The sequence below is a fragment of the Cnephaeus nilssonii genome, assembly GCF_951640355.1.
Source record: "Cnephaeus nilssonii genome assembly, chromosome: 5".
NCBI classification, from domain to species: domain Eukaryota; kingdom Metazoa; phylum Chordata; class Mammalia; order Chiroptera; family Vespertilionidae; genus Cnephaeus; species Cnephaeus nilssonii.
Genome location: NC_137076.1, coordinates 22,609,953 through 22,892,271, shown reverse-complemented (window position 1 = coordinate 22,892,271; position 282,319 = coordinate 22,609,953). Strand labels below are relative to the sequence as shown.

At 49.6% G+C, this 282,319-nt stretch overlaps 10 protein-coding genes across 25 annotated transcripts in view; 6 read left to right on the top strand and 4 right to left on the bottom strand.

Annotated features, from left to right (window-relative positions):
• ADGRE3 (adhesion G protein-coupled receptor E3) overlaps positions 1–69,615 on the top strand; it is a 70,815-nt gene extending 1,200 nt beyond the window's left edge. The window contains exons 2-13 of the mRNA XM_079773370.1: positions 12,896–12,946; positions 18,523–18,645; positions 43,423–43,542; positions 47,785–47,969; positions 52,671–52,838; positions 60,761–60,958; positions 61,220–61,455; positions 61,937–62,003; positions 62,373–62,464; positions 65,122–65,290; positions 68,801–68,896; positions 69,543–69,615. Of these exons, the coding sequence (XP_079629496.1) occupies positions 12,928–12,946; positions 18,523–18,645; positions 43,423–43,542; positions 47,785–47,969; positions 52,671–52,838; positions 60,761–60,958; positions 61,220–61,455; positions 61,937–62,003; positions 62,373–62,464; positions 65,122–65,290; positions 68,801–68,896; positions 69,543–69,551 (1,482 nt within the window). The 5' untranslated portion in view covers positions 12,896–12,927 and the 3' untranslated portion in view covers positions 69,552–69,615. The remainder of the gene's footprint in view (positions 1–12,895; positions 12,947–18,522; positions 18,646–43,422; positions 43,543–47,784; positions 47,970–52,670; positions 52,839–60,760; positions 60,959–61,219; positions 61,456–61,936; positions 62,004–62,372; positions 62,465–65,121; positions 65,291–68,800; positions 68,897–69,542) is intronic.
• Positions 69,616–78,282: 8,667 nt separating this feature from the next.
• CLEC17A (C-type lectin domain containing 17A) lies at positions 78,283–89,477 on the bottom strand (the record flags this gene model as incomplete). The annotated part of the gene is made up of 10 exons (XM_079772992.1): positions 89,395–89,477; positions 89,172–89,252; positions 87,146–87,178; positions 87,014–87,064; positions 85,906–86,046; positions 85,761–85,823; positions 83,928–84,023; positions 83,672–83,823; positions 81,317–81,426; positions 78,283–78,415 (listed from the first exon to the last, which is right to left on the bottom strand). Exons 1-10 carry the CDS (start codon positions 89,435–89,437, stop codon positions 78,283–78,285), a joined length of 903 nt encoding a protein of 300 aa, XP_079629118.1. The 5' UTR covers positions 89,438–89,477.
• An 11,955-nt stretch (positions 89,478–101,432) lies between these two features.
• On the top strand, positions 101,433–106,478 carry NDUFB7 (NADH:ubiquinone oxidoreductase subunit B7). Its single transcript, XM_079771176.1, has 3 exons — positions 101,433–101,616; positions 105,722–105,890; positions 106,315–106,478. Exons 1-3 carry the CDS (start codon positions 101,505–101,507, stop codon positions 106,421–106,423), a joined length of 390 nt encoding a protein of 129 aa, XP_079627302.1. The 5' UTR covers positions 101,433–101,504; the 3' UTR covers positions 106,424–106,478.
• A 75-nt stretch (positions 106,479–106,553) lies between these two features.
• Positions 106,554–130,494, bottom strand: TECR (trans-2,3-enoyl-CoA reductase). Of its 2 annotated transcripts, XM_079771175.1 has the most exons (13): positions 130,347–130,494; positions 109,594–109,644; positions 108,895–108,946; positions 108,513–108,557; positions 108,315–108,418; positions 108,122–108,237; positions 107,929–108,034; positions 107,697–107,769; positions 107,564–107,607; positions 107,431–107,488; positions 107,265–107,353; positions 106,900–106,945; positions 106,554–106,818 (listed from the first exon to the last, which is right to left on the bottom strand). In XM_079771175.1, the coding sequence occupies exons 1-13, from the start codon at positions 130,359–130,361 to the stop codon at positions 106,691–106,693; spliced, it is 927 nt and encodes a 308-aa protein (XP_079627301.1). In that variant the 5' UTR covers positions 130,362–130,494; the 3' UTR covers positions 106,554–106,690. The 2 variants fall into 2 exon arrangements, with proteins under 2 accessions (XP_079627301.1, XP_079627300.1); XM_079771174.1 differs by lacking the exon at positions 130,347–130,494 and having other exon boundaries at positions 109,594–109,841.
• A 7,609-nt stretch (positions 130,495–138,103) lies between these two features.
• DNAJB1 (DnaJ heat shock protein family (Hsp40) member B1) lies at positions 138,104–143,120 on the top strand. Its single transcript, XM_079772332.1, has 3 exons — positions 138,104–138,388; positions 139,952–140,532; positions 140,845–143,120. The coding sequence occupies exons 1-3, from the start codon at positions 138,178–138,180 to the stop codon at positions 141,073–141,075; spliced, it is 1,023 nt and encodes a 340-aa protein (XP_079628458.1). The 5' UTR covers positions 138,104–138,177; the 3' UTR covers positions 141,076–143,120.
• An 11,726-nt stretch (positions 143,121–154,846) lies between these two features.
• Positions 154,847–165,844, top strand: GIPC1 (GIPC PDZ domain containing family member 1). Of its 9 annotated transcripts, none has more exons than XM_079770157.1 (11): positions 154,852–154,933; positions 155,438–155,492; positions 157,179–157,315; positions 159,028–159,137; positions 159,503–159,590; positions 161,894–162,214; positions 162,886–163,071; positions 163,156–163,336; positions 164,108–164,220; positions 164,555–164,636; positions 164,749–165,841. In XM_079770157.1, exons 6-11 carry the CDS (start codon positions 161,927–161,929, stop codon positions 164,898–164,900), a joined length of 1,002 nt encoding a protein of 333 aa, XP_079626283.1. In that variant the 5' UTR covers positions 154,852–154,933; positions 155,438–155,492; positions 157,179–157,315; positions 159,028–159,137; positions 159,503–159,590; positions 161,894–161,926; the 3' UTR covers positions 164,901–165,841. The 9 variants fall into 9 exon arrangements, with proteins under 9 accessions (XP_079626279.1, XP_079626283.1, XP_079626278.1 ...); XM_079770155.1 differs by lacking the exon at positions 159,028–159,137 and adding an exon at positions 156,250–156,350 and having other exon boundaries at positions 154,891–154,933; positions 157,179–157,230; XM_079770152.1 differs by lacking the exon at positions 159,028–159,137 and having other exon boundaries at positions 157,179–157,230.
• Positions 165,845–166,943: 1,099 nt separating this feature from the next.
• Positions 166,944–171,017, top strand: PTGER1 (prostaglandin E receptor 1). 2 transcript variants are annotated; one of them, XM_079770500.1, is made up of 2 exons: positions 166,944–169,582; positions 170,175–171,017. In XM_079770500.1, exons 1-2 carry the CDS (start codon positions 168,632–168,634, stop codon positions 170,436–170,438), a joined length of 1,215 nt encoding a protein of 404 aa, XP_079626626.1. In that variant the 5' UTR covers positions 166,944–168,631; the 3' UTR covers positions 170,439–171,017. The 2 variants fall into 2 exon arrangements, with proteins under 2 accessions (XP_079626626.1, XP_079626627.1); XM_079770501.1 differs by having other exon boundaries at positions 166,944–167,788; positions 168,612–170,220.
• Positions 171,018–171,037: 20 nt separating this feature from the next.
• PKN1 (protein kinase N1) lies at positions 171,038–196,610 on the bottom strand. Of its 2 annotated transcripts, none has more exons than XM_079770499.1 (22): positions 196,358–196,610; positions 191,653–191,956; positions 190,010–190,161; positions 188,087–188,222; positions 185,187–185,332; positions 184,687–184,900; positions 183,788–183,982; positions 181,471–181,580; positions 181,239–181,382; positions 179,399–179,474; positions 179,177–179,318; positions 178,993–179,086; positions 175,223–175,302; positions 175,071–175,146; positions 174,886–174,977; positions 172,954–173,130; positions 172,706–172,768; positions 172,510–172,586; positions 172,202–172,344; positions 171,817–171,924; positions 171,653–171,733; positions 171,038–171,317 (listed from the first exon to the last, which is right to left on the bottom strand). In XM_079770499.1, the coding sequence occupies exons 1-22, from the start codon at positions 196,376–196,378 to the stop codon at positions 171,114–171,116; spliced, it is 2,835 nt and encodes a 944-aa protein (XP_079626625.1). In that variant the 5' UTR covers positions 196,379–196,610; the 3' UTR covers positions 171,038–171,113. The 2 variants fall into 2 exon arrangements, with proteins under 2 accessions (XP_079626625.1, XP_079626624.1); XM_079770498.1 differs by lacking the exon at positions 196,358–196,610 and adding an exon at positions 192,811–192,926.
• Positions 196,611–209,200: 12,590 nt separating this feature from the next.
• On the top strand, positions 209,201–217,086 carry DDX39A (DExD-box helicase 39A). Of its 2 annotated transcripts, XM_079771132.1 has the most exons (11): positions 209,201–209,320; positions 213,205–213,416; positions 213,514–213,641; positions 214,212–214,304; positions 214,668–214,851; positions 215,534–215,652; positions 215,995–216,126; positions 216,220–216,329; positions 216,428–216,572; positions 216,699–216,846; positions 216,931–217,086. In XM_079771132.1, exons 2-11 carry the CDS (start codon positions 213,209–213,211, stop codon positions 216,945–216,947), a joined length of 1,284 nt encoding a protein of 427 aa, XP_079627258.1. In that variant the 5' UTR covers positions 209,201–209,320; positions 213,205–213,208; the 3' UTR covers positions 216,948–217,086. The 2 variants fall into 2 exon arrangements, with proteins under 2 accessions (XP_079627258.1, XP_079627259.1); XM_079771133.1 differs by lacking the exons at positions 209,201–209,320; positions 213,205–213,416; positions 213,514–213,641; positions 214,212–214,304 and adding an exon at positions 215,272–215,332 and having other exon boundaries at positions 214,689–214,851.
• A 145-nt stretch (positions 217,087–217,231) lies between these two features.
• On the bottom strand, positions 217,232–234,381 carry ADGRE5 (adhesion G protein-coupled receptor E5). Of its 4 annotated transcripts, XM_079771128.1 has the most exons (20): positions 234,287–234,381; positions 230,766–230,816; positions 230,459–230,584; positions 229,811–229,969; positions 226,219–226,347; positions 225,523–225,669; positions 224,585–224,734; positions 223,899–223,945; positions 223,730–223,807; positions 221,890–222,064; positions 221,702–221,809; positions 221,260–221,483; positions 220,050–220,226; positions 219,129–219,320; positions 218,683–218,909; positions 218,497–218,563; positions 218,278–218,369; positions 218,031–218,199; positions 217,843–217,941; positions 217,232–217,759 (listed from the first exon to the last, which is right to left on the bottom strand). In XM_079771128.1, exons 1-20 carry the CDS (start codon positions 234,324–234,326, stop codon positions 217,730–217,732), a joined length of 2,487 nt encoding a protein of 828 aa, XP_079627254.1. In that variant the 5' UTR covers positions 234,327–234,381; the 3' UTR covers positions 217,232–217,729. The 4 variants fall into 4 exon arrangements, with proteins under 4 accessions (XP_079627254.1, XP_079627256.1, XP_079627255.1 ...); XM_079771130.1 differs by lacking the exon at positions 225,523–225,669; XM_079771129.1 differs by lacking the exon at positions 226,219–226,347.
• Positions 234,382–282,319: the final 47,938 nt, after the last annotated feature.

Below are 282,319 nucleotides of genomic sequence, written 5' to 3'. Positions count from 1 at the left end.
GAATTATAAGAAGTGCAAATGGGTAATTACAAAATAGTCATGGGGATGTGAAGTATGGCAATATTGTCAATAATATTATAATAACTATGTAGTCAGATGGGTACATTTTTTGGGGTGATCACTTCATAAGTTATATAAATGTCTAATCACTATGTTGTACATCTGAAACTAATATAATGTATGTCAACTAATTGAAAAAATATATTTTTAAAAAATATGTATTTACAAAATTTTTATTCTCCAGAGCATTTGAGATCTTACTCCCTGGCATATTTTGTTAGTTTGGCTCAAATAAACTCATTAAATTTTAGAGAAAATGAATAAATAAATATGCATTTGTTATGTAGTTTAGATAATGATATAGTAGGCAGCTAGGAAAATTCCAGGAGAAGTGGAATAGGGACACTAAGACAGACAGTTAAACAGCAGTTTGCAGTCACCTAGTAAATCCTATCTTCCCTAAACTAAGGACACTTAAGAGTAAATGGTTTCCACTTCTCCCCAACCAGAGCATTGGTAGATTAAATCGCCCTATTCATGGAAACAAATAATAGAAGTCCAATTAAGTGCCATTTACCAACCATACCCAATGACAGACAAGTTAAGAAAATAAAGCTCATTTTGGTATATCAGCATAAAACTGATGAATATTCTATTGATCCACCCCTAAGAACTCCTTTAAACACCCATCCTTTGAAACCCCTGAAAATGAAAGTCCAAGTGCATTCTCCCTCCAGGGAGCAAGCCTGTGCCATTCCCTTCCCCCTGCTCCTCTCCTTCCCCCACAGGCATGTATCCCCTAACCTCTGAGGGACCTCATAAGACTTGCAACCAAGGGAGCAATGGGCGGCAGCATCTTGTCCCAGGCTAACCTCCTGGACTTGTCTCCAAGGCCCCTTTTCTTTGACTTCCCAGTGAGCCAAAGCAGCCCAGCCTCAATTCTCCTGTTGCTTCTTCTATGGCCTCTTATTTCACGGTCCTAAGAATGCTTTTGCTGCAGTCAATAAATCCTTGCTTGATTTTCTACACTTCGTCTCTTGATTGAAATATTTCCCTCAAGAACACAAGAACCGAGGTCCATTTGACCCAGCAATCCCACTTCTGGGAATATATCCTAAGAAACCCAAAACACTAATTCAACAGAATATATGCACTCTTATGTTCATTGCAGCATTATTTACAAAAGCCAAGATCTAGAAACACCCCAAGTACCCATCAGTAGATGAGTGGATAAAAAAGCAGTGGTACATTTACACAATGGAATACTACTTGGCCATAAAAAAGATGGAAATCTTACTTTTTGCCACAGCATGGATGGGCCTGGAGAACATTAAGCTAAGTGAAGTAAGTCAGCCAGAGAAAGACAAATACCATAATCTCACTTATATGTGGAATCTAATAAACAAAATAAATTAATGAACAAAATAGAAACAGAGGCATGAATACATGGAACAGACTGACAGCTGTTAGATGGCAGGGTGGGCGTACTGGATGAAAGAATGTGAAGGAATTAAGCAATAAAAACATATATACATAACACAAAGACACAAACAACAGTATGGTGATAGCCAGAAGAAAATGGGGATGGGGGTGAGAGATGGGTGGAAGTGGACAAAAGGGAGAAAATTAGTATAGAGAGCAGCTTTGCTTGGAGCAATGGGTGCAAGAGACACTGTGCAGATGATGTTTTATTGAATTATAAACTTGAAATCTATGGTTTTGTGAACCAATGTCACTCAATAAATTCAATTTAAAAAAAAGAAAACAAGTGCAGAAAGACATAGAAAATAAACAAATGAAAAGCAGAGCCATGTGCCCTGGCTGGGTGGCTCGGTTGGTTGGAGCATTGTCCCATACATCAAAAGGCTACGGGTTAGATTCCCAGACAGGGCACATACCTAGGTTGTGTGTTTGATCCCTGGTCGGGGTGTGTATGGGAAGCAACCAATCAATGTTTCTCACATCAATGTTTCTCCCTTTCTCCCTCCCCCTTGATCTCTCTCTAGAATCAATAAAAACATATCCTTGGATGGGAATCCTATCTAATAAAAAGGGAATATGCTAATTGACCACCACACCCTCACAAAGATGGTGGTGTCCACAGCCCATAAGGAGGGAATATGCTAATTGACTGTCACACCCTCAAATATGGCGGCGTCCACAGCCACAAGATAGCGGTGCCCAGTCCCCTCAGCCCCACTGTTGCAGCACGCACGTGGCACCGCCAGGCCCCTCCCCCCCCCCACGGGTCTGGCCACTCTGCATGCCTGCCTCTGGAGTCCCCCAGTCACCTCAGCCCCCAGCAGCCCAGGGCCAGCCCGAGACACAGGCAAGCCTCAGATGGCAGCTTCCCAGCCACCCAGGGCTGGCCCGGGGTGCAGGCAAGCCTTGGATGTCGGCTGCCCAGCCTCCCAGGGCCAGCCCAAGGGACGACCAAACGACTGAACAAGCAGGCTGCATGTGGCAACCAGGCCAGCAGGGGGCCATGAGGGGCAGCCAGGCTGGCGGGGGGGGCAGTTGGGGGTATCAGGGGTCATGAGGGGCAGCCAGGTCAGCAGAGGAGGGGGGCTTTGGGGGCAACCAGGCCGGCAGGAGGGTTAGTGAGAGATGACCAAATGACTGAACAGCAGGCTGCATGTGGCAACCAGGCAAGCAGGGGCCATGAGGTGCAGCCAGGCGAGGGGAAGCCAGGCCACCAGGGGGAGCTATTGGGGCAACCAGGCTGGCAGGAGGAGCAGTTGGGGACAACCAGGCTGGCAGGGGGGGCAGTAAGAAGCAACCAGGCCGGCGGGGAGGTAGTTGGGGGTGATAAGGCTGGAAGGGGGCAATGAGGGGTGACTAGGCTGGCAGGGGGGCAGTTGGGGTGATAAGGCTGGAAGGGTGGCAATGAGGGGTGACTAGGCTGGCAGGGAGGGCAGTTGGAGGCAACCCGGCTGGCGGGGGGGCAGTTAGGGGTGACCAGGCCAGCAGGGGGGGCAGGTAGGGGCAATCAGGCTGGCATGTAGAGGCAGTGAGGAGTGATCAGGCCGGCAAGGGGGTGGGCAGTTCGGGACAACCAGGCTGGCAGGCAAGTGAGCGATTAGGAACCAGGGGTCCAGGATTGTGAGAGGGATGTCTGACTGCTGGTCTAGACGGGCAGTCAGACATCCCCCGAGGGGTTCCAGGTTGGAGAGGGTGCAGGCTGGGCTGAGGGGACCCCCCCAAGCATGAATTTTGTGCACTGGGCCTCTAGTTTAAAAAATAAAAACAGAACTGTGGGTCTGATGGTGAAAAAAGAGAAGTTCACTTTTCTGAGAACAATTTCCTAAGTCAGTGCATAGAAAATAAACAAATAAAAAACAGAACCATGTTCTGATGGTGAAAAATGAGAAGTTCATTTTTCTGAGAACAATTTCCTAAGTCAGTTGACCTAAGGTACTTAAGTCAATTCTCGAGAGATCACTTTAACACAGAAAAAGTGGTTGGCTTAAAGCACAGTACAGAGCTTTCAGAGTTGGCTGCTAAGGATTACCTGCATGCAGGAATGAGAGGGCCATCACTTCTTCAAGGTATGTGTAACCTTGACCATGACTGTATCTTAACCTATCCCCTTTCAGGAGCTACTCAGTTTAACAATTAACTGTCTTTTCCTTCTTCTCTTTTCTCTGTTTTTCTTTGAACACTCTCCTTTTCTCTGAAATTATGGTTTCCTACTTCACCACCCTATTTAAACAATCCTCCCAATTATCCCTAAATTTTTTCTTATGGTCTAATCCAGTGAGTTGTTCATCTCATTCTATACAGGTTTTGGTTTTGAATTGATATCCTCTCCTTCCTGACAACTTCTTTGACCTAGCACTTCCCTAACTCGTTCTTTGCCTCTCTTGCTATTCTTTCTCCCCTAACCCTTTTCCTTTTCCTGTACCAAGAATGTTATTAATAACAACCAATATTTTTTAACACTAACCTGCACCTTATATGTATGAACCCATTTAATCCTCTCAATAGGCTCAAAAATTGAGAAGTGAGGCAGATACTATTATTATCCCCATCATACAGATGAGAAAATGGGTACAAAGAGGTTATGTTGCTTGTCAAAAGTCACACACTTTATAAATGGCAGAGCCAGGATTCTACCCAAGCCACCTGGTTCCAGATATTTGCTATAATAGTCTTTCCACAGGATTCTTCTTGGAGTCTTCATCTCTTTGGCTATTCCCTCTCCCTGAAGGAATCCCATAATCCTGTGGCTTCAACCACAACTTCTTTGTAAATAGTTCCCCAACTCTGAAATCCAGTCCATCCTTCTGGCTCCAGGTCAAAGAACTGTCAACAGCCACAAAATCAATAATAGTTTACATTTATCAAGCACCTGCTTTAGCCTGGCATCAAGATAAAATTATTTTCCACTCATTATGACACAGCATCTTCACATTACAGATGTGAAGTGGCATTATGGAAAGGTTATAGACTTAAAGCCTCACGGTTATTTATTTGCAGAGGGAGAGACACATCATAAATTCTATCAAAATAATATAGACTACTTGAAAGCAAATGCCATGTTCCCTCTCATGACATCTATAATAATAAAAGCATAACATGCTAATTAGACTGGGCGTCCTTCTGGAAGACCTTCTGTACGAAGTTGGGGCTGTGAGGGAAGCCCGGGTCCCAGGTGCCAGAGGGAAGCTGGTGCTGGCATCCAGGGAAAGGAAGGCCCAGTATATATATACACTTGCACAAATTTCGTGCATTGGGCCTCTAGTCTCACATAGAAGAGATGTCCATTATATATCTATGGAATTAAATTTAAGTGAGAGAGTATGCAATTTAAATGCAAGAAGCCCGAGCAAGATATTTCCTGCTTTGGGGCAACTTGAGGCAGAGCCCTAGACACTTCTGAGATGGATTATTTGTGACTTTTAGTTATCCATGAACTCTCTGCCCTCATCACTGGATGTAACAGGGAGTGAAATAAAATGAGCATCAGGTCAAGAATTAGAAAAGGATTCTTATGCAAATAAAATGATTTCAGAGGCAGCTAGCATTTCCCCCCCCCTTTTTTTTTTTCTTAAGGCAGCTAGCGTTTATGGAGGATTTCTGCCAGACTTTATGTATTTCCTCATTTATGTTATGTCACAATGCCAGGAATGGCAATGCCCAAATTTGCACAACTGGTGTGTGAGCAAATAGAAACTGAGAACCAAAGAGTCAGTGGATGATTTCTAAAGTTTCTTAGAGCTCTGGGATTCTGGCATGCTGATGACTTTCCAGAAACTCTAATTTAAGATGCATGCACATATTATTGAGAGTGGTGGTGCTGGTGGGACAGAAAGAAAACCCTAAAGACTAGCCTTGAGGAAATGTGACAGGGCCCAGACTGCCTGAGTTTTAGGAAACTGGGAAACACTTTGCAGCCATATGTTTTACTAGTTGGCTCTGGCCATGAGTATTGACAAATGAGACAGAAATGTTTCAATATGAACCACCAGTGTAGCTCTTTTAGTGTGCACTAGCATAAAGTTAGCTCTGGTGAGTAGTAACCTTGCTTGCACCCTTGATTACCCCTAAGAAAGTGGGTCCTGCTGATGAGTAGATAAAGAAAACTTAGCTGCTGACGGGAAGGCAGGCTACAAGATAGTGTGTGAATGAGAGAACAAAAGGAAAGTGTGTGGATGTACAGGGAGTGTCTATTTGTGAGTGAGGGAGAGCTATATTCCAAGGGGCTGTTGGGGACTGCCGGACCAGGCTCCCCTGATCAGGCAGCCTCCACTGCTGCTGAAATCTCTCCTGTAGTGACCAGCTCTGCCACAGAGACCACACCATCTTGAAGGGGAGAGTGACTGTGATCAGAAGCCTAACCTTACCTTCAATCAAGAAGAATTGGATACCTACCAGGACCCTACAACCACTACTCCCAGGAACCAGCAGCAAACCCACAAACACCACATCTCAAGCAGCATGAATATACGGACTCGGACAAGCTCTGCACCTTCTCACAGAAAGGTCAGATTTCGCCCAGAGAAAGTCAATGCAGAGAGAGAGAGCTACATAACCAAACACCAGGAGAGCAGAGATCATGGGAAGACAAAGAAACAGCCCGCATACGAAAGAAAAGGGGACATCACTAGAAAAGGAAGTAAACAAAATGGAGGCAAGCAATATGTCAGAGAAAGAATTCAGAGAAATAGTCATAAGGTCACTGAAAAGGTTGGAAGACAAATTCAACAATATGTGTAAGAATCAAGAGGAAATGAAGAAGAACCTAGAAGAAATGAAAAATGACTTCACTGCAATAAAGAACTCAATAGAAAGCATCAACAGTAGACTAGAAGACACAGAGGACTGCATCAGTGAGATAGAAGACAAGGTAGGAAAAAATACCCAAGCAGAGCAGCATCTAGAAAAACAGCTTAAGCCAAAACCGGTTTGGCTCAGTGGATAGAGCGTTGGCCTGCGGACTGAAAGGTCCTAGGTTCGATTCCGGTCAGGGGCATGTACCTTGGTTGTGGGCACATCCCCAGTAGGGGTTGTGCAAGAGGCAGCTGATCGATGTTTCTCTCTCATCGATGTTTCTAACTCTCTATCCCTCTCTCTTCCTCTCTGTAAAAAATCAATAAAATATATTTTTTTTTGAAAAACAGCTTAAAAAACAAGAGGAGCACCTAAGGGAACTTTGGGACAACACGAAACAAAACAACATCCGCATAATAAGGATGCCAGAAGGAGAGAAAAGTGAGCAAGGAATAGAAACCTGTTTGAAGAAATAATGACAGAAAACTTCCCTGATATAGGAAAGAAAAAACTCACACAAGTCCAAGAAGCTCACAGAGACTCAAACAAAATGAACCCCAAAAGACCAAAGTCAAGGCACATTATAATTAAATTGGCAAACACCAACAACAAAGTAAGAATCTTAAAAGTGACCAGAGAGAGACAGAAAGTTACCTGCAAAGGATCCCCCATCAGACTAGTGACTGATTTCTCAACAGAAACACGTCAGGCCAGAAGGGAATGGAATGAAATATACAAAGTCACGCAAAAGAAGGGTCTGAATCCAAGAATACTATACCCAGCAAGGCTATTAATCAAAATTGGGGGTGAAATCAGGAGCTTCACAGACAAAAAGGGACGGAGGGAGTTTATCACCACCAAACCAGCAATGCAAGAAATGCTAAATGGTCTGCTGTAAAAAGAAGAAATAGGAAGCAAAGAAGGAACAAACACAGGGATAAAGAATGAAAATGGCAACAAACAAGTACCTATCAAAAATAACTTTAAATGTAAATGGATGAAATGCCCCAACCAAAAGACATATGGTAACTGAGTGTATAAGAAAACATGACCCATGTATCTGCTGTTTACAGGAAACCCACCTCAGAAAAAAGGACTCACACAGACTGATGGTGAAGGAATGTAAAAAATTTTTCAGGTGAATGGAAATGGAAAAAAAGCTGGGGTAGCAATACTTATATCTGACTAATTAGATCTCAAAGTGAAGGATATAACAAGAGATAAGGAAGGCCACTTCATAATACTAAAGGGAGCTATCCAACAAGAAGATATAACTCTGGTAAACATATGTGCACCCAATACAGGAGCAACCAAATACATTTAAAAAAAACTTCTGGAGGCTATCAAGGGAGAGATTGACAACAATACAATCATAGTAGGGGACTTTAATTCACCACTATCACCATTGGACAAATCTTCTAAACAAAAAATCAGCAAAGAAATATCAATCCTAAATGACAGAGTAGATCAGATGGAATTAATTGACATCTTCAGAACATTTCACTCCAAAGTCACAGAATATACATTCTTCTCAAGTGCACATGGGTCATTTTCAAAGACAGACCATATGTTGGGACACAGGCAAAGTATCTTCATATTCAAGAAGATAGAAATTATGTCAAGCATCTTCTCATATCACAATGGCATAAAACTAAAAATCAACTACAATGAAAACAATTTAAAAAATCAAACACCTGGAGGCTAAATAGCATGCTATTAAACAATGACTGGGTTACCAAAGAGATCAAGGAAGAAATAAAAAACATCATGGCAACAAACAACAAATGAAAACACAATAATCCAAAATCTATGGGACACAGTGAAAGCAGTCTTAAGAGGGAAGTTCATAGCTCTACAGGCCTAAATCAAAAACCAAGAAACAATGATAATAAATTATGTAACCCTACAACTCAAAGAGTTAGAAAGAGAGCAACAAGAAAAGCCCAGCCTAAGCAGAAGGAAGGAAATAATAAAGACCAGAGCAGAGATAAACAACATAGAGACCCAAAAGAACAATACAAAAGATCAACACAACCAAGAGCTGGTTCTTTGAAAAAATAAACAAGATTGATGAACCTCTAGCCAGGCTCACCAAGAAGCAAAGAGAGAGGACCCAAATAAACAAAATCAGAAATGAAAGAGGTGAAGTAACAACTGATCCCACAGAAATACAAATGATTATGAAAAATACTATGAACAACTCTATTCCAACAAAATGGACAACCTATATGAAATGGACATATTCCTAGAAAAATACAAGCTCCCAAAACTCAACCAAGAAGAATTTAAAAACCTGAATAAGTCAATAACTACCTAAGAAATTGAAACAGCGATCAAAAATCTTCAGGCAAACAAAAGTACTGGTCTGGACAGCTTTACAGGGGAATTCTACCAAACATTCAAAGAAGAAATAAAACCTACCATCCTCAGACTATTCCAGAAAAATTCAAGAGGAAGGCACAATTCCACGCTCTTTCTATGAAGCCAGCATTACCCTAATCCCAAAACCAGATAAAGACACCACAAAAAAAGAGAACTACTGGCCAATAACCTTGATGAACATAGGTGCTAAAATCCTCAACAAAATTCTAGCAAATTGGATTCAGCAATACATTAGAAAGATTATACACCATGACCAAGTGGGATTTATTCTGGGGATGCAAGAAACTGGTACAATATCCGCAAATCAATAAATGTGATACATCACATAAACAAATTGAGAAATAAAAATCACATAATCATATCGATTGATGCAGAAAAAGCATTTGACAAAATCCAACACCCTCTCTTGATAAAAACTCTCAGCAAAGTGGGAAAAGAGGGATCATACCTCAACATAATAAAAGCCCTATATGACAGACCTACAGCCAACATCATACTCAATGGGCAAAAACTAAACTCATTTCCCCTAAGAACAGGAATAATACAAGGATGCCCACTTTCACCACTCCTGTTCAATTTAGTACTGGAAGTGCTAGCCATAGCGATCAGACAAGAAGAAGAAATAAAAGGCATCGAAATTGGAAAAGAAGAAGTAAAACTGTCCTTATTCACAGATTACATGATACTATACATAGAAAACCCCAAAGACTCCATCAAAAAACTACTAGACCTAATAAATAAATTTGGCAATGTAGCAGGATACAAAATTAACACCCAGAAATCTATGGCCTTTTCATACACCAATAATGAACTCATAGAAAGAGAAATGAAAAAAACAATCCCATTCACCATTGCACACAAAAAATTAAGATACCTATGAAGAAATTTAAGGATGTAAAAGACCTGTACTCGGAAAACTACAGGACATTGAAAAAAGAGATAGAGGAAGACATAAACAAATGGAAGAACATACCATGTTCATGAATTGGTAGAATCAACATCATTAAAATGTCCATAGTACCTAACAATCTATAGATTTAATACAATACCTATTAAAATACCAATGGCATATTTCAAAGATCTAAAACAAACTCTATAAAAATTCATCTGGAATTTTTAAAAAAAAGACCCCAAATAGCCACAGCTATCCTGAGAAAGAAGAACAAAGTTGGAGGGATCACAATACCAAACATCAAGCTATATTACCAAGCCATGGCTCTCAAAACTGTCTGGTACTGGCACAAGAACAGACATATATACCAATGGAACAGAATAGAGAACCCATAAATTGACCCAAGCCATTATACTCAATTAATATTTGACAAAGGAGGCAAGAGCATACAATGGAGTCAAAACAGTCTCTTTAATAAATAGTGTTGGTAAATTTGGTCAGATACATGCAAAAAAAAAAATGAAACTAGATCACCAACTTACACCATACACACAAAAAACAAACTCAAAATGGCTAAAGGACTTGAATGTAAGATGGGAAACCATAAAAATCCTACAAGACTCCATAGGCAGCAAAATTGCAGACATGTGTTGTAGCAATATCTTTACAGACACAGATCCTAGGGCAAGAGAGACTAAGGAGAAAATAAACAAATGGGACTACATCAAATAAAAAGCTTCTGCACAGCAAAAGAAACCATCAATAAAACAACAAGAAAGCCCACTGCATGGGAGAACATACACTGAGTGGCCAGATTATTATGATCTCTGAACGCATAATAATCTGGCCACTCAGTGTATAGCCTATATAATAAAAGGCTAATATGCAAATTGTCCCCTTGACCAGGAGTTCGACCAGCAGGCAGGCCAACCGCACATGTCCCCTCCCCCTGGCCAGGCTGGCCGGACCCCACCCATGCATGAATTCATGCACTGGGCCTCTAATAAATAAATAAATACACACACACACACACACACACACACACACACACACACACATCCACTGAGTGGCCAGATTATTATGCATTCAGAAATCATAATAATCTGGCCACTCAGTGTATTTGCCAATGTTATCTCCAATAAGGGTTTAATCTCATTTACAGGGAACTCATACAACTTAACAAAAGATAAACAATCCAATCAAAAAATGGACTAAGGATCTAAATAGACACTTTTCAAAAGAGGACATTCAGAAAGCCTAGAGACATATGAAAACATGCTCAAAGTAACTAATCATCCGAGAGATGCAAATCAAAACAACAAATAGGTATCACCTCATACCTGTCAGAATGGCTATCATTAACAAGTCAACAAACAAGTGCTGGAGCGGATGCGGAGAAAAAGGAACCCTCCTTCACTGTTGGTAGGAATTCGGACTGGTGCAGCCATTGTGGAAAACAGTATGGTGTTTCCTCAAAAATTTAAAAATGTAACTGACATTTGACCCAGTAATACCACTTCTAGGAATATATCCTAAGAAAACAGAAATACCAATCAGAAAGGATATATGCAATCCTATGTTCATAGCAGCACAATTTACAATAGCTAAGATTTGGAAACAGCCTAAACGCCCATCAGCAGATGAGTGGGTTAGAAAACTATGGTACATCTACACAATGGAATACTATGCTGCTATAAAAAAGAAGGAATTCTTACCATTTGCAACAGCATGGATGGACCTGGAGAGCATTATGCTAAGTGAAATAAGCCAGTCAGTGAAAGAAAAATATCACATGATCTCACTCATTTATGGATAATAAAGAACATTATAACCTAATGAATAAAATGATATATACAGAGGCAGTGAAGCATCGAACAGATGTCAAATTACAGCGGGAAGGCTGGGGAGGGAGGGAGGAGGTAAGAGATCAACTGAAAGACTTGTATGCATGCATATAAGCATAACCAATGGACGCAAGACACTGGGTGGTTGGGGTGAGGGCATGTGCTGGGGGGGTAGGGGAGGCTGGGGGGAAGGTCAATGGGAGAGGGGAAAGGAGACATATGTACTATTTGTAATACTTTAAACAAAAAGAAAAAGAAAACTTAGTATATTCATACAATTAAATAACATTCAGCCTTAAAAAAAAAAAAATAGGAAGTCCTGCCATTTGTGAAAATATGAATGAACCTCGAGGACATTACACTAAGTGAAATAAGCCAGCCACAGAAGAAAAAATACTGCATGCTTCTACTTATAGGAAGTATCTAAAGTAGTCAAAATCACAGAAGCAGAAAATAAAATGGTTGTTTCCAGATGCTAGAGGGAGGGCTTAAATGAGGAGTTGTTTTTCCATGGTTATAAAATTTTTGTTATACAAGATGAATAAGGTATAGAAATCCACTGTAAAACATCGTGCCTAGAGTTAACGATGCAGTATTGTGTTCAGAATATGTTAAAAGGGTAGATTCCATGGTGAGTGTTCTTACCAAAGAAAGAAGAAAAACACGAAAGAACACAAGGAAGTTTTTGGAGATGATGGATATGTTTTAGTACCTTGATTGTAGTGATGGTATCATGGGTATATGGTGTATGCATATGTCCACACTCATGAAGATGAAGACATTAAATGTGTGTGATTTTTGTATACTAATTATACCTTGATAAAGGTTTTAAAAAGCGGTTCCCAGTAATGGAAGGGTTTGGGGGTGATGGATGTAGATGAGGGTGGATTAGTTTGGTGGACATGAGATAAACTTTGATTCCGGTGCAGCCTGACCAAGGTTGACATGTTAGGAGGAAGCCTAAACTACCTCAGGCCCTGAGACCACATGAAGGGACAGTAATGCCCAAATAGTTTCCAGCCACTCCAGCCCCAGCCACTGTGTAACTGCAACAATATAAGAAACTCTGCCCTAACCAGTTTGGCTCAGTGGATAGAGTGTTGGCCTGTGAACTCAAGGGTCCCAGGTTCGATTCTGGTCAAGGGCATGTACCTTGGTTGCGGTCACATACCCAGTGGGGAGTGTGCAGGAGGCAGCTGATCGATGTTTCTCTCTTATCGATGTTTCTAACTCTCTATCCCTCTCCCTTCCTCTCTGTAAAAAAAGTCAATAAAATATTTTTTAAAAAAGAAAAAGAAAGAAACCCTGAGTCAGAATCACCCAGTTAGGCTCTTCCCAAATCTCTGGCCCACAGGAATCATAATAAAATGAAGGTTGTTGTTTTAAGCTGCTACATTTTGTGACGGTTTATTTTACAGTAGTAGATAACTGATACACAGTCCTTGGAGAACTTCCTGAAATCTTTTCTCAATAGTTTCATGTTTCTCCCTTTTCCCTGTTCCAGGACTCTGCATTCTGCTGAGTTTGTCAGGAGTCATGATTCAGAAGGCCAACTGTAAGTGCAAAAAGCCCACCTCTCAGTAAAGCATCAAACAGTCTGTCAAATTACAGCAGGAAGGTTAGGGAGAGGTGGGGAAGATAAGAGATCAATCAAAGGACTTGTATGCATGCATATAAGCATAACCAATGGACGCAAAACTCTGGGGGGTGAGGGCATATATGGGAGTGGGGTGGGGGGGGCAATGGTAAGATATGTACACATATAATACCTTAATAAAAAAAATTGGAAAAAAAATAAAATAAAAAAGCCCGCCTCTTCCATCATCAGAGACCAGGAAGCGGGTAGATTAAGGATGAACCTGGGGACACCCACATCCTCCAACAATCTAGAAAAAAGAGGCTTATTTGGGGAACAGAGCTTGAGCAGGCTTGCTCCTGTGCTGTTTCTTTCTTAATTGATCATTTAATCAAATTTGTATATATTTTAATTTATATTTTTATGTTACTTTTATTAGTCTATTTGTTTGCTTTTAGTACCCACAATGTATCCAATGTGGAGATAGAACAATGAATAAAACAAAGTCTCTTGAAGTAAACACTCAAGTGGGGAGAAACAGCATGATGGTCAGCATTTCATTCTGATTATAAGCACATCAACACAAAATGAACAAGATCATTTCAGGTTAGTTTTAAATCCTTGGAGAACTCACTAGATTGTGGTTCAGAAGGTATAGGGTGGGGCCTGAGATTCTGCATTTTTATCCAAAGGATGCATTCTGAGTAGCCAAGCTCTACATAGTGGGACCCCATCATGTTCCCAGCACGATGTATTAATTTACTCCTCATAATAACCCATTTTACAGATGAGGAAATTGAGGCACAGAGAGTTTAAGATACTTGTGCAAAAATACACAGGTATTAAGTAGTGAAACCAGAATTGAACCCAGGGTCCCAAGTCTTAATGAACTCATTCTCCTTTTATAAATCCTGTAATGATTTTGAGAATGACACAGTTATTATTAATTGAAATTTTTCTGTTAACATTAATTTGTTTAATGCCAACCCCAGTCCTACATCATACACAGTCTCTACAACTTGGGTTCAGTGTTTCTAATATTTTTTAGATTTTTTAAAATTTACTATTTAGGTATAGTTGACATACAATATATTAGTTCCAGGTGTACAACTTAATGATTAGACATTGTGAAATCTTGCCATTTGTGATAACCTGGCTAGATCTAGAGGGTATTATGCTAAGTGAAATAATTCAGATGGAGAAAGGCAAATGTCATATGATCTCACTTATATGTGGAATCTATAAAACAAAATAAATGAACAAACAAAACAGAAACAAATTCTTAAAGACAGAGAACAAACTGATGGTTGCCTCATAGAAGAGAGCTGGGAAGTGGAGAGGAATAGGTGAAAAAGGAAAAGATATTAAGAAGTACAAATTGCCAGTTATAAAAAGTCACAGGGAGTGCGACTCTGGAGCCAGGGTGGCTACTTGATATTCCACTGCCTCTGCTCATACTGAAAACATGGAAATGTGGAAGCCTCAAACTCAGCCATGGCTCCAAAGGCAAAGGTCAGTACCGATAGCAGTCAGGACCCAATGATGTGACTGACCCAAGGGCATTTCTCTTGGATTTGGCCACAAACTTATAGATCTTCTGCTCTGTATACAGGAACAGGCCCCAAACTCCATGAAGACAAACACTGCTCTGTTCAGGATGTTGCCCTATGTCTCTTCATCTGGCAGTCACACTGTACAACAGCTCACTTGACATGTTCAGGGTTAAGCCTCATGGTCAGCCAGCCTGAGAGAAAATCCCATCCATGAACAGAACAAAAGCAATCAAGACCCAATTACAACAGGAGAGCCCAAATAACCCACAAAAGGGACACTCCTAGAGCATCCAGCTCAGGAGTTCAAGGTGACCACACCACTGGGTCCCACAGGACATTTACAACAAAAGGTCACTTCATGAAAACTGAGAGTCATAGCAGTTCTATCTAATACATAGAAACAAACACAATGAGACAACTAAAATGGGGAGACAAAGAAATAAACCCCAATGAAAAAAGGGGATGAATCTTCAGAGCAAGAGATAAATGAAATGGAGGTAAGCAAATTATCAGACACAGAGTTCAGAGTAATGCTTATAAGGATGCTCAAGGAACTTCAAAGAACTTAATGGGAACTACAAGGAACTTAGTGGAAACTACATTAGCGTGTAAAGGGCATGGAAACCATGAATAAGAACCAGTCTGAAATGAAGAATACTATATCTGACATCAAAAATACACTGGAAAGAATTAAAAGTAGGCTGGATGAAGCAGAGGATCGAATCAGTGATTTGTAAAACAACACAGAAAAAAAACACTCAATTAGAGCAACTAAAGGCAAAAACACTTAAAAAGAATGAGGATAGTTTAAGGGGACTTTGAGACAACATGAATCAGAACAACATCTGAATTATAGGGGTATCAAAGGGAGAAGAAAGTGAACAAGGGATAGAGAACCCATTTAAAGAAATAATGACAGAAAACTTCCCTAACCTGGTGAAGAAAAAAGTCACGCAAGTTCAGGAAGTACAGAGAGTCACAATCAAGATGAACCCAAAGAGCCCTGGACAGTTTCGTTAAGTGATTAGAAAGTTGTAGGCTCGAACCTGGGCCCACGTTGGGGTACGTGCAGGAGGAAACCAATCAATGTGTCTCTTACATCAATGTTCCTCTCTCTGTCTCTCCCCCTCTCTTCCACTCTTTCTAAAAATTAGTGGAAAAATATTCTTGGGTGAGGATTAACAACAACAAAAAAAGAGACCCAGGACACATTATAATTAAAATGGCAAATGTTCCTAGAAGAAACCATAGGCAACAAAATCTCAGACATCTCTTGTAGTAATATGTTTGCAGATACATCTCCTAGGGCAAAGGAAAATAAGGAGAAAATAAACAAATGGGACAATATCAAAATAAAAAGCTTCTTCACAGCAAAAGAAACCATCAACAAAATGAAAAGGGAGCCCAGTGTGTGGGAGAACATATTTGGTAATGATACATCTAATAAAGGGTTAATATCCAAAATATATAAGGAACTCATACAACTTAACAAAAGGAAAACAAATAATCCAATATAAAAAATTGGCACAGGACCTAAATAGACAATTCTCCAAAGTAGACATACAGATAGCCAAAAGACATATGAAAAAATGCTCAAAGTCACCAATCATCAGAGAGATACAAATTAATACAACAATGAGGTATCACCTCACACCCATCAGAATGACTACCATCAACAAATTACAAGTGCTGGTGAGGATGTGGAGAAAAAGGAACCCTAGTACACTGCTGGTAGGAATGCTGACTGATGCAGCCACTATGAAAAACAGTGTGGAGTTTCCTCAAAAAATTAAAAATGAAACTGCCATTTGACCCAGTAATCCCACTTCTAAGAACACTAGAGGCCTGGTGCACAAAATTTGTGCATGGGGTGGGGGGTGTCCCTCAGCCTGGTCTGTGCCCTCTCGCAATCCAGGAACCCTCGGGTAGGGTCCCTAGGCCTGGCCAGCGATCAGGGCCTATCGGGGCTTTCCTTCCCCTGGCTGCCAGCAGCTGGCCCTGCCTCCACCATTGCCACTGCTTGCCATCTGTGTGGCGCTGCTCCTCTCTCCCCGACCACACCACCAGTTGCCTCCCTCTGCAGGCGACAGGCAACAGCCATGGGGTGCAGTCGCTTGGCTGGCCTGGGCCTCCCTCTGCAGGGCAATCGCTGGCTGGCCCTGCACACCCGCCCCAGTGTCACTGGCCGGTGGCCTGGGCCTCCCTCTGTGGGGCAATCGGTTGCAGGGCCCCCACAGAGGGAGGTATCGCCTACCCACCACAGTGCTGCCATCCAGGTGGCCTGAGCCTCCTCTGCTGGGAGATTGATTGATCGTGGAGCCCTGAGATCAATTGTCCAGCAGAGGGAGGCCCCGCCCACCCGGCCAGGGCTCTGAGATCAATCACTGCACAGAGGGAGGCCCTGCCCACCCGCACAGCACCCCTGATCAGGTAGCCTGAGCCTCCCTCTTTGGGGCAATCGACCATGGGGCTCCACAATCGATCACTGTACAGAGGGTGGCCTGGGCTTCCCTCTGTGGGGCGATCGTGGGGTGATGGTGGGGCCCTCCCTGACCAATTGCATCACACCCGCCTTGGCTGGTCTGGTGCCAGTGCGTGTCATAGCATGGTCATCCAGGCAGTCATTCTGCTGTTCAGTCGATTTGGATATTACACTTTTATTATTATAGATATCCTAAGACTCCAGAAACACCAACCATGTTCATAGCAGCATTATTTACAATAGCTAAGATCTGGAAACAGCCCAAGTGCCCATCAATAGATGGATGGATAAAAAAAAGCTGTGGTACATTTACATAACGGAATACTATGCCGCTGTAAAAAAGAAGGATCTCTTACCCTTTGCAATAGCATTGATAGACCTGGATATGATTATACTAAGTGAAATAAATTAGTCATAGAAAGAAAAATATCACATGGTCTCACTTATATGTGGAATGTAATGAAAAAAATAAACCAACAAACATGAACTGACATGAATGCATGGAACACACTCACAGATCTCGGAGGGAAGTGGGGAGGAAATGGGAAGAGATTCATCAAAGAACTTAAGAATTTATATGCATACTAGAGGCTTGGTGCATGAAATTCATGCATGGGGGGGTCCCCTCAGCCCAGCCTGCACCCTCTCCAATCTGGGACCCCTCAGGGGATGTCTGACTGCCAGTTTAGGCCCGATCCCAGGGATTGGGCCTAAACTGGCAGTCGGACATCCCTCTCACAATCAGGGACTGCTGGCTCCTAACTGCTCACCTGCCTGCCTTCCTAATCACCCCTAACTGCCCCCCCCTGCCAGCCTGATCACCCTTAACCACCTCTGCCTGCCTGCATGCCTGATTGCCCCCAACTACCCCCCCTGCCAGCCTGGTCCTCCAACTGCCCCTCCTGCTAGCCTGGTAGCCCCCAACTAACCCCCTGCTGGCCTGGTCACCACACACAGCCTGCTGTTCAGTTGTTTGGCCATCCCTCACTAACCCCCCTGCTGGCCTTGTCGCCCCATGCAGCCTGCTGTTCGATCATCCATCTGGTTGTTTCAGTTGTGACAGCCCCTGGCTTTTTATATATTAGGGTATGCATAGCCCATGGACACAGACAATAGTTCAGTGAAGGCCTGGCATGGGGTGGGGGCTGGGTGGAAGGGTGGGGGTTGGAAATGGGGGACATCTGTAATACTATCAACAATACAAAATAAATTTAAAAATAATAATTTTTTAAATAAAAAATAGTCTCGGGGATGTAAAGTACAACATAGGGAATATAGTCAACAGTATTTTAGGAACTATGTATGGTGTCAGGTGGGTACTAGACTTATCAGAGTGATCACATTGTAAGGTATATAAATAGTATCTCTAATTTTTTTTTTTTTACTGTACTGAGATTAAACAAAAGGGAAAATGTACAAATTCCCTCAGTCTTGAGAGGCCCTGTTCAGAGGCAAAGCCAAATAATAACTCAAGAGTTTTTGACCCAGGTGAATCTGACCTGCCTCTCTTCTCCCTGCAGGTACCTGTCCTCGGTGCCCCCAAAATGCTATTTGTGTCAATGACACACAGTGTACCTGCAACCCTGGATACACCTCCCAATCTGGGGAGAAATTCTTCACATTCCCCTTGGAGATATGTCAAGGTAAAGGGGTAATTTTCAAATTACCCAGAGTTGGAACTGGAAGGTAGGCAGCATAAGGGCTGTGGGGAGGTAACAGTAATGTACAATGCTGAAAACTACCACTCAACCTTCACCAAGAAACACTTTCACGAAGTCTGCAAAGGGGGAGCTCTTCCAGAACCTAGCTAGGCCTCAGTATTCTCCTCTATAACATGGGAGTGATAATGCTGACTTTATGAGGATGGGAGGGGATTGAATAAGGTAATGAATCTGACAGTACTTCGTGGATTATAAAACATCATATAAATGGTGTTTTTTAAGTTCAAAAAAGAGAATATGCATGGAAGTCATAGCCAAGAGAGAATAAAAGCTTGGGCAGAAATTTTGCTAATATAAGTTCCTATGTTCCCCTAAGATGCAAAATGCAGACTCAGCTCAATAATTAAAAGGTCCAACCCTATGGGGGAATGAACACTCCAAACTTTAATTAATAGTGGCTTGTTTCCCTCCCCTAGTTCAAGCACCCTCCTGGTTGGAAGCCTGCAGTCAGTCCTCTTTCCCACCTAACACTTCTATTCTTCTTTGCCCCATCTTGCTACAGTTGGAACCCAGAAGAAAGAGGAAAAGGAAGTAGGAAAGTCTCTACTTGGCTGATGCTATTGTTGCCATTTAGCCTCTATGTTCCCGAGTTAGAGCCTTTCTCTATGATAGCCTTTGTGGGTTGTATGAAGATAATGCCCCTCTTACCCAGTCACTGCCCCGAAATTCCCTTGATAACAGTAAGTTCCTTCCTACACCTTCCTCATCCTGGAGGAATCTTGTGCTTCCTCCAGCTTCTCCCTGCTGAAGTCCATTTGCCACTCCAGGTGACCCTCTTGAAGAGAACTAAGCAACCCCACACCAGAAATCACTCACACCTGACCCAGCTCTAGTTCTTGGGAAATATTTACCCACCTTTGCCCAAGAAACTCGGGATGTGCAGGTGAAGTAGACATCTCTTCTTTGCCCAATGGAAGTCAATGGCTCACCCTTTCGATTTTTTAGGAAGAAATCAGCTGGGTTCCCCAAAAATACAGACAATGTATGTAATTAGCTGAGTGAACTCCTTAAAAAATCTCTCTCTCTCTCTCCCTCTCTCTCTCTCTCTCTCTCTCTCTCTCTCCTTGGGTAGGAGTGGAGGGGCTCACAGCACAGCATCAGCTCTCTCCAAAATAAATCCTCCCTCTCTTACTCGTCATCTCCTGATTCTTCAAACCCTTAATAGAATCTGGCCATATGATCCTTAAAAATCATATGGCCAGATTCCAGACACCTTCTCCTTTGTACATGTTGCATCTGGGCCGTTTCCTCACTTGGAAATATGGCGTCTACTCCAGTTGGTGACAATGCTGAAATTTCTGCTTTAATGACTGTTATTATAATAAGTTAACATCAAAGTATTACCTCACTATGTGCATTGTATAGAAAGGAAGTTATATTAAAGAAAAATTAGCAAAGACAATAACAAGTACAAAGATTTTGGACTGAAATATGTCTAACTGGTTCCATAAAAAGAAAATGAAGTCAGTGTATCCATAGCCTGGAAAGCGATAGGGACATTGAGTTAGAGGCATAGTTGGGGACCAATCTTATAAAGCCACCATCATCTTTTAATTGGAATTTAATTCATATGCCATAAAATTCATACTTTTAAAATATATAATTTAGTTGGTTTTAATATATTCCAAAATCGTGTACCATTACTACTAATTCCAGAACATTTCACCACCTAAAAAAAAAAAAAAAAAACCTTATTAGCAGTGACTCTTCATTTACCCCTCCACCCAGCCCTTGGAAAACACTAATCTGCTTTTGTCTCCATGGATTTGCCTGTTCTGGGCATTTTATATAAATGGAACCACATAATATGTGGTCATTTGTGTCTGGCTTCTTTCACTCAGCATAATGTTTTCCAAATTCATCCTTGTTGCAGTATATATCAGTAATTCATTCCTTTTTATGTCTGAATAATAGCCATTATATAAGTATATCACATTTTATTTATCTGTTATCAATTGATAGACATTGTGTTGTTTCCAGTTTGGGACTCTTATAAATAGAGTGAACATCATGTACAAGTATTTGTTTGAACACCTGTTTTCCATTCTTTAGAGGTATATACTTAGGAGTGGAATCAGTGAGTCATATGATAACTGTGCTTCACTTTTTGAGAACTTGTGAACTGTTTTCCAAAGTGGTTGTGCCATTTTACATTTCCACCAGCAATGTCTGAGAGTTCCAATTTCCCCACATCCTTCCCAACACTTATGGTCTGTCTTTTTTATTATAGTCAACATCGTGGGTATGAAGTGATATCACATCGTAGTTTTGATTTGCATTTACCTAGTGACTAATGATGTACAGCATCTTTTCATATGCTTTCTATCTTCTTTGAAGAAATGTCTATCATCCCTGACCAGTGTGGCTCAGTTGGTTGAGTGTCTTCCCATATACCAAATGGTTCAATCCCCAGTGGGGGACATGCAGGAGGCAGCCAATCAGATAAATGTTTTGCTCTTACGTTGATGTTTCTCTCTCTCCCTCTCCCTTTCTCTCTCTCTCTCTCTCTCTCTCTCTCTCTCTCTCTCTCTCTCAAGATCAATTTAAAAAAAACCTTCCATCTTTAAAAAAAGAAATGTCTATCAAGTTATTTACCCATTTTGAATTGGGTTGTTTGTATTCTTTTCTTGTTGCTGAGTTGTGGTTCTTTATATATTCCAAATGCTAGTCCCTTACCAGATATCTGATTGGCAAATTTCCTCCCATCAATGGGTTTTCTTTTCACTTTCTTGATAGGGCCCTTTGAAGCACAAAAGTTTTTTTATGAAGCCCAACGTATCCATTTTCTCTTTTGTAGCTTGCGCTTTTGATGTCATATCTAAGAAACAATTGTTTCTCACAATCATTCATTTTTGTAGAATATGTTCCTCATTGTATTATAAAATGAAGGAATCACTTTTAATTTTTAAAAATTTATTAGGGATTTTAAACTAATGGCTAAGATTTTCTACTTTTTAATTTTTTATTAGAAGTTTCTTTGCTTGAGCATATGATTGAGTTTATTAAAATGTATATTTTCTGTTCAAGGAATGTGAGATTCTCCCAGTGCATAGGTCTCTGTCTCTTTCAGTTTTTCTCTATTTCTGTCTCTTTCTACCTGTGTGTGTGTGTGTGTATGTGTGTGTGTCTTTGTCTCTCTGACTGTGTGTGTGTGTTTATTAATTTTATTTATTCATCAGTTTCTCCATATCCTTATTTATTTTTTATCTACTAGTTCTGAGAGAACTAAATTGAATATACCAGTGCAATTGTATTTTGATTTGTTCTTGCTTCTTGCATTTCCACTTTGTTTTTGCTTTTTGTATTGATCTGCTATGTTGTTTGGTGGGTACATAATTATGACTGAAATAAAATTTTCTGATAAGCATCAATACACAGTGTCCCACTTTACCTTATTTAGAGCTTCAAACCTTAAATTCCACTGAATCTGGTATTAATATTACATGTTCTGTTTTAATTTTCCTAGCATCCCTTTGTATACCTCTTTATTATTAACATTCTTTTTAAAATATATTTTTATTGATTTCAGAGAGGAAGGAAAAGAGAGAGCAAGATAGAAACATCAATGATGAGAGAGAATCATTGGTTGGCTGCCTCCTGCACGCCCCCTATTGGGGATTGAGCCCACAACCTGGGCATGTGCCTTTGACTGGAATCAAACCCAGGACCCTTCAGTCCACAGGCCAACGCTCTAGCCACTGAGCCAAACCAGCTAGGATTTAACATTCTTTATCAGTCTTCTGAAAACAGCAAGGTTCATTGCTCACCCTTGCTTCCTCTTCCCTTCATCTTCCCCCAGGTTAAGGTTTCTGAACTTACTAATTTCACACTTGTTAATTTGTTATTTGCTTAGAGCACATTCTTGAATTTTTTCTTCAAATTGGGTACGTGGGTAATATCTCTCTCAAGTATTGCATAATCTCATTTTCTTTCACTCTAATAAGTAGATTCTATCTGTTCTTGGTAGAGAATTTTTTAGTCAGTCCTCTTATCCCAGTTATTCATTGGTGCATATCCCAGTAACCACAGAAACTGTCTTCAAGCTTGCAGGGTTGCAGATAGGAATTCTAATATCAACTTGAGTCTCATTTCTTTGTAGTAACTTGTAACTTGTCTCACACTTTGTAAGGTTTTTCCCAGAAGTCCCCAGAAGACCATTCTTACTTTTCATTGGATAGAAGTGTGTCACATGACCACCCTTGGTGAAAGGGATGCTGAGAAAGAGAGTACCTAAGAAATGGGAACAAGACTGCCATGTCTGGCCTGAGAAATGATATTTTGTGCTGGTCTCAGTCTATGGCTAGTAATGCTGTACGCTGAAAATGCCTGTGGAGGGTGGGGAAGGGGGTTCTCACCTGGACCCAGATGACACATTTCCCCTTTCTAAATTAATGTTACAACTGGACTGACCTTTTGGTTCTTATTATGATTGCAAGATGTCCTTTAGCAATAACCATTAGAAAGTTGTGAAAAGATACAGGTTTATACAGTCCTGTGACTGGTGGTATGCTTATTGGAAATCCACTTTGGAGTGGAAGCCTCTTTGAAATGGATGCCTCGGCAATCAAAGCTTAAGTTAGGTTTTTGCATTACAAAAAAAAAAAAAAAGGTCAGGGTTTACACCACAAATAGCAACAATATTGCCATGTCTGGGCTCCCGAGCGAAGAATTACTATTGAGTGGGCACTATGTCACACTCTGAAACCCCAAATTTCAAGTTTTCTGAACCAGACAGGGAAATCACACATTTTTCACTACGCACTTGACAATTTTAAAAAGCTGCACTAACAAAATACCACAGGCTGGGTGGCTTAAATAACAGAAATTTATTTTCTCACAGTTTTGGAGGTTGAGAAGTCCGTGATGAAGGTTCTGGCAGATTCAATTCCTGGTTAGGCTTATCTCCCTGACTTGTAAATGTCTGCCTTCTTTATTTTTTTAAAGTATATTTTACTGATTTTTTACAGAGAGGAAGGGAGAAGAATAGAGAGTTAGAAACATCGATGAGAGAGAAACATCGATCAGCTGCCTCCTGCTGGGGATGTACCCACAACCAAGGTACATGCCCGTGACCAGAATCGAACCTGGGACCTTTCAGTCTGCAGGCAGACGCTCTATCCATTGAGCCAAACCGGTTAGGGCAAATGTCTGCCTTCTTGTTATAGCTTCATAAGGAATTTCCTTGATTATTGCAAGTGGTAGAATGGGGGAAGGAGGCTTTCGTCTCTTATTATAAGGACACTAATCCTATCACATCAGGAACCCATTCTTTTTTTTTTTTCTGTCGCCTTTTATCCTTTCTATGCCCTCTTCCACCTCCACGCATCCCCTTTCACCCCTGCAATCACCACACTGCTGTCCATGTCCATGAGTTCTCTCTTTTTTTGTTGTTGATGTTCAATCCCTTCACCTTCCCACCCTGACTCCAGGTGTCTGCCTGCTCTTTACCTGAGTCTGTCTGTATTTTGCTCCGTAGTTATTTGTTCATTAAATTCCACATAGGAGGGAAATCAGGCCCCCATTCTTATGACCACATTTAATTTCAGTTACCTCCTTGGAAGCCCCATCTACAGCCACACTGGGGATTAGAGCTTCAACATATGAACAGAGGGCATACAAACACTCAGTCCATGACAGCAGACATGGTCAATGTCCCACTTAGATGCGCTGGGCATTTGCCATTCCTTTGCACACCAAGTCTGAGACTTTCTCTAGCTACTGAAGACTACTCAGCCCATGTTCGGGACAGATTGAAAGGGGGCTTAACACTCCCTGGGAGCATTCCCCCATGGATAAATGGTGAGATTTGGTGGATAAATAGCCTAGCGCCCTCACTCTTTGCCTGGGGTTACTCTGAAGTGTGTGCTCTACACTGCCTCCCAGAGGTACCTAGAGGAATTGGGACCCTGTTATCCACAGTGGAAACTTGCTTGGTATTCTTCTATTCATTTTCTGCCATCCCTGTCTCATTTCACCACTTCCCCTCCAGTGTTTTCTAGGCTCACCTCCCAAATAAAGTACTTGCACTTGGGTCTGTGTCTCAATGTCTGCTTCTTGGAGAACTCAACCAAAGTCAATGAGGAAAGGCAAGAGCAAGGACAGCCATTACCTTAACTGATTGTCTTGGGAAGTCAGGACAGACTCTGGTGGAGAGAGCATAGCCTCTGGCACATGTTAGATGCACAATAAATCTTTGTCGAATGAATGACCAAATTTCTCCTTTGTGTTCCAGATACTGATGAATGTAAGCCACCCATTAGTATATATTGTGGACTAAATGCTGAATGCCAGAATGTTCCAGGAAGTTTCTACTGTCACTGTGACCCTGGATATAAACTCCTCTCTGGGAATACACAGTTCAAGAATTCCAATGAGAACACTTGTCAGAGTAAGAAAATTTTTATCTTCTTGTCCTCCTTCCACATTTTTCACTGAGTCTAACACCAGAAAAGGTATTTTTTTTTTTTTTTGTGGTGAGGACAGGGCATGTTTCTATTTCCTGGAAGAAAATGGATAATGAAAAGAAGAGAAAAAAAGGAAAGAAGGAAGTTAAAGAAATAATGGGGTTCAGAAGGCAAGTAGACTTTGGAGATGTAGATGAAAAGGTGGTAAATGAGGCAAGATTCCTTGAATTGCAAAGAAGAGAAACTCACTCGGGTTAACTTAAACAGAAAAGATGAGTTTATGATAAGGATGCATGGATATATCTTGGAACTCAAGAACAGGAAAAGAGCTGGGCTTCTGAAATGAAATGAAACTGGAGGCTCAACACTCTCAGGGTACGCCAGTCTCTGATTCTCTTTGGGAAAGATCCTGTCCTCTCTTTCCCTGCAAATTGGATTTCTCTGCTTCCTTGTCCACAGGACAGGAACTATGACCAACAGCTGCAAATCTTACCAGTGTATTGCTCCAACCACCCAAAGAGAGATCAATTAACTCTTTCTCTTGGACCTAATTGCAAAGTCTTTGGAGATATACAAATTGGCCCAGTTTGAGTGATATTCCCACCCTCAGATCTGTGTCCAGGAGGAGGTATCATGTTGTATTGTTACATTGTAAGTCAGCGATATAAGCATGATCATCCTCATGGAAACTATATAGATGGGGAAAATCTATATCCAAGAAATATGGGACTTGGCAGACTATCTATGAGGTTTGGCAACAGTTGCAATGATCAGAGGAAGAATCTTTAAAGATAAATTCTAAGAAGCTGATTAGTAGAGAAACAATAATACTAATACCTAAATATATATTTCATTTATACTATGTACCAGGTACTACACTCAGTGCTTTCCATACATTATTTCATTTAAAATAATCATAATAGGCACTGTTATTACACATAAAGAAACTGAGGCATCCAAAAGTTAAGTAACTTGTCCAAGGTCAGGCAGCAAAGAAACAGGTTTTCAGCTTTTGCATCTGCACCACAACATGGGCCTCAGGGAAACCATAAAAGGGACAAATGCACTCTTTTTCTGGTGCAAAATAATGATGATGATGATAATAATAATAATGTTATCTCTCTTTATCAGTTAAGATACAGCCTGGAAAACAGAAACCTCACTAGGTCTTTCAAACATAAAGAATTTTACAGAGAGAATTGATACTGGTGAAGGACGAGATAAGAGAAGTCAAAGGGAGGGTGAGGAGGCAACCCAGAGATTAACAATAGCAGAAATATGCAGCCATCCTAGTCCTAGAGGGACAGAGGAGGAAGTGGTATTGCCAGGACCCAAGAGTTGAGTCCATCTAATGAGAGGTGGAAACTTGGGAGAGATGATGTAACCAATGTTGGAGCTACCACAAGAAGCAGCGAGAAAGGGGGAAAAATACCCCTGCTTCTCCCTTTCTCTCCTCTCCAATATTCTACCAGTATTTCCCGTTGGCTGAACCCATCAGGAAGCCACAGGGCAAGAAATCCTGGCAAATGGAGCTCTTTATGAAACAGAACAGAGAAGGGAATAGTAGGATCTGAGGAAAAATTGGCAGTTGACCAGCAATAACTGTTTTCCCAGAATATGAAGTCTTTTTTTTACAAATGTAAGTGAAGGTGGGAGCCTGGAGATAGTACAGTTCAACCTGTGTTATTTTAATATGGCCAGTAGTTCTTATACTATGAGATAGTGGAGGGATTACTCCCTTCTTTCCAAGCTTTCTTCAAAAAAATAAAACTTACCTATGAATCTCAGTTTGTACCTCCTTGTTCTTAAATTGGTTCTATTCCATTTTTTGCCTCCCTTATGTAGATTCTCAATTTTCCTTTTCATTGTTGAGATTTTTGATCACTGGGTCCATATCTGAGCCAAGGTTTATAGTTGATGGCTCCAGCTGGAGGGTGGAGAAAAGATCCTTGAGAGAAGTTGGCTGCAGCATGTCTCAAAGCGTTCTCATCCTTCTTACCACCACTCACCTTGTATCTGTCAGAATGCTTTGGGCTTTAACTAATATTATACCTGACTAAAAGTAACTTGTCAATAGGGATTATCAATAAATCTCAATATAACAAAAACCCAGAAATATATAGCTTTTCAGCTTGTTAATGTAGCATCTCAATAATAGCAGAGCTTTGGTTTGACAGTAGTTGGCTTTCCCTCATTGTCCCAAAATGACTGTCACATCAAATCCTCATACATCCAATCCTCATACATACATGCCTCTTTTGGAAAACAAAGAGTAGGAAAATGGTACTCCTGAGTCTCTCTCTTTTTTTACCATGAAGAAAAATTATCTTCAGAAGCCTCCCAGCAAACTTCCCCTTATGTCTGTTTGGCTAGACTGGGGTCAAATTCCCGCCTGTAAACAAGTTCCTAGAATAACAGAATGAGACCTCAGGGCTTCACCCTGGGATTAAGGGCAGTGTCAACTTCACACACTTGAATAACATGAGTGTTCTGAAAGCAAGGAAGAAAGGGGCATGGCTGCTGGATGGGAAGTCTTCAGCATATGGCATGACACCAAACTTTCAGATCCCTCTAATGGTACATCTACCCTAACATTGGGTCCTGGGATTGATGGTGGGAAAGAGAAACCTTCTCTTGTAAAGTCTCATAATCTCGAAAGGAGAAAAAAGCACATGTCTCTGGAATGGACCCTTTTTCCTTAGATTGGTAGGATAATGAAAGTAAAGCTCCCAAAAGATTGTGCCCTTGTGCTCCTCTTCATCCAGCCATAAGGCCATGAGGTTGGAGACCCCACAGCAGAGAGCTTGGAGGAAAATTGACAAGGGTCATTGCATCCCACCCACCCACCTCATCCCAGATCCTCTGAGTAGCTCAAGATCATGAGCAGCACAAGCCTGCAGCTAGAGGTTAGGAAACTTCACATCTCAATTATCAGGCCAACTCTGCACCAATACCACTGACATTAGGTCAGTTCTGCAGTTCTTTTCAACAGGGGTGTCCAAGACTCCATGATTCTCCCACAAAGCCAAGGGTCTCAGAACAAAGAGGGACAATTATGCCAAAAAGGAAACAAGACTATTCAGGGGGCCTAAGACCCAAATTTCCTAAAAAGATTAAAACAGGGCCTCTCAGACCAAACTGGAGAAAGATGGTGGAAAAAGGCTTTCTAGGTGCAAAGACCCCATGGGAAGTAAAATTCCTTGTTCAAGGGACTTCACTGGATTACAGAGCCCCAGCTATTCTGCAGTAGGGTTCTCAGGTAGCTCAGGGGCCCAGGTGGGCATCATCGAGGATGCCTGTGAATGACTGAAATGACTTGTGCCCATTCTGATTCCTGTGTATGCAGTAGTTCAGTGGTATGAGCTTTGTGCTTAGACAAATACGGATCCAATCTAAGCTCTATCACGTATCCCCGCATGACTGCAGACAATTCCTTAACCATGCCACCCTGTGCCTCTGTTTTATCTGCTTAAATGATATAACCACAGAACCTGACTCATAGGGTTGTTACAATGATTAATGAGATAATCCATGTGAGGTGGCATTCAACAAGTGATAACTGATGATTTTTGTGCATGGAGCATTCTTCTGTCGGCTGCATCCACATCTTCAAGAGACAACAGAGAAGAGTGGTTAAGAACACTTTGTAAGGTGTCTAGAGCCAATTTCCAACAGAATTCCCTTGGGTACATACTAACTTTTCTCCGCCCTATGTGTAAAATGGGGCCAATGATCTGCTATGCCTCACCAAATGAGATAGTACCAAAGAAAGCACTTAGAAGTGTTTGCTAATATTGCTAGCATTTCGTCTGATTCTTAAAAAATAAAATAAAATAAAATAAAAAAGGTTTAAACACCTGCTCTGGCTAGAAAGGTCATGGAAAAGTTCAAGTAGCTCTTTAATATCACGGGTATCTTTTCTACCAATGAGAGGCACTCCTACAAGATTCAAGCCCAGATTCCCATATTTCCCCAGGTCCCAAGCTGGAGTCCACACCAGGGTCTTGGAGCTGCATGAGCTCCAAAAGTGAGACTGGGGTCCAAGTAGGGAAGGTGAGAGGAAAGAACACGGGATGGATAGGAAAGAGATGCTGTGCCCTAAGTCCACTGCTAGCTCAGACGATCAATAAATATTTGTTGAATGAATGAATGAATGAATGAATGAGCAGGACTGCACCAAAAGTGAATGAGTCCAAGCAGACTGAGATTCTCCCTGGGTTCTGATGTTAATCTGTTAAACTTGCCTTATTTTACAAGGAAGAGAAATGCCTTTGGTTATTTTCCTAATTCAAAGAGCTCTTCACAGTCCTTTTATATTTATTTATTTATTTATTTATTTAGCCTGTTGGGGAAGAAGAGGGGGGAGGGAAAGATGAGGGCATGCTCCTGGGAGGGACAGTGCCTTCACAGTCCTTTTATATGGACCGAGTCCACCTGGGGTTAGTTATCATGAAGGTTGGTAGGTCCAAGAAGGCACCCATGAAAAAGTATGCAAGTTTCAGAAAAAAGCACTTTTTTTTACAATGAATATAGTTTCCAATAATAGACACATTCTGAACTCAGGGTTGTAAGAGTTCTTGCACTCTTTTTTAAATTTATTTTTTAATTACAGTTGACATACCATATTATATTAGTTTCAGGTGTACAACATAGTGGTTAGACGTCTATATAACTTATGAAGTGGTCTCCCCAGTAAGTTTAGTATCCATCTGACACCATACATAGTTATTACATTATTGACGATATTCCCTATGCTGTACATCCCTGTGACTATTTTGGAACTGCCAATTTGTATTTCTTAATGCCTTCACCTGTTTCACCCTACCCTCCAACCTCCCATTTGGCAAGCATCAGTTTGTTCTCCATATCTATGAATTTGTTTGTTTTGTCTGTTCATTTATTTTGTTGATTTATTTTTTTAGATTCCACATATAAGTGAAATCATATGGTATTTGTCTTTTTGTTTGACTTATTTCATCAGTATAATATCTTCTAGGTCCATCCATGTTATTGCAAATGGCAAGATTTTATTCTTTTATATGTCTGAGTGATATTCCAAGGTCTTGCACTCCTAAGTCAAAACCTTCAATGTTACAAGAAAGCTCTTTGCCCTTTTTAACAAATAGACTCAGCCGAAAACCAAGATATAGACTAGGTATAGATTTAACCTCAGTATGATGGTAACAGGTATGTAAACATTTGCTAGCCTTTCCTCGTCTTTCTAAACAGATATGGTGTCTTCCCAATGCACAATTAACCACACACAAGGTCCCATTAACAGCTGATAACCAAAAATGGACACTCCTGTTTTGTTCTAATTCCCAGCCACGCTGAATTTTAACCTTTTGCACTCGGATGTCGAGTGTGACTCGACGCGGTTAGCATTAGAATAAAGGAATCAAGAAAAAAGCAAGTGAGTGCAAAGGGTTAAAACCATCCATATAAGCAGAACCCATGGACACAGAGAGTAGGGGGGTAAGGGCATGTGCTGGGGTCGGGGTGTGAACAGCCAGGGAGAAGTCAATGGGGAGGAAAGGAGACACATGTAATACTTTATTTTTTTTTAATATATTTTATTGATTTTTCACAGAGAGGAAGGGAGAGGGACAGAGAGCCAGAAACATCGATGAGAGAGAAACATCGATCAGCTGCCTCCTGCACATCCCCCACTGGGGATGTGCCCGCAACCAAGGTACATGCCCTTGACCGGAATCGAACCTGGGACCCTTCAGTCCGCAGGCCTACGCTCTATCCACTGAGCCAAACCGGTTTCGGCTGTAATACTTTAAATAATACTAGTAAAGAATTTTTTTTAAAACCTGAGGTATTTAATTTTCTGTTTCCTCAGCCATTTCAGTTATAATGTCCAGCCAAGACTGACTTACAGAGTTTGGAGTTTACTTTTTCTGCTTCCTCTATGCCAGTGTATCTCTATTACAGCAACTTTGGCATTTAAGATCCAATACTTTTTTTGTGGTCTGGAGCTGTCCTGTGCATTGTAGGGTGTTGAGCAGCATCCCAGGCCTCCAATCATCAGATTCTAGTAGCATCCCTGTTCCGAACTGTACCCACCAAAAATGTCTCCAGCCATTGTCAGTGTCCCCTGAGGGCAAAATCACCCCAGTGGAAAAAACACTGCTCTACACTGTAACAAGGAACTTCGACTCTGATCCCCCAAACAGCAAAGAAGCTTGTCAATGAACATCATTAGTTTGACTTCAGACATTCTACATTCAAGTTACTCACCTTATCTGCCCACCTCTCCATCCTTTCACTCTCAGTTCCCACAGTAACTGCCCATGATGTCTTTTGCAGATATCACCTCCTCAAGCACAACCAAAGGCAATAAAGAGGTGAGTGGAAGCTGAGTCCTGGAACCTAGCCTGGTAACAAATATTTACAAAGCCAAAAATCAGCAAATGGCGATGGGTACTAGATATTATATGTGTACTACATATTATAGATCATATATTGATGCATCATATGCAATATATAATACTAGAAGCCTGTTGCACGAAGTTTCGTGCAATAGACTTTCCTTCACCTGGCTGCCAGCACCAGTTTTCTGCCAAAACCAGTTTTCGTCCGGCCACCCGCCGATCAGAGCGCCTCCCGCCAGCGCCAGTTTTCCTCTGGCCACCCGCCGATCGGAGCGCCTCCCGAAGGCTGAGGGCGGGACTCGGAAATCTTTCGTTTGTGATCTTTCATTTGTGGCCAGAGGAAAACTGGTGCTGGCGGAAAACTGGTGCCGGCAGCCACGCAATCGGCCACCCCGAATTCCACCACCGGCTTCTTCCGCCGGCCCCATGGGTCCTCCAGCAGCGCCGGCCATTTAGGCCAGCGGGAGGAGCGGGGGGGGGGGGGGGGGGGGGGGCGGGGACTTGCGAGTCCCCGCCCCCCAGCTCCTACTGCCAGCCAATCGGCCACCCTGAGTCCCGCCCCCCCACGCCTCCAGTCTGGCCCAATTGTGGGCGTAGCGGAGTGATGCAATTTGCATATTACCTTTTTATTATGTAGGATATTTTAATATATAATGTATGTTAATTGTAATATAATGTAAGTTCATTATAATACAGTATTGCTAGACAATTTCTATTATGTATAACTATGATATATACATATATTATAGTTGACCATTGAATATGGATACTGACCGCCCCCATGCAGTCAAAAATTCCCAAAAACTTAGCTACTAATAGCCTACTGTTGACCAGAAGTCTTACTGATAACATAAATAGTTGATTAACACATATTTTGTTTGTTACATGTATCGTACACTATATTCTTATAATAAAGTAAGCTAGAAAAAAGAAAATGTTATTAAGAAAATCGTAAGAAAGAGAAAATACATTTAAGGTATTTATTGAAAAAAAATTCACATATAAGTAGGCCCATTCAGTTCAAACCATGTTGTTTGAGGGTCAACTATATACCACCATGTTTATCACTATACGTATGTCACTATATATCTCACTATAGCGATAGATAGATTGTGTGTGTGTGTGTGTGTGTGTGTGTGTGTGTGTGTGTACTGCCCCCTAAAGATAGGACCTATCCCAGATCAAGAAAAACAGACTAAATAAGACTGTATTAGGGTATGGTGAGCTGCGGCAACAGAGGCCCGATTATTCAATGGCTTTTAAAAGATAGATTTTTATTACTTTCTGAGTTAACAATCCAGAGGTGAACAGTCTAGGCTGGTGAAGGGATTCTGCTCTGTGAGGCCATTAAGGGTGCCCACATTCTTTCCATCCCCTGGCATCTTGTCCTCAACTGCATGGTCAAAGATGGGTAGCTGCAATGTTGCATTCATAGGGAGAGGGGAGAGGGAGTCTAGGGCACATTGTCTGGAGGGCAGAGTGAAGGGAGAGAGTAGAGGGAGGGATGCATCTATGAGATCACCCTATGATATGCTAATAAGGGTATGATCGTATCTTAGAGACATGTCTTTCTCTAATGTTTCAATAACTGTTGACATACAATATTATATAAGTTTCAGGTATACAACATAGTGATTAGACATTTATGTAACTTATGAAGTAATCATCCTGATAAGTCTAGTACCTATCCGACATCATACACAGTTATCACAACATTATTGACCATATTCTCTCTGCTGTACATTACATCATTGTGACTATTTCTATAACTGTCAATTTGCACATCTTTTTTTAATTTAATAAATCTTTATTGTTCAGATTATTACAATAGTTTCTCCTTTTTCCCCCCACAGCTCCCCTCCACCTGGTTCCCACCCCACCCTCTGCCCTTACCTCCCCCGCACTGTCCTCATCCATAGGTGTACAATTTTTGTCCAGTCTCTTCCTGCACCCCCCATACCCCTTTCCCCCTGAGAATTGTCAGTCCACTCCCTTTCTATGCCCCTGATTCTATTATATTCACCAGTTTATTCTGTTCCTCAGATTTTTAATTCACTTGATTTTTGGGTTCACTTGTTGATAGATATATATTTGTTGTTCATAATTTTTATCTTTACTTTTTTCTTCTTCTTCCTCTTCTTAAAGAATACCTTTCAGCATTTCATATAATACTGGTTTGGTGGTGATGAACTCCTTTAGCTTTTTCTTATCTGTGAAGCTCTTTATCTGACCTTCAATTCTGAATGATAACTTTGCTGGGTAGAGTAATCTTGGTTGTAGGTTCTTGCTATTCATCACTTTGAATATTTCTTGCCACTCCCATCTGGCCTGCATAGTTTCTGTTGAGAAATCAGCTGACAATTGTATGGGTGCTCCCTTGCAGGTAACTAACTGTTTTTCTCTTGCCGCTTTTAATACTCTCTCTTTGTCTTTTGCTCTTGGCATTTTAATTATGATGTGTCTTGGTGTGGTCCTCTTTGGATTCCTTTTGTTTGGGGTTCTGTGAGCTTCCTGGACTTGTAAGTCTATTTCTTTCACCAGGTGGGGGAAGTTTTCAGTCATTATTTCTTTAATATATATATATTTTATTGATTTTTTTACAGAGAGGAAGGGAGAGGGAGAGAGAGTCAGAAACATCGATGAGAGAGAAACATCCATCAGCTGCCTCCTGCACGCCCCCCACTGGGGATGTGCCCGCATCCAAGGTACATGCCCTTGACCGGAATCGAACCCGGGACCCTTCAGTCCGCAGGCCGACGCTCTATCCACTGAGCCACACCGGCCATGGCAGTCATTATTTCTTTAAATAGGTTTTCAATATCTTGCTCTCTCTCTTCTTCTGGCACCCCCATAATTCTGATGTTGGTATGCTTGAAGTTGTCCCAGAGGCTTCTTACACTATCTTCAACGTTTTGGATTCTTTTTTCTTTTTGCTTTTCCGGAGGAGTGTTTTTTGACTTGATTCTTGCGTTCCTCTAGTCTGCTGTTGGGTCTCTGTATAATATTTTTTATTTCAGTCAGTGTATGTTTAATTTCTAGTAGGTCCTTTTTCATATCCTTGAGGGTCTGGCTAAATGTATTGGCCTTTTCTAGGAAATTCTTGATAAACCTTATAACCGTGGTTTTGAATTCTATATCCAGTCATTTATTTTCCTCCATTTCTTTCGTTTGTGATCTGTTACTTTGTCTCCACATTTTCGCTGCTTCCCTGAGTTGGTAGGGTAGCTTTGTGTGCTAGGTTTCCTATATGATCCAGTGGGTCAGCCTCCCCAGTTACCTGAGGTGGACACTCTTGGTGCACCCCTTTGTGGTCTGTGTGTACAGCCTTGTTGTAGTTAAGTATTGATTGTTGTTGGTATCACTGGGAGGAATTGACCTCTGGCCAATTGGCTATGTGTATCAGCTGTGTCTACGCCGGGAGACATGTGCTGAAGACAGCCTTATAGGACCCGACTTGCAAAATTGCAAAGCCTCTGTGCTCAGCTTGGATGGGGTGGAGTCTCAGGGCAGAGCAAACAGTCTTGGCTTCCCGTCAGCCCTGCCCTTGCGTGCGCACCTCCAGACCTCTGCCTTCCATGGCTCCCCTGAGTTTCCACCTGACAGTCCAGATTCCCCCAGGCTCGCCTGGAACTGGGGTTCAGTGCAGTGAGGAGCTTCTGACTCCCTTCCACTAGGAAGAGCTAGCGGCAACCTCAGCAGTCAGTCTTCCCTGCGCATGCACACACGCGCGCGCGCACATGTCACTAGACCCCTGCCCACCGCGGCTTCCCCGAGTCTCCGAGTCTCCGTGTGCCTTTCTCTCTACCTGACAGTCCAGACTCCCCCCGTATGAACCTGGGTCCATGGCGTTTCGCCCGGAACTGGGGTTCAGTGCAGTCGGAACTGGGGTTCAGTGCAGTCGGGGCTTCCTTCCCTCTCCCACAGAGAACGCCAGCCAGGCACTCAGCCGCCCTTCCTCTCTGTGTGCGTGTCTCCGTACCTCAGTCCTTTGCAGCTCCTCTGATTCTCCATGTGCTTTCCTCTTTCCTTCTAGTTGTAGAATTTCCACTCAGCCAGCTTTCCTGTGGTTCTGGGTGATGTCCGTTCTGTCTTTTAGTTGTAGTTTTGAAATTGTGCAAGGCAGCAGTTTAGGTGTTTACCTATGCCACCATCTTGGTTTCTCCCAATTTGCACATCTTAATCCCTTCCCCTTTTTCGCCCATTCCCCAATCTCCCTCCCATCTGTCAACCATCAAAATGTTCTCTATATCTATGAGTTTATTTCTGTTTTGTTTGTTTATTTATTTTTTTTTATTAAACTTTTAAATGATTTGAGAGAGAGAGAGATTTGTTGTTCCACTTATTTATGCATTCATTGGTTGATTCTTGTATGTGCCCTGACCAGGGATCCAACCTGCAACCTTAACGTACTAGGACAACGCTCTAACCAACTGAGCTACCTGGCCAGGGCTATTTTGTTCCTTACATTCCACATATAAGTGAAATAATATGGTGTTTGTCTTTCTCTGCCTAGCTTATTTCACTTATAGTAATACCTTGTAGGTTCATCCATGCTGTCACATATCGGAAGATTCCATTCTTTACATGGCTGAGTTATATTCCATTGTATATAAGTACTACATCTCCTTTACCTAATCATCTATTGATGGGCATTTGTGTTGCTTTCACATCTTGGCTATTGAAAATAATGCTGTAATGAATATAAGGGTACATATGTCTTTTAAAATTAGTGTTTGGGATTTTTATCAGATAAATACCCAAAAGTAGAATTGCTGGGTCATATGGTAGTTCTATTTTTAGTTTTTTTATAAATCTCCATACTGTAGTCCATAGTGGCTGCACCAATTTACAATCCTACCAACAGTGCATTAGGGTTCCCTTTTTTTAGAGACATGTCTTTTTTTTTTTCCTTCATTGATTTTAGGGAGAGAGAGAGAGAAACATCAATGTGCAAGAGAAACATCCATTGGCTGCCTCCCATATGCAACCCAGTCAGGAATCAAACCCACAATTTGGGCATATGCCCTGACCGGGAAACAAACCCACTACCTTTCGGTGTACGAGACGACACTCCAACTGAGTTACACCGGCCAGGGCTTAGAGACATGTCTTAAAGTGACAACCCAGAAATTGCACATATGCCCAAACCTAACTGCAAGGGAAGTTGGAACAATATGGCCTGTAGTCAGGCAGCATGACCCAGGTGAAATTTGAGGGATTCATTCAGTTAACAAAAGGAAGAAGGGGAAATGGATATTGTAAGACAGCTGAAAGAGAGAGAGAAACCAAGAAAGTACCTATTAGATAGTAATCATTTAGTGTCTGTAAATCAACTCTAAATTTTAATATTTTGGTTAAATGATTCATGTCTCTGAGAAGGTCTAGTTGAGTAGAATGGACTCATTCCTTCTTCTGCTCTCACCCTGCCCTACTGCAGAAGGAGTGTTCATGCCTTGCCCTCCCAATCTCCAGGCCTCCAGGTACATGCTATCCTCTCTACCTGAAATTCCTTTTCCCAGTTCATAACCTGGCTGGCTTCCTGTCACTCTTCTTTGCCCGAGACTCCACTCAGGTATCACATACTTCTGGAGGGCCTCCTTAAACAATCTCCATCTGAGTTAATATCCCCTTCCCCATGTGCTTATGGTGGGAGGCGTGGAGCTAGAAGTGTAGACAGGGGTTCAAATCCTAGCACCACAGTGGCAAAACACACAGCTTCTCTGTGTTAGAGTTCTCCAGGGACACAGAAGCAATAGGAGACATAGATATAGATAAAGAGATTTATTACAAGGAGTTGGCTCATGTGATTATGGGAGCTGACAGGTCCCAAGATCTGCAGTTGGCAAACTGGAGACCCAGAAGAGCTGGTGGGAGAGTTCCAGGGACCTGAGAACCAGGAGAGCAGAGGCCTGAAGGCTTGAAACATATGAAGAGCTGATGTTTCAGTTCAAGTCTGAAGATGAAAACTAATGTCCTAGCTCAAGGCCATTGTGTAGTCAGGCAGAAGGAAATCCCCCGTTACCTAAAATATTTTTTCTATGCAGGCCCCCAACTGACTGGATGAGGCCCACCCACATGAGGGAGGGTAATCCACTTTGCTCTGTCTACCCATTCAAATGTTAACTTCATCCAGAAACACCTAGAATGATGCTTGACCAAATATCTGTGTTCCCCATGACCTCATCAAATTGACACATAAAACTAATCATCACACTCACCAAGAATTGATTTACGCATCTATAAAATGAGGGTAATAATGGCACCCACCTCCTTGGATAGATGGGAAGTTTAGATGAAATTATATACGTCAAGTATTTAGCACAGTGACTCATCCAGAGTGCATGTTCCATCCATGTTATCCATGTGATCTTCAGCTGACTGCCATTTACATGATATGCTGTCACCCCATAGACCATGAGCTTCTTGAGGACAGGAATACCACCAAGCCCTCATTGAGAGTTCAACAAATGTTCATTGAAGTAATAAATAAGCATGTAATTAAAAGGAGCATTTCATTATAAATTTTATTGCCAGGTTCCTCAAAAAATTAAACCAAATTACCACATGCCCCAGTAGTTCCATTTCTATGATACACCCAATAGAATTGAAAGCAGGGACTCAAATAGGTATTTGCACATCCATGTTCACAGCAGCACTGTTTTTTGGTGTTTGTGTTTGTTTTTTGTGTTTGTTTGTTTTGTTGTTTTTTTTGCTACTCCCCCTGTCATATATTCATGATCTATAGCAATAATTGATCAAAGCATTCTTTTCTGCTGAATCTGAATATGGCCTCAGAATCTTTCTCAACAGTGTTCCAGGTGGCCACTACTAATTGATTGGTGTTGGCATTAAAGATGACACCTATTTGCAACCCCTATTTAAAGCTCTCTTGCTGATGACTCACAGCAGCACTATTCACAATGACCAAAAGGTGGAAACAATCCAAATGTTCATCAACAAATGAATGGATAAGCAAAATATCATCCATCCATACAGTGGAATGTTATTTAGCCATAAAAAGGAATGAAGTTCTAATACATGTTACAATGTGGATGAGCCTTGAAAACACGCTGAGTGAAAGAAACCAAACACAAAAGGTTATACAATGTATGATTCCATTTTTTAAAAATATTTGTATTGATTCCTTTTAGAGAGGAAGGGAGAGGGAGAGAGAGGAACATTGATGTGAGAGTGTAACTTTGATTGGTTGCCTCCTGCACGCCTTCTACAAGAAGAGGGAGATCCAGCCCCAACCAGAAATTGAACTGCAACCCTTTGGTGCATAGGACAACGCCCAACCAACTGAGCCACACCAGCCAGGGCTGATTCTGTTTATATAAAATGTCCAGAATAGGAAAATTCATAGAATTAGAATGTTTCCATTTTTAAACCTTCACCTTAGCCCCATTCTTCTCCATCCATTGGTCCATCTCTTTGCTATCCTTCATAGACAAATGTCTTGATTTTAAAAGGCAAATTAGGGGGATGAAGGAGGTAGTCAAGGGTAGAGGGGGTCGAGTATATCATGACGGAAGGAGACTTGACTTTGGGTGGTGGGAACACAATGCAATATACAGATGATGTATCATAGAATTGTACACTTGAAACACATAATTATTAATCAATGTCACCCCCAATAAACTTAATTTTAAAAAATAAAAATTAAAAGACCAATTAGAGTGCCTTCTGAGCTATGTCTGAGAAACTCGGAGTTTCTCTTTGTATAACATTATAATGTTATAATATTCGACTGGGTCATTCTTTGTTGTGGGGGTTGTCCTATGCATTAAAGGATGTGGAGCAGTATCTCTGACCTCCACCCGCTGGATATCAGGAGCATGCCTCAGTGATGACATTCATAAATATCTCCAGATTTTACCAAATGTCCCCAGGGCAAGCATGTCAAACTCAAAGGCTAACATGAGCCAAATGAACAAGGTTTAAGTTTATGTGGGCTGCAAAAAAACAAAAGCTTCAATTTTCATAGAAATGTAGGTTTCTTTCGATAGAGACATGCTGAATACAAAGGACTGAAATAAATGAGTCATTGCTAACATAAAATAATAGAACATTTTAATAAAAATTAATATTTCTTCTTGAACATTAACTTATCAGACACTGAATAACTGCACAAATTAATAAGCGTAACGCAAGTAAACCTACTTTTCTTGTTCTCCAAAAGCGAAACATTTCCTGTTGTGCACATCAAACAAGTCAGTATAAGACTAATGACGTGGCAATCAGATGCTAAAATATTCGCTGCTGGTATTAGTGGAAAGAAAGGGTGCGCCTGTGTGTAGGCGCCTAAGGGAAATGAATGCAACAGGATTATAGTAATTGGTCATTAGCGTTGTAGTTCGTTATTAATAATTATGTATAATAGGATATTGTAAAAATTAAGTTATGAAATTTTTATTAAACCATTTCTTACAAACCGTTATATTGGCTGGGCCACAAAAATATTCGTTGTGGGTCACAAGTTTGACGTGCTTGCCCCAGGGGGTTAAAATTGCCCAGGTTGAGAACCTGGTCTATTTTGAGCAAACACACCACTTCCCTATTGGTAAAAGAGGCTGGTAATAATTAACCCTTGTCCTGTATTTACCAGGCACAGACATGTAGCATCTTCTAACTCATTTAATTTTTCCAAAAACTCCAAAGGGTCCTATTACTGTCTCCATCCTAAAGTGGGGAAACTGAGGCACAGAGCAATCCAGTGTCTTTCCCAAGGTCACAAAGCCAGTGAATGGTGGAGTCAGGATTTGAACTGGGTCCTCTGGCTCCAAAACTTGCTTTCTCATGTGCCTTGGGGTTGTGGGGAACTATCAGAGTGGATTATTATTGTTGTTGTTATTTATATATTTAAAGCTACAACGGGTTGTTGAGAATTTTGAGTCACTTCTCACCAACAAGAGTCTGTGGGGAACAGGAGAGCAGAGAAAAGTTGCATCCAAGGCCACATCTATTCTCCAGACTATGGAATCCAATGTTCTAGAAACTGCCTTGAACGCCCCAGACCAAGAAATCCAGAAACTTCAAAACAGTACTGTGGGTAAGGAGACAATAAGACCTGATGCTCATGGAGTGTGGTGGGGGGTTTCTGGTTACCAGCTGGGGTCTGTATTAAGCAGTTAGAAAATAAATAAATACATTGCATGAGCCAATTTATATAAAATGCTGGAAATTTGCAAACTAATCTATAGTGATGTTACAGAAAACCGGAGAAGAACCAAGCAATACTTAGAGAGATGGAGTTACATTTATTACGCACGGGTCCAGAGGAAAATGTCTCTCAAATTCTGGGCCCCAACATGGAGGAACTTTCCCTATTTATATGTTTTTACCTTCTTTGTCTCCCAAATATGGGTGTTTCCAGCCCCCTTTGCAAGTTCCTAAAGAACCCCTATGTGCTGGGGCTTTGAGACCTCAACCAAAGGCCTGGCCTAGTGCCAGCACTGATAATTTCATCGGGGGAAGGTTTAATGGCCTCTCTGAAGTGGGAGTAGTCTTATTTTCCTTATTATTTAAGCAAGCAAGCATTTACAGAAGCCAAATAGCAGGGTTAAAATTTCAAACAGCGGTTTTTATATAAGATGGATGCTTCAGTGACAGGGAGGGGAGAGTGGAGGGATGGAAAGGAGGCATGAGAAAATTTGGGGAAACTTGGGGGTCATGGAAATGCTCACTACCTTGATTGTGGTTGTGATTTCACAGGTGTATATACCAATAAAACTAGTCAAATTGTACACTCTAATGTACAACCAATTACACCTCCATAGAACTGCTAAAAAAAATAAAAATAAAAAAAGATTCTCAGTGGTTTCCCATCCTGGGTCTGGGATTTGGGCTTAAAAAGTAATTTTTAAATCTTGTGCCTACATAATCTAATAATACATGTAGAAGGAACATCTTGATATAATTTTTAAATGAAAATCTTTTTATTGCATTTGTCATACATATTACACAAGCACGTGACATGTCGTGTTAATTAGCTTGACTATGGTTGTCATTTCACTAGGGATATATGTGTAAAATCATCATATTGTAAACCTAAATATATACATTTTTTTCTTTTTAAAAATAAAATACCACAGCAAAACCAAGTATTAATTTTTAATTAGGAAAATACATAAACAAAACTAATTTAGACCAACCAAATCTGCCCATATCCCAGTCTTCCAATCCTATACTTAGTTAGGTACATGTGTGATGAGGAGGACACATTTGTTGTGTATGTTATCTTTTACATACAGTTCCACAAAGCCTGTTTTTTTCAGTCATTGTCTCACTAACATCTTTCCATGAAAACTGCAGACAGCATCATTACCTGTTATTGTCTTCAATGACTTATAGAGTTGCATTGTATGAGTGTGCCATAATTTATTTTCCTATTCTGGAAATAAGGGTTTTTTCTAAACAATCCTGTGATAAAGACCGCTAAAAATTTATCTGTTTGTATTTGTTTGATATTTTCTTAGGATGAATTCATGAAGGAGGAGTTGTTAGGTCAAGGGGAAAAAACATTTTTAGACTTTTGATATAAATCATTATATTGGCCTCCAGAAATATTTGTTGTGTTTTATTCAGCTCAGGGATATCAGAGGATTGGTGTATGCCTAACGAACCATTTTTGTTTTACCAACTTAGCTGATAAAATACTTGATGCTCTATAAAAATAATAATAATGAAAATAAATGTAAATGGTAAAAGAAAATCTAGTACCTAACCATCTTGGAAAACTGGAATCTGGACACTTTCATTATAAATTGAACCATTTTCCAAATTACAAATAATTCTCATCTTTCCAGGTTCTAATTGTTTAATCAGGTAACCAGTGCCCTCACCTCAGTAAGCTTCAGTCTCTTCATCTATAAAATGGGATTATAATAGCGCATATAATGCTGAGACTAGATGCTGCTTATTTGAGAGATTTCAGGAAACTCCAAATCATGAACCAAGACAGACCATTTGTATGGAAAAGCCACTGGAAACAGCTTGGGTGTGCCCACAAGCGGTGAGGCAGGGTCTCAGGGAATCACCAGGGCAGGGTGAACAGTGATAGCCAGGTTTATGAAGACTCAGATATGGTGCCTGCCTGCTGGCTCTGTGAGGAAAGGGCTCAGAAAAGGAACCATGGCCTCTGCCAACACTTCTCTCTGGGAGAAAGCTGCCCCTCCAGCTCTCACCTGGATACTAGACACTTCAGTTCCTCTCTGTATGTCCCTGGTGTCTTTCAAGCTGCTGCCCCAGTTCTGGAGCTGAGAATGAGTGAGTCTGAGTAAGTCCATGCACAGTTCCTTTAAGAGGAACTGCCTGGGACTCCAAAAGCCCTCTGTCTCAGCCACAATCCCTGCTGGTTTTTACAACCAGAAGTTATGGAAACTTCTCTTCACAGCACTGAATCCCTGAAATGAGGAGCCTATTTTGGGGTCCTCAGGGGTAACCTCTGCAACCGAGATACCCCTCCTGATTTTTATCCACCACACATGGGTGTGGGACCAGCCCATTCCACATCTCTACCCTTCCTACCAGTCTCAATGTGGCTTATTCCTTAAATCCTTAGTTGTAGGAGTTCTGTTTGGCTACATTTCAGGTGGTTCTGAATGATGATTGTTAGTAGTTTAGTAGTACTTTTGATGTGATTGTGGGAGGATTCGAGTACCTCATTTACCTACACCCCCATCATAACCTTAAGCCTTGGAGAGGACCCCTAATTTCTGAACCTCAGTTTCCTCATCTGAATAATGGTCCTTCATGGGGTTATATGATGCTGTCATAAGATGAAAATGTATACGGCTCTTAGCTCAGTGCCTGGCATCCCCTACACATTCAGTAAATGTGGCCTGTTTTTGTTGCTGTACACGTTTTTTAAAACTTATAATAACAGTAAGCTTGCTTGGCCCTTTTCTTACCAGCTGTTGAAACTCGAGTTGTTACAAACAATTGCTCCAAGGAAAGAAAGATCTTCAACTTGAACGTCCAAATGAACTCACTGGACATCCATTGCAATGACATCATCCAGGAAAACCTACAAGGTACATGTGGTGGTACAAGGTTCAGAAACCCTAAGACACACACAGCAGTATCACTGTGTGAGTCATAAGGAAACATCCCCCAATAAGTTCCTACTTGATGGGTTTGTTACCCTAAGATTGTGTCAGTTGAGTCTTATCCTTAAAAAAAAAAAAAAAATCTTCCCAAAGTGGAAGGTTTTTTTTCTTCAGCATGGAAGAGACTTCTTTGTAATTTGGGGGCTGCTCCATCCACGTCTCAGTTTGGGTTCACCCAGAAGCAGTATCTAGAAGAACTGTAAGGGGTTTCAGTGTAGTTTATTTAGGAGGTGATCCAAGGAAGCAGCAGTAAGTGTATTAGTCAGAGTTCTCCAGAGAAACCAATAGAATGTGTGTGAAGAGAGACAGAGACAGATTCCAAGGCTCTGTATGTCCCTGGTGTCTTTCAAGTTATTGAAAGACACCAGGGACATACATGTTATTGTGAAGGCTGGCAAGTCTAAAATATAGCCAGGGAAGAGCTGATGTTGTAGTCCAAGTCCAAAGACAGTCTGGAGACAGAATTCCCTCTTCCTCAGGGGAGGCCAGTCTTTTCCTTAAGACCTTCAACTGATTGGATGAGGCCCACCCACGTGATGGAGGATAATCTGCTTTACTCAAGCCTAACTATTTAAGCATTAATCTCAAGATTCATTTATGCTGTCACAAATAGCAGTATTTCAACTCTTCTTATGGCTGAGTAGTATTCCATTGTACACATGTATCACATCTTCTTTATCCATGGATTGACCTTAAGAATATTATGCTAAGCAAAACAAGTCAGTCAGAAAAAGGTAAGAGCCATATGATTTCACTCATATGTGGGATATAAAACTGAAACTCATAGACACAGACAACAGTACCGTGGTTACCAGAGGGAAAGGGAATAAGGAGACAGTAAAAGGTAAAGGGGTCCAAATATATGGTGACAGACGGTGATTTGACTTCAGGTGGTAGACACACAATGCAATATACTGTATGTCATGTATCATAGAAATGTACACTTGAAACCTATATAATCTTATTAACCATTGACACCCCAATAAATATAATTTTAAAAATAAAATAAATAACTATTACTATAAGAATTCAAACAAAAATAAAATTTTTTTAAAGGAGATAGATGATAGATAGATAGATAGATAGATATTAATCTCATCTAAAAAATACCTTCCCAGCAACATCCAGACTGGTGTTTGACCAAATATCTGTGTACCATGGACTTACCATGTTAACATAAAATTAACTACCCAAGTTGTGGAGAGAGGAAGTGAGGGGAGAAAAGGCAGCCAATACAGGGATTGTTCTGCTAGTGAACAGGTTACTGCTGGTGGTAACTGGGGCTCAATCCCACTGAGTTATCCCGCTAAAGGAGGAGCTGAGCCATTTATCCACCTGTGCTGATTCATCACTGGTTGAGAACTCACCTGGGGAGTTCATTTCCAGACCCTTCACTCTGCCTGAGTGCAGACCAAACACATTCTCTCACGGAAAGCTCCCAGGCAGAGTCTCAGCTGCTTGGGTAAAATCCATCAGCATATAAAGAAATCAAGAGTGCCAAGGGAATAAAATCAAGGTGCCTACAGCATCTGCTACAGCCTGCATACAAAGGAGTAAATTGTTACTATTAATTGTCCCAGTGTTACCACACTCTGACTTTTTTTTTGGGGGGTGGGGGCAGTTAGAAATGAATTCACATTATCTAGTCACTTTTTTTACTTTTTTTTCAATTACAGTTAACATTCAGGATTATATTAGTTTCAGGTATACAGCATAGTGTTTAGACATTTACATAACTTACAAAGTCAAGAGATCAACCAAAGGACTTGTATGCATGCATATAAACATAACCATTGGACGCAAAACTCTGGGGGGTGAGGGCATATATGGGAGTGGGGGGGGCAATGGTAAGATATGTACACATATAATACCTTAAACTTACAAAGTGATCCCCCTGATAAGTCTAATATTCCCCTGACCATACTAGTTATTATAATATTATTGACTACATTCCCTATGCTTGGACTTTACATCCCTGTGACTATTTTGTAACTGCCAAGACTCTGATTTTTTTTTCAAGAGAAACAAAAAAATTGAGTTGTTTGCATGAAAACCTTTAATTTTTCAATTTTGCAAGAATACATTTACTATAACTGCCACGTAGCTAAAACTGCTATAGCGTGATTAATGGGGTTTTAAAATCCAATCATGTAAATATGGACACAGTTGTCTGTACTGTCCATCAAAACTCCCAAAGTAAAACATAGACAACAAACCACATTCTGATTTGAGACAATCTCATGAGACAGTCAGTTCCTATCATGTTCTCTCCTCCCTCAAGAAGATAAATACTTGAATCTGCCTCCATTTGTGGATGGACCAGGCAGAGGAGGGGAGCCAACCTCCAATCACATAATTTCACACTTGCATGTGCCTCGGTTGCAGGCTCCTCCCCTGACCCCTGGTCAGTGTGAGTGCAGGAGGCAACCAATCGATGTGTTTCTCTCACATTAATATTCCTCTCTGTCTTTCCCTCTCTCTTCCACTCTCTCTAAAAATCAATGGAAAAATATTCTTGAGTGAGAATTTTTTTTAAAAAAAAGGTCAAATAAATAGGTGGCTAGATAGATGATAGATAGATAGATAGATAGATAGATAGATAGATAGATAGATAATTATAATTTCCATATATGTTATTTATTTCTAGCTCTGGTTTACATATATATAATATGTAGAAAGGAAATGACTGATACATACGTGCATAGAGATAGAGATACATGTAACCCAACTATAAATGGATTTCCTTGAGTCCACTGTCAACATTATATTTCATCCAAATCTAAAAGCCTTGAAAAATAAGTCCATCTTTGCTGAAGTCTCTTCAAGAGGCTGCAGAGGAAGTGGAATGACATCACACAGACTTAGTCAACTTCCAAAAAGTCCTCTTACATGCCCCCTACTGGGGATTGAACCTAAAACCAAGGCATGTGCCCTGACCCAGAATTAAACTGGCAATCATTCGGTACACATGCCCAACCAATGGAGTCACACTGGCCAGGGTGAGGTTATATTTTCCATAGGGCAGAAAGCAACTGCATACCTACCAGACAAAATGCACTTGTGTCTATGGAAAAAACTACTTGTGCTACTATCGATTTTTCTACCTATTATCTTCTATGCCCTTAGAGCTGTGAAATTGCTTGGCAATAGAAAATCAATATAAAGGTGCAACACTCCCATAGAACCAGATAATTCCCAATACTCAGCTCTCTACTGGCTATCTTGGACATGCACATATATTTATATATATACCTAGAAAAATTCCAGAACTCCAACAGTGATTATCTCAAAGTGATGGAATATTATATGGATATTATTTCTTTTTTCTCTCTTTTTTCATCAAAGTTTTATCATTTATTCTGACAACAAATAAATTGTAGTGTATCGAATAACATGACACTATACAGTAACTGAAATAAATAAACCAACTGTGCATGTATTGGTATGACTAAATCTTGAAAATGTTAACTGGTGTGACAAAAGAAAGTTGCAAAAGGATGTCACCATTTATGTGAGTTTTTAAACCCAGAAAACAAGATTATATATTGTTATGGAAACATACATATGTAGTAAAATGACAAAAGTATTTATGGAAAGACTACACGACCACTTCAAGTCCATAGTTATTTCTAGAGAAGGAAAAGAAATAGTGGGAGCTTTATCCATATTTAAAACATTTTATCTCCTTAAAAACACTTCTGAAGCCAATATGGCAAAATAATAATACATGTTAAATCTGGGAGTAGATGTCACATACTTTCTGAATGTTTGAAATATAAGTTTAACTTTTTGGGGGAAAGGTGTTTGGCACTGTGCTGGGAGTCCTGTGGTTTCCAAATGAAGTCTCTCAAGAAATGCAGTGCCTGTTGGAAAAAGAGCTCATTCCATATGAAATAATTAGTGGACAATTGAATTCTCATTGGCATGACAGGGTCTGCATCTGAAATACAAGTTCAAAGAAGCATCATGACACTTCCTAAACTGGAGGCTGGGATTGAGCTGGCTCTTGAGGATGGCTTGCATTTGGGGAGGAGGAGCGTGGGGGGAAGAGTGAGCTTACCAGGCACACCCAAGCACAGGTGTGACCATCGTGGGAGCATGATACGTGTGGGGCAGGAAAGGGGGCAGAAGGATTGATGGTGGCACTTTATTTTTCTGTTTCCTCAGGTCCCAGTGCAGTTATCTTTATTTCATACTCTTCTCTTGGAAATATCATAAATGCAACTTTTTTTGACGAGGTAAATGAGGAAGATCGCATTTACCTGAACTCCCAGGTAGTCAGCGCTGCTATTGGACCCAAAAGGAACACATCTCTCTCCAGGCCTGTGATTCTGAGTTTTCAGCACGTGAAGGTGGGTCAAACCTGCTATTTGCGCTTGCTTGGGTTTCACAAACATAGATGGAACAAATGCATAGCCTCCCAGTCAGTGAGTCTGGACCTGCGCTGCCCCGTATCGTAGCCAGGAGCTACCTGTAGCTATTAAGCATTTAAAATGTGGTGGGTTTCACTATATTGGGTGATCCTTGAAGACGGGAACTTTGTTGTTGGCATTTATCATCTAGACCAGTGGTTCTCAACCTTTCTAATGCCGCGACCCTGTAATACAGTTCCTCATGTTGGGTGACCCCCCAACCATAAAATTATTTTCGTTGCTACTTCATAACTGTTATTTTGCTACTGTTAATGAATCATAATGTAAATATCTGTGTTTTCCGATGGTCTTAGGCGACCCTGCTAGCAGTTCTCAACCTGTGGGCCATGACCCACAGGTTGAGAGCCGCTGCTGTAGAGCCTAAGACCATCGGAAAACACAGATATTTACATTACGATTCATTAACAGTAGTAAAATTACAATTATGAAGTAGCAACGAAAATAATTTTATGGCCCTAGCCGGTTTGGCTCAGTGGATAGAGTGTCGGCCTGCGGACTGAAGGGTCCCAGGTTCGATTCTGGTCAGGGGCATGTACCTTGGTTGCAGGCACATTCCCAGTAGGGGGTGTGCAGGAGGCAGCTGATCGATGTTTCTCTCTCATGTTTCCAATTCTCTATCCCTCTCCCCTCCTCTCTGTAAAAAATCAATAAAATATATTTTTTAAAAGAAAATAATTTTATGGTTGGGGGTCACCACATGAGGAACTGTATAAAAGGGTCACAGCATTAGGAAGGTTGAGAACCACTGATCTAGACCAACCTAAACTTTGGTTCCCCAATCTCTCACCACACCTCACTAATGAATAATTAGTTTATAGAAGAAACTGCCTCTATTTATCAGAGTCTAGATGAAGGAAAGAGTGATAAAGGAGTAGCAGGTGAAAGGGGAAGGAATGGTGAGAATTCAGTCACCTTCTTTCACTTTCCTTTCATTTGCCACTAAGACTTGTCAATAATCAGCTCGATGATACCTCTAGTCCCAAGTGGTACAGATTATCCTATGAAAGGAAGATAAAGAAATGGATCATGCCGAAACCGGTTTGGCTCAGTGGACAGAGTGTCGGCCTGCGGACTGAAAGGTCCCAGGTTTGATTCCGGTCAAGGGCATGTACCTTGGTTGCGGGCACATCCCCAGTAAGGGGGTGTGCAGGAGGCAGCTGATCAATGTTTCTCTCTCATCAATGTTTCTAACTCTCTATACCTCTCCCTTCCTCTCTGTAAGAAATGGATCATGATGGTTGAATACAAAAACAAAAAAGTAAGGAGAAAGGATGGGATAAGGAAGAAGGATAAGTGAGGAATGGTGAGTGCCGCGTGGTCATAAGGTACCATAGCTTGCTAACTCCTGATCAGTATACACAGAAGTGTCAAGAGCAAGAAAAATTGCTCTATAAAAAAAGAGAAATGGTGGATGGGCGATGGAGAAGTAGAGTTGAGAGAGCGTAGTAGAGAAGAGATTAGGATAAAGTGGAAAATTAAGAGGAGTTTTTGGGAAATAATAGAGACCTTAGAAGAGATATTTTTTCCACCAAAGGAAACCCAGCTGGCGTGGCTCAGTGGTTGAGCATCAACCTATGAACCAGGAGGTCACAGTTCGATTCCCGGTCAGGGCATATGGTTTGTGGGCTCAATCCTCAGTGGGGAGCATGCAGGAGGCAGCTGATCAGTGATTCCCTCTCATCATTGATGTTTCTACAACTCTTTCCCTCACCCTTCCTCTCTGAAATCAATAAAAATATATTTTTAAAACATAAAATAAATAAAAACCAAAGGAAAATAATAGTTTGCAATTTTCTCTGCTATGTTAACCATTTGCCCCGCAGTCCACAAAAATATTTAATTAGTTAATTAATTAAAATAAAATGTGGTGGGTCTGGATTGAGATTTCAAAGACTTAGTATTCTGAAGACTTAGTATCTCTAGATTTCAAACACTTAGAAAAAAACATGCAAACTATCTTCTTAATAATTTTGATGTTGATTACACATGTTGACTTATATTGACACTAGAGGCCAGATGCACAAAATTCATAGACTCAGTTGGGGGAGGGGGAGGGTCCATCAGCCTGGATTGCGAAAGGGTGCAGGCTAGGCCAAGGGACCCCACCAGTGCATGATCAGGGCTGGGGAGGGACTCAAGAGGTTGGCCAGCTGGGGAGGGACCATGGGAAGGCTACAGAGTATGTCCAGCCTGTCTCGCTTAGTCCTGATCAGCTGGACCCCAGCAGCAAGCTAACTTACCAGTTAGAGTGTCTGCCCCCTGATGGTCAGTACACATCATAGTGAGTGGTTGAGCAGCCTTAGCATATCATTAGCATATTATGCTTTGGTTGGTTGAACAGATGACCAGACAACCGGACACTTAGCATATTAGGCTTTTATTATATAGGATACTAAGAGAAAGGGACCTGGAACAGCATCCTACAGAATCATGTCTTAACTAGAGGCTCTGTAGGGATGCAACACATTAAATAGGCACCTCAATAAATATTTACAATGTTTTACCCTATATTTTAATTAAAATGTAAGTCTATTATGTAATAGATTAAATCTATAAAATAAAAAATGACTATTTTGAATATAGTGAGTTAAATGAAATATATCATTAAAATTAATTTGACTTGGCTTTTTTTTCACCTTTTTTAATAGGCTAGTAGAAAATTTCAGATTACATACATGCTGCTTTTCTTGGGCAGCATGATACTAGTGCATGAAATTATTTTTATTGCAGGTTCCTCCTATATCTGTGAAATTTGAACTGAGATATAATATTCATTTTTGCAAAAAGGCTGGTATTAATGGTTAAGACTACAGAATTCAGTCAGAAAAAAACTTTTTAAAACAAAAACATTTTTATTTATTTCAGAAAGGGAGAGAGAGATAGAAACATCAATGATGAGAGAAAACCCAAGCATGTGCCCTGACCAGGAATTGAATGGTAACCTCCTAGTTCATAGGTTGATGCTCTACCACTGAGTCATGCCAGCTGGGCCAAAAAAAACACTTTTAATTGATTTATTGCCTTTTCCCATTCTCTGTCCAAACTCTTAAAGATAGGAAGAGTAGTAGCCAGGCCCAGACGTAGTAAGATTTGTTTGCTCCTTTCCCTTTCAGTACTGTTAAGAAAATAAGAATTAAAGAAAACTTTATGATTTATGTTAACATGGATAGACCTTGAGGCCATTATGCCAAGTGACATAAGTCACACAGAGAAAGACAAATACCAAATTATTTTATTCATATGTGGAATCTAAAAGAGCCAAACTCATAGAGACAGAGAACAGATTGTTGGTTGCTAAGGGTTGGGGGTGAGAGAAATAGGTGAATGTGATCAAAGGTTACAAACTTCCAGTTATGAGAAAAATAAATTCTGGGAGATCTAATGTACAGCAAGATTATATGACTCTAGTTAATAATACTATCTACACTAATAAAAGAGTAACATGCTAATTGACTGTACCTTCACAACGCCCACCAGCCAATCAGGGGTGAGTATGCAAATTAAGCCAACAAAGATGGCGGGTTAATTTGCATACACAGGTGCCAGGGGGGCGGGTGGGACGCATTTGTTCTGCACCATCCCAGCCACTCTGGGCCTTTGGGCAGTGTGGGAAGGCAGAAAGGCGGATCCAGCACAAGCGAAGGCGGTAAATCTTCATGCATTGGGCCTCTAGTATTGTATATTTGAAAGTTACTAAGAGAGTCAGGTATTAAAGTTCTCACCAAAAAATAAAAGTTGTAACTGTGAGAGGTTATGGGTGTTAACTAAACTTGTTGTGGTAATCATTACATTTTACACCTTAAACTTATACAATGTTATATGTCAATTGTCTCTCCATAAAGCTGGAAAATTAATCTAATTTTAAAATAAAAATTTAAGAAAGTAAGAGTTGAAGGAGAAAGATGGGGAAATGTATGTTTTCTCTATCTGATGCATTAAATCCAGGCATAAAATTTTTGATGAACGGCATGGGGCAGAGGGAGTGGTGCAAGAAATCTGGGAATGGGCCAGTGGATTACCAAATGAGATAAAGGCCCCAAAGAGAAGAGCATCTGGCTCATCTCCTTGCCCCCATGAACTGTTGCTCTAGAAGCCCTTGAGACAAAGAGAAGAGGCTGCAGGCTAACTTTATCCTCTATCTCCTGGTGATGTTCTTTTCCTATGCTACCCCTCTCATTGCATAAGCAGGCTTTGTGTTGTCAGGAAAGGAACTGGTGTCAAGGGACCAGAGAAATGTTTTTTGTTATTGTTTTGGGGGAGTTGGAGGGGTTGGGGGAGACCAGGAAAATTTGGCTTGGAGAGTATTTGGGAGAAAACTTTGGGTGAGCCTTACACTCTCTTTTTATCTGATTCCCCTGGTAGGGGACAAAGTCATAAAACCAATGACATCTTGTAAAATTCAGGCTGCCACAGAGCGAGATGACCTTGTTTTATGTTTTGTGAAATCCCAATAGAGGTGGGACTATGGGGGCTGTTGTCCTGGTGGCCATTCTCTTCGATTAAAATAGAAATCACCTGAGTCACTCTCAGCCACGTTCTCATTCTCCACCCCAGCGCAGACCGACACTCTAAGAGTTGCTCCTCCTGAGCAAGAACACAGTGAGCCCGTTCTGTTTTCAGATGAAGCCCCTGAGCAAGAAGGTCTTCTGTGTCTTCTGGAAGAGCACCGGGGAGGACGGCCACTGGTCCAGGGCCGGCTGCTTCCTGGTACAGGTGAACAAAAGTCATACCACATGCAGATGCACTCACTTGTCCAGTTTCGCTGTCCTCATGGCCTTCACCAGCCAGGTATGATGTAAGCGTTTAATTCCTCTACCTAATCCTTGTTGAGCCCCTACTAGGTAGCAATGAGTGCTATAAAGAAAATGAAAATGAGCGAGGGACCGGAGTGACTGGAGTGGCGTGCCACTTTAGATAGAATGGTCAGAGGATTAAATATGGGAGCTGAAATCTGATTATTAAGAGTCAGTAGTACTGTGATGTGGATAAACCTTGAAAACATGATGCCAAGTGAGAGAAGCCAGACACTAAGGACCACATATTGTAGGATTCCATGTATATGAAATGTCCAGAATAGGCAAATCCATAGTGACAGAAAACAGATTTGTAGTTGCCCGGGGTTGTGGGGAGGAATGAATGAGAGTCACTGTTTATGGACATGGGGTTTTATTTGCGAGGTGATGAAAATATTTTGGAACTACATAGAGGTAGTGGTTGCACAGCACGGAACGTGCTAAATGCTACTGAACTGTACCCTGTAAAATGGTGATTTTTTTTTTTTTTTAATTTTCATGGGTTCTTTTTTTTTATTGATTTTTTTTTTTTTTTTTTTTTTTTTTTTACAGAGAGGAAGGGAGAGGGAGAGTCAGAAACATCAATGAGAGAGAAATATCAATCACCTGCCTCCTGCACACCCCCTACTGGGGATGTGCCCGCAACCAAGGTACATGCCCTTGACCGGAATTGAACCTGGGACCCTTGAGTCCGCAGGCCGACGCTCTATCCACTGAGCCAAACCGGTTTGGCTAAAATGGTGATTTTTATATTATTTGGATTTTATCTCAATTTTTTAAAAAGCCTGTAGGAAAGGGTCTCAGGAAAAGCATCTAAAGAAGAGATACAAGTATGGTCAAGACTCTGAAGAGAGAACAAATTTGGTGTGTTCCAGAGAGAAGTGTGGCTGGAGCAGAGTGAATGAGAGGAGTTGGAAAGGGGCAAAGTTGGAGAGATGGAAGCAGGAGAAATGTACCATATCTTGAATGCCAAATTTAGTTTTTTTCCAAATTGCAATGGGAAGTCAATGGAGGTTTTCCATCATGGATGTTACATATTTATGTCATTAGAAGATCCCTCTGACTTTCAGGTCAAGAATGAGCAGTGGTCAAGAGTAGACTCGAAAAGAGATGATGGTGGCTGGGGTTCAGGTGGTAGAGGTGGTGAGAGAAGGTCAAACTGGACACATATCCTAGAGGTGGGGTTGGAGAACTTACTGATAACATAGGATAGATGATAGCATACAGGAAGTCCTGCATCTCTCTCTCTTCTTCTCAGGGTTGGAGGTGATACCCCAGAACAACACATAGTGGAAATCTCTGACCTCCCCTATTACACAGGGCATTGGGGAAGCTAACATCTTATCCTATATAATAAAGAGGTAATATGCAAATTGACTGTCACTCCAATACACAAGATGGCTGCCCTCATGTGGTCAAAGATGGTTGCTCCTATGAGGACACAAGATGGCTGCCACAAGATGGCCAGCAGGGGAAGGCAGTTGAGGGGAACCAAGCTGGCAAGGGAGGGCAGTTGGGGGCAACCAGGTCTGCGGGGGAGGACAATTGAAGGGGGGGAACCCAGGCCTGCAGAGGAGGGCAGTTGGTGGGGGGACCAGGCCTGCAGGGGAGGGCAGTTGGGGGTGACCAGGCCTGCAGGGGAGGGCAGTTAGGGGTGACCGGCCCAGCAGGGGAGGGCAGTTAGGGGCAATCAGGTCGGCAGGGGAGTAGTTAGGCATCAATCAGCCTGGCAGGGGAGTGGTTATGGGGTGATCAGGCTGGCAGGCAGAAGCGGTTAGGGGCAATCAGGCAGGGAGGCAAGCAAGCGGTTGGGAGCCAGCAGAACTATATTGTGAGAGGGCAGTTGGACATCCCTTGAGGGGTCCCAGATTGGAGAGGGTGCAGGCTGCACTGTGGGACACCGCCCACCCCCCCGCCGTGCGCGAATTTCATGCACCGGGCCTCTAGTCCTATAAAATAAAAAGAATAGACTGGTCCCTATGACGTGCACTGACCACCAGGGGGCAGACACTCAATACAGGAGCTGCTCCCTCGTTGTCAATGCGCTCCCACAGAGGGAGCTCTGCTCAGCCACAAGCCAGGCTGATGGCTGGAGAGCATAGCAACCTGCCTCCATCACAGCGCTAAGGATGTCCAACATCCATTAGCTGGACATCACCCAAGGGAGGGCTCCTGGACTGTGAGGAAAGGGTGCAGGCCGGGCTGAGGGACCACACCGCCCCCTGCCCCCGAGTGCATGAATGTCATGCACAGGGCCTCTAGTATGTTTATAAACATGAAAATACTTCTTTCATTCATTGTTACATTTATGAAGTTTATCTATGAGTTGAGCATAGCCTTAGTTTATTCATTTTCATTGCATGACTATACTACAATGTACTTATTCATTCTACAGTTAATGAGTATCGAGGTTGTTTCCTGTCAGGAGCTTTTAAAAGCAGTGCTACCTTTCTAGGATGAAGCACAGACAGTTCCATGTGGGACCCTCCAGGGTGATGAGGGTGCAACACACTCCAGATGATGGAGACTCTGTTATCATGAGTTTCTGAGTGACTCTGTGGAGCAGAGTATTGTTCCATCTATATAAAGTTGAAAAACAGATACAACTAAATTATATTCTCAGGAGTTGGATACTTAGGTGGTAAAATTTACCATAAAAGGATTATGGCTACCTCTAGGGGGGAAGGTGGTTTGCAATTAGGAAGAGCTTCTGGGGTAATGTCAACAGGCTAGTTCATGATCAGTATCCTATATAATAAAAGGCTAATATGCAAATTGTCCCCTAGACCGGTAGTTCAACTGGGAGTTCGACCAGGGGCCTGACAGCCCTGCCCCTGGGCTGGCCCTGCCCCCACTCCCAATTGCCACCCCTCCCCCCTGATCGGGGTGGGCCAGCCAGACCCCACCCGTGCACAAATTAGTGCACTGGGCCTCTAGTCCTACATAATAAAAAGGTACTATGCAAATTCATCACTCCGCTACGCCCACAATTGGGCCGGCTGGAGGTGTGGGGGGCGGGACTCAGGGTGGCCGATTGGCTGGCAGGAGGAGCGGGGGGCGGGGACTCGTGAGTCCCCGCCCCCCGCTCCTCCCGCTGGCCTAAACAGCCGGTGCTGAGGAGGGACCTATGGGGCCGGCGAAGGAGCGGGTGGTAGTTGACCACCGAGGGCATCTGCAGCAGCCGGATGCAGAGCTCGGGGTCCGCATTCTCCAGGTTGGCCTCCGTGGGGTCCGCGTCGCACCCATAGTGGCTGTGTGGGGACGCTGGCATCGTAGCCCCAGCAAGGAGGCCTGCTTGCCACGCCAGGCTGCGGAGGGAGAGAGGGCCTCTGGGCTGGGAGCACTCCCCCACCCCAGCGGACAGGGCTCGGCAGCAAGCAAGCAGCAGAGAGCTACCAGCGGTGGTGGGTGTGGTGGCCTGGCTTCCAAGAGGCTGGCTTCAGCTGCTGTGGCCTGCACTGAGGTGGCTGGTGGTGGGGGCAACTGCGGGGGCGAATCCGAGGCTGGGGCACTGGGAGACGTGGGACTGCAGCCCAGAAGGCGAGGCTCCGGAGGACCTGGTCACCGACCCCTGGCATTGAAGCCGCCTCCTACAAGATGTATCCTAGCCTAGGTGTGTGGGAAGCAGGTTCAGGAACCTCTCCCTTTGCGGCGCCAGAGCCCAGGCCTGCCAGCGCCCCAGAGGAGACCCCCACCAGGATCGGGGGCGTGACCAGTCTCCAAACCGCCAGTGACCCTAACCCAGGCCAGCCAGCACCCCAGAGGAGACCCCCGCCAGGATTGGGGGCGTGACCGGCCTCCAAACCACCAGTGACCCTAACCCAGGCCGGCCAGCACCCCAGAGGAGACCCCCGCCAGGATCGGGGGTGTGACCGGCCTCCAAACCGCCCGCAGCCCTAGCCCAGGCCTGCCAGCACCCCAGAGGAGACCCCTGCCAGGATTGGGGTCATGGCCAGCCTTCAAACTGTGGCGGCCCCTAGCCCAAGGAGGCCTCCTGGCCGAGGACACCGGAGTCTGTTCTTGACCTAGAGGCGGGCTCTCCCTGCAAGGGACTCAGAAGCCGCCAGAGCCCAACTGCCAGTCTCGGGGAGGTGGGATTGCATCCACTGTTCACCAAAAAGTAGGGCCATCAAACCATTCAGTCTCAGTGCAGGCACAGGTCCGTGGCTGATGGGGTGGAGGTCAGACCAAAACAAAACAGCAGAAACACCCCGCCCACCTGGGCGGGTGCAGCTGCAGTCCACGTGGCCTGGGTAGTGTAGAAAGTGCTACCTTCTCCCAGGTCCTGTGCTGGCACCGCTGCCTCGCTCACCCTCAAGCCCCCCTGAGTCCTGACAGCAAAGTGTGTAGGGCATCCTGCAGGAGTTGTGCCGTTCTGGGTGCTTTTGCCCAAAGACACACTTTGGGATGAATCCAGAGCCACATCTCACTTCCCATGAGACTGGAAGAACCATGTAAAAGGATTTTGACAAAAGCTTTCCACATCTCTGTTTATTCTTTTGAATCCATAAAACGACCTTAAAAAAAAGCATTCGGGCCACCTAAGAGAGAATGCACTTTCTGGCCAGAGCACGCAGGATTCTTTTGCCCAAAAGGTTAAAGGAAGCAGAGCTGGCACAGTGGAAATGGTCCTGGTGCCCTATGAGGAGACCTGGGAATGGGGTTGCAAAAATTTCTTAAGCCTCTTGCCACCTTCTCCTTTGCAAACCACACCATCCAGATCCACCAGGACTGGAGGCAACTGGGAATCACAGCCGTGATTTGGGACGTGGTAAGCAAATCTTGAGGGGCCTCTGAAAACATCTGCAATTCATTATAAGACTGGTCTTCATTTAAAAATAAATAAAAGAACAGCTTTGTTGAGATATAACCCATATACTGTAAATGTCACCTAAAGTGTTCAATGAACTGGTTTTTTAAAGTAAATTCAGAGTGGTACAACCATCACCATGCTCAATTTTTAAATATCTTCACGACCCCATTCCCTCCAAAAAAAACTTCTACCCACTGGAATCACTTTCCTGATCATCTTCCCCAAAATAGATTGCACTTTAAGGGTGGGTAAAGGAAAGTTGAGGGAAGTTAAAACACTGCACAAAGGATATTGTAAGATGACAAAGCCCAAAGTGAAGATCATGTGTTTTCTTTAAAAAATATATATTTTTTAAATTTCAGAAAGGGAGAGGGAGAGAGAGATAGAAACATCAATGATAAGAATCACTGATCATCCGAAACCGGTTTGGCTCAGTGGATAGAGTGTCAGTCTGCGGACTGGAAGGTCCCAGGTTCGATTCCGGTCAAGGGCATGTACATTGGTTGTGGGCACATCCCCTGGTGGGGGGTATGCAGGAGGCAGCTGGTCAATGTCTCTCTCTCATCGATATTTCTAGCTCTCTATCCCTCTCCCTTCCTCTCTGTGAAAAATCAATAAAATTAAATAATAAAAAAAAGAATCACTGATCAGCTGCCGCCCACAGGCCCCCTACTGGGGATTGAGCCCACAACCCAGGCATGTGCCCCTGACCAGAATCAAACCTGGACTCTTCAGTCCACAGGCCGATGCTCTCTCCATTAAGCCAAACTGACCAGGGCCATGAGTTTTCTTCAAGTTCTGCGTGGTTGTAATGGTCTCCAAATCTATACTAATATGCTAATTAGAGTGGATGTCTTCCAGACATCCTTCCAGACAAAGCCACAGTGCCTACAAGGGCCGAGGCTCAGGCAGCCATTATCAGCTGCGAAGCGGCTGAGGCTCAGGCCAGCAGTGGTAGCAGCATTGGGGTTATGGGGGTGGTGCCTCCAGAGGGAGGCCATACTGGGGGCCAAGGCACAGGCAGTGTGGGGTGATCAGGCTGATAGGGGAGGGCAAGGTAGGGGCAATCAGGCTGGCAGGAGATCAAGGTAGGGGTGAGCAGGCAGGCAGGCAGTGGGGTTAGGGGTGAGCAGGCAGGCAGGCAGGTGAGTGGTTAGGAGCCAGTGGTTCCGGATTGTGAGAGGTATGTCCAACTGCTGGAAGTTGGACATCCCCTGAGGGGTCCCAGATTGAAGAGGGTGCAGATTGGGCTGAGGGGCACTCCCCCCCAGTGCACGAATTTCGTGCACCGGGCCTCTAGTTTATTTAATAATTATTCATCATATGATAGATTGGCTTTTGTGCTTTTTGCTTTTTTAAAAATGTGTCTTTATTATTGAAAGTATTATAGATGTCCCCTTTTATTCCCCATTGACTTTTTAAAAAACAAAGGATTGAAACGTTCTATAAAGTGACATTGAAAAAAGCAAAAATCCCCGTATAACTATAAGGGATGATGAGTATCATTTCCCAGAAGTGAGTCTATATGGCTGATGAGATCCCTGGCCCCTGTCTTCAATGAGATGAGTCCCCAAGAACGTAATTAGATAGCCTTCGTTTGAGGCCTCCCACTAGCAGGTCCTGAGAAAAGAATTTAAGGGAAAGTAGTTTCTCTGGGAGATGAAACATCAATAGGTGTGTAGGGAAGTGAGACAGAGAAGAGAAGGCATCCAGGAAAAGGATGCATCCAAGAAAAGTTACCCCCATGGACAAGTGGGGCTCAGTCCTATTGGTGTACTTCTGGGAGATATCATAGGAAATGCACTTCAGAACCTTCCCACAAAAGGTGAGGGCAGCTTCCAGGGGCATTAACACCCTTGCACTTGTGAGTTGCTCTGGTGTGTCCAAGCATGCCACTTGTAGCAGGGGACATGCCATCAGGCAAAGTCACTGCGGTTCATAGAAAGCAGACAAAGGGCAGGTATAGGTAAGTATGAAGAGGTTAGTAGCCTCTGCTACACAGGACTTTCTGTGTCTCTTTGGGTTCAAACTGTGTCTGGCATAGCCATTCACTAGCTTCAGTGTGAATTCTGCTGTACATCATGGAGCCTGCAGTTAACAGTAGAGGGATGTGCACTTAATCACTTCGTAAGAGGATAGATCTCTTGTGTTTTTACCACAAATTTAAAAAAGCAAGGGGGCACAAGAAATCTTTTGAAGGTGACGGATATATTTATTACCTTAACCGTGGGGATGGTAGCATGATATATGCCTATATTCAAACTCATCAAAAGGTATGTACTCAATATATGCACTATTTTGTATATTAGATATACTTCAATAAAGCTGGGGAAGGAGGAGACAGTCTTAGAGACACCTCTCACACAATCTGTCATTAGCTTTGTGCCTGTGTTTATTTTACTTTATTTTATAATTTTTTTTCTTTATTGATTAAGGTATTACATATGTGTCCTTATCCCTCCATTGCCCCCCCATTCATGCCTTCACCCCCCTGGTGTCTGTGTCCATTGGTTAGGCTTATGTGTATGCATACAAGTCCTTTGGTTGATCTCTCCCCCTGACCCCCACCCTCCCCTACCTTCCCTCTGAGGTTTGACGGTCTGATCGATGCTTCTCTGTCTCTGTTTTTGTTCATCAGTTTATGTTGTTCATTATATTCCACAAATGAGTGAGATCCTGTGATATTTATCTTTCTCTAACTGACTTATTTTGCTTAGAATAATGCTCTCCAGCTCCATCCATGCTTTTGCAAATGGTAAGAGTTTCTTCTTTTTTACAGCAGCGTAGTATTCCATTGTGTAGATCTACCACAGTTTTCTAATCCACTCATCTGCTGATGGGCACTTAGGCTGTTTCCAAATCTTGCCTATGGTAAATTGTGCTGCTATGAACATAGGGGTACATATATCCTTTCCGATTGGTGTTTCTAGCTTCTTGGGATATATTCCTAGAAGTGGTATTACTGTGTCAGATGGGCGTTCCATTTTTAGTTTTTTGAGGAAACTCATAATGTGCCTGTGTTTAGACTGCCCTGTTCCAAGCGGGGAGGCCACAATCCCAGAGCAGGAGAGTGTGGCTGATGTCTCCTCTCTGCTGGGTCCCAGGAGGAGGATCCCGCCCTTGCTGTGATCACCTATGTGGGGCTGAGCCTCTCTCTGCTGTGCCTCCTCCTGGCGGCCCTCACCTTCCTGCTGTGCAAAGCCATCCAGAACACCAGCACCTCACTCCACCTGCAGCTCTCACTCTGCCTCTTCCTAGCCCACCTGCTCTTCCTCACGGCCATCGACAGAACTGAGAACAAGGTACTGACACTGTCCCAAAGGACCCCTGACCTCCCCAGGGGATGCTGCTTGGGCACCTTAATAAAATCGCTTTGGTTTCTGGGAGAGGTTGGAGGGGTGGTGCCAAGGTGGGCAGCGCTGACATTGATTACCAAGCACCTTTACTATTGATGGCCTTGGTCTAATGTCAGGTGCTCTGAACTAACGCCAGTATAAAGGGGAGGCCCTCAGTTCACACACCACCCTAAGTATCCCACCTGCTGACTCTCACTGCTCCCCCAGGTGCTGTGCGCCATCATCGCGGGTGCCTTACACTATCTCTACCTGGCCTCCTTCACCTGGATGCTGCTGGAGGGCCTGCACCTCTTCCTCACCGCACGCAACCTGACGGTGGTCAACTACTCCAGCGTGAGCAGGTTCATGAAGTGGCTCATGTTCCCGGTCGGCTACGGAGTCCCGGCTGTAATCGTGGGCATTTCCGCAGTGTCCAGGCCTCACCTTTATGGAACACCTGAACGGTGAGCTTGACTCACACCCTGGGCCACGGACAGTTTGGGGAGCAGCATTCATGATGGTGATTGAGATGTCCATAGCAAATGGATATCTTTTCCCTTGAGTGTAAGAGCTCTGGCCTTTCTCCAGTGAAGCAGGCAAAGATGGCAGTAGGAGCTTGGAAGGTTCTGAAAGGAGGGAGTTTCGTGGTTAGGTACCAGCTTTATCCCTCCCATAATTTGGAGCTTTCAAGTCTCAGATTCCTCTTTAGCATTATCCCCATTTTCCCACCGTCATGACCTTGGTAGGAACATTCAACGGCACTGTGCTTATAAAATGTGTAAGGTAGCATTAACACACAGTAGGTAACAATCAAAGCCTTCGTTGCCATCAGCTGACATTGTGAGAAGACATTGGAAAAGTTCTCTGTTAGGAAAAGTGTCACTTCATGTTCATTTCATGTGCTTTCTCTGATCTCTCTGTGTCCCTTTTCCCCTTTATTCCCAGCTGCTGGCTCCACCTGAAACAAGGATTCATCTGGGGTTTCCTTGGCCCCGTCTGTGTCATTATCTGCGTGAGTATGTGGCTCCAGGGGTCACGACTGAGGCAGCACCAGAAGTACTGGGTGCAAGACAGTACACGGGGAATGCATTTTCTCTATTGTATGGTTTCACTTTTCCACCTGCTACCAATTCAGTCCTATGTGCAAGGAAAGGAGGAGTTGTGTGCAATTTATTAAGGACGCAGTGCATTATTTTATTTTTTTAGTAAATCTTTATTATTCAGATTATTACAATTGTTCCTCTTTTTTCCCCCCATAGCTCCCCTCCGCCCAGTTCCCACCCCACCCTCTGCCCTTACCTCCCCACCAGTCCTCATCCATAGGTGTACGATTGCAGTGCATTATTTTAACTTGCATTCCTGGTCTGCGTCATTCCTGCAGGTGAATTTAGTATTTTTTCTCTTGGTCCTTTGGATTTTGAAAAAGAAATTCTCCTCCCTCAACAGTGAAGTGTCAACCATCCAGAATACAAGGTAAGATGGAGCACATGGTACTTCTGATGCTCTCTCCTTCTCCTTACCCTCTTCTTGTCCCTCCTACACATCTACACAGACATACACCCCACAACCAGGCTCCAGGGACTAGCAAGGCTTCTGTCATCTCCCAATATCCATATTAGATAGAGTACAGGCTAAGCTACTGAGACAAAAAGACCCCCCATCAAAAAGAGTGAAATAGAAGTTTATGTTATTCTCATGTCATAGTCCAGAGGTGAGCAGTCCAGGGCTGGTGGGGACGCTCTGCTCCACAAAGTGATGCAGAGACTCAGGTCCTTCCTATTTTGTTTTTCCACCATTCCTTTGTCAGTTTCCCATCCATTGGAAGTTGCATGGCCCACATTTGCTCATATTTTATTGGCTAGACCAGTGATGGCGAACCTATGACACGCATGTCAGCACTGACACGCATAGCCATTTCTGATGACACGCGGCCGCTGAGGCGGCTGCATGCCGAGGATGAAACATTTGCTGCTCCTGAGGATGAAACATTTGCGACTAGAGTCTTGGAGTTAGTTTTTTCCTCAAAGTGATACACTACCCGAGTTATGCTCACTTTTTTGGCGAAGTTTGACACACCAAGCTCAAAAGGTTGCTCGTCACTGGGCTAGACCTTAGTCACACGGTGACAACTAGCTTCAAGGGAGGCTGGGAATATATAGTCTCTAACTTGGTAGCCATGTGTCCTTGAAAAAAACTCAAAGAGGGGAGGGTTCTAACCCTAAAAGGAAGAGGAAGAGAACGAACAAAAACAGCAGTTTCTGCCACACAACACAAGATGCACACAGAAGTACTCTTTTTATAAAAAACAACCAACTTAAGTTTGTGAATCCATCAGTTACTGAAGGCTTGGATTCTATAGAAACTCTAAGAGTTGCACTTCTGAAGGATGCCCCAGAAAAACTGGGTTCACCCCACTGATAGAGACCGATTTGGCTAATTATAACAAAATTAAATATATATCTAAAGAGTTTTGTGTAATGGGTTTGGAAAGAATTTAGATTAAAATATCCTATCTAATAAAAGAATAGTATGCAAATTAACCATCACTCCACTACATCCACAAGCCATGCCCACCTGTCGCGCCCACCAGCCAATCAGGAGTGGGTATGCAAATTAATCCCAACCAAGATGGCTGCGGCCACTGAGAGAGCAGGAGGGAGGTTTGGGTTTCCCCGGCAATGGAGGAAGCCAAGCTTTCCACACAACCTGGCCGGCCAAGGCCTCCACTCCAGGCTACAAAGTTTCAATTATAGAAGATAAATAAATCCCAACAGAAATGGCAGCAGCCACGGAGCTGAAGAGAGCAGGAGTCTAGGGTTGCCCCTGGCGATTGAGGAAGCCAAGCTTTCCACACACCCTGGCTGGCCAAGGCCTCCACTCCAAGCTACAAAGTTTCAATTATAGAAGATAAATAAATCCCAACAGAAATGGCTGCCACCACAGAGCAAACAGGAGGCTTGGCTTTGCTCTAAGCTACGAAGTTTCAATCGTAGAAGATAAATAAATCCCAGCAAACAGGCTGGCAGGGGAGCAGTTAGGCATCAATCAGGCTGGCAGGGGAGTGGTTAGGGGGTGATCAGGCTGGCAGGCAGAAGAGGTTAGGGGCAATCAGGAAGGCAGGCAGGCAAGCAGTTGGGAGCCAACAATCGTGGATTGTGAGAGGGATGTCCGACTGCCCTTTTAGGCATGATCCCAGTGATGGGGATCGGACATCCCTCAAGGGGTCCCAGATTGGAGAGGGTGCAGGCTGGGCTGAGGGACACCCCCACCCCCCGTGCATGAATTTCGTGCACCGAGCCTCTAGTTTTTTGTATAATACTATTTCAAAAAATTGGGGGCTATGAGCTTTTTTAATTTGCAGCATCCATTTTACTTGGAACACATAATTTATTTTCATTTTAATCACAAAAATATGATATTTTTTTTTCTCAAAACATATAAAGTGAAAATGGTTAACTCCCTCTTTTTCAACTACTTCCACTTCCCAAGAAAGTTGGAATTAACAAATTTTATGATAGATATGATATATGTGATATTTTCCCCAGACCTTTTTCTGTGGATTTCTATAAAACAGACAGGCACACATACAATAGCCGACACACTACACAAATTGTTCCTCAACCAGCTTTTCTCACATAAAACATTATGGTTTAAATTAGGAATAAATATGTATATATGTAGGTATATAGTGACCTTACATCTCAGTTTGCCTGGGACAGTCCTAGTTTATGCCATTGTAATTATTAATAGTACCTTTTTTAATCTCAAAAGTCTCCCTATTGGAATAACAAATTATATGGCCCTTCATCTATAAAAGAGAAAGAAATAAAAGCCCCTAGTTTTAGAATGCTTTATGTATATGTGGTACTGAATTTGTTCTACATATTATCCTAAATATATATGTTAAAGTCTCATTTAATCTTTACAGCAGCCCTGTGAAACAGGACTATTATAAAGATGGGGAACCCAAGTTGTAGAAAGGTAGAGTAATTTGCCCAATGTCACACAGTGCCGCCTTGGGTTTAAACCAAAGCAGTCTAGCTCCAGAGTCCTCACCATTAACAACTACTCTATAAGGGTGTCCATGTCCATTACCAGCTTGTGTACATGTTCGTTTTTACTCCCCTCAGGATGCTGACACTGAAAGCAGCAGCCCTGGTCCTCATCCTTGGCTGCACGTGGTGTCTGGGCATCCTGCAGGTGGGCCCAGCTGGACGGGTCATGGGCTACCTCTTCACCATCATCAATAGCCTTCAGGGTGTCTTCATCTTCCTGGTCTACTGCCTCCTCAGCCAGCAGGTAAACATCTACCCCTTTCTTTATTGTTTTAAAGTTAAGAAAAATTTGCAGGTATGTAGTTTAGTGAACATTTAGATACACATTCTCTAAATTTTCATATGAATTTGTGAGTAGTGTGTAAATACTGCCTATATTTTCTCTACTTTGCGATGCTATTGATTGTGAGATATGTCCATTTATTAATGGCTTTACAAAGTAAATAATTACTATATCAAGGAAATATCATGTTTGTTTTCAGCTTTCCCATTTGTAATTGTTATCTATTTCTGTGTTAACAAACACCCTCAAAAATCTCAGTGGCTTAAACGTGAATATGTACTATTCTCATTCTCAGTCTGCAGGTTGGTGAGAGTTCAGATGATCTTGGCTGGGCTTAGCTTGGCTTGGCTATAAAATGCAGATATATATTTTATATTCAGTATGACTACTAAATACAAGCCAATTCTTGTATGTGCAGTTGAGCAAAAGAAACAGGGGTGTATATCCAACACTCAGGAAATACTGGCTGCTTTGGGCTTGTTGAGATAAGCCTCTAAGATGTTACCTAACTAAGAGGCACTCAGAGATAAATTGGACTGCCTGTTGTCTCTAGAATTGAACCCCAGACATGATGAAACCCTACTATACACTATCGAACTATGATGAGATACTTCTACCTAGATTTAGTTAAATTATACTACATCTATAGAACAGGATACTACACAACCATGAAATATAATGTAGAAGACTGAAACCCTAATGAAGCTGGGTTCCACATAGTTCAGGTCAGGAGGTACAATGGCCAAATAAACATAGTCCAGTGATGAGAAGAAATACAGAATCACTCAAGGTCTTTATTTGTACTTCTCAAATACCTTAAAGAAGACATATAGTCCAAGTATCCCTCAGATTTTGAGATTGTTTGTTACTGTAGCAAAATATATCCTGACTGACACAATTTTCTTCTGGTTACTAGTTCTATCCTCCTCCTCCTCCTCTTCCTCCTCCTCTTTCCTCTTCTCCTCCTCCTCCTCCTCCTCCTCCTCCTCCTCCTCCTCCTCCTCCTTCTTCTTCTTCTTCTTCTTCTTCCTCCTCTTCTTCTTCCTCTTCCTCTCTCTCTCTCTCTCTCTCTCTCTCTCTCTCTCTCTCTCTCCTTCTCCCTCTTCCTCCTCTTCTCTCCATCCATCTTTCTTTCCCTCCCTCCTTCCCTACCTCTCTCCCTTCCTCCTTTCTTTCTTCAGTCTGCATTCAGGTGCCCAAAAAAACAAACTAGGAAAGGAAGAACATCTCCTCAGTGGATGAAGGAGAGGAAGAAACTGAGCTGACCAAGCCAACACTTCCTGGAGAGCAAAGGACCAGCATAGGCTTGAAACATTCCAATGTTCATTTTTGTCTGGGCACAAAAGTATTTTAGGACTGGAAGAATATTCAAAATATATTAGAGAGGGGAAAAAAGCAAATTTCAAAACATTGCTCCAGAAAGGTTGCATTTTGTTTGTATAATGTATATAAGCACTTATTGTTTATGTGGTTATGCATTTGTTTATGTGTGGGTATGGGTGTGCATGGCAAAGTACAATGGTTCTCAAACAACCCCCCAGGGGGGATATTTAGCAATATCTAGGGACATCTTTGATTGTCACACCCAGGGGGGCGGGGGGGAGAGGTGCTATTGGCATCTATTGGGTAGAGGCCAAAGATGTTGTTAAACATCCTACAGTGCATAGGATGACCCCCACCACAAAGGATGATCCAACCCAAGATGTCAACAGTGCCAAGGCTGGAAGCCTTGGTGTAGCAGATACTGTTCATGGCCCCCTCATATCCCTTTGCCATTCATCGCTATGTGCCTCAGGTTGCTTATTAAAAACATCTGTGACTCTATGCCTATGAGCTTCTTACCGCCCACAGGACAAGCCTGGCCTGTACACAGGACAAGCTGGTGGATAAATGGACCAGATCCCTTGTCCCTGAGGTGGGATGACTCTGAAGTGTTTCCTATGCTAACTCTCAGAGCTCCCCAATGGGACTGAACCCCAATTGCCCACAGTGGAAAGGATTGGGTACTTTCTTTTTTAATATATTTTTATTTATTTCAAAGAGGAAGGGGGAGATAGAAACATAAATGATGATAAGGAATCATTGATTGGTTGCCTCCTGCACATTGAACCAAGCCCAAAACCCAGACATGTGCCCTTGACCAGAATCAAACCTGAGACCCTTCGGTCCACAGGCCGACACTCTATCCACTGAGCCAAACCAAGTAGGGTAGGATTGGGTACTTTTTACTGACTGCCTTCCCAGCCCTATCTCACTTCCTCACTGATTTACTAGTGTTTTCCTGAGAATACCCCTCAAATGAACTCTTTACACTTGAACCCTGCCTTGGGATCTCCTTTAAGAGACCCCAAACCAAGACACATGGGAGAGTATCACCAAAACATCAGTTGTCTTTCTCTAGATTAAGGAATTATGTGTGTCGCCGAAACCAGTTTGGCTCAGTGGATAGAGCGTCGGCCTGCGGACTCAAGGGTCCTGGGTTCGATTCCGGTCAAGGGCATGTACCTTGGTTGCGGGCACATCCCCAGTAGGGGGTGTGCAGGAGGCAGCTGATCGATGTTTCTCTCTCATAGATGTTTCTAACTCTCTATCCCTCTCTCTTCCTCTCTGTAAAAAATGAATAAAATATTTTTTTTAAAAAAGGAATTATGTGTGACTTCTATTGATTTCCTCTGCATAGCATATTTTGTAAGTCTCTACAACAAAGATGCATCCCGCAATGAAAAATATTATTATGGTAAAACATATATAACAGAGCCCTAACTGGTTTGGCTCAGTGGATAGAGCGTCAGCCTGCGGACTCAAGGGTCCCAGGTTCGATTCCAGTAAAGGGCATATACCTTGGTTGCAGGCACATCCCCAGTAGGGAGTGTGCAGGAGAGGCAGCTGATTGATGTTTCTCTCTCATCAATGTTTCTAACTCTCTCTCCCTCTCCCTTCCTCTCTGTAAAAAATCAATAAAATATATTTTTTTAAAACATATATAACATAAAATTTATCATTTTAACCATGTTTAAGTGTACAGGTCAGTGACATTAAGTACGTTCACATTGTGTGCAATCATCACCACCCATTCCTCTCTAGAACTTTTTTATCATCGCAAAATGAAACCCCATAACCATTAACAATAACACCTCATTCTCCCCTGCCAAGCCCCTGGCAACCACCATTCTACTTTCTGTCTCAATTAATTTGACTGTTATAAGGATCTCATATATGTGGAATCATAGTGTATTGGTCCTTTTGTGATTGGCTTGTTTTACTCAGCTTAGTGTCTTCAGGGTTCATCCACGTTGTAGCATGTATCCAAATTTTATTCATTTTTAAGGCTACGTAACATTTTATTGTGTGTATAAACCACATTTTGTAGGAAAAGCTTTTTTTTTTTCATAATGTCACTTTCCTCTTCCTGACTCTGCCTTTTCTCTTCTCCAATATTAACAAAAGCCATCCTGGTATTTCTTGTTCCAGGTTCGAAAGTGGTTTGGAAACATCATGAAACCTAAATCTGAGTCTGAAATTTATACACTTTCCAGCAGGCTTGGCCCTGACTCAAAACACAATGTGGTAAGAAGACTTGTGACCTATTCTAATGTTTCACCTCTTGACACTCCAAACTTCCTCTCCTTGTTTTAATACGAGCTCCCCTTCCTGGAAGGTATGGGGAAGAGGTACATTTTCTGATGATCTGATTAGCATTCCTCATTCTCACTATATTGTTTCTAGTGACTCTGCTCACTAACAGTGCTTAAGCTGGCTTTGGTATCTATTCTTTTTTTAATATATTTGTATTGATTTCAGAGAGAAAGGGGGAGAGAGAGAGAGAGAGAGAGATAGAAACATCAATGATGAGAGAGAATCATAGATTGGCTGCCTCCTGTACGCCCCACACTAGGGATGGCGCCTGAAACCTGAGCATGTGCCTTGATCTGGAATCAAACCAGTGGCCTCCTGGTTCATAGATTGATGCTCAACCACTGAGCAACACTGGCTGGGCACATCTTAGGTTTTTTAGAAATCTTCCAACTATAAACTAAGGCTACATCTGTCCGAGGATTCTAAAATACTAGGAGATCATGCCATCCTTGCCTCCTGGATGGAGCTCTCTGGCTTTAACCCACTCTTACTCTTCCTTTCTGCTTTCTTGTTGTTTGTTTGTCTGTTTTGTTTTGTTTTATCCTTACCTCTACCTTTAATCTAAATATCTTTTCAGGACAAGTGAAGAGAAAATATTAAAACTAGAACTTTCAACTTCACATGCAAAGTCATATCCATGGATCTGGTTGCCATCATGAAGAATGAAGCTGAGGACAAAAGGAATCATTATACACAACATCCCTGGAGAAGAATTGTTTAACCTGTACTTCCCGAAGTGTTTGTTCTGCATAATTGGCTCTCAATAAATGAGTGTTGAATTGGATTTCTCTTATTCAACCAATGCTTGTCCCTGGTTACCCAAATCATGACTGTTGCAAATTCTTTTTGTAAATGAGAAGGTCCCTTTCATGGTCTTGTTTCAAGTTCTTTCTCTCACTCATCCTAAACTTGTTCTTTAAACTCATCCACTCCATCAGCTTTGCCTTCTTTCTTATCCAGGCTACATCTCATGATCAACCAGATCAAACGGTTCTCTCTCATACTTTCAGCACCTTTGCCTTCTCATTCCACACCTACCAGGGAAGACCCCAATCCAGGAGTGATCCAAAGATGGCAGGCACTGTGAATTGTCTATTCAGCGGCCATCACCACGTCATATGTTCCTTATTAACAGAAACTTGACTGTTTTAAGATTTGGGACAGCAATGTGCCTGAGCACAGGGAATCAGTTGGGATTGGTTTAAGCTGAATGATACTCAGCTAAAGGGAGATTACTTCCCTTCCTTAACGGACATTTGTCAATGTCTGAAAAATATTTTTTGTTTTCATGACTGGGGCAAAGTGGTGGAGGCCAGAAGTACTGCTAAACACCCTACAGACAGACCACACACACAGAGCAAAGAATCATTCCTCTCCAAATGTCACTAGGGCTGAGATGAAGGAGCCCTGGTCCTAACTAACCATAGTGATGGTATTCCTATTTGCTAAAGGTTGGGTTCAGGATGTGCGTTTGTACCAATTGTGGCCAATGAGATATAAAAAAAACACCCCCCTGGAGCCCTAGCTGGTTGGCTCAGTGGATAGAGCGTTGACCTGTGAACTAAAGGGTCCTTGATTCCAGTCAAGGGCACATGCCTGGGTTGCAGTCTCCATCCCCAGTAGGGGGCGTGCAGGAGGCAGCCAATCAATAATTCTCTCTCATCATTGATGTTTCTATCTCTCTCTCTCTCTCCCTTACTCTCTGAAATCAATAAAAATACATTTTTTAAAAAGCAAAGATAAAAACAAACAAAACAAAAAAAACACCTACTGGAAAATACTTTTACTCCTTGATAAAATAAGACAAATTTAAGGAGAGCCTGACCATGACCTCCTATTTTTAGTTACTTTAATAATATGATGCTTGCAGATAACAGTGGAAAGATGGGAATAATCTGGGCTCTGACATTGTTGAGTTGCTGAGCCAACCCTTTTTCCTATATAAGACAAAATCCTTTTGTTAAGCCACTTTGGGCCAGAGAATCTGTGACTTGCAGCCCAAATCAGGCTTCTTTATGAACCAACCATGTTTCTTCTCCACTCTCCAACAAAGCAGTGAGATCCCAGGACCACTCAGCTTGGAGCCATTACAAATGTGCGCTTTCTGATCTAAACAAGACCCTCCATGCTACCTGACACTTGCCTTTCCTATCCCTAGTCATCTTTCCCACACAGGGAGTTTCTGTTTTCACTTCCTTTCTCAATTCACATCACTTTTTCCCTTTCCATAAGGTATAAAGCAGGGGTCCTCAAACTTTTTAAACAGGGGGCCAGTTCACTGTCCCTCAGACCGTTGGAGGGCCGGACTATAGCTTAAAAAAAAAAAAACTATGAACAAATTCCTATGCACACTGCACATACCTTATTTTGAAGTAAAAAAACAAAACGGCAAAAACACCCGCATGTGGCCCGCGGGCCATAGTTTGAGGACGCCTGGTATAAAGCCTTGCCTTCTACTTAACAGAGATAATAAACATCAGCTGATGGAAAGTCCCTCAGTGTTCTGGCATCTCTTACAAATATACCCACATCCATACCCATCCTTGCCTCATCGATGCCCATTGTTTCCCCTTCCATTCTTCCACAACAGCAAAGAGATCCCTCATCTTATTTAAAGCTAACCCTTCCCTCTGTGCTTTAGAGCTCAGCCCCTCCCGTCTCTTGAGCAGACCTTTCTCCATTGATTCTCTCCTCTCTCTCCTGAGTCTTCCACCTCTCTCACATTCTTTTTCTTAGTTCTTCTCCAGTGGCATTTAAATATGCTAAAGCTTACACAGCAAACTTGCCTCGTAAAGAGCCAGATAATAAATATTTTAGACTTTGGGGGCCATATATAGTGATAGAGATGATGATGATAGACAGATAAATAGACAGATATAGATGGATATAAATCAATAGATACACACATAATATATAGGGTGTTCCAAAAATGTATACACACACTTTAAAATTATCAAGGCAGTGTTTATTAAAATATATTTCATTTTCAAAATTGAGCTATCAGCGGTTAAAGTGTGTATACATTTTTTGGGATATCCTGTATATGGTATATGTGTAAAGGGACATACATGTATATCCCTTTAGAAATACAAAAACTCAAAAAACAAAATACAAAAACTCACTGGCCATACAAAAAAAGACTGCAAGCAGAATTTGCCATCCCACCTCACCACCACCACCAAGCCATAGTTTTCTGTCCCTGTGCTAAAGAAAGAGAAATATAAGACTCTAGGAAAATTCCCTCCAATCTATTCCCTAATGTATCTGCTCATTTGAACCAAAAGTCTGCTGGGGCCCTGGCAGGTGGGTAGAAATCCCCAAAGAAAAATCTAGGGTTGAAAGGTCTCCCCCTGCACCAGATGCAGAGTTGCAAAAGAAGCTGAAGTGTGCTCTAAGGTAAAGATCGGACACAGCTCATCCTAGGAAGAATCTGGCCCAGGGGTCATAGGCTTCCTGGGATAAGGTCAGCATCACTCCCATGAGTGTGTGTCTGATCCCTCTGGCCCCCAAGAACTCCAAGTAGGAAGCAAGGAGAGCGGGGAACAGAAAGGCACCTGCCTGGTGCACACAAGGCCCCCCTGGGGTAGAGAATCAGTCTCCTTCCATCACTTGGGAAGCTGCCACTGCTTAAAGTTCTCAACCTCTAGATCTGAGCACCAAAGGCAAATGAGAACCACGAGGGGCCCCAGAGTTCCTGAAAAGAGGATAGTCTAACATAATGGACACCAGCAAAATAGAGCTTCTGGAATAGACAGATCACTTCAAACAAGCATAATAAAAATACGAATATAAAAAGATTAAAGTACAGCACTAAACAGATCTAAATAAAATGGGAATAAATAAAAAGAGGAGTTTTGCTGGATGAGTTAAAGAAGAGGGTGATCACTGTCAAGGGCCAAATTAGTGGCTTGGAACACCATGTGGAAGAAATATCTCAGAGCACAGAGCAAAATGCCAAAAGATGAAAATCATGAAGGAAAATAATCAGTCTGGGAAACCCAAGATATAATGTGGAATAACAGGGGGGTTTGTAAAAGTAAGGAAAGCATGCTCAGATCCCTTCTACCCCCAAAAATTCTCCCTGTTGCAATACACTATCCTTCTCTTTCTCTTCACAGCCAAAATTCTAGAAAAGTTTGCATTCTGCTGTCCCGACTCCCTCCCATCCCGTCATTGCTCAACTTGCTGCAGTCTGACTTCTGCCCAACATGCTCAAGAGTCGGTCAATGTCCCAAATGCTTCCTCAGTGCTAAGTGCACTCAGTCTCTTCTAACTTGACCAAACTTGATGTTGTCGGTCCCGTTTTCTTCTTTTTTTTTTTTAACTTTATCTAGTGTTTTTGGTGGGTTTTTTTGTTGTTGTTTTTTTAAATATATTTTATTGATTTTTTAGGGAGGAAGGGAGAGAGATAGAGAGTTAGAAACATCGGTGAGAGTAAACATTGATCAGCTGCCTCCTGCACGCCCCCCACTGGGGATGTGCCCGCAACCAAGGTACATGCCCTTGACCGGAATCAAACCTGAGACCCTTCAGTCTGCAGACCGATGCTCTATCCACTGAGCCAAACCAGTTTCAGCGAGTGTTTTTGGTTTTGTCTAGCTTTATTGAGGTACTAGAGGCCCAGTGCACAAAATTCGTGCACAGGGAGGGAGGGGTTGTCCCTCAGCCCAGACTGCACCTTCTCCAATCTGAGACCCCTCGAAGGATGTCCAACGGGCCTAAATGGGCAATTGGACATCCCTCTCACAATCCAGGACTGCTGGCTCCCAACCACTTGCCAGCCTGCCTGCCTGATTGTCCCTAACCGCTTCTGCCTGCCAGCCTGATCACCCCCTAACCACTCCCCTGCCATTCTGATTGCCCCTAACTGCCCTTCCCTGCCTGCCTGGTCACCCCTAAATGCCTTCCCCTGCAGGCCTTGTCCCTCCCAACTGCCCTCCCCTGCAGGCCTGGTCTCCCCCAACTTCCCTCCCCTGCAGGCTTGGTCTCTCCCAACTGCCCTTCCATGCAGGCCTGGGTCTCCCCCAACTGCCCTTCCCTGCAGGCCTGGGTGCCCCCCAACTGCCCTTCCCTGCAGGCCTGATCACCCCTAACTGCCCTCCCTTGCAGGCCTGGTCCCTCCCAACTGCCCTCCCCTGCTGACCTGATCGTCCACAACTGCCCTCCCCTGCTGGCCATCTTCTGGCGGCCATCTTGTGTCCACATGGGGTGGCCATCTTTGACCACATGGGGGCAGCCATATTGTGTGTTGGAGTGATGGTCAATTTGCATATTACCTCTTTATTATATAGGATCATTAACAACTAAAAATTGTGTCTATTTAAAATGTACAACATGATGATTTATCTACATCTACTTTTCTTTTTAAGGTTTCCACTTTTTTTTTTTTACTTCCCTGATACCACACTCTTTTCCTATAAGAGTGGCAGCTCATCCTAGTTTTTCCAAGACTTTCCCAGCTTTGACACTGAGAGTCCCGCACTCCAGGAACCCCTCCATCCCAGGCAAACCAGAACCATGTCACAAGCTCGTCTTCCCCTGTCCTGTGATGTCTCAGTTTGGGTTCCCCAAAGAGCAAACTCTGAGACAAGGATTTCAGTGCAAGTAGTTTATTTCAGAGGTGATCCCAGGAAACACCAGAAGGTGTGTAAAGAAGTGTCAGAAAGGAAAGGGCATCCAGTACAAGATGCGTCCAAAGATATGTTATTGAACGGGCTATTGCTGTAGGAAATGGGAGCTTAATACCAGCAGGGACCGCTGGGCAGTCCGTGAGATGCTTATCTCAGAGACATCTCACCTGAGGGGTGAGGGAGCTGGGGTATATGCCCACTAAGTCAAGGCCTTGGTAAGGTCTGTTCTGGTAAGTATTTTCCACCTGGCTCTTCTCACCTGCCATGTGCCAAACCAGGTAGACTCTGGTGGCAGCTGCTGGCCATTAGAAGTCACTGAAAGCATAAGAATCAAGGCTATAAGCGGGGTATGACAGACAGCATCTGCTCCACACAAGATTTCATTCTTTTTTTTTCTTTTTAAAAATATATTTTATGAACTTCAGAGAGGTAGAGAGGGATAGAAACATCAATGATAAGAGAGAATTATTGATCACCTGAGTCCTACACACCCCCTACTGGGGATCAAGCCTGTAATTCTGCCCTATGCCTTGACCGAGAATCAAACCCTGACTACCTGCTTCATGGGTCAATGCTCAACCACTGAGCCACACCCATTGGGCAAGATTTCTTTCTTGACCAACGAGAAGCTCTAAGAATTTCAGCAAGAGTTCATGAATCATCTAAATTTCAATGTGTTGTGTTCATAAGCTTTTTTTCCTTCTCCATCTCTAATGATAACTCCATCTTTTCTTTTGCGTAAGCTGAAAACCTGAGGGTCATCCTTTTCTCTTTCTCTCACACCCCATATTCAATCAATCAAACAAATTAGCTGTGGCCTCAAAATAGAACCAGAATCCTTCCTACCTTCAAAATTAGCTCTTTGGTCCCCATCATCTATCACCTGCATTATGATAATAGCCCCAGGAGAGCCCCGGATTATTGTCATCAGACCTAGAAGTCAACTCTTGGTCTCTTATCTTAGCCCAGGATGTCTGTTCCTCCAAACCATGCTGTTCCTTTCCCATAATTCCCTGAAACAAGAGCTACAAGGTCAGGGTCCTCAGAAATAACTCAAGTTTACAGACAGTCCCTCAGAAAGCAGCAGAGGTGCTACAGAAAGAGATCAACCAGTGGAGGCACAGACTGAGTCCAAATACCAGTTCTGCCACTTACCCACTAAACGTCAATGGACAAGCCATGACACCCCTCTGTGCTCAGTATTTCTAGCTATAAAATGGGGTTGGTCATTATTGCAACCTCACAGAATCATCATAAAGATTAATTAAAGCTCTGCATCTATCTGGCAAACAATACATGTTTGATAACCCATGTAGTAAAGGGAACTTGTTTCAGATTCATCTCTGTATCGAAATTAGACAATCATGAGAGATGGGGAAGTGAAATAGACTTGGGCCAACGCCATCTTGAACCCCCTAGTATGACTTGGAGACATGACCACAGAGCCCTGCTTCTCCATTTCTCAACCCACATATTGGGGGAAACTGAAGTTTCCTCTTCTAAGGTGCAAGTATTTCCTCTGACCCCAGAGGAACAGTTGATTGTACCAATGGTCCCCTCAGTGAAGGGCTTGGAACAGGATGTTCCACTCTGCAATCTATGGGCTATATGGAGGCTGGTTTCAGTACTGGTGAGGTGGGGACAGGTGTAAAAGTGGGGAAGGGAGACAAGTATAGAAGGAACAGAAAATGAAGTGAATGCCAACCTCCCCCACTGCCCACCCACCCTGCTCAGAGCCTCCTTTCCAAAATTACCTGATCTCAGTCAAAATAGGAAAAATTCTATTAGTCATAGGCATTCGTTAATCAATAAATTAATTGACTTGGAGAATATCTATTCACCCCTGGATACAATTCAGGGATTGTCCAAATGAATTGCCATGTTGAGTTGTGCTCAGCTGGGGATAGTACCAGCTTTCTAGGGGATGTTTTTGATTGTCACAATGACTGGGGGAGGTACCTCTGGCATTTAGTGTTAAAGGCTTAATTCTGCACCCCCCAAAAAAGTTCGTATGTTGAAGTCCTAACCCCCAGTACCTCAGAATGTCACTGTGTTTGGAGATATGGTCTTTAAAGAGGTGATTCAGGGAAAATAAAGTCATTAGGGTGGGCCCTAATCCAATATGACTGGTATCCTTATTAGAAAAGATTAGGACACAGACGTACACAAAGGGAAGACTATGTGAACACATAGAGAGAAGACAGCCATCTGTAAGCCAAGGAAACAAGTCTTACCGAAAACCAACCACTCCAACACCTTGATTTTGCACTTCCATTCTCCAGAACTATGAGACAATATATTTTTGTTGTTTAAACCTGTGGTACTTTATTGTGGCAGCCCCAGAAATTTAGCACAGGAGACAAGGACCACACAATGAACTGGCATTTTGAGAAGCTCTAACATTGCAAGAGCTAATAGCCCCAGAATGTCCACTTGGCAGTAAAGTGAAATAGTTCATCAAAGACCTTTACAAACTACAAATAGTTCAAAGGCACATGTGGATAGGTATCTCCATTGCTGTCCTGAGGATCTGACCACGTCATGGCCACAGTGAGTGGAGAGTCTTGCCTTTCAGCTAGCCCGCAGTTCCATGGGCCAAATCTGAGTCCACCACCTAGCTTGGTCAAACCTCACCTGGGACATTGAGAAAATTGCTTGTCAAGAAGAATCTTGCCCCATCTGCTTGCCAGTAGCTTATCCACATCTGGTAGGCAGTAAGGGAGTCCAGCCCCAGTGCATCATGGTTCAGAGGACCGAAAGTATTTTCAGCTCTAGTCAATCAATGTCAGTCCCAGAGCCCCAAGGGCAAGCATCACTTCCTAAGTTCCGTGATCAAGGACTTGGTGAGTTTCCTCCAGATCCCAGAACTGGGAGACCATCACTCCAACTCATCATCAGCTGTGAACTGAATGTGTGTGACCCCAAAATATCATATGTTGAAACCCAATCCCCAATTTGATGGCATTCAGAGTTGGGCCTTTGGAAGGTGATTAGGTCATGAGGGTAGAGTCCTCCTGAATGTGATTAATGCTCTTATAAAAGAAACTCCAGAGAATTCCCTTGTCCATTCTACAGCAAGAAGGTAGCATCGCCCTAACCGGTTTGGCTCAGTGGATAGAGCGTCGGCCTGCAGACTCAAGAGTCCCAGGTTTGATTCCGGTCAAGGGCATGTACCTTGGTTGCGGGCACATCCCCAGTAGGAGGTGTGCAGGAGGCAGCTGATCGATGTTTCTCTCTCATCGATGTTTCTAACTCTCTATCCCTCTCCCTTCCTCTCTGTAAAAAATCAATAAAATATATTATTTAAAAAAAGAAGGTGGCATCTATGAACCAGGAAATAGGCCTTCCTACACCAAACACTGAATCTCCCTGCACCTTGATCTTGGGCTTCCAAGCTTGCAGCATTTTGAAAAATAAATTTCTGTTGTTTATAAGCCATCCAGTCTGTGGTATTCTGTTATAGTAGTCTGAACACACTCAAACTCCATCCAATTGATCAAGCCCCTGAGTCCTCACCCTAGAAACTGTCTGACTTACACCCCAGGGAACTTGCTACATCCAAGCTGCTGGTTCGCCTTGGGTGCATCCAAATCAGTTCCTAGAGAGGCAGGAAGGGCAGGAACTTCTCATCTCCAAGAGTCAAGGGGCGCTCAGATGTGGACCCCCACCCAGTCTCATCCCTGGGGTTCAACAGGAGCATTTCCGCTCACAAATCCAATACGTAGCTTTGTTGCAGGAGAGGTCATTCCAGCTGCCATGTTTGTTCATGCTGACACAGTCCTCATCATTCATGTTGTTAGGTTCCTCTGGTTCCCAGAAGCTGGAGAGAAGAAAAAGTGGGTGTGGGAGGGGTGGATAGGTGGAGCACAGGGTACTTTTCAGGACAGTGGCAATACTAGTCTACATAACATTGAGATTATGCATTTGTCAAAACCCATACAACACTTGAAGTGAACCCAAATGTAAAGTATGGATTTTAGTTAATAATAATGTGTCCATATTGGTTCATCAGTTTCAACAAAAGTACAACACTAATGCAAGATGTTAATAATAGTAGAAGCTGTGCGTGGGAGAGCATATATATATATATATATATATATATATATATATATATATATATTAGAAGTATATATATAATAGTAGAAGCTGTGCGTGGGAGAGTATATATATATAGAAAAATTGGGCTGAACAGCCCAATTTTTTCTATAAATTCAAAAATAATTAAGTTTATTCTTAATTCCAGTTTTTCTCAATGGTTAGAGTGTCAGCCCTCAGACCAAAGGGTCCCGGGTTCAATACACAGGCAAGGGCACATACGTCTGTTGAAGCTTCCCCAGCCCCAGTAAGGGCATGTGTGGGAGACAATCAATTGATGTGTCTCTCTCACTTCAATGTTTCTCTCTCTCTCCCCCTCCTCCCTCCTTTCCACTCTCTCTCTAGAAATAAATGGGGGGGAAATATCCTCGGTGAGCATTTTTTAATATATATTTTATTGATTTTTTACCGAGAGGAAGGGAGAGGGATAGAGAGTTAGAAACATCATTGAGAGAGAAACATTGATCAGCTGCCTCCTGCCCACCTCCTACTGGGGATGTGCCCACAACCAAGGTACATGCCCTTGACAGGAATCAAACCTGGGACCCTTCAGTCCGCAGGCCAATGCTCTATCCACTAAGCCAAACTGGTCAGGGCTTTCAAAGAAAAAATAATTAAATCTATTGGTTTTTTAAAATATATTGGGGAGAAAGTCCTTCATGGTGCAAGACTCTTTATTCTATCTGAATCACTTCTTCAGCCTCTCAGAATTACCTGAAGATGCTGCATCATCCCCTTCGCCCCAACTTGCCTGTCTTAGCTCAGCCCCACCTCCCTGTTCACCAGGCCAATCTCTTCCCTCTTGAATCTGTTCCCTGCATCTGGTCAGTATCTGCCTCCTTTTCCAAAGAACACTGCCTTTCCACCCTAATTCTCCCGACCTTCCAGGTATTGTAATGTCTTAGGTCACAGCAGATCTTTATTTGGTGATTCAGGTGCACATGACTTATTAAAGGACACCCAGGAGAGAGGGAGTGAGAGAAGCAGGATGGGGTAGGTGGTAGAAGTGAGCAAGGATGTGAATTCAGCTGAATCTAGCCTCGCCTTATCCCACAGGGAGCTCTGGAGAGTGAATAGCATCACAGAGTTACCCCAAGTTGAGACAAGGTGTCCAGCCTTCTCTTAGCCAGTCATTGGCTGTGGACTGACTCCAGTCGGAATAGGTGAGCAGGCTTCCATTCAGCTGAGGACAACTATCTGGAGAAAGCATAACTGTGACCCTGTAGCTACCAATGCCCCCTGATGGCATACAGGGATCTGAGCTGGGCACCCGCATTGCCATGTCATGCCATGCCATCTCTATTTAGAGAGCTGTGCCTCCTTCCAAGAATCTTTAATAAAAAATGAGACCCCCAGCCCTAACCGGTTTGGCTCAGTAGATAGAGCGTCGGCCTGCGGACTGAAGGGTCCCAGGTTCGATTCCGGTCAAGGGCATGTACCTTGGTTGCAGGCACATCCCCAGTAGGGGGTGTGCAGGAGGTGGCTGATCGATGTTTCTCTCTCATCAATGTTTCTAACTCTCTCTCCTCCTCCCTTCTTCTCTGTAAAAAATCAATAAAGTATATAAAAAAAAAAAATGAGACCCCCAGCCCAGCCGGCGTAGCTCAGTGATTGAACTTCGACCCATGCACCAAGAGGTCAGGGTACAAGCCCACGCTTCAGGCTCAGTCCTCAGTAGGGGGCATGCAGGAGGCAGCCGATTGATGTTTCTATCTCCCTTTCCTTTCCTCTCTCTCTAAAAATCAATAAAAACTTATTTTAAAAAATGAAATCCCCAGACAAAACACTAATATATATAATATATAAAGAGCTCCTAGAAATCAATAGGAAAATGACCAAAATCCCAACATTAAAAAAACACACAAAATATATGAATAGATCATTCACAGAAATGTTAATACATATGGCTATTAAACATATGTGTTGTGTCATTATAAGAGAAATGCAAACTAATACTACATTGGGATTCCATATTTCATCTGTAATAAAACCAACAAAATTTCAAAAGTTTGATGAACATGTGGGTCAAAAAAACTATAGTCAAACTGCTGAGAGAATAAATTGGTATAATCGGTATGGGGAACAATTTGTTAATATTTATTTAAAATGCAAATACATACACTCCTTTAGAAAGTAAAGTCTAGTGGCTAAGAGTATAGGCTTTGGAGCCAGGTTGGTTGGCACTGCCACCTGCCCGCTGTCTAACCTTGGGAAGGTTGCTTAACCTTTCTGTGCCTCAGTTTCCTCATCTCTAAAATGGAGATGATAATACAACTTTCCTTACAAAGATTAAATAAATGGGTTAGTATCTGTAGAGTATAAAAAGAATGAGATCCTGCTAATCCTCTTCCTCTTGTCCTATAGCCACTCCATCTTTCTTCCCCCCGCCCCCGCCACCCCCCAACCATCAGCCTGGGGACTGGATATATTGGAGCAGTTGTGTTAAAAGGTGGAGATTATTGCAATGGAGGAAAATTAAAGAGGTACAAGGACCAGAACCCCTACCACAATAAAAGCACCCTGTGCCTCCCCTGTCTAGTCGAGCCTGGGATTCTAGAGAATCTGCTGGCTTAGACTGCACAAGGGCCCACAACGAGCAGAGAGCCCAAGAACTCTAGATACTTGCCTCAAAGTGACAGGCGACCCATCCAGCCACTTCCAGTCCCCTTCGTGTTCCCTGTCGCTCAGCCCCAGCCAGTGCACCCGTGGAGAGCGGTGAGCCTTGACCACAAAGTTCTGCGAGTACAAACTCCATTCAGCCATCAATTCTTCTACACAACCTTCAGGATAAGGGTCTTCCCTCCCTCCTTTAGGGCTTTTAAATGCCACCCCCAAAGTCCCCCCCCACACCCTGTGGCATCCAGAGCAAGATCAACACCTTCCTCCTCCTTGAGCATGCGGCGTGGGAATAAGTATGCTACTTTCTCACACGACCAGTGAACTGCTCTGAGTCTGTTTCCTCATCTGTGAAATGGAATAATAGTAGCGACTGCCTCCGAGGGTTGTGGGAATTAAATGAGTTAATAGCATAAAGTGCTCAAAACCGTGTCTGACACACAGTCAGTACTGTGACATCTTCGCATTTAGTATTATAACATACTAGAGGCTCGGTGCACAAAATTCGTGCAAGAATAGGCCTTCCTTCCCCCGGCTGCCGGCACCAGCTTCCCTCTGTCACCCGGGACCCGGACTTCCCTCGCAGCCCCGGCTTTCATCCGGAAGGTGGTCCGGAAGGACATCTGATTAGCATATTATGCTTTTATTATTATAGATAAGGGGCACTTTAATAATAACCGATGTCTTGGCTTCCCTGGTGCTTTCACCCCACCCTGCAGTCCTGATCTGCATTCGGGCAGAAAAGGAACTCATTGCTTCAGAAAAAGAACGTGAGTGGGGAGGAGAGGAGAGGAATGGGGCTTCCTGCCTTCTTGTATTTCAAAAGTCCAAGCCTTTGGGAGAAAAGAAAGGACTTGGGCCAAAGACAAAAGATTAGGAAGAAAATATCATGATCAAAAACAACTCCTCTCACCCTAGCCAGTTTGGCTCTGTGGATAGAGCGTTGGCCCACGGACTGAAGGGTCCTGGGTTCGATTCCGGTCTAGGGCATGTACCTTGGTTGCAGGCTCAATTAGGGTACATGCTTGAGGCAACCGATCATTGTTCACGTAGATGTTTCTCTCTCTCTCTCTCTCTCTCTCTCTCTCTCTCTCTCTCTCTCTCCTTCCCTTCCACTCTCTCTAAAAATCAATGGGAAAATATCCTCAGGTGATGATTTTTAAAAAAAAACAACACACCTCCTCTCATGGCAAACTGATCTATAGTGAGAGAAAACAGATCACCAGATCAGTAGTTGCCTGGTGGGAGTGGGGAGATGAGTGGGAAAGAACCATGAGAGAACTCACTGAGGCGGTGAAAATGTTCTAAGTCCTGACTGGGTGGACAGGTACCTGGGTGTATGCATATGTCAAAACAGAAAGTACATTTAGGATCTGTGTGTTTTGCTATAGGCAAACCATACTCACTCACCCAATCTTATTACAGTACTAAGGTTCCCTAAAAGTTGGAGAGGAGAGAATACAAAGGGAAAATAGTGGTAAATACATAGATATGATGGGTGCCAGAGAGAGGGGCCCTACATTCATTCCAGTGAGTCTGCAGGGATGGCCAAAACTTGGGTTTGGAGACTCTAAAAAGTGGAGGGCACCTGGACCCTTGTCCCTAGGTAAAGCCCCAGAGAGGTGTCAGGAAACCAGAAAGACAAAAGTGTTGCTTGGCCTATCAAAATAGAACAGTGCCGCCCTGGCCAGTCTGGCTCAGTTGGTCGAGCATCGTCCCAAGCACCGAGAGGTCACTTGTTTGATTGCTGGTCAGGGCACAAGCCCAGATTGTGGGCTTGATTCCCAAGAGGGGCCGTGCAGGAGGCAGCGAGCAGTGTTTCTCTCTCTCCCTCTCTCTTCCTCTTTCTCTAAAAATCAATTTTAAAATCTTTTTTAAAATAAAATAAAATGTTGACCTTCACCATGGATTTCTCTTTTGGCATCAATTTTGTTTGGGATACCGCCTGGAGAATAGGACGTGTTGTTGCCTAAGAGCTAGGAAACTGAGACTTTCGAGAATAAGTAAACACAGCCAGGATTTGAACTCAGGCACAGCATACCCTCTTAACCCTTTGCACTCGCTTGCTTTTTTCTCGATTCCTTTATTCTAATGCTAACCGTGTCGAGTCACACTCGTCATCCGAGTGCAAAAGGTTAACCTCTGCATGATATCATGTCAGTAAAAGCTTGCTATTAAAAGTTTCAAAAGGGGGACATATGCGATACTTTCAACAATAAGGATTTTTTTTAATACATAAATAAAAGTTTCGGTGGCTCAAAAGCAATTCCAATTTCTTCCCATCCAGGCCAGGGAAGGAGGTGTAAGTCTGGGAGAGGAGCAGGCTGGCCCTGCTGACTCCCGGGGGCTTGGAGGGGTCGCTCACCTGCTCATCAATGCTACTGATGATGACCAAGTGGGAGTAATTCTCTTGGCAGAACTTCCGGGCTTCATCCCATGGCTTGGTGTTTGGGGAGAAGTAGTAACACTTGCCCTCGAAAGGGAGCCAGCCCTCAGGGCAGGTGACCCTGGCACAGCCTGGAAACAGGATAGACTGCAATGAGAATCCTTCCCATGGATTGGTGCAATACACCGGCTCTGCCATGCCCCCATCTCAGGACAGTTCCCCAAGCCCCACTCACCTAATAAGCCCCGAAGTTCCATCAGAGACTGGTTGGTGTCACCTCTTACTCGGTCAATGTCCTTCTTCAGGCCAGCAAGCCCGGACATGCCAGTCACTGTCAGCAGGGAGGGACTGGAAGGTTAGAGACTCAAACCCCCATCTACCCACTCACCCACCACTGACTGCAGACACGGCGAGAGCACACAAGCTGTGCTCCCCACTGCACCCACATTCTTGTCGGTGGTAGTACAATTCAAAACCAACATGCTCAGTGCCTAGGAGGAGTCCTAGAGTGGCTCAGAGGAGGGGTTAATCTCTGGAGTTTGGGGAAGATGGGGATGGTGGGTTTCCTGGAAAAGGTGAGTTTTGAAGGAAGACACTAATTCAGTGAAGGGGTGGGCACAGCAGGCACCTTGGAAGCAAAGACAGAGAGGCAAGTATGTTGAGAAAAGCAGGTGCATTAGAACTCAAGGGAACCTCAAAGGAGCTTGAGCTCAAAGTAGGATGAGGGTCAATGTCCTGTCTGTTGAATGTCAGTCAAGGATTTCATATTGGATTCTGGGCAGTAAGAAGCCATTGATGGTTCTTGAGTGGAAGAGTGGCTTGCTCTAAGGTGTGGGGTGAGGGAGTGTGGAATGCAGCAATTTGAAGACTTCAGCAATCATGGTGAAGACCATGCCAGCCCAGAAAATTCTTCTACAACTAGTGTGTGTATTTCCTCTGCTCCCACACAAACTTGCCCTCTTCCAACACTCCCCAGGGTCATCAGTAGATGGTCCTTCAGTTAGACAGGCCAGAAATATAAGATATGTAGATATAGAAAGATAAAGAGATAGAAATAGGGATAGAGATATATGACACATGTTATCCTTGACACCCTTCCCTCTCTCTCATTATCATTCCAAATAAATCCATCCCCAGATCTGGTGAATTTTATCTCCGAAATCTTTCTACTTCACACAGTCCTCTCCATCCCCACAGCCACAACCCTCATCCAAGGTATTATCAACTCTCACCTTCCAAATACACCATCCTCCTCCCTTGTATTTAAACAGTGTTGCCTCCTACCACAGAGCCTTTGCACATGCCTAAGACTCTCAACCCCTCACGTGGTTAATTCCCTCTCTTCCTTCACGCAGCGGCAATACCATTCCCTGGGGAAACCCTGTATGATCCTCCCAAAGATAAGGTCAAGACCCCTTGTTAGACTTTTTTATAGAATCAACTTCCTCTTCCTTTAGACTATTCATCAAAGTTTGAAATGTTATACTCATGTAGGTGATAATTTGGTAAATGGCTGTTTATGCCTGTACTATACAACAGAAACAAAATGTGAGCCACATGGGTAATTTTACATTTTCTAGGAGCCACGTTTTTAAAGTCAAAAGAAACAGATAAAATTACTTTGAATGCTACTCTTATTTATCCCAACCTATCCAAAATATTATCATTTCAATGTGTAATCAATATTAAAGGTTATTATTATTAAGATACTTTACTTTTTTGTAACAAGGCTTTGAAATCGGTGTGCATTGTAGACTTACAGCACATCTCAGTTCAGAATGAGCACATTTCAAGTGCTCAGCAGCCACAGTGACTCATGACCACCATATTGGCCAGTAGAAGTATAAATACACACACACACACACACACACACACACACACACACACACACTCCACAGGGACAGGAACTATGTCTAATGAGTTCACCATCCTACCCACCCAACCCCTACCCTGGTACCTGGGGAAGTCCGTGGCAAAGATGGGGCTGGGGATTGGTCGTGGATCTGGGTTTGAGGATCATGTTGATGTTCAATATGCATGGCATGAAGGGATGATTGAAAACACTCACCATTTGCTTGCCACGCCATCTGCTGAAAGGTTAACATCTTCAGTTCTTCCACCACCGCCTGGTCTATAAGAAGTCCAGCCTGAGCCCAAGTTGCCCTGTACCCCATCCCCAATCTCTCCACATGCCCCATCCTCCCCCTACTCACACTTAATCAGGGTTACAGCCAGACCAGTGCAGCCCAGGAGCAGTGACACCACCACCAGAAGACACAGGAAAACCAGCCATCTCTCCTCCTGGTAGCACCCAGGACCCCCAGATTTCTGACTGACCCAGGGCACTGGAGTTGCTGAGGGTGAGAATGAGGACAGAGAGACCAATACTGGTGCTTGAGAGTGTGGGGAAAGGATCCTTGAACCTTTTTCAAAAAGCAAGGGGACAGAGATCTATGGTTATGACTATATCACCAGATGGGGCCAGCAAGAGAGTGTTAGGGAGAGCAAACCCTGAAGAAATGCAGAGCATTTATGGAACACTTATTGTGTGCCAAGCATCCTGTTGCAGCCTTATTACCTTACTGGATCCTCACCCATATGACAGATATATTATTCCCATTTTGCACATAGTAGACTGAGAGGTCATGCATGACTTGGACCCCACTCTGCCCTTAACCCCTATGATGTATTATCTTCTGCTCTCTAGCAGCACCTTCCCAAGCTGCTCTCCATTCAGGGAAGCCTGTGGACACTTGCATCTGGAGCAGAGAATGTTTCCTGTACCTTATATGCAAGCAGGAGCTGGACCCCAAAGAGTACCCAGCAGACACCCTGAGCCCCTGGGGATCTAGTATAGACTCAGGGAGAAGTATCTTCTGAGAGGAAATATTTCTGTGCCCTATAGTCTCACTCCAGAACTATAGGTCTGACTCAAATACTTTGGCCACTGTGAGGGGGAAAATAGGAGAACATATGGAGAACTGACTTACTGGCTTGGGATGGCTGGAGTGGAGGAAGCTCAAGAGAAATTCCTGGGAAAGGGGGGAAGAGAGTTTTATTCAGAAGTTGCTGACTCTGTCTTCCAAGATCAACAAGCCTTTACCCCCTCTGATTTGCTTTCTGGTCAGAATTGGGGGACTGGAGGCAGGACTTCCACATGTCCCCTCTCAGACTTCTTGAAGGGCATTCCCATGGCTCACCCAGTTGAGATGTGCTGGTGACAGGGGTGAGGTCCAGGCCTGGAGGGGATCAGAAAGATAATAATCATGTAGAGCAGATCGTCAGCCAGGTGAACACAAAGGTGCAGCCCTAGATTCTCACCTGTGGTTGTCAGGGGCTTGCTGGAAAGTGGGTGAATTTCTGCTTTTATTCCTGAGGAGGAAGGAGAGGTTGCTCAAGACCAGAGCAGTGTAAAGCCAGCACTGGGTCTCCTGTACCCCGAGCCCAGCTCACCTGCCTTTGGAGGCCTCGGTGGAACCACTGAACCTGAAAAAGAGAAGCTCAGAGTTAGAGTTGACCTGTGGATAAAAATGAGATCACAGACAGTGGCGAAAACAAGATTGAGATGGTAATGGATGGGATTGGGCTTGAGAATAAAATTGGGGTTAGAGATAGGAACAGGATTAAGATCAATGACCAACCATCCTGGATTACCCAGGATTTTCCAAGTTTTAAAACTGAAAGTCCGCCCTAACCGGTTTGGCTCAGTGGATAGAGCGTCAGCCTGTGGACTCAAGGGTCCCAGGTTCGATTCCAGTAAAGGACATGTACCTTGGTTGCGGGCACATCCCCAGTAGGGGGTGTGCAAGAGGCAGCTGATCGATGTTTCTCTCTCATTGATGTTTCTAACTCTCTATCCCTCTCTCTTTCTCTCTGTAAAAAATCAATAAAATATATTTTTTTAAAAATAATAATAAAAATATAAATAAATAAATAAATAAATAAATAAATAAATAAATAAATAAATAAAAAAAACTGAAAGTCCCACATCCCAGGAAATCTTTCATCCCTGGGCAAACTGGGACAGTTGGTCACCCTAAGTTAAAGACTCAGTTAAGTTTAGGGGTGGGGATGAAGTTAAGGTTAGGGTTGGCATGAGGATTTGGATTGAGATGAGGATTGGGTTGAAGATGGGTCAGGGATACTGAGGGGCATTGGAGTAGGGCTGTGATTCAGGAAATGGTTGACATGAAGAATGGGGTCTTAGTTGTGTTGGAGGATGGGGGAGAAGTTGAACTGGGATGAACTTGGGTTTGGAAAAAGGGAAGAAGATGAGGTTGGGTTGTAGTTGTGTTGGAGCATGGTGATGGCATTGTATTTAGAAATGGAGATGGGGATGGAGATATAGCTGCACTTGGAGATGGGGAGGGGGGCTAAATTGGGGGAAAGGATGACCCTGAAGACTGGGTTTGAGAATCATGTTAGAACCAGGTTGGAGTTGGAGATAAGCAGTCAAACAGCAAAGTCAAGTCTGGCTGGTGTGACTCAGTTGGTTGGGCATTGTCCTGTGCACCAAAAGTTTGCTGGTTTGATTCCTGGTCAGGGCATGTGCCCAGGTTGTGGGCTTGATCCCTGGTAGGGGCATACAGGAGGCAGCCAGTTGATGTTTCCCTCTCACATTGATGTTTCTCTCTCCCTCTCCTTTCTGCTCTCCTAAAGATCAATAAAAAATATTTTTAAAAATATTTTATCAATGGCAAATATGTTAAAAACAAAACAAAACAGCAGAGTTCAGTTTACCTCCCACCTCACCCCGAGCCCCACAGAGCCCTGAGACCTCTCAAATTAGCCCCAGTCTGGACACAGAAGTGGAGAATATGGAGCCTCATCCCACATGGAATGACCCCTGTCCAAGGACACCAAGGCAGCACAGTCAGCCCTCAGGGGCCCTGGTGGGAGCTGACTCAGGGAAACTTCCAAAACCTCCACTTTTATACCCACTTATCAGACACTTATTGATTCCCAAGCCAGGTGTGGACCACCCAAGTCTGAAGGCAAATCTGACCGTAGGTGTGAATGCTAGGCGGTTGGGGAGCCAACAGTCCACTCTCAGTTTCTCAAACACTGGCTTTCATATCTTGGGGTCTTTGCATCCACCAGTTCTCTTCTAGGCTTCTCTTCGTAACAAACTCCTACTCATCCGTAAGTCCTACTCCAACGTCCTCTCTTCTGACCCCCAATCTTCCTACCATTGCAGGCCGAGCCCTCCATTTCTCTCCTGATTTCCCCAATCTCTGGTTTATCCCTGTTCAGATCTGCTAACCTAAGATTGTTCCCAGAACTGATTTCCCCACCAGCCTGAGATATCAGCAAGGGCAGTGCAGAGGCATGAGTACTCCCACCATCAGAGTGCCCGGCATGGGCCGAATACACAGGAAGCTGACCATGTGTCTACAAAGTCCAGCTAGTGTCCCCTGGATACCTAGCTCCCCCTCCAGCCCACACATCTCTTCACCTAGCCTCTGAGAAGTCCTCTTACCTGGCTTGGGAGGAAGATCCTTGTAGGATGGCGCCATGTTCTCATAATCATCAGCATCATCATCATCATCCTCTCTGGTCCCTTCCAGAGGAAAGGTAAGTGAGCACCCAGCCAATTTCCACCTCTGTCCCTCAGGCCCAAGTTTTCAGCCCCAGTATGGAGAGGCTGTAACCTGGGTCCTGACCACCCCTGGCCTCCAACCCAAGTCTGATCAGGGCTGTACCTGGAAGGTCCCGGCACCCAGAGTTAGGATACAGGATATGCATGGCTATAGCTAACACAAGAGACTGAGAAGGTGCATCCAGAGCCTTCAAGCTCTGCCCCCTGTCCTTCCTTCTCAGGTTTCTCAGTTCCCTTTTTTAAGAGAAGTACATGCAAATCCATCTTGAGGGGAACTACCCCAAACCACACACACATACACACACCTTTCTCCCCAGTATCAATTCATGCATAGAAGTGACAGAAACAACAGCCCTCTCACTTGAGTTCCTTCAGAGTGCCAAGTCCTGGGTGGAAAAGATCGACAAGCTCCTTCCTCCATGGAACTTTCCATCAAGACAGGAGAGACAATAAACCAGTAAAGAAATATAGAAATAAATGTTATAGTTTTTATTTTATTTCCCATTGTGACTAAACATTTTTTTTAATAAAACATGGTAATGCGATAGGATGGGGGCTAATGTAGAGAGGTATCAGGGAAGGTCTCCTGGAGGTTGTAACATCTGTAACAAGATGTTAAAGTGACAGGTGCTAAGTACTCCCACATTCCCAAGTGAAGTGCTAGGACACTGGATCAATTAGCTACGACTGCATTAAAAAATTACCCCAAAACTTAGTGACTTAAAACAACAATAGCACTTTTCTCATATGTCCTGTGGTTCAGGAATGCAAGAGCAGCTTAGCTGGGTGGTTCTTGCTTGGGATCGCTCACTTATTTGCAGTCAATTTGTTGGCCAGGGCTGCAATCATCTGAAGGTTCAACTGGGGCTCAACGAGCCTCTTCCAAGATGGAGCCTTCACATGACTTCACTGTTCCTCACCATGGGAGCCTCCACAAAGGGCTGATTGGTTGTCCTCATAACATAGTGGAGGCTAAGGTGGAAACCACAGTGCCTTTTATGGTCTAAATCTACAATCCCAAATTATGATCTCCACTATCTTTACTTGTCAAACGGACCACCTGTGAGTCATTGTGGAAGGAGACTGCACAAGGGTGTGAATACCAAGATGTAAGCATCATTAGGACCATCTTTAAACCGGGCTACTATAATCATATACACAGAACTTGCAAAGGAAGTTTTCACACTTAGTTTAACCTTGGTGGGTATTTAAAAAGGAAAAGTTGAAGAGAGAAAGAGGTCTACCTACCCCATGGGAAAGCCAAAAGATGAGGTCTTGACTCACACCCAACACAGCATGAAGTGAAAAGATAGAAAAAAAAGGCTGCAGTAGGAGTGGTTGCCTCTTTTGATACAGCAAGGATATGGTAGTTTCCTGTGATCAAACTGAAATAACCAGCCTGAAGCTATTTGGAGAACTCTGCTCAAGAGGGCAGCCAACTTGTATTTCTCAAAAGGACTGCCATTGGCCTTTGGGCCCAACAGCCTTAGAATTGTCTATGGCACCTCCCTTCTCTCTCATTCCATGGCTATGGCAAAGGGAATTTTCAAAAGCATATCTCATGTCCTGCATGGTCTTATGAAATGTGACTTTGGTGCTACTTAAGGAATAGAGTCTAATTCTCTTCCCACTAAATCTGGACTGGCCTTAGTCTCTTATAACCAATAGAATGCTATGGAAGTAACATCTGCCATGCAGCTTCCACCTGGGTCTGTCAGAACACGTGCTCCCAGAGCCATGTCATGAGAAAGCCTAAGCCACATGGAGGTCACAGGGAGGGCCTCCACTCAAAAGTCTCAGCTCAACCCAGGTGCCAAAGGTTCTAGCCCCCAAGACATTAGTCACTTTCAGCCCTATGAGTCTTCCTCTCTTCTGGTCAAATGTTAGTAAGTCTAGTTGGCTCTGCCTTCACAATATATCCAGCATCTGGGCCCTTCTCACCTCCTGGTATGAGCCACCATCATCTTTCACCTGAATTACGGTCATAACCTCCACCTTGGTCGACCTGCTTCCCCCTTTGTCCTCAAGATAGTCAAACTAATAAAAGCAGAGAGGTGGTTGCCAGGGGCCAAAGGGAGAGGAAAATGGGGAGATGTTTATCAAGGGTTACAAAGCTTCAGGTATACACGATGAATAAGTGCTGGAGAGCTGTGGTGTAAGCAATGTGATTAGTTGACAATATTGTATTGTGTACTTGAAATTTGCTAAGAGGGTAGATCTTGAGTGTTCTCACTACAAAAAAAAGGAAAATGGTAACTGTGATGTGATGAATATGTTAGTTGGCTTGGTTGTGGTGAATATTTTACAATGTATATGTACATTGGGTCATCAGATTATGCACCTTAAATATATACAATTTTTGAACCTCAATAAAGCTGGAAGAAAAGCAAACAATAGCTTGTCTTGATTTAAACTTTTGCTATTTTGTTCATCATGGATTTTTTCATTTTTTATTTTTTAAATATTTTATTAGTATATCATCTATCTAGAGGGGGGAGACGTCTAAAATAAAGGTGTCAGCAGGGTCATGCTCTCTCTGAAGGCTCTGGGCAGGGAACCTTCCTGACTTTCAGCTTCTGGGGGCTCCTGGCATCCCTTGGCTTGTGGCCACATCACTCCAATCTTTGCCTCTGTCTTAACATGGCCTTCTCTCTGTGTGTCTCTGTGTCTCAATCTCCCTCCCTCCCTTTTTTTTTTTTTATCCTCACCTGAGGAAATTCTTTCCATCAATTTTTAGAGAATGAAAGGAATTGGGCGGGGAACAGAAACAGAGAGAGAGAGACAAAGACAGAGACAGAGACAGAGAGAAACATCGACATGAGAGAGACACATCAACTAGTTGTCTCCTGCACGCACCCCAACCCTCTGGATTGTGGGCCGACACTCTAACCCTTGAGCCACATCAGTCAGGGCTCCCTCTCCTTTCTCCGAAGCTAGATGCCATACTGGCGGCCTTGAAGACACAGGAAGAGGCCATGAGACCAGGAAGGCAGCTCTCCCTAGCAAGGGAGACTCTCAGGAAGGCAAGAAAATAGACTCTTCCACAAGACTCTCTGAGGAAAGGTAGCCTGCTGATAACTTGGTTCAAGCCAAATGAAATAATTTGAACTTCTAACCTCCAGAGCTATAAAAGAATTAACTTCTGTTGTCTTGAGTCACTAAATTTGTGATATTTTGATATAATAACCATAGGAAACTATTACGTACCCCGAAGGACAATACCCCAATTCCCCTTTGTAGGGGCTTTCCACTACCATTAAAAGGAAACACAACTCAGGTTGGCTTCAACAACAAGGAAATCCCATCCAGCCCACGTTCAGGTTAGAGTAGCAGGCTGAGGTGCCGTGACAGAGATTCGGAACAAGAGTGGCTTCCACAAAACAGAACTTATACCTCAACTCACAGTCTCAATATTGGCAATCAGCAGTCTTGACAAGTGGAAAACTGTCCCCAACACAGAGGGAGGTGGGTGGCCCCAGGCCTAGCTGAGCGGGTAGGGACAGCAGACCAGCCTCCCTTTCCAGAGAAAGCTAACCTGGGGCCAGGCTGTCCCCTGTTACAATGAATGATGGGGATGGTCTCATTCTGACGTTGGGGAAGTCTGAGAAGGAAGGAAGAAAGAGCTGTTCACCCAGCAAACACCCGTGGAGCACACAGGGGGAGCATATGTGTGGTTTTGGGGGAGTCATGGAAGAGAGAGGACAGTGATAGAAGTGGGATACACCAGCCAAGAGGATCAATAGCATCTCTGCCTATCAAGGGCGTCTTTTGAGGGGAGTGGCCCTGGAGCAAGGTAAGTGCAGTGGATGGACTCGCTGTGTGGGAGTGATGGCCACATGGCCCCTAGGCCATCCCTCAGGGCCTGGCTCACAGCAGGCATGTAGGCTCTGGCAGTGGAATCCATTCCCATCCACTAGGTATAACATAAGACCATGGGCCCAGGCTGACCCCGGCTCTGCCCCATTCTTCTGTGTGACCTCAGGGGAAAAACAACATCTCTGAGCAACTATCTCCTGATACATCCAAAGGGATGAGGGGTTCAGTCGTTTGTTCATCCACTCAACAGATATGTATTGACCACCTACTATGTGTTAGGCCCTGTGCTAGGTTCTAGGAATCCACCGGTGGGGAAAAAAAAATCCCTTGCAATAAAAAGGGAGATCACAAAATGGAAATCATACACAGCATGTTCTCAGACCAGAACCAAATTAAACTATAAATCATAGACTGATATCTGGAAAGTCTGCAAATATTCAGAAATCAAGTCACATCCACGCATCAAAGAGGAAGTCAAAAATTACAAGTATTTTTAACTGAATGAAAGTGAAAGTGTACCCTATCAAACCATGTGGGGTGCAGGTAAAACAGTGCTAAGAGGGAAAGTTGGGACATTAAATGCTTATGTTTAAGAAGATGATCAGGTATATTTGAAAGATGCTAGGAGAATAAATTATTTTGTTGTTGTTTTTTTAGATAATACTCTTAGAAATATATTTTTATTTATTGATTTGAGAGAGAGAGAAAGAGACATTGATTTGTTGTTCCATTTAATCATGCATTCATTGGTTGATTTTTGTAGGTGCCCTGACCAGGGATCAAACCCACAACTTTGGTGTATCAGAACGATGCTCTTAACTGAGCTACCAGACTAGAGCTAGAAATATCTTTTTCACATGTGCTGCTAGACTTTTCTACATGCATCACAGAATTGTCTATATCTCTGAACACTGTTCAGAACTACATGAACAAAGAACACTCATAAAAACATGACTTTCACATGTGTCCTTTTTTTTTTATATATATTTTTATTGATTTCAGAGAGGAAGGGAGAGGGAGAGAGAGACAGAAACATCAATGACGAGAGAGAATCATTGATTGGCTGCCTCCTGTACGCCCCACACTGGGGATCGAGCCTACAACCCAGGCATGTGCCCTGACCGGGAATGGGGCCGGGGATGGAACCTGGAATTCCTGGTTCATAAGTTGATGCTCAACCACTGAGCCACACCGGCCGGGCCAGAGAGTAAGCAGATCTTAAAAGTTCTCATCACAAGAAAAAAATTGTAACGATGTGTGGTGACAGTTGTGACCTAGACATATTGTGGTGATCATTTTGCAAGATATACAAATATTGAATCATTATGTTGTACACCTGAAACTAATATAATGTTATATGTCAATTATGCCTCAATTTTAAAGGAAGAAGAAGGTGATTAGGAAAAGGCCTGACAATTGAAATAGACCAAAGGAGGTGGGGGAAGGCCTGGATATCTGGAGGAAGAGCATTTCAGGCTGTGCCAAGGCCCTGAGGGCAACAAGCTCCCGGTGCGTCTGAGAAACAGGAAGTCTTGAATCCAATGGCCCCTTCTCTGTGAGACTTTCTAAAATGACCCTGTGTAAATTCCCAAGCCAGCCCTTCTCGTACGTTCCACCATTATGTTTCTCCCTAAAAGTTATCCCCACCTGACATTCCATATACCTCACTTCTTTCTCTTGCCACTGCCTGTCTTCCCCACCATTGGAAGCTCAGCTCCACAGCCTGGCACACAGTCGGTGTCCAACGAATGTTTGTTGAATGAATGAGTGACATCCTACCCACCAAGCACTGACTAAGGCCACTGCCCGGCCAGGCCTCTCCAGGCTCACGCGTCCTCAGCACCAGCCAGCCAGCCACCCTCCACGCAGGCAGAGCGTCTGGACCAGCTTAGAGGCAAGCGTCCTGTTTGCGCCCCGGGCAGGGAGGAGGCCCCCACACACACACTCCCCGGGGTTTTCTGGCCAGGCCTCACTAACCTTGTTTTTCCTCCTCCCCCGGAACTGAATTACCCAGAGGTTCCGATCTCCCAGCCAGCAGACCATGCCGAGACACAGACGCTGCCCCAAGTTTCCTTCTCCACCCCCGGTCCACTTGGGGCCTCTGAGGCTGTTCTGCTCACAAAATGCCAGAGCAGCCCTGCCTGGGGCAGGCCAGGAGAGCGAGGGAGGGAGGAAGGAGGTGCAGAGAAGCTGTGGGCAGCGAACCAGGGCACCTGGGGGGGCACAGGAAGGTCTCCTTGTCAGCTGGTTGGTAGAGAGAAAACAGGAAGGTTCTGGGCACAGATAACTAAGGCCCAGCCCCTCCCTCATTACCCTTGCACAGGCTGCCTAATACCACCCTCACCCTAACATCATCTCCCCCAGGTCCCCAACTCTGAGCATGGACAGGACAGACTGAAGCATCTAAGTCCAAGGGACCTCAGGGCAGAATGGGCCCCATCCCGCCCCCCACCCAGAGTCATCCCTGGCTTGGCCCCCTTCAGCCTCCAGTGACATGACTGGACCCAGGAGGGAGTGCCTTCTGGTTGGCCGCTTGGCTAGAGAGCATGTATTGGGTGCTGACTAGGTGCCAGGCAGTGAGCGCTTTTCATGCACCCAACCATCTAACTGACTCCTCCAAACCATCCCTTGCATCTATTCATTTGTGGACTTGACAAGTATTGGCTAAGCACCCATGGTGGGCCAGCTCCATTCTACATGTGGGGAATACAGAAATGAACAAGACAGACAATATTCCCTGCTCCACCAAGCTGCCGTTTGAGAAGAGAAGAGACGGTAAACAAGATAAATAGGTCAAATGGATCTCAGGCTAGATGGCACGAGGTATCACTGATGAGTAAACTGAGTATCCCTGAAAGAGGCTGTCACTTCCCGAGGTCATCCGGGGGAGAGGTGATGGTGCCTTGACAGACTTCAGCGGTGAAGGCAGAGGAATGGGCCAATGATTTGGTTGCCTGAAGTGAGAGAAGGGCAAGAATCAAGTGTGATCCCAAGGTTTTGGACCTGAGCCCCTGGAAAAATGGAGCAGCCATTGCCCAAAACTAGAGGACAGAGAGAGGAGCAGGTTTAGGAGAAAGAGAGCAGGGAAATCAGGAGTGTGGTCTGAGTGTATGTTATGGACTGAATGTGTATTGCCCTTCCCGCCCCCCCCAAAAAAAAAAAAAAAAACTCATATGTTGAAACCCGAACCCCCACTGTGATGGTATTAGGATGTGAGGCCTCTGGAAGGAGACTGGGTCATGAGGGTAGAGCCCTCATGACTGGGATTCGTGCTCTTATAAAAGGAACTCCAGGGAGCTCGCTCATCCCTTCCCCCATGTGAGGACACAGCCAGGAGTGGGCCAATCGAAAACTTCCTCTCTCATTGATGTTTCTCTCTCTTTATCCCTCTCCCTTCCTCTCTATTTAAAAATCAAATTTAAAAATATTTTTTAAAGAGTGTTGTTTGGCCGAAACCGGTTTGGCTCAGTGGATAGAGTGTTGGCCTGCGGACTCAAGGGTCCCAGGTTCGATTCCGGTCAAGGGCATGTACCTTGGTTGCGGGCACATCCCCAGTAGGGGGTGTGCGAGAGGCAGCTGATCATCGATGTTTCTAACTCTCTATCCCTCTCTCTTCCTCTCTGTAAAAAATCAATAAAATATTTTTTTTTAAAAAGAGTGTTGTTTGTATATGGTCCAAAACTGCCAAACCAGATGATGGGTCAATAAAGCCAGCCCAGCCCGGCCGGCGTGGCTCAGTGGTTGAATATCAACCTATGAACCAGGAGGTCACGGTTCGATTCCCAGTCAGAGCACATGCCCAGGTTGTGGGCTCAATCCCCAGTGTGGGGCATGCAGGAGGCAGCTGATCAATAATTCTCTCATCATTGGTGTTTCTCTCTCTCTCCCTCTCCCTCCTTCTCTGACATCAATAAAAATATATTTAATAAAATAAATAAATAAATAAAGTCAGCCCAATAGCCTTTGGCTCAAAGAGCATAGCATATTTCCCTAGCACCACTGATGAACTTTTTTAAGGGCATCACTCTTTCATTTTCTTTTCTTTTTTAAATATATTTTATTGATTTTTTACAGAGAGGAAGAGAGCGGGATATAGAGTCAGAAACATCGATGAGAGAGAAACATCGATCAGCCGCCTCCTGCACACCCCCTACTGGGGATGTGCCCGCAATCAAGGCACATGCCCTTGACCGGACTCAAACCTGGGACCTTTTAGTCCACAGGCCGACGCTCTACCCACTGAGCCAAACCGGTTCAGCTACTCTTTCATTTTCTACCTCCTCACTTCAAATAGTCATATCATTCTTCATCTTCTGTGTTACAGTCAGAATCATTAGTTCATTGATGGCCTTTTCTGGAAACTGTGATTGAAAAGCAATTCTGGAGACGTTTGGATTGCACATCTTCTTTGGCACTTTCAAAGTTTGTTTCTGCACTGTTAATGTCTTGTTCAACATGTGACCATTACCCTGAAATTCATTCACACGTGCCATCACACACTCACGTCTTCCACTTGATAAAGGTTCTATTAGAACATCAGGTCAAGGTTTATGAACCTGGCTTTTCTTCTGTGACGTGGTCCCATTGAGGTAACAAACCTTATGGACCCAGGAACCTGGAATCTCTGATCCTGAGGCCCACATGGTCCCATCATTTCATCCGGCCACACTGTTCGAGAGCATACATCGGGAGGTGCAGAGGCCACAGGAGATTCATCAGAACCTGAAGATCCTGCACTTGAAAAGGCTTTTGGGATTGACAACCCTTTGAACTAAAGAGTTGGAAATAGAAAAACAAACTGGAGATAGAAAACCAGTCTGACTCTGTTACGGAGCACGTTGGCCATTTCTCCGTGGAGCAGACAGATGCAAACTACCTTTCCTTTCGTAAAGTTATTCCAAGAGTTGTGGCCCGAAGACAAATTTGTTTTTTGTTTTTGTTTTTCATTTATTTCAGAGAGGAAGGGAGAGGGAGAGAGAGATAGAAACATCAATGATGAGAGAGACTCATTGATCGGCTGCCTCACCCCCCACTGGGGATGGAGCCAGCAACCCAGGCAGTGCCCTTGACCAGAATTGAACCTGGGACCCTTCAGTCTGCAGGCCGACGCTCTACCCACTGAGCCAAGCCAGCTAGGGCCCAAAGAATAATTTGGAGGAGTTACCACTGGTGGAAACCATTCATCCTAGTTACCACCACCGCCTCCAGCTGTCCCAGACCCTTACTCTTCCTTCAAGATTCATAGCTTAATTACACTTGCAAAGGCACTTTTTCCAAATAAGGTCACACTCACAGGTTCTGAGGATAAGGGCATGGATATATCTTGGAGAGGGACCACTATTTGACGCCCTACAGGTTATATTAAGGTCCCTCATGGGACTGTCAGTGGAGAGAGATTCCCTCCACCCCCCCCCTTCTCTTCTTGGTCACCTCTGTGTCCTCAAAGTTCTGAAACGGCCACTCATTAAAGAAGTATGGCCCTAGCTGGTTTGGCTCAGTGGATAGAGCGTCAGCCTGCAGACTGACAGGTCCCAGGTTCAATTCCGGTCAAGGTCACATACCTTGGTTGCAGGTTCCCCAGCCCTGGTCGGAGTGTGTGCGGGAGGCAACCAATTGATGTGTCTCTCACATCGAGGTTTCTCCCTGTCTCTCCCTCTCCCTTCCACTCTCTCTACAAAGCAATGGGGAAATATCCTCAGGTGAGGATTAACAAAAAAGACCCCCAAAAAAAGCATGAAGTAGTAATAATAAGTAATACTTATCTAACACTATGTGCCAAACACTTCTATAAGCACCTCATATCCTTACAACATTAAAATCAACATTTCCATTTTACAGAGAGCTCAAGGCCCTTGTCCAGGCCATACTACTAGGATTCTAACCCAGGACATCTGTTCTCTCACATGGCAGAAATCCCCAGCTGGCCCAAGTGGAGGGACCTTACCTATTACGAACACAAAATAAATTTTCTGAAGAACCCAGGTCATCGCTGTCCCAGGAGATAGAGCTGGCATAGAACAACCGTAACTAAACGTCCTGATATTGAAGCCATTCAGGCCCCAGGGGAGTGCGTCCCAGCCTCTCTGGCTGATGTCCTACTGTGTCTGAATCCTGAGGTTCTGGTTCTGCCGATGATGGAAGCAGATGCTGCTTTGGAGTATGAGGAAGACAAGCTTATGTAGGAGAAAAGACAAATATCTTGTGTATTCGTTTCCTAAGGCTGCCATAACAAAGTTCCACAAAGTAGGTGGCTTAAAACAGCAAGAATTTAGTCTCAGAGTTCTGGAGGCTGAAAGTGCAGAATATGGCGTGGGGCAGGGCCGTGCTCACTATGAAGGCTCCGGAAGAGGAGCCTTCCTGACGGGATCCATTGCATCCCTTGGCTTGTAGAAGCAGCACTCTGATGGTCGCCTTCATCTCACATGATGCTCTCCGTGTGTGCTTAGCTGGACACCAGCCATTGGATTAGGACCCATCTGAATCCAGAATGATCTCATCTTAATTTCACCTACTAAGACTATTTTCAAATAAGGACACATTCACAGGTCCCAGGGGTTAGGAGCTCAACATATTTTTTAAATATGTTTTATTGATTTTTAGAGAGGGAGGGAGGGAAAGGGAGAGAGAAACATCAATGAGAGAGAGACATCAACATTGATTGGCTGCCTCTGGCCAGCCCCTGCTGGGGATGGAGCCTGCAACACAAGCATGTGCCCTGACTGGGAATCAAACTGGTGACCTCCTGGTGCATAGGTCAATGCTCAACCACTGAGCCACACCAGCTGGGCTTCACTTCAACCTATATTTTGTGGTGAGGGGACACACTTCAACCCACAAGCCCTTGTCTAATGAAATCTATTCTTACATAACCAAGTATCATTTCCCAACACTGCCAAGCTCCCAATGAATGGCTGCTCTTTGTATTCCAATGACAGATTCCAGAGAGAGTAACAAATTAGCACATTTGTTGCAGTTGCACATTGAGGCCAAGAAATATTTAGCAGTATTAAATAATGTACTCTTAAATTTGCATATAGGTAAGCCCTAATGTAATAGGTGTGAAATGTAATACAAATTCTTTTTTATATATGCTTTTATTGATTTCAGAGAGGGAGAGGGACAGAGAGACCGAATATCAGTGATGAGAGAGAATCATTTGATCTGTTGCCTCCTGCATGCCCTCCCCCTGCCCCACTGGGTATTAAGTCCACAACCAGGGCATGTGTCCTGACTGGGAATCAAACCATGACCTCCTGGTTCATAGGTAGATGCTCACTCAACCACTGAGTCACATTGTCAGGCTGTAATACCACTTCTTTACAGTGGCCACTAGAGGGATACTAGAATTGCAACTTGTTTCATTTTCACAAAAGTATTCAATAGGATTTATTTAACATTTTGGCTCTCAATGGTTTTAGTTATAAACTAGTGGCCCAGTGCATGGGTTCGTGCACATTGAAAGGAAATTAATTAGAAGGTGGCCGGCGGGGTGGGACTGGGCAAGACAGGGCCGGACACGCCCTGGAGCCAACCTCCCTCAGTCCCTCCCTGGCCAGTCACACCTGGGACGACTCGAAGGGTGTCTGTGGTCACTGCAGCTTGGCAGTAAGCCAAATTCTTGGCCGACAGTGCCCCAGCAACAACATAACCCACGGCCAAAGGTGGAATCGTGTGGCCCCACTAGGAACCGGGCTCCCTCCTCTCTGGTTCCCGTCTGTCACCTGAGAACCGCTGCTGCCAAGTCACCGCAGCTCAGCAGCTCCTACATTGAGCGTCTGCCCCCTGGTGGTCAGTGCGCATCATAGGCACTGGCGGTTGCTTAGCCTTTTATATATTAGATAACTTTATTTGCATATTTAAATTAAATTCACTAAAAGGTTTTTTTGGAATAATTTTATTTAAACTTTTGATATTCACTAAATATATCATTGATACTATGCAAGGCTTTTTAAAACAAATTCGAATGTTTTTTGTGAAAAACCATGTTTTTAAAAAATATGATTATAATATGAAAAAATGTCTCCATTTGTGCTGTAGCCTGGGGAGACCAGGGGCGCCCAGTGAGGGTAGAGGAAGGCCCCGGACCCACGTCGTCCTTCCTCCCTTCTGTTCCCCACCCAAGTGGATTTCTATCCAGAGGCAAAACAAAAAACAAAAAAAACACACCCCTGCATTCATTGGCAGTCACAGGATGCTGAAAGGGGCGCGCCGCGCCTGTAATGTCTCCAAATAGCCACCAGGTGACGCCAGAAATACCGGAAGTCCTCCGGACTCATTCGTCTCTATGATCCCCGTGACGGCCAGCGCAACCCGGAAGCTGAGACTAGCGAAGGGGCAGTGCTTCCGGATAGGAACGAGGTGACCTGAGTGCCACAGGAATCTGTGGCGACAGCAGCCATGGGAGCGCACCTGGCCAGGCGCTACCTGGGCGATTCCTCAGGGGAGCCAGACCCCCTGCGGATGCCCACCTTTCCGCCCGACTACGGCTTCCCCGGGCGCAAGGAGCGCGGTGAGATCCAATGCGCAGGCGCGGCCAACGAGCGTGGGGTGCGGACGCCTTAACCCCGGGGTCCGCCGGGCTGGGCCCAGCCCTGACCTGGCCGCGGGGAGTAGGGAGGGCAAGCGCGACCCTGCCTGAGTGTGGAGGCTTTCAGGGCAGAGGGCACGGCTTGAGGAAAAACCCGGGGGGAGAGTGGCGATAGGGGGCTAACCGGGCGCTGGGAGCTGGGCTTGGTCCTGGAGTCAGCGGGGACCCAGGGGAGGGCTCTTTGCGAAGGGACGTGTTCATTGTCCCGATGTCACGCCTGTTCTTAAATGCAAGAAAACACAAGGGGACTCACGCCATACATACTGTCGTGCACGTTGCTCTTTTTTTTTTAAGTATGTTTTTATTGATTTTAGAGAGAGAAACATAGATGGGCTGCCTCCTGCACACACCGGGGATGAAGCCCGCATCCTGGGCATGTGCCCCGACCGGGAATCCAGCCCGGCGACCTCTAGGTGCATGGGACGACGCTCAGCCAACTGAGCGGCACCGGCCGGGGCTGCACGTTGCTTTTAAAGGTAGTAAAAATACCACAAGCACATCAAACGCCAGTCCTGGGCCAGGGTCCCACGTTGGGCACCATGGATACAGCAGGCACCGATTAAAGGAAACTCGCGGCCCTTGGGGTGAGACAGCGGCCCCAGGCAGATCTGGGGGTCTACACCTTGGAGTGGTATGGAGGCAGGCTTCCAGGAGGCAATAGCTGGAAGCCGGACCTCAGGGTAATGAATAGGAGTTGACCACGCGGAGACCCGGGAGAGGGGTGAGCCAGCGTTTGTAAGCAGAGGAGACTCGATCAGATTTGCTTTGGCAAAAGGCCGTGCGGGCTGCCGGGTGGGCGAGGACTTGGAGACAGGGATGTGCAGAGAGGTCTGGATTTGAGAGAACGTTGGGAAGTGGTCCTCCAATGGCCCGGTTCCTGGTAGTTGTTCAGCCCTGCATGAGCTTGCAGTCCATTGATCCACCTACCTTCTTACACGTTGATCCTTCCCCCTGCTTCTCTCACCCCACTTTGCTGTTTTGCAAACACCCACAGCCTCCTGCTCCTCTCTCCTGCTTGGCTAAACCACAACCCTGGTTAAGCCCAGCTCTCCTTGGCTCCTGTCCCTATTCAGCTGAACATCATGGGGGGAAAACACTCAGCCTCCACAACTGTTCTCCCCATCAACCCCCTGGTTGATCCTTCCTGCTGCTGGCTTTGCTGATACATTTCCTGGCCCCCTCTTTCCTAGATGAGTGTCCCATCCTTCTCTCTGACTCTAGTACCTCCTTTCAGCTAGTCACTTTGAGTTCTCTTATTCAGAAAATAGAAGCTGTTTCCCTATTTTGCTCAGTGGTTAGAGCATTGGCCCACGCACTGAAGGGTCTCGGGTTCGATTCCAGTCAAGTTGCAGGTTCGATCCCTGGTCCTAGTCGGGCACATGTGGGAGGCAACCAATCAATGTGTCTCTCACATCAATGTTTTTCTCTCTCTCCCCCTCCCTTCCACTCTAAAAATCAGTGGAGTCCGGCAGTGTGGCTCAGTGGTTGAATGTCCACCTGTGAACCAGGAGGTCACAGTTTGATTCCTGGTTGGGGCACCTGCCTGGCTTGCAGGCACCATCTCCAGTAGGGGGTGTGCAGGAGGCACCGATCAATGATTCTCATTGATGTTTCTATCTCCCTTCCTCTCTCTGAAAAAAAAAATCAATAAAAACATATTTTTGAAATAAAAAAAGAAAATAGAAACTGTCAAAAGAGCTCTCATGGCTCCCTGGCACTCCTCCTGTGCTGTTACTTCAGATGATCTGGCCCTGCTCCAGAAAACCCCTTGTGACCTCCATCCCGTCCTCTCACCTGTCCAAGGGCACCCCTATCATTCTCCCTTTCTCTTGTAACATTGTTTTTCCCATCGACATGCAAATACAATAGTTACTTTTACTGTTTTAAATCCCCTCCTGGACCCCCTCCCCCTCCAGCTCTCTCCACTTCACTGCAAGAGCTCTGATCCAGTTTGTCGCACACACTATTGCTATACCCCGTGTCAATTCCCAGTTCTAACCGGCCCCACTGCAGCAGTGCCAGGCATAGCTGATCGCTGCCTCTTCTTGGAAGCCCTTCCTCACCTGGCTGCCAGGATCCCCCCACTCCTGCCCACCTCAGTGTGGGCTCCTTCACTGATTCTCCCCCCTCTCCCCGTATCGTAAATATTGGGGAGCCCCAGGGTCTCCACTCACTCCCTAGGGTTCTCTGCTAGTTCCCTAGCTTCAGATGCCTTCTGTGTCCCAGTGCTCCCAAGTTTTTACTTCCAGCTGGGCCTTGACCCTGAACCCGACTCATGGACCCCGCGGCCTACTTGGCGCCTCTCCACAGTGTTAACGAGCATCTTGCACTCAGCAAGCCCACTCAGACCACATGCTCAACCCAGATCCCTGGGGCACCCCAAGGCCTGTCCCCTCACCTTCAGGCCTTTGCACCTGTTGCTCCCCTACTGGGAATGCTCTTCCCCCAGGTGTCTTCATGTCTCATCCTTCACATTCAGATATTCAGATGCCACTTTCTAAAGGACCCCTTCATCTAAAATTGTGACCCACCCCAACACTGCCTCTTCCCCCCCCCCCTTTATTTTCCGGTACTTAGCATTGTGGACGTTCTGTGACATTGGCTCCACCTGTTTGTACTGTGTGTCCCTCCAAGAGCAGGATCCCTAACACCTAGGTACTCCATAAATCCTAACTGCTGACTGATTGTGCCAGGTGCAGGTAGCAGTCACATTGCCATGGAAACCAGCAGGGGGGCTACAGGTGGATTATGGGCCTGGCGCTCAGACAAGGTGAGGGTGGGGGTACCAAGTTGGGGCTTAATGGTCTATGGCAGTGGTTCTCAACCTTCCTAATGCCGAGACCCTTTAATACAGTTCCTCATGTTGTGGTGAGCCCCAACCATAAAATTATTTTCGTTGCTACTTCATAACTGTAAATTTTGCTACTGTTATGAATCGTAATGTAAATATGTTTTCCAATGGTCTTAGGCGACCCCTGTGAAAGGGTCGTTCGACCTCCAAAGGGGTCACGACGCACAGGTTGAGAACCGCTGGTCTATGGGGTGTTGATGGAAGCCATGGATTAAAAGGAGCAAAGGCTCTCAGCAAGAACCTCAGAAAGCCAAAGCCACAGAGATGGGAGGAAACCTGGGGAGGGGAAGAGAATGTTCAAGAAAGACGCTAAGGAAGAGCAGTGTCCTGGGGTCTCAGTTGCCCTTGTGAGAGCCCTGTGTGGGCAGAGTGTGGGAGCCAGAGGGGTTCTGTGGGGACAGGAGATGAGGACCAGGCCTGAAGGAGACAGACACGGGGTTCAGAAGCAGAGGGAAGAGAAGCCAGTGGGGGAAGCCTGCAGGGGAGTTGGGAGATTGCCAGCATGGAGTGTGCACCCAGACTTCTAAGGGCCCCAGTCAGCCTCCTGAAGGGTGACTTGGTCCCAGGTCAGGTTTGCCAGGTGGGTGGGGCGCAAGCCCAGTGGCTAGTTCAGCTCTCATTGAGGTGGCCACTGAGCACTTACATTCGCTCCTTCATGCTCGCTCAGTTGATTTTGGAGTGGGGACTGTTAGTCCACTCCTTAGGGGAAGAAACTGGGTTTCCAAGAGGCCACACTCTGGTGAGAGGGCAGAGCCGGGATCCAGGTCACCCCAGCAGCCCAGCCCCCACACTGGGTTATGCCCAGCAGAGGGGAGCGCTGGGAGAAAGTGGGTTCTGCAGGATGGGACTGTTGGCAAAGTGATCCCAGAGTGAGGAGAGGGGAGATGAGGATCCAGTGTGGATGCTGAGGTGCCTGGGGTGATGGGGAGACAGGGACTCTTCCCTTGTCTGGGCCTCAGTGTCCAGGATTGCCTTTGGACAAATGAGAAAAGGACACTCCATCTGTCAGAGGATGGCAGTCACCTGCTGCCACACAGTTGACCTGTGGGGGGCGGGCCTGAGCTGTGACTCCTGGTTGCATGTGTCTCCCTGGACTCAGGGCATCATGGGGAACCTCCAGCAGTTAAGCCCCCAAAAGCCCACCCTGGCTGAGTCCCACCCACTCCCTTCCCACAGAGATGGTGGCCACACAGCAGCAGATGAATGATGCACAGCTGGTGCTCCAGCAACGAGACTACTGCGCTCACTACCTTATCCGGCTGCTGAAATGCAAGCGAGACAGCTTCCCCAACTTCCTGGCCTGCAAACACGAGCAGCACGACTGGGACTACTGCGAGCACCTCGAGTGAGCCCCAGACCCACCCCCCTTATCCCTCACTCCCCCCCCCCCCCCCCCCCCCGCCCCACCTACCCCTCAGCCCAAGGATCTTGAGGCAAAGGACAGTGAACTAACCCGAGTTTCTAGCCAGGCCCCAGCTTAGTTGAAAAAAGACTCAGGAGGTGTGTTGGGTGGAGGCAGGTGGGGCAGGCATCTTTGAGGCCACCTGGAGGATTAGCCATGCCAGGGTTCCAGGTAGGAGGGCTCACCAGTGTCCACCAGAGAGGCAGAGAGGGGGCAGACCACAGACTTAAACCAGGGGCACAGGTCTCCGAGGCCTCCCAGAGTGCTCTGCGGTGCAGTTCCAGCCCCACTGTTGGCTTCCCAGGGCTAAGGGAGGGCCAAATCAGGCCAAGGAGCTATAACGCCCTTTCTCACGCTCTGCCCACAGCTACGTGATGCGAATGAAGGAGTTTGAGCGCGAACGGCGGCTGCTCCAGCGAAAGAAGCGGCGGGAGCAGAGGGAGGCAGATCTGGCCAGAAGCCAGGTGGCTGTGTAGTGGGGCCCACCCACCACCCTTGGACAAGGGGAGAAATAAAAGCTTCGGGCCCTCAGCCCAAGCCCTGCCTATTCCTGTGGTATACTGGTCCCCAAGCCCCCCAAAGAAACACACACAGCCTGAGTCTGGATCCAGCTGGGCAGGCAGATTTTATTCCAGGTGCTGGACAGCAGTGTACCCCCGTTCCTCCCCCAGGAGGACACAGGGTGGGGTACAAGAGCCCGGCTCCCGAGAGCCTGACTGTAGGAGCTGGTGGGGGTGGGCGACTCAGAGCAGGAAGGGGATGATGGGCATGCGCAGGGGCGGGTAGTCTCGGAACTCCTTCAGGTAGCTGCGGTGCTTGCCCTTGGCCCAAATGGTCATTTGGATGAAGCCCACCAGAGAGAAGAGGGCCACTGCAGAGGAGAGCAGGGGGTCAGGGAGGGTGCATGGCCCAGAGTGGGGCAGGGCCAGGCTGAGGAGGGGAGTGGGCTCACCTGGGAGACACTGTGTCATGATGGCAAAGCCTATCCAGGACCCCACCTGTGGGCACAGGGCGGAGATGAGGGCAGGCCAGCTATTGGGGGTGGGGGGCAGGGGCCTACATGCCCCTCAGCCCTCAACAGCCACAAGCCCAGCCTTACACAACTCCCAACCCCCCGAGGCCACAGTCAGCATCACCAGATGCTCTCAAGTTCAAACTGCAAAAGCAACTGCTGAGCCAGGCAACCTGATTCTTCCCCACTCCCCACCTTGTAAATGTTGGGGATCCCCAGGGTTGAGACCTCTATCTCCAGGGACTGACCCCTCCACATGGAACCTGAAGCCCCATGGGGGAGAGGGGAGCAGGGCAGGCCCTCACCTCATAGGTGTAGTTGGGGCAGGACACCAGCAGGAAGAGCCACGTGAAGGGGTTCTTAGTGGGGTATGGGATCTTCCTGGTCTTGGATCCTGACAGGCAGGATGGGAAGGGTGAGTGAGACCCCTGGCCCAGCCTGCCCACCCCCTGCCCAGAGGACACCACTCACCAGCCGGCCGCAGGTCCCGCAGGGCCATGTGGATGGAGAAGTTGCCCAGCTGGCAGATCTGTCAGAGGAGCAGGGTCAGCCCAGAGCCCCCCAGACTCCCTCCACCCCATCACACATACCCCTGCCTGCTTACCACAAAGATGGCCAGTGCCAGTTTAACCTGCTGAGCTCCATAGGCTGAAAGGAAAGCCAGAGGGGAGGCCTATGAGGGGAGCCTGGTGGGAGATGGGGGCTCACAGGAGGAGCAGGGTCCCAAAGCCACTTACTGGGGGGCGTGTAGAGAGGGTGGTTGATGTAATAGGCCATCCACGCAGCGAAGCCCCAGTAGTAGGTGCAGTTCTGAAAGGGAGCAGGGCCGGGATGGGGCCTGGCCCAGTGGAGGGTGGAGTGGGCGGGGGGGGGGGGGGGGGTCCACCCTAAGGGGTGTGGGCAGAGAGCTGGGTCCTGCGAGGGCGGGGCTGAGGTGGGTGGGCCTGGGACACTAGGCCGGGGCCTTACCTTGAAGATGTTGCGCAAGGGCATGGTGCCATGGGAGAAGCGGTGTACGAAGAGCGTCTCCAGCAGGCGCTTGACATAGTGGAATGAGTGGCAGATGCAGGCGAGGCTGGGAGGAGAGCTGGCTCAGAGGGGCCGACCCACAGGCCTTTCCCCCACCCCCGGCACCCCCTCCGGCCTGGCCTGGCCCACTCACTGCACCACCGTGTGCCGGCTGGACGTGAAGTCATATTTGTGGCCGTAGATGAAGGGCACCCGGAAATAGAAGAGCAGGTAGATGAAAAGGGGTCCCGCGTACTCTGTCAGGAAGACCTGGGAAGACGGGCAGGTGAGTCACCCCAAAGTGGCTGATGGGAGAGGAGGCTGTAGGTAGTAGGGTCAGGACTCACCGTCACCCAGCTGATCTGCGCCCCCAGGTCCCGGAAGTACAGTGTGGCTGTGGTGCCCACCGGCAGCTTCTGCAGAACGTCCTCATCCTTCAGGGACTTGCCCTCTGCAGAGAGGCAGGCCACAGCTCAGGAGCTACCCAGGCCTTCGCCCACTGTCACCGGGGTGCCCAGGGGTGGTCAAGCAACAGCTGTACTCACTGGGGTCCAGGCGGAGGGACTGGCGGGCAGGGTACCACTGCGGATCTGCGGGGAGAGCAGGGCGTCACAGCACACAGCCTGGTGGGGCCCAAGGACCCCACGGCTCCTCCAACCGAGAACAAGCCTCTGTGGCCTGTGTGGCTCCAGGACACAGCCCGGAAGAGCACTGGCAGAGCTGGATGTTGTCCTTCCGAAAACCAAGCAAGGGCATTCCTACCAGTGGCCACATGGGGGCGCTGCAACAGGCAAGCCCAGAAAGTCCTGGGCTCCACTATGGGCATCTCTGCCGGCCCTAGGGAGAGAGGCTGCCAGGAGGGGTCCCACCCAGAGGCCCCTGCCCAGAGGGGCTGCAGGAGGCAGTGTGGCTGGGCCCTGGACTTACGGCTCTTAGTGAAAAGGTTCTTGATCTCTGCGATGGTGGCATGGGGCTCCACCTGAGGGAAGCACGGGCCGGAGGGAAGTCAGCCCTGGGGGGAGCCAGGACCCCTGGTCCAGGATCCCTCCTGCTAAGGTGGGGATGGATGGGGGCCTGGGTAGCTGCTATGGGAGTGGGGAAGGTTGGGGTCCAAGCCCCATACCCACATGGAGCAGCAAGGGCCTGTCAGAGGGGACGGCAGTGGGCCTGAGGGCCCAGGTTTACCAGGCAGCCAGGATGCCCCCCGGCCAAGCTGGGAGACAATTTGAGCAGGAGAAGCTGGACCTCTCCTCTCCACCCCTACCCACATCTCCCCCCAGAGTAAAGACCCACAGTCCAGGCCAGACGTCCCCTGGGAAGGGACAAGCCCCTTCCCCTGGCCTGGTCTCAGGAGGGGCAGGTTACAATTCTACCCCCTCGCAGCCCAAAGCCCTGAGGCCCCACTGAGGCTGCTTCACCTCCTCTTGCACAGTGAGGCCAAGTCCCGGCCACACCCAGGGGCCAGGGCTGCCCACTCTACCCCGAGCTGGCAGGGACAGGCCCAGGCCCGAAGACAGGACCCCTCATGCGCACCCCCCAAGCAGTTTGGAGGAGCACTCCCAACTATCTCCCTGGGGTCAGGAGCCCCCAGAAGGAAGTCATGGGCAGCCGGCACCGCGGTCCTACCTTGTCCAGGAAACACAGCTTCTCCCGAGTCTTTGCATCCAGAATCTCCACCTCAAAGAAGAGAACGCCCTTTTTAGGTTTCTTGGCCACTTTGGGGGGTGCAGGCCGGGGCAGGCCATTGAGGCCGAAGCCAGGGCTGGGGCCCTGGCCCTGGCTGGCCTCCCGAGCCACCAAGCTCACACTCAGGTCCATGCCACCCTGCTCTGCCCACGAGGCCAGTGGCCCAAGCTGCCGGCCGTCAGGCCCCACCACCGACCGCCCCACGCACAGCGCTCTGGGCCAGGCCACGCGATCATTCTGCCGCGGCGCTGGAAGGGAGCCCACGCCTGCCCTGGCACTGCCACCTTCTGTGCAGCTGTAACCCGAGTGGCCCTACAGCCATGCCCAGCTAAATATAAAACTTCCCAGACTGAGCCCCCGGAGAGCCATGGCACAGATCGGGACAGCCCCCAGGGGCTGGGTCACCCTGAAAGTGAGGCTTTCAAGTGGACATAGCCCCCAAAGAGCACTGGGGGGTAGGAAGGTCTCCAGGGGAAGGCATAGAGGTGTCTCCTGGCCCCCATACCCAGTGCAGGGTGGGGACCAGTCTTGGGGAGGAGGGTGAGAGGCCAGCCCACACCCCGGCACCCGGCTCAGGCCGGCAGAGTTCACTGGGCTTGGAGAAATCCCAGCTATTTTGAGAATCCGAGAGATAGATCATCCATTTCCCCTTCTGAGCTGTGAGAGACACTCGGATTATTTCCCTTGTGCATTCGTGTTCCCAGGGAGGTGACAGATTCCAGAGTTATTGGTGCAGAGCCTCTGTGTGGAAAGGGTAAAGAAACCGGCAAGTTTGCAGAAAGCACCCCAGCTTGGGCTGATGAGGCCTTGGCCCCACCTCCCTGACCTCCCTGACCTCCCTCTCCACATTTTCACTAGATCCACCCAGACCATGTTCAAGGTCACCTTCAGGGCAGTCTTCCCATCTTGTAAGCCCAGCATAGCTGCCTTGCCCAGGCCCTGAGATCCCCAAAGCCCAGAGCACACCGCCCACTTCACACACGATCTCCCTGAACCCCAGAGAGTGGCAGAGCAGAGGGGTGTTGCTGGGAGGGAAGAAGCTCCAGGAGGGAGGGGAGGTCTGACCCACCACTCCACGCAGGTCAAAGCAGACCCCGCGGACATGGGAGAGCAGCAGAGAGGCCGGTGGGCAGGCCAGCCCGGAAGGCCTGAGTGCAGAGCTCAAACGAGCAGTGGCAGGTAGGGCTGGGTCTGTCCCAAGTCGGCCACTGGGCAACAGGTGCTGAGGACCCTTCCCACCCCTGGTGGCCCTCAGTCAGCGGCAGCGTGGGGAAGAGGCGCAGGGCTCGAAACCCCATGCAGGGCCCACGCGAGGCTTTCTGAGGGCATGCTGCTCACCCAAGGCCCTTGAAAGAAGGGGTTCCCCTCACACACACCCAACGACAGTGAGAGGCAGGGGATGTGGTGGACAGTACATGGGACTGAATCGGGCCCTCCTGGGCCTCAGCCTGGGGAGCAGTTAGCAGGGCTGGGAGGGTCCCATGAGACAACGCGCGAGAAGTGCAGCGTGGTGGCTGACAGACGCGCAGTGTCCCAAAGCCTGTGGAGCTGCCACGAAGGGAAGGACATGCCTGGGGTGAGATCGCAGCCCCCTGCTGGCCAGCTGGTGGCTGCAGCACCCACCCCCATGGACCTGCGGGTAGGAGAGGGCCCGGCACCCAAGAAGTCTTGGCCAACCTGCCTATTGTTAACACCCTAGAGAGCTCTGCCAGGCTGTGTGGCCTTGGGCACAGGTTACTGAACCCCTCTGAGCCACAGGGGCAACAAGGCCAGACAGAGGGGCCAGAAACAGAAAACTGGTCTTATTACCTGGAGTACCAGTCCCACCAAGGGGACTCATGGGAGACGGGCGGGGCACACAGGAATGTCCGGAAAGGGCTAGAACGGCAGGGCCCTGGGCAGGCACAGGGCCTGCCCCGTGGCTGCAGGTATATTAATAGTTGCTGGGTCCCAGGCGGGCAGTGCCCACATGCCTTCCGAGCCGGTGTGGTCCACAGGAAGGCAACACCGTGCCTCCGGGGAAAGCGGCCTCCGAGTTCCTGCTGAACCACTCAACAGCTTAAAATACAACCAGCCCTCTCCCGGCCTGCCAGCTGCTGGGGAAGGGCTAGTTCTACCCTCCCCCCAGCCGGGCATGAGACCAGGCCCAGGAGGAGAGGACAGCCATCGGGGGCCCAGCTGGCTGCTGGGAGAGGAAGCTGGGCAGCAGAAGAGGGCGGCCAGGAGAGGGGCTATGCTCCCAGCAGCCGCCACACCGCGCCCAGGCCAGCCCAGAACCGAAGGACAGGAGACGGCGCCCTCACAGAGGTAAGCTCAGCCCAGGGGCAGCACCAGGGCCTGACCCACCGGGGGGGCGGGGGGGCTGCCCCAGCTCAGGCCACCCCGATAGGATCAGTCCTCATTTCCCATTTCCTGGACCCAAATCCTGGGACCCAGAGGCCATCTTTACCCCAAGAGAGGTCTGAAAGGCCCTGGGGGTGAGGGTTTGGGGGAGGGGGGACCAAGGACCTCTCTGTACTATTTTTGCATCTCCTTGTGTCTCTGTAATTTTTAAAAATAAAGTTATGCTAGATGGGGAAAAAGTTTTGCCAAGTGAAAAAAGCCAGACGCTAAGGGGTCACTTATGTATATGAAATGTCCAGAACAGTTAAATCCCACAGACAAAACGCAGAATGGTAGTTGCCAGGGGCTGGGGGAGTGAGAAAGGGGAGTATCAGCTAATGGGGACCTGGTCTCCTTTCGAGGTGATGGAAAGTTGTGCGACTAGATCGAGGTCGGTGGTTGTACAACACTGTGAATGTACTAAATGCCGCTAAACTTTTCACTTTTAAATGGGTATTGTGTTATGGGTATTGAATTTCATCTCAATAAAGTTTTCAGGTGGGAAGGCTGACAACCAAGTCCCATTTACCCATCAAAACAAAGGTCTCTGGGCAGGGAGCAGCAGAGGTTCCTCCCCCACCCCCACCCACCCCACCCACACTGAGGGCCTAAATGTGGGGGCCCTGTCATGTGCTTCCCAGTCCTCAGTCCCTGGGCTCACCCCCCCAACTGCAACCCTCCCCACCCCAGCGCCATCCCTACCCCCTGCTCTGTGCCCAAGCAGACCTCCCATGCCCTTTGCTTGAGAGACAAACACATGTACCACATGCCTGCCCAGCCCTGAGGCCAGAGTGGGATAGGGGCCCAGGGTAGGACCCAGGACTGAGGTCAGAGGGCACAGGCAACTCCTGAGCACAGGAAAGACAGCAGGCCCAGGCCCCGGCCCTGGGGAGAAGGCGACTGAGTGGCGGGAAGGAGTGGTGGGCCCCACTGAGGAACACAGGGGCAGCCCTTCCTGCCCCCCCAGAGGGAAGGGGCTGGGACAGGGCAACATGTTCTACTCTACGGATGAATGAAGTGAGGCCTGCGAAGAGGTCACTGGCTCAAGATCCATCAATGGCTGCAGGCAGCGTGTGTGGCCCCATGGCCTGCAACGGACAGAGGACAAGGGCAGGGCAGGCACCCTGGCCTGGGGTGCATGCGATGACATTCCACTAGCCTGGGAGGAATTCTCACCCAGAGGCCTGAGATTCTGGGGCCCAGCCAACAGCAACTTGTGGCAGCACGAGGTGGCAGAGGAGTGTGGGGGGTGGCGAGGACAAGGGGCAAGGCCACAGCCCACCTCGCAGGAGGGGACGAGCAGAAGCCACCCTGTGGTCTTCCCCAACCCGGAGAGGAGCACCCAGAGCCACTGTCGAGCAGCAGGGCCCCTGGCCTTCACTGTCTTCATGTTCCTGACCAAGGCAGCAGTAGTAGAAAGAGGGGAACCGCTTCTGAGCACCTGCTCCAAGCGAGCGCCAGTGCCCAGAGCTGCCAGGGAGGCAAGGCTCCAGGCATGGGCCCTGTCTGGCGATGACAAAACAAGAGCATAGTTATGCAACGGTAGGAGAGACTCAGGACTTTGCACATGCTGTTCCAGCTGCTTAGAACACTCTCCCTCAGACCCCACAGGGCTCCTCCCTTATCTCCTCAGGCCTTCAGATGACTTTGCAGTGAGCCCTTCCTGGCCATCAACTTAAAATATCAACCCCCAGACATTTACCATCTACCTCCCACGGGGCTGTCAGTTGTTTCCCAGCATGGAGCTGTGCTCTGGAAACACCTGTGAACGGCTCCTAGGCCAAGACTCACCTACCTCCTGGCTGTGAGGCCCTGAAATTACCCGTTTCCTCATCTACAAAGTAGGCTGCCCCCACCTGCCATCTCACAGGGTTACTGTAAGATTTACAGAGATAGGTCATTTCCGGCGGCACAGTCACAGAGTGGCCAACAGAGTGTCAATGGCCTGCAGAACAACATGCCAAAGTTTTATTGTGACTACTGCGATACATACCTCACCCATGACTCTCTGCAGCGTTTCAGCAAGGAAAAATACCTCCTACTCCATTCTTAGCTCCACCTCCTGCAGGGGTGATGATCCCACCTCCCCCCGTCTTCTGGGTCCACCTCGCCCCGGTATGATGCCAGCACCCCCTATGGAGGGGCCCTCCCATGATGCCAATGATGGGTCCTCCTCCTTCTGGGATGATGCCAGTGGGACCTGCTCCTGGAATGAGGCCGCCTATGGGAGGGCACATGCCAAGATGCCTGGGCCCCCAGGGATGAGACCTCCGGCCCGGCCCATGATGGTGCCCACCCGGCCCGGAATGACTCGACCAGACAGATGAGGAGGAAGGGGAGCCCCTTTCTATCAGGCTTCTGTTACTTTTCTACTTCACAGGAGATCGAGGTGCTGTGACCCTGGGTTTTCTAACAGCAGACAAGGAACTCACTCCCTCTTCCTGTCTAAGAGAGAATAGTGTTTGAGGGGAGTAGTGGGACCAAAAAAAAGCAATTTTCATTTGTACAGTGAAATGTGAAAATAAAATTGTCAGCTCTTTTCGTTAAAAAAAAAAAAATTTGGAGATAATAACAACCAAAAAAAGTACATAAACGTATCCAGCCTAGAACGAGTCTTATAAAGAATAAACATAATGCAGACCAGTACTAGTGAAATAGCACTGCCAGATGCCCAGGGAGCAGGCCTCTTGTCCCCAGATCCTGACCATGGGCATCAAGGGGCACATCCACAGGACATCAAGGTCGGGGGGTTGGTGCAATGATGCTTCATCCAGCTGCTGACAGTGAGCAGAACCCTAACAATAGTAAGACACGTGTGGGCACGAGAGGTGGGGCCTCTGTGCAGTCCCTACTATAGTCTTACTACAGCTCACAGCGCTGGAGGCTGCCACATCTCTGCTGCCCCCTTGTGGCAGCAGCTCCATCCCACAGTCCCACATCCTGGAAGGGTGCTCGCAGCAGCTTTGCTCCAGTCCCCCGGTCCCAACTCCACGTCCCAATTCCAGTACAGGATGGGACCAGGTTGGGACCAAGAGAGTGAGCCCTAACCCCAGCTCTGCCACTTACCAGCAAAGAGGTTCATTCATTCATTCCTGCACCCCTTCTTCCCATGACTGGGAACTGCAGTGAATAAACCAAGCCCCTGCCTCTAGGGACCTGCATTACAGTCTGTGTGCTGGGGGGTGGCAAGCAGGGGATGGGACAGACAATAGTGGCATGATTTGTGTCACCAAGGGTTGCGAAGTAAAACAGAGAATGGGAAGGGTGGGGCATCAGGAGTGGGGAGGGTGGCCATTTTAGGCAGAATGATCAGGGAAGGCCTCCCTCAGGGTGGGCATCTGAGCAAAGGCCAGGAGGAAGTGAGGGAACAAACCATGCACACATCTGGGGGGAAAGTATTCCAAGCAGAGGGAACGGCAAGTGCAATGACCCTGAGGCTGAACGGTGCCTAGCGTGTTTGTGGAGCAGGAAGAAGGCTACGTGGCCTGAACAGAGTGAGTGAGGGGGAGAGTGGGGGGACATGAAGACGGGGAGTAAAAAGGGCAGCTCATGCAGAGCCTTGTGAGCCACAGAGAGGATGCTGGCTTTTACTCTGAGTGAGGCAGGCGCCATGGAGGGTTCATGAGTAGAAGAGGAGCATAACCTGACTCAGGTGTTCACAGGTACCACCTGGGGACTGGGAGAGCAGGATGGAGGTGAGGATGAGGGTGAGAGTGGGAATTCTGGACAGACTACGAAGGTGGAGGCAACAGGATCTGCTGATCGTTTGTTGGCATGTGGAGATGGAGGAGAGAGAAATCTGAGGTTCCTATCTGAGCTTCATAAGGCAGAAAGAGCAAGGAGGAGGCTGGGGGGAGGTAGCACTTGAGCCCAAGTTGGAAGAGCTGAGTTTGTAACCGCGGCTCCACTCTGCATGAGCCACCAGGCAAACACAACACACAGGGCCCAGGCGCCAGGGCCCAGGTCACCGGAGCCAGGAGCCTGTGTTTCGCCATCTTTACAAACACAGCCGGCCTGGTGCTTCCCCGGCTCCTCCCACCCGTAAACCAGACTCAGTGGCCTCAAGGGCCTTGGACGAGGGACTGGAAGAGGCCAGAAAGTCAGCATGGATGTAACACCTCCCACTTTTATACCAGGAACTGCTGTGTCCTAAGAAGGGACCTGCCCGGTGGCTATGGATGAGTTTCCTAGCCCCCTCTCCTCATCCTCCCTCGCCCCTATGGTGGCCAAGGGAGCAGGAGCCATGAGGAAGCCAAGTTCCAAAGGGTGCAGAGTGCACCCAAGTCATGCAAATGCCTGAGCCCAGACCAGCCACCGCACAGTCTTGTGGGGCTGCACCTCCAGCCAGGACATGCTCGTTCCTAGGACTCACAGAGGTGGCACAGGGCAGCAAGCCCTGCCTCCAGCAGGCTCTCTGGGATGCCACAGGGGATTGCCTGCCAGGAAAAGGCCCTTAAACTGGGCTGTGGCATGCTGGGCCGCCTAGCAGCACCCAGCCAGTGCCTGCAAAGGACTGTGCGCTCTGGTGGGCAGCATCTTCTCCCAAAGCTGGGGCACAAGAGGCCTGCTGTGGTGCAAACCCTGCTCAGAGCAACCTAGGACTCCAGGCAAAAATGAAAATGGCCCAGCAGGTCCTTCAGCCAGCCCCCACAGCCACCACACGGGGCACAGCGGGATGGAGGCCTGGCCCATCTCGGCTAGCGAACCAACTTCACAAACGCAGAGGCTTGAGCGCACTTGCCACACTCAGCAGCTCAGCACTCTAGGCTCGCTTTCCCTTACACTTTCCAAAATATCGAAGTCACACTGCTCCTGCCAGGGCAGCTGAAAAGACCTTGGGCTCAGCTGCCAGGATGCCAGCACAGGCCACACCTGCTCAGCCAGAAATACCTCCTTCCCCAGTGGCCTCGCCTCATGACCCCATTTCTCCGAGGAGCCCAGGGCAGCCGAGGTGGGGGCGGAATGTCATCATCCCAGACTGGGAAGGACAGAGAGAGGCTGATCACTCATTCCCAGGCACCCAGCCAGCCAGCTCCCAGGCCCTGTGCCCACTGGCCAGATGAGGGGTCACCGAGTCTGGATGCCAATGTCCCTAGGCTGTGGGACCCAGGGCCAGGAGAAGCTGGCAGCGTATCTGGTAGTAACTAGCCTCAGAGGATGTTGTTCAGGTGCTCAGGTGTCCCCATGTTGGTCACTGAGACCACAGAAGGCCCAAGATGAAAGGGACCCTGGACTAACAGCGGGGGACTCTGGGTCTCAGGCCTGGATCTGACCAGCTGCTCACCAGCACCCACAGCCCACGCACCTCTCTGGGTGATTACAGGCTGTACCTGCTCCATTTGGAAATGCCACTACGAGTAACATGTATCAGATGCTGACCTCGTTCCTAGGACTCTGCTAAGACCTTCATCTGCATAACTCACCTAGCCTCACCTGGGCCTGTGACCCCTGCTGACCTGTCTCTATATCTCTGGGCAGGAAGGCACTGTTGGGTCAGAAGGCTGGAAGAGGCCGGAGATGCTGACCCCTGTGGACACAGGCTGACCAGAGCGGCAGGAGGAGCTCATCCAGGCCAGCCCCTGACCTGTGCACCCAGTGCAGCAAGCAGGTTAGTCCACCCCGGGGAGCTCAGCTTGCAGAACAGCCGGTCTGGGGTCCACACTGCCAGCCTTACACAGGCAGCAGCTGGTGCTCCCTGCACACTTACAGTGTGCCAGACATGGAGACACGTCCTCCACGTGAATTACCTCCTTCACTATCAATCCCCTTTTGCAGATGAGGAGACAATCTTATTCATTTCCTGCATAAATACCTACTCCAAGCCAGGCACTGTTAAGGGCTCTAGGGATTCAGGGTGGAAGGAGACAGAAAACCTTGCCCATGCAGAGCTTACGTTTTAGTCTGGGAACAGAGACAGTTACACATAACATATTAGAGGACTAGAGGGCCCAGTGCACGAAATTCGTACACTGTAGGGACCCTTGCCTCTACCGGCTACCGACTACCAGCTGGGGCCTTCCTTCGTTCTGCGCTGCCCCCTGGTGGTCAGCGCATGTCATAGCCAGCGATCACACTACCAGTAGATCTAAATCCCAAAGGAACACTTTGTATATTAGGCTTTTATATATAGATAGAAGATGACATGTGCCATAGGAAAAGGGGACAGGAGTGGCAGTAAAGGGGGTTCAGTTTTACATATAGTTAAGAAAGGCTTTCCTGGCCGAAACTGGTTTGGCTCAGTGGATAGAGCGTCGGCCTGCGACTCAAGGGTCCCAGGTTCGATTCTGGTCAAGGGCATGTACCTTGGTTGCGGGCACATCCCCAGTAGGGGGTGTGCAAGAGGCAGCTGATCGATGTTTCTCTCTCATCGATGTTTCTAACTCTCTATCCCTCTCTCTTCCTCTCTGTAAAAAATCAATAAAATATATTTTTTTTAAAAAAGAAAGGCTTCCCTGAAGGGACATTGAGCCAAGCAGTGAAGGAAAGAGCAGTCCAGAGATCTGCATGGAGGCAGAGGAATGGCCTGTGCGGCATGCTTGGTGCATTCAAGCAACAGAGCAGAGACCCCTGTGGCTGGAGGGAGGGAGCAAGGGTGGGACTGGAAGAGGTGAGGGCAGGGTGCTGGCCAGGGCATGCAGGGTCTCACAGGCTGGGTGAGGACTTTGGCTTCTACTCCGAGTGAGGTGGGGGCCATAGAGAGTTCTGGGCAGAGCAGGAACATGACCTGACTTGGGTTCTTAAAGGAGCTCTCTGAACAGTAAAGAAACAAGGTGGCAGTAGGCTATAGAAATAATTCTATCACCAATGAAGGATGGCTTAGACCCGTGGTCGGCAAACTGCGGCTCGCAAGCCACATGCGGCTCTTTGGCCCCTTGAGTGTGGCTCTTCCACAAAATACCAAAATAGACTTGGCCTGGGCGAGTCTATTTTGAAGAAGTGGCGTTAGAAGAAGTTTAAGTTTAAAAAATTTGGCTCTCAAAAGAAATTTCAATCGTTGTACTGTCGATATTTGGCTCTGTTGACTAATGAGTTTGCCGACCACTGGCTTAGACCAAGGGGTCAGAAAACCATGGCCCACAGCCAATTCCGGTCCACCTTCTGCCTCTTTGTGTTCAAGCTAAGAATGGTTGGAAAAATCAAAGGAAACCTATTTCAAGAAATTCAGATGTCAGTATCCACAGTTGTACTGGCCATGCTCACTGGTTGACGTATCGTCTAGGGCTGCTTTTGTTACAACGACTTAACCCAATAGGCAGGCACCCCTCCCCTATTTTACTGAAAGTAAAGACTTGGGACCCAGTCCTAGGACTGGCAATAGGACCTGGTCCCCAGGGACTGGCATCACTCACTTTCTCACCCCCATGTAGGTCCCCAGGAGGCAAGTGGCATGGCAGGCGTTCCCAGGTTAGGGTGGGAGATCCGGGCCCCATCTTCTAGTCTGGCCGCAGCTCCCTTGGCTGCCATCTCCTGGGACCCACCTGCCCAGGGGAGCTCCAACCTAGGCCATGAAATCTCAGTACGTAAGAGCGAGCCACTGGGCTCTGCCCGAGGGTGGCTGGTGCTTGTGGCTGCCTCCTACGTAGCAATCCTGTTCCCTGTGCTCCTCAGGAGCAGCTGGCCCAGGCCAGGGAACCCCACCCTGCTAGAAGCCATGGCCCACGCCCACACACAGCAAGGATATGCTTGCTGCACAGAACCTGCGAAGGGCTCAACAGTGTGCAGAGGGCATCTGGAACCTCTACAAGCCTTTTCTGCTGGCAGAGAAGTTCCTGTTCTTCACCCCCTCGGCAAACACTTGCTGAGCCCATCCATGTGCCAACCCATGCTAGGTGCTGGGCTCCAGGATGAATAGAAAGACCTATTTGTGACAGCAGGGTGCTGGGCAGTGTTCCAGGTGATAGGGTAGAACAGTGAGCACAGCCAAGAGAGGCCATGCCCCCCCACGGGACCTACTTACGCTCAAGGGAACACAGGCAGAGCATCCATCATGTAACACAAGGTCAGGCTGTACCAGGCGCCAAAAATAAAACAAAGGGCAGGAGATCAGTGCGCCACAGGAGTGGTCAGAGAAGGCCTTTCTAAGGAAGTGTGATTTGAACCAAACCATGAGGCTTCCCTGGGGGAGGTGCAAAGGCCCTGTGGCAGCACAGAGCTTTGCAGGGCTCAAGGACATCAAAAGGCTGGAGCAGAGTGGACTTGGGAGCAAACAACAGAGGAGGAGGCTGGGAGGGCGGTCAAGATGAGCACTTTGGAAAGTTGCTGTGAGTGCCACAACTGGTCTGGTTTTTAGAGGGATCCCTCTCCCTGCTGGGTAGGGGGGTGGGGGGGTGAAGGGGAGGGCAGTGGCAGCGGGGGAGCAGCAAGCAGGCAGAGACAGCAGTGACAGTCTCGGAAACAACCCAAGCCAGAGACTCTGTGGCTTAGACTGGGTCACAGAGGTGGCAAGTGGTGAAAGAGACACCCTAGTTCCTGGATCCTGAGTTGTCACGGATTCAAAACAAGCCGCCGACTTTTAAGAGAAAAAATAAACTTCCTATGTCAAGATACACACACACACACACACACACACACACACACACACACACACACACATGTATGTCAGTCATAAGATAAGGAACTTCTGAAAATGCTGAGGGAAAATGTACATCTTGGGATGAAGATAGAGTAGTAACAAGTACAAGAGGGTTCAACAGACGGGTGCTGGGTTTCTGGAATGTTTACCAGGCCCAGCCACATCTACCAGGGAAAGGTAAACGGAAAATGCCAGCCCCACCTGTTGAGAGAGGTTCAGGAAGACGCCCACGCTGTCTTCCCACCCGCAAAACCCCAGGTGCCTGCTGGCTCCGCTCTGCCCCTCTGGTTGGGAGTGAAATGAAGCAAGAGGAAAGGAATCTAAGAGTCTTGACATGGACATCCTTCCCCATACTTTCTCCCTGGATGATGCATGTTCTCAGACCCAGCCGGAGACTGGAAATGGTGTCTGTCCACTGAGGCCCCAGGCGAGCTGGACTGTGGTGGGCAGTGCAGTTCCTGAGCTGGCCTAGAAGTCTGGCAGGAAATATTTCTGAGGACTGGTCATGGCTTTAGCACTTCCCACAGGATCCCCATCTTCTCCTTACAGGACAACTCAAGAGTTCAGGTAACTCTGGGTCAAAAAGGGGGAAAAAGAGAATGGTCAAGCTCCAAAATAGCTAAAGATGTGCAGAGACCAGCTTCACGACAGAAGGGGGCCGACGCTAACACAGGGAAGCCACACGCGCTCCAAGCCAGAAACTCCAGGCCTTGAAACAGACAAGCACCCTGCAAGCAGGCAAGGGTCGTTCCCCTGGAGTTGCAGTGCCTTCTGGGGGGAAGAGACATGGCTGACTGCCTGGGCCCACCCTGCACCTTGCTCTACAGGACAGTGTCTCTAGCAGACATGCAAAATCACTCGCTCCACATGTCTCCCGAGCCCCACCAGGAGCCAGGGTTAAAGAGGAGAGTGAGGGACTCACACTAACATGCTCCCAGGAGGTGCTACATCTGTGTGAAGAACTAAAACAGGAGAGGTGACAGGGTAACAGGTGGCCTGGCTGGGTCAGGGGAGCCTCTCAGAGGGGTGGCATTCGAACTGAAACCTGAATGACAGGATTTCCAGACAAGATGAGAAGAGCAGCCTCTCCCCAAAACGTCCAAGCACTGGAGTTACCCATCTGAACACCAGCCCTGTCCTCTGCGGATCCGCACCCCCAGCCCGGAGATTTTGTTCGACTTGATTCTCTGGAGCAGTGGTCAGCAAACTGCGGCTCGAGAGCCACATGCGGCTCTTTGGCCCCTTGAGTTTTTAGCAAAGGCCAGCTTAGGAGTACCCTAATTAAGTTAATAACAATGTACCTACCTATATAGTTTAAGTTTAAAAAATTTGGCTCTCAAAAGACATTTCAATCGTTGTACTGTTGATATTTTGCTCTGTTGACTAATGAGTTTGCCGACCACTGCTCTGGAGCAAATCGTATTCAGTAATATACTGTTTCAGACTATAGATCTCCCCAAGAATTCTGATATTACCCTCACCCACCCTCAAGAGCAGGGGTCCTCAAACTTTTTAAACAGGAGGCCAGTTCACTGTCCCTCAGACTGTTGGAGGGCCGAACTATAGTTTAAAAAAAGCTATGAACAAATTCCTATGAACACTGCACATATCTTATTTTGAAGTAAAAAAACAAAACGGCAAAAACACCCGCATGTGGCCCGCGGGCCGTAGTTTGAGGACGCCTGCTCAAGAGATATGCTTTCCCAACCCCAGCTCTTGAGGAGCCTTGATGCAGCAACCCCCTGCTGAGTTAGACTCCTAAGGTGCCTGGGAGACAGCGTCTCCCCGTTAGACTGGAGGCTCCATTTGTGACCCCCTCAAATTTCAACCTGCTTCCTAATGCTTCGTGAAGCCTCAGTGCCAATGTTAAACCACCCTCCCCCAAACTTGACCAACCCACACCCACCCTGAAGACAGGCACTGTTCCCATGGGCCCACCACACAACTGGCATGGCCCTAGCCAATGCTCCCTTTAAACAGGAAAAAAATAATAATAATAATTCAGAAGGGCCCAGGGTACGACACATACCCTGCAGTCTCCTGGGCTGACTGAATGGCCTGGGGACTCTGCTTACATAAGAGCCTGGTTCAAGCAGGGACAGGGACAGGGCTGTGCCAGCCTGCCAGTCACTCACTGCAAGCTAATGAAGAGACCCTTTATCCCTCCAAGGGCTGGGGAACGCTGTGGCCCATCTTAACTAACCATTTGTCAATAAGGAACTACCCTGAGCATTTCTGTAACCAACACCATAACAAGAGAGCCCCCCAAGGACTTAAACCACCCCCTGGAAGTTAACCTTTTAGATAAAACCAACAGGCAAAAGGGACTTCCATCACCTGCGGGGTAAAGTCCACATGCCTGGCCGGCCTCATTTCCTGATGTGGGACAGACACCCAAGGAAGTCCGGCCTCCAAGCCTCAGCCCAGGCCGTTCCCCTCCCCTCCTCAGGCCTCACTTAGGTGCACGACCTTGAGGGCAGAGGCTGAGATTCATTCATTCCAGTATTCCTGGCATGTGAGGCGTAAAGAAAAAGAAAATATGTTGGAGCCGTAACCGGTTTGGCTCAGTGGATAGAGCGTCGGCCTGTAGACTGAAGGGTCCCAGGTTCGATTCCGGTCAAGGGCGTGTACCTTGGTTGTGGGCACATCCCCAGTAGGGGGTGTGCAGGAGGCAGCTGATAGATGTTTCTAACTCTCTATCCCTCTCCCTTCCTCTCTGTAAAAAAATCAATAAAATATATTTTTTAAAAAATATGTTGGAACTAGCGGACTAATGAAGTGGTAGATTGGAAACAGGTAAGCGAAGCCCCACAGAACACCCAGAGCAGCAGATCCTGCCAGCCACCTGTGTGGGGAGGGGTGGGCCCATGTGCAGGGTGGCAGCTCTCACTGAAGGGGTGGGTGATGGGGAATAGTCCTGCTGAGGTTGGGTAAACCCAGAGCAAGTGGTCAGAAGCCATAAGAAACTAACTGCCTTCCCAACGTCAGGACCCCTAACGAGGCCCCTCAGCCCACCGTGTGGGAAACCAGACTCCTCCAGGTCCCTGCAAGAGGCCCCACTCTCACCCTTCTGCTCCCTGTCAGCCTGACTGCAAGAAGATGCATTCATTCATCCAATCATTCATTCAACAAAGAAGCACTGACCGAATGCTGAGGAGACTGCAGGAACAAGACAGAGTCCCTGCCCTCACAGAGCTCACAGCCTGACCAGGGTAGAAAGACCATCAAGTAACCAAATGAGAACACCACAGCCAGAAACAGCCCGTGAAAGAGACTACAGGGGGCTGGGGAGTGGGGTAGAAGGTTGCACTCCAGATAGGATGGTCCAGGAAGGCCTCTCAGCATGACACTGAAGCTGAGCTCTCAAAAGCAAGGGACCAGGCAAGGGAAGAACAGAGGGAAGCGCATTCCTGACTGAGGGATCAGCATGTGCTCCTAGAGCAGGGACATGGCTGTGGGTGTTTGAAGATCTGCCAGCGATCGGTTCTGATCCACCTAATGCTTTGTACAGTGACTGGAGGCCAGGAATGTGCTGGGCACTTCCCACTCCCCAATGGCCCTGAGACAGGTGTCCTCATCCTGACTTCATGGGTGAGAAAGCTGAAACACCTGGGTGGGGTAACTGTCCGAAGGCAGACCACCCAGTGGCCTCCACAGGCCACCCCGGCATCCCTTCCTCAGGGCCTGACCACGTGCGCCCACACACAGCACAGCCCACTTTGAGTCTCGTAGAACTGGGCTCTGCCACTCACTGTGTGACCGTGGGCACGTCACTTTGCTTTTCTGTGCCTCAGTCTCCCCATCTGTCAAACAGGGATAAGAACAGTATCTCTTTCATAGATTAATTATAAGGGTTAAACAAGTTACTAGATAAAAAGCACTTAGAGTGAGCACTACTTGATGGTGATGAAGATGATGATGCTCTGGCTGTTCCTGTATTCAAACATTCTCAGCCGCCACTGTCAATGTCTGCAAGAGGCTATTAAGACCTAGCCTGAACCTGACCCACCAGCAGAGGTCTCTGGCCTTTCTCACCAGCCAAGCCTGTCAGTGAACGTGCAGAGATTCCCAAACAACCGTGTCACAACAGGTGCAAGTCCTTTCCAAGCACATTCCCCATCAGTTGTTAACTCCTCTCCCCTCAGGAACCAATTATTCAAGGGGCTCTGCTAAGCACAGGATCACTCCCAGTCCCAGCCAGTGCGGCTCAGTTGCCCCACCTGAAGCCCACCCTCACCCACCTCCTACCTGCCTCCTCCGCCTAGACCCCCCTCTTCTCCACCTCAGCCCACCCTACCCTGCCTCCTCCAACTCAGCACCAAGGCCTCTGAAGTCAAGTAGATCAACAGAAATTGCTAAATGTTAGCTGCTGTCCTGTGCTTTGCCTGGCCCTGAGTTGAGTGCCTTCCACGCATCTGCTCATCTAATGTTCACCAGAGCAATAACCCCTTGAAGCCATAACCCCGTGAGGTTAGGGACCATTATGCCCAGCAGGGTAATGGTCAGTGTGCAACAAGGAGCTCTGAGGGGGGAGGGGCCGGCTAGGGCACACCCTTGACCCCCACTGTATGAACGAGAAAACTGGCTTGTGAGGTTGCAGAACCTGTCCGTGGGGGCAGTTAAGGACCTGAATCCAACTCTGATCCAAAGCCTTCAGGCTTTGCTGTCTTCCCAGGAAGGACACTGCCAAACCCAACGAGGGACTGGCCGTGTGGCCCTGGGAAAGGCCCTCCTCTCTGGGCCTCAGGTCCCTTACCTGTAGAGTACAGAAGACAAACCAGAGAATTCTAGAGCTCATTCAGGCTCGGGGTTCTCAGATTCGGCCCGCAGTAAGGGAGTGGCTAAGTGTAGAGCTACCAAGGGACAGAAGAGGGGACACACCAGGAGAATCTGAAACAGTGAGTCACTACCTGCTCAGAGCAAGAAACCTGCAGGGTGTCAAAAGCCTGAGACCTACTCACAGGCTCTTAGCCTGAGGCACGCCAACACAAGAAAGGCCTTTAAAGCTCACCAAGCTTTCATGGCTGCAGAACTCCACAGTCCACCCGATTTTAGGGCAGCGGTAGACCCTCTGCCAGCAGTCCGCACTGGCCCACAGCGCCTCTCCCACCCTCTAGCCACGGATGTGTCCTCAGAAACATGCACGGCCATCAGCTGCCTGGAGCAGCATCAGTAGAGGATTGACAGCAGGGACAGAAACAGGAGACAGGCACACTGCTTCCTAGGTCTATGACCTTGAGCAACTTAATTACTTCTCTGAGCCTGTAAAGTAGAAATAATACTCTTGCCCACCTGATCAGATGCTCATAGCACTCAATAAACAATGGCGGCTATCAGCAGCACCATCATCACACTATTCTATCAATGAGGAATCAGACAGACATAGGTCTGGATCCTGTCTCCATCATGATGTAACTGACTGTCCTAATCTACAAAATGGGGACAATTGGAACCCACCTCTCAGGGTTTTCGAAAGGACACCTTGCTCCTTGTCAAATGTCCCAGCTTTTATCATTATCTAGCCACAAAAAGATAGTTCGGGATGAGGGGGTCACAACTAGGGTCCATCCTGTCAGCAAATGCAAAATTAACCCCAAAAGCATTTTCTGAAGACCTGTTCAATGCAATGTAGAAGGGTGTGAGAGCCCGGCCGGTGTGGCTCAGTGTCTCAGTGTCGACCCATGAACCAAGAGGTCCCCAATTCGATTCCTGATCAGGGCACATGCCCCAGTTGCAGGTTTGATCCCCAGTAGGGGGTGTACAGGAGGCGGCTGATCGATGTCTCTCTCTCTCTCATCTATGTTTATATCTCTCTACCCTCTCGCTTCTTCTCTCTAAAATCAATTTTTTAAAAAATATATTTTTTAAAAGTGTGAGGGTAAAGAGATCAAGCAGTCCCCATCTTAGAACATACCACCTTCCTGCAAACAGGCACCAAATGTAACCTGCAAGGATCAGAGAACCACATGTTAAAACAGGGCTCGATGGCCAAAAACCCCCTACTTATTCCTCACCTTCTATTTCAAAAGGACACAAGAATTCAGAAGAAAAAATTACAGGAAACACCTAGAATCCCACCTTTGAAGTAAAATTTTCATTTTACTCTAGTTATATCAGATTCCCTTTTTCTTTTTTTAATAAAACAGACATAGCTAAAGCATCCCCATAACTTTTCTTCCCCATCTTTTTCTCCCAAAGCAATGGTTCTTCAACTACTGTGTAATTCCCACACATTTCTCACCTTGTATTACAATTTATCCTTAGATTAGGTATATACCCATAAACAACAGTACATGTAAGTCTCACTTGGTTGTTGTTTTTTTCCAATTTACAGAATCTTTTGCAACTTGCTTTATTCCACTCAACAGGATATTTGGAGATTTATCAAACTGATTTCTTTTCATATAATGGAATTGTGCAAAACATTTTTTTAAAATGACCCAGATCTGCATGTAGCACCACCCCGTTTATGTATACCCCTTGCTAATATATTTCCAGCAACTTCATAATGTTCTTTAAAACTTTAAAACTTTGCTTCACTCCAAGGAGCAGCCAGAGACAGGCTCACAGAGGTTAAGTAAGCTGCCCTGGGTCACGCCATTATTTAGAGTGGCAGAGCCAGGACTCAGCCCAGGCTTAGGCAAAGCCCACACACCTATGACACCATTAAACATGACTTGTACTTTCTCCTTAATTTTCACCTTCCTACTCAGTTCTCTGGCTCTAAACTGTCCCATGACCTGTACTCTAGTTACAGAACTTTCACATACTTACACCTGTAGAGGCAGCTGAAGCAAGAATTTGCCTGAGGCAAGGCATAATATTGTCCTAGAATTATCTGCAAAATGGGCACCAACAGAGCTACCCTTTGAGGTGAGGTGATGGAAGATCCTAAACGAGGGCAGTGAGAACCCCTAGAGGGTGAAGCTTCCACTTCCTCACCTCAGGGTACCCAGCTGCAGGAAATGAGCAGGGACTTGGGTTCAGGAAGGCTGAAGGTACCAATTCTCCTCACTTACAAGATGCAATAAGCTGTTTTTCCAGTTGCTACTGGGATCAATGTTTTGACCTCTGATCGGCAATGGCAAAAACTGCAATTTAAGAAAAAAAAAACCTATAGCTTGAGATAAGTAGTTCTCTTATTTTAACTTGCTCTGACCCCAAGACAATCCCAAGGCCAGCTCTGAACTTCCAAAAGCCAGCTTCAGCCAAGGCCAGAGGGAGACCTGCTCTCCAGGCTTGTCTCAGGCCACTGAAGGGATACTTTTTCATTTCAGATCACAGAGGGAAATAGGCAGTGACAGCAAACCACAACAAACCTTCCCCTTTAGCTGAAATTCTAACTGCCATAACATCAGATGTCAGTCCTGGTTAGCTTGCTGTTGACACTGCATGAGTCCTGCACCTTTCTGAATAATACTTCAATCACTTGTATACTGCACTTTATCGAGGGCAGTGGTCGGCAAATCATTAGTCAACAGAGCCAAATATCAACAGTACAACGATTGAAATTTCTTTTGAGAGCCGAAAACCGACTTCTGCGAATGGGCCACGAAGTTTCAATCGCACTGTACGTGCGCGCCCGCACGTGGTATTTTGTGGAATACAAATACAATGTGGACAGTAATTGAAACCTTTTCTCAATCTTTGCTAAATGTGAGTGAAAGCATCCTTGCCATTTGTATTGATCTGTAAAAACACACACCCCTGGAGTAAAACTAATCTGCTTGCTGTGCAAACCGGGCAGGGAGGTGACTGCTCCTCCCATACAGAAACTCTGTAGCCAGCACCTCAGTGAATACTTGGCAAAGGTTAGCAGAGAATGAGAACACAGCAAAATAACTATTTTTTTCATTTTGTTTATTTTTTCATTTTGAACAGAGGGTTTGACACTCCCCCTTCCTTTTGGGAGGGAAAAGGTTTGAGTAAGGTAAAACATGTTCTCCAGTCCAACCATGGGTTCCAGTCTGTGCCCACCCTGTGGGTTCTCAGAGGCCTACTTGATCTGACTAGTAAAATTAAGAGATTTTACTTTGAGTGGTAAACACACAATGCAATATACAGATGATGTATTATAGGACTGTACACTTGCAACCTATATAATTTTATTAATCAATATCACCCCCGATAAATTTAATGGGGGGAGGGGATTAAAACTCCACTTTAAAAATGCCACACAGACCTTCCATTCACATCTTTCAAATTGAATGTGGCTTTTTCTCCAGGATTACACAGAGAGTTTGAAAGGGAAAATTATATTAGAAGAACTTTATTTTATGATCACAAAGTTGAATGGGGCATGAGAGATTACTGAACCCTACCTCCTTTTTCTTAATACCATGTCAAAATTGACTGAGGACTTATGGGATAAAAGTTTCAAAAGATTCTGGGTGAATTTACCAATAATAATAACAATAATAAAGGGGGCGGGCAGAGGTAGTGGTATTCAACTTATGAATAAAAACAATTAATCCTTCCTTCCATTTATATGAGGTACCTAACCGTAGTCCAACTCACAGAGACAGAAGTAGAATGGCAGTTGCTAGGGGCAAAGCAGAGGGGGGAATAGGAAGTTAGTCTTTTATGGGTACAGAATTTCGGTTCTGCAAGATGAAAAGAATAGAGTTCTGGAAATGGATAGTGGTGATGGTTGCATAACAATGTGAACGTACTTAATGCCATTGGCCTGTACACTTAAAAAGAATAAAGATGGTAAATTTCATACATATTTTACCAAAAAGCAATTTTAATTGGGGGTTGCGGGGGAGAATACTCTCAACCTGCTAATTTTCATTTGGGGACCAGCATGGCAGAGTGGCTAATAACTAGGAGCTCTGGAGTTCTGAGTTTCTCTCTGTGTTCTGCATTTACTAGCTGGGAACCTTTGAACAAGTCACATGACATCTCAGACTGTTTTTTTGGTTATTATTTTTGGAAATAATAACAATAAAAGTCTCCTACCTCATAAGCTATGAGGATAAGAGAAGAAGGTAACTGAATTTCATTAGCACAAGAGTGAGCACTTGCTAAAATGAGTTACTAAAAAGTCAGCAATAATTAAATGATAAAATTACTAATATTTTCAGAGAGATCTCTAAGAGCTGAAAAAACTTGTAAGCCCAGCTTAGAAGTCAGAAGATAGGCTTCAAGAGTGGCTGTGGGCGTGAGACTTCTGTGACACACAAGGGGTGACAAAGATGATCTCGTAGATTACCAGGAAGCCAGATCAGCTTTGTTGCTTGGCGGGAGCCAGCCCTGGCAGCACCGTCCTCACCTCCTAAGCTTCTCGGGAGCGTCCCGGGCGAGGGAAGGGGTCCAAAGGTCGTGCCAGAGAGGGCTGATAGCAAAGCCCCTTCCTAAGCCCGAGGTGGCGACATGGTGCAAGGTTGTGCAAGACACCTACGCATTGGGAGCAAGGGTCCCGCACCCTCGTTCCTCCCCTGCCAAAGCCTGCATCTCTGCCCGCTGGGAGAGCTGCAGGGAACTGCAAACTCCTCAGGTGCAGCAGAGACCCCCAAGAAAAGGCATCCCCAAAACAGCCTGGGTTGCAGAATTATAAATACCTCCTCTGCACATGCGCACTGAAATTTGCGATCGTCCCGGGGCACAACCGCGCCCACTGCGCCTGCGCCGTTTAGCAGTCCTTTGGGCACAGGACAGGAAAAGGGGATCTCGTGGTCCCACGAAAAAAAGAGTGGGTTTGAGGTGGCCGCTCGATCCCCGTATCCTCATTTCTTACCTCGTAATGCTTCATGATTTCCTCACAGGCGGCTGCTGCTCCTGCTCCTGCTGCTACTGCTGCTGCTGCCTCCCAGCACGCAACGCAGCACAGGTCCCTCACGCGCTCACAACTGCTGCGCGAGACTAGCCACGGCTCCGCGTCCGCCCCGCCCCTCCCTGCAGCGCGTGCCCTTCCAGCCAATCAGCGTTTAGGGCGCCCACCTTCGTCCCCTCCCCACGGGGCTGGTCTGAGCGTAGACTAACCGCTCTCACCATAATGCTGGCCAATCAGCTTGCGGAATCCATCGAGGGGGCGGAACGCGGGCACAAAGTGGGCGAGAAAGAAGGGGCGTGGCCCTCCACCAATCAAAATGGGTCTCGAGGCCGCGCGCCCCTTTCCCCGCCTCTGGATGGCGTCGCTGTGGAAACGAAAGGAAGCGACGGTTACTGCAAGGCGGGGGCGGGATCAAGAAGTTGAGTGACAGGGAGGGCAGCATCCACCAGGCGGGCGGCGAAGCCAGGTGAATTCCGAGGTGGGCGGCCCCTGGGGGACTGGGGAGCAACGGAAGAGGGCTAGGGGTTGGGGCGTGGGCTGAAGCGCTTGTATGGAGTGGCCTCTCTGGCGAGGAGACCCCTGTCTGCCATGAATGGGAGGGAAGGAAAGGGGAAATGGGTGGGGGAAAGCACCCTGAGACCCTCCCAATCTGTAACCAGGGGGTGTCTTCACTGCCCTTTTTAATGCAAGGCCCCGTCCCCCTATGGCGGGGGACCCACATTTGTTTCCGCCTGCGCTGTCCGGTATGGTCACCACATGAAGCTGGTGAGCCCTTGAAATACGGCTGTTCCAATTTGAGATGTGTTGTATAAATGTCAGACACATCCATTTCAATGCCAGTATGAAAAGGAAATTTTTTTAAATCTCATCATAACCTTTTATGTTTATTACACCTTGAAATGATAATATTTCGGGTATATTGGATTAAGATATATTTCTAAAATTAAGTTCCCCTGTTTCATTTTACTTTTTTTTTAACAAAGTACTTTTTTTTGGTGATATATTTTTATTAATTTCAAGAGGAAAGTAGAGGGCGAGAGAAATAGAAACATCAACGATAGGAGAAAATCATTGATTGGCTGCTTCCAACACGTCCCCAACTGGGGATCGAGCCCAAAACCCCAGGATGTGCCCTAACCCAGAATCCAACCATGACCTCCTGGTTCATAGGTACACGCTCAGCCACTGAGCCACTCATTTTACTTTTGGCCAGGCTCATTTTACTTTCTTAACGTACCTATTGGAACATTGAAAGTCACAGACACGGCTCCCATTGATGGCTGGCAGTTGTGCCTCTCACACTAGCTGGTCTAAGGTCATGCCATCTTTTGTCATGAACCAGCTGGGGAGGTTGGATGCTAACACGTGTGCGCACATCACACACATACAGACTCATGCACACAAGATTTCTGGACAGGCTGAGTGGGCAGCACCTGGCACACTCCCTCACCTTCTCTTCTTTCTCCCAGTTCCAGGCCTGCCCTGAGCCACCACCAACTTACATCATTGGAAACCCAGAGATCTGATATCAGGGACATGGTGAGAAGTCCTCAAAGGTAGACCTCTGAGTCATAGGGTGGGGCAAGGGTGAGTCATTGCTGAGCCCTAAATCATCCAGGTTGGTTCTAAACACTCTGAAGCTACAATTTGGGGGGATTTCTAAGTAACAGCAAAGGCTGTGGTCTTCAGAAACTATCTTTTTCACTTGGCCTATCTGGACAAAACAGATGAAAACACAAAGGTATTTTATAACTACACTTTCAAAAGCATCGATCTTATATTGTTGGTAGTTGGGGGGGCTCACAGTATCTTGAAACCATTGTGTCCCAACCAGCCTCATTTGCTGCCCTCATTGAGGGGAACAATGGGAGTACTCACTCCGAGACCACAACTTAAAATCCTACCAAGTTGAATTACTTGAGATGTCTAATTGTGAGGTACTAAGGGGACAGAGTTGAAACCCTAAAATCTAGCCATGTTTTGCTACTTCGCCAGTTCCGTCAAATTCTAGCTTCTCCAGTGCCGTCTGAGTTGGTGCCTCTTCCGTATCACTGGGTTCCAGCTAGGTAAAGCTTGGGGTGTCCTGACCAAATAGATGGCATTCTTGGGGGAATTCTGTACACATTCCTAGGGGGTTGGAACATTCTGGAGTTCCCCTTTGGAGATTGCTTTCCTGAGCCCTGCACTCACTCAACAGGAACCAACTCATTTTGTGAACCTACTATGCTCTGTGCCATATTGGGCATACAAATAATTTCCACCCTGCTCACCCACAAGAAGTTCATAGAAAGGCAAGAGCAAACCTCCAGAGGAGAATTCCTCTTTATTTTTTACAAGTATTGCAGGAGTAAGGACCTCTTGTTGGCTTCATCTGGCTTCCAGAAACCAGGCTGTCAGCAAAAATCAAATCCACCCTTGGAATGAACAGTGGCCACTTTGTACAGCCATTCATGACACTGTACTGTGGCTCTGGCTGTGCCTGTCATTAGCTCCTCAGTGGCTAGTAACAGTGACAAGTAGACACATTTGGTGTTTGCTGAGCTGACTGTAACAAGCCCCTAGGAGCAATTTCCAAAGAGGAAATTCCTGTGAGGACAGGACAGATCTTGCATTTAGCAGCGCTGAAAGTGGGGCCTCTTGGGATCTTGGATCTGGGGGAACCCACAATAATTTGGACACCAAAGATCTGGTGTGTTCAGTTGTATCCAGCTCACAGGTTCTGTTTGCAACCCACACATGAGTTAGGAAGGATCTTGATTGTCCAGAACCTGGCTTGGCTGGTTTGGGAGTGCATGATAGAGCTGGTTCAGAGAATGTGAGGGAAGGTGAAGCAGAGAACAGACAAGCTAGGGCTGGTTAGCAACTTTCTGCTGTGTCAGGAGCCCCAGAGTGAGGTTTCCCAAGCCCTGCCCTGATTTGCATTTTTTATTGTGAAGCCCATGGGATTTTTTTCTTTTTCTTTTTTTTTTTATTGAGGTATAATATACATACAGTAAAGTTCACCTTTTTCAGTTTATAGTTCTGAATACAGACAGTGGTATAACCACCACCACAGTCAAGATATAGAGTATTTTCAGCATCCCCAAAATCTCTCCTGTACCTCTCTGTAGCAGATCCCAGCCTCCAACAACCACTTTCTGCCCCAATACTTTTGCCTTTTCCAGAAGGTGCTATTAAATGGCATTACACAGTAAATAGCCTTTTGAGTCTGCCTTCTTTCACTAACCATGTATTTAAAGTGCATCTATCTGCATTAGTTCCTGTATCAGCAGCTTCTTTTTTATGGCTGAATAATATTCCATCATGTTGCTAGGTCAGTTTGTTTATCCATTCACCCACTGAAGGACATTTAGGTTTTAATGGCTGTCAGTAATTATGAGTAAAACCTTGATAATTATTGGTTCATGGGTTTTATGTGAACATAGGTTTTTATGTCACACAGGTGTTCTACCAAGGGTGGGATTGCTGGCTCATATGGCAGTTGTGCTTTTGAAGGCCTTTTTGATGAAGAGAATTGAAAAGAGTGGTGATGCACTTTTTTATAATTAAGGCTTCATCATCATCTGAATCATATCTTACACAAGCTGAGTGCTTATCAGAAAGCACACAGTGTGCTAAACACGCTAGAATAATCATGAGGGTGTAAAGTATGGCATAGAAAATATAGTCAATAATTCAGCTTCTTATTCCCTGGGTGACCTCAGGCAAGTCACATGACCTCTCAGAGCCTCAACTGTAAAATGAAGGTTAACACTAGGCCAACTTCCTAGGATTATTGTGAGGATTCAATGAGTTAATACACACTGAGCACTTGAAAATGGCTTGGCACATAGTTAACTGTTATTATAATGTTCATTTCCTGGCTCCTCTTAATTCCTTCCACATAGTAACCCTGGGTGGTAAGAGCTACTCTTATCCTCATTTTATAGAGGACACACCTAACACTCTGAGAGATCAAGCAAGTTGTATATTTTCGCACAGGTAGTAAATGAGTAAATTGTGGGCCTGGGATTTTAGCTGAGGCTGTCTAACCCCAGACTCACCTTCTTAGTTCCTATATCAGTCAGGGGTCTACCAAAGAACCAGAACCAGTAGGCTATATGTGTTTGTGAGTGTGTGAGTGTATTAAGAGATCTATTTTAAGGCATTGGCTTACACGATTATGGGGACTGGTAAGGCAAGTCTGAAATTTGTAGGGTAGACCAGAAGGCTGGAAACTCTTGGCCAAAAGCTGATACTTCTTCCGCAGGGAAACTTTAGTATTTTCATTTATAGTTAATTTTTGTTTTGTTTTTTAATTCTTTTCAATTACAATTTACATTTAATATTATTTTGTATTAGTTTGAGATGTACAGCAGTGGATAGACAATCGTATACTTTACAAATGTTCCCCCTGACATTGCCAGCACTGAACTGTCACCATACTTACTTATTACAATACTAGAGGCCCAGTGCATGAAAATTCATGCACTGGAAGGGGGGGATCCCTAGCCCGGCCTGCCCCCTCTCACAGTCCGGGAGCCCTCAGGGGCAGGAGGGGACCAGGTAATCAGGGGAAGGTGACGCCCCATCACACCTCTGCTGCTGCCACTGCCGGCAGCGCAAGCCTCAGCCGGCCCTGGTTACCTGAGCCTCGGGCGGCCCTGGGCAGCTGGGCAGCCACCATCTAAGTCTTGCCTGCGCCTCTGGCCGGCCCTGGGCAGCTGAGGGGACTGGGGGACTCAGGAGGCAGGTGTGCGGAGCGGCTGGGCCTACCTGGGGGCCCAGCCTTGCCACACACCTGCCGCCCCAGCGGGGCTAAGGGGACTGGTCACCGCCATCTTGTGGCTATGGGCGATGCCATCTTTGAGGGTGTGACAGTCAATTAGCATATTCCCTCCTTATTGGCTGTGGGCACCAGCATCTTTGCAATAGTGTGAGGGTCAATTAGCATATTTCCTCTTTATTAGATAGGATTATTGACTATATTTCCTATGCCATACTTTACATTCTCATGATTATTCTGGAACTCCCAAGCTGTACTTCTCAATCCCTCCGCCTTTTTCACCTAGTCCCCAAACAACCTTCCTGTCTGAAAACCTGATGGTCTGTTCTCTGTATCTGAGTCCTTTTCTGTTTTGTTTATATTGTTCTTTAGATTCCACATATAAGTGGAGTCATATGGTATTTGCCTTTCTTTAACTGACTTATTTCACTTAGCACAATACCCTTTAGGTCCATCTACACTATCGCAAACAGTAAGATTCATTCTTTTTTCATGACTGAGTAATATTCCATTGTATATATGTAGCACAGCTTTTTTAATCCAGTCATCTATTTTTAATTTAGTTTTGTTAATCCTCACCCAAGGATATTTTTTCCATTGCTTTTTTTTAAAATATATTTTATTGATTTTTTACAGAGAGGAAGAGAGAGGAATAGAGAGTTAGAAACATCGATGAGAGAGAAACATCGATCAGCTGCCTCTTGCACACCCCCTTCTGGGGATGTGCCTGCAACCAAGGTACATGCCCTTGACCGGAATCGAACCTGGGACCCTTGAGTCCGCAGGCCAACGCTCTATCCACTGAGCCAAACCGGTTTCACCTTTTCCATTGATTTTTAGAGAAGAGTGGAAGGGAGAGAGAGAGGGAGGATTGGTTGCCTCCCGCACGTGCCCTAACCAGGGCCGGGGATTGAACCTGCAACCCAGGTACGTGCCCTTGACCAGAAATTGAACCTGAGACTTTCAGTGTGCAGGCTGACACTCTAACCACTGAGAACACTGGCCAGGACATATCCACTCATCTATTGCTGGGCACTTGGGTTACTTCCACAGCTTGGCTATTGTAAATAATGCTGCAATGGACCATAGGGGTGCATCAGTATTTGTTTTTAAAGCCTTTCAGTGTTTGCTTTTAAAGCCTTGCAACTGATTGATGAGGCCCACCCACATGATCCAGAGTCATCCCCTGCACTCCAAGTCAGCTGATTGGTGATATTAACCACATCTACAAAATACCTTCATAGGAACACTTTGATTAGTGTTTAATTGAACAACTGGGTAGGAACTTTGGAAGCTGTCACTATTTTAACTCTAAACTAAATTTATCCTATAAAATAAATACTAGCTTGTAAGTATGAGCAAGTCCCGAAATTCTGGGTTTTTCCCATAATGTGACTCTTCTGCTATTTATGTAACTTTTTAAAAATCAAACTCTCTTTCTCCCATGATTGGCTCATGCCCCCTGCCATGCTGTGCCAGTGGACACCAACCCATACACAGCCTCCCGGGCTGGCGGTGTGTGTCCTAGCCCCCGGGGTCCCCCTACTAGACCTTAGGGAAGACCATGGTCATCTTTTCAGGAGTCCCAGGTTGCATATGGATAGCAGTCATTGAACTTTTTGTTGTGGTGTTACCAGAAAGCTGGTGGTTCAGCAGCCCCTCACTCAACAAGAGGGTGTGTTACCCTTCTGAGAGCACTTCCTCTGTGCCAGGCCTGTCCCAGGCGCTTTACAAATGTTGACCCATGTCAACTTCAGAGCTCTATGAGGCAGGTACAACCACCATCCCCGCTGTACAGATTAGGAAGCTGAGGCCCAGAATAGCTCTCTGGGTAAGTAGCCCAAGGTCATGCAGCCAGGAAGTGCTGGAACCAAAATGAAACCCAGCTGTCTGGCTCTAGAGCCAATGTCACACCTTCCTGACCTCCCAAGCAGTACTTCCGGGAACCGCCCCCCTCGGTGGCCCCCACTGCCTGCCCCCTCTTCCCTATGCCCTTCCCAGGCTATATCCCTTTCCGAACTTCCTTTTCCCATCAGCCCTGTCCTGGACCGCAGGCACCCCCGACTCCCAGAGCCAAAGGAGTCATGTCACGCGCAAAAAAGGAAACAGGCCCTGAAAGGTGTCGGACACACTATGTTCCCCAAATCAAAAGGTAGTGGAGAGAGAAAAAGAGGAGGTGCATTCAAAAGAGCCAAAAATATTGATGAAGTATCCGCTGCGACTGAGTGCCAGACACTGTTCAAGGTACTGGAGTCCCAGCACTGACAGGTCCCAGGGCCTGCCCTGGTGGGGGTCGCAGGCTGAGACGCAGGTGACATTGGTCGTGAAAACCAACAAGATAATTTCAGATTTCAGTGGCACGTGTTCTGGGGAAAACGGTCAAGTGAAAGGCCCGGGCGCAGCGGGACAGGGAAGACCTCTCGGGGAGGTGAGCTTTCCCAGGTCCGCACCTCGCTCTGTAGGGCCTTGTCTAAGAGGACAGCGACGGTCCTGGAGCGCCACACTGCACTCTCCTCGCTGCCGGGAAAAGGGGAAGGATGAGGCGGAAAGAGGTTTAGCAATTTGCCCAGGGTCTCCTGTCTGGACCCGACCGGGAGTGGTGGGCCGGCACGTTTACCTTCTTCTTGGAAGGGGCGGGGCCTCCCCAGCCCCGCCCCGCCCCGCCCCACAGCCCTGGGTGGGACCCTAGCACCCAGGCAGGGGCGGGCCGCTGTCATCCAGAAAAGGGAAACAAGGTCGCGAGGCCTCCACGGCCGGGAGCGCGCGGTCCGGGGAGGCGTTGCCGAAGGCGGAGGGAAGGGGTGTGGCCACGTGCGGGCGGCCGTTGGCGGCACGGCCCCGCCCCGGATGTCGCGCGTCTCGGGCTGGGCGACGGGGATTGGCCGACGCGTCGCGGGGGGCGGGACGGAAGGTTCTGGAGGGGGCTGGCGGGATCTGGAAGCTTCCGCCGGACGGGTATATAGAGTCCGGGACGGGGCGGCGGAGCGGGGGGGACACCGACAGCTGGGCGGCAGGCCGCAGGCGGGGGCCATGGGAAAAGACTATTACCAGACGCTGGGCCTGGCCCGCGGCGCGTCGGACGAGGAGATCAAGCGGGCCTACCGCCGCCAGGCGCTGCGCTACCACCCGGACAAGAACAAGGAGCCCGGCGCCGAGGAGAAGTTCAAGGAGATTGCCGAGGCCTACGACGTGCTCAGCGACCCGCGCAAGCGCGAGATCTTCGACCGCTACGGAGAGGAAGGTGCGTGCGCGCGCGGCCGGGGGCGCGCCCCCGCCGTTTGACAGCCTGGGAAACCGAGGCACAGCAGCTGGGCTGCGGCATCGGGCGGGGGGTGGCTGCCAGGGCCGGCGGCGGGCAGCCCCCGCCCTCTGGCCGCGCGGGCCTACGCCCTCGGATTGGCAGCCGCCGGAAGGGAGGAGGAACGCTGGCTGCGTCGCTCGCCCAGAAGCTTCTAACACATCTGGGGCTGCCCCTCCCTGGGCGCCTCCGCCCGCGGCCCCGGGTGCGGGTGCGGGTGCGGACGGAGAGGGGAACGGAGGTTTCTTGGGCCGGGGACGCTGGGGGCCCACAGGCCCCGGCTGACCTGGGACTGGTGGAGGCCGTGCTGTCCAGGGGTGCGGGGCAGGGCCTCTGGCCGAGCGCACCGCCTGAGTGCGGTGTGAGCCTGCAAAGGGAGCGCCAGTTCTCCCCACCGCACTCCCGGGCCCAGGGAGGGCGGAGTGAGCTGATCTCCGGAAAGTGCTTACCCAGCCCAGGGCCAGGCTTAGAGATGGCAGCCTGCGCCACTGCGGCCGGCAAGGGGTAGAGAACGGGGCCCGCCTCTGCCCAGCCTCCCTGGGTAGCCCTCCTCCGGGAAGGAGAAAGCAGCTTTCTTGTTTGTCCAGTTGCTCATGGTTGACTCAGACTGGCTTCTGGATTTGGTGTTAAGAAATTAACTGGCTTTTTATATGGTGGCAGTTAGTGCCAGGGTGTGAGAATTTGAAAACCTACCGAGTATTGTTTTACCAACATTTTTTATTCTCCCCACACATGGCTCCCGCTCTAAAGCATTTGAGAGTAAGCACTTCCTGAAAGCTGATCCTGGGTCAGGTTTTTTTCATCTGATCTCTTTCTCTTTTTTAATTGATTTTATAGAGGAAGGAAGAGAGAGAGAGAGAGAAACGTCAATGATGAGAATCATTATCCCGGGGGTATGCCCTGACCGGAAATTTAACCATGATCTCCTGGTTCATAGGTCCATGCTCAACCACTGAGCCAAGACCCCTGAGCATTTATCTGATCTCTTAGTGAACTCTTTTAAGTCCTTATATCATTTTGGGAGGATAGGTTAGTGAAGAAGTGACAGGAACTGGGTAGCCCCTAGAGAGGACCATTTCAGAGCTTGAGCTGCCTTGCCCCATCATGCCACATTGAAGGTCCTTGATGGGAGGTAAAAGCTCAGGTTCTTGCCCTGGCCGGTGGCTCAGTGGTTAGAGTATGGGCCCAGGAACTGAAGGGTTGCAGGTTCAATCCCCCTCCCTGGTTGGTCGGGTTATGTGCCAGAGTCAACCAATCCATGTGTCTGTCACATTGATCTCTCTCTTCTCCCCTCTCCCCTCCCTTCCTTCCACTCTCTCTAAGAAAAAAAATCAATGGGAAAAATATCCTAGGGTGAGGATTAACAACAACAACAAAAAATTCAGGTTCTTCCTTGTTCTTCTCTGACAGGCTAAATAAAATTCCTCTCCTGGTGGCTCCCAAGGTTTTTTCCCTTAAGGAAAGCCCCTGGCCAGCCATCTGACTTCTTTTCATTCTGCCTTTCAGGCCTGAAGGGCGGTGGCCCCAGTGGTGGAAGCAGCGGAGGTGCTAACGGTACCTCCTTTAGCTACACATTCCATGGAGACCCTCATGCCATGTTTGCTGAGTTCTTCGGTGGCCGAAATCCCTTTGACACCTTTTTTGGACAGCGGAACGGGGAGGAAGGCATGGACATTGATGACCCGTTCTCTGGCTTCCCCATGGGCATGGGTGGCTTCACCAACATGAACTTTGTCCGCTCACGCCCTGCCCAAGAGCCCACCCGAAAGAAGCAAGATCCCCCTGTCACCCATGACCTTAGGGTCTCCCTTGAAGAGATCTACAGCGGCTGTACCAAGAAGATGAAGATCTCCCATAAAAGGCTGAACCCCGATGGGAAGAGCATTCGCAACGAAGACAAAATCTTGACCATTGAAGTGAAACGGGGGTGGAAAGAAGGGACCAAAATCACCTTCCCCAAGGAGGGAGACCAGACCTCTAACAACATTCCAGCCGACATCGTCTTTGTTTTAAAGGACAAGCCACACAATATCTTTAAGAGAGATGGCTCTGATGTCATTTACCCGGCCAGGATCTCCCTTCGGGAGGTAAGGCACTAGGCAGAGTGGTGTCTGGAGAGAGGGCTGCTTTTGACAGATACTTGTCTTGTTTGACAGATAGTTCTGAGCTCTTGGTGCCTGCTAGGTTTGGAGAAGGTGGGGGGTGGGGGAGAAGCAGGTACACAGCTTATCAAAACTTCATTTTTCTGGAGCTTCCATGATGCTGACCTGGGTAGACCTGGGGCAGAGTCTTAGCTGCAGAGGCCCGATGGCTCTTACCCTACCCCAAACAGCCTCTAGGCTGGAGTGGGACTTCCTAGTTATACCCTTTACCTAATGCTGTCACTTTGCTTTTCTAAGGCTCTCTGTGGCTGTACTGTGAATGTCCCCACTCTGGACGGCAGGACCATACCCATCGTGTTCAAAGATGTCATCAGGCCTGGCATGCGGCGAAAAGTTCCTGGAGAAGGCCTCCCTCTCCCCAAAACACCCGAGAAACGCGGGGACCTCATTATTGAGTTTGAAGTGATCTTCCCCGAAAGGATTCCCCAGACGTCAAGAACCATACTTGAGCAGGTTCTTCCAAAATAGCTACCTGTGTTCCCCAAGGACTGACCAGGGACCTTTCCAGAGCTCAAGGATTTCTGGACCGTTCCACCAGTTGTGGACCCGTGAGAGGGCGGGAGGGCCCAGGGAGGGCTTTCATACTGCTGAATGTTTTCCAGAGAATATATTACAATCTTTCAAAGTCGTGCACTAGACTTCAGTGGTTTTTTGAGCCGATAGGGCGGCAGGTGGTGGTGACAGCAGGAGAAGGCATTCCAGTTTGCCCCACTGGGTTCTGCAGCCCTCCTGGGATGGGCCCACCCCTCCTCCTCCAGGCCCTGCCCAGGGCCCAGAGGCAGCCCTGCAGCTGGACTTGAGCCCTCTGTCATCCCTTTGCTTGCGGCCATTAGGTGATGGCAACCTGCCGTCCTGGTCACCACACCTTCCCTGTATGCTCTTCAATTGGTTGTGTGACCAATTTGTGTTTCATTCTGTATTTGTCTCCCATGTCTTGCTCTTCCTCTGAAGAATCCCATCTTTTGCCATCTCAAATTGAGAACCTAGACTATTTTTGCAGAAAGGCCTGGCCTGCACCCACAAGCAATACCTCTCATTCCAGCAGGACCAAGGGAGCCCGCCTCAGAGTGACTTGCACAGCCACCTCTCCCTTGAGAGTCGGGAGCCCTTTCAACCTCAGGCTCCGAGGCCAAGTGTGCTCACTGAAGGTCTTTTCCTTTAAGGCAGTCTTTGGCACACCGGGCCTTCCCAGTGGCCCAGGACATGTTTTGTTTAATGGACTCTGGACTCTTTCAAAAGGATCTGATCCTTTTGAATTTTGCACAGCCCTAGATATAATCCCTTTTGATAAAAGGGTCTTTGCTCCTGATTATAGGAGCACTGTGGGATGTCTGTAAATATGTTTTTATAACTCCATGTAAAGTTGGTGTACTTTCAAATGAAACCAGTCCACGGCAGCTGCTGCTCTCTGTACAGGCCCATAATGGGAAGGAATGGGGACGGGGGGATGAGTGTCTGTTCCCTATAGGCCAGTCTGGTGCTCAGACCTTGAGACTCATTGTAAGTTGCCACTGCCAACACAAGACCAAAGTGTGTGACTTGTCAATGTGCAACGTTAAAGACAGCATTAAAGTCTGATGCTAAACCTCAGGAGAGCAGTCCTGCGACTCTGTTTGAGGGCTCTGCTGACTGGGGCGGGGGATGGGTATCCCTCCAGCCAGGGCAGGAGGGAGGAGTTGTGGGAGAGGCAGGAGTCCTCTGGGAGAGATAACTGTTCCCTCCTGGGCTCCATGTCGGGTGGCGAGAATCAACCCACCCAGACTTTGCATCTAGACATCCAAGACCCCACTGGATTCAGAGCTTACTTTTTTGTGAAGGTTGGGGCCAAAGTTAGGCATTTCCCCTTTCTGTCTTTTGGGACCCAGGGCGGCAGTGCATGTTCTGTCCTCTTAATCCTCTTCCACTCCTTTCTTGCTGGAACAGGCTGGGTTGTCAGGCAGGTCCTGGCCAAGCCTGACTAGGACTCCAGGCCGGTGCTGGCTGCCTGTCCTGGAGAAGACCACTTCCTGCTCGCCCTTACTTTGCACACCACTGAGGCTGCTTTTACTCTGTAACTTTTTTTTAAGGGACTGGTTTTACTATAAGGTAAGTAATTACACAGGCTGGAAACAATGTATTGCTACTTAGCTACAAAAAGTCGGTAAAAATAACACCATATTAAAGTCAACCTAGGAGTGGCTTTCCCTTCCCACTACAGCAATTTAACCACTGAGAACAGTCTGGGAGCAGCACTGTCCAAGAGAACTTTGTAATGAAGGGAATGTTCTGTGTTTAAATGGAAATTAAATTCAATAAAATTAAAAATTCAATTTCTCGCCCTAACCGGTTTGGCTCAGTGGATAGAGCCGATGCCTGCGGACTGAAGGGTCCCATGTTCGATTCTGGTTAAGGGCATGTACCTCAGTTGCGGGCACATCTCCATTGGGGGGTGTGCAAGAGGCAGCTGATCAATGTTTCTAGCTCTCTGTCCCTCTCCCTTCCTCTCTGTAAAAAAATAAAAAAATAAAAAATAATTCAATTTCTCAGTCTCTCCAGCCACATTTTAAGTCCTCAGCAGCCACACGTGTTTAGTGACAACTATTGGAAAGCACAGAACTAGAATTGAGAGCTTTTCACCCAAATCTAGGACAGGTCTCTTAGAAGAGCAGCCACATTGAGCCATCCTAGTTGGAAAGTGACCCCAGATAGCAGAGCCAGAAAGGACCTCATCACGAGATGTTTACTGAACTGCCTCAGGCACCAAGAAGACATTAATGCAGAACGGAACTTGGCTGCAGACAGGGTCACCATCCCCAGTGCTGCCACCCCCTGCCCCCAGTCTCCATTATGTAGCAGGTCCCTGTGAACTTAATATCCAAAAGTGCACAAAGCCCGAATGTGCACACAGTAACGGGAACTTCCAGAAACAACCTACCGAGGGTGTGGGTGAGGTAGTGATTCCTCAGAGCAGTGATCATGGTGAAAAAAAAAAGACTCAAGTGGAAAGAAAACCTGCTTTTCAGGTGTGCAGTTTTGCGCATGCTGGACCTGGATGTGTGTGTCCAGAGATGTTTGGCGGGTCCATTAGCAGACCACTTCTTGGGCTGCCCTTTAGGGATTCATTTTCCTGTTCCCATGCTGCCTCTCGGCACGTTTTGGAGTTCCTGGCCTGTCAGGACATGCAGAGCTTCCCCTCTGACCCACCTCATCTTAACCCATTATACCAGTAGTGTCACATTTTTGTATGATTTAAACAGTACAAAACTCAAAATGTTTATCCAGCCTGAGGTGAGAAGTCGAGTCCCTTCCCCGCTCTGGGCCTGCAGCTCCCTTTCCTTCCATGCCAGTATGGACAAGCCATGGCATCAGATTTTTCCCATTACAATTAGCATCCTCAATAAAAAAATAATTAAAAAATTTAAAAAAATTAGCATCCTCAGACTGTGCTTGTATAACCATAATTTCTAAATTTGGGGTTCAGCTGTTGGCTGTGTAATTGAAATACCAAACTTGCAAGGGCACAGAGTGAGAATTCTCCCACCCTGCTATCTGAGTCCACCCCAGCGAATATTCCCAGTGAGTGCATGCCTTTCCAGAGATGCTGTGTAAATGCATTTTTCTGTTTTACACAAATGGTGCATACTGTACACTCTGAATTTTTTCCCCTTGCATAGTGTATGGTGGAAATAAAGTTTCCTCATTCCTTTATTCTGCTATGCCTACCTACATGGCAGTGAAGATACAGGTCAGTGTTTGGTGGCCCCTTACTCTCCTCTAGCCATTGTTCCTGCTTCCAGGTTTCAGTCCCAGCTCAACCACTTTCTACTGTGTGACCTTGGGCAAGTGACAACCTCTCTGTGCCTCAGTTTCCTCAATCTGTGGTTTCGCTTTCCACGGTTTCAGTTAACACCAGTCAACTGCAGTCCAAAATATTAAATGGAAAATTCCAGAAATAATTTGTAAGTTTTAAATTGCATGTCATTCTGAGTAGTTCAAGGAAGTCTTGTGCCAACACGCTCCATCCAGCCCAGAGCTGAATCATCCCTTTGTCCGGCACATCCACACTATATATGCTCCTCCCCTCCCCAACCATTAGTCACTTAGTAGCCATCTTGATTATCAGATCATCTGTCATGGTATCTCAGTGCTTGTGTTCAAATAGCAATATTTTACTTAATAATGGCCCCAAAGTACAAGGGTAGCAATGCTGGCAATTTGGATATGCCAAAGAGAAGCCATAAAGTGCTTCCTTTAAATGAAAAGGTGAAAGTTTTCAATAACAGAGACCACATTAACATAACTCTTTTTACAGTATAGTGTTAAAGTTGTGCCTAACTTATAAGTTAAACTTTACCATAGGTAAGTATGTATAGAAAAAAAAGTACATAAGTGTTTAGTACTATCTGTGGTTTCAGGCATCCACTGGGGTCTTGGACTATATTTCCTGTGGATGAGGGGGGACTACTGTAGTACCTCTTCTAGGGCTGTAAAGTAGTTCTAGATACAGATACACCCCAGGGCCTGGCACAGAGCCAGCACTGTGCATCAGTTATTAGCATAATTACATCCTTATGTGAAGCTCTCTTAGCCCACAGCCTGGGGTGTGTCCCAGGTCTTTTAGGTCAAGTGCTCTTAGCTGAGCTTCTTTTAAAAAATGTTTTTAGCCGGTTTGTCTCAGTGGATAAAGCATTGGCCTTCGGACCAAAGGGTCCCGGGTTCGATTCCGGCAAGGGCACGTACCTCAATTGCAGGCTCCTCCCTGGCCCAGGCCCTGGTCAGGGCACGTGCAGGAGGCAACCAATTGATGTGTTTCTCTCAGATCAATGTTTCTGTCTTTCCCTCTCTTCCACCTCTAAAAATCAATAGAAAAAATATCCTCGGGTGAGGATTAAAAATAAATTAATAATAAAAATAGCTCTTTAAAATATATTTTTATTTCAGAGAGGAAGGGAAAAGGAGAGAGAGATAGAAACATCAATGATAAGAGAGAATCACTGATTGGCTGCCTCCTGCACGCCTCCTACTGGGGATCGAGCCTGCAACCCAGGCATGTGCCCTTGACTAGAATCAAACCCAGGACCCTTCAGTCCATAGGACAACACTCTATCCACTGAGCCAAACCAGCTAGGGCAAAAAATGTTTTTATTGATTTTAGAGAGAGGAAGGGAGGAGAGAGGAACATCTATTGGCTGCCTCCTGCACACCCCCTACTGGGGATCAGGCCTGAAACCCCAGCATGTGCCCAGACTGGGAATGGAACTGGCGCATAGGAGGACATTCAACCAATTGAGACACACCAGCCAGGGCTTGGCTGAGCTTTAAAAACCAAATTCCCAGGAAATTGCTGAGACTCTTAGCTCGAGCCCTGGCCCCTCACCCAGCCCAAGAACACTGTATCTAAGTAGGCTCACTCTCCTGCTATCTTGTTTTTATTTTTATTTTTTATTGGGGGAGGGGGAGTTAATCTGTTTTTTTTGTTCATCCTCATCTGAGGATATCTTTCCATTGATTTCTAGAGAGAGTGGAAGGGACGGGGAGAGACACACAGAGAGAAACATGGACGTGAGAGACACATTGATTGGTTGCCTCCCGCACCTACCCCGACCGGGGCCTGGGATCGAGCCTAAAACTGAGGTGCCATTGACTGGAATTGAACCTGGGACCCGTTAGTCTGGGGGCCAAACTAGTTAGGGCTCCCCTGCTACCTTGTGACAACCATGCTCACTCTACTCGTAGGCTGAGCCATCCTGGCTCTAAATCCTGGCTCTGCCACTCCGCTGCTTGTGTGTCCTTGGGCAAGTACCTTTACTTCTCTGCGTCTCAATGGCCTCCTCTGACAATGAGGGGCAATGAAGGTACAGCCTTAATAGGGGTGTTGTGAAACTGGGTGAGACACTACATCAGGGGGCAAAAAACATGGCTAAGAACTTGGTTTCTAGAGGTTGGCTGTGCTGAGCTCAAGTTCTGCATTCCCCAAGAAAAACGACAAAACCTCTCAGAGCCTTGGTTTCCTCCCGTGTGAAACAGGACTAATCATAGAAGTCACCCCTTCTCACTTCCCAGAGCAAGAACTCAGCTAGCCACAAGCCTGACCCAGAGCAAGTGTGTAATTAACATGGACCGTCTTTCTAAGCACTGAGCAGAAAGCCTGCCCCAGGTCTCCTTGAATAGTTACTAATTATTAAAGCACACAGCATAGTGCCTGCCTGACACATTATACATACTCATTCATTCAATATGCATTCATTGAGCACCTACTGTGTGCCCAGCCCTGTTCTTGATGCTAGGGACGCAGCAGTGAACAAAACTGGACAAAATTCCTGTGTTTGCAAAGCTAACAGTCGAGGAGGGGGGATAATTAAGAGTAAACAAAGCATTAAATATGCTAGATAGTGCTGAGAGTGATGAAGAAAATTAAACCAAGTGGGTAGAGTGTTGGGCACAATTTTAAGTAACAAAGTCAGCAAATGCCTCACTGAGAAGGTGACATTTGAGCAAAGACTTGAAGGAGGAGGTAAGGAGGAAGCCAAGAGAGAGCAGCCTGTGCAAAGGTCCTGAGGTAGGAGCATGGCTGAGTTGTTTAAGGAACAGCCAGGAGTCCAGTGAGGCCGCAGCGGAGTGAGTGAGGAGAGAGTGGGAGGAGGGGAGACGAGAAGAGGAGGGAGGACAGTGGGGGTGATGGGGCAAATGGTGTAGAGCAGGGGTTGGGGGGGGCGCTGCAGGGAGAGGTTTGGCTTTTCCTTTGTGAAGGTTTTGCGCTTTCAAAGTTTTTGGTTTTTATTTTGTCTTAATTTTCCTTTGCTGGGAGTGAGGAGGCGGAGTGTCATTTCATTTGTAAGAGAGCTTCAAGTCCCTGAAATATGTCATCATCAGTCTCTTGAAATTTCAATGTACCAACCTTTCATCTTAAAATAGCACGACACAAACAATAAGCATCTATTAAAACCTAGTCCTTAAAGTACAGGTACTCCTGTTCCCTCCCACAGACTTGACAACACTTTCATCGTCTGCTGGTTCCACGCTTGTCCAAGATGAGGTGGGGAGGGAGACTGGGACTCTGGGACTATTCGGGCAGACACCTTCCCTCTTTGTCACGAGGGGGAGAGAGACAATCTGGGGAACACTCAAGAAGGTCCCCTCCCAGAGCACCACGTTTCCTTGAGGTCACCACCGTCTGCATCCCCGGTGCCCAGAGTGACACCTGGCCCAGCAGTGACCCTCTGAGTGTTTGCTGAATGCGTCACTGAGTGACAAAGTGACTCAGACCAGAGGCCCTGCAACATTTGTTCCATGACCACTCACATCAGGGAGTGTGCAGCGGAAGGGCAGCCCCTGCTGGGGGTCTGCTGGGGCTCCCCAGGAAGGGCCCTCCTCCAGCTCCCTCAGCTCCTGCCCATCTGAGAGGAGTGGATGTTCTCTGGCTCCAGGAAAAGACCCTCTTTCCCGGGCCCTGCTCCTACTTCATGACTCATGTGTCCGTCCTTGGGCGCAGCGCCTCCCTGAGGGCCAGCTCAACACGAGGCCAGGGGAGCCAGGGAGCAACAGCCACAGCCACAAGCACAGCAGTCTTGTGAGGCTCACAGTCTTCTGGGGAATATAGGCCGTGGGAAGCTCACGGCGTTCTGGGAAACACACAGGGGTTTTAGTGTCCTGGGCTGCCACACACAGCACCACCAAGATGATCCTCTCACAGTTCTGAGCTTGTTAGGGCTCAGGGGTGGGCCATGGGAGCCGAAGTCCCATGGAGGAGGCCCCGAGGCACACGGGGGGGGGGGGGGGGGGGGGGGGAGGGCGTGTGGATCCAGTTAGCCTGGGCGTGGGAGGCCCTGAGGCCTGGTGTGGTCTGAAGTGAGAAAGCAGGAGAGAGCAGGGTGGGGTGTGCCCAGGTTTAAAACAGGCAAGGTGTCTGGGCCCTGCTGAGACAGGCCTGGGTGCCCCGGGCAGAGAAGCCGGTTGAAAGAGTTTGAGTCAGGAGGCACGCAGAGTGAGTTCCTTTTGCCAGGAAGCTGGCACTGGGACTTGGGTTGTTTGTCTCACTGGGGGCCCAACTTTCTTTGGGATGATTATGCTAGACATCAACATGGCCAGGCCTGACTCCAGATGAAATACTTCAGTGAAGAGTGTTTTGAGGGCACATGGCCTCATGGTGGGGGTGATTTGCAGAGAAGGGAGGGGGGGCGGAATCTGACTCGGGTGCTCACAGGTGCCCTCTGGCTGCTGTGGAGGAAACAGACTTGGGGGTACAGCTAGGAAAGAGCTTGGAAACCAGAGAGAAGTCAACTGCTGGAGATGATGAGGCTGGACCAGTTGGGGACAGAGTGGTAGGAGATGATTGGAGATGTATTTTGAAAAGAGATCTGCCCATTCAGAACATGGCACTGCTGCTAGGTTTTATCCTGACATCCTAAAACCCAGTAGCCAAAGGCCGGTAGCCACGCTGGGGCTGAGACCTCAGGCCACAAGACCTAGCCTAGTCAGGGCCACCTCTTCTTCCTCCCCTCCAGGCCTGTCCCGCTCAGTCCAGTCTTGCCAGGCTATAAGGGGAGTCCAACCTCCCGGCCACTAATAGCCAGGCAATCAAACTCTTGAGATCAGTCAGCCAGGGCAATGTGCCTTAGCACCATCATTCCTCGGTCTGCTCTGTCCCCACATCTCAGAGCCAGGCTCAAAGGAGGCAGATGAAACTCACACCCCCAGAGGGATGTCCCGTGTACTGGGGTTGGAGCTGAAGCGCCACACTATGAGTCGCTGTGCAACTTTGAGCCAGTGGCTCCCCCTCTCTGAGCCTCAGTCTTCTCCTCTGTAGAATGGGGATAGTGTCCAGTGGGGTTACGCCTAAAAAGCAGTCAGCATGGGGCCTGGCACACAGTAAGAGCTTAATAAAGGTTTCTACTTCTATCATGTTTCTATTATGGCATACGGTTTATTCATTTCTGTACCCTCAATGCAGTTTAATAATTGCAGTGGGCTGAGCACTTACTACCTGCCAGGAGCCACTGTAGGCATTTGACACAGAATAGTTCATTTCATCCTAATATTAACTGTAACAACGTTAGAATTATTATACCCAGGTACTGTGATGATGATCCTCATTTTACAGATGAGGAGACTGAGGCACATGGGGGAAGAGGCTCGCCCAGGGTCACATAGCTGGTGAGCAGTGCAGGTTATGGAGAAGTATGACTGTATCCTACCCCACAGCCCAAGGGGGATTAGAGATGGAATAAAAGCACAGGGAAAGTAAAACCAGAGAATGAATAGAAGAAAATGAAGTAGGATACCTTTGTGCCCAGCTGGCGTGGCTCAGTAGTTGAGCATCGACCCATGAACCAGGAGGTCACAGTTCAATTCCCAATCAGGGTACATGCCGGGGTTTTGGGCTCTATCCCCAGTGTGGGGTGTGCAGGAGGCAGCTGATCAATGATTCTTTTTCATCATTGATGTTTCTCTCTCTCTCTCTCTCCCTCTCCCTTCCTCTCTGAAATCAATAAAAATATATATTTTTAAAAAGAATATCTTGCCTTAGCCGGCTTGGCTCAGTAGATAGAGCGTCAGCCTGCAGACTGAAGGGTCCCAGGTTTGATTCTGGCCAAGGGCACATGCCTGGGTTGTACCTCGATCCCCAGTGGGGGGTCGGGGAGGTGCAGGAGGCAGCCGATCAATGATTCTTTCTCATCATTGATGTTTCTATCTCTCTCCTTCTCTCTTCCTCTCTGAAATCAATAAATAAATATATTTTTTTAAAAAAGCAAATAAATAAAAAGAATATCTTTGTGATTTAAGAGTAGAAAGGGCCTCCTGGATTAAATTTTATAGGCACAAACCACAAAATGGATAAGTTCTATTACATTGAAATTAAGAATTTCCTTCTAATGAAGAATATCAAGAATATAAGCAAATCATCACATGATGGAATGGGAGGATATATTTGAAAAGCTGAACACTGTAGCTAGCTCACAGGGCCATTCGGAGAGTTAAATGGTTCAATAAATATAAAATTCTTAGAACAGTGCCTGCCTCTATCTAAACATTATCTGTAATTGTTGAAACTGACAAGGCTCTCTAGCCCACTTCTATTCAGTAGAACTATGCAAGCACATATGTAATTATAATGTTTTTATTTTTTTAATTATTTTTTATTGATTTCAGAGAGGAAGGGAGAGGGAATCATTGATTGGCTGCTTCCTGCACGCTCCCTACTGGGGATCAAGCCCACAACCCAGGCATGTGCCCTTGACCGAAATGGAACCTGGGACCCTTCAATCTGCAGGCCGATGCTCTATCCACTGAGCCAAACCAGGTAGGGCAATTATAAATGTTTTAATATCCACATTAAAATAGTAAAAAATAAAATCAACAGTGAAATTAACTTGAGTAATACATTTAGTTTAGCCCAACACATCCATATTATTATGATATGTAGTCAGTATTAAAAAAGCAGTTAATGAGATATGATATTTTACATCCTCTTTTCTTTCCATTAAGTCATAGAAATCAGGTGTGTATTTCACACTAACAGCACATCTCGGTTTATACCAGCCACATTTCAAGTCCTCATGTTTGACAGCTCAGACTGGACAATGCAGATTTATTTTATTTTATTATTATTTTTTAATATATATTTTATTGATTTTTTACAGAGAAGAAGGGAGAGGGATAGAGAGTCAGAAACATCAATCAGCCGCCTCCTGCACACCTCCCACTGGGGATGTGCCCGCAACCAAGGCACATGCCCATGACCGGAATCGAACTCGGGACCCTTCAGTCCGCAGGCCAACACTCTATCCACTGAGCCAAACCAGGCAGGGCTGGACAATGCAGATTTAAACTGTGTGAGGAACTCATGCAAACGAACAAGAAAAGATAGCAAGGTCAAGTGCGAACAGGGCAAAAGCTATGAGCAGGTAATTTACAGAAGAGGAGAACCAGAAGGCCATCATGCAAATGAGGACATGCTCAAAATGATTAGAAATTAGAGAATATAAAATAAAGCAATGGTGATAGCATTTTACAGTGAGTCAGAGTGGCAAAATTTAGCGAGCTGGATAATGCCAACAGCTGGTGGAAATGTGGGGACATGGGACCTTCCCATACTGCCAGTGGGTATGATGGGGGCAGCTAGTCTGAGGGGCCACAGCAATTGAGTGTGCCGGGTGACCCAGCATCTCTGCATCCAGGTCTCTCTCCTAGGGAGATTTTTACCAGGTCCCTAAAGGGGTATGTGTCCATGGCTATCCCTGTGGTGTGGGGAGCTGGAGGTTGCCTGGTGACCAACCTTGGGGGACAAATGAGTAAGGTATAAAGGATGCATGCCCAGCCAGGGTGCTCAGTTGGTTGAGCATTGTCTCATGCACCAAGAGGTCATCCATTAATTCCCAGTCAGCGCACATGCCCAGTAAGGGGTGTATAGGAGGTAGCTGATCAACGATTCTCTCTCATCATTGATGTTTCTATCTTGCCCTCTGTCTTCCTCTCTGAAATCAATAAAAAATATTTTAAAAGTACTAATGTATACCAAATTATGATACTGTATATAAAATACTATATACATATTTTTTTCTGAACCATTTGACAAGTTGCAGCCATCACAAATTGACCACTAAATAAATCAGCATGTATCACCTAGAAAGAAGAACAGGCTCTTATGTAACCACAGTACAATGCTTAATGTCAGGAGATTCAACATGGATATGATATTATCTAACATCTACTCAACATTCAAATAGCCCCAGTTATCCTAAGAATATCCTTCACAGCTGTTTTATATTTTTTTGAAAATTTTTATGGAGGATTTAATCAAGGATCATATGATTTTGATAGTCATCTCTCTTTCACCTCCTCCAATCTAGAACTGTTCCCCAGACTTTTATTCATTCATTTGATTAAGGGATTGATTATGCCTTTCATGACATAGATCTGTTTGAAGAGCCCAGGTCAATTTTTTCTCCTTTCCTTTCCTTCCCTTCCCTTCCCTTCCCTTTCCCTTCCCTTTCCATTCCTCCCCCTCCCTCCCTTCCATCCATCCTTTCTTCCTTTCAGACACACCTCAGTCGGGGTGTGTCTGATTGTCTCAAGATTAGATTCAGGTTAAACACTTTAGGCAGGACGAAGTATTTTGTAGGTGATGTGGTGTCCTGCTCAGCACATCACAGCAGGGGGCATGTGAGCATGGCCTGTCCCGTCACTGGTGATGCTAACTTTGATCACTTGGTTAAGGTGGTGCCTTCCAGGTTTCCCCACCGGTACCTTTTCCCCATTACAATTAACCAGCAATCTGCAGGCTGGCCCTTTGAAACGGAATGCCCACTTCCTCATGGATGAGCCTTGTCTGAATCATTTATTCATCTATTGGCTGAAAAATGGTGATTTTCTAATTCAACCTTTCCTTCTGCATGTAATAGTTGGTCCAGATTTTTATTTTTCCCAAAGGGGATGAAGCAACCCTCAAATCTGAGCTCCTCACCAGCTGGGTTCCCCCCCCCCCCCCCCCTCGGTTTCCAAGCATGCCTCTCGAACTCTAAAGGAGGGTAAGACGTGCCAGGCACTGCTCTATACCCTCGGGCAATTCCTTTACCCATCCCTGGGGACTTCCTCATCAGTCAGCAGATGGATTCAGGTGGATTCTGGCTAGGGACACTACTGTCCCTTTGGCCCTACATCCTGCCCTAGGGAGAATCTCGGACGCCAGGTGCAACCAGGACGGTGGGCACAGTCCCCCAGAAGGCACTGGGCCAGCTAAGGCAGCCGATTGCTCAGTGGGAGCGCAGAGGTCAGCAGAACAGGAAGAGGAGGACAATAGCTGAACCTGTTGCCATGGAGATTTTGGTGTTTGCCAGCTGGGTGGGGCCGCCCCAGCAGCTAAGCCCAGGGCCCACTCTCCCCTTTCACTTTGTCCCTCTGCTGGGTCCTCGTGTGGCTGGGATGCACAGTAGCTCACACTGGGGACTGCAAAGACCCAGTCATTTAAACAGGCTTGAGCCGAGTCGTAGCAGTTAGAGGCCTCCAAGAACGGCCGTTTCCAGAACACACAGCGAGCTCCTGCTCTAGCCCCAGCCGCCCAAGTGGCCCGCTTTGAAGTAGAACAAGGAAATCTCTTACCTGTCCTGAGAACTGGGCGTCCTGGCTTTTGCGAGATGCGTTTGTGTCTTTGTTTCTCGGATCTGCTCGCGCCTGAGCAATCCCGGGTACAAGCCAAACCTGGAGGTGGTGAGATTACCTGGTCCTCTCATACACACATGCATGCTCTGTACGGGGTGGGGTGGCGGGTTGTTCCCTGAGATGGAGGAGACTGAATCATTGAAAGGTCAGCTCCCTGAGGGCAGAGGCTTGGGTTGCCTGGGTGGTGCCCTTGGTAATCTAGCCCCTAGTATGTGCTCTCTAAATGTTTGCTGGTCTAACCAACAAGCGAACAGGACATCTTGCCCTTGTCTTCCATTCCATGGCATCCATTCACACCGCTTTGCTAGCTCCTATCCTAAAGGACTTTATCTCTCTCCGTCCAGCCTCCAGGCCTTTGCACGCAGTTTCCCTCTCCCTGGAGCACATTGAGTTTACTAGTCGGTGTGTCCGTAGAGATAGGACAGAGCCTGGCACCAACCAGGGGCACATTAAAGATTTAATGAGTGAATGAATGAATGAATGAATGTCCTTGTCCTTTGTACACCCCAGGAAGCAGGGACACTCAGGACCCTCCCTATTCATTTCAGTCCCCCGCCCGCCACCCTGGAATGAATGCGTCTTTTTATCCGCTCCGAGGATGGCCGGGCTGGGGCAGAGGCAGGCCAGGCCGGGCGGAGAACTGGATTGAGGGCTGCCCTCGGCCCTTTCCCAGGCCTTCTAAAGGTACGCTTTTCGGGACGCTGAGAGTTTGCATTCTCTCCCCCAAACTCAGCCTCGGTCACCGGGCTCCCACGGCCAGTCCCCCGCTGGTTACACCCAGTACCCCCAAGACACTCAACCCACAGCACGTGGCCCAGCGCCCCAGCTTCCCATTGGTAACTCGTCTCCTTCCTTCCCCTCGATTCGCCGGGGCCCAGCCTCGGCTCTCCCCTCCGGCGCCCTGCGGTGGTATAGCCCGCCGCGGCTTAGGCGGGGCGGGAAGGTCCATTGCGCTGCGGGGCAGGGGAGTCGGGAAGAGCCGGACGAGGCGGGATCCCTCTGGAATGTTTCGGTCGGCTCCACCCGACTCGTTGAAGCGCGGCGGGGATTGGCCGAGAACTACAGGAGGCCACTCTTGATTGGTCGGGCGCGGTCGCCGGCCCCGCCCCCCGTCCGAGGCTGCGGGAGAGGCCCCGGCCGGAGTTTGTGGAGGGCAGAGCAGGGCGCGCGCAGGGAGGCGGCGGCGCAGGTGAGTGGTCCCCGCTCGCGGGTCACGGCGCTGCCGCTCCGGGGACCCTGTCGTGAACTCGCGGGGATCCGGCCGATCGCACGGGGTGGGGCCGGCCCGATGGACGCGGCGGCCGGAGACCGCTGGACTGGCAGGGGGATGCCTGAGGCCCCTTCCCAGCCGGGCGCCTCCCTTCCCGTTTGGGGCAGGGGGCCTACGCTTCCCGCCGCTGGAATGGGCCTCCAGCCGCACCCTGCCCCTGCACCCCTCTGGACAGCCCCCGTCCCGACGGGAACAGACGTGGGGTCGGTATTTCTGAGCCCTGCCCAGGCACCTCCCCGGAGCTGGCCGCGTCCCAATCCTCCAGGGCCCAGGGGGGGCTTGGGAAGGACCGAGGTTCCGATAATAACAATGAAAAAAAAAATCACCCCGACTAGCATTTAAGTGAACACTTACGTGTCAGGTATGTACCATGCCGATCACTGAATTTAAACACATCATGAGAGGTCCTGTTACTTCTTTTAGGAGTGAAGCAGCAGACCCAGAGAGGTGGAGTGACTTGCCCAAGGTCGCACAGCTAGTAAGTGGCAGATCTGGGACTCAACCCCATACCTCAGAGGCCAGAACTGGAGACTCAAACGCTAGACTACGTGTCCAGTAGCCTCATGGCTCAAATGTTCCTGAGCAGCTCCTCCACCTGCTGCTGCCTGCCTCCCCCCACCCCCTACCTCCAACACACACATACACAAACACCATGCATACTATCTGGGCCACACCTGCTGGTCTTTGCTTTTTTGCTTTTCCCACACCTACCCCCCAGAGTTCAGCAGACAGCAGCCTCTTAAGCAATAAGCTGTCCCCATGTTTCTTCTTCCCTCAGTAGGAAAGCAAGGCCAGAGTATCTGGGTCCTGAGAATAGAGTGACATCTTCAGGGGAGAAAGGCAGGGGGCCAGGATGCTGGAGTCCCATGCCGGCTGGGTCCCCTTGGGAAGCCTGGGCCCATGCCAGGGCAGTAGGCGTTCTCCCCGGAAACACCCAGGAGCAGGTTTTTCAAGACTGAATCAGAGGCCTCCCGCCCTCCTCTCCAAAGCAATACCCAGCTGGACAGGGGAACCTGGGCGTGGTACCCGCCCCCCCCCCCCCCTCCAGCTGAGCTTGTGTGAGCTCCCTTCCCTGCTTCCTGCTCCCCCCCCCCCCGCCCCATTATAATTCTGTGTGGCTGTAGGGTTGCTAAGTTTCAGGCCTTTCACAGGGAAGAGAGGATGGGGATGCTGGCATTCCAGCTAACCCACTCAGTGCTGGGGCTGAAATTCTTCTTCTCCGGCCCTGTGTTCAGGTTTGAGGGGAGCCTGAGAACCAGGGGAGAGGGTGGCAGGTACCACCTCCACGGCGTACATGTTCTGAGGATTGGGGCCTCAGATAGCACTCAGAATGAAGGTACAAAATATATTCATTCATTCTACAAATATTTATTGAGCACCTACTATGTGCCAGGCACTGTTCTTGGCACAGAGGATTCAATAGTAAACAAGACAAAAATCTTAGGTTGCTGTCATTCTAGCAGGGGAATCAGACAACCAACGAGCTAACAAGTAAAGAAGACACCTACAAAGGATGATAAGTGCTATGAATAAAATATGAGGGGGTGGCATGATAGAAACTCTGGAAAAAGGGGGCTCTCAGAGGAGGTGACTTTAGAGCTGAGGCCTGAATGACAAAAAAGGAACCAGCCCTGCAAAGACCAGGCAGAGGGCACAGCCCGGGCAAAGGCTCTGAAGCTGGACCAAGCTTGGAATAGGGTGGCTGAGGCAGGAGATGCAGCCAAGGTGGCCATTCTGTGAGTCAAGGGTCACATTAAGAAAACTGTTGTAAGATTTGAGGCAGGGGAGTAACACGATCTGGTTTACATTTTAAAATAGAGACATGGAGTTAAATAACAGCCTAAGACTGGAAGACAAGAGTTCTGCCAGGGCAACATGTAATTAAGTTCATGGGCCTGAGCCGTCTGGACCCCAGGGGCAATTCTAAGATGGTGGGGCAAGCTTGGGAGGCTGCCTGGAGGAGGTGGCCTAGAGTAGGCCCTGGCAGGCAGAGAGGACTGGAATGTTCCTGGGCAGGGCAAGGGAGGAGGCAATATAATAACGACAATAATAATAACAGCTTCCTTAAATTGAATGTCAGGGAAAGTGCTAAGCAGGTTACATGCATAATCTCTCTGAATCCCCACAAGCACTCTGAGAGACAGGAATTCCGTTCATTTTTCAGATGAAACTGAGGCCCCTTCAAGTGAAGTGACTTGCCTACGGCTACACAGCTGGTAAGTGGCAAAGGTAGGATTTGAACCCAGGCCACCTTGCTTCTTCTGTCTTGGAAAGCAAATTCAATAACCACCCACCTCACAGGTGAGGACACGCAGCCATCCCAAACCAGGGTGGTGAGTGTGGGCAAAAAGAATAAGGAGGTTGAGAATAATCACCAGCATTTATATTGTGTGCCAGGAGCTGTTCCTGGCACATGTAGGGTTTCCTTAGAACTCAGAGAGCTTGAGATACTTGCCCCAGGCCACACAGCTATTAAGTGGGGAGGCCAGATTTCAGACTCAAGTCCTTAGCATTCTGCCTCGCAGTGTATGAAGGAATCAGAGGAGGTGATGATGAGTACTTGTATTTTTATTTTTTTTAAATATATTTTATTGATTTTTTACAGAGAGGAAGGGAGAGGGATAGAGAGTTAGAAACATTGATGACAGAGAAACATCAATGAGCTGCCTCCTGCACACCCCTAACTGGGGATGTGCCCGCAACCAAGGTACATGCCCTTGACCGGAATCAAACCTGGGACCCTTCAGTCCACAGGGCGACACTCTATCCACTGAGCCAAACCAGGTAGGGCAGTACTTTTATTTTTAATCATTGAGTGTAATGAAATAACTTGAGACAGTAATGATTTATCCATTCAGAATTTATTTTTGTCAAATATTCAGTTAGTGCATACTGTGTGCTAGATCCAATGATGGGTACTATCAATGAAGTAACCAATAAAAGGCTAGTATTAAGGTTATATAGTATTAGTATCCAGAATATATAAAGAGTTCCCACAGCCGAAACCGGTTTGGCTCAGTGGATAGAGCGTCGGCCTGCGGACTGAAGGGTCCCAGGTTCAAGTCCGGTCAAGGGCATGTACCTTGGTTGCGGGCACATCCCCAGTGGGAGGTATGCAGGAGGCAGCTGATCGATGTTTCTCTCTCATCGATGTTTCTAGCTCTCTATCCTTCTCCCTTCCTCTCTGTAAAAAAATCAATAAAATATATTTTAAAAAAAAGTTCCCACAGATCAATAAGAAAAAAAGACAAGCTGTGTAATAATATTTATTTATTTATTTATTTATTTTAATGCTTCATGGAGAAAGTTTTATTTATTTGTTTACTTTTTAAAATATGTTTTTATTTATTATTTTATTTATTTATTTTATTTTTAAAATATATTGTTATTGATTTCAGAGAGGAAGGGAGAGGAAAAGAGAGATAGAAACATCAATGATGAGAGAAAATCATTGATCCGCTGCCGCCTGCATGCCCCCCACTGGGAATCGAGCTCACAACCCGTGCATGTGCCCTGATTGGGAATTGAACCAATGACTTGTTGGTGCATAGGATGATGCTCAATCCACTGAGCCACACCAGCCGGGCTGTGTAATTATTTTTAAATGGGCAAAGACTGCCCTAACCGGTTTGGCTCAATGGATAGAACGTCGGCCTACTGACTGAAGGGTCCCAGGTTCGATTCCGGTCAAGGGCATGTACCTTGGTTGCGGGCACATCCCCAGTAGGAAGTGTACAGGAGGCAAGTAACAAAAGGCAAATCCTAGTGGTTAATAAATGTATTCAAAGGTATTCAGCATCGATTATGAGGAGAGTGGAAAAAAACCACACACACACAAAAAGGTGGAGATACAATACCTGTCTCCATGGATAGAGGAAGCACCTGCCCTGTGCCCACGTGGGTGCTGACAAGCAAGGGATAGGGGACCATAGAGGTGAGGCCTGTGTTTTTGCTTGGGGGACAAGACCCTCTTGAGGGCAGAGAATACAGCCTGTGCCTCTTTGTCTCCCCAGAGCCAGGCATAGAATCTGGTGGGCTGGTGAATATTAGGATAAATCATTCAACAAATATATATTGAGCACCTGCTATGTGCCAGGCACTGTTCTCTGCACTGAGAATGTAGGTATGAATAAGACAGAATTCCCTGACCTTTTAGAACACAGATAATGAACAAGCTAAATGGATGAAATATATTTTCCACCTGAAAGATGTGAGAGTGATTTGTGTGGATACCAGGGAGCACAGCCAGTGCAAAGGCCCCGAGGCAGGACTTTGCCTAATGTGTTGAGAGGAGGCCTATATGACTGGAGGGAGGGAGCGAGGGGGAGATTAGGAGGAGGTGAGGGAAGGGGGGTAACAGGACGGGGGGGGGGGGCAGATGTTTGGGGGCTCGTGGGCTGAGGGGAGAACATTGACTTTTATTCTGAGTTAGGCGCCCTGGGAGGGTTCAGTGCAGAGGACAGATATGATATGGCTTATGTTTTACAGGATCACTCTGGCTACTGTGTTGACAAGAGACTGTGGGGGGAAAGGGTAGAAACTGGAAAACCCGGAGGAGGCAACTGCACTAGTCTAGGTGAGTGATGATGGGGCTGGACCAGGTGATACTGGAGGAGGTGTTGGAGAATGAACGAACGAGTGAATGAATGCATGAGGATGGGTGCAGCCCACTGGGCTCAACTGAATCTAGGACAGCTACCAGAATAGGCGGTCTGAAGGGAGGGAAGGAAGTCTTTTACACAGAAAAATATAATTTGGTTTCATTTGATCCTCACCACAACCTGGCCAGGGATAAAATGTCCCCATCTGCAGGCCAAGCATCTGAGGCCCAGGAAAATAGCGCCGCTTAGGGGACAGCTTTGTGGTTATTAACTTGTGCTTGGGAGTCAGACCTGAGGATGCAGCCAGCCTCCGTGACTTTGGACATGTGACTGAAAAATGAAATCTGAATTCTTTCCCAGTCTATAAGGCCCTGCACAGTCAGCTAATGTCACCTCTTTTACTTTCCCTCTTCATACCCTCCCATTGCTTACTCCGCTCCATCTCCACTGGTCTCTGGCTGGTCTGTGAGCCTGAATCTGTGAGTCTGCTCAGAACCCTCCATGGCTGCTACCCTCACCCAGAGCAAAAGCCCAAGTCCTTCCTGCAGCCCACAAGGCCCTGCTATGTATGCCTGTCACCTCCTCACCCTCACCTCCTCCTGTTCTCCCCCTTACTCACTCTGTTCCAACTACACAGAGCCGGGCATAGAATCCGGTGGGCTGGTGAATATTAGGATAAATCATTCAACAAATATATATTGAGCACCTGCTATGTGCCAGGCACTGTTCTCTGCACTGAGAATATAGGTCTGAATAAGACAGAATTCCCTGACCTTATTGTTACGCAAACATGCCAAGCACTCCAGGGGCTCTGTATGGGCTGTTCCCTCTGCCTGGAACGTGCTGGCCTCACATCCTCGTGTGGATGCTTCCTCCCATCAGTCAAGTCTCAGATTCAGCTTCACCTGCTCAGAGAGGCCCTCCCTGACCTTGTTTATAGAACTTTTCTGGTTTTATTGTCTTCGTGGGACACCTCACCACACCAGGGCCTGGTGCTTTTGCACCATGAATGACCGTGTAACTAACTGCACATGGTGGCCCGAGCCAGGGACCTTGCTTATTGAAGGAAGTATCTAAAATGGTGCATGGATTATTGTAAATACCCCAAAAATATTGTTTGACGGGAGGGAGAGGGGAGTAAGAGAGACAGGGGAGGGGAGAGAAGAAAGAAAGATATTGTATCAATCCTGACAGGTTGTGCCTCAGGAACAAACAACTTAGTGGCTGAACAAAAATCTTAGTGGTCAAACTCAACGAAGGTTTAATTTTCATTCCTGCTCCATGTGTCCATTGCAGCTTGTTGGGAAGTTCCATTCACTGTAGTCACATAGGGCATGGCCTGATGGAGCCACCACCATGTCAATTGTGGCTGGTCACCCTGCCAGGGAGAAACAGATCTCTGGAGGCTCTCGCTCTAGTAATGAAACGCTTCGGTTCAGAAATGTCATGTGTTACTTCCTCTCACAACTCATTGTCCAGAACTAGTGATATGTCTGCCCAATCATAAGGAGGTCTGTAAGTGCCATCTGCCTATGTGCTTTGAAGGGAGGGCCGGAAATTTTTTGTACAGCACTAATGACTGCGACTGATAGAAAAATAAAGAGGAATTTAACCACTCTGGGCCTCCATTTTCTCATCCGTTAAATGGGTGAAATCATCTATAATAATAAAAGTGTAATATGCTAATTAGATCAGACAGCCGAATGTCCCTCCGGACGAAGCCGCAGCGGCAGGAGCCGAGGCAGAGGCAGTTAGGGGCAATCAGGCAGGCAGGCAGGCAGGCAGGCAGTTAGGGGCTATCAGGAAGGCAGGCAGAGTGATGAGGGGCGATCAGGTAGGCAGGTGAGCAGTTAGGGGCAATCAGGGAAGGCGAGCAGTTAGGGGCATCGAGCAGGCAGGCAGCCAGCGGCCCCAGATTGTGAGAGGGATGTCCGACTGTCCAGCAGTCAGACATCCCCGAGGGGTCCCGGATTGCAAGAGGGTGCAGGCCGGGCTGAGGTCCCCCCCTGCACGAATTTTGTGCACCAGGCCTCTAGTAACATAATACGATCCCTACATCACGATGTAGTGTAACAATTAAGTAAGGTCATGGAGCAGTTAGCATGGGGTTGTATAGATATTAGCTGCTAATATTATGTATGAGTATAAAAGTGCTGGGGCCAGGGATTTGAACTGAGGCCACTCTGTTCTCTGTCATTGGGCCTGTAGGGCGCTAATGGTGGGGAAAGATGTCCTGGGGCCACTGCACAGGCCCTAAACCCACTTTCTCACCCTGCAGATCTCCTGGGCGTGCTCCCTCTTCCCGCTGCTCATGCCACTGGGACTGGGGCGGCGGAAAAAGGCGCCACCTCTGGTGGAAAATGAAGAAGCTGAGCCAGGCCGTGGTGGGCTGGGTGTGGAGGAGCCAGGGCCCCTGGGTGGAGGTGGGGTAAGGGGGCCCCAAATGGGCTTGCCTCCCCCTCCCCCGGCCCTGCGGCCCCGCCTTGTGTTCCACACCCAGCTGGCCCACGGCAGCCCCACTGGTCGCATTGAGGGCTTTACCAACGTCAAGGAGCTGTATGGCAAGATCGCGGAGGCCTTCCGGCTGCCAGCTGCGGAGGTACACATCAGGGAGTCCCGGGGTTCTGACGGTGGGCTGGAGGCCTGGACGTGCATTCTGGTCCTGAGCTGTGGCTCAGTGCCAAAGCTGCAGATGCGGAGGCCTATGCCACACTGAATTATGGGGAACTGGAGGCCAGGGCTGGAGGCTGAGTTTCCATCAGGTACTGGGATACCTACGCCCGAGTGGATTATGGGAACTGATGTCCAGGACTGGATGCTGCATTCCCATCATGCATTGAGAGGCTTGCACCCCGGTGGATTGTGGGGGTTGGAGGTCCGGTGCAAGATTCACTTCTCCAGGATGCATAGAGAGGCCTGACCCCAAGGACTTTGGGCACAAGGAAAGAGAGGACAGGAGGGATTGAGCAAGAAGTAGCCACAGGGGTCTCAGTAGGCTGGGTGGGTGTCTGTGCCCTTGGTTCATTCCACAAGCATGTACTAAGCACCCACAGTGGGCCAGGCTCTGTGCCCTGGAGCCGGCAGGGAGATGTTTGCTAGGACAGGAATTTCAGCCCTAGCTGAGCTGACATCCCAGTGGGGGCCCTGCCCTGGCTCCTGGAGTGGTCAGGCACTGGGGTGGGGACCCCCAGGCCTCTCCAGGCTCTCTTTCCTTCTTCCTCAAAGGACGAGGGAGGGAAGGTGAGAGTTAAGTGTCTCCTACCTCTGCAGGTGATGTTCTGCACCCTCAACACCCACAAAGTGGACATGGACAAGCTCCTGGGGGGCCAGATTGGGCTGGAGGACTTCATCTTTGCCCACGTCAAGGGGCAGCGTAAGGAGGTGGAGGTGTTCAAGTCGGAGGAGGCGCTAGGGCTCACTATCACGGACAACGGGGCCGGCTACGCCTTCATCAAGGTGCCTGAGGGTGGGCAGGGGGAGTGGGGGGACGGCAGAGGTCTGGGGGCAGAGCCACAGGGCTGACAGCTCCTCTCTCCTCAGCGCATCAAGGAGGGCAGCGTCATTGACCACATCCAGCTCATTAGCGTGGGCGACATGATCGAGGCCATCAACGGGCAGAGCCTGCTGGGCTGTCGGCACTACGAGGTGGCCCGGCTGCTCAAGGAGCTGCCCCGAGGACGCACCTTCACCCTGAAGCTCACGGAGCCCCGCAAAGCTTTTGGTGAGGGCCTGCTGCTTGGACCACCCAATATACTTGGGTCCGGCCTGCAGTGCCATGGGCCACCAGAAGGTGGCGCCCCAAGCCCAGCAGGCCGAATTGGAAAGAGGGACAGCTCCGCCTTGCCTTGGGGAGGGGGGTGCTGGCCTTCCGCCCAGCCTGGAGGAGGGTGGGGACGAGGAGGAAGTTGCCCCCACATCCAGGTTCCAGGAGCCATTAGCCCAGCCAAGCGCCCCCAACCCTGGCCAGCCCCCCCACCCCCCCAGCCCCGATAAGCCAGGCTTGGCTGCCCTGTGCCAGCCCCCCCACACTTTCCAGTCTGGCTTCACTAACTCTCAGGAATGGGCTCCAGGCCCCTAAGGTGGGGGTGGGGGACTCTGAAACACTTCCCCAAGCAGCTAGGGCTGGTCCATGGCCCAGCAGCTATTATTCCTTCCCTCCTACCCCCATCCCCACCCCCCTGACCCTGGGGACAGCAGCTAGAGATCAAGGCCCCATCCCCTTCCTTTCCCTTGGGCCTGGGAGAGATGTGGCCCCCTTTAATGTCCCTTTTAGCCTTTTCCATTCCCAGCCCCTGGCTGCCCCTCTCCCATCCATGCCAAGTCTGTCAGGAATCCTGCCCTCCTGGGATCACCTCAGCCCCCAACTGCCCCTGGAGCCTGCAGCAGCTTGGAGAAGGTAGAGGGGAGTGTCAAAGGCCAGGATGTCTTGGTTCCTGTCCAGAACATGCTGGAATTGGGCTTCCCACTCTCACACCTCCCCTGCCTCCCACAGACATGATCAGCATGCGTTCAGGGGGTGGCCGTCCTGGCTCCGGCCCCCAGCTGGGCACTGGCAGAGGGACTCTCCGGCTCCGATCCCGGGGCCCTGCCACTGTAGAGGATCTGGTGAGTGTTCCAGCTGGGCCCCAGTCCCCCTTCCCTGCACACTCATAGGGTGCAGTACCACCTGTTAGCTGAGGGGCTCTGGGCACTGGATTCAAACCCACCTCTGCCTCCTCCCAGCTCTAGGACCCTTCTTGTTGGCCTTATTAGTTTCTTTGTCTGTAAAATGGCGGGGGCAAGTAATACTGATAATGTCGGGGTTGCCCTGAGAATGAACTGAGGGTTAATATAGATAAAGTGGCAAAAAGAGACCTGGCACTTAGTAAATACAATTAGAGTTATGTTTACATTATGATGATGCCACTGTCCCTCCTCCCACCCCACCCCCCACCTCCAGCCCTCGGCCTTTGAGGAGAAGGCAATTGAGAAAGTAGATGACCTGCTGGAGAGTTACATGGGCATCAGGGACACAGAGTTGGGTGAGTGCTTGGCATTTGAATCTGGGAGGGGCGGGAGTCTGGGGGAGGAGGCTTCCAGACCCTGTGGACTGGGTCTGCCCTGACCACCTCCCTTCTGATCCCCCACCCCCAGCGGCCACCATGGTAGAGCTTGGGAAGGACAAGAGGAATCCAGACGAGCTGGCCGAGGCCCTGGATGAGCGGCTTGGTGACTTTGCCTTTCCTGATGAGTTCGTCTTTGACGTCTGGGGTGCCATTGGGGACGCCAAGGTCGGCCGATACTAGGCCTCCCACTGGACCTTGTGATGACCTGAGCCAGGCCTGGTGGGAGCCCCTGGGGTGGGGACACCACCGCCCAGGCTCCGGCGCCCAGGCTCCGGCGCCCAGGCTCCGGCATCCGGCTCAGCCTGGCCCTGGCCCAGTAGTCCCAGGATGTGGCGTGGAGGTGGGGCTGAGCCTCTGCCCCACTCCAACCGGTACCACTCCTCCCTAACTCCCAGCCTGGCTGGGGTCCCCAGCTACCCCCCTACTCCCACCCTGTTCCCCACCTACCTCAGCCAGATCAGGCTCTGGGAGGGACCAGCCAGATTGGGCAGCCAGACCCCGCCCGCAACACTTTCCACATCAGCGGCCAAACTGGTCCCTCTGTCTCCCTGCGGCCTCGGGTTCTGTTCGGGGGTCCTGACCTCCCTGGTTTCCTGACAGGGAATTCAAAAGGGGGAGCGTCCCCCCTCAGCAAATGCAATAATCCCCCTTCCGCCATTCCTGCAGAGGAGCTCCCTACCTCTGCATTTGAAACACGTCTGCTGTGAACTCCCCCCTCCCCACCCCACTCCCGTGTCTCCCTCAGCCCAGCCCTGGACAAACGGCATGAGGAATGATGGCAGTGGGCTTTCGTATCTGAATTTGCTGTCGAACATAAAGACTCTGCTGTTGGACCTGTCTGGTGGCCTTGGAGTGCGAGTGTGGGCTGGGCCCCGGCTGGGAAAAAATGTAGCAGCTGAAATCCATCCTCTGGCTCCAAATTGAATTAGGAGCTGGCCCTGGCTGCCCGCCCCCTCCCACCCGTTCTGCCTGATGAGGCTCCTGGCTGTGGGCCACCAGGCTTCCAGGCAAGGCCTGAGCTTTTGGCCTACTGAGGGTTCAAGTCTTGCTCCCTTCTGAACAGTGCCTCCTGCCACCCCAGCCTGATGTGAACGGTGGGCCCAGGGCTGCTGGCTTCAGCCCAGGGTCCTGGGAAGCACCAGGGCCGGGAGGTGTGGGAGCCTGGCTTGGGAAAAGACAGCTGGCGGGGAGGGGGCTCAACCAGCCTCAGGCCCGCTGGGGGCGCTGGGGGCTGGGGCAAGTGCTGTGGGGAGGAGCCATGATGCCGCCACACAGCACCCGACTGGGCAGGCAGGGTCTGCGGGTCCACGGCTGGCCGTGCTGTGCACTGGACACAAACCCAGCCGGCTTGTTTTGACAACCCGCTTCACCCTCGAGGATTTAAGGGGGATCTGGGAAGGGGGGTGGGGCGGGACCCTGGCCAGGCCAGGAGGGAAGAGCCAAAATTGAAGGGAGGGAGCCAGCTAGGCTGGAGGTCCCTGCAGGAATGTTGGGGGTGGGGGTTGAGCCGAGGGGGGAAATGTGAGCCCAGTCCCACTCCCCATTTCCACTGGGTGGGCAGTTGGCCTCCAAGGTGGGGGAAGTGCGAGTGCCGCTGAGCTGGGGGTGCATGGCTATATTCTCTGGTGGGGCAGGGGTAGCAGTTGTCGGGGTTACTCTGTGCATTCCTGGGCACCTGGAGGTGTCTCATGTGTCCGTACCAGTAGGAGCCTTCTACTGAAAGGGCGTGTCTCAGTGTTGATGATTTGTGACTGTATTGAGGTGTCTGTGGGTATAAATGGCAGTGTCTACATAGAGGGTGGGTATGTGACTGTAGAACTGTGTGTCTGGATGTTCCTATTTCTAGGGTGGGGCGTGACCAGCAAGATCTCGGGGAGTCCAGGGCGTTGCAACTCCTTGTGTTTCGGTGTGGAGTGTGACCATGAAACTTGCCTTGGACTGTTAGGGGGTATCTCTGAGTGATACGGATATGGCTGGCGGGGGGGGGGCGGGGGCTGTATCAGTGAAGGATCTCACGGGCTGTATTTCAGGGTGTTAAGAAAAGTGGCCAGTGTTAGAGTCAGTAACTATGGGGATGTCTCTGGTGCCGGGGGTGGAAATGCCTTAGTGAGTTCAGGGATGTGATGATGGCTGACTCCAAGGCTCTGAGGAATGTGACTGGCGGGGCGGGGCGGGGCGGGGGGGGGGGGGGGAACAGGCTGAGATGGTGGCTGGTCTCAGGGTGTTAGGGGATGTAATAGTGAGTCTTCCGGTGTGAGACCGTCCCTCCTTCTCAGGGCAGGAGGTGAGGCTGCAGCTGTGTGTCCACGGGTGTGTCCCAGGTGTCCCTCACCACATCCTGAAGCAGGATCTAGGAGCGCCCCCTGGTCACTGGGCCTGGTCCTCCTCCCCTCCAGGGATGTGACTCCCTGCTGCCCTGGCCTGGGCTTTAAGCCCCTGTGTAAATAGTGGGCGGATCTCCTGGCCTGGCTGGGCCTGACCCAAGCTAGTCCACCCAAGGCACTGCCCACCACCACCCACCCAACATCCAGGAAGACTCTGGCAGGGCACAGGAGTGCTGCTGCCCCCACAAGGGCTAGCCCCCCAATCTTGCAGCCCCCATGGGCGTAGCGGCACCCCCTGCAGCCGCCCCAGCCGGCCCCTGGTGACGCTCACATTTTCCAGTGTTTAGATTTTATCCGCTTTATTAATGAGGCAGGCGAGAGGCCCAAGCCTGGGGGGAAGGGGGGTGCTCCTGCCCTACCAAGGGGAAGGGGGTCACGGGGGGACCAGGACAGCTCCATGGGAGCCCCCCTTCCTCATAAGGGGAGTTGGGGCCCAGAGTGGCCCATACCCATTGCCAGGAGTGCAGAGAGGGGGGTCTCTGCCCCCCCAGGCCCCTCAACGGGCTGGTGCTGGGTGGAGCAGCCCCTGGAGGCCTGAGTGGGCAGCCAGAGGAGGCAGGGAGCCGAGTGAGGAGCCGCCCCTGTAGGAAGGGAGGGAGGGAGCGGCCTGCCGAGAGCTGGAGCGCAGCGGGCAGCTGGACTGCGAAGCAGGCGATGGGGACCTGGTGTTCCAGGCACCACCAGGTAAGAAGACTGGGGTGCAAGGATCTCAGGTGGGGTTGGAGGGCACAGAAGGATGGGGCCATGGTTCCCTCTACCTGTCCATCCTGTGTTCTCAGCCCTCTGTCCCCGTTGCTCTTAACCATCTGTCCCTTCTTTCTCTTCTGACCCAGAGGGCAGTAATGCCCTCTCAGCCCTCACCACTGGTATCAACGGAGGGGCGGTCTGGGTCAGCCTGAGGCCTCTGGGGCAGGGACATGGAGCTGGCGGGAGTGGAACCCTGGGGCATCCTGGGTGAGGTAGCTGCGGTCGGATAGGGCCTGAGAGAGAGGGAGACAGCAATGGAGCTCAGAGATGGGAATGAGGGGGACAGAGATGGGGCCATACAGAGACAGTGCAATGGGAGAGATGGGCCCACAGTGGCAGAGGTGGAGCTGTGGGCGTCAAGGATGGGACTGGAGTAGAGATGACATGATGATGGCTGTCCGCGATGGGGCAGTGGGGTCATGTGGAGCCCTAGGATCAGAAACGGGTCCGCGAGTATCAGATGGGGCAGGGGACCAGGAATTTGCTATGATGTAAATGGGAGGAGGGTCTGTGAGACCCAGAGGCTATCATAGGCCAGGGGACTGGGGCCAGGGGAGCCACAGCGAACGAGAAGTAGGCAGTGAGGCCGAGTGGGGCTGGGAGGGTAAGAGGCCAAGGAGGAGTCAGGAACTGGGCACCAGGGTCTTTGGCGTTGCCATGGGGTCACTTGGGCGCTAATGACCCAAAAAGGGACCATCGGCTGGTCCCAGGGGGCGCTGTGTCCTGGGCCAGCCTCAACTTGCCCTCCTCTTCTCCCCAGCCCCACCCCCGGCACCTGACATGAACCCCTACGGGCCCCTCAACCTGAGCCTGGTGGGCGAGGCGACCACGTGTATTGCACCTGTGGCCCCCAACGCATCCAGTGGGCCACCGCCGGGCATCGGGGGCGCGTCACCAGCGCTGCCCATCTTCTCCATGACGCTGGGCGCGGTGTCCAATGTGCTGGCGCTGGCGCTGCTTGCGCAGGCCTTGGGTCGCATGCGGCGCCGCCGCTCGGCTGCCACCTTCCTGCTGTTCGTCGCCAGCCTGCTGGCCACCGACCTGGCTGGCCATGTGATCCCGGGTGCACTGGTGCTGCGCCTGTACGCCGCGGGGCGCCCGCCAGCCGGAGGCGCCTGCCACTTCCTGGGTGGCTGCATGGTCTTCTTTGGCCTGTGCCCACTGCTGCTGGGCTGCGGCATGGCGGTGGAGCGCTGGGTGGGGGTGACGCGGCCCCTGCTGCACGCAGCGCACGTCTCGGTGGCCCGCGCTCGCCTGGTGCTGGCCGCGCTGGCCGCCGTGGCCTTGGCCGTGGCTCTGCTGCCCCTGGTGCGCGTGGGCCGCTACGAGCTGCAGTACCCCGGCACGTGGTGCTTCATCGGCCTGGGCCCGGCGGGCGGCTGGGGCCAGGCGCTGCTCGCCGGCCTCTTCGCCGGCCTCGGCCTGGCCGCGCTGCTCGCCGCGCTCGTGTGCAACACGCTCAGCGGCCTGGCCCTGCTGCGCGCTCGCTGGCGACGCCGCTCGCGACCGCCACCCCCGACCTCAGGCCCCGACAGCCGCCGGCGATGGGGTGGGCGCGGACTCCGCTCGGCCTCCGCCTCCTCCGCCTCCTCCGTCGCTTCGGCCTCCGCCGCCTCCAGCGGCATCCTGGGCCGTGGCTCAGCGCGTAGAGCCCGCGCCCACGACGTGGAGATGGTGGGCCAGCTCGTGGGCATCATGGTGGTGTCGTGCATCTGCTGGAGCCCGCTGCTGGTGAGGGGCGCACCGGCCCCTTCAGCCAAGCTTCTTCCTGCGCCCGCCTTGGCCCTACTACCCTTTTCCATCCGAGGATATTCCTGTCCTCTCTCCCCCAGCCAGAGTCCCGCCCCCTTCAAGCCCCACCGGTCAAGAAAGCCCGCCCTTTGCCCTCTCCCTCTGACATCCACCCCTCCTCCAAGGCCCCCGATCTTACTCCTTCTTGGGGTCTTTGTAGTTCACCCCAACCCCACAAGCTTTCTCCCCAGCCCCACAACCTCTAGGCCCTGACACTTCATTCTCTGGCCGCCCCCCCCCCCCGCCTCCCCCGCCGTTTTTCTTCTTCCCTTCAGCCCTCTGCCCTTTGGAACACCTGGGACTTCTTTCTAGTGCGAGCCCCACTCAATGAAGACCTTTGCTTCTCCGCGGCCTTTAAGGCCCCGCTTCTCCGCCGATCTTTCCGTAGCTCCTTTTCACGGACACCCATTTTCCTCCGTGACGCTCACAACCCCCTTACCTTCCAGTCAAGCTCCCATCCATCCCAGCCCCACCCATCGCTGGGCCCCTTCTCCGACAGCCACTCCGCCGCTCACACCGGCTTCTCCCGCAGGTGTTGGTGGTATTGGCCGTTGGGGGCTGGGGCTCCAGCTCCCTGCAGAGGCCGCTGTTTATGGCCGTGCGCCTCGCCTCGTGGAACCAGATCCTGGACCCCTGGGTGTATATCCTGCTGCGCCAAGCCGTGCTGCGCCAACTGCTTCGCCTCCTGCCCGGGAGGACCGGCGCCAAGGGCAGCCCCGCGCTGGGTCTAACCAGAAGCACCTGGGAGGCCAGCTCGCTGCGCAGCTCCCGGCACAGTGGCCTCAGCCATTTCTAGGCACACCCGGAGGCCCAGCAACTAAGCCGGACCACTCCGTGCCGGGCAAGGTCCGCAGCGCGGAGCCTTCGAGGAATAAAGCCATTTTGCGGACCAGCCCAGGGTGGTGTGTCCCGTTGGTGCTACAGCAACGCGTGTGGCCGCTGGGGGGTGGCAGAGGCCCAGGGCGCTCCTCCGGAGGTGCAGTTCCGGGACTGGCCACGCGGGGGCCCAGGCCGCCTGACTCGGAGCCGGAGCCGCAGGAGCATGCGCAGAGTGCTGCGACCCCAGCCCCAAGCTCGAGTGGGTACAGTGAGGGTGGTGGAGCGCTTCTGGCCCCTGCCAGGACGGACTCCCGCAGCCATTCGCCCACGGGGGCTCTGAGCTCCCCCAACACAGCCTCAAGGCTGTACCCCCAAGCCATGCCCCATCACAGCCTTGAACCCCTCCCTCCAAGGCCTGTCCATGCTCCCTACCATAGTGACACCCCCAAGTTCCCATCCTCCCTTGACTCCCTTCAAATTACCCCCCAGCATAACCCACGGCATCTTCCCATCCCACTCTCCCCATCTCTCATTACGCCCCTCCATTCCCATTACTGTGAACAAAAGAGCCAGGGATGCATGGAGGGGGCAAACCCCAAAGGCATTTTTAAAAACTAACAACAGCTGGGTGGGAGCAAGGGCAGGGGAGAGGCTAAGAGCCCCCAGCCACGAAGTCGAAGTCCCGGAAGGCCGCCTGCTCCGTGGCAGTGAGGGGCCTCGAGTCTCGGGCGGGGCTCAGCGTGGGGGCCTCCCCTGTGAACTCCTCATCAAAGTTGCTGACATCTGTGCGGCCTGACAGTGTGGGCACGAAGGGCGGCGGCAGGCGCCGGGCCAGCAGGGCGTCCCAGGCCAGGGTCTGTAGGGAGAGTGGGGGGAGGTCAGTGTGGAGGGCTGGGGCACAGAGGGCATGAGAGGCCAGCCCCTTGCACCCCCTCCACCTCTGGATCTGTGGAGGTCCATCTGAGCCACGAGATAGAGGGGCAGAGCAGACGGGGCTGGGAGGTCCGAAAGGATCAGGGGAGCCTGGTCTACACTAAGGCAGTGGTTCCCACCAGGCCAGCCTGGAGGAGGTATGGGTGCAGCAGGGTCAGTGAGGGTGCGCGAGGGAAGGCAGGGGTGACAATGTTGAGGGTGAAGCAACGGGGTCTTAGGGGGAGACGGCCTGGTCCTTGGAAGGATGAGGGTCCTCACCCTGAAGAAGGGCTGTTTCTTCACATCCTCTGCATCCCTCTCGCTGGATCCCAGCCTCCGCTCCGGATTCCTCCGCAGAAGCTGGGGGTGGGGGCACCGTATCAGTCTTCCCCTCTGGATCCCGGAGCCCCTCCCCAGTATACCCCAGCTTGGAGGGTCCTCACCCTGCGCATGATGCCGATGGCTTCAGCTGACAGGAATCGGGGGTAGCGAACCTCATCGTTGACGATGCTGTCAAATACTTCCTCCTCGTCGTCCCCTGGAAAAGGGGACTGGGAACAGGGAGAAAGCAGGGAGAACAGGGTGAATGAATTAGGCACCGCCTCTGGCCATGCCACACCCAGCCCCAAAGCCCTCTGCTCTGGCTGCACCTGCACACAGAGGGCATGTACCCCATTTTACAGTTTGGAAACTAAGGCCAGGGAGGAGAAGCCACCTGCCCCATCACACAACACGTGTTGGAGGCAGACTCTGATTCCACCCCTGGGCACTCGCAGGTTCCAGTGCCATCCCAGGGACAAGCAGGGTGGGGGCAGCCTGTGGCCTCACCTCACCAACCAGCATCTCATAGAGCAGCACGCCCAGCCCCCACCAGTCCACCGCCCGCGTGTACGACGTGTCTGTCAGCACCTCGGGGGCCAGGAACTCCGGGGTTCCACAGAATGTGCTGGTCCGGTCCCCATAGCCCATCCCTGGGGCAGCAGGGACATGTGAGATTATTGGGGGACAGAGGGGGTCCAGCCAGCCCTGTCCCAGGATCAAGGGTGGGGTTGTGAGATAACCTGGGTAGGGTTGGGGACTCCATTCCTTCCCCCCAATTCTGTCTAATACCCTCAGATCCCGGCCCCGCCCCTCACCCTCCTTGCAGAGGCCAAAGTCTGCGATCTTGACATAGCCCTCCGTGTCCAGGAGCAAATTGTCCAACTTCAGGTCCCTGTGAGGGGTTGGGGGGGGGGGTGTAAAGAGGGATGAGTGGGAATGGGGGCCCTGCCTCAAGCCTGAGGGCCCCCCAGTGGGCAGAGCATGCATGCACGAGCACGCACACGCACACACCTGTAGACAATCTTGTGTTCGTGGAGAAACTGCAGCCCCAGCACCACACAGGCTGAATAGAAGCTGCAGAGAGAGGCTGGTGTGAGGCAGCCAGGCCTCCCCACAGGAAGATCATACAAACTTGGTTGCCACATTCTCAAAAGCCCCCCATCCCTCATTTGACCAGACTCCAAGGGCTTGGGGGGGGGCGATCTTTAGTGGGAGGAGTGAGAAGGGGCTGAGGCATGGGGTGCAGGGCCCAGGCTCACATAGCTCGGGGTTCGGAGAAGACGTCACTGTGGATGTGCAGCATCAGGTCCCCACCAGCTGAGTATTCCATCACAAAGCACACGTGCTCCGGTGTCTGGAAGCAGCCAAACAGGTTCACCAGGAAGGGGTGTCCCGCGCTGGTCACCGCTGCCAAGATCCGCTTCTCACACATCAGGCTGGACGGGGTGGGGACAGGGGTCAGAGAGCATAGTAGCTCCCTACCCACAACTCTCACACTCCCTAGAGTCTTCAAACATTGGATATTTGTTGAAGGCCTCTATGGCTGTGCAACCTTGGGCAAATTGCTTTATATCTCTGAACTTCGGCAGCCTTGTCTGCTAAACAGGCACCTAGAATCCATCTGTCATCCTAGTAACAGTCCCCCAACTTCTCTTTGGGGAGCTGGAAGGGGTGGGCTAATTGAAGCACCCCATCTCCCTGGCCAGCAATTTATTCAGGAATGAGGAAGCCAAGCCAATGGGGCTCAATCTCAGGATTTCTGTTGGAATTTTTAAAAAATATGTTTTTATTGCCCTAGCTGGTTTGGCTCAATGGATAGAGCATCAGCCTGCGGACTGAAGGGTCTCGGGTTCGATTCCGGTCAAGGGCACATTGAGCCTGGGTTGTGGGCTCAATCCCCTGTAGGGGGCGTGCAGGAGGCAGCTGATGAATGATTCTCTCGCATCATTATGTTTCTATCTGTTTCCCTCTCCCTTCCTCTCTGAAATCAATGAAAATATATTTTTTTACAATGTTTTTATTGATTTCAGAGAGGAAGAGAAAGAGAGAAACATCAATGGGCTGCCTCCAGCACGCCCCTTACTGGGGATGGAGCCCGCAACATAGGCATGTGACTGGGATCTCCTGGAATTTTTAAGGAAGGGCTAAAGCAGGTGGATGAGCCTTAAACTGCTGGGTGGAGGGCATCTCTGCCGCCATGAGGGGATTGCAAATTCCATACCCAGGAAAGCAGAACTGAGAGACATCATCTGAGCACCTGGATACAGCCATGCCTGAAGGCAGACACCCCTGGACATTTCTGACCCAGAGCAATAAATTCTTCTATTTGCTTAAGCCTGCACGAATTGGGTTCCTGATTAACAAAAAGATGTCAAGGAGATTGGGGACAATCTCAGTGTTTCTGAGAATTTACAGGAGGCCAGGCACTACGCAGAATACTCCAGATTCAGTCTCTCATTTAATCCACCTTGATTACCGTGCAAGAAAGGCATCATTACTCACCTTTTATAGAGGGGGAGGCTGAGGCTCGGAAGAGCCTCCCCAGGATCTTTAAGTATGTCTGTGGCAGAGATGGGATTTGAACTCAGGGCCCTGACCCCAAAGCTGAGGCAATGCAATGGCACCATTAAGAGCATAGGCTTCAGCCCAGCTGGTGTTGCTCAGTGGTTCAACACTGACCTATGAACCAGGAAGTCAAGGTTTGATTCCAGGTCAGAGCACATGCCCGGGTTGTGGGCTCAATCCCCAGTAGGGGGTGTGCAGGAAGCAGCCGATCAATGATTCTCTCTCATCATTAATGTTCCTATCTTTCTCTTCCTTCCTCTCTGAAATCAATTAAAAAAAAAAAAGCACAGGCTTCAGAGCCCGAGTCCCTAGGTTTGAATCCTGGACCTGCTGCTTACTGGCTATGTGACCTCAGGCAACTTGTTCAACTTCTCTGTGCCATCAGGGGAATGGGAACAATGACAGTATTTACTCCACAGGGCTGTTGTGGGGAACAAATGAGTCACTGAATATAAAGTGCAGAGTGGATGTTTCTAAGAGTCAGTATAAATAAGTAAATAAATAAATGTTACAAAAAGAGTATTTTCTTAAGTTCTAGCTTAATAAGTGGGAGAAAGGACTACTCTGACTCCCATTTCCCAGAAGAGAAGACTGATGTTCTCAGATGGCCTGAGCAGGGTCCCCACCTCTCCACCTCATCTCGGGCCACAATGTCCCCTTTCTTCAGAGCCTTGATGGCGAACAGCTCCCCACTGGGCCGGAACTCAGAAAGCAGCACCTGCAACCACAGTGGGCGGGGGTGGCCTGAGCACCCAGGCCAGAGACCCAAGGGTGTGGACTCCCAGCTCTTCAACTTCTGCCACCGTCTCACCTTCCCAAAGTGGCCCCGGCCCAACACCGCCAGGAACTTGAAGTCCTCGAGGGTCAGGGGTGACTTCCTGAGAGGGCTGTGGAGAGAGGACACTAGTGGGGACCGGGACAGTGGGCAGCGGTGGTTGGTGGTGGACAGGGGAGGGGTGTCACCTGCAGAGGGTGGGGCCTGGGGTCTCCTGAGTCTCTGAAGGCAGCTGAGATGTGGTGGTTGTCTCCTGGACTGGCGAACTCTGTAGCAGAGAGAGGGGGTCAGAGTGAGGTACCCCATAACCACAATAGCCACCAAGGCTCCTGTCACCTCTCTGACCTCACCTCTGCTCCCACTTGCCCCTCGTTCACGTCCCTCTAACCACAAGTTCCTCTCACTGTGCCCTGAACAGACCAGGCCGTTTCCACCCTAGTATCTTTGCACGGAGTGTTCCCTCTGCCTAGAACTCTCTTTTCTGCACAGTTCCTTCCTCACCTCCTTCAAGCCTTTGTTCAAATGTCACCTTCGTAGGTGGTCAGCAGACCACTCTATGGAATACGTAACAGAACCCGCAACACCAACCCTCTCTATTCCCCCTTTTCTGCTTTATTTTTCTCTCCAGTACATTTCATGCTGTAAACATATTTTACCATTTATCTACTTATTACCTTTATTGGTATTAGTCCTTTGGAACCACTTAATTCTTTTTTTTTTTTTTAACAAGACTTTTTAAAATATATATTTTTTATTGATTTCAGAGACGAAGGGAGAGAAGAGAGAGATAGAAACATCAATGATGAGAGAGAATCATGGATCCCCTACTGGGGATCGAGCCCGCAACCTGGGCATGTGCCCTTGACCAAATCGAACCCAGGACCCTTCAGTCTGCAGGCCAACGCTCTATCCACTGAGCCAAACTGGCTAGGACACCATTTAATTCTTTATACCACATCTATATGTAACTTTGAAAAGGATCAAATATAATATTTTTATGGGGAAAAATAACACAGTTCCAAAAATTCAATCAGTACAAACAGGTTAAAACAGTCCTGCCTGCCTCAGCTGCTCTCCCTAGAGCCAGCTGCTGTTAGTGGTTTCCTTGGTATCTTTCTATATTTTATACCCACATGAACCAAAGTGCCAGGACAGGCCCCACTTTCCTTGCACAATATTCTATTGACAATATTCTAACCTTGCCTCTCCCACTGGACAATCTGTCTGGGAATCAGTCTACACCAGACTTGTTTCATTTTCACAGCTGCATACTATTCCACTGTCATTTATTTAGCACTGGTTCCTATGGATGGACCCTGAAGTTGTTTCCACTCTTTTGCCCTCACAAAGCTGCTGAAGTGAACATCCTGGTGATGCATGTGTGAAGATCCAGGGGAGGTCCAGAGTGGGATTTCTGGGTCAAGACAGTATCCATTTCTTTGTTTGTTTTTTGTTTGGTTAATCCTCACCCAAGGATATTTTTTCCATTGCTTTTCAGAAAGAATGGAAAGGAAGGAGTGGGGGGAAAGAGAGAGAGAAACATCGATGTGAGAGAGACACACTGACTGATGGCTTCCTGCACGGGCCTCCTGGGGCCGGGGATCGAACCTGCAACCCAGGTATGTGCCTTTGACCGGAAATTGAACCCGAGACCCTTTGGTGCAGGAACCGATGCTTTAATTGCTGAGTCCCTCTGGGCAGGGCAAGATAGTGTCCATTTTTAACTCAGCCAGCTAGGCCCTCCCAAGTGATATAGCAACGGGCATGCCCGTGGGCTGTCTGTTTTCCTGCATCTTTCCCCACCATCAGTGTCATTAATTTGGGGGAGGTTTGGGTTTGTTTCTTTTTTGCCAAACTCTTCTCATCTCATATAATGAGATATCTCATTTAATTCAATGCCATGAAGCATGTAGGATTTTCTTTTTCTTTTATTCTTTAATCCTCACCCCAGGATATGGGTGTGGGGTTTTTTTAATTGATTTTTTAGAAAGCAAGGAAGGGAGAAAGAGAAATATCGATGTGAGAGAGAAAGATCGATTAGCTGCCTCCTATACCCACCCCAATCCAGGATTGAACCCACAGCCTTTTGGAGTTAAACAATGTTTCAACCAGCTGAGCCACCCGGCCAAGGCTATTTTTTATTATTTTTATTTTAAATGAAATAGCCCTAGGGTTTGCTCAGTAGTTAGAGTGCTGGCCCAAGGACTGATTCCAGACAAGGGCACATACCTTGGTTGCATGCTCAATCCCCAGCCCCCGTTGGGGCATGTGCGGGAGGCAACCAGTCGTTGTGTCTCTCACATCAATGTTTCTCTCTGTGTCTCTCCCCCGCCCTTCCCTTCTCTCTAAATAAATCAATAAAAAAATATCCTCGGGTGAGGATCAACAAACAAAATAAAATAAGACATAAAATGCACTCAGGCCCTAGCTGGTTTGGCTCAGTGGACAGAGCGTTCGTTGGCCTGCAGACTGAAGGGTCCTGGGTTCAATTCTGCTCAAGGGCACATGCCTGGATTGCAGGTTCGATCCCCAGTAGGGGGCATGCAGCCAATCAATGATTCTCTCTCCTTATTTGTTTTTATTTCTTTCTCTCTCTCCCTTCCTCTCTGTAATCAACATATATTTTTAAATAATAATAATAATAAATGCACTCAGGAAGGTGGTGAAAGGATCAGCTATCATATACTAGTATATGTCCACCTGGGTCCCCAAGCCTAGACGAGGGGTGGGTAAATGCTCTTTTTCCTATGGTTTGTAAGCTAAGGATGGTCTTTATATTTTTAAAGGGATGGGAAAATATCGAAAGAATACTTCCTGATCTAGGAAAACGATGTATCATTGAAACTTAACCTTTTGCACTCGGATGTCGAGTGTGACTCGACACGGTTAGCATCGGTAGCAGCTCTTTTTATACTCTTTGAATGTATCAATAATTTGTATATAAAAAAATCCAAATAAATAAGTTTGTATGAAAAGAAACTCCAGTTTTTTATTCTATTGCTGTGCTTTGTAAAATCTGGGGTATTTAAAAAATTAAATCCCGAGTAGAATAAAGGAATCGAGAAAAAAGCAAGCGAGTGCAAAGGGTTAAGTGTCCGTCAGTAAGGTTTTCCCAGAACACCGCCACACTCATTAGTGTACGTTAGCATTACCTGTGGCTGCTTTCTACAGGGGCAGTGTTGATAGTTAGGAGCAAGGCTATCTGGCCCACAAAGATGAAAATATTGATTATATCACCCTTTACAGAAAAAGTACGCTGACCTCTGACCTAGATCAAGATGCAGAAGACTCCTATCACTTGGCAGGCTCCCCTGTGTCCCCCTCCTATCAATAACCACCCCCATCCCACCCAGAGAAAACCACTATCTTGACTTCCATCGTTGACATGAGTTTTAAACATGCTCATTTTTACAGGGCAGTGCTTGGCATGAGTCACACAGCTAGGAGGTAGCAGAGCAGGAATGGGGACCCAGGAGGCCTGGCTCTTGAGCTCATGTTTTTATCCAGGCTGAAGAACTGGACCCTGCCCTGGCAGGTGTTGCTAAGTAGTTAGAGCGTCGGTCCAAGAATCGAAGGGTCACGGGTTCAATTTCCTGTCAAGGAACTTGCACTGGGTTGCAGGTTCAATCCCTGCCCCACTTGGGGCTCATGCAAGAGGCAAGCAATTGATGTGTCTCTCTCACATCGATGTTTCTCTCTCTCTCTCTCTCTCTCTCTCTCTCTCTCTCTCTCTCTCTCAATCTTTCTCTTCCTTCCTCCTTCCCTCCATTCTAACAAAAATCAATAGAAAAAATATCCGCAGGTGAGGATTAACAACAACAAAAAGAACTGGACCCGGGTTCTGCCAGAGGAGTGCTGTGTGACCCAGGGAAGTTCCTGGTGGTCTCTGGGCCTTGAGCTGGGAAGGAGACCCCCTGATGCTGCCTAGCCAGGCTTAGGGGAGGAGCGAGATGCTTACCAGGCTTGATGGGCTGGAAGGAGAACACAGAGGGCTCTTCTGGGGGGAGCTGTCCAAATCAGCCCCGAGGTTAAGCTTCTCCACGGATATGTCGCTGTAGTACAAAAAAGGAGGGTGTATCTGGGACCCAGCACCCTGAGAGGCAACAGGGGCAGCGGGAACCCCCAGGGCCTGTCCTCCTTACCCTGTGGATCGGGTCTCAGGTGCGGGAGAAGACCCCGGGCTGAAGGTGCCCGTGGCTGTGGCACTGGGAATGAACCTTCGAAGCAGCCGCACCCAGGTGGCGACGTCGATGTTCATCTGCCTGGCACGCTGGAACGCCTTCCCTGGGGGGACGGGGCAGGGTCACCCTCCGAGACGCTCCTGGGACCCCTGGGCTCGCCCCTGCCCCGACCCACCCATTCACCTTGCTGCTTGGAGAAGATTTTCTTCTGCCGTCGAAGCCGGGGTATCCTCTCAATGACAGGGTTGCGGAAGGTGACCTGGGGAGAGGGGTCAACGGGTGAGGACCCTTGCCCACTTCCAGGCAGCGTAGTGGAGAAGCCCTTAGGAGCAGAGGTGTGCATGTTTTGGGGATTCCGATCACTGTGGCATTGCATCATATTAAGGGGTTACAAAACCAATCCACCACTTGGCAGAGCCACCTCCTCGGCCCCAGCTGGGGCGCGTGCGGGAGGCAAGGAGAGAGCAAGGAAGGGAGAGAGAGAGTGCCATTTTGGAGACACGAGAAGCAGGCACCCAAGCCTTCCTCAAGGGGTGGGGAGGGAGTCTGACCCAACAAGATGCACATTCAACTCCAGCAAAAGGTCCTACGTCACTTAGTGCCCTGATTCCCGAGAGTGGTCCCAGACCTGCAAATCAGCATTGCCGGGCAAGGTGCTAGAAACACAGATTCAGGAGCCCCCCACCTGGACTCACTGATTCAGAAACACCCGGGGTGGGGCCCAGCGGTCTGTTTCAGTAAGCCCTCCAGGTGATACTGGTGCCCACCCCGGTGGAGCCACCACTGGTCTAGATGAATTCTCCAAACTCCAACACATCTTCTAGAAAGTGCTAACGTCACAGAATGGTGTCACTTTATATGTGTCCAATACAGTTGCCACTAGCCACATGTGGCTATTTAAGTGGAGCAAAATTTAAGTAACATTAACGTTTCAGTTCCCCAGTCACACTGGCCACACTTCAAGTGGCTACTAGGCTGGCGGCTACTATACTGGATGACACGGACAGAAAACATTTCCTCCCACAGTAGAATGCAACTATTGTTGGCTCATCGACAACAGAACTATAGAAAGTTCCACCGGATGGCATTCTGGGGAAGCATAAAACAAAATCAAATGCTAGAGAGAAACCCGAAGGCCTCAGCATTTGCCCCCGGGGCCACCCCCACCATTCTCGCTTGGTTTGGGACATTCCTCGCAGAAGAAACTGGCCTGCCACTGAAGTCAGCTCCTCTCTGGTTTCCTTCAGTTCCTGGATTATGAGATCACGTAAGAATTTTCACATGGGGATATGGATAGGGGGAGAGATGTATGTATATAGAAAACAGGGCACATGGATATGTTAGAGGCAAATTAAAAACATTTTTGAGGATAATTTGGGCTAAATGAAGGGCCAGGGACTTTCCTTCTCTGGGCCTCAGTTTCCTCCACTGTCAGCTGTGCATTGGATTGTTGTGAGGATTAACAAGTGAACGTCAGCAAAGCACTTGGGACATAGGACAAGGGGTCAGCTAGGAATGTTACTCAGATCATGGCCTCTCCACCAGGGGACATTTGACAATGTCTGGAGACACTGTGGCTGTCACAACTGGGGGGTTGCAACTGGCATCCTGGGGGTGGGAACCAGGGATGCTACTCAATGTACAGAACGGCCCCTGCAACTGGGAATGATCTGCCCCCATGTCTACAGTGCTGAGGGTGGGATCCCCTGACTTGAACCCTAACCCACTGCAGAAGCAATCTCTCTACTTGACCGTGGCTCTGCTAGCACATGTTGCCATGGGCCATGACATGTTGCCAAGTTTTGTTTTTCTTTTCTGGCTTGACAAAATTCTGTGATTAAAAAAAAATTTTTTTTTAAATCTTGCCTCAAAACAAAACCAATCCAAGCTTAAGTTGTGTCACTGATGTAACTAATGAGAGATTCTTTTCTATCAAGGTTCTGAGCCCAATCGATACATATCTTCCAAATTTGGAGCTGGAGATGCAGGAAGTATTTTCTCAGGGTCAGGGGTCCGGCTGTACCTCAGCCACCAGGCAGCCCTGGGGTTCCATGTCTAGCTGGACCTCATGCCTCTCGTTGTCCAAGAAATCCTCCAACTTCAGGAATTTGAGGGCACACAGGCCCCGCTGGTCCCGCCAGAACACAGCCAATTCCAGTTCCCGTGCCTCAAGGGAAAGGAAGAGGGCCGTCATTTGGGGGTGCCCACGGCCCAGAACCCTCCTCCAGGCCCCATTGTCCCCCAACCTAGCTCACCCTCTCCAGCTCCAGGGTGAAGCTCTGGTCCCAGGCGTTGGGGCCACATGGCTTCCAGGATGTCTGTCCCACCACCGTGTTATCCAGCTTGAGCACAGTACTAACTTCACCTGCAACCGGGGAAGGGGGGTGGGGGGATGAGAGGGTCAGGAAATGCTGGGGCGGGGATATAGCTCTTATATCTGATTAAATATTTTTATCATAATATTTTCTATCATAATATTCTGCTATGCTATCTTTTTAAAAAATATTCTTTTATTGATTTCAGAGAGAAAGAGGGGAGATAGGAACATCAATGATGAGAATCACTGATTGGCTGCCTCCTGCATGCCCCCCACTAGGGATTGAGCCCGCAACCTGGGCATGTGCCCTTGACCGGAATTGAACCAGGGACCCTTCAGTCGGCAGGACTACGCTCTATCCACTGAGCCAAACTGGTTAGGTCTACCTTTCATATTAAGGCCTTTAATTCACCTCCAGATGATTTTTGTGTATGATGTGAGGTAGGGATCCAAATTTACTTTTATTCTATATGCACATTCCAGCAATGTACTCCTAAATATTCACCCTAGAAAAATGCATGCAGATATGCATCAGGAGATGCATAATATAATGCTTATATAATGGCCCCAAACTGGAGCATCTCCCTATCCATTAACAGAAGAATTAATACATAGGGTGTCCCAAAGAAATGTATACACACTTTAATAGCTGATAGCTCAGTTTTGAAAATGAAATGTATTTTAATAAAAACTGCCTTTATAATTATTCAAAGTATGTGTATAAATTTTTGAGGAACATCCTATATAAATGACAACATAGTCTTATTACTAAATCATGAAATTGCTGATATTCAACTATTTTTTACCTAAAAAAAAAAAAAACACAAAAGAGACATGCACGAGGCAGCAGATTGATGTTTCTCTTTTTCTCTCTCTCCTGTCCTCTCTCTCTAAAAAAAGAAAGAAAAAAAATCAACTCGGCAAGTGTGGCGCAGTAGTTGAGCTTTGACCCATGAACCAAGAGGTCACCAGTTTGATTCCCGGTCAGGGCACATGCCTGGGTTGTGGGCTCAATCCCCAGTGAGGGGAGTGCAGGAGGCAGCCAATTGATGTTTCACCCTCATTGATGTTTTTAACTCTCTAATCCCCTCCCTTTCTCTCTAAAATCAATAAAAAATATTTTTAAAAATCAATTTAAAAAATATATTAAGAGTTGTGTAAAAAAAAAACACAAAAAAAAACTGAAAGAGATCAATTTGATTTGGCTCAGTTTAAGACAATAGACTATTAAACAGGAGTAAAAATGAATGAATGAACTATAGTTCCACACAACAATATGGATCCATCTTCCAAACAATGTTGAATGAAAGAAGCCACTGATATGGAATACATTCTGTATGCTTCCACATATATGAAGTGCTAAAATTACAAAGGAAACCAAAAAAGGAGAAAAAAAATAAAAAGATAACCATGAAGTCAGAAGAGTAGCTACCTCTAGGACAGAGAAGGAAGGGGCTAGAATTGGGGAGGGAACCTGAGGCAGCTTCCAGAGAGTTGCATTTCTTGACCTGGGTGGTGGATATATGAATGTTTGCCCTATTGTTATTTTTCGTTACACATACTTTATGTACTAGTATATGAGTGTGTTTTTTATTGTGGTAAATTCACATAAAAGTTACCATCATAAACATTTTTAGGTGTACAGCCACGTGACATTAAGTATTTCACATTGTTATGTGACCATCACCACCATCTATCTCCAGAACTCTTTCATAAGCCCCAACTGAAACTCTGTCCTCATTAAGCATTAACTCCCCATCCTCCTCCCCCAGTCACTGGGAACCACCATTCCTCCCACCTCTATGATTGGACTACTCTAGACACCGCACATGAGTGGAATCACAGCATTTGTCCTTTGTGACTGGCTTATTTCACTCAGCACGACGTGGTTCAATGGACATTTGGGTTGCTTCTACCTTCTGGCTATTGTTGGGTCATGCTGCTATGAACACAGGTGTGCAAATGTCTCTTCAAGAACCTGCTTTCAACTCTTTGGGGCATATACTCAGAGGCAGGACTGCTGGGTCAAATGGTACTTCCATGTTTAATTTCCTGAGGATCTGTGGTGCTGTTCAGTGGCTGCACCACTTTACATCCTCACCAACTGTGCCCAAGGGTTCCCATTTCTCCACACCCTCCCTAACACCTGTTGTTTTGTTTTCCAGTACCCATCTTATGAGTGTGATGTTAGAGTGTTATACATGTGGGGTATCCAAGGAGCCCCCACCCCACCTCATCCCTCCAGACCCACTCACTGGTGTTCTCGGCTTCTGCTTTGAGGCTGCTCCGGCCACTAAGGCTTCCACTTCGGCTGTAAAGGCCCCGAGCTGGCCGGCTCAGGAAGGGGGTGCGGCTGTCCGGGGGCCCAGGCCCTCCCGTTGAGGGTGAGGGGTTCCAGGGGATGGTCTCTGGAAGGTCCCTGCAGCCCACCACACGCACCTCCAGGGTCCCTGAGGGAGGGGCAGGCTCAGGAGGGAACTACCACTGGGGCAGGTCGAAGGGAGGGGGCCCCAGGTGAAGTGGGTATACTATACAGCAACAGCCAGCACGCAAGTGGGAGTTGGAGAAGGACCATCAGAATGGGGCAGGGGATCTGATACAGGATGGCTGTGCCCAGAAATAAGAAATATGGGACCAGGGGGAGGGGAGAGGCTGCAGCAGGCCAGGCTGGGGAGGGGTTCTGGATGCTGGGGTTTAGGACAGAAAAGCGTGTAGGCTGGAAGTCCAGGCAAGGAGAAGCAGAGCAGAACTAGGCCATGATTCAGAGGGCCATCTGAGGTCTAGGGCAGGGGCTGAGGCCTACAGCAGGGTTGGTCTGGTGAGGTAGCAGCTGAGGAGTCTAAGGAGGGTGGCGTTAGGGGCAGGGTCAGAGGTTCAGGGCTGAGGGTTCTGAGAGTGAGTGGCTGGACTGAGGGACTGTGGCTGCAGGAAAAAGACAGAGCTGGATGGGGAGGTGGGGAAAGTGAGACAGGAGTCCAGGGTACATGGGGCCCAGGCTGGAGGGTTGGGGTGAATGGAAAAGTGAGAGAACAGTGGGATGGGAGTCTGGATCTTTGGGTGGGGGGTGAGGGGTGGGCGTCGTGGGGTTGGGGACAATGAGGGGTCAGGAGTCCAGAGCTGTAGGGTGGGTTCGGGAGGGGAGGTCGGGACCCACCTGTGAGCGGTGCGGGCTTGCATAAGGTGCTATAGTGCATGGCAGGGAAGGGCCCGGCCAGGCGGGCACTGAAGGCTGCGGACGAGGCTGCAACGAGCTCCTCGCGCAGCAGCTGCCCCTTGGGGTGGTCCGTGGGCAGCTCCCCAAGTCGCCGCTCCAGCGCCTCCCGAAGAAGCCCCAGCTTCTGGTTGGACTCGGTCAGCTTCTCCTGGGCCTGCAGGAGGAGGAGCAGGGCCGGCTGGGGACACAGCTGGGCTGGGGCTGCCCTTCAAGCGCAGACCCAGGCCCCTCCCTTCGACTAAGTCCTACCTACGGCCCCTTTTCCCTTGAGGCCCCAAACCCAAACCTTCTGGGTCCGACCCCTGAAAAGTAGGTCTGATCACACGGACTAAAGCCCCAACCCTCACCGCAGCCCTGCCATGCCGAGGCCCCGCCCCTTCACAGAGGCCCCGCCCCTCGTGTAGGCCCCGCCCCTCTCACATGGAGACCTCGCTGCTCACCTCACTGACTGCCTTGCGGTCCGGGGCCTTGGCGGCGCTGAGCAGGCGCAGCACATTCTTGGCGCCCTCCGCCACCGCGTGCTCAACTCGGAAGTGGTGCCGCAGCTCCTCAATGCGCAGCTCCACGGCCCCCAGGTCCGGACTCCCTGTGGGCACAGGACACAGGGCAGTGAGCCGGGCCTGGGATCCAGGTCTCACCAACCAACCCAGGTCTAACCAACCCAGACCAGACACACAGCCTTCCATAAATAAAAACTGGTACTGGCCACAGACATGTCAGCACCAACACGCATGGAGTTTCACCCAAGGGGTGGTCAGGCTGTTTTATCCAAACACTGTCACTCCCAAGGGTGGTCTCAGGGACAGAGGCTGCCACACTGGGCAGTCACACACACAGGCATGCTGTCAACACAGGCGGAGGGACAGAAACACTGTCAGGATCCCACTTCATCCCCAGGCAGTCATATGGACAACTGGACAGCCACAAGAATATAGTCACACAAACACAAGGACATTTTTTTTTAAAGTAACTTTTATTCATTGCTGATGGGAATACAAGTTGCCTTTCAAAGGGAGGCAGATTGGCCATGTCTGTCAAAATCACAAATGTATTTACTCTTTGATCCAGCAATCCCAATTCAGGGACTACGTCCCATAGAAACACCTCTGCACTGGACACAGGTGCACTGTTATCCACGGCAGCCTTCTTTCTACGAGCAAAAGACTGGGAACAACCCAATTTTGGCAAAGGGACACTGTCACAGAGGCAGATGGGCATGCTCACAAGACCCTTAAGACACACGGTCACACCATGGCAGAACTCCCAGGACTCTCACTCCAGCCCGGGGAAAATCATAAGAATGGGATCACACGGCCACATAGATAAGGCATAGGGATAGGCAAAGAGATGCCACCACACGGTCACCCCGGCAGGGCAGTGCCACCAGTACCCACAGGCATGGGGACCTGATGTCGAGAAAGCGGGCTGTCACCCCCAGTGTGAAGTCACTGACGCAGGACGCAGCCATCACCCAAAGACACAGGAACAGGCACCAGGACATACGGTCACACAGGTGTATGGAACCTGTCACCCAGAGGACAAGGCCATGGTCACCCTTATCCATGGCTGTCCTGACATAGGTACACTATTCATGGCAGCCTTCTTTCTAAGAGCAAAAGACGGGAAACAACCCGACAGTCCCGCTGTCCTGTATACCAGACTCAGACCCTGGCACTCAGTCACAGAGTCATACCATTACCCACAGGTGTATGGCACTCACCTGCACACCAATACACAGACAGTGCCACAGGAACCCTGATATTCACAGGCACGTCATCTTACAAACATAGTCACACTCTTGCTTCTGGACCTGCTGTCTCAAGGCACTCAGACAATCGCTGAGACGTTTACACTTACAGGACAAAGTCATACTGTCCCCAAGGTCATATCACCGAGAGGCACATGGCCACCATCACCCCATCACACACCATCACTGAGAAACCCACAAGGGTATTCACAATACAGAGAGACAATCACATGGACAGTCATACTGATACCCCCCACCCCAAAGACACACACATTGTCATCTGAGTTACAAGCCCTACTGCTAGTCTGAATGCATGGGTCTCCCTGAAATTTCTATGTTGAAACCCAGAAGTATTAGAAGGTGCGACCTTTGGGAGGTGATTAGATCATGAAGGTGGAGCCCTCATGAATGGGATTAGTGCCCTAATAAAAAAGACACCAGGCCTGGCTGGCATGCTCAGTGGTTGAGCATTGACCTATTAACCAGGAGGCCAAGGTTCGATTCCCGGTCAGGGCACATGCCCAGGTTGTGGGCTCAATCCCCAGTGGGGAGCGTGCAGGAGGCAGCCTGAACGATGATTCTCTCTCATCATCGATGTTTCTCTCTCTCTCTCTCTCTCTCTCTCTCTCTCTCTCTCTCTCTCTCTTCCTCTCTGAAATCAATAAAAATATTTTTAAATAAATAAATAAGAGAGACCCCAGAGAGTTCCCTCGCCCCTTTCCCCACATGAAGACAGCTTGAAGACACCATCTATGAACCAAGGAGTGGGCCTCACCAGACACTGGAACTGTGAGTACCTTCATCTTGGACTTCCAGCTTCCAGACTGTGAGCAATAAATTTCTGTTCATTAGCCACACAGTCTATGGTTCTGTGATCGCAGCCCAAACACCCTAACACCCACCAACAGCTGACACTCCTCTATCTGTCATGGTGACACACAAACTAGCATAGTTACTAGGGCATACTCTCAACCGATGGTCCCCACAGTCTGTGGCACATTAATGCTGACACACATCAGTAGCAGACACAGTCACACAATACATCAAGACCCTGTCACAAGTTCAGGTGGGCAATCAGGTTGAGACACCCCTCAGGCATTCATTGACAGAGACACACATGCTGCGGACACCCACAGATTTACACAACGGGAACCAACGTGACAAGGCAACCACTTAGTCCAGATGTCTGCAATTTTTCCTATAAAAATTGGGAGTAAATACTTTTGGCTTTGCAGACCACACAGGCTCTGTTGCCACTATGCAACTCTGCTGTCCCAGTGCAAAACTGGCCTTAGATGATAGTAAACGAATGGGCATCGCTGTGTGCCAATAAAAATTCACTTACAAAAGAAAGAAAAAAAGCAATAGCAGATTTGGCCTGTGGGCTATAGTCTGCCAATATGTGATCTAGGGTAAACTTCAAGTGGGACAAAATGGGAAACTGAGGCCCAGAGAGGGTTGGGAATAGGCTCCAGTCACAGAGTGAGTCACAGCACCCACCTCTCTGCCACAGAAAGGGCTCCCTCTCAGGGCTGAGAGCTGAGCTGCAAAAGTCTAAATGCAGGCTAGATTGTCTCAAGGCGAGGGGCTCACCTTGGGCCTCCTCTGGGGCTGCCTGGCTCTCCAGCTGGCAGGCCTGCAGCGCCCGGCGGAGCTGCATGCGGATGATGTCAATTTTGGTCTTACTGTCCTGCAGCATCTGCTGGGCTGTCAACAGCAGCTTCCGGTCCTGGGGGCAGAGGTAGGTCGTGAGAGGATTGCTGAACAGCTGGGGTCCAACCACCGGCCCTACTGTCCACACAGTGCAGGCCTGGGTGACCGTGTGACAGAGTGCTTGTGTGTTCCTGGATGTAAAGGAGTGATGCAGCCCAGGGGGCCTGAATCCTGGCTCTGCCACAGCTGTGTGGCTTCAGGCAAGCCACTTAACCTCTCTGGGCTTGTTTCCTCAATCTGCAGGAATGGGATCAGTACTAAGAGCACTGATCCGCACTGGGCTGAGGATTAAAGGAGCTGATCTGTATGAAGAGCTCAGGGCTGTGCCTGGCACCAGCAGGCACTGTATTCGCATCAGCTGTTAGCACGCATGCACGTCCCCATGGCAGGTGTAGCCCTGACTGTAGTCATGTGGGTGAGTCTGTAAGGGTGACTGGGTGGGTGTATGAGACAGTCTGCTATAATGGGGCTCCAGATGTTTGTGTGTGCAGTTCAAGGTATTGCAATGACTGGGCATAGCCCAGGACGCTCTGTGCGTACAAGTAGTAGAAACTGGTTGTCATGCTTGCTTCGGCAGCACATATACTAAAACGAACGACACAGAGATTAGCATGGCCCCTGTGCAAGGATGACACACAAATTCGTGAAGCATTCCATATTAAAAATAAAAATAAGAAATTGGTTGTGGATTTTTCCATCCACTTTGTGCTTTCAAAACCAGGCAAAGCTAACCTGTGGCGACAGAGGCCTGGGTATTGACTGAAGGGGGCAGGAGGGAACTTTCTGGGTGACTAGAAATGTTCTGGATTTTGATGGGGTGGTGTGTACACAGGTAAAATTTCATTGGGTTGTACACTTAAGCTTCCCATACGTCTGTATGTTACGGCTCAATAAAAGCTAGAAAAAGTAATCTGTGTAGTTTATTTCCTCACATGTAATATTTGTGTGTGTGTGTGTGTGTGTGTGTGTGTGCACACGAGCATGGGTGAACAAGTGTCTCTAGCAGCATGTCTGACTGCTTGTCTGTGTGAGTGTCTCTGGGTGTTGGGACAGACAGACCTGTGACAGTGTCCCCCGTGTTGGTATGACTGGGGGGGGATATCTGTATGAAAACTCTGGTCTCTGGGTGTGAATTTAATGGTGTATCTGTGGGTCTAATCAGTGATGGGCAACCTTTTGAGCTTGGTGTGTCAAACTTCGCCAAAAAACTGAGCATAACTCGGGTAGTGTGTCACTTTGAGGAAAAACTAACTCCAAGACTCTAGTCGCAAATGTTTCATCCTCGGCATGCGGCCACGTGTCATCAGAAATGGCTACGCGTGTCAGTGCTGACACGCGTGTCATAGGTTCACCATCACTGGTCTAAGTGGTGTCTCTACATGTTATGATGGTGTGTGTGTCTAGGGGTTGCTATGACTCTGTGACTCTAGATGTTATGACATGGGTATGCATCTGGATGTCTCTGGATGTTAGGATGATGACATGTGTACATCCAGGTGTTGACCTGTGTTGACATGTGTCGGAGAGATGCCACTAGCAGTGAGTGGCTGTGTGTGGGCCTGACCATGGCCACCCTCAAATCTCTAGGGGACAACTAAGTGTGGAGGACAGTCTCTGTCATGTGTCTGTCTGACATCACACAGTCACCCCCTTCCCCATATGCCCTTAGGGCCTGCTTGTACCCCAGTCCTGCCTCCCCCCCCATCAGTCCCTGTCCTCCCCTAGCCCCCAACCTCTCCCACCCGCTGCCCATGACCTATTCAAGAGCATGCATGCACATGGGGGTGCCTGCTTGTGCCCTACCTTGGTGCTGCCGTTGCTGTATGTCTGGATCATGTTTTCTGCCCCCTGCTTCACCTTCAGCTCGATGGCCAGCTGCTTCTCCAGACCAGCCACGCGGCTCAGGTTGGCGGCTGAGCAGGCCGGGCCACCCTCACCAGGGGACAGGGGGGCATCTGGAGAGAGGTGGGTGTGACAGAGTCACCAGGGCCCTCACCTCCATCTGCCCAGGAGGTTTGGGCAGTCCCCGTCTTCCCAGCTGAAAGGATCTGCCCTCTGTCCAACCTGGATTCCATCCAGGGCCAGGGCCCTGAGGATCCAACCACCCCAGACCTCGCAGGGAACCCCCTCAGGGCCAGGGCGGGACCTGCATGAATGGGCGTGGGCAAGTGTCCAGGTGTGCCTGAGTCCTCAGTGTTGGTGGGACCGTGAACAGAAGCCCCTAATTCTTTACACAGCTGTGTGGAGGCCATGGGTGTGAATGGGTTATCTGTAACCCATAGGGTATTGGCATGATGAAGCCAGTGTGCGTCTCCCTAGGCGCTTGTGTAACTATGGGAGACAGCAGGGTGGGAAGGACTGTGTGAGCACGGCTTGTGTGGCTCAGAGGTTAAGCATCTACCCATGGACCAAGAGGCTGCTGGTTTCATTCCGGGTCAGGGCACGTGCCCAGGTTGCAGGCTCTATCTCCAGTAGGGGCGTGCAGGAGGCACCTGATCAATGATGTTTCTCTCTCATCAATATTTCTCTCTATCCCTTTCCCTCCCCCTCTCTCTATAAATCAAGAAAACATTAAAAAGAGAAAAGAAAAAGGACTGTGTGAGAATCTGGGTGCTGGGGTGACCCTAGCATGTTTCTGACTGTTGGCACAACTGGATGTTCAGATCTCAGGTGATGGTATGACTGTGTCTGAGTGTCTGGGTGTGTACAGCCAGATACTCATGTCTCTGGAGCTGGCATGCCTCTGTGTGACTCTCTGGAGAGTAATGTGACTGTGGGAGTGACTCTAAGTGTAGATGTGACCATATGAGATTCTGGGTGTTGGCCTAACTCACTATCTCAGAGTACTAACATGACAGTGTGGGTCCCTAGCTAATGGTATGCCTATTGTATGGAAAGGCTGGGTGTTGGTGAAAGTGGTGTTGGGTCTTCAGGCCTTGTCCCATTATGCATACAAGTCTCTGGCTGTTGATAGGACAGTGTACGTCTGGAAGAGCTAGACAGCTGTGTTTATGTGAATCTGTGGGGGTTGGTGTGGCCGTGTGTGAGTCTCTGGGTGTATGTTGTTTGTGTGTTGGTGTGACTGTGTGTGCATCTGTTTGGGTGCTGGGTGGTAGTATGGAAGTCTCTGGGTGCTGTGGTGACTTGAAGCCTTCCTGGGATTCACATGATTGTGTCTAGGTCCTTGGCTGTTGTCTGGGTGTTGGTGTGACTATGTGTGGTTTTGGGTACTTGTGTGGCACTGTAAGTCTCTGGATGTTGGTCCTTTCTCTGGGTGTTGGTTTTGATGTTTGCTCGAACTGTATTTGAGGGTGGAGGCTACTGTAACCAAGTGTGTCTCCCTGGGGGTCGGTGGAGATGGGGCTACCCTCCCTCTGGGAACCCGCAGCTCAGTCCCTAGCAGTGGTGCCCCGGAGTCCCGCCTCCTCTGGGAAGGCCCTGCTCACCATGCGTGGCAGTCGCAGGGTCAGGCAGCACCACGTGGGCGTGCAGCTCCTGCAGCTGCTGGTGCAGCAGGTCGAGCCTGCGGGAGGAGCCGCGCAGCAGCAGCTCCACGGGCCCGAGGCTGCGACCCAGGTCGGTGGTGGCCCGGCGCAGGTTCTCGGCACCCTCCTTCAGCTTCAGCTCCTTGCGGATCTCTCGCCGCAGCCGCTCCCGCTCTAGTTCCAGCTGCTGTTGCACCCCGGGAGCTGCCAGGTCAGCACCTGCCAGGCCCAGCTGCTCCAGCAGGGACCAGCTGCGGGGCTCACTCTGCGGGGACAGAGCAGGGTCAGTGGGGCCAGGAGGATGTGGGGTAAAGACCACTCAGCCAGCCAAGCCTGGCCTCCTCCCGGCCTGGGGCTCCCATGACAGGGCCTGCTCCACATCCTCTGACCCCCAAAACTGGGAGGTGAGACAATGCCCCGCCTCAGGGGCCCCATAGGTACAGTCCTGTCTCGCTTTATCTATTTCTTACACGGTGAGATTCTGGAGGACAGGCCCCATTGCCCCACCACTGTGCTCCCCAAACTAGGGGGGCCCCTAGGACAGGCCCTATCTCCCTTACATTGTCCTCCCAGACTAGGGGGCCCCAAGGATAGGCCTTGTCTCCCTTTCGTTGCCCCCTCAAATGGCAAGGTCCTGTGGGCAGACCCCCTTCTCCTCTTTGCTGTCCCTCCAGACTAGGAGGCCCCATTTTCCCTCTGCTGCTCCCCAATCAAGGAAGAATCAAGGGCAGGCCTCTGCTGCCCCCCAAAAACTATGGGATTGGGGTCCTGAGAACAGGTTCTTTCTCCCCTTTCCTCTATCTCAAACTAGCAAGTGCTAAGGTCGGCCTCATCTTCCCTCTGTTATACCCAAAAAAACTAGGAGGTCGCAATGACAGTCCCCGTCTCCCCGCTCTCATCCCCTACAACCAGGACCTAAGAGCAGAGCCCTCTCTTTCTTCCTCTATCTCCCTGACGTGGGAGTCCCCAAGGGCCTCAGATAGTTCCATCTTCCAAACAGAAACTCCAACCTCTCTCCTCTCTTCTGTCCAAAACTGAGGGGTACCAAGAGCAGGGCCTCTGGCCTGTGCTGCTTGGGGTCCTCTTCTGCCCTCCTCCCACAGGAACCCCAGTCCCCACCTCCAGCTCCTGGTCCAAAGGGGGATCAGCCTCCGCCATCCTGGGTCCCGGCTGAGGGCCCTGCCCTCTTCCTGAACCTCAGCCCTACCCGGGCCTCTCACTGGCCACTTCCTCTTTCCTGCTAGCTCCCAGCAACCCCTGCGCTGGGCCAGCTCCGGGGCTCTGTGCATCTAGGGAACCTTTCTCCTCAGCCCCCGTCTGAATGAACTTGAAGGCAGGCTCCCCCAAGTGCATACAGGCTCCTGGGGCTGGCTCTGAGGTATGCACACTCTCAGATACCTTCAGGTATGTGCACAGAACACGAGTGTACACTGATATGCAAATGCACATGGTTGTTTACATGAGCCAGCCCCCTGCCTGCAGATGCAGGCAGTCACAACTTCCTGCTTCCTCTGGGTGCCCACTGCTGCTGACTACAGCCTGGAGGCCTAGGGGGCCTGGCCTGGCCTGGCCAGGGGCACCTCCCTGAGATCTAAGAAAACAGTACTGGAGGGGTGGGGTGAGGGTACCCCAATCCAGTGGTTCTCTGAAGCTCAAGTATGACGTGAATAGTAATAACAGTAGTTACTACAAGCTGCACCCAGGGCAATTAATGAAGTCCATGAGGCAGGTGCTATTATCACCCTGTTTTCTTTTATAAATTTATCTTTATTGTTGAAAGTATTACAGATGTTATCACCCCATTTTTAAGATGAAGAAACTGAAGCCCAGAATGGTGACATAGCTTGTCCCAAGGTCTCACAGCCAGCACGAGGCAGAACCAGGACTTAAAGGAGTGCCCAGAATCCTAGTGCTGGCTCAGCTGTCAGGCGCTGTTATGTTAACACCCCTCCTCCCCGCGCCCCCCGCCCCCAGAGATCCCATTTCACAGATGAAGAAAGACTTCCTTGGCTCCTGACCAGCCTCGAGGGCAGCTGCCCCCAGGGAGGGTTTATGGCAGGCCAAGAGCCACACCCCACAATCCCCCCAATCACTCACATGGATCCTGAGCAGCTGCCATCATTCTCCCCCTCTTTACAGGTGAGGAAACTGAGGCTCAGAGAGATGACAGAGCAGTTCTCAATGAGGGTGGGGAATTTTGCACACCCCACCTCTGAGCGCTTTTGACATCACCCAGAAACATGTTTGGTTGTCACAACGGGGGGTGAGGAGGGGGTGGGTGCTACTGGCATCTAGTGGGTTGAGACTAGAGATGCTGCTCAATAACCTAGAGTGCACTAGACAGTCCCCACCTCAAAGGATGATCCAGCCCCGAATGTCAACAGTGCTGAGGCTGCCCTAGCCGGTTTGGCTCAGTGGCTAGAGCACCGGCCTGCGGGCTAAAGGGTCCCGGGTTCGAATCCAGTCAAGGGCACATGCCTGGGTTGTGGGCTCGACCTCCCAGTAGGGGGCGTGCAGGAGGCAGCCAATCAACGATTCTCTCTCATCATTAATGTTTCTCCCTCTCTGAAATCGATAAAAAATGTATTAAAAAATAAAATAGTGCTGAAGCTGAGAAACCTGGGTTAAAGGACACAGCCTGACACCCTGCGCTGCTGACTAGGACTGCCGGTAAGGATTTCACAGCAGCCCCACCTGGCAGAGTGCTGGTCTACGTTTCCTCCCAACCATGAACACACCCTTAGTCCCATTTTTCTAACAGCAGAACGGAGGCTCAGAGAGACAAAGGCACCCGGCCCAGGACACACGGCAGGGAAGTGACATCGCTGGAATTTAAACTCAGGGTCATCTAATACTACCCACTCCCAACCAGGCCGTGCCCACTGCCCAGCCCCACCCAGCCCCCAGCAGGCAGAGCAGGGGTGCAGCCAGGAGCAGAACCATCTCAAATGGGGGTCCAGGCAGAGAGGAGCAGTTGACCTCCGGCAGGTGAGGCTTGAGAATATGCAGAGCAGGGAGGAAGGGAGGCCTGACCTCCTGGGTTCTCCCTAGAGTGACTCACTCCTACCCAGGAGGCAGGAGTCACCAGAGGGCCAGCAGGGTGAACCCATGAGTCAGGGGCCTGGCCCAGGCTTAGAGAATCCCTGCTCCACCACCTCTCACTGGAAAGCAGGAGACCTCAGGCCTACGTCCCAGAATCCTCCCCTCTTCCAAGAGCAACGGGACCTAGACCCCCACGTCCGGAGATTTCAATGCTTTGGGCGTTTCCGGAATCTGGACAGGACATCCGTTTGCCGGACACAGAACAGACAGGCACAAGTTGGGACAGACAGAGGGACAGGGTGGCAGGCCCAAGCAGCCACAAGAAAAGGATGAATAGGAGGGGGGTGAAAGCGGGCAAGAGATGGGAAGGGGAACCAGGGCACGGGTCCAGCCTCGTTCCAGGAATCACAGCCTCCATCCCGGTCATGTTTGGTACATACCAAGCACATGCATATAATGGGGATCCCTAAGCAGCCCTCTCAGGGCCCTGGGGAGAGACAGGGACCCTGGCCCTCCCCAGCCCCAAGGTCTGACCTTGTGTGATCTGCAACACCATATACGCCCAGCTCCTCGGCAAGGCTGGCAGGCCATCAGCAGGACTGGGGTGGGGGACAAGGGGACATGGGGGAGACACAGAGGGGATGGAGGGCAGGTGCAGAAGGAGACGAGAACCTGGTTACACAGCACCACAGACGACGCTGAGATGGTGAGGCACTAAGGGGGCACAGGACATGTCTCAGATTTGGGTCATTGAACCAAAGGTCAGACGTCACCCTGGCCCTGCTTGTCAAAGGTGGGGGAGGTGAGTTCAGGGCTGTCATGTCCACCAGGTGGCACGGGGAGTACAAGGCTGGGCGGCAGATTGGCATCAGTCACCTGTGCCTCTGTGTGTGTATATATATATGTGTGTGTGTGTGTGTGTATGTGTGTGTGGGGGGTGACCCAGCCCTGCTCCCCATGCCCAGGTAGGATTCCCGGTATGAGAAAATCCCCAGCCTGTAGACCCGGGTATTCCCACCTGGGATGAGGTTCCACCTGGCAGCCCAGAGGGTGGCCCTGTGGACTCCCGGTCCCCCCACCTAATGAGGTGTCTCGGGCACTTCTGCCAACAGGTGCCAATCGGAGGAGCGTCGGGACCCTCGTAAACCTCAGTCCGGAGGCGGGGCCACTGGAGCTTTGTTGTGCGGGGGAAGGGCCGGGCCGGGCCGCGTGGCCTCCTCCCCTCCCGAGGCACCATGCCAAGCACCTGCCCCAGGTAAAGCGGCACCTGCCGAGGATCAAACCCTGAGGGGGAGGGGAGGCGAGTGACGGGGGCGACAAGCACTGGGACGCACAGCCAGCCTCAGACAACCCAAGTCGCACCTCCGCGGCGCCCCCTCAAATTATCGGGGAGGGGTGGAGCTTGGGGGTGCGGCGAGGGCTCCCGGACCTCCCCGCTCCCCCTGTTGCCTACCTCCACCTGCCGAGAGGGGGGCCGTGCTGGCTCCACCCGACGGGCCCAGGGAAGGGACGCCGGGCATTCGGGAGGCTCCCGCCCTGGCCGCCCCGGTCTCGGGGATCCCGGCAGCGCGCGGGCGGGGGCGCCCGGCGGCCGCAGAGCGGCTGCGGAGGCAGGTGCGCCTACCTGCACGGCGTCGCTGGCCATGTCCTCGCGCCGCCCGCCAGGGGTCCCCGTGCGGAGGGAGGGGTAGCGGGGAAGGCGCGCGTGCGCCCCGCGCGGGGTGTGAAGGGCGGAAAGGGGGCGGGCACAGCGGGACCCAGGCCCGGGGCGCGGCCCGCTCGGCCTGCTCCACTCCGGCCCCGCTTGACCAGGCCGCCGCGTCCGCGCGCCGCGCCCTCCGGCCCCAGCGGCTGCCGGGCCCGTCACGTGACCGCCGAGGTCGGCGCCCGGGGAGGGGGCGGGGCAGAGGGGCGGGGCTCCCGGCGGCCCCTGGGGCTGCGGGGCTCAGCCTGCCCGGCGCCCCCTCTCCGCGGCACTTCGTCTGCTCCCCACGCCCTTCTGGATCCGCTCCGCTCAGAGGTCCTCCATTTGGTGCGCGGAAACCCAAAAAGAGTGAGCGCGGTCAAAGCGGGGAGTGGAGGCCTCTGGGTCTCCCGGGACCCCTCAAAAAACAAACAATTCATCTCCCTGTGTGTGCAAGCTCAGGCCTCCTGGAGCCATTCGGTTTACGGGAATTCAAGTTTAAGTGCACGGGAGCCCCCCCCCCCCCGCCCCATTGCCTGCAGGCAAGCTCTGGGCAGATCTGGGTTCAAATCCCAGTGCCCCATGCCTGGGGGTAAGTCGCGGGGGGGGGGGCGCGGGAACGGAGCCCCAAACTCCTAAGAGCTCCTCATCTGTGAAATGGGATTTACCCACCCATCCCTCGGGTGTTGGTAAAATGAGATAGTGCGGGCCAAATGCTGAGAGCACGTAAGCGCTCCGTAAATGTTACCTGCTGTCATTTTTAGTATTGCCGTTTTTATGAAAAGGGGTTTGAATCCCAGCTCCATCACTGCCTCTCTCTGGGCCGTGTGGATCCTGTGGCTGCTGAGCCAGTTTTCCGCCGCTGTAAAATGGGGACCAGCCTCTTCTTCGAGGCTGCTGTATGCAGTTGGCGCTCCATAAATGCACACTTGTGCCCAAGCGGAGGCGGAGGGTGGAGGCTTCTGCGGAACTTCTCCAAGGTCTCCCAGAGCCTCTGGAGAGCGCAGCTTGGCTCACGGCCCACCCGCATTCTCTTTACAACCTGGTGACCGGGCCAAACGGCGGTCCCTGGGGCGCGAGGCGGGGAGCGCTCCCTGGCGGCGGTGCCTGCACAGCGGCGCCCTCCCGGGACCCTGCCGAGTCGTGGGTACCTTGGTGACTCGCGGCTGTGCGTGGTTTGCGTCGTCCCAGAGACCAGGGCGCGATGTTTTCTCTTTTTCCTGTGCGAAACCCTTTGGGAAAGAAAGAGGAGGAGGAGAAATGATACCAATCTGCCCATTTCTCTCCCTTCCCCAGGTCCCCACCAGGTCTAGTCTCTTTCCATCTTCCCTCCCCGCCCAGTGCTGGCTCCTTTCAATTCTTTCCGCTCCGCCTACCACCTCATGGTCTGTTTTCCCCTTAACAGACCCAGGATGTCTCCGAACAACTGTGTCAATTCACGTCCCTCTTCTGCTTAGATCCCGTTACTGCTCCCACCTTTTCGGAGTGAAAGCCCAAGTCCTAACCGCGGCCCACAAGGCCCTGGATAACCTGCCCCCCTCACCTTCTTCTCTCCTCTCCTCCCACCTTCCACTGTTCACTCCCTCCAGCCACACTGGCTTCCTGGCTGTTTCTCGGATATTTATGGATTCCATGAAAGAACCCTTTGAGCTAGTTCTTTTGCCCCAGATTTATAGACGAGGAGACAGACTCAGAACGAAGCCCCTCACCCAATTTATGTTTATGGTCCTTGTCCTCGGGGACAGGGTATCTTCCTGCGGTCCTCCGGCCCACCCATTTTGCAGATGGGGAGGATGTGGCAGAGTGAGGCTCCGAGCCAGCCCAGGGACTGGGCCACCCTTGACTAGGGATGGGCCTTGTGTTGCCCGCCAGGTTTTAGGCTCTCTCCCCGGATGGAGCTGGGGAAACCTGCCAGATTCTCACTTCACCCTTCCGGCATTCCTTTACTCGGTGATTATTTATGGATGCCAACCTGATGGCACTAGAAACAGTCAGACTCCAGGCTTGAAACTCAGAGACCAAGGATTTATTGTACAGTTTCAACCAAATATGATAACTGCAGCTGCTCTGGCCCCTCTCCATTCTGCTCTGGGACCTTGGAAACCACCCCACCTCTGCCTCCTGGAAAACCTGTTCCAATCTCTCCCTCTCCGGAGCTCATAGGGAAAACTTCCCACCCCTCACCTGGTCTACAAGGTGGTTCTATCAGGCCTCTAACCACCTGTCCAGAGCCCTCATCCCCACCCAGCAACACTGACCTCTCTCTGTTCCTCAAATATTATTTTTTAAAATTATTTATTTATTTATTTTTATATATTTTGTTGATTTTTTACAGAGAGGAAGGGAGAGGGATAGAGAGTTAGAAACATAGATGAGAGAGAAATATCCATCAGCTGCCTCCTGCACGCCCCCTACTGGGGATGTGCCCGCAACCAAGGTACATGCCCTTGATCGGAATCGAACCTGGGACCCTTGAGTCCGCAGGCCGACGCTCTATCCACTGAGCCAAACCTGTTAGGGCTCCTCAAATATTCTACCTGACTTCCATCCTCAGGGCCTTTGCACTGGTTCCCTGGCCTGAAGTGCCCTTCTATCATGTCCTCAAGGCTGGCCTCTTCTGATTATTTAGGTCTCTGTTTAAATGTCACCTCCTCTGAGAGGCCTTCCCAGATTACCTCCATGCCCTGTCATATCTGGCCCATGGGCCTGCTTTATTTACTTTCAATGTCACTCCTTTCTGAAATTGCCCAGTATCTGGCCTGAGCTCACTTAATCTTTGTGGAGTGAGCGAGTGGACGCAGTGTGAAAAGAAAGGTATTCCAGCCCTAGCTGGTTTGGCTCAGTGGGTTAAGCGTCGGCCTGCGAACTGAAAGGTCCCAGGTTCGATTCCAGTCAAGGGCACATGCCCGGGTTGTGGACTCCATCCCCAGTGGGGGACTTGCAGGAGGCAGCCGATCCATGACTCTCTCTCATCATGGATGTTTCTATCTCTCCCTCTTCCTTCCTCTCTGAAATCAATAAAAATATATTTAAAAAAAGGAAGGTATTCCAGGCCTGTGGAGGCTGTGAGGAAGCAGTCACTCCACTGTGGAGAAGGCAGAAAGGATGGCGCTGAAGTTGAGTTGTGAAGGACAAATGAGGAATTTGCGAAGTAGATAAAAAGGAAAAGGGTATCTGGTGGAAGGAACAGCAGGAGCAAAGGCCTAAAGGTGGGTGAGGAAGAACCTGGCCTGCCCTGATTGCTCTACCTCCCCCGCCCCTCACTCATTCTACTGTGGCCTCGTGGTCTCTGTACTGCGCCTGGAGCATCAGGGCCTTGGCACTACCTGTCCCCTCTGCTTGCAATGCTTCTTCTCATCCTGGCATTCTCTCTTCCTCGCTTCATTTCCATCTTTGCTCACTTTCATGGAGAAATCTTCCCTGACTACATCTCCACCTGAAACAAGCCCCATCCCCTCCCTACCAAAGTCTATCCATCGCGTAGCTTGATTTTTCTTTCTTGCAAATTTAAATAAATTCGACTCTACTATTTTCTTTCTTGTCTGTCTTGACCAGGAAGATGGCAGTTCCCCAAGACAGGAATTGTTGTCTGTCTTGTTCATTGCTGAGTCCCTGGTTCCTAGAACAGGGGTTTAGCACAGATAAGCTCAATAAGTAGCTGCTGGATGTACAGATGGGTGAACAAGCATGGCATCATAGGGGGCATGGCTAGGGTTTGTAGTGCTGATGAAACCGGAGTGGGGGGCAAGCTCCAGATGTTGCAGATGGTGGGGTGGAGTTCAGACTTGGCCCTGAGAACTGTGGGAGCCAGATAGATTCTTAGCAGGGCAGGAACTGAATGAAAATTGTTTCTCTGAAGATAAGGAAGGCTCTTTGCTAACCAAGTCTCCACCAGTAGGGGCCAGACAAAGAAATGGGAATGGATTTATCTAGCAGCAGAAGAACTAAATGTATCAACAAGGCTAAGTTCAAAAACAACTCCTTGAGAGGGGATAAAAAATCAAATAGGAAAATAAATTATACCATTTGATACTGTTGATATCCATCACTAAGAAAATCAGAAAGTGAAACTATACATCAAGTTGTGGATAAGTAGGGATTAGTATGCTTGTAGTGTGCCTTGCATTCTGACTGAGGAGGGTCAGGCTTCCTGGGTTCAAATTCTGGAACCGTCATACACCAACAGTGAGACCCAGAACAAGTTACTTCACTGCTCTGTGCCTCAATGTCTTCATCTGTAAAAGGGGATGATAATAGCAGAGCCTACCTCATAGGGTTGCTGGGAAGCTTAAATGAATTGATTCTTGTTAAGCACAGAAGAGGGGTGTGGTCATTGCTCAGTCTCATTATTTTTACTGAGGATGTTTCTGCAATGGGGGGAGGGGAATGGAGGTGGGGAGGTGAACATAAGTACTACCACTTTAACTATAATGTGTTATGCCTTTTATTTTTAATACTAGAGGCCCGACACACGAAATTCGTGCAAGAGGCTCAGCCCTCACAGCCGCACAGCCTTGCCCACAGGTCGTTCCAGAAGGTCATTCCGCCGTCAGGTCTAATTAGCATATTAGCTCTTTATTATTATTATATTAGCTCTTTATTATATAGGATTGTTTTGACTGAGGTACAATTTACATATATTTAAGTACACAGATCTTTTGGTGCACGACTGTGAATTCTTATATATGTGTACACCCCGTGGCCACTCCCCAGTCCACTCCCCTGATGCGTAAGTTTACATGTGTCCTTTCTCAAGCAACCTGGTCCTACAGATTCTATCATCATAGATGAACTTTGCCTCTTCTTAAACTTCATACTGCATGGAATCATGTTATGATTTTTGTAATGTCTGGATTTTTTTAGTCTGGATTCTTTCAACACCCTTTGTTTTGTTTCTATTGAAATAAAATCCACATGCCATATAATTCACTCTTATTAAGTGTGCAATCTAGTGATTTTTAGTTGTTATGTAAAGTGCTGAGGTCCCAGAAAACCTTGATGTATTGTTCTTGGATTCCCCCAAAAAATCACACAGAGGACTGGCTGTGAAAGACATGGGTTTATTAGGATTTACATGTGCACCAGTGGCTACTGAACCGTGAAGTTGAACCGCTAAGTCCCATCCAGCCTGTGGAAGGGCCATACGGGGGGGAGGGGAGGAGCGTGGATGGCCTCGGGTGTTTTCCCAGCACAAGGTTTTATAGAGTACAGAAAACAGAGAAAAACAGGGCATGCAGGGGGAAGGGGGGGGGTGTTTTCCAGCAAGCTGTGTGAGATCAGAACTGTAGGCTGTTTTTTACTTTATTATTATTTTTTTGCTGCTAGCTGTTTTGACTGAGGAGTTGGCTAGGCTCCCAAGGTCTCATAGTCCACCTACTGATGGCCTTCACTATATTTCCCACAGGGTATAGCATGGGAAGGGGCCCATGTTCCACATATATTAGCATATTCACAACGAACATGTTTTTGACATTCATCCATAATATCATGTGTCTCAATAGCTCATTCTTTTTTTATTTGTAGTGGTATTCCATGGTGTAGATCAGGGTTGGGGAACGTCTGACCCAATGACCATATAAGGCCTGAGAAATCATTTGGTCTGGCCCTGACAAGGCATTAGGGATGAGTTAATTAAATAGTTGACCAAATATAGCAAGCTAATTTTTTTTTAATTTTTTTATTGATTTCAGAAAGGAAGGGAGAGAGAGATAGAAATATCAATGATGAGAGAGAATCATTGATTGGCTGCCTCCTGCATGTCCCACACTGGGGATCAAGCCCACAACCTGGGCATGTGCCAGGTCAATCAAACCATGACCTCCTGGTTCATAGGTCGATGCTTAACCACTGAGCACACTGGCCAGGCGGGCAGGCTAATTTTTAAGTTGAGAATTTCGTATGGCCCGAGAATGATGTTATAAATATCCAAATGGCCCTTGGTAGAAAAAAGGTTCCCCACCCTGGTGTAGATGGATCACAGTTTCTTCATTCACTTGTTGGTGGACATTTGGGTTTTGTGCAGTTTGGAGCTATTATGCATAAACAATGTTCATTGCTTATTATCTTTCTGTGGGCAAAAAATATTTCATGTACTGTTAGATCTCTAAGAGGATTACTAAATCATGAGGTAGGTGCCTGTTTAACCCAATGGGTTTCATCTGGAGTGATTTTTGTCTCCTCCCAGGGAGAACATTAGCAATGTCAGGAGATATGAGAGATTTTGGGTTGTAACCACTGGAGGTGGAGTGGTTGCTACGCATCTACTGGTCATGACCAGGAATGCTGCAGAACACCCTACAGTGGGACCGCCCCCCCCCCCCACCCCCAAAATGATCTGGCCCACATAGCAGGAGTGCTGAGGTTGAGAAATCTGGTCAACCTTCTTACAAACTACCAACTCATTTCCAAAGTGACTCTTGTTTTACATGCCCACCAGAGCCTCTCCGGCCCCTGGCACTGTCAGTCCTTTTAGCCATTTGGGCGGGTGTGTTTTAAATCTTTTATATCTTAAAATAATTCTGATCAAGCCAATATGAAAATGTTCATGTTTGTTAATCTTGGGTGGTTGGGTGGTGGGTGTACTTTAGGAGGCTCTGATCTTTTCCTTTTCTGGTTATAAAGTTGTTGTTTTATTTGGGGGGGGGGGTGTGGCATTTGTTTGTTTTTTAATAGTAGAAGCTCCCCTGTTTGCATGGATGGGTGTGCTGGAGTGTTTTCCCAGACTTCTCAACAGGACTCAGCTGGCTTCAGCAGCCTCCGTCACAACTCATCTCAGATCTAATTACTCCCAAGCTCGCCTCCCACCTGCTTTCCTGGGGCACCTCCTCTTTCCCCCAAGAATGGTTTTCTTCAGGGTTTGGAGCCTCTCTCTCTCTCTCTCTCTCTCTCTCTCTCTCTCTCTCTCTCTCTCTCTCTCTCTCTCTCTTTCTCTCTCTCTCTCTCTTTCTTTCTTTTCTCTCTCTCTCTCTCTCTCTCTCTCTCTCTCTCTCTCTCTCTCTCTCTCTCTCTTCAGAGGATGCTGGCCAAGTCTAATGGAGGGAGATGGCCTAGGCTTGGATCCCTGGTAGCTGTGGGACCTTGGCCTGGGATTAACCCTCTCTGGACCTCAGGTCACCCACCTGACAATGAATATGCTGAATTGCACACCTCTTTGTGGGGTTCAGATTCAATCTGTGTATATATAGGGTGTCCCCCAAAAATGAATACACACATTTTGAATAATTATAAAGTCAATGTTTATTAAAATACTTTTCATTTTCAAAATTGAGCTATCAGCTGTTAAAGACTGTGTACATTTTTTGGGGACACCTGTATTTTGATTTCTCTGGACAAGGCTGAGCACTGGGGCAGGGTCTAGGGCAGGCGTCCTCAAACTACGGCCCGCGGGCCACATGCGGGTGTTTTTGCCGTTTTGTTTTTTTACTTCAAAATAAGATATGTGCAGTGTGCATAGGAATTTGTTCATAGTTTTTTTTAAACTATAGTCCGGCCCTCCAACGGTCTGAGGGACAGTGAACTGGCCCCCTGTTTAAAAAGTTTGAGGACTCCTGGTCTAGGGTGAGGAGAGTGAGGCAATTATGTACAAAATTTAAGGGGATGCCAGAAAACTCAAGATACATAATGTTTTAATGCAATAATTTAAAAAGTAATGCAAAAAGTTCAAATAAAGACAGCATCAGTAATCTTGATCTTTTTTTTCTGCCTAGTTTCATGCAGCACTGTTACTGATGTCAGTCTACTTAAATTTTTAAATATATATATATTTTTAAAACATTTAAAATTTTAAATATATTTTTATTGATTTCAGAGAGGAAGGGAGAGGGAGAGAGAAATAGAAATATCAATGATGAGAGAGAATCATTGATTGGTTGTCTCCTGTACGCCCCACACTGGGGATCGAGGCTGCAACCTGGGCATGTGCCCTGACCAGGAATGGAACCGTGACCTCCTGGTTCAGTGGTCGGCAAACTGCGGCTCGCGAGCCACATGAGGCTCTTTGGCCCCTTGAGTGTGGCTCTTCCACAAAATACCACATGCGGGCGTGCACGTACAGTGCGATTGAAACTTCGTGGCCCATGCGCAGAAGTCGGTTTTCGGCTCTCAAAAGAAATTTCAATCGTTGTACAGTTGATATTTGGCTCTGTTGACTAGAGTTTGCCGACCACTGTCCTGGTTCATAGTTTGACGCTCAACCACTGAGCCACGCCAGCCCGGCATGTCTACTTAAATTTTTTAAAATCTTTTTTAAATATATTTTATTGATTTTTTACAGAGAGGAAGGGAGAGGGAGAGTTAGAAACATCGATCAGCTGCCTCCTGCACACCCCCTACTGGGGATGAGCCCGCAACCAGGGTATATGCCCTTGACCAGAATCGAACCTGGGACCCTTCAGTCCGCAGGCCGACACTCTATCCACTGAGCCAAACCGGTTAGGGCTACTTAAATTTTTATTATTTTTAAAAAATATATTTTATTGATTTTTTACCGAGAGGAAGGGAGAGGGATAGAGAGTTAGAAACATCGATGAGAGAGAAACATCAATCAGCTGCCTCCTGCACACTTCCTACTGGGGATGTGCCCAAAACCAAGGCACATGCCCTTGACCAGAATCGAACCTGGGACCCTTCAGTCCGCGGGCTGACGCTCTATCCACTGAGCCAAACCGGTTAGGGCAAATTTTTAAAAAATATATGTTTTTATTGATTTTATTTATCTTAAATCCTTACCTGAGGATATTTCTCCATTGATTTTTAGAGAGAGGGAAAGACAGAGAAATATTGATGTGAGAGAAACACATCAATTGGTTGCCTCCTACATGGCCCTTCTGTCCTCAGGCCAATGTTCTATCCACTGAGCCAAACCGGCTAGGGCTGTTTTTATTTATTTTAGAGCGGAAGGGAGAGGGAGAGAGAAACATCCCAGGGCAAAATAAAAATGGTTTCAAATCTATGAAAAACAAAATATCAAAATTTTGAGCCCTGGCTGGTGTGGCTCAATTGATTGGAGCGTTGTCCCCTGCACCTAAAGGATTATCCTGCCACATATTACAACCTTAAAATAAATTATTTATATGCAGACCAAAAGTAAAATTAAAAAATGAGAGATTCTATGGAAAGTAACCTCACAGGGTGATCTGATCATAAAATCCTAAGTGGGCAGGTCCTGGTGTGTAGACATGCCCCAGGCCCATAACTTCTTTAGTAAAAGCTTTTTCTTTTCCTTACACAAGCCTGTCCACAGTTTCTGTGCATCTAGGTTAACGCACCTTTGAAAATGCCCTCTTTCGGATCCCTCCTTCTAATACCTAACCACCCTTTCAGACCCGACCTTCTAAGCATGAGAGCAGCCCTAGCTGGTTTGGCTCAGTGGATAGAGTGTTGGCCTGTGGACTGAAGGGTCCCGGGTTCGATTCCAGTCAAGGGCACATGCCAGGTTGCAGGCTTGATCCCCAGTAGGGAGCCTGCAGGAGGCAGCCTATCAATGACTCTCATCGTTGATGTTTCTAGCTCTCCCTTCCTTTCTGAAATCAATAAAAATATATAAAAATAATAATAAAGTAAAATTGTGTGTTTTTTTAAAAAAGCATGAGAGCACATAATCTAAAATATCCTGTAATCCAATCCCCTCATTGATTTCTCCCATCTCCAGGTAATCTTCCTTAGTTCCCTCCTTAATTCCATAAAATAAGCTGCAAAACTGTTATCTCTGGAACATTTGAGATCTTGCTCTCCCGAATATCTCGTCAGTTTGACTTAAATTATAAAAATTCTCTACAGGTGCCCGGCTGGCATGGCTCAGTGGTTGAGCATCAATTTATGAACCAGGAGGTAATGGTCCGATTCCTGGTCAGGGCACATGCCCAGATTACTGGCTCTATCTCCAGTGGGGGGCATACAGGAGGCAGCTAATGGATGATTCTCTCTCATCGTTGATGTTTCTCTCTCTCTCTCTCCCTCTCCCTTCCTCTCTGAAATCAAATATAACACACACACATACATATATATAATCTTCAGATTTGGACATTTCTTACATTGACACACAACATATAGAATGAAGTCCTGACTTTTTTCGTTGTTATAAAAGCTTGGACAGCTTAGAATTAATTCCCCCACTTCTGTTCTTGCCTCCTTCAACCCATTTGCCGCTCTCCTGCCAGAGTGTCTTATACAAACAGAAATCTGATCATGTCACTCCCCCGTTTACAGCCCTACAAAGGATACAGAAGAGCAGCCAGATGATTCCCCACTGTCTTGGGATGAAGGCTCTGAGGACAATGGAATTGCCACCCCGGCCATTCCCCACTGCTTCCTCGCCCAAATATTACTTATCTTGATGACTGAAGTGTTTGTTGTTTTGTTTTGGGTGGCCCCTTAAATTTTGCATGCCTCACCCTCATTTTGGCCCTGCTGGGCACATAGCAGGTGCCCATAGCTCTGTGAGTGCTATGGTGTGATTATTACATACAATAGCTACTTACAGTATGAAACGCCTCCCTCTGGATTGACTGATTTCTCTTCATTGGGCTTTTTGGCTGAAACTATACCTCTAGGGACTTCAGCTTTATATTCGTTGTCTAGAACAGACTCCAAGATAGCCTCGACCAGTGGTCGGCAAACCCAGTCAACAGAGCCAAATATCAACAGTACAACGATTGACATTTCTTTTGAGAGCCAAATTTTTTAAACTTAAACTTCTTCTAATGCCACTTCTTCAAAATAGACTCGCCCAGGCCGTGGTGTTTTCTGGAAGAGCCACATTCAAGGGGCCAAAGAGCCGCATGTGGCTGGCGAGCTGCAGTTTGCCGACCACAGGCCTAGACTAAATGAAATGGAAATACTAGGACCTCCTTGGAAACGGTGGTGGAAAGGTTAACTGTGTCAGGGGCTTAGGGAGACTGGAATGCTGGAGCAGGCATACCTTTTTGACCAGCATTCCCCCCTCAAATCCCCAAATCAAAACATAACTGAGAAAAGGCTGACGCTACCAGATGTGGGCCAGGACTGAGAGTCACTGGAACTCTCACAGGGCGCTAGTGGAAGTGTGAAGTGGAACTATCACTTAGGGAAACTCAGGATCCACCTGAAACTGATACAAAGTAACATTAAATGTAAACTGTAAAACAAGCTAACACACAAAACACCTCAGCCTCTACTATTGCTACACACACGACCTAGGGCCCACCAATCCATTTCCAGGTATGCCATGGATAAGTGAACTCACGTTCATAAAAATACCTGTCTACACTTTATTCATTATGACCAAAGACTGGAAACAACCAAAGGTCCATCATGTTCCACTTATGTGAAATTCAAGAACAGATAAAACTATAGTGACAGAAATCCACATGGTGGGTGCCTGGTGGGGCGAGGAGGCTGGTAGGGTGGGTGGTAAGGGGTGTGGCTGACTTAAGAGAGACACAAGGGAACTTGTTGGAAATATTCCGTATCTTCGCTGGGCAGTAGTTACTTGGGTGGCCATCTGTTCCATTTACTATAAACTTTACCTTTCAGCAGAGTACTAGGAGAAAACATCTTAATTTTGGTTTTGTGGCCTGAAACTGCACTAGCACCGTGTCTGACTCAGGACATGACTCTCGGCAAACGGGGATTTCTGCTATGACCATTTCTCTCACTCCAGCGCCTTGAAGGACCCCTTCCCCACGGCAGGTGCAAACCATTCTCTCCACCCTGGAGTCATCCCAGCTCCCAGAGTCCCTCAGAGCCAACCCCCAGGAGGACCAGGTGGTCGCGATGGATGCCACCACAAAATCCCTAAATTCCGTGCCCAGCTTAGAGGCAACATTTCTTTTTCTTTTTTTTTTAAATTTTTTATCGATTTCAGAGAGTAAGAGAGAGGGACAGATATAGAAACATCAGTGATGAGAGAGAATCATCTCTGGGCTGCCTCCTGCACACTCCACACTGGGCATGTGCCCTGACCTCCTGGCTCATAGGTTGACGCTCAACCACTGAGCCACGCTGGCTGGGCAAGGCCACATTTCTTTTCTTTCTTCTTCTTCTTTTTTTTTAAAAAAATATATTTTATTGATTTTTTTGCAGAGAGGAAGGGAGAGTGATAGAGTTAGAAACATCGATCAGCTGCCTCCTACACACCCTCTACTGGGGATGTGCCCCAACCAAGGTACATGCCCTTGACGAGAATCGAACCTGGGACCTTTCAGTCCGCAGGCCAAGGCTTTATCCACTGAGCCAAACCGGTTTCGGCTCTTTCTTCTTTTAAAATGTATTTTTATTGATTTAAGAGAGGAAGGGAGAGAGAGAATATATCACTGATTGGCTGCCCAGGCATGTGCCCTGACCTGAATTGAACCATGACTTCCTAGGTTAGCGATCAACCATTGAGCCCTGGGAGGCCACATTTCTTAAAAGTAACACACTCACGCCCTGGCTGGTTTGGCTCAGTGGATAGGGCTTCGGCAACCGATCCATGATTCTCTCCCATCATTGAAGTTTCTATTTCTCCCTCTCCCTTCCCCTCTGAAATAATAATAAAAAAAAGCGACACACCCAGTATAAGTCAATCATTCGGGCTTCAATCGCCAGCACCAAATATGGCGGAGGCCCCCTCAGGCCAAACCCCGATCACGTGACAGGAGGCAGGCAGACACCGGCCCAACCCACTCGGGCGCCTATTTTTAGATTGACCAATGAACCTGAGGCAGGAGGCACGCCCTCTTTCCTCTCTTCACCAATAGGCTTCAGACAGCTTCCTCAGAGCCCAATCACCGCTTCCGCCTCTCTTGATTGAAAAGCCAACGGCCCAGTGAGCAGACCCTCAGTCCAACGCAGGAGGCCGGAAGCGCTCTAGCTCGTGTCGGGGCGCGGGACGGGCATCCGTGGTGGGTCGACTCTCGGAGCGCGCGGAGGCGAACGGGGAACTAGGTGAGAGGCAGGTCCGGGGCGCGGGGCCCCGGTGCGGGGACCTCGGGCCTGCGGGCGAGCGGGCGAGGGGAGACGCAGGGGATTGAGGGGAGAAGGAAGAGGGGGCGCGAGACCAGGTGGGGCGGGCCGGTTGGGGCGCCCGCGCGCGCGGGCTGCGGCCGTTGGAGGACGGGGCGCATGCGCCAGGGGCGGGACGGCCGTTGGCGCGCGGGATGCGGGACGCGGGACCCGTTTCCGGGAGGTGCTGTCATGGCGCCCCGCGGGACGAGCTCTATTAGGGGAGGGAGCTACCTTGTTCGAGGAGACCTCGGGGCGTCCCGGGACTGTTTGGGGGAAGGGTTCGGAGGGCGACGCCGAGGTCTGGGATCGCGATGGGAGAAACCGGAGTTGGTAGACGTGATGGGGTTCTCCGAGCTCGAGGAACTTCCCCTCCCCTACTCGGCTCTGTTCTTGCTCTCCGGTTAGGGGGAGATTTGTGGTTTCAGATATTTAGGGCAAAGACCATGTCCAAATAGGGAGCACACTGAGGTGGATATCCTTCCTGGGGTTTGAGGGTGAAAGGGTACTTGTGTCGACTTTTAGTACATCCGCTCTGGGGCCACAAGCAGTCTCTGGGCGGGACAAATCTCGCCAGATCCTCTCCTGATCTCATTTGTTTTGAGCTTTTGATCCTGGCTAGCCGCTTTTTAGAATAATGTGTGCCTAAAGCTCAGTATGTTCCCAAATCTGTCTACCCTTCAAAACCTCTTTATTCCTTTACTTTAAAAAAAAATACATTTTTATTGATTTCAGAGAGGAAGGGAGAGATAGGAACATCAATGATGACAGAAAATCATTGATCGGCTGCCTCCTGCACGCCCCACACTGGGAATCGAGCTTGCAACCAGGGCATGTGTCCTGACGGGGAATTGAATGGTGACCTCCTGGTTGGATGCTCAACCACTGAGCCACGCCGGTGGGGACACTATTTCTTTTAAATACATCACCTCTTGGTCAGCCAAGAGCGTTCGCTGGCATGATCCCCTTGTAGAGTGAGTAGTCAACCCTTTTCCCCACTTAACTAATCCTCTTACCTGCCTTGGTTAATCCTCTTTCCCTTCGTGAGGTTGGTCTCATCCCCAACTCCTACTCTTGGGCAAATGAAGGGCAAAGACTGACTGGGTCACTCAAATCTAAAACTTAATCAGAGATTCCCCAGTACAAACGCCCTGGACCTGACCAGCTCTTCCACCTTCGTCTTCTGCCTCTTTGTCAACCAGCCAGTCCTACTCCTCATTCCCCTAAATCAGGGGTCCTCAAACTTTTTAAACAGGGCGCCAGTTCACTGTCCCTCAGACCGTTGGAGGGTCGGACTATAGTTTAAAAAAAAACTATGAACAAATTCCTATGCACACTGCACATATCTTATTTTGAAGTAAAAAAACAAAACGGCAAAAACACCCACATGTGGCCCGCGGGCCGTAGTTTGAGGACGCCTGCCCTAAAGGGTCTGGTGCTTTGGGGACGGAACATTTCTCCTGTTCTCCCTGCTACCTGGGAAGCAACCCCTTCCTGTCTTTGCCAGTCGCAGTCCTCAGGGCTGGTATCAGAAGATAGACTCTTTTTCAAGAGTCCCATAAAAATACATGTTCATTTTAGCCTCTAAACTGAGGCCTTGATTTTAGTTCCATCCACTTAGCCGTTACTGTTGAGTGCTTACTTGATTTATGCCAAGTTCTGACCTAGGCTCTTGGCTGAGGGGCTGGCATGAGTTGAGGGGTGCTTTTTAGATTGGAGCCAGCAGGAAATGCCTTTCTGGAGCAACATGCCTGAGGGAAGTGGAACTCGTGGCCATTCCAGGCAGCAGGACCAACAAGTGCAAAGGTGTGAGGCCCAGCAGCTAAGGCCAGTGAGGGTGGGCAACGGGCAAGATGAGGTCTGACCACAGAGGGGATCAGGTGTAGGGCCTGGTAGGATGGTGAGAACTCCTTTTGAGTCTTACTCTGAACACAGTGGGAGCCTGTGAAGGGTTTTGAGCAGGAGTGACCTTCTCTGACTTAGCTTCTGTAGGCTCCTTTTAGCTGCTGTGGGAGAGTGGACAGAGGATCATGGGGGATGGAAAACAGGGAGACCACTTAGGGGTCTGTTGACATAATTTAGGTACCCAGATTCCCATCAACTGACAGTGGATAAATTGGTACTGGGTTCCTGTACGATGGAATATTCAGACATGAAAAAGAATGCAATACTGATTCATGCTACAACATGGATAAGTCTTGAAAACATGCTGCATGAAAGAAGCCAGATAAAAGGACCACATGTTATATGGTTCCATTATATGAAATGTCCAAAATAGGCATATTCATAGAAGAGAAAGACTAGTGGTTGCCAAAGGGGTTGTGGGCATACGATGATAGCTAAAGGGTTTGTTCTAGGTGGTGAAATATTCTAAAACTGTGGTGGTGATTGTATGTATCTATGATTACACTAAAACCATTGAATTGTACACTTTAAAGGGTATAGCATGTGAATATCTCAAAGCTGTTCTAATTTTAAAAAGAAAGGTAATGGCAACTTGGGACCTGCAAGGTAGCAGGGGTGAGAACTGGCCTGGTTGTTGGTTAGGGATTTGTTGCTGATGGGACAAGAATGTGAGAGAGAATGGAATCGCCTTTTCTGAGATGGGGACACAACCTGCGGGAGAAATGGAGGGTTTTTGCTCTGGGCATTTTGAGTTCAACTTACAAAGGGAAATGTGGAAGAGGTGGCTGGTAACTGAGGTTGGAGTTGAGGAGAGTCATTGCTGTTAGAGACACAAGTTTGAGAGGCCTCGGCACAGAGGTGGTGAAAACCCTGGGCCACAAAGTCATGGAGAGGATGAGGACAGGATGGCCATAAACTGGGCCTAGGGCCCTCTGCACCCAGCTCAGAGAGAGGGGCTCCTTCAGTACTTCTACTCCTTAGATTGGAGGCTGGGGTGGGGCAGGAGTGACAAGACAGTGTTGTCAGGTTTGGGTCCCTGTACCACATCTCAGCACCCAGTGGGTGCTCTGTACGTTTTGGATTAAATAAAGCCAGGATGTAAGTTAGCTTTGATTTAATTCCATTTACCATCTCAGCTTCATTTTTATGGCCCAGGCCCAATGGGAGGCCTTTTCATGAGAGCACTTAATTATTCCCCAGTGCAGACCACAGAGCAGGAGGAGCTAGGGCTGGAGAGCTGGGGCTGGGCAGATGCTGCTCTCACAAACTCAGGTCTCTGCAGGCTGGGTAGATTCCCTTGGAGTTGATTGCGATTGATAGGGACAGGGTTCCTTTAGGCTGGGTAGGCTCAGGCAGTTCATTAGAACTGAGACCAGAATGCTGAGAAGGAAGCATTTGTGCAAAGATCTGGGAGAAGCTCATTCTGGTGGCATCTGTGGGCTATGAAAGCTTGGGGTAGGGACTGCAGTCTGAGCAGCCAAGCAAGGCTGGGTGATTTGAAAGGGTGGCATGGAATGAGGTTGACGGGCCAAGGAGGAGGGTTGTGAGGGTCGTGGGGAGGAATTGGAATACCACTCTGAGCAAGTGAAGCCTTTGTGGAGGTCTAGCTGGCAGGGAGAGCTGAAGGTTTGGAGAGTGGTTAGAGATGTGGCCACAACAACAGGCTGAAGCTGGGCGATGCTGCACAGATGGAGCTGATGGGATGTGCTGCTGGAGTCAGTGTGGGGAAATGATGTCCTGTCTCAGCTCCATCAGCTGGTGGCTTTCCAGGCCAGCCACTAAGATAGGACCCCAATGCAGTGTCCTCCTCGCACCTGTGTGAACAGCCTGCAGCTGCTGTGTAGCCTTCTCCCTGGCTGGTGGGTTTTCCTGCATGCATCTCAGTTGCTTCCCTGGGCCCTCCCTCCCTCTTCTGTTTTCAGGATTATGGCGGAACAGGATGTGGAAAACGAGCTTCTGGATTATGAGGAAGATGAAGAGCCCCAGGCTCCTACAGAGAGCACCCCAGTGCCCCCCAAGAAAGATGTCAAGGGGTCCTACGTTTCCATCCACAGCTCTGGCTTCCGGGACTTTCTGCTGAAGCCTGAGCTCCTGAGGGCCATAGTGGACTGTGGCTTTGAGCATCCATCTGAGGGTATGCCTCCCTGTTCCTCCCCACCACACCCTCTGCTGACAGCCCACACAGAGGGAGAATCCAGTTTCCAATCACTCACGGGCTCTTTTTCCTTCAGTTCAGCACGAGTGTATTCCCCAAGCCATCCTGGGCATGGATGTCCTGTGCCAGGCCAAGTCTGGAATGGGCAAGACTGCAGTCTTCGTGCTGGCCACCCTACAGCAGATCGAGCCCGTCAATGGACAGGTGGGTGGGCGCCCTCCCTCCCAGGCTTAAGTTATGTAAAGTAACGTAGACTACGACTCCTTGTGTTAAGAATTCCTGTTTCCACATTCTTTTTGTGGGCTTTTAAAATGAAGCACAGTACTTAGTTTTACAAAATCCCCCCAAAAATAATAAGCCAAGAAAAAAACTGGGAAGTGCCCACAGTTTTACCATCCAGAGACGTGGTTGTTATTTTGCGTGTACTTTCTAAATTGTCCCTTTTACACTGCACACAGCTTCGTTACTGCTGTAGTTGCTGACAGGCCTTAGCTGTCTTCTCATGCCATGAAAATGGTGTTCCACTCTCTTGGGGGCTAATTGAAGTGAATACCAGTGTTCTGTTTTTGTCATGTTTGGGCAACATCCATGTGCTGCTGCATGTGGGTACACGAGCCTTTGTTTCCTTAGGGCACATGGTGAAGGAGGGAGGTTTAGTGGGGGGTCATGATGTGGTTGCAGAAGACCCCAGTGTAGCTAGAGAGCCAGTGTGGGCTCTAGCTGGGGAGCATTTAGGGTGCTGCCTTGAGTGAGCCTCTCTTGCCTACCCAACAGGTGACCGTCCTGGTCATGTGCCACACTCGGGAGCTGGCCTTTCAGATCAGCAAGGAGTATGAGCGCTTCTCCAAGTACATGCCCAGTGTCAAGGTGAGCCCCCTTGAGCCGGGCCTGGCGCCATATGGTCCTCTACAGCCTGGCTGGCCTCAGCTCTGGCCCAGCCAGCATTTACCAAGCTTGGCTGCAGCAGCTGCCTTTGAGGTTTGCGGTGGTTTATGCTCCTTAAAAGCCTGATGAATTATGCATGGCCCCAGAGGCCTGCGCAGGTCCCAGCCCTGGGCTGCTTTGCAGTGGAGCTGTGCCCAGGCTCTCAGGCCTCCCCAGGCTTGGGGAATTGAGGTCTGCTGCGACCTGCGTTGGCAGAGCCATGGGCTGGGTGGCTGGCAGCATGGAGTAGGGTGCGAGGCTTCAGCCCTTAGGTGGGCACAAGTGACATTCTCTCCACCTGCATAGGTGTCCGTGTTCTTCGGGGGTCTTTCCATCAAGAAGGATGAAGAGGTGTTGAAGAAGAACTGTCCCCATGTCGTGGTGGGGACTCCAGGTCGCATCTTGGCACTCGTGCGGAACAGGAGCCTCAACCTGAGAAACGTGAAGCACTTCGTGCTGGATGAGTGTGACAAGATGCTGGAGCAGCTGGGTGAGTGTCCTGCGGGTCTGGGGGGGCTGCCAGAGACCCAGCCAGCCGCACCTTCGCCCTCACAGCCCTCCAGACTTCAGAGCCAGGTGGACCCTGACAGGCCAGGCCGAGGGATTTCCCAAAGTGGGGTCACGTGGGTGGCCGGCTGGTCTCCTGTAAGGGATTTTAGGGCAAGTTCTTGTTTTGACCTAATGTGACCTGCTCTTCTGACCCCAAGCTGAGTGGGACCACTGGGCCTAATGAACCACTGTCCGACACACATAAATGTTAGCCTTAGGCTCGCCATAGCCTCATCTCCTGCCGGGTTAGCTCTAGACCCCCTGCCTGCCTTCAGTGAGCCCTGACAGGGCCAGTCAGAGATGGGGCTTGTGTCCTGGGAGGCAGCTGCAGCTCTCACCCCAGCAGCTGTCTCTGCCTCAGGCTCCCTTCCCTGAAGCATGGCTGGAGGTGCCCTGGCACGGCTGCTCCGCTCTGGCAGCGTGTAAGTGGACTGCAGCTCCTCCTGGGCCTGCGCTCACCCCAAGACCAGCCCACAGGCATTGGGGTCTCACCCCTCCCTCCACTCCTTGCTCACACCACCCTCATCTTGGTGCCAGGTTGGGAGGGGCGGGGACTGGTCTCGGGTGGAGGTCAAGGTCTGGCAGGCACTCATGCCCACCTGTTTCTTGCCCTCCCCACCCAGACATGCGGCGGGATGTACAGGAGATCTTCCGCCTGACGCCACACGAGAAGCAGTGCATGATGTTCAGTGCCACCCTGAGCAAGGAGATCCGGCCCGTCTGCAGGAAGTTCATGCAAGATGTGAGTAAGCCAAGACCTCGGTGCAGCAGCTTTGGCCCTCCTGGGTCCTGAGGCCCAAGCTGCTGCTGCGGCACGTCACCCATGCTGCCCTCACGGCACAGCGATGCTGGAGGCTTGTGGAGCCCTTCTTCCCTCCTCGCTGTCTTGTCGGATTGGGAGCTGAGCTTGGTCCACACCTGAATCAGACCAGAGCTTAGATCCAGCTGTTGGGAGAGAAAGTTCACTGGGTACAGCAGCCTCTCTGGGAAGCATCGCAGCATGGAGTCGTTCCTGGAAGGTTCTGGGCAAGCGGGGTGCCCAGAAGTAAGCCCTGCCCGCCCCTTCCTGCTCCCCTCCCCTCAGCCCATGGAGGTGTTTGTGGACGACGAGACCAAGCTCACGCTGCATGGACTGCAGCAGTACTATGTCAAGCTCAAAGACAGCGAAAAGAACCGTAAACTCTTCGACCTCCTGGACGTGCTAGAGTTTAACCAGGTGACACTGCTGTTGCCCTTTGAGGGGTTCTGGACCTTTGGAAGGACAGTGCAGGGGGACTGTGGCCCTGACTCTGCTGCCTTCCTCCGGCAGGTGGTGATCTTCGTGAAGTCGGTGCAGCGCTGCATGGCCCTGGCCCAGCTGCTTGTGGAGCAGAACTTCCCGGCCATCGCCATCCATAGGGGCATGGCCCAGGAGGAGCGGTGAGTGTGGGCCACCATGAAGGCCTGAGATGGGACCCTCAGAGGGAGTGCTACTCAGGAACCTTGTACCTGATGGCCGCCTCTTCTCCTGCACCCAGCCTATCACGCTATCAGCAGTTCAAGGACTTTCAGCGGCGGATCCTGGTGGCCACCAATCTCTTTGGCCGAGGGATGGACATTGAGCGAGTCAACATCGTCTTCAATTATGACATGCCTGAGGACTCGGACACCTACCTCCACCGGGTGAGTGGCCCCACGGAGGTGTCACCTCCCTGATGGCCCCTTCCTGGGGTGGGGACCTGGCCTGGCTTGTCCTCCGATCCCCAGGTTGTGTCTCTGCCTGACCTGAGTTCCTATATCTCCCTGCAGGTGGCCCGTGCGGGTCGCTTTGGCACCAAAGGCCTGGCTATCACTTTTGTGTCTGATGAGAATGATGCCAAAATCCTCAACGATGTTCAGGATAGGTTTGAAGTAAATGTGGCGGAGCTCCCTGAAGAAATTGACATCTCCACATACAGTAAGTGGCTTGGGCAAGAGGGTTATGCTGGGGCCCCGGGGCCTCTCCTCCCCTCTCACTGGCCTCCGCACGTTTGTCTTACAGTTGAGCAGAGCCGGTAACCACACACCTGACATCCCGGAGCCACCCTGCTTCCCACGTGCTGCTTCCAGTCCTCTTCCTAGGCGACAGTGGGGCTATCTTTTTACTGTTCAAAAACTGTAGATTTGTGTAAGAATAAATTTTTATTATGGAAGCCTGGCTGCCGCCCATTTGTTTCTTACTGGTCTCTTCACATTTCACAGACATGGGCCTGGTCAGGGAGCCCCCAGCCAGCAAAGCCACCTCCTGTACTAGCATCTTCAATGTCAACATTGAAAACTTTATACAGACTTTTTTAAAAAAAAAAAAAACCCATTACACAACATCCACGACCTTCAGAACAGTGAGAACCCTCTGTCCGGGAGGCAGACTGGCCTCTGTACCGTGAGCTGCAGGGCCTGAAGGGGCCCTGCCCTTCTCCCATCCTTGACCTCAGTCTTAGCTTAACAGGAAAGTAGAACCCCGGCACGCTGGCCTCTGTAGCAAAGACAGGTGAGTGGGCGGCCAGGAGCCTTGTCTGTCCAGGTGTTGGGTACCAGGGCAAGGGGCTGCCGCCCTGTCCAGCTCCTGCCCACCCTGGGTCCCAGCTGGGGTGCAGCAGAGGCAGCCAGAAGCAGGTCCATCAGGTCCGACTCCACCCTGACTGTGTTCCTGGGTTTGGCGCCAGAGAACAAGTGTTGATGCCCCTTCTCTGGGGCAGCAGACGGGAGGGAGCAGGGTGGTAGGAGAGGAGGGACAGTCTTCAGTATGTGCAAAAGCTGCTGAGGCCACAGGAGCTGCTGGCCTGGCCAGAACCTCGTAGTCACATGCCAGACTCGGATGGCCTGAGGACCTGGAGAGAGGAACCCAGTGAGGACTGATTCTGGCCCAAGGCTGCCCTCTGGCCCTGCACCCCACACCAGGGTTGGCCCTTACCCTCGTCTGGTTGTGGCTGGAGCTGGATGTCGACGTGGCAAAGTCCGAGTACTTATTCCCAGTGACCATGCGGGCCCACTTCTGGTACTCCTCCCTCACCTGCAAGGCCCAAGGTGCCAGGTCAGGGGAGGCAGCCCCAGGAAGTAGGGGAAGGGGAGGGGACCCCCACGGCTTGACCCACAGCCCACCTTTTTGTTGAGCAGGCAGTGCAGCAGGAAGAGGAAGAAGCCCTGCAAGCAGTTGAGGATGGTGAAGGCATAGGCCAGCACCTGGCTCCTCGGGTTGAAGAGGAACAGGCCGAAGACCCATGTGCAGCCCAACACCAAGAGCTGTGCGATGGCCGTGATGGTCAGCACCCTGGGGGAGAAGGGAAGCTGCAGCAGGGGACACCCCACACATCCCCCCCTCTCCCTGTCGGCCCCTGCCCTCCCTCACCTGGCCTTCTTTAATTTCTTCATGTCTGGGTTGATCTCAGAGAACTTCTGAGTGAGCTTCCAGACAGTTATCACGAAGATGACAGCATTGCACTGGGCGGGGAGCAGAGTTTGGATTAGGGGTGATCCTTGGAGCTCACAGGGAGAGAGCTGGCCTAGTGGGCTCACTGAGGAGCCAGGTGACACAGGCCTTAAGGGTGGAGTGTGGGGGGTGAGTTACCAAAATGATGAATGTCACAGGTCCCAGGAAGCTCCAGAGGAAGCCGTGCTCGGGGTCCAGCCAGCAGCTGGATGAGAAGGGAGGGGTCTGGTCAGGAGCCTGAGGGGATTGGGGCACCAGGGCTGTGGCCCCAAACACCCCTGGCCAGCCCCCAGCCCTCCTGTGGCCTTACGACTCACTACTCACTAGATTACGCGGCCGTAGCCCTTGGGGTTGGAGGCCGCAGAGATGGCCACGATGAGGAAGGGAACGCCGTAGCCGATCAGGTAGAGCCAGGGCTTGCTCAGGCCCTGACCCTGGAAAACACGCACCACGAGGAAGTAGAGCTCCAGGCCCTCTAGGCTCATCCAGCAGAAGGCAGCCAGGAAGCAGTAGTGCAGCAGCCCGGCCACCAGGCGGCAGCGCAGCCCCACCTGCGGGGTGGGAGCGGGGCAACTTCAGCGTGGGCTGCGGGGCCAGTTCCCCGCCAAAGCCCTCGTGGTGGGCGGGGTCACGGCTAGGGGCGGGGTGGTGGGCGGGATCCGGGCGAGGCCAGGTGGTGCTCAAGCTGGTGCATGGGCTGGGCTATTCCGACGTGGAACCGAGCTAGCCTAGCTTCCGGGTGAGTTGGGCACTGTGGGGAGGGGCCTCACCTGGTCTCCTTCGTTCTCTATGCCCGCCAGAAATATGGCAGAGCCCAGGAAGAGGCATATGCAGAGGTGCAGGTGCACAGTGGTGCGTGAGCCCTGGATGGGCCGCACTAGCAGGAAGGTGAGGATGCACAGCAGCAGGCAGACCAGCGACAGTGCCAGTCCCACTTTGGTGATCAGGGCCAGTTTCACGTCCTAGATGCAGGATGGAATGGGAGGGGTTTGATCAGCACCCTGAGGCCTTCTGCCCTCCTTGTGGGACCTGCCTGGCCTCAGGACTCAGATCAGGCTGATTACCTCCCCCACCTCTTCTGCCTTCAAGATCTGAGCAAGCCTGCTGTGTCTCTGTCATCCTAAATGTGCTCCCCAACAAACACACATACACATCCATGGGTGCAGCAAGGATCCCAACTATGCCCCCAGACTGCTCTCTGGGAAAGGTCCCCAGTGAAGCTTTGACTGTCACATCCTTTTCCAACACTGATGGGTCCCCTTCTCTGATCTCATCTCTTGCCCTTTCCACACCTGGACACACCTATCAGCTCACAAATCCTACATTTTAGCACTTTCTGGGCCTTTGCCTGGACCACCAACCTCCCCTACTCTGCCTGGCCCATTCCGGTTATCCACATGGCCGTTTATCTATGGATCACCTGAGGCCACATACAGAAAGTTGTGCTCCAGCTTTTAGCGATATTTAACAACTAGGTCAACTGGATCGGGGTGGACAGAGGTAAGCTAGCTGGAGTAGGGCCTCCCGTCAGGCCACATTTAGTGGCTGGGTCATGGGGGCTTGTCTGTGGGACCACCTGGGCTGTGCAACCGTACATAACCTGTTGGGCCACACCATCAACCAGCTGCTCATCTCACCTAAGCCAACCTTGCCATCTGTGGGCTTTTGAGGGTAGCCCTGAAGCTGCTTACCTCCACGTCATAGTGGGCCATGAGGACGGCAAAACTGCTCAGGTGGCTGCATTCGCAGATGATGCTGTTATTCCTGCTGCCCAGCTTCTTGCAGCCTGTGGTGGACCAATACCCACCACTGTCGTTACCCTTCCAGAAGGCACAGATTAGCTCCTCCCGTGAGCTGGGCGTCGCCGGCTGTGGGCAGGTGGGGGTGGTCAGAGATGTTAGCCTAGAGTCCACTCTTGGGGTCTGAGCTTGGGTTGGGTTTGAGAAAGCTGCTTTTTGTTGACAAGTATTTACTGAGCACCTACTGTGTGTGCCAGGCCAGGGCACAGCAGTGAACAGGACAAACACAAATCCCTATTCTTGGGGGGTTGATATGCTCATTGGGGAGACAGGCAGTAAATAATAAACCTAATATATAAGTAATAAACTAGATAGTGTTTTAGAAAGTGGTGGGTGCTATTAAGAAAAAAAGAAAGAAACAGGATAGGAGAAAGATAGGGCATGACTGATTACAGATTGTAATCTATCTATATATATATAAAAGCCTAAGTGACCATCACAACCAAATGGACAACCAAACAGGCTGTGTGGGGCAACCAGGCCAGCAGGGAGGGCAGTAAGGGGTGACTGGCATGGGGGGCAGTTAGGGTGATCAGGCTGGCGGGGGGGGGGGGCAGTTAGGGGCAACCAGGCCAGTTGGGCAGTTGGGGGCAACCAGGCTGGCAGTGGGGGGAGTTGGGAGTGAACAGGCCAGCAGCGGGGGGCAGTTAGGGGCAACCAGTCAGGCAGGCATGTGAGCAGTTAGGAGCCAGTGGTCCCAGATTGTGAGAGGGATGTCCGACTGCCGGTTTTTAGGCCCGATCCTCGACAGTTGAATATCCCCTGAGGGGTCCCGGATTGGAGAGAGTGCAGGCTGGGCTGAGGGGACACCCCCCTGCGTGAATTTCGTGCACCGGGCCTCCAGTTTTAAATAAGGAGGTCAGAGAGAGCCTAATAGAGAAGGTGGCATTTGAACCAAGACTAGAAACAGGTAAAGGACTGAGTCATGTGAGGGAAAGGTATTTGAACCCGAGAGGACAGCAAGTGCAAAGGCCCTGAGGTACATTTAAGGAAGTAGCAGAATGGGCAGAGGTGGAGAAATGAAGACTGCAGAAGGGCCACCATGACCTTGGCTATTGGATGAACAGTAGAGCTGATCCCACCACCCCACCCAAGGACTCACATCGTGGGAGAAGGAGAAGGTGACAGGAGGGTCTAGTTTCTCCGTGTTCTTGTTGCTCAGAAAGACCGTGTTGACAGTGGAGAGGATCCTGGAGTGATCAACTTTCACAGAACTTTCATATGCGTCTTCCAGCTCGTCTTTCTTCTCAGTGTCCAGCTCCATGGAGGCATTGGCCAGCAGTGTCTTCATTGCTCGGCTGGAGAATATGCCTGCCACAGTGGGGCCTGGGGAACAGACATGCTGGCTACCTTCTCCTGCCTCCCTCCCTCCCTCCGTCCCTCCCAAGACGTCTAAATTAGGCTTGGCCAGTCCGCCATGATGCCTGGAGTCCCTCACGATGGCTCGGTTTCCAATTGTTACGTATTTGGAACCTCACCCCTAGCCATATCCCAGCTCTTTCTTCCCTCTCCCACAGGTGCCCCCTCCGGCTACCTGCTGTTACCTGAGTCCCCGACTCCAGCTGCCTGACTCCAGTTCAGCTTCATTCGTGCATGGGTCTGGCCCAGGGTGACGGTTTCATTCCACTGGGCCTGGATCATCAGGGACAGCTCTGAGGGGAAAAGGGCAGTGACTGCGGGATCCAGATGCAGGCTGGGGCCAGGGCTGGGGCAGGGCAGGAAGAGGCCTCACCTGTGTCTGGAGAGGGATTGTAGGTGAAGGAGGGTGCGGGCAAGGTCTTGGCCAGCGTCCTCAGGACTTCTTCAAGGTACGAGACCAGGTGGGTGGCCATGCGGTACCGGTCAGGCAGGGCCAGGTCCTCCAGGTCCCCAGGGGCTTCCAGCTCTTTCAATGAATCGATGAATTTCTGGGGGTGATGGGTGACAGCTGCTGGGTCCCTGCACCACAGGGACTGCCCAAAGGACCCTGATATCACTCCCTCACTAGGGAACACACTGGAGAACCCCCCAGGTTGCCCGGGGGACAGACACAGGGGAATTGTCTAGGTACTGCAGTAGCCAGAAGACAGGGGTGAGTATATGCCTGTATGGCACTTAGCATTTATTAGCCACTGACTTTCTGCCAGGTTCTCTCCTAAGTCTGCACTGTCCAGAACAGTCACCTCGAGTCGCGTGTGACACCACATTGAAATGGCAATATTTTGAATCTATTGGGTTAAATGGGATCTTCACATTAAATTTCACTTGTTTACTTTTACATTTTTAATTCTTTTTTAAAAATCCTCACCCAAGGATGTGTTTTTATTGATTTGAGAGAGAAAGGAAGGGGGAGAGGGAGAGAAACATCTATGTGAGAGAGAAACATCAATTGGTTGCCTCTCGTACACACCCCAACCGGGAATTGAACCCGCAGCCTTTTGGGGTAGAGAACAATGCTGCAACTAACTGAGGCACCTGGCCAAGGCTAGTTTTCATTTTTTTAAAAATATATTTTTATTGATTTCAGAGAGGAAGGGAGAGATAGAAACATCAATGATGAGAGAGAATCACTGGTCGGCTGCCTCCTGCATGCCGCCCCCCCACACACACACACACACACTGGGGATGAGCCCGCAACCTGGGCACGTGCCCTTGATCTGAGTCGAACCTGGGGCCCTTCAGTCCACAGGCTGATTGATGCTCTATCCTTTGAGCCAAACCAGCTAGGGTTATTTTTAATTTTCTTTTTTATTTTTTTAAATAAAGCTACTGGAAAAATTTAAATGACATAAGGGGCTCATATACACTGAGTGGCCAGATTATTATGATCTCTGAACGCATAATAATCTGGCCACTCAGTGTATATCCTATATAATAAAAAGCTAATATTCAAATTGTCCCCTCAACTAGGAGTTCGACCAACAGGCAGGCCGGCCAACCGCCCATGTCCCCTCACCCTGGTCAGGCTGACCGGACCCCACCCATGCACGAATTCATGCACCGGGCCTCTAATACACACACACACACACTGAGTGGGCACTGTTCTTTGAGAACTATTCTCTTCGTTCATTTAAACCTTCACAACCACTGTATAAAGCAGGAGACTGAGACCCAGAGAGGGGACCCTGAGGTCATGGCAGTAAGTGTGTGGGGGATTTGAACCTTTGTGACTCTGCTCCAGAGCTAAATTCTCATTCGCTCCATTCTGTAGCCATTCTATCACTCTCGAGTGTGAGTGTGTGTGCGAGGGCCCTGCTCCAGCCACCGGGGGACCCAGGAATGGCGGAGTGTATGTACATCCATTTGTGCAAGAGGGGTATAGAGGGTGTCCTCAAAAATGTATACATACGTTAACAGCTGGTAGCTCAATTTTGAAAATGAAATGTACTTTAATCAACACTGCCTTTATAATTGTTCAGGGTGTGTCCATACACTTTTGGGGGACACCCTATAGATGGTGTGTGTGTAGTGTGCATACAGCCACAGGTGTTTCTCTGATTAGAGGCCCCTGCTTGGGCTCTCTCCACTCACAGTGAAGCATCCCCCAGCCACCCCCACACGGTCCTGGGCTTTCCCCCAGGTCATGTCCTTACCCGGATGGTATCCTGGGCCGAGGCAGACTTGAAGTCTCTGCTCAGTTCCTGGACTTTTTCAAAGAAGTTGGAGATACTCTGGGGAGAGAGGAGACAAGGGGTCAGAAAGCCTCACGTGGGGAAATTAAGTGGAGGGACCTTGCCTTCTGGTCCCGCTGGAGTCACTCACCTGGCTCTTGATTCCAGGGGGCGGGGTCCAGGTGGGGAAGGAGATCTCTGCAGGGGACAGAACAGCAGTCCATTAGGGTGTGTGTGTGTGAGTGTGTGTGTGTGTGTGTGTGTGTGTGAGTGTGAGTGTGTGTGTGAGTGTGAGCGTGTGTGTGTGTGTGTATGTGTGTGTGTGTGTGTGTGTTTGGTGTGTTGGAGGCAGGGTCTAGGGTCAGGCCCTACTTTCACAGAGTAGTCCTTTGTTTATTCAGGAGTCTGGGCCCCTCTCCCCTCTGTGCCCACCCCCTTTTCATGTTAAGTCCCCCTCCCCCCACCCCTTGGCTGGAGGTGATGACCCCTGCTGACTGCACATCCCTGAGTGGGGGACGCAGGGGTTACAGGAAGTGTGCAGAGGCCTGACACACAGCAGGTGAGCCCCGCACAGAGGTACAGGTTGTGAGCTATTAGATACCTTTGTCCCAGTTAGTAATTAACTGCTGCCTGGGGTCCCCCAGGAGCCTTCCCCTTGCTACCCCAGCTCCTTCCATAGGACCCCCAGATCTCTTCCCATTTAGTCTCAAAGAGTGGAAGCCTGGCCAGCAGGTGCCCCCAGCATTCATTGTGCTGGGTTTGTGTGGCTGCCCGTGAACATGTGATCAGGTGGCTTGAGCTGTGGGTCTTTGGGAGTGTGGGATCTGAACTCCGAACCTTGTTCACAGACAGTGTTGTTTGGGCCATTGGGGGACCCAGGAACGGGCTTCCAGCCAGGGCGGCAGTGGCATTCATAGCTGCCCTTGGTGTTGCGGCATTCGGTCGACTTGTGGCAGGAGTGTTGCCCCAAGGAACATTCATCCACATCTGAGGACAAAGCCAGAGCATCAGGCCCTCCCTCCACTCCTTGGTCGCATCCTTCCTGTCCCTTCACTCAAATCCCTTAGCAGTTCACCCAGAGGACACCCCACTACACCCCGCTTACCAGGACCTAGCCTGACAGGATTCAAACTTGTGGTGACATTTTCCACCGAAAAAGCACCATAAGCTCAGAGCGCCCCTGCAAGGTGGACAGGGCAGGGCTGTGTGTGCAAGTGCCATCCCAAAGCTGTGCCCCGACCTGTGGGGCAGGATGGACTGGGGAGGACCTGTGATGGACTTCTAACCAGGGAGGCTGCCACACTGAGGGCTCCCACGTGCTGACGCTGTGGGCTGTGGGCTGCGGCACCGCTGCGCCCAGAGCTGCACTCCTGCCCTTAGTGAACAGAATCCGAGCCCTAGCCAGTTTGGTTCAGTGGGTGGAGCATTGGCCTGCGGACTGAAGGGTCCCAGGTTCGATTCCAGTCAAGGGCACATACCTGGGTTGCGGGCTCGATCCTCCCCAGTAGGGGTTATGCAGGAGGCAGCTGATCAATGATTCTCGCATTGATGTTTCTATCTCTCTCTCTCTCTCTCCCTTTCTAAAAAAAAAAGAGAACAATCTAAAGCTCAGCCCTGCCCGGCCCAGGTGCCCTCTCCTCACTGCCTGCACTGGGCACACACCATTGCTGAATGTGCTGCCCCATCTCTGCCAAAGCTCCTTATGGCAGCTTCCTTTCAGATGGCTCAGCCAAGTAAAGAAGATGTGGTTCATTTATGGAATCTGAACTCCGAACCTTCACAGACGGTGTTGTTTGGGCCATTGGGGGACCCAGGAACCGGCTTCCAGCCAGACCTGCAGCGGCACTCATAGCTGCCCACTTTGTTGAGGCAGTGGGTGGTTTTGTGGCAGGGTTTTTGCTCCGAGTTGCATTCATTCACATCTGAGGACAAAGCCAGAGCGTCAGGCCCTCCCTCCAGTCCCTGCACCCACTTCTCATTGCCTGAGGATCCCACCGTTAGTACACATGCCACCTCCTGGTGACCTTCAACTTCACCCTCAAAGCACATTACAGTGGCCTCCCTACAAGATGGACATGACAGGGACTATAGTCTCCAGTTTATAGGTGGCAAATCCAGGAGGGAAACTGAGTCACAGGGACTACATTTCTTGACCAAGGACTCCTGCCTACTCCCTCCTGGGCCCCGGCCCTGGTTCCCTTCTGGGAACCAGAAGTCACATGTGACAGATGAGGAAAGGGAAGGGTCGGGGGTGCTCACAGGGGCTCCACAAGGAAACCCCAGGCCCAGAAGGCCCTGCCACCGCCCTGCTCTGTGGCAGGACTTTTCGGGGAGGCTAATCCTTAGGCGAATCTCAGGCCTTGGCAGGGAACCTGAGGATCTTCTCCTGCCTCCTGGGGCTGCGGGACCTGCGTGGCTCCTTCCCCAGCTCCATCCAGTCCAGCCTCGCAGCATCCTCCCGGGGCCTCTACCTTTGCACAGCTTCGGGTCCTCCAGGTTGAGCTCCAATCCTGGCGGGCACGTGCAGGTGTAGCTGCCATAGGTGTTGACACATTTGCTGCGGCTTTTACAGATTCCAGGGTTCAGACATTCGTCCATGTCTGCAAGGGGAAGGAGAGGGTGGTGGATGCCTGCAGCCGTGGGCAGCCTTCAAGCCTGGGAGTCAGCCACGTTTCCTGCCATGGAAGCGTCTGGAAGGCCCCACTGCCTCCTGCCAAGCGAGTGGTGCCTTTTCTAATTCACATGGAGGTGTCCTGTGGGTAAGCATGGTGGCCTGTTATCCAGTAGATGTTCTGTTCTCCAGATGTGGCCAGAAGCGGCCCAAGTCCTCCCTCTGACTCCCTCCACCACCACCTCCTCTCCGGGCAGCTCCCAGCTAGGGCAGCGACAGCACCGCCACCGGGGTCCCCGCCTGAGGACTTGGGCAAAGGCCAGGCTGGGCCTTCCTGGAACCAAGTGCGGGAGAAGTGCTGCGGGCCTGAGCAGCTCGTTTCGGTGCCTTGGTCCTGACTCCCCCGGGGGGCTGTTGGCTGAGCTCTCCTTGGATCCTGGTGACTCTGCTGAGACAGCGCTCTCCCATCCACACGACTCCTGAGACTCCAGCCCATGGAGATGGACCGAGAACCACCCTGAGCCTGACCCCTCGCGGACAAGGCTTTTAGGCCGGGGCCCAGAACGTGAAAATGATGCCAGACAGGCCAGGGCCACCTGGACAGCGGGTGCCAGGCCATCAGGGCAGTGGGGCTCACATGGCAGGGTTTTTGCCCCGAGGTGCATTCATTCACATCTGAGGACAAAGCCAGAGCATCAGGCCCTCCCCAAACCCACTTCTCATTGCCATGCAGCCTTGGGGTGGGAAGGTGCCCCTTCTGATCCCCCTGAAGGCATCCCCTGGACTGGCAGGGAGTGATGAGAATCCACAGGTGAGCAAGGCCAGTGTGGGCCAGTGCTGGGTGCCTGGAGCAGGCGCAGGGGCTGATGGGTGAAGAGTGGCAGGTGTATCTGTCATCTGGCTCCTTGTTCTCCCACCAGGGACACAGACTTGTGGGCCTGGCCAAGAGGGGCTCAACCTCCGTCTTCAGTCCCCCAGTGGCACCTGGGTGGACCTCCTTGGGAGAGGACTGAGCCTGGGGCAATGGTCCCCGATGACGCCCTCTCTTGTCACCTGGTCCAGGTGGGAGCCTCTTCCTTCACCCAACTCCCAGAGCTTGGGGCCGGGTCGGGAGGTCGACATCACCCAGCCCACCCCCGACATGTAACCCATCTGGATCCTGGTCCTCAAGCTGCCCACAGTCCTGAGAACGGAAGTGACTGGGGAGGGTCAGGGTGGGCGCTTGCTTGGGGGAATAGATGGAGGCTCAGTGGCTGAGAATTGGTGTCAGGGTCTCAGGAGGCAGCTTCTCCAGCTGGGGCTGTGGGCCAGAGGCGATTTTCTTGAGGGGGGGTCCCTGGGCCATCACGGCCTGGGGAGTCTGGGAGGCCCTGGCATGGCTGCCCCTGTGTGGGCTCCGGTGGCATCAGGTCCCATCCCAGCAGGCACTGGCGGTGGGGAAGAGGGCGATATTGCTCTGGAATGCACTGCGCCATGAGCTCTTGAAGTATCGTGACTGCCACGCTCATTTGCTTTATGCAATAAGACGCCAGGTGAGCAGGCTCCGAACTTCTGGAACGGCCTCTGCGGAAGGTTCTGAGCCTTGCGGTCCAGAGAGGGCTGGGAGACCAGGGAGGTGCCTGGGATGGCCCTTTGATGTCCGGAGAAAGAGGGGTGAGCAGCCGAGGAAGGGGCCCAGGTCTCCTGCTCCAAGCTGACCCCGTGGGCCATGACGCGGGCAGACAGGTCCTCAGGTGCGGCAAAGGCTGGAATGCTGCGGCGGGCAGGTGCGCAGACGGCCCGGCGGAACCCGTCACCAAGCTAGGACCTCAGGTGGCAGGTGCTGATCCAAACCCGCAGGCAGCTCTCTCCCTGAGGCGCCTCCTCTGCCACCTCACTCTGGTTCGGCCACGTCTCTGCCCAGCAGCTCTGGCCCTGCCTCTCAGCCTGGCCTGTTCCTGGCACAGCCACACCCCTCAGTGCCCACAAGCACCACCCGTGTGCAGGGCTTGGCGTCGTGCAGGCACGCTGAGTGGGGCCCGTGACCACCGCTGCGGTTGTGCAGGCAGCTCACTGCACAAGGGGGTCCAGCCACGGAGGCAACTGGGGGCTAAACACCAGCTCACTCTCCTTCCCCAAACACACTTGTTCCCCTGGAGACAAGGGACATGTTTCCAATTCACATGCAGGCTGCGCCCTGTGCCCAGGCTACATTTTGGGGGCATAGCATCCCCCCACCGAGGCCCCCGTGGACCCGCAGTGCCGTGGATGGAGCCCTCCCGCTGGGCTCCAGGCAGGTGCAGGTGCCCCCTCCCCTCCCACCAGGAGGCTCTGCCACCTCCCTCCTCGCGCAGGGCGGGCCTGCGGACCCAGCTCAGAGCCCCCAGGACCTCCAGCTCAGCCTCCTCCTCCCCTCTCTGTATTCTCACTAACCCCCTCTCTCTAGGTGAGTCATGGCTTCTGCCTGAACATCGCTGGCTCCATCTGCCCCTGCGGATGCCTGAAGCCCCTTCCCTGCCCAGCGGCTCTCCCTGGAAAGGGGGCAGAGCCTGGTGATGCATGGAGGCCTGGCTCCTCCTGGGTCCCCGGTGAGGGGATGGGCCGGGCCAGCTGTTCTGAGTAGCCACCCGGGGTACCTTCCCTGGGATGTCCAACCCGGAGAGGGTGTGTGAGATCAGAATGAGTGTAGTCTAAAAACCAACAGCCACCACTGTGTGTGCTCTATGATCTCATACTTTCCCAGCAATTCTGCGAGGTAAGCACCATTGTCACTCCCTTTTACAGACGGGTAAACCGAGGCACAGAGGGGTGAAGAACGTGTCCAAGGTCATACAATTAACAAAAGGAAAAAGCTTCTTTTGTTTTTATCTGTAAAAGATAAGCGCTAGCCGAAACCGGTTTGGCTCAGTGGATAGAGCGTCAGACTGCGGACTGAAAGGTCCCAGGTTCGATTCCGGTCAAGGGCATGTACCTTGGTTGCGGGCACATCCCCAGTAGGGGGTGTGCAGGAGGCAGCTGATTGATGTCTCTCTCTCATCCATCGATGTTTCTAACTCTCTATCTCTCTCCCTTCCTCTCTGTAAAAAGTCAATAAAATATATTTTTTAAAAAAAGATAATCTCTCTCTCTCTCTCTCTCTCTCTCTCTCTCTCTCTCACACACACACACACACACACACACACACACAACCACAATAATATTATCACATCTCGCACATTATCAATGATTTCTGAATAAGTGTCCTGGCTGGTGCTGCATACACAGCTGTCAAAGTGCAAAACCAGAACTTGGGTCCTTGGCTCTCATGCCACCCCGTCTCTCTGTGCTAGTGGGACAGGCACAGGCACACTTGTCCCCACTCAGACCTGGGGCTGCACCTCGGACCAGGGCCCGGCACCCTGTACACTGCAGGAATGGCTCTGGTGAATCCAAACCTCATGGCGGGGAGATGGAAGATACGGGGTCACTCTTACCTTGACACGTGTTCTCACTCGCATTACTGAACTTTGTTGCCCCAGAACCAGGCCTGTATCCTGGGCTGCATGTGCAGTAGTAGCCCCCCCTCGTGTTATGGCACTCTGCCACTCTTCCACAGGCACTCACTGCTCCGGGTTGTTCACATTCGTCAATGTCTGCAACAAAACCGGATAAAGGGTCACCTCCCAAAGCCATGAGTGCCCTCAGGGCAGAGAGCCTGGTCCCATACCCAGCATGGAGCCTGATGCTCAATCGTGTCTTTTAGAAAATAATTCGACTCTGGCAACATTGCTGTGGCTGGAGCAAGCCATTCCTGAAACCCACTAAGTCCACTCTGCTCTGCTCATCTTTCTGTCTGTCACCTGGATTTGGATCCAGGAGCAAGTGCTGAAGTGGTGGGTGGGTGGAAGCTCCGCATCCCCCTCCCCAGTCCTGGAAGGGTAAACTGAGGCACAGAGTCCAGGCTCCTAGAGACCCAGCTCTTCCCTCTGTATGAAGCCATGTTTATTCACTTCTCATTTTCCACCTTCATATCTTTTTCTTTCGCTTTTCTCTGTCCTTCATGATGGTCTGAGAACAAAGGCTGAGGCAACCAACCACCATTCCCTCTCCATGTAGCCCTCCACCACCCCAAGCCTCTGTACCTTCACAAGTATCATCAAGGTTGACATCGATCTCCCCCGATGAAGATTTGAATCCTGGGTTACAGCGACAGGCAGTGCCACCGACACATGAGGAGTCTGGAGGGCACGGCTGGGGACAGGCAGAGGCTGTGGGATGGAGACCATGGTCAGAGGATGAGGCTGAGCCAGAGGCTGGGGAGGGGTGTTGTGGGGGGGGGGGGGCAACCCTGAGCTTCCCCTGCAACAGGCCTTTCCCCTGCCTGGGCTGAGAGGTGCAGGTGGGGGATGGGACTCTGGCTGTGGACGGAGTTACTCCCAGCAGACTCACCCCTTGTGCTCTGGGGTCCATCTTCCAACAGAATCAGCAAGACACACAGCGCTGGAACAGAGAGATGGGGGTCAGGGGGGCACAGAACAGGGAAGGGAGGCCTGAGGGTGACATATCTGAGAGAAAGGGCTGCTCACCCCTCCCAGGCTCGGGCTCTGTCCATTACTCAAGGAGAGAGTGGCAGGTGGCAACCTCCCTGGCCTCCAATGCCCCTGGCCAGAGGGTCTGCACCCATCCCCTGAGGGGGGCTCTCAGGAACTAAAGGATGGGGAGGGGCCCGAGCCTGGCAGGGGTCTTGGCTTCTGCTGAGCCTGTGGGCAGCAGTTCAGGAGACATACTGGAGCCAGGTGGCCTTGGTTCTACTCCCAGACCTTGGTCAGGTGCCTCAGTGCCTCAGTTTCCCCTTCTGTAGAATGGGGATGAAGAGGGGGCCCTTTTCCTAGAGTGTGAGAGTTAAGCACACAGTACTGCCTGGTGTGTCAAGTGCTTACTGCTGTCATTTTTTTAAATATATATTTTGTTGATTTTTCACAGAGAAGAAGGGAGAAGGATAGAGAGTTAGAAACATCGATGAGAAAGAAACATCAATCAGCTGCCTCCTGCACACTCCCTACTGGGGATGTGCCCGCAACCAAGGTACATGCCCTTGACCGGAATCCGCAGGCTGACGCTCTATCCACTGAGCCAAACTAATTAGGGCCGTCATTTCTTTATGTAAAAATGAAGGGGTTGGGCCAGGTGTCCTCTCAGATCTCCCAAATCTATGGTGCTCCGGCCCACACCCTTCCTCAGGGACACAGGTGCAAGCACACTGCACCCACATCTGTCAACCACAAGGACAAACTTGGGACCCGGTGGTGACATTTCACCCCCTGGCTCCCTGCACACAGGAAGATGCTGGGGGCTCATGTTAGGGGTGGTGATGCACGAGGCCCCCAATCCTGCTCTTCCTGCTGCTCAGGGGCACCCCATCCCAGGGCATGTCCTGGGGGTTCTCCTTAAGTCAGCAGAGGGTCTAGATATGAGGACCCATAGATCAGAGAGACAGACAAGGAGACAGAGATGGTAGAAAATAAAAAAAAATAAAGAGGAGAGAGAGAGAGAGAGAGAGAGAGAGAGAGAGAGAGAGAGAGAGAGAGAGAGGAGAGGAGGTACTAGAGACTTAGAAGAGAAAGAGGGAGAAAGAGGTGGAGAGAAAATGAAGAGATGAGAGAGAGAAACAGAAAACACAGGACTGGAGAGAGAAACAGAGAGGCAGAGTTAAGAAGACAGTGATCTAGAGAAATGGACAGAGAAATAGGGAACTCCTAGAAAGGAAGAGACTCAGATGCCAGAGATTAGACAGAGAGACATGGAGAGATAGGGAGATTGAGAGTCAGATAGAGAAACAGAAGGGGAAGGGAGGGAGGGGAGGAGGAAGGGAGCGCAGGCAGGCGCCTGGGCAGCAGGTGGGCTGTGGGGAGGGCTTGAGGGATCCATCCAGTCCTTATAGATCTAGAGATGCTGGGGAGGTAGCCTAGACCCAGATAATCCATGGAGACCAGATGGGGGGCAGCGGAGACAGGGCAGGAGTGAGTCACTTCCTGGGCCAAATGAAGGGATAACTCATGGCTCCCAGTCGCCCATGGAGGGGCTCCCAGTCCCCCATGGAGGGGCTCCCAGGGGAATTTTGGGGTCTGTCATTGTGAGCACAACTTGAGGAACTGTGGAGGGTGCAGACTGGAGGGTCCCCTGAGCACTCAGTCCCAGTGTCCAAACTTGATACCCCTCAGGCCAGCAGAGGGCAAAGACCCCCACACCCTCCCCGAGGCCGCGCAGATGCGGTAAACTGAGGCTGGACTTCCTGTCTTCCTCCTCTCTGGCCACAGGGTTTGGTTAGTTCTCCCTTTGGTGGAAACCCACTTCCTCTTTGTAGGACAGACCACAAAATGACCGTCCCTGCCAGGGCGGGTCCTGGGCCGATTTGTCCCCAGTTCCCAAAGCCCCAGTAGTGACTTCCATGCTCACAACTGCCCTAGGAGACAGAGGCTCTGTTTATGTCCACTCTGCAGATGGACACACTGAGGCTCAGAGCCCAGATGGAGAATCTGGTGAAGACCGGGCTGGGGAAGATGGAAGTGAGGGGTCAAGTTCCCCAGACCCTGCAGGGAGGGGTTCTTTGTGCTGAGCTGGGCTTTCCTGCCCCACCACAGAGGCTGCTGGGGGAGACCCCCCCCCCCCTGGGGCCCAGGAAGTCCCCCAAACAGGAGCCTGGAGAGGGTGGCTGGTCCCCTGCTCCCAGTACCATCTGGGTTGCATTCCCCTAGCTGAGCCCTGGGCAGTCAGATTCCTGCCTGGAGCCCCTGTGGCAGGGGTGGGGCAGTCATTCTGTCCTGGCTCCTCCTGCTAAGGACACCCCCTCCCAACCCATCCCCCACACCCTCCAGTGAAATAATAATAATAATAGTAACATTAACAACAACAACAACAATAATAATGTTTACTTAATTCTTACTGTGAACCAGGACTCACTCAACCCTTAACACAGCCTGTAAAGTGGAGACCAGTCTTGCTCTGCCCCATTTCACAGACCTGGAAAGTGAGGATCAGGGGCTCTGTGATTTGGCCCCCTGACACATCGCCCCCCCCCTTCAGGTGAGCTCCAAACAGACTGGGCAAATTTACTAAAAATCATCTAATTGTAATCATGCAACAGGCCAATTACATGCTATGTAAATTACACCTCACCTTGATAAAAAAACAAACAAACAAAAAACCAGCTCAGGCCTGGTACCCTGGGCCCGCACAGGGAGCCCCATCCCTGTGGCCCGGGGAAGTTCTGAGTGGCACCCCAAATGTCATTTCTTAACTCTCTTTGTTGCCTGGTTACCCAGGCAACGAGCTGTCCTGATAACCTGATAACCGTTAGAGCCACCCTGGGTGGGGCGGGAAGGGAGGCAAGGGGGAAGTCACAGCAGAGCTCAGGTTCAACCCACAGCAGCAAAGCCCTTCAACGCACAGCTGAGTCCCAGCTGGGTCTCAGGGAGCAAAAGAGGGGGGTCTCCGGGCTTCCCCTGCCACACGATGGAGATGTGTGGGTATCACCCCCCGTTGTGGAAGGGTCCCCCTTAGCTCCCTAGCCCCCTCTCTGCCCTCTGTTAAGAGTGACTTCCTGAGGGGGTCACAGCACTCACTCGCCCCCTCTCTTCCACCGGCTCCAGTTTCCCCACTTAGGGAGCAGCTTCCCAAGTGGAAGGAGCTTGGAGATCCCTCTGGGGGTGGGGAACAGACCCTTAGAGCACCCGGGGGGTTCCTGCCCGGGCGTGGGGGTACCGGGCACTGCCAGCTGCTCTCCCATGTGCCGTGGCTCCCTGGTTCCCGCCTAACCATGTGGCTTCCTCCATGTCAGGCCCCAGAGCTGCCAGCGGTGCCTCCTATTTCTCCTCGGTGGGGGTGGTGTGGGGAGATTGGGAAATGGAGGCACCAAAGGGGTGCTACCAGGGGCTCCCTAACCCCTCCCAGAGGGGTCCCCAAATTCTTACCCTGTAGGACGTGAAGGGCGCTGAGGCGGGGACCTCCCATGGTGACCGGAGCTGCCGGCAGGGAAGAGGAGGTTGGGGCCGTCCCGAGTCCCCGGGCCGGGCAGCGGCGCCTTTATAAAGTGTGTGGGCGGGACCCACCGCCCAGGCCCGCCCTGCAACTGGCGGGGCAGCTGGAAGCCAACGGGAAAGTGCAGCAAAAACCCAGACCCGGGGCAAAAGCTCTGGCGCCCGCTCCCCCCGCCCCGCCCACTCTGAGGTGTCACTTGCTCTCAGATCCTTTGCCTGCAGCTCCACCGTTTGAATTTCTGTCAAACACCCTGAGCCCTGGGGCTCTCGGCACTCATCCCAGGCAAATGGGGCGGTGAGGGCTGGGTGGGGGAGTCTTGCCCAGAGGACTGTTTAGCTTCGGGAGGGGCCATCGCCACGTCAGAAACCCCTCGGGGCTTCATGTTGGGGACTCCCCTGTGCTCATGGCCTTGGCATGTCCTAGTCTCCAAAGCCATCCCCTGAGCTAACAGACCCCCCGCCCCAATTTTTCAGAGGAGGAAACAGGCACAGAGAGTTCAGAGTCCGTTAGGAGCTGCAGGAGTGTGAAGTGCCCTCATGGGTGCCAGGCGGGCACCAAGAAAAGCCAGTCAGACACCCGGGGCCACCATGCTGGAGACAGCCTTTCTGGGCGAGGTTCCCCCTGGTGGGAAACTTGCATTTCAGGGGAGTGTGGGCATCACATTAACCCACAGAGAATCACATGATAGGAAAGCTGTTTCCTTTTTGAATAAGTCACATGACTGGCTTGTCTCTGGGGCCATCTAGCAGTTTTTTAAATATGCTATTATTTATAAAGCGCTTACTCCGGGCCGGGCCTGACTGCAGGTGCCGTGTCCATTTCAACCCGGTGACTGTGAGGCAGGTGCAGCTCTGCTCCCCATTTACAGGTGTGGGGAGCTGAGGCACAGCTAACCAGTAGCTCAGCAGAGACCCAGGGCAGGAGAAAGTCTCTACCGGGTGCTAATGTGTCTTTAACACCACAGTGGCCCTGAGGTTTATCCAGCTAGCGATAGTGGTGTTACGTTCCTTGTGTTATTATTATTTTTTAAATATATTTTATTGATTTTTTACAGAGAGGAAGGGAGAGGGAGAGAGAGTTAGAAACATCGATGAGAGAGAAATATCAATCAGCTGCCTCTTGCACACCTCCTATTGGGGATGTGCCCGCAACCAAGGTACATGCCCTTGACTGGAATCGAACCTGGGACCCTTCAGTCTGCAGGCCGAAGCTCTATCCACTGAGCCAAACCGGTTAGGGCCCTTGTGTTATTATTTTAAGTTTAGGGAGTCCCAGGGCAACCAAAAGGGTTTGCCAGTGATAACATCAAAATGCTGTTTCCTTTTTAAATGAACGATTCAAGGATGCAAAAGTGTAGAAAAATTAAAGAAAATATGAAGTCCATCAGGGTTCGAAAGGGGAAGATTGTGGTCCTGGAAAAAATAAGGTCACCCATGGCTGAGGGCAGAGAGGCAACATCCCAGGGACAGGAGTGCCCCCATCCCTAGAATTAACCCCTTCCTACCCACTGCCATTCCCTTGACCTGAACGGGGTCCCACCAGGGAATCTGAGGGGCCTGGGGGAGGGAAGTGAACACTGGAGGAGGCTGGGAGGGGAGAAGGCCAGGCCAGGCTTTTATGGCCCCCCCCCCCAAAAGCTGTAAACCCCAGGGCTGGGCGTCCTGCCCTACAGGCCAAGGTGTGATTCCTGGAGAAGCTGGGGGGTGAGAGTCCCAGCCTGAGGGGGTGGGGGGGAGCCTGGGCCCCAGGGCATTGCCCCACACTGTCCACATGATCATTCATTGCTTCGCCTGCTCCTCCCCTGGGAAATGCCTTGGGTCTTGGAGCAGGTCTAACCTGTCTGGAACTCAGTCTTCCTGTCCGATGAATGGGAATACAATGCCTGCCACTGGCCTCACGCAGCAGGGTGGGGAAGAACTGGGGTAACATACTGGAAATGCATTGAGATGTTTGCTGCAAGCTTGGGGGAGGCCTGAAGAGGAACATCCCGCCACCACCACTATAACCGGGCCTGTCAGCAAGCCCGATGGCTCTGACTTCAACTAGACCCCAAATCCTCCCACTTCTCCTCATTGGCCCCCACCCTGGTGTAACCCCATCATTTCCCACGTTAGTGCCCTGGCTGCTATCCCCACACTTGTTTTCCTCACTGTGGACCAAGGGTGCCTGGGACCGCCTGAGTCAGGCACCTCCCTCCTCTGCTCAAGAACCCTCTATGGCTCCCACTTCACTCGGCATAAACTTCTAATGGTGCAGGTCTGCCCTGTCACCTCCCTGCCCTCAGCTCCCTCCTCAGCCCCCTTAGTCACGTGGATACCGGTTTTTCCTGGTAGAAAACCCCAGGCACATCCGACCACAGTATCTGACCTTTGCAAGGGCAGTTATCTCTGCCTGAAGCACCTGGCCCTGATAACTTCCTGTCCTTCACGTCTTTGCTCACACATTCCCTGACCTACCTCCCAAGTCTGGTACGTAATCCTCCCCCATCCTCAGCAGCCCCGATTGCTCCCCACTTTCCCCATTCTCTGTAGCACCTCATCAGACCCCATCATGGAACTTACCTGCTTCCCTGTTTACTGTCTGCCCTCCCACCCCCCCCCCCCCCATAGACCATGAACCCCGAGGGCAGGACTTTGACCCCTTTGTGTCTCTGCACCTTGCAGGTTCCAGTGAGTGATCCCACCCCTGCTGCTGCCCCCCATGAAGGAAACCCCCTCGGGCTTCCTGATCTGGCCCCACTGGAGTGTCCACATTACTCCCCCTCCTTCCTTGAAGTTCCAGCCCCGCTGACCTATCTGGCAGCCCCTCAGACAACCTGTGACCTCTCTTCCACATGGTGTGAGGCAGGGACACGGGTCCCCATTTGTCAGACGGGAAATGGGCACCTGGGGGCTTGGGCCACTGGCCCGAGATTCCTCAGCTAGGAAGTGGCTGACCGGGATTATCTAACCAATAACAATAAATTATTCTATTCTATTATTATTTTCATTATCACAGCTGCAACAGGAACAATTGTCATGGTGGGTGACAGTAGTCACCCGGCACCTCCTCCATGCCTGGCCCTCTTCTAAGCACTTCACAGGGATTGAACTCACTTATCTTCCCAGGAGCCCTCGGAGGCAGGTGCTGTGCTTTGCATTAGACAGAGGGGGAAACTGAGGCACAAAGTGGTGAAATGACTTGCACAGTCACAGGGCACTCCCCCTCCCCACGTCCCATCTCACATCAGAGGTCCCGGGCGAACCTGTCTCCTCCACTTTTGGACCAAGTGGCCTCAGGCTGGTTAAGTGTCCTCTCTGGGCCTCAGTTTCTCCGCCTGTGAAATGGTCGGAACCTCGGCGAGCACGGGTGAGGGTCCTGGGGGAGTGAAGAAGTTGCAGGGGCTCAGGGTGGATGTGCTGTCAACCCCAGCAGTTAGGATGGCCGTCTTCTCTGCAATGCCCTCCGCTGTGCGGAAGACGAGGGGACCTCAATGCCCTGCCCCCCTTCTTGTGCCACCAGCCCATGCCCAGCACCCTCCCAAGCCCCAGGCGAGGCGGGGGTCAGATGGGGTCTCCGGATAGAGGGGGGCGTAACAGGAAGCCCCCTGCCTGGGACACAATGGCAGAGGAAGGGGCCGGCCAGCCCCACACGGATGAGCCCAGCTGCTGGCTCCAGCAGGGCGGCACAGCTATTGTGAGGCCAGACAGCTGTCCCCAAGCAGGAAGCCCAGAGAGTGAGGAAAGAGGGTGGGAGGCTGCGGGCCAGCCTTGACCCCAGACCCAGGGTCAGGCGGGACCATGGACCCTTTGTCTCCTCCTACGGGCTGGACACCTGGGTTCCCCCCAGGCCAGGCTTTCAGAGGCCATTTGACCAGATTGGTCGCACCCTGCCCAGCCCCAGCGGGCATCCTCCTGAGCCCTGACCCCCACCCAGCCCAGCTCAGCCCTGGGAGTATGGAGGCAGCGCTGAGCAGGCCATATTTATAGTTCCCTGGCACTGCTGAGTGAACTCCTAAATATAGAAGCTGAGCTATTTGGGGCCTTGGCCTGGGGCAGCGTGGGGGCGGGGGCACCGCACGTGTGCGTCCCTGGCCTGGGTCCCCAAGATTTGCCTGGGCCTCTCAGTTCCTGGGGCTGGGGCTGGGGGAGCCAGGGGGGCAGGGTGGGCAGTATATCTGCTTGAATGGGGATACAGACCTGGTGGCGGAGCCCAAAGCGATGAGGGAGGAAGCAAGAGGCTGCGATGCCTTAGAGCAGCGATTTTCAACCCTTTTCTTTCTTTTTTGTTTTTCCCACGCCCCTCAACCTTTTTCATCTCATGGCACACTTAAACTAATTACTAAAATCCTTCAGCACACCAAAACTATATGTTATATATTTTTTTGCTGATCTGACCCAAAAAAAAGTATAATTTTGATTCATTCACACCGGATGGCTATTGTGTTGGCTGTTGTCATTTTTTATTTGACAGTCTAAGGGAAAAGAGGTCGGTGCTCCTGACTAAATAGTCAGGTAGTGCGTGTTTTAAAAATCCTTGCAGCACACGGGTTAAAAATCTTGAAAATCGCTGCCTTAGCGGGACGGGGTTCTGAGGGTCAGAGGAGGAGAGTGAGTTTGTGGCTGGGGTCCCAGCACCCATTTCCTCGGCCCCCTTCACCCCAAGCTCCTACTGTGGAAGGAAATGGGGGTTGAGCTTTCACACCTGAGTGTTCTCTGCTTCTAGGAAATGAAGGCCTCAGGAAGCTGCAGGGACACCCCCAAACCCCAAACAAACCCCAGCTCCTAGCAACCCACTTCCCCATCAACACTGAGCTCACTGGGGGCTGGGCTGGGGGCTGGGACATGGGCAGGGGGTGGGGTTTGGTTATAAATAGCAGGTTTATAAGCAGCTGCCAAGACAGCCAGGCAGGGCTCCCCGGGGTGAAGCGGAGAGGGCCCCGCATGGGGCATCTGGACCTCAGAGTGTCCCTAGCTTCACCCCGGAAGTAAGAGCCCACTGAAGGGCGAGTTATTTAAAAGAGGCAACACCAATGATCCTTAAGGCAGCCCTGGAACACGATGGCCATTAAGACTTTGATGGAGCCTTAATGCTCCCACTGCCACTGGATAGAGTGGATTGGAATATTACACAACAGTGAGAAAGAACCCCAGGGCAGGCAGCGAGCTGGCTGGGTCTCAGCAACATACTCCTTTCTCGGTTCTAAACACTGAGTGACCTGCAAACATCTTAATTTGCTTGATGGATTTTGTAGTTGAATCTTTTTTTTTCCCCAGCTTTCCTGAGGTACAATGGACAAAATTGAAATATATTGAAAAGATATGACCTATGATTTGCTTGTAGTAGAATCTTGAGCAAAAATAGAAGTCCCCAGAGCCCCATACAAAAGCCACCTTTGCCATACAGCTCAGTCACGGAGAAAATGAAACAAGATGAGGTGTGAAAAAAAAGAGAAATGAAAAATGAACGAGAGAATACGAAACAGAATTTGGGGTGGTGGAGGGAGGCAGCTGGGACGTCTCCCAGTTCTTGGTGGGGGGGCTGATGGGAGGGCCTTATAGGGTTAAACAAATAAAATAAAATTAATAAAGCAGATCACTAGTGGACTGACAGTCGCGGGAATTATGTCTAGTTGATTCTGTGAATCTAAGACCCTGTAAAACTCTTTTTGGAGCTTTTAAAATCTTTTAAGTCTCTAATGAGAAGTGGTTAGAGGAAGAAGAGGAAAGAGAGATGGAAAGAGGTGGCCAGGGTGTGGGTGGCCAGAGGGGGCGGCCCAGCTGGGGAAGGGGACCAGCTGGGGGGGGGGGGTGAGGGAGGGGAGCAGTGGAGGAACTGCCAGGGGCCAACAGGAAGCTGTGCGGTGCGGAGCTGGGAACACTCAGTGCTGTTTTGGTGTCTTTCTCGAAGCTCGCAGCCTCTTCCCCATTCTGCAAGGGCTCCTGGGAGTGGCGGGCTGGGGGCCCACAGTGCCCCGTGACGATGGGCTCCCGCCTCCCAGGCACCCTGCAAGGGGGTCCCAGAATGTGGGCTGGTGGGGGGGGGGGAAGGAAGGGGTTTAGGCTGAGTGCCCAGGTCAACCTCTCTCCATGCCTCAGTTTCCCCAGCTGGGCCCCCCATCACTGGTTTTAGGGGTCCTGGGCAATGGTGCTGATGGTCATGACCAGTCTCAGAAAGAAGGGGTGTAGTCTGAGAGCCAGGGCTTCACTAAGAGTAAACCCATCCCCAGCACTCTGTCCGATTGGGGTGTTCCTTCACCAGCTGTGGAAAAACAGTTTGGCACTTCCTCAAAAGTTAAACAGAGGCCCTGGCTGGTGTGGCTCAGTTTGTTGAGTGACATCCCATGTTCCAAGAGGTCGCTGGTTTGATCCTGGTCAGGGCATATGTGGGGGTTGTGGGCTTAATCCCTGGTAGGAGGCATGCGTGAGGCAACCGATGGATGTTTCTTTCTCCCTCTCCCTCTCTTCTAAACTCAATTTAAAAAACATTAACAATGTTGCTACCTTGCCCCTTGCCGGTGTGGCTCAGCAGTTGAGCGTCCTTCGACCTATGAACCAGGAGGTCATGGTTCGATTCCTGGTCAGGGCACATGCCCAGGTTATGGGCTCAATCCCCAGTGTGGGGAGTGCAGGAGGCCAATCAAGGATTCTCTCGTATCATTGATGTTTCTATCTCTCTCTCTCTCCCGATCCTTTACTCTCTGAAATCAATAAAAATATATTTTTTAAAAAAGTTAAACAGCCCTAGCTGGTTTGGCTCAGTGGATAGAGCGTCAGCCTGCGAACTGAAAGGTCCCAGGTTCGATTTTAGTCAAGGGTACATGCCCGGGTTGTAGGCTCTATCCCCAGTGGAGTACTTGCAGGAGGCAGCCGATCCATGATTCTCTCTCATCATGGATGTTTCTATCTCTCTCCCTCTTCCTTCCTCTCTGAAATCAATAAAAATATATTATAAAAAAAAAAGTTAAAGAGTTCCCCTATGACCTAGCAACTCCACTCTTAGGTAAATATCTGACAGAATTGAGAGCAAGGACTCCAACTTGTACACCCACATTCATTGCAGCGAGATTCCCAATCGCCAAAAGGTGGAAACAAACCAGTGTCCATCAACAGATGAATAAATGAACACACAAAGGAATAGTATGCAGCCACAAAAAGGAGTGAAGTTCTGATAGAGGTGGTGGTCACCCAGCGTGTAAATGTGCTGAATGCCACTGGATTGTTCACTTTTATTTATTTTTTTAAACTATATTTTATTGATTTTTTACAGAGAGAAAGGGAGAGGGAGAGAGAGTTAGAATCATCAATGAGAGAGACATGGATCAGCTACCTCCTGCACACCCCCTACTGGGGATGTGCCTGCAACCAAGGTACATGCCCTTGACCGGAATCGAACCTGGGACCTTTCAGTCCGCAGGCCAATGCTCTATCCACTGAGCCAAAACAGTTAGGGCTGGATTGTTCACTTTTAAATGGCCCATTTCATCTGGCCGGTGTGGCCCAGTGGCTGAGTGTCGACCTATGAACCAGGAGGTCACGTTTAATTCCCAGTCAGGGCACATGCCCTGGTTGCTGGCATGATCCCCAGTGGGGGGCATGTAGTAAGCAACCAATTGATGATTCTCTCTCATCATTGATGTTTCTGTCTCTCTCTTCCTCTCCCTTCCTCTCTGAAATCAATAAAAATAGCCTATATAATAAAAGCCTAATATGCAAATTGTCCCTTGTTCTTTCTTCTTCCTCCTCCTCCTCCTCTTCTTCTTCTTCTTCTTCGTGTTCTTCAAAATATATTTTTATTGATTTCAGAGAGGAAGGGAGAGAGAGATCGAAACATCAATAATGAGAGAGAATCATTGATCAGCTGCCTCCTGCACGCTCCCCGCTAGGGATTGAGCCTGCAACCTGAGCATATGCTCTTGATCAGAATCGAACCCGGGACCCTTCAGTTTGCAGACCAACGCACTAGCCACTGAGCAAACTGTCTAGGGCTCGTTTTTAAATTTTTTTTTTTTTTTTTAACATAAAGAGCAGGCCCTTTGAGCCATGGCTGGAATGGAGGCTGAGGCTTGGGCTCCCAGGGACCTGGGAGTGCAGGCACAGCCCTGAGACTAGCGATCCTCCACATTTTGCTCCTGGGTGCCTCACTCTCCTCACCCTAGTCCCAACTCTGAGCCTTCAGCAGGCAGTAACATCAACCAAATTTCATATCACCCTCACCTGCCCCCACCAATGTTGGGTGGTTGTTTTTTTCTTTCTTGTTTGCTGCTTTCCACTTATGGAGATGGCCCTGGGTTCCTTTTATGACCGTGGAATAGGATTCCTTTCACATTAATTCATTTAAGAATAGGAAAAAAAGGGAAAGCAAGTTGATTGAAGGAACAATCTGTGTTTCGTGGAGAGTGGGATGCGCTATGTTTGCGAGCTGCCAATCAACTGCAAGAGGCAAGGTCGGGGCGCACCGCGTTGCGTGTGCAGGCGTGACCCCCTCGGGAGCCGGGAGGGAAGAGCGCGCCTCTGGAAAGGCCGCGGGGGGGGGGGCTTTTTCCGAGATCACTTCCTGTTGGCACCTCCGTATCTGGGGGGCGGGGGAGGGCGGGGGTGTCACGGGATTTTCGTGGCCCCTGATGTGGGTCTTGGCGCCAGAGATGAAGTTCCGTGGCGGTGCCTCTGTGGAGGGGCCTGCGCCACGCTTGCCTCTTGCCCGCAGCGCCGTCTGACTCCGGAACCTCCAGCCTGCGGGGGGCCCACGAGGCCCGGGGCCCCGGCATTGGCAGAGACAGTACCCATGGTGCCCACGCCGAGCTTTCCTTGAAACAGAGTTTGTTCAAATCCTAGACAGATGGCCAAGAAGCACGTGAAAACGTGCTCTGTGTCACTACTCATCAGTGAAAGGCAGATCCAAACCACAATGAGATACTGTCACCGGAACCCACGCTGGGCTGCTGGCCCCCACGAAAACCAAACTGGTTAGACAGATGCTGGTGAAAAAAAAAAAGAGTTTTATCATTATTTTTTAAAATATATTTTCATTGATTTCAGAGAGGAAGGGAGAGGGAGAGAGAGATAGAAACATCAATGATGAGAAAGAATCATGATTGAGTTGCCTCCTGCGTGCCCCACACTGGGGATCGAGCCCGCAACCCGGGCATGTGCCCTTGACCGGAATCGAACCTGGGACCCTTCAGTCTACGAGCCAACGCTCTATCCACTGAGCCAAACCGGCTAGGGTGGGAAAGAGTTTTATTCAAGTGCTGGTCACCTGAGGAGAGGAAGGACTCTGGTCACAAAGCCGAGCTCCTCATCTCAGTGCAGACAGAGGTTTTTATGAGGAGGGAGAGGCAAGGCAGAGCAGAGGAATCAGGGGGAGGGGTGGGAAAGGTCTCTACGTGCGGCCAGCGCAGTCCATTCCAATGAGGACCCTGAAACCCGCCAAGTGGTGGGCTGGTGTGCATCACCCTGGTCTCTGTCATCCTGGCTCTACGTCATCCTGGTTCTAGGGTTGAAGGTCAGCAAGTCTCCTGGAACTGGGATGACTGAAGGTGGGAGTCTGTATCTTCTGAAGTTAGTTCCTAGGATTCTTTTTATTTTTAAAATATTTTTTATTTACCTCAGAGAGGAATGGAGAGGGAGAGATAGAAACATCAAATGATGAGAGAGAATCATTGATAGGCTGCCCCCTGCACGCCCCCTACTGGGGATCAAGCCCACAACCCGGGCATGTGCCCTAGACCGGAATCGAACCCAGGACCTTTCAGTCCACAGCCTATCCACTGAGCCAAACTGGCTAGGGCAGTTCCTAGGATTCTTACACAAACATGCTGTTTATTTTCAAGCTACATATTAATTAGAGTCAGCATTTCCAGAAACAACGTCAAAAGCATGGTGAGGTAGGTTACAATTCCCACTGTTACCACATCACCTCACTTTTATGAGGACGGCTACTATAAACAATCAGACAGGAAATCACAAGTGCTGGCGAGGATGTGAAGAAATTGGAGCCCTTGTGCACCGTTGCTGGGAAAGTAAAATGGGACCTCTGCTGTAGAAACTGCATGGTAGTTCCTTAAAAAAGTAAACACAGAATTCGCATGTGGTCCAGCAATTCCACTTTTGGGTATGCACCCGAAAGAATTGAAAGCAGGGACTCAAAGAGATGCTTGCACCCCCCTGTTCATAGCAGCATTACTCACACTAGCTAAAAAGTGGAAGCAGCCCAACTTTCCACTGATGGATGAATGAATAAACAAAATGTGGTGTATATGTGCAACGGAATATTATTCTGCCTTAAAAGGGAAGGAAAGTCTGACACATGCCCCAACGTGGATAAACCCTGAGGACATTATGCTGAGTGAAAGAAGTCAGTCACAAAAGGACAAATACTGCATGATTTCACTCAAATGACATACGTGAAGTAGTCAGACGCATAGAAACAGAAAACGAGATGGTGGTTGCCAGGCGTGGGAGGAGGGGCACGGGGAGTTAGTGGTTAGTGGGTGTAGAGTTTCAGTTTTGCAAGATGAAACATTCTGGAGGTTGGTTGCACAACAATGGAAAGGTGCTTAACACTATTGTACTGCACACTTAAAGATGTTTCAAATGTGTTTTTTACCCCTTAAATTTTTTTTTTTAAGGAAGGAAATTCCGACGCATGCTACGACATGGATGACCTTTGAGGACTTTATGCTGGGTGAAAGAAACCGGTCATAGAGGGACAAATACTGTATGACTCCACTTTTATGAGGTCCCTAGAGGAGTCAGACTCATTGAGACCGGAAGTAGAATGGTGAGTGCCAGGGATTGGGGGAGGAGGAGGAGAAGTTAGTATTTAATGGGGACAGAGTTCTGGTTTGTGAAGATGAGCAAGTTCTGGAAATGGATGGTGGTGATGGCTGCACGATAATGCTACTGAACTGTCCACTTCAAAAAGGGTTAAGATGCCTGGCCGGCATGGCTCAGTGGTTGAGCGTTGACTTATGAACCAGGAGGTCACAGTTCGATTCCCGGTTGCCGTCTCGATCCCCAGTGTGGGTCCTGCAGGAGGCAGCTGATGAATGATTCTCTCTCATCATTGATGTTTCTCTTTCTCCCTTTCCCTTCCTCTCTGAAATCAATAAAAAATATTTTAAAAAACGGTTAAGCCGAAACCGGTTTGGCTCAGTGGATAGAGCGTCGGTCTGCAGACTGAAAGGTCCCAGGTTCGATTCCGGTCAAGGGCATGTACATTGGTTGCGGGCACATCCCCGGTAGGGGGTGTGCAGGAGGCAGCTGGTCGATGTTTCTCTCTCATCGATGTTTCTAGCTCTCTATCCCTCTCCCTTCCTCTCTGCAAAAAATCAATAAAATATATATTTTTTAAAATGGTTAAGATGGTAAATTTTATGTTACATATATTTCACCATATTAAAAAATAAAATCCAGGTCAGGGGATTAAAAAGGGACACACACTGTTTTCCTTTCCTTTTTGCCTAGACAGTAGCCAGGTGAGAAGGAAAATCTCCGATGCTTTAAAGCCCTAAGATTTGGGGTTTGCTTGTTACTAGAGCAGAACTGAGCCCACCCTGACTCAGATGTGGCAGCTGACACCTGAGTCCTCATTGTGTGTGCTGATGCCCTCAGTTGCGGGAAGCCGCCCATTGTCTTCACTATCAGAGAAGTGTGGACAGGGATCAAGGAAGGCTGGTGACCCTTAAAGCTCTGGCAAAGGTCGGAGCTAGGCACCCACTGTTTAGTCCAGACAATGGTAGCTGAAGCAACTTCCCCACCAGACAGTCATGTAAATCCTTACTGATAGGCTATCACCGAGCTATTACAGGAATTGCCTGCCTCAGGGCTATGGGTGTACCCCAAACCTGAATAAAAGGGATGGCGAGGCCAGAGCAAAGCGGAGTCCTTCCTTGGGCTTCCGCCTGGCCCCCAATTTCCAAATTGTTATCTTGTCTTGTCTCTTTCATTTGCGCGCGGCCTCCTCCAGAGCCCGAACCCAAACCCTGAACCTGAACCCTGAACCACACGGGACGTGGGACACTCCCACTCAGTGGTGAATCCCAGGGCTGGGAATATGATGAGAAGTAAGGCACTTGCCTTGGGAGCAAAATTTAAGGGGCACCAAGGAACTCAATAGTCAAGATGACTATTATTCCAGTGCAGTGTTTTAAAAAATCAAAATTAATGCGAAACATGCATGATGATTGAAATAGCAAAATGTTAAATTAAGACAAGATCTGTCAAGCAATGTGCCGAGACATTGTAGAACAGAGGTCCAGGGAACAATCAGTCTTTGCTCCTCATTCGTCTCACCGTAGTCCCTGCTCTGGTGAACTCCCATGACGTTCTGCCTGGGGCTTTCTATGGCCCACGTGGCCCCAGGTCAGAATGGATAGGGAGCTAGCATCCCTGGGAATGACCCTCCATCACTTTTGGTGGATCAGTACCCCAGCTCCCTCACTCCTCAACGGTGTGTCCTACGCACTCTCAGAGGTCCCTGGAGGGACGGAGCCCCAGGTGCCCACCACGGAAATGTGCTCATTCAAACTCTGAATTTGCTGCCTACATCTCACTTCCCTTCTCCACTCATGCTTTCTAAGATCCCCTTCTTATAAAGCACCTGCACGCAATCCTTGTCTCAGACTCTGCGGTCGGGGAGGCCAGCCCAAGACAGATGTATTTCAACCCAATCTCTGGCCAAATCAGCTGCGTTGGTGATGTATTGCTGTGCAACAAATGGCCCCAAACATAAGTGCTGAAAATAACCGTTATGATCTCAGTTTTTGTGGGTCAGGAGTGAGGTGTGGCTTCTCGGGGTTCTTGGCTTCAGAGTCTCTGATGGGCCGCAGAGTCAGCTGAGGGCTTGATGAGAGAGGGCGCACTCCCAAGCGCACGCAGGTGTTGTTGGCAGGACTCAGTTCCTCACTGGCTGTGGAGGAGGCAGCTCTCAGCTCCTCACCACATGGACCTCTCCACAGGCAACCTAATCTTGAAAGTCAGCCCTAGCCGGTTTGGCTCAGTGGCTAGAGCGTCAGCCTGCAGACTGAAGGGTCCCAGGTTCGATTCTGGTCAAGGGCACATGGCCGGGTTGCAGGCTCGATCCCCAGTAGGGAGCGTGTAGGAGGCAGCCGATCAATGATTCTCTCTCATCATTGATGTTTCTATCTCTCTCTCCCTCTCTCTTCTTCTCTGAAATCAATAAAAAAATTATTATTAAAAAAAAAATAAGTGACACTCATCACCTTGGTCTTATTCTACTGTTAGAAGTGAGTCATGAGGCCTTGCCCACACTCAAGAGGAGGGCGTTACACACGGATACCAGGAGGCAGGGATCCTGAGGGCTGTCTTGGAAACTGTCTGCTAATTTCCCTTTCTTAGTGCATGGTTCCATTACCAGCCCAGGTCCCAAGTGGACTGTCATTCTTCTCCTTAAGGCATTCTTTTTTTCTTTTTTTTACTTAAAAATTTTTTATTAATTTTAGAGTGGAAGGGAGGAGAGATAGAAACATCAATGACGAGAGAGAATCATTGATCGGCTGCCTCTTACATGCCTCCTACTGGAGATTGAGCCCACAACCCAGGCAAGTGTCCTGACTGGGAATCAAACTGACTTCCTGGTTCATAGGTTGACGCTCAACCACTGAGCCATGTTGGCAGGGCAAGGCATTCTAACCTTGCTCCAAATGGCTCATCTAATCTCACCTCCTTCCTTTATTCTTGTATTGGCCTTCCTTTTCTTCTTGGAAGCTCAGTCCCACCTCAGGACCTTTGCATCTGCTGTTCCCTCTGCTGAGAACTCTCTTCCCCCAGACGTCTGCATGGCTCCTCCTTCAGGGTCTTTCACAGGCTGCTGTCTAGGTGTTGGCTGGGGCTGCAGTATCATCTGAAGGCTGGATCAGGGAAGCATCCCACTTCCTTGCAGTTTTAGCTTTAACATGAACTCTGTAGCCCTGTCCAGTGTGGCTCAGTTGGTTGGGCATCAGTTCGATTCCAGGTCAGGGCACGTATCCAGATTTCAGGCTCAATCCCCGGTAGGGGGCATGTAGGAGGCAGCCGATGGATGTTTCTCTCCCTCTCCTTTCCTCTCTCTCTAAAAATCAATAAAAAATCTTAAAAAACAAAACCCAAAAAACTTCAACTCCTTAAATATGCATTTCTGTTCCACTATTTAGGCCTGCCTAATAAAGAGTTAACTCAGGGCTGGCCAGTGTGGCTCAGTGGTTGAGTGTTGACCCATGAACCAGGAGGTCACCAGTTCAATTCCCAGTCAGGGCACATGTCCGGGTTGTGGGCTTGATCCCCAGTAAGAGGTGTGAGGGGTGTGGGGGCAACCAATCCATGTTTCTCTCTCATCAGTGTTTCTATCTCTCTATTGCTCTCCCTTCCTCTCTCTCCAAAATCAATAAAGACATATACTAGTATGTTAAAACAAAAAAAGAGTTAACTCAGCGGGTTTGGGGTGCTCCAATCCTGCACCTTCAAGAAGGAAGGCCTGTCTGCCTGATGCCCTTGCCTTGCTCCTGGGAGGTCATCTTTAAGGTTCTGGAGTGTCCCGCCTGATAAGAGTGTCTTTGTACCTCAGACCTTAGACCACGTCAGAGAGTCATGCTCATAATGTGATTCATGGTGGAGGCGTTGGGCCACCGATATGATCAGCTTGTCCTCTGAAGGGGCTGAGGTCAGCCACCCGAGTGGTCAGCCAGGCCCACGTGATAAACTCCAGTAAAATCCCTGGACATTGCCCTAACTGGTTTGGCTCAGTGGATAGAGCGTCGGTCTGTGGACTCAAGGGTCCCAGGTTCGATTCCGGTCAAGGGCATGTACCTTGTTTGCGGGCACATCCCCAGTGGGGAGTGTGCAGGAGGCAGCTGATTGATGTTTCTCTCTCATCGATGTTTCTAACTCTCTATCCCTCTCCCTTCCTCTCTGTAAAAAAATCAATAAAATATATATTTTTTAAAAATCCCTGGACATCAAGGCTCAGGTGAGTGTCCCTGGTTGGAAATACTCCGTGCAGGTTGTCCCACATCGTGGCTGAGTGAGTTGAGAGCTGGGACTGCACTGCGAGGGGACAGCTGGAAGCTCATGCCTGAGTCCCACCCATGTGCTCTGTTCTTTGCTGATTTTTTAAAAACACATATATACACTGAGTGGCCAGATTATTATGATCTCTGAACGCATAATAATCTGGCCACTCAATGTATATCCTATATAACAAAAGGCTAATATTCAAATTGTCCCCTCCACCAGGAGTTCGACCAGCAGGCAGGCCGGCCAACCGCCCATGTCCCCTCCCCCTGGCCAGGCTGACCGGACCCCACCCATGCACGAATTCATGCACCGGGCCTCTAATACACACACACACACACACACACACACACACACACACACACACAATAGGTGGCCAGATTATTATGCGTTCAGAGATCATAAGAATCTGGCCACTCAGTGTATTTGATTTCAGAGAGGAAGGGAGAGGGAGAGAGAGATAGAAACATCAGTGATGAGAGAGAATCATCCATCAGCTACCTGTGCACCCCCCCACTGGGGATCGAGCCCACAACCCGGGCATGTGCCCTTGACTGGAATCGAACCCAGGACCCTTTAGTCGGCAGACCGACGCTCTATCTATCCACTGAGCCAGACCAGCGAGGGTGGCCCTTTGCGGATTTTAATCAGTATCCTTTCCCTGTAATAAACTGTGACCTGGAGTATAACGGCTTTTCTAGGTTACGGGAGTCGGAGTGATTCATTCACTCCTGACCCACGCCCCCATCCCCCAACCACCCTCTTTTGAGATCTTCATCGTCCTGTCACTGAATGTTATGTTCTCGCTCATCTGCTATTTCCTGCCTCTCTCTCCTCTGGGCTGAACGGAACGGAAGGCTGGAACTCTGTCTGCGGCTCTCCTGAGAGCAGAAGACCAGAGTGGTCAGGGGTCCGGTCTAGCTCTGCCACGGCCTGGCGGTGTGGCCCTGGGTGAGCAACCTCACCTGTCTGTGCTCTAGTTCCCCTATCTGTCAAACAGGAACGAGAACAGGAGTTCCTCTTTCACAGGCCATCGGGAGAGGGATGGGCTGCTTTGTTAAGGCCCAGAAAGGCCTCTATAAGCACTAGCCTCCAAGTGCTGGTCACTCTCCAGTAGCTGGAGCTCAGCTGAGGACAAATGAGTTAAGACAGCCCCTCTGAGGCCTTTGACATGGAGGGACAGGAAGCAACCAGAGAAGCCCAGATGGTGGAGAGGAGAAGTGCCAGAGACGGTTGGACATCCGCCCTGTGGCTCTGGCCCCACACAGGCCGGCCAGGGCTATTTGGGACTGCCCGGGAGCCAGGCCCGGGAGCCACTGGGAAGGAGGTCCCGGGGAGTGGCAGAGCTGGATAGCCAGGGAGAGGGTGGCGAAAACCTAAATCCCACGGTCAGGGCTCCTAGGAGGAAATGTGTGGGAGGGCTGGGGGTAAGGGGGGTCAGAGCCGCTGGAGCCCTGGCTGTGGGCGGGCACTGGAGGGCCCCAAAGAAAGGCTGTGCTGGTGGCCGCCCGTCTGGCCTGGCCTGGCCTGGGAGGATGCCATCCTTCTGCTGGGTGCCCTGGAGATGCTACTGGGCTTCTGGACACAGCCCTACCCACCCCCGAGGGAGGAATGTCCCCCTCCCCACCCCTGCTTCCAGCCTCTTCCACATAAGGCTTTCGTGGGTGCTCACGCCACATGAGTTCAGGACAAAGGAATCAGAAGCACATGGTCTGAGTCTCCAGGGAGCAGTCGTTCCAGAAACAAGACTGAAAGGAAGAGAACAGAGCCAGAGGGGAGTACTGGGGTGTGGACTTGAGAGGCAACGGGAGGAGGTGCCTGGCTCTGAGCAGGCTCCGCCCCTCAGGATACCCACACCGCCAGAGCTCTCACCTCAGGACCTTAGCTGGGGATGAGGCCACTGTGGACCCATGTGCAACCTGGGCAGCTCCCTCTGCCTCTCTGGGCCTCAGTGTCCTTTCTAGTGGCCCCAGCGCTCAGGTCAAAATACTAGAGGCATCCATGTCTCTCTCTGTCTTTGTCCCTCTCCACCCCCTACCCCCACATCAGCAAACTCTGAGGGCTCTACTTTGAAAATTCATCCTAGCCCTAGCCTGTTTGGCTCAGTGGATAGAGCGTCAGCCTGCAGACTGAAGGGTCCCAGGTTCGATTCTGGCCAAGGGCACATGCCCAGGTTGTGGGCTCCATCCCCAGTAGGGATGGCATGTAGGAGGCAGCTGATCAATGATTCTCTCTCATCATTGATGTTTCTATCTCTCTCCCTACCTCTCTGAAATCAATCAATATATATATATATATATATATATATTTAAAAATCCATCCTAAACATATTTCAAAAAATATGTTTTATTGATTTTAGAACAAGCATGTCAAACTCGTGGCCCACAATGAATATTTTTGTGGCCCAGCCAATATAACGCTATGTAAGAAATGTTTTAATAAAAATTTTGTAACTTAATTTTTACAGTATTCTGTTACACATAATTATTAATAACGAACTACAACATTCACTAATGACTGATTACTATAATCGTGTTGCATTCATTTCCCTTACGCGCCTTACGCACAGGCGCACCATTTCTCTCCACTAATACCAGCAGCGAATATTTTAGCAGCCGATTGCCACATCATTAGTCTTGTAGTGACTTGTTTGGTGTGCACAACAGGAAATATTTCGCTTTTGGAGAAGGAGAAAAATAGGTTTATTTGCATTACGCTTACTAATTTGTGCAGTTATTCGGTGTCTGGTAAGCTAATGTTCAAGAAAAAAATATTAATTTTTATTAAAATGTTCTATTATTTTATGTTAATGATTACTCATTTATTTCAGCCCTTTGTATTCAGCATGTCTCTATCGAAAGAAACCTATGTTTCTATGAAAATTGAAGCTTTTGGTTTTTTTTCCGGCCCACATAAGCTTAAACCTTGTTTATCTGGCCCGTGTTAGCCTTTGAGTTTGACAAACTTGTCTTAGAGTGAGAGGAACGGAGAGGGAGATAGAAACATCAATGATGAGAGAGAATCATCGATTGGCTGTCTCCTGCACGCCCCTACTGGAGATCGAGCCCGAAACCCAGGCATGTGCCCTGACTGGGAATCGAACCGTAACCTCCTGGTTCATGGGTCAAGACTCAACCACTGAGCCACATCTTTTCACCTCCTCCATGACCCCACCCTGGACCAGCCAGCCCCATCATCCCCCACTTGGACCAGTGTAGTCACCTCTGCCTTGATCTCTCAGCTCCCAGTCCACCTCCCCTAGAGGCTGTTCCCCAACAGTGGCCAGAGGGCAACCTCTGCTCAAGAACGCTTGGAGGCTCCCACCTCACTCAAAACTAAAGTTGAAGCCCTCCTCGGGACCCACAAGGCTCTGCGTGTCCTGCCCTGGCCCTCCCTGCCATTATCTCCATCTACTGTCCCCTCGCTATTTCCTCCAGCCCACTGGCTTCCTACTGATCCTGGCATACTCTCCCCGCCCCCTCCCCGCCCCCGCCCCGCCCCGCCTCTGCACTTGTGGTTTCCTTTGCCTGGTTCCCGCCTCCCCTACATCTCTACAGGGCTCTCTGCTCGCCTCCCTCAGGTCTTTACTCAAATGTCACCTCCTAAGACAGCCTTCCCTCCTCCCCTGACCCCAACTAAAAACTGCACCCTCCTGTGCCTACTTTCTTTTTCTTTTCTTTTTTTTAATATACTGTATATTTGTATTGCTTTCAGAGAGGAAGGGAGAGATAGAAGTTGAAGTGATAGCAGTCGTCCTTTCCTTGTTCTAATCTCAGTGGGGAAATCTTCCATTATTTCACAATGAGGTTGGATATTCGCTGCGGGTTTTTTGGTACCTACCTTATATCAGAGTTTAGAAGTTCTCTTCTACCTTACTTAAAGAGTTTTAAACATGAATGGACGTGGCACTGCATTACTGAATTTTGGGAGCTCTTTATATGTGGTGGATACAAGACCCTTATCAGATTTGTGATTTGCACAAATTTCCCCCTGGTCTGTGGCTTGTCTTTTTGTTTTCCTGAGGTCTTTCCAAGAGCACAAGTTTTCATTTTGATTGTGCTTTGGTGACAAACCTAGGAAATCCTCGCCTAAGTCCAGGTTACAAAGATCTCCTTGTATGTTTTCTCCTCGGAGTTTTATAGTTTTAGGTTTTACATTTAGTTACTTTTTGTGTAGGATGTGAAGTAAGGTCTATGTTCTTCTTTCTTTCTCTTTCTTTCTTTCTTTCTTTCTTTCTTTCTTTCTTTCTTTCTTTCTTTCTTTCTTTCTTTCTTTCTTTCTTTCGCATGCGTCCTGTCCGTAGGGAAATTTGGAGGGAGGTTATTACTGTTTCTGGTAGAGGTAACAGTTGGCTCCCACGGCTGTAGTTCTCCCACCGTGGCCAGGGCAGGGCTGCAGGAGAGAAAACCATAGGAGCCTGTCCAAACAGGACGTTGCCCAACCCTCGGGGCTGAAATCCAACCTCCAGGGTCCTTATCAGCACTTCCATCGCAGCTCTGGCCTCAGGGCCCCCACCCCAACCCTTCCCCTTCCTATGCTCAGCGGGACGGAGCTGGGTGCCAGCGAGGCCCCAGCCCACTCTGTTCCTTCTCTAGGGGCAGCCCCTGCCTCTGCAGCCTTTCCCGCCGGGGTCTGGGGTCTGGGTGACCCAGCTTCTCATTTTTGCTCCATCCCCCACTAGATCAGGCCTCCCCCTGTGCCCTGAGCCACACCTGTTCCCACCAACTTAGAAAGGAAGTGCAGAGAGCAAACATTCGCAGCCGCCCTGCCCAAGTGCGTCCTGGATTGGAGTAGGGCTGGGGGCTCCTTGTCTCCTGGGGCGGCGGGGGTGGGTGGGTGGGGTGCAACCCAGGTGGCCTGTCCTCCCAGCCCCCCCTCACCCCACCTGTTTCTCTTCCCATGGACGGTGGGAAAAGGCAACAAACCAAACCACAGATGGCAGACCTGCGGAGACCACAGGGACTAGAGGCCCAGCCTGTGGCTAAGGACAGCTCGCTTGGAGGCCACATCTAGTGGTTTATATGTAAAATCTCTCTCTGTGTAGATGTTTTGTTGTCTGACCATCAGTCTGACCTTCTATTCTTCCTGTGAACACCTGAATCGGGTCAGACCCCATCTCTCCTCTGCTCAGAACCCTCTGTGACCCCCACCTCACCCGGGGAAGATCCAAAGTCCTCCCCAGGGCCCATAGGCCCTGCACAATTTGCCCCGTCACCTCTGTGCCTCACCTCCCCCTCTCCCCCTCATTCCCTGCCCCCAGCCCCTAGCCTCCTCACGGCTCCCCAAACACACCAGCCACAGTCTAGCCTCAGAGCCTTTGCACTGACTGTTCCCTGTGCTTAGAATGCCCTTTCCCAGATATTTTCATTCTTTTGGCTTCGAGTCTTGGCTCAGATACCACCTCCTATTTAAAAATCTCAGCTCCTGCCCTGACTGGTTTTGCTCAGTGGTTACAGCGTCGGCATGTGGAGACAAGAGTTGTGGGTACAATTCCAGGTCAAGGAATTCCCCAGCCCATGTAGGGATGCATGTGGGAGGCAACCAATCGATGTTTCTCTCTCTTTCTCCCCCCCCCGCCCCCTTTTCCACCCTTTCTAGAAATCAATGGAAAAAATATCCTCGAGTGAGGATTAAAATAATAATAATAATAATTAATAATAATAATAATAAATTAAAAAATAAAATCTCTGCTCCCTTCCCCAGCCATCCCTATCCTTCCCCCTGCTTTAATCTTCCGTACAGCGTGTCACCTTCTAATACCACTGTAATTCACATCATTATCTACAGTGTCAGCCCCACAGGAACTACTGTATCCCCAGCACCCAGACCAGGGCCAGCCACACAGTGGAGCTTACTAAACATTGGTTGAATTAATTGACTCCCCTCCCTTCCACCCTTTGTCCTTTAGGTGGCTGCTGCGACCTCCAGCACCAGGAGTGGTCACATGACTCAGGCCTGGCCAATGGGCACATTCCGTCCTTTCTGGCCACAGTGACTGGTTCCTAAATGACATGGGACCCCAGTCTGTCCAATGAGAGGTAGCCCCGATGTTTTTGCTGGAATTGTTGGCCAAGTGGCTTTCTTGTTTTCCTCCGGAGTTTCTGACAAAACAGAAGCCAGGGATTGCTCAAGTCTTTTCATCCCCGTGGGAGGTGGCTGCCTGGGCATGAAGCTCCCCAACGGGGAGGGGAGAGGTTACTGTGTTTGACCCCTGCATCCAGCTATGTGGAAAGTCCACATGAAACAATACATTCTTTTTTCCTTTCTTAGTCAGTTTGGGTTTGGATTTTTAACTGCAACTAAAATAGACCTGACCAATTCCTCCCTCCTTCCTTCTCTCCCTCTCCCTTCTTCCTTTCCTCCTTCCTCTCTTCCCTTCTAACACTAACTTAATCCTATCCCATCCTGGCCTGAACCACCATCACCTGGCACACAGCCAAACCAAAACTGTACTGTTTACCTTCCTGCCGAACAGCCCTCCTCCCATCACCCCCTCCCGAGCCTCCCCAGGCCTGCCTCCCCCAACCCCGCTCCATCTGCCCAGGCCTACCTCTCCCCCATGCCTGGCCTGTGGGACGCTCCCAAATGTGAGTGTGAATCTCAGCTCTCCCACTAGAGGGCTCTGAGCCCTCCATATGTGACTCCACCTCTCTGGGGGCCGTTTTTTTTTTTTTTTTTTTTTCTTTCTTTCTTTCTTTCTTTCTTTCTTTCTTTCTTTCTTTCTTTCTTTCTTTTTTAAATATATTTTTATTGATTTCAGAGAGGAAGGGAGAGGGAAAGAGAGATAGAAATATCAATGGTGAGAGAGAATCATTCATCGGCTGCCTCCTACACGCCCCCTGCTGGGGATCAAGCCTACAACTTGGGCTTGTGCTCTGACCTGGAATCAATGAACCTGTGACCTCCTGGTTCATAGGTCGATGCTCAACCACTGGGCTGGGCCCCAGTTTCTCCATCTGTAAAATGGGAGCATAAGATCCTGACCCCAGTTCCCAGGTCTGCCTCCTCTCTACCTCTTCTGACAGTAGTCCCCTGAGCTTCACGCTTGCCTGCCCTGCCTGCTCACTGTCATCAAGCTCTGCTCAGGACCCCTGAGTCCATCATGTGACCTACAGAAGCAGGTCTCACTACATCTCGGCCTCCAGGACTACCTCAGTCAGGGCGCAGGACCCCGAGGGCACTGTTGACTTCACCCCCATTTCACAGGTGAGGAAACAAGCACCGGGTCACTCCGCCAGGATCTAAACGAGGCTGTGCTTCCTCAGAGGGCTAATGCATGACAGGGTGGAGAACTCCCAGGGAGGGAGTGGTTCCTGGGGAGACACTATAGTCAGAGCTTTGTGGAGGTGACCTTTTAGGGCCAGAGCCCCCCAGACTCCGCACCATTTAGGGGAAGAAAGCCAGGCAGGGTGAACTGCAAGGGCAAAGGGCCCGAGGTGGGAACCAGCAAAGGGGTGAGGAGGACAGCAGGGGGGAGATCAGGACCCAGTACTGGCATTGCTATGAGCCCGGGCAGAGGGCACCAGGAGGAACTGGGTGGCTGGAGGGGCTGCGTGAGCTCCCACTGAGGGCTGTCACCTTGGAACCCAACAGGGCCTCCTCTCTGTGAAGACAGCTATTCTTGGCTTGCCTGATTCATTTCGGCTCTGGCCCCATTTAACAGATGGGGAAACGGAGGCTCCATACAGGCCCCTCCTAGGTCAGAATCATCAGCTTTTCTAGGACTTGCTGCCCCCTCCCCTCCCGCCCCAAGTAAAACGGGATCTTAGGAGCCCTGGGCCCAACTGGGGGGTCACTTTGAAACCGGACAACAAATGGGTCCCGGCTGCTTGTCACAACGTGAGCCAAGTAAGCAGAGACAGGGTTGAATCACGTATGAGCATCTGTTCCAATAATGCCGGCGGTATGGGAGAGCAGCCGGTCAGCCACACCCTCCCCCGCCTAAGCCAGCTGCTTATATGGGGCAGGACGAAGATTCCATGGGGAAGCAGGCAAAAAGAATAAGAAAGGGCCCTGACCGGTTTGGCTCAGTGGATAGAGCGTGGGCCTGCGGACTGAAAGGTCCCAGGTTCGATTCCGGTCAAGGGCATGTACCTGGGTTGCGGGCACATCCCCAGTAGGAGGTGTGCAGGAGGAGGCAGCTGATTGTTGTTTCTCTCTCATCAATGTTTCTAACTCTCTATCTCTCTCCCTTCCTCTCTGTAAAAAATCAATAAAATATATTAAAAAAAAGAGAGAGAATAAGAAAGGATATGCAGCCCTAGCTGGTTTGGCTCAGTGTATAGAGCGTGGGCCTGAGGACTGAAAGGTCCCAGGTTCGATTCCAGTCAAGGGCACATGCCTGGGATGCGGGCTCGATTCCCAGTAAGGGACATGTAGAAGACAGCCGACCAATGATTCTCTGTCATCATTGATGTTTCTCTCTCTCTCTCCCTCTCCCTTCCTCTCTGAAATCAATAAAAATATTTAAAAAGAAAGGATATGCAAAATGAAATAAAAACAGATATTACAAGAAGGGAAAGCAGGCAAAAGGAATCCAAATGGGTATAATGGTTACAGATTACAGGCAATGCACGCTGGGGGCTTGCAGAGAGCGGGTGCCTCCGAGACTCCATTGTTTTGGCCGCAAGGCGGTTAATCTTTCCATGATATTAGGCAGTTCTCAGGTGAGGAAGATGGAGGAGCATTTCCAGGTTAACTCCCAGGTCCCGGGGGTACAACTCCCAGCCAGGTTAGAAAGTGCTTCCTTTCATCAGAGCAAAGCAATAACAGTTAGCAGAGCATGATTAATGGTTTTTATAACTATTCCATGTCTCCTTCCCCCCCCTAACTACTCGGGGTCCTTAAAGCCAGCCCTGAGACGCCTCGTCCAGGAAGTCTTGCTGCCCCCCAAGTGAACAGGATCCTCGGAGCCCTGGCCAGAGATCTCCCCCCTCTGAATTCAGCCCTTGCCTGTGTCAGGCCCAGAAAGTGGGGGTTTTTGCAGGCAGACCGGTGGTTCGGGGTCTTCTTGACTCTGCCTGGCCTACCCCACACCTCCGTGCCGGGGAAACTGAGAAGATGGGGGTGGGAGACTTTTAGGAGGGGAAATATTTTGGTTCTCAGAAGGCTCAAGAATTGCCTGATTCCCAGCAGATTAGGAGTAATTAACCCTTCGAGAGGCAGTAATTAAGTCTGTGCCTCTAAAACCGTAATTAGAAGCTCCAGGAGGCCCCACACCCTCCCCGAGAGCCAGGCAGTCCCCAAAGCTGAGGCCGCAGGGACTGGGGACCGGGCTCCGTTCCCCCTCAGGGCTGAGGGAGTTCCACAGGTCCCTCAGGTCCCCTCCCTGAAGGCAGGGTCCCAGGGAACAGCATTCATGGGGCCCGAGCACATCGCCCCACAGTCCCCTTTGGGGTTGCCAGACCACACCAGGGGACTTGGCTCTTGTGGGGATGAGGGCGGGGATTGGGCTGGGTTGGGGGCTGGGACGTGGGGCTGGTAACAACCCTTGAGGGCTTCTCTCTCTGGCCAGAGGCAGCTGAAGCAGAGCCCAGCCTCGAATGAGGTGAGGACACCCGGGACACAGGGTGGCCACAGGAGGACCAGAGCAGCCCTGGGTGGGAGGGGGGGGGCTCACCAAGGACAGGGGATGCCCTCTGTGGGAGCGCTCACCGCAGCCGCGGCGCGGTGGCTCCTGGCTCTCCCAGGGGGGACAGAGGGGAGGGTTGCCAGTGCTCATGGCGTGCCTGGTGTGGGGCAGCTGGTACACACGGCACCGTGGACATGCAGGGCCACACCTACCTGCTTTGGCCTCTCCCAACAGTCATCCCCCGAGGAACTGTCTCAGGTCAAATCCTGGTCCCACCAGCCCTAGGCCAGTTAACTCCCCACTGCTCATGCCCCCCGGTGGTGTCATCACCATCCATGTCATCAGAGGCAAAGGCCGGGACCATGAGATGGGCAAGCGGGCTGGGTTTTTCTCTTCGAGGGAGGCCTGGTGCGGGGCTGCTGGTGGGTGGGGAGGGTGTGGCCGGAGGGCATCTGTGTGGAGCTGGGTGGCTTTCTGGTCACCGTGAGGTTTATTCCTCTCCCTCAGAAGGTGGGGCTGGGTTTGTCTCCCAAAGGAGCCTTGATGTCCCACCCACCTCTCCGGCCATCTCTCAGCTCCGACCAACCTGACCTCCTTCCCTGTCGTCCAACGCCCCAAGCTCCTTTCTGCCCGAGGAGCTTTGCCCTCGCTGTGCCCGCCACTGGGTCCCATGCCCCTCTCTTGACATGGCTGGGGCCATATCTCCCTTCAGCCGCAAGGCAAACATGGTGCCCTGGGAGAGGCCCCCCACTCACCTTATCCAGAGCAGGTGCCCCCTGCCACACCCCTCTGTTTATTGTCTCCTTTGAAACACTTGTCTCTCCCTCCCCCCTCCCCCCCCCCGCCCCCAGCAGTGGCTCCAGGGTTGGTTGTCCCCCTCCTCGCCTGTCTTCCCCCAGACTGTGAACCCCAGAAGGGCAGGGAGGTTTACCTGCTGTGTTCCTCTTGTGTCTTCTGAGCCCAGAACAGAGCCTGGTACACAGTAGGTGTTCAGTTAAATGTTGGCTGGGAGTGGTGGGGGATACATGGACAAGGTTATCACGAAAAGCGCGGCTGGGAAAAGGGCAAGAGAATTATTTCGTAGGTGTGGGCTGTATTGTATACTGATGCGCCCCCCCACCTCCGCCCCCAGGCCCCCAGGAGAAGTAAAATGCCCTCAGCGACCGACTTTCTCAGGACTCGCACGCACCTCCCCCCAGTGGCCCACAGGTGGCGCTCGTTCCTCGCGCTGCAGCGGCGGGAAGCAGAGGTGGAAAAACCCAAGCGTTGGGAGGTGGGGGTTCCCAGGTTCCCCACTCCAGTTTTAGCCTCCTCCCCTTTCTGCCTCTGGGGGTCAGCCCCGAAGGTGGACGCCAGACCCTGGAACCCTGCCTCGGATCCCAGCTCCTGGGGTCTGAGAGGCACAGGGATGGAAGCTGAGGGTGGAGGGGAGCTGAGGGTTCCGCCGCTCTGCCCCAAACAAGCCCCTGCTCCCCACAAAACTAGTGAAGTGGCTGGAGCCTGCGGAAGGGGCAGGGGAGGGAGGAAAGCTCCTACTATGCGCATGTCCCGCCTTTAGAGCTAGGCAGGGTGCAGGATCCTTACTGAGCCCCTGGTGCATACTTGTGGAATAGTGAATAGGTAAATCCCCATTTTACAGATGGGGAAACTGAGGCTCAGGGAGGCTACATGGTGAGCCCAGCTTCACAGAGCCAAAAAATGGTAAGACTGGGGTTGGAGCCCCAGATTGTCCACCTCCAGGGACAGCCAGTTTAAAAACATTTAAGTTACCCACATCCCTCTGGAGAGCTAGACTTCGGTGCCCTCCTTACTTCAGCCCCCAGACGGCAGGCGTGCCCTGCGTCCCACGGCCTCTGCATCCGCGCACTTGCTTGGGGTGGGTGGCATCTGGGTTTCTGGCTGGGTCCTGGCACACACGTCCCCTCTCTGAGCCTGTTTCCTCCTCTGTAAAGTGGGTTTGGTGGTCGTTAAGGATCTCCCCAGCGGGCTGTGAGGACTGAAGGAGTGAGAGCCTGGCACCCACGGGCGGCAGCCAGATGGGTGGGTCCCCTCCGGCAGCCTGCACATCCTGGTGGGAAACACGCAGGGCTTGGGTGTCTCTGCTCCCTTCCCTGTGCGAGGGCCTGGCGCAGCGTGTACCTGAGGTCTGAGGCCACCTGGGAACCCCACTGTGCGTCTGTGTTTGAGGGGCTGCCCTCAGCTGCTGCCCCGTGGAGGTCAGTGCGTGTGCCAGGGTGTCCCGGCAGCGGGTTCCGGTAGACCAGGGCTCACCGCCTCGGCGCTCCGCACGGGTACCCGGTCACTCTCTGCTGCGGGGGCTGTTCTGGGCCCTGTAGGGTGTTGAGCAGATCCCTGGCCTCCGCACACTGGATGCGAGGAACACCCCCATGGCTCAGTGCGACAGCCCCACGTCTGCAGACTTTGCCGAGCGCAGTCTGAGGGGCCAGATCGCCCGCGTTGAAACCCACTGCCGAACACCCTCCGGTTTGGCACGCACTGGGCAGGGCACGCTGGCGAGCTTCTGCCCTGGGTGCCTGCGCTTGCATTCCTCCAGCAGCCGACCCAGACACGAGGCAGGGCACCTGGCTTATCTGGGAGGTGGTCAGTCGGGATGTGAATGTGCGTGTCCCTCTCAAATTCTTACGCTGAAACCCTACCCCCAAGGTAACAGTGTGAGGAAGCGGGGCCTCTGGGAGCTGGTGAGGTCATGAGGGATCAGTCCCCCATCAAAGGGAACCCAGAGGGCTGGCTCCCTAGTCCCTTCCGCCTGTGAGGACACGGCAAGCAGGCGGCCATTTACGAACTTGGAAGTGGGCCCGCACCACAAACCTGCCGTGATCTTGGACTTCCAGCCCCCACATCTTTCAGAAATAAATGTCTGTTGTTCATAAGCCACCCAGTCTATGGTATTTTTGCTGTAGCAGCCAAAGCTGACGGAGACAGGAGATGTTCGCGGGGAACCCGGGGAGGGGGCAGGCAGGGAGACAGGCTGGGTCCCTGGGGGCCCCCTGGGAGTCCGTGTGGCCCCTGCACCGGCCAGGAGAGGCAGCCAGGCTACTTATCCACTGCGGCCCTCCCGCCTTCAGCCAAGGGCTGCTCCTGGGCGTTCATTCCTGACCCCGGGACTCCTGGCCGTGTGCACTGCTGTGCTCGGGGCCCAGGTGTCTGGCTTTGCAGCGTCTGTGCCAGAGGAGGGGTGGGGGTGGGGGGGGTGGTCGTTCCTGGGTGTCCCCGGGCTGTCTGAACACGACTGTCGGAGCCCACCCCGAGTTCTGCAGCCGGCTGTGTGTGCACGGAGTGTGCCAGTGTGTGTTTATCTGCCATGCATGTGTTTGCGTCTGTATTTATCTGGCGCGTGTGTGCTGTCTTTGTTTTCCCTTCTGCTCCGTCTCCGAGAATGTGGGGGAAACTTCTGTTTTTAATCAGGGGCTGGGGAACTGTCTCGTCATCGTCGCCACGGTAGCAACGGTGCTATTAGGCTGGTGGGGAATGACCTTTCTGAGCCTTCCATGACCTTGGGCTGGAGGCGCCTTGTCCTGGGAAGTAGGTGCCCTGACTGCAAAGAGGGAAACTGAGGCACATGGCTGCAGGAGGCCCGTTGGTCGGCAGCCAGGGAAAGGGAGTTAACATCTCCTGGAAAATAATGCTGTGTAACGCATTTTACATGCATGAAAGCTTGGTGAAGCGTCTTACACATAGAAGACGATAAATTCTCACCCCCATTTACAGATGAGAAAACTGAGGCTGGAAGGGGGGGGGGGGACCCAGAGCTCCTGTGAGGCCGGAGGCTGTCAGGTCTCCAAGGCTTGACTCCTTGTTCCTTCAAATGTCAACCACTCGGGGGCTACTTGGTCCTCCTCTGTGCCTCAGTTTCCCCTTCTGGTCATCGTGAGGCCTTCCCTGCTAGCCAGCCTGAGGGAGGCTGAATAATCCATGGTGCCTGGCAAGGTGCCAGCTTTCTCACACTTCCCTTCCTCCCTTGCTCCAGGCCCAGGGGCCAGGCTGGCTCTGTGATCATAGGCGTTAATTAGTGTTAATTAATAACCCCTGTGGGGTGGGGGCGTGGCCTGTGGATCCCCAAGCTCTGAAAGACCAAGAGGCTGGCCTGGGTCCCTGGTGTGTGGTGGCTGGAGCCTGGGGACGGGCAGGGGCAGGCACCGAGATCAGGGCCCATGGATGGCACCACCTGGAAGGCCTTCACGGTCAGGGTCGCTCCGGGGCCCAAACCCGGAAGGCCGAGACCCAGGCCTGTGTCTTCCTGTGGCTTCAGAACCTCATCTGGGCTGGAGGGAACCCTCACCCCATTATCTGGGAGACGGAGCCTGCGATCCCCGAAAGGTCACATGTCCGGCCGGCTCAGATCCCCATCCTGCCACCTCTGTGACCTGAGCTATGTTGCGTGCCCTCTCCTGGCCTCGGTCTCTCCATCTATGGCGTGAGGGTGATGCCCATCTTGCAGGGCTGTCGGAAAATATTAACAACCTGTGCATTTCATGGGACGCACACCCTGTCCCCAGGGAAGTCAGTAACCAGTAGCCACAGCCGTGACAAAAGGCCGCTGCGGCCCGCTCTGCTGCTTGCCAACGAGTGACCTGGAAATAGGCATTCAGTGTCCTGGGTATCAGTTTTCTCATCTGTAAAATGGGGCTAACCCAGTATGAACTTCATGGGGTTGTTGTCAAAATTAAATAAAACATACCCCTAAAATGCGTAGGACAGTGCTGGGCATGTTGTATGTGCACATATAACACTAAACCCAGGGCGGAAAGAAACGGCTGTGATTGGGCTAAAGCTTAGAGGTGTGGGAGTCCCGGTAGGAGAATGCCCCATCCTAACAGAAACGCCCCAAGAGTTTATCTCAACTGTGGGCTGGAGCTGCCCAATGAGGCTGCAGGCTCGCAGCGTCTGTTCCAGGGAGACCTGCAGAAGCTTTCTTAGCCCATCCTGAACCCCGAACCCTGAACCCCAAAGCCTGAGGGGCTGGGAGATCCAGGATGCAGCTGATCTGGGAGGTGAGCCCAGGAAACATGGGCAGGGGAGCGAGGAGGGGAAGGGAGGGTGTTGGGTGGAGGAGTGCTCATGAGTGAGTCTCCACAGCGGGCTCGGTGCTGCTGGCGAATGCTGAGACAGAGCAGAACACACCTCCCGAGTTTTCCCCCGGGGGCGAGGGAGCTGGGGTACTTATCCACCGCCCCCTCCCCCGTGTGCCCACCCCCACCCCATCCGTCACCGGGCCAGGGCTGCTCCCGCAGTGGGTTTGCTCTCCGGCACTTCCTGTCCACCCTGGGGCTGGTCCCAGCGGCGAGGGGCCGGTTGCTGGAAGCCATGGGGTCATCGTGCCCAGGAGTGCGATGAGGATATGGGTGGGCACTGACGTTCTGGGGAAGACGATAAACAGAATAAGTAAGTCCCAGGGCATGTTTGAAGGGGCGCCTGTCGGAGAAAAATAGGGAGATTAGAACAGGGCAGAGCTAAGGCGCCGGTGCTGTGGGTGAAGGTTGCTAACACCTCTCAGCACCCAGTAGGCAACTAATAAATGTTCTGTGCTTCTCTCTAATCCTCGGAGACAGCGAGAGAGGGAAGCCAGTGTGAAATAGATGCCTGGGCAGGGCGGGCGGGAGGGAGGGAGGGAGGGAGAGGCGGTAATGATGTGAAAAGTAATCGGCCCTTCTCTCTGGGAGGCGGTGAAACTCTAATTAGAATGAAAATGTGGTTTAATGAGGATGAAAACGGTAATTGTGCCGGGCAGCTCAGTCCCTGCTGCCGCTTTCCCAGGGGGCCCCTTCTGGGTCTCTGAGGGGTTGGGGCAGAGGCTTGGGTAAGAAGGACTTGGGGCTGGGGAGGGTACTGTTGGGCCTCAGTTTCCCTCCAGAGGGTCCTCCCAGATGCCCTGAGAGTCCCACAAGCACCCCTGGGCTGGTTCCAGGTGCCCAGGGCTCTGCTTTTCCATCCCATACCTTGTCCTCAACAATAATACAGCAAGCAGTGGAATCGAAACTGTGATGTTGTTTATTGAACACCTACTATGTACCAGGCACTGTTTCAGCCCCTTTACAGATGCTAAATCATGCGATTGTTAAAATCATCTCCATTTTACAGATGGCAAAACTGAGGTACAAAGAAACCATGGGCCCTGATAGGAATATATTAAAGAGTGAATGAGAGAAAGGTAGGCTCAAGTAGCCAGGTGCCTCCTTCTTTCCTTAACCAGGTGGGTGCTGGGGCACTAAAGGGTTGCCAGCCATCAAGGCCAGGGGACCCCTCCTGCCTGTCTCCACGCGCACTGTTTCTCTGTGGTGCCACCCATCCTCTATCTACTGCTTCTGGTCCTCTAGAGGAGGGGGGCGTGGCTTTTAGGTATGGATAGGTGTGGCTGCTTTTACCAGCCCCTCTGAACCCAAAGAAAGCAGAGGCTGAGCCTTTGCAATGGGCTGCAAACTGGAACACAGAGCTGGGGCTCCTGACTCCCAGGCCTGAGCTTCCTTGCCATGGGAGGCTGAAGGGTTTTTTCAGTGCTGGTCTGGATAAGGCTGAGGTTTATAAAATCTCAGAGTCTCCACTTTTCCTTCTGGAAGCACCACCAATAAACTGCAGCCTACAGTGAAGACTCACCAGAACAGAAACATTCGCAGATGGGCAATAAAAGCAGGCCTTTCTGGCCTTTCAAAGTGGTCCCTGATAGAGAAAGATTAGATTCTTTGCCACATCTATGGCAGACAAAACAGTGAGTCTTAATATACAAAGAGCACTTACAAATCAATAAGAAAAAGACATACCAAGTGTGAAATTGGCACAGGGCATGAATTGGAGGTTTACACAAGAATGATAAGAAGTCCACAAACTTCTGCAAAGTTGCTCAATCCTGCCGTTCATCAGCTAAAGAATCTCTTTGGCTTGTCAAGCTCACCACTAGCATGTGTGAAGTCTTGGGGATGCACAAGCACACCCGTGCTCTCTCATGGGCGTGCAAACTGAAACAACCTTCCTGGGGGGCAGTCTAGATATCTGTGTTAAATATTTAAGTGTGTGGCCCTGACCGGTTTGGCTCAGTGGATAGAGCGTCGGCCTGCGGACTGAAGGGTTCCAGGTTCGATTCCGGTCAAGGGCATGTACCTTGGTTGCGGGCACATCCCCAGTAGGGGGCATGCAGGAGGCAGCTGATCGATGTTTCTAACTCTCCCTCTCCCTTCCTCTCTGTAAAAAAAATCAATAAAATATATATTTAAAAAAACATTTAAGTGTGTGAACTTAAATCCGTCTTTAGGAATATGCGAAGACCTATTAAAGAGTAATTCAGGGTGGCTAAGAGCCCCGAAATCAGACAGCTGGGGTTCAAATCTTGGCTCTACCACCTGCAAGCTGTGACGTGACTTGATGTCAGGAGACTCCATTTTCTTGCCCATACAATGGGTGTGTCAATGGGACTCCACCAGGCAATGTGTGTGAAATGCGTAGCTAGCCTCTTGCCAAGCACGTCATAGTTGCTGTCATCATCGTTAAGAGAGCCTTTAAGGAAAGCTGGAGAGCGGTGGAAGGGTCTGAGTCTAGGGTTGACACAGTGGAAAATGAAAATGATAAAACCTATATTTACTGACACTGTGTAACCTCTGTGACATTTCAATTAAGGAACAAAAAGAAAACAGATTTCAAACATCACAGGTAGCCACATATGTCAAGCATTTTGATCAAGAATCAAAGAAGCAATGTCTTACCTTTCCATGTAGTCGGCCCAGATTCGGAGCAGAAATAAAAGTTTCATGAAATAATATTTACCCTTTGTCTGTGCAGTGGGTTCTGATGTTTTCTATTTGCTTTTGTTCCGTGTTTGAAAAGCAGACCGTTCTCACAAGGACAGTATTTTTCTCTCTTTGAGGTTCTGGTTGATGTCACCTGGACCCCTACGAAAAGCTGGTGTCTAGACAGTGATAAGAAAAGGGTGGGGGGACAGGGGAAAGTGATCCTTCCAACCCACTGGCTTCATTGCACCCCTAATAGTGGGTATGTATGTGTGAACTCATGTGTACATGTGTGCACGTGTGCTTGTATGTGTGTATGCATGTGTATGCTAGGGCTGGGACAAGGATAAGGTGAGTGAACAAAATTTAAGGGGTGTTATCAACATGGATTAAATCATCAAGATACGTATTTTAATGCATTTTTTTAAAAAAATGAAGATATGGAAAATCCCATTTTCTGCCCCTCGTATGTGTCATCTTACGACCAGAGTAAAACCCAGAAAGCCACTTTCATTACGGAAAGAAGGACACAGGGCAATGGTGCCTCCTCCGGGAAGCCCACCAGGAAGGGCGGAAGGGGAGAATCCTTGCATTTACTGACCATGAAGAATCGCTGACATTCACCGAGCATTTCACATGGGCCGGGGACGCTGCCCAATGTTTTCAATGTGTCGTGTCCTGTTCTTGGTCCATGGCCCTACTCAGGGCAGGTGAACGGTGCTAAACCAGTGGTTGGCAAACTCATTAGTCAACAGAACCAAATATCAACAGTACAACGATTGAAATTTCTTTTGAGAGCCAAATTTTTTAAACTTCTTCTAATGCCACTTCTTCAAAATAGACTATCCCAGGCCGTGGTATTTTGTGGAAGAGCCACACTCAAGGGGCCAAAGAGCCGCATGTGGCTCGCGAGCCACGGTTTGCCGACCACTGTGCTAAACAAATAGTTGTTGAATGAACGAGTGAATAAAGGAATGGCCCCTTGCCTGACCCAGGGCGTCAGGACCACTGTGGCCCTCCTTTGCCTCTCCCTCTACCTACAGCACCCTTCTTGGTAGCCCCCACGTGGCCAGCTCCTTCTCATCACCCAGACTCCAGTTCAAGTCACCTCCTCCAAGGAGCCCTCTCTGCCGTCCTGTCTACACCAACCCATCCGCCCATTTTAATTCTCGAAATAGCACGCTTCTTGTTTTTATTGTTCATCTCCCTGCTGAGGACAGGCCTCCCTTCTTTTATTCGTCGCTGTATCCCCACTCCTTGCACTCAGCACCTGGCCCATCGTAAGTGTTCACTAAATACTTGCTGAATAAGTGAATGACTCTCCTCCCGTCACAAATGAGGAGACTGAAGCACAGAGGGTCAACGTGACCCACCCGCCAGGGCCACTGCGATGTTTAGGTGGTGGGACCAGGGTTTGGAGCCTTGTCCTTCTGATGCCATCTAACCTGTGTCATCAACCAGACAGCTGTCCTCTCCCCCGGATGGCACCAGGCCCCGTGCCTGATGCTCTCAGGTGCCCTCTGGGTCCCCGAGGCCATTTGCAATGGGACCCGCTGCCAGGGGAGGCCCTGGGGGTTAGGGAAACAATGCACTCAGGGTGTTGAGCACCTCCTCTATGGCACTAAGAGGACCTCGGAGAGGCTGTGCCCTGTGCTAGCATCCCACAGCTGACACACGGGACATGGCCTATACGGGGGGTCAAATTATGCCCCAAATGATATGACCAAGTCCTAACCCCTAGAACATGTGAGTGTGCAGTTATTTGGAAATAGGTATTTGCAGATGTAAGTAAGTTAAGAATCTCCACATAAAAGCATCTTGGATTATACAAGGGGGACCCCAATGCATGGACAAGTGTCATTAAAAGAGACAGAGAAGCCCGGCCGGCGTGGCTCAGTGGTTGAGCGTCGACCTATGAACCAGGAGGTCACGGTTCGATTCCCGGTCAGGGCACATGCCCGGGTTGCAGGTTTGATCCCCAGTATGGGGTGTGCAAGAGGCATGGTCAATGATTCTCTCTCTTCATTGATGTTTCTATCTCTCCCTCAAATAAAAATATATTTAAAGAGAGAGAGAGAGAGAGAGAGAGAGAGAGAGAGAGAGAGAGAGAGAGAGAGAGAAGAAGAAGAAGAAGAAGAAGAAGAAGGAGGAGGAGGAGGAGGAGGAGGAGGAGGAGGAGGAGGAGGAGAAGGAGGAGGAGGAGGAGGAAGAGGAGGAGGAGGAGGAGACACAAGAAGAGAAAGGTGCCATGTGAAGACGAAGGCAGAGATTGGGGTGGTTCAGCCCCAGCTAAGGAATGACAGGAGCCCCCAGAGGCTGGAAGAGGCGGGAAGGATCCGCCCCTGGAGGCTTTGGAAGGAGACGGCCTGCAGACACCTTGATCTCAGACTGCTGGCCTCCGGCGCGGTGAGGATAAATTCCTGTTGTGCTAAGCCCCCCAGTTTGTGGTCATTTGTTAGAGCAGCCACAAGAGACAAATAAATCCACTCTCCCACATTTCCGCACAAATGTTGCCAAATGTGCAGAAAATCTGAAAAAATTGTCCAGTGAACACCCACTCTTACACCTACCACCTAGAGTCTAGTTGACATTTGGCTCCATTTGTCACTATCTATCTTTTTATCCATCTATCCACCCACCTGATTAAGACATTTTTTTTAAAAAAATTAAGAACTTTTTAGAGCAGTGTTAGGTTCACAGCGAAATTGAGTGTAAGGTACCGAGATTTCCCATCGACCCCCTGCCCCCACACCGCAGGCCTCCTCCATTATCAACATCCCCACTAGACTGTGCACTTGTTAGAATGGATGAACCTGCACTGACACATCATCACCCCCAAAGCCCATGGTTTACATGACAGTTCACGCTGGCGTGGCACGTTCTAGGGGCTTCGACAAATATAGGATGACATGCATCCGCCGCCACAGCCTCATGCAGAGTATTTTCACTGCCCTGAACATTTTCGTGCCCTACTTATTCCTCCCTTGCTTCTCCCAACCCCTGATCTTTTTACTGTCTTTTTAGGTTTGCCTTTTCCAGAATGTCATCGAGTTGGAATCATCCAGTATGTAGGTAGTCTTTTCCCATCGGCTTCTTTCACTTGGTAACACGCATTTAGGTTTCTCCCGAGTGTCTGTCTCTTCATGGCTTGATAGCTCATTTCTTTCTTTTTTTTTTTTTTGATAGCTCATTTCTTTATGTGTATAATTTTTATGTCTTTTGATTTTAGAGAGATTTTAGAGAGAGAGGAAGGGAGAGGGATAGAGAGATAGAAACATCCACGAGAAAAACACACACACATCATCAATTGGCTGCCTCCTACACGCCCCGCACTGGGGATCGAGCTCTCAATCCAAGTATGTGTGCTGACTGGGGAATTGAACCAGTGACTTCCTGGTTCGTGGGTGGACGCTCAACCACTGAGCCACACCAGCTGGGCGATAGTTCATTTCTTTTTAGCACTGAATGATACTCCATTGTCTGGGTTTATCGCAGTTTATTTATTCACCCACGGAAGAAACATCCACCTTATTTTTTAATGTATTTCAAGGTAAGACCCTGTGTCCTCCCCATTTATTTAAGCACAGTAGCCAAATGGATTTTTAATGGTCAGAACACGCTCCTGCCCTACTCAAAACCTTTATGGATTCCCCATCTCACCCCAGTGACAATCACACTGCACCCCTGCACCCCCTGACCCCCCACCATCCTCCTGACCGACGTTGGTCTGCACTGTCAGTATTGGTTACCTGTGCCTACTGAGCCCCTGAAAATGACGGGTACAAACTGAGATATGCTCCAAGTGAAAACACCAGATTTCGAAGACTCAGTTCTGATAAAAAGAAGGTAAAAATCTCATTTATCATCTTTATATGGACTACGTGTTAAAAGGATAGTATTTTGGCTATATTGGGTTAAATGAAATACACGGTTACAATTCATTACATCTACTCCTTTTCTACCTTTTTAATGCTACTACTGGAAATTTTAAATTACACACGTGTCCACATTTGTGGCTTCATCATATTTTTGTTGATCAGCGCTCGCCTAGGATGTTCACTCTAAGTGAACGGATGTCTTAGTCACTCAATAAATATTTGTAGAATGAATGAATGGATGAATGAATGAACTAACCCAAGCTGAATGGCACCAAAGAGGTGCCTCTTGAATGGGGGGAAAGTGGACGCAGACAGGCCCCCATCACAGTGCAGACCCCAGGCATAGCTGGCTGGTTCCCCCACCCCCCACCCCCCAGCCCCTGGGACAAGTTCAAGTCTCAGTGGCTGGGACTTCAGGGGATGGAGAAGGAGGGGTGTGTGGGGAGGGGGACCAGAGCTAGGAGGGAAGCTGCGTGGGAGCAGGCTCCACCCCCCACCCCCACCCCGGCCCCGGGTCCCCTCCGGGGCTGGGCTGGCGGGAAGGGGCTGGGCTGCCGGGCAGGCGGGACGGAGTCGGGGTGTCTGCTATCGACCAGCCCGGGCGGCGGCAGAGAAGCTTTCAGACCCACCAGCGCGTCCCCGCGGGGGGCCGGAGGTCGGGCTTCCCCCGCCCCTATATGGGGGAGGACACGGGACTTCCTCTCAGCCCCGTATCCCGCCAGCAGCAAGGCCTGCGGCCTCTGATCTGGAACAGAGTACTCCAGGCCCCTCAAACCACGGTCATCAGGCGGGGGTGGGGTGGGGGTGCGGGACCACTTTCCGGGGAGCCCGCTTGAGATCCTTTACCCCCAGCGAGGTCCAGGCCTGAGCGCCTTCTATGCGCGCGCAGCCCTGGGCCCCGCCCCATCAGAGGGGGGAACAGGTCAACCGGAGGCCCCAGACAAGGCCCACCCCTTTGGTCCCCACCCCCAGCTACTATCATCCTGATGGCGATCACCTGGGAGACTTTCCTGCGAACAGAATCACAAGGGTGCCCTCTTTTGTCGGGGTCTTCTCAGCACCGAGCTCCCTGAATGTACCAAGGGGTTCCTGTCTCAGCATGTCCTCCCTTTTGATTGCTGCAGAGTACTCCATGGAGGAGCGGACCTCAGAGTACTCCATGGAGGAGCGGACCTCAGAGTACTCCATGGAGGAGCGGACCTCAGAGTACTCCATGGAGGAGCGGACCTCAGAGTACTCCATGAAGGAGCGGACCTCAGAGTACTCCATGGAGGAGCGGACCTCAGAGTACTCCATGGAGGAGCGGACCTCAGAGTACTCCATGGAGGAGCGGACCTCAGAGTACTCCATGGAGGAGCGGACCTCAGAGTACTCCATGGAGGAACGGACCTCAGAGTACTCCATGGCAGGAGCGGACCTCAGAGTACTCCATGGAGGACCGGACCTCAGAGTACTCCATGGAGGAACGGACCTCAGAGTACTCCATGGAGGAACGGACCTCAGAGTACTCCATGGAGGAGCGGACCTCAGAGTACTCCATGGAGGAGCGGACCTCAGAGTACTCCATGGAGGAGCGGACCTCAGAGTACTCCATGGAGGAGCGGACCTCAGAGTACTCCATGGCAGGAGCGGACCTCAGAGTACTCCATGGAGGAGCGGACCTCAGAGTACTCCATGGCAGGAGCGGACCTCAGAGTACTCCATGGAGGAACGGACCTCAGAGTACTCCATGGAGGAGCGGACCTCAGAGTACTCCATGGCAGGAGCGGACCTCAGAGTACTCCATGGAGGAGCGGACCTCAGAGTACTCCATGGAGGAGCGGACCTCAGAGTACTCCATGGAGGAGCGGACCTCAGAGTACTCCATGGAGGAGCGGACCTCAGAGTACTCCATGGAGGAGCGGACCTCAGAGTACTCCATGGAGGAACGGACCTCAGAGTACTCCATGGAGGAGCGGACCTCAGAGTACTCCATGGAGGAGCGGACCTCAGAGTACTCCATGGAGGAGCGGACCTCAGAGTACTCCATGGAGGAGCGGACCTCAGAGTACTCCATGGAGGAGCGGACCTCAGAGTACTCCATGGAGGAGCGGACCTCAGAGTACTCCATGGAGGAGCGGACCTCAGAGTACTCCATGGAGGACCGGACCTCAGAGTACTCCATGGAGGAGCGGACCTCAGAGTACTCCATGGAGGAGCGGACCTCAGAGTACTCCATGGAGGAGCGGACCTCAGAGTACTCCATGGCAGGAGCGGACCTCAGAGTACTCCATGGAGGAACGGACCTCCGTTTGTTCATCCCGTCTCCTGTGGGGAGACACTTGGGCTGTTTCCAGTTTTTTGGCGATAACAAATCAAGCCGCGATGGACATTTTCCAAAGGATCTTTACGCCAACATGTTTTCATTTCTCCTGGGTAAAATACCCACGAATGGAATTGCTGGGCTGTGTGATAAACGTGTAACTGTACAAAACAAACCAACAAACAAACAACAAACCTGGCAAACTGTTTGATGCTCAAACCAGCCGCGGAGGAGAGTGGCAGTGTCTGCACATCCCACCAGCACCGGGTGCGGTCAGCCTCTGCTTTGGCCATGGTGGAGGCCTATAGCCTGGGCCACCTGCCTGCCATCACCGCCAGCGTGAACCCCCACCTCTGTCTGCCTTCCCCACAGCTCGTTCGCCCCTCAGGAACCAGAAACATGCTTTGTCTTTACTATTTCCTTTCTTATTGTAGGAAAATCTCATACAGGTGCAAAAGCAGAGAGAAGAACTTGAAGTCCACACGGTGCCGTCACCCAACTTTGAGGATAATCCACATTTTACCCATCTTGTTTCATCTCTCACCTCCCAGGTTTTTATGAATGGACTGTTCAAAGGCAAATCCCAGGTGCCATTTTACTTCTGTTAGCATCATAGGACTCTTCTCAAAACGTAAATCAGATGAAATTAACCAGTGGTTTCTCACTGCTCTTAGAAAAAAATTTCAGCCCGGCTGGTGTGGCTCAAGGGTTGAGTGTCATCCTATGACCCAGGAGGTCACAGTTCGATTCCTGGTTCAGGCACATGCCTGGGTTGCTGGCTGCAGGCTTGGTTCCCAGTAGGGGGCACGCAGGAGGCAGCCAATCAATGATTCTCTCTCATCATTGATGTTTCTATCTCTCTCTCTCCCTTCCTCTCTGAAATCTCTATACATATCTATATCTATATATATAATCCTAATATGCAAATAGACCAAACAGCAGAACAACCAGTCGCTATGATGTGCACTGACCACCAGGGGGTGGGCGTGGAACATGGCAGGTGTCACCCGCAGTGTGATGCTGGAGCAGGTGAGTGGGGGTGCCAGACCATGGGGTGAGCCTCTGGTGGTTATTGAAAATTCTTTGCTCCCGCTCTGCAGTCCCACCCAGCACTCACATCTGATACCAGTGCCAGCCCCACTCGCACCCACTGCCGGCACTGGAGCTGCTGCTCCCACCCGCTGCTGGTGCCCAGTGGGTGCCAGTGGCAGCTGCTGGTCCTGATCGCCCCTGAGGGCTTCTCCACCTCCCCCTGCTCCTGAGGGGCAATTGGGGCAGCAACTACCACTCGCACCTGGCCCTGGCCCCAATGGCACCGAGCCGTCAGTGGATGCGAGGGGAGGCCGGTGCCATCAGCACGTAGGAGTGGCGGTGGTGGGAGCGGGGCTGCCAGCAGACAGGCAGACAGGGGGCCGTGGAAGGAGGGACTGGGCGGGGGGCACAAAGGATGGGCCGAGACCCACCCCTGTGCCCGTCGCAGCTTCACGGCCCACAGTTCCTTTCAAGGTGTACAAATTTGTGCACTGGGCCCCTAGTGTGTGTGTGTGTGTGTGTGTGTGTGTGTGTGTGTGTGTGTATAATCCCTGGCCAAGTAGCTCAGTTGGTAAAAGCATTGTCCATGGTAAAAGATATGCCAGTGTTGTGGGTTCAATCCCCGGTCAGGGCACATATGAGAAGCAACCAAGAAATCATTAAATAAACTAAGAAAAAACAATTTCTTCCCATGGCCCTCAGGACTGGCTGCTGGCCTCTCTGCCATGTCTACTGCTTCCCCATCTTCAGTCCCTGCTTCAATCACATTGTTCTGACCACACGCTTGTTCCTGCCTCAGGACCTTTGCACATGCTGTTTCCTCTGCCTGGGATGCTCTTCCTCCAGATAGCTGCACGGTTCCTCCAGTAGGTAGCATCTAAGATGCTTTTAACGGTCCATGCCTCTTGATCCTCATGCCCTGTATAATTGCCTCCCTTCGAGTGTGGGCTGGACCACTCACTTCTAACCAATAAGTCATGGCAAAAGCGATGGGATGTCATTTCCAAGATTAGGTTCTAAGACCGTGACTTCTGCGCTGCTGACCTCTCCCTCTTGCTAGCACTCGCTCCTATCCTCCTGCTTGCTCACTCGAATGAAGCCAGTGGCCATCACATAAGCTGTCCTTTGGAGAGATCTACGTGGCAAAGAACTAAGAATGGCCTTAGGTCCACAGCCAGCAAGGAACTGACTTCTGCCAGCAGTGGCGTGTGTGAGCTTGGAAGTGGCTCCTCTCCAGCTGAGCCTTTCGGTGACCCCAGTGGCAGCCTCGGGTGCAGCCTCATGAGACACGCTGAGCCAGAGGACCAGCTCAGCCGCACACAGATTCCTGACCCACAGACACGTGAGATCATCCGTGTTGCTGTTTTAAGCCACTAGATGTGGGAGTCATTTCTTATGCAGCAACAGAAAACAAATACAGCTCCCTCACCTCCTTCAGCTCTTCGCTCAAAAGTCACCTTCTCTATGAAGCCTTCCCTGGCCACCAATTAAAACTGTGCCTCCAACATCAGCCATCCCGTTCTCTTTCCCAGCTTTATTTCCTGGCAGGACTTAGCATCTATCTTACTGAATGAATTCATTGTCTGCTTCTCCTCACTGGAACATGGGCTCTGGGAGGGCAGGGGCCTCTGTTTTGTTCATTGCTGGATCCTTAGTCTTTTATTTATTTTTTTAAAAATTATTATTTTCAAATATATATTTTTATTTATTTCAGAAAGGAGGGGAGAGGGAGAGAGGGATAGGAACATCAATGATGAGAGAGAATCATTGATCGGCTGCCTCCTGCACCCGCCCTACTGGGGATCGAGCCCGCAACCCAGGCATGTGCCCTGACCAGGAATCGAATCGGAGACCCTTCAGTCCACAGGCCGATGCTCTATCCACTGAGCCAAACCGGCTGGGGCTGGATCCTTAGTCTTTTAAAACACTGGGAGGCACATATTAGGCCTCACTGGATTTAAAGAAACATACAATACTAGAGGCCCAGTGCACAAAATTCGAGCACTGGTAGGGTCCCTAGTTGCTGGTGGCAGCCCACCAGGTACTTCCTGCCTTCCCCCGGCCAGCTGGCCCCACCACCTGCACAAACTCCCGGAAGAATTCCCAGTCGAGGGGACAATTTGCATACTACGCTTTTATTAAATTGGATTGAACCAGTAATCCTACACATATACTTCTGGGTGTATACCCCCAAAATTGAAAACATGGTCTCAAAGAGATATTTGTACACCCATGCTCAGAGTAGCATTATTCACAAAAGCTAAAACGTGAAAGCAGCCCAGTGTCCATCTACCGATGACTGGATAAACCGAATGTGGTGTATATGTACCATGGAATATTCTTCAGCCTAAAAAGGAAGGAAATTCTGTAATCTGCTGCCACATGGATGAACCTTGAGGACATTATACTGAGTGAAATAAGCCAGTCACCAAATACTGTGGGGTCCCACTTACTTGAGTTCCCTAGAGGAGTCAAATTCATAGAGACAGAAAGGAGAATGAAAAAAAAAAGAAAAGAAAGAAAGTAGAATGGTGGTTGTCAGAGGCTGAGGGCGGGGAGAGGGACTTAATGTTTAATGGGGACAGAGTTTCAGATGTACAAGATGGAAAGAGGTCTGGGGATGGATGGTGGTGGTGGCTGCACAACAATGTGAGTGTATTTAATACCACTGAGCTGCGCACTTAAAAAATGGCTAAGGGGATGGGAGTGGTCGGGGAGAGGTCAATGGGGAAAAAGGGAGACATATGTAATACTTTCAACAATAAATAATTTAAATTAAAAAATAAAACACACACACACACAAAGGTTAAGTTGGGCCCTGGTCAGTGTGGCTCAGCAGTTGGAGCGTCGACCCGAACATGGAAGGGTCCCGGGTTCTATTGCCTATCAAGGGTTCATGCCTGGGTTGCAGGTTCGATCCCAGCCCCCTTGGGGCACTTGTGGGAGGCAACCAATTGATGTGTCTCTCTCATATTGATGTCTCTCTCTCTCTCTCTCTCTCTCTCTCTCTCTCTCTCTCTCTCCCCCCCTTCCACTCTCTAAAGAATAAAAAAAATCAATGGAAAAAATATTCTTGGATATTCCACTGAGGATCAATAAAAAGGAAGGGTTAAGATGGTCAACGTGCCCTAACCAGTTTGGCTCAGTGGATAGAGCATCGGCCTGCGGACTCAAGGGTCCCAGGTTCGATTCTGGTCAAGGGCATGTACCTTGGTTGTGGGCACATTCCCAGTAGGGGGTGTGCAGGAGGCAGCTGATCGATGTTTCTCTCTCATCGATGTTTCTAACTTTCTATCCCTCTCCCTTCCTTTCTGTAAAAAATCAATAAAATATGTGTTTTTTTAAAAAAAGATGGTCAACATTATGGTATGTGTATTTTAACACAATAAAAAAAAAAAAATAGATGCACTTACTGTGTGATCCTGTCCCCCAGGGGAGGAGCTTGGCTGCCAGCTTCAGGTTTTGCAGTCAGATATCTGAGTGCCCTCCCCCACCCCCCAACCATTGAGCTGAGCTGTATGGATTCCATTCCTACCCACCCATCCCCTTCAGATGTTTTTCACATCTTCTGTCATCGTGGGAATTTCTCAGAGACGGGAAGAAGACTTCCTGCCCAAATATGGAACCGAAAGCACTCGTTTATGTCCCAGTGAGGGGGGAAGACTTGGCTGGGGCGCATCCACTGGGGCTCCCTTTCCCTCCGGCAGCTGCCTCTGGCCAGCCTTGATGGGCCGGGATCCGCGAACCCCTGTTAGGAGGGTTATTAGCCCTGGGGACCCTGTTCTGGGAGAATCACACCCTGGAGGGCCTCTGACAGACCTCTTCCCACTCCCCATCCCTGCGTGTATCAGACACGCAGGGCTCACCAGACCTCTCACCCTTTATTTACAGGCAAATAGGAGACCCAGCCCAGGCTCACGGAGGGTCTGGGTGCCCATCCGCCACTGAGAAGCTCGAAGTCTGACTGTTGCTGGGTGTTCTTCTATTCACCCTGATATGGACTGAGTTGTGTCCCTGCAAAATTCCTATGTGGAAGCCCTGCCCCCCAATGTGATGGTATTTGAAGCCTTTAGGGAGGTAATTAAGGTTAAATGAGGTTATAGGGTGGGTCCCTGACCCCATAGAATTGGTGTCCTTGTAAGAAGAGGAAGAGACACCAGAGATCTCTCTCTCCCTGCACAGAGAGAAGGTAGCCGTTTGCAAGGCAGGGGAAGAGCCCTCACCAGGAACCCAATCTGCCAGCCCCTTGATGTTGAACTTCCAGCCTCCAGAACTGAGGAATAAATGTCTGTTGTTTATTAGCCATTTGGTCTGTGATATTCTGTGATGGCAGCCGAATTAACTGACAGAGAAGTAACAGCTTCTTGCTCCTGGCAGCCCTCGGGTACATCCACGCCCCCCTTACCCCCACTGATTTTTTTGATGCAGCCCACACGGTCATTTAGGCTTCCTCCATTACCCACTTTGGGTACTTCACCCGCCTCCCATCACTGGTCTCAACCTTAGCCTCACACTGGGATGACCTGGGGAGCTTTCACAATGCTGACCCCTGACCTCACCGCCAAGGAGTCTGGGGTAATTGGGTGGGGCTGGCTTTGGGGAGTTTCCAACCGCTGCCAGGTGATTCTAACATGCAGACAGGGTGAGGAACCCCTCCCCTGGAGCAGTGTTTCTCCGGGGGGCGATGCTGCCCCTCCACCCAGGGACAGGTGGCAATGTCTGGAGACATGCTTGCTTGTCACAACTTGGGCCGAGGATGCGACCAACGTCTAAACATCCTACAGTGCCCAGGACAGGAGCCTGCCACCAAGAATGAATCCTCACCCAAGAATGGCCCGGCCTCACATGGAAGGACAGTAAGTCCCCACTTACCATCATCGGTAGGTTCTTGGAACTTTGGTGAAACGACATATAATAAAACCAATTTTACCAGAGACGAATTGATATAAACAAGAGTTGAGTTCCTGTGACAGCTCATCAATGTTATAATGGAACTAGAGGCCCAGTGCATGAAATTCATGCACTAGAGGGTCCCTCAGCCAGGCCTGCGCCCTCTTGCAGTCCGGGAGCCCTCGGGAGATGTCTGACCGAGGACATCCTTAGCGCTGCCACAGAGGCGGGAGAGGCTCCTACCACCACCGCTGTGCTTGCCAACTGTGAGCCCAGCTTCTGGCTGAGCAGCACTCCCCCTGTGGGAACACACTGACCACCAGGTGACAGCGCCTACATTGAGTGTCTGCCCCCTGGTGGTCAGTGCGTGTCATAGCAACTGGTCATTCCACCGTTCAGTCAATTTGCATATTAGCCTTTTATTATATAGGATGACGTTGAATGAAATGATGTTATCAGAGGCCCTACTATATCACCCAAGTCAAAAACCCCTCTGTAGAGGCCCACGTACCAAGTATATCCTCCATGAAGGTGCACAGCACCCTGTCCAGGGTCGGGCCTATTCTGGGCCCATTTTGCAGGGGGGGAAACTAAGGCTCTGAGGAGGAAGTGACTCTCCACGCTCAGATGGCACAGCTGGGTGCTCACACTGCTCTTTAGCACACAAAGCAGGAAAAAGGGCCCCCCCATTTACTGGGGAGAAGAAGCCATGTGGGAGGAGTAAAGCCCATTGGTGAAGCAAGTAGAGCCGGCAGCCAGTCCCAGGCTCTCTGGCTCTGTGCCTTCAGGCACGTCACCTCCCCTGGCCTCAGTGTCCCCATTCATAAAACGGGGATATGGCAGTCATACCTGTCTGGGTGGCCACTGCACGGGGCTCATAGAAAGCGGGCAGCTTAGGGAGCAAGGTCCACAGGAGGGTGGGATGGGATCCCTCAGAACAGGTGGGAAAGACTCAGTAATTACCTGGGGGAAGAGCATGGCGGACAGAGGGAACAGAGTGCCACAGCCCTGGAATGGAAGGACCGCAGGGAGCGGGCTCCACCTTCCTTCTTCCCCTCCCTTTGGCCTGAGCCAAAATTGGGAGAGCCAATTGCAGTCCCGGAGATGACACCCAGTGGTGTACTTGAGCCAGATCAAACTGGCTCACAAGAACCAATTATGCCTATCTCTTCCTAGCTCAGGGCTCAGTGACATCACTTTCCCTGCTTGAAATTGGCCACAGTGGGAGAATTTACACCACGGAAATTGGAAAACACTACCAATCAGGTCCCTCGCCCCAGTTGGTTAACCAGCACGCTGTAGCTTACACCCATCTGGACACCCTCTCACAGTCCATCTTAGTCCATTTGGGCTGCTCTAACAAAACGTCATACACTGGGGCTTTTTAACAATAAACATTTACTTCTCACAGTTCTGGTGGTCTAGTGAGAGCTCCCTTCCTGGTTTATAAATAGCCATCTTCTCTCTGTGTCCTCACCTGATAAGGGCACTAATGCCATTGATGAGGGCTTCATCCTCATGACCTACTCACACCCCAAAGGTCCCATATCCTAACACCATCAACTTGGGGGGTAGGATTTCAACATATAAAATTTGGGGAAACACATTCAGTGTGCAGCACCCTCTCACCTCCTCGGTGACATCACTTTCACAGCTTGAAATTGATCAAGGTAGGAGAATTTACATTACAAATCTCAGTTGGTTTATACCATTGCTTACACCCTGAGGGTGGCCTCTCTCAGCTGATATCTTTCCACCCACCTTTCGGGACAGACCAAACCCCTTGCCCTCAGGAGGGGCAAGGCAGGAGGCCAGTGTGGAGGAGGAGGCAGATGAGAAGCAAACTTCATGACAGGGGCTGACAGCAGGGTAGGGAGAAAGTGAGGGCCAGGGGCTGCTATTTTATTTTATTTTATTTTATTTTATTTTATTTTATATTACTATATTTTAATCCTCACCTGAGAATATTTTTCCACTGATTTTTAGAGAGTGGAAGAGAGAGAAAGACAGAGAGAAATATCGATGTGAGAGAAACACATCAATTGGTTGCCTCCCACACGCCCCGCCACCAGGGCCTAAGCTGGGGAGGAGCCTGCAACCAAGGTACATGCCCCTGACCAAATTGAACCCGGGACCCTTCGGTCCGCAGGCCGATGCCCTATCCACTGAGCCACACCCCCTAGGGTGAGGGGGCTGCTATTTAGACTGAGGGGGAGAGAAAGCCCCTCTCTGCCCTCTGTGCAGACCTCAGTATCTTCGTACCCCCCACCCCTTCCCCACAGCCACTTGAGTGCCATTCTGTCTTTTCAAGCCCCCAACCATACCTGTCACCCCTTGAGTCCTTCAGGCCCTTGCTCAGCGGCCCCGAGTCTGTCCTGCCCCCTGGAATTTTCCCTGCGCAGGAATTTCTTCGCTCCTGCTCATTTCTGCCCTTTGAACTCCCTTTCACCCGAGCTCGGCCACGTGGCCTGCTCGGCAAGCCTCTGGGCTCTTGTTCAAATGGACGCACATGGGGGGACCCGGAGGTCACCTCGTCTTTTGGGAGCTCATGGTCTACAGCTCACTCTGTCCACACCCAACCTCACCGCCACTAAGGGGGCCCCCACCCCACCACTGGGCAGACCCAAGGCGTGTGTGCCCGGCATGAGGATGGGCTAGGGAGGGCGCCAAGTGCACATCCTATGGTCCAGCTTCCTCGCTCCGCCCTGCCTCAGTTTCCCCATCTGCTCACCCAACCTCTCCCGGAGGAGGCTCTGGAGAAGAATTTCCAGACACGCAAGGTTAAGGCAAAGCCACCTCTCCTGTGCGCCTTCCCATGCCAGCATGTGCCTAGGCCAGTGGTCGGCAAACTCATTAGCCAACAGAGCCAAATATCAACAGTACAACGATTGACATTTCGAGAGCCAAATTTTTTTAAACTTAAACTTCTTCTAACACCACTTCTTCAAAATAGACTCGCCCAGGCCGTTGTATTTTGTGGAAGAGCCACACTCAAGGGGCCAAAGAGCCGCATGTGGCTCGCGAGCCGCAGTTTGCTGACCATGGGCCTAGGTGATCAGGAAATTCTAGATCTTTCTCAGACCAACACTCGGCGCAAACTGGGCCCCCAAACGATGGCAATTCCTGCTGAGCCTGAAATGGGACAGTTTTCATCCTTCTAGCACCTGGGGACCCCACCCAAATCGAGACACCCAGCTGAGCACCATTCCCTGCCCAGCCCTCCCTGCCCCCCACCCCAAATCCAGAAGCTGGAGTCAGAAGCCACGTCCTCTGACTATAGATCCTGGCGGGGAGGGGGGCTGGCACATTTTAAAAGCTCATTAAGGCCTGACTTCTTTTTATAGACGAGGTTTTCTGCGTCTTTCCTTTCCTCCACCCCCTCCGCCCCTCCCTGCTTTCCCAACGCCGTATTTATTTGAGTTAGAAAAATAATGAGGTCCCCGAGGTCGTACACAACACATCGGATCTCTAATCAAAGTATTGCTGTGGAATTAAACATAGATAGAAACCTGTGCGTGCCGGTGCAGGAGCCGCGGCCGTGGGCACAGGGCACGCTCGCCCGTTGCC

What these genes read in the sequence shown, in the direction of transcription:
- NDUFB7 (XM_079771176.1), top strand. Translation starts at nt 101,505, where the DNA reads ATGGGAGCGCACCTGGCCAGGCGCTACCTGGGCGATTCCTCAGGGGAG. An exon ending in CCCCGGGCGCAAGGAGCGCG is followed by an intron (nt 101,617 to 105,721) that starts GTGAGATCCAAT and finishes CCCTTCCCACAG; the next exon opens with AGATGGTGGCCACACAGCAG. An exon ending in GACTACTGCGAGCACCTCGA is followed by an intron (nt 105,891 to 106,314) that starts GTGAGCCCCAGA and finishes CTCTGCCCACAG; the next exon opens with CTACGTGATGCGAATGAAGG.
- TECR (XM_079771174.1), bottom strand. Translation starts at nt 109,785, where the DNA reads ATGGACCTGAGTGTGAGCTTGGTGGCTCGGGAGGCCAGCCAGGGCCAG. An exon ending in AGCCGGCACACGGTGGTGCA is followed by an intron (nt 108,035 to 108,121) that starts GTGAGTGGGCCA and finishes CTCTCCTCCCAG; the next exon opens with CCTCGCCTGCATCTGCCACT. An exon ending in GCGGGACCTGCGGCCGGCTG is followed by an intron (nt 107,354 to 107,430) that starts GTGAGTGGTGTC and finishes CCTGCCTGTCAG; the next exon opens with GATCCAAGACCAGGAAGATC.
- DNAJB1 (XM_079772332.1), top strand. Translation starts at nt 138,178, where the DNA reads ATGGGAAAAGACTATTACCAGACGCTGGGCCTGGCCCGCGGCGCGTCG. An exon ending in CGACCGCTACGGAGAGGAAG is followed by an intron (nt 138,389 to 139,951) that starts GTGCGTGCGCGC and finishes TCTGCCTTTCAG; the next exon opens with GCCTGAAGGGCGGTGGCCCC. An exon ending in CCAGGATCTCCCTTCGGGAG is followed by an intron (nt 140,533 to 140,844) that starts GTAAGGCACTAG and finishes TGCTTTTCTAAG; the next exon opens with GCTCTCTGTGGCTGTACTGT.
- GIPC1 (XM_079770160.1), top strand. Translation starts at nt 161,927, where the DNA reads ATGCCACTGGGACTGGGGCGGCGGAAAAAGGCGCCACCTCTGGTGGAA. An exon ending in TCCGGCTGCCAGCTGCGGAG is followed by an intron (nt 162,215 to 162,885) that starts GTACACATCAGG and finishes CTACCTCTGCAG; the next exon opens with GTGATGTTCTGCACCCTCAA. An exon ending in CTGCCACTGTAGAGGATCTG is followed by an intron (nt 164,221 to 164,554) that starts GTGAGTGTTCCA and finishes CCCCACCTCCAG; the next exon opens with CCCTCGGCCTTTGAGGAGAA.
- PTGER1 (XM_079770501.1), top strand. Translation starts at nt 168,632, where the DNA reads ATGAACCCCTACGGGCCCCTCAACCTGAGCCTGGTGGGCGAGGCGACC.
- PKN1 (XM_079770498.1), bottom strand. Translation starts at nt 192,849, where the DNA reads ATGGCGGAGGCTGATCCCCCTTTGGACCAGGAGCTGGAG. An exon ending in GCCGGGGCCACTTTGGGAAG is followed by an intron (nt 174,978 to 175,070) that starts GTGAGACGGTGG and finishes CTGTGGTTGCAG; the next exon opens with GTGCTGCTTTCTGAGTTCCG. An exon ending in CTTTGGCCTCTGCAAGGAGG is followed by an intron (nt 172,345 to 172,509) that starts GTGAGGGGCGGG and finishes CTGCTGCCCCAG; the next exon opens with GGATGGGCTATGGGGACCGG.
- DDX39A (XM_079771132.1), top strand. Translation starts at nt 213,209, where the DNA reads ATGGCGGAACAGGATGTGGAAAACGAGCTTCTGGATTATGAGGAAGAT. An exon ending in CTTTGAGCATCCATCTGAGG is followed by an intron (nt 213,417 to 213,513) that starts GTATGCCTCCCT and finishes TTTTTCCTTCAG; the next exon opens with TTCAGCACGAGTGTATTCCC. An exon ending in CGGACACCTACCTCCACCGG is followed by an intron (nt 216,573 to 216,698) that starts GTGAGTGGCCCC and finishes ATCTCCCTGCAG; the next exon opens with GTGGCCCGTGCGGGTCGCTT.
- ADGRE5 (XM_079771128.1), bottom strand. Translation starts at nt 234,326, where the DNA reads ATGGGAGGTCCCCGCCTCAGCGCCCTTCACGTCCTACAGG. An exon ending in TGGCCCACTATGACGTGGAG is followed by an intron (nt 219,321 to 220,049) that starts GTAAGCAGCTTC and finishes TCCTGCATCTAG; the next exon opens with GACGTGAAACTGGCCCTGAT. An exon ending in GGCTACGGCCGCGTAATCTA is followed by an intron (nt 218,564 to 218,682) that starts GTGAGTAGTGAG and finishes CTTCTCATCCAG; the next exon opens with CTGCTGGCTGGACCCCGAGC.